This window comes from Rhopalosiphum maidis, chromosome 2 (assembly GCF_003676215.2).
Source record: "Rhopalosiphum maidis isolate BTI-1 chromosome 2, ASM367621v3, whole genome shotgun sequence".
NCBI classification, from domain to species: domain Eukaryota; kingdom Metazoa; phylum Arthropoda; class Insecta; order Hemiptera; family Aphididae; genus Rhopalosiphum; species Rhopalosiphum maidis.
Window position 1 is genome coordinate 70,481,846 of NC_040878.1, and position 288,358 is coordinate 70,770,203.

The following is a 288,358-nucleotide window of genomic DNA, read 5'->3' on the forward strand; positions in this document are numbered from 1 at the left end:
GTTTCAAACAGTAAGTTAAATAAGTATAGCTATACCATGGTTGATGAATTATAGTTATCGTTTATTTCATGTAGGGATGACGAGCCATTTTGTGTCTGCGTATTAAATATTGTGATTGGCTACGTTACATTAAGGGCATTGAAAAATTACATCACAATGATTAATAATTATAGGCCTATAAGCTTATTAAATATGTTCTTCAAAATGTTTGAAAGAATAATCAGAACAAGACTATTATCTTATTTATAAGAAAATGCATTACTACACAAATTACACAAAATAATGATTAATAATTATAGGCCTATCAGCTTATTAAATATGTTCTTCAACATTTTTGAAAGACAAAATCCCAGTTTGGATTTAGAGAAAGAATTGGAAACGAAGATGCCTTATCTTCACACAGCGAACAATAGATATCTATTCAAATTTAAAGTTTAAACAAAAAAAACAAAATATTAGGAATTTTTTTAGATCTTAGCAAAGCTTTCAACAGTATCTCTCATCAAACGCTGATAAATACTTTAAAATCTATAGTGATAGTCAATAATCAATTGCTTCTACTTGAATCATACCTAACTAATAGGAAACAACAAGTGAGCATATCAAACACACTAAGTAATGAAATTATCATTACTACTGGAGTTCCCCTAGGAAAAGTTCTATCACCCATTCTATACTTAATATACGTAACTTCTTTAACAAATTAACTCATAAATATATATGACAAACTTTTCGCTTATGCATACCGTATGGCCATACTTAAAACCGAAAACAATTGGGAAGAATTCCATCACAATGCCGAAACAGACATACGTTTTTAATAAATACATGGTTCTTAAAACATAATCTACGAATAAATTATACCAAATCAAATTTTTTGCTTTCACGCAAGACAAAAGAACTCAGCCAAACCTAAATAAAATTCACGATTCAAATTGTAAAATAAATAATTGTTCTTGAAATATCATTAATAAAACAGAATATTTGAAATACTTAGGAATAATTATTGACCAACACTCAAAATGGGACACACACATATAAGCCATAATCATGAAATTACGATAACAATACCTATATATTAACGCAAGAAAATTATTAAATACACAAGCACTACGCCATGATCTATTTTGCCACGACACAGTCAATTCTTCAATATGGTATATCTGCATGAGGTGGTTAAGGTATTGTTGTAAGCAATAAAATACTTAGAGCCCAAAAAAGCATAATAAAAATAATACTAAATAAACCTATAACATATCCTTCTACACAACTATTTAAAGAATTTAAAGTTTTCTCAATACAAAAATTATTCCAATGAAATTCCTTTTATTTCGTATACAAAATGAACCTAATTAATTTAAAATCAACTTATTACAAAACAAAGCAAGAAAAAAATATAGAGATCCCTATCACCCACTCAATTAAAGCAAGCCTATGTTTTTCCCATGTAGGTTTTAACCTACTGAATAAAGCACCATTGCATATCATAAATTGTAAATCCTATAATCAATACAAAAATCATGTTAAAATATGGCTAATAAATTCATAAACCAAATATTTGAAGCAAAGTGTGTATAATATGAATCTTTATTAACTTATATTAAATTATAATAATGATCTATTGATTTTTTTCTTTTTTACTTATAAATATATATTTCTATTTGTCTTTCATACTAATTTTTATACTCTGCTTTATAATGTTTTCATTATTATACTTAATTTTTTTACTATTTTAATTACTTAGAAATTAGAATTTAGTACTCCAATTTTACCAATAAGAGACTTTCTCTGTGGTGAATTGGGCCATTATACTCGACAATTTTGTTTCAATTACTGTTATGCAACTACATATGACCAATAAAAATTATTATTATTAATTATCGTCATCTTGTATAAAAAATAAATAGTCGAATAAAACTGAATTTTGTTGGAAAATTAAATAAAAACAATTTTATCAGACCAAGTTGTCAGTTGTGATCAAATTGTCTACGTTGCACTTGAAAAGTGTCATAGATTTATTAGAGTTATTTATTATCACTAGTATATGCTATACCTACTTTAAGCAGTAAATTTATCGTCCAATTTTTGATGTAAATAGGTCGCAGTGATTTAAAAATACAATTTTTCTCTGTGGTCCACACCAGTGACACTTAAGATATTTTTTTAACGTATAATTTAACGGACTTTTCTTTTCCAAAACCTTAATGTTTAATAATACTTTTATTTTATTTTCTGTCTAGATTAATAGAATCAGATTCGATTATTAACGTGTAGAATAAATTAAATCGCATTCGAGCCTAATTACACAAAAATCATTTAAACAATATACTTTTGTTTGATCACACAGTGTATTATATTAGTAAATTATATACAAACACAAATTAAATCATTTAGTTTCACTTCACCTATATGACTAATAAAAAACTATCCACTTAAATTTTAATAATGACAGTCAGTATAATACACATATAATACAACTAATAAAATTGAAATGTAGGAATTCTAATTAACGTAGAAGATTTATGACTAAAATTATTCATAAAATATATTATTATTTATGAATATTAGGGTCGATATGGATTTCATGATCTTTGCATCGTTAAAGATTGTTAGTCTGTTATCGATCATACATTAAAATGGAGTCTAGTTACTAGTAATAACAAAAATGCAATATGTATAATGCAAAGATAATTATTTTAAGTAAAATTACGTTAAGCGAACACAAGATGGATAAGCTAGAAGTTAATAATTAGCAAATATTTAAATCACTTATTTTTAAAATTAATATGGAAAAAAATATTAACTATAACTAACTTTTTTAATTAAATTGGTAAGTGGATCACGTAAGGAATATTTTTAATCAGGAAACATAACAGAAATATTACAGTATTATAACGTTTATAACTATAACTATCATTTTTAGTGTTTAATTATTTTTATATCAATTGAAAAAACTAATTTATTTCGATTGTCAATCAAACTAGTTAAGTTACAAAGTTCAGAAAAAAAATGAAATTGTTAACTAATTAAATTGTAGGCCATGTATATATTATAATGTATTAATAATAATATATGATACTGACACGTCGTTTGATAGATACGTCACTATCTAACGCTGCACACCGAGAAATAAAAATAAAAAATTTAACAACAGGTAGAAAAATAGGCGATAACGATTTATTATTTACACATGTGCGAAGTGAAATAAAAAATAATATAATATAACAAGGGTTTCTTTCACAAGTCTTATTTAAATATTTCTGTACACAAAAAAAAAAATAATAATAATAATAATAATAATAATAAATAAAAATAGAAGGGAAAAAAGTATAATAATAAAATTGAATCGAAAATTTCACACACATACTGTGAAGGGAGAACGACATGAAGATGTCTTATTCTCGTGAAATAATAATAAAGTATAGATAGATACTATTATTGTTATTACTATTATTATTATTAATATTATCGTCGTTGCAACGTGAGTATATTATATTATTTAAAAAAATATTGTATTAATTTCGTAATACTCAGATGACTGGCTAGTGAATTAATGAGCGGAAAGGCTGAAAATAATATAAAGTTCTTGAAAAAAAAATAATAATAATAATAGTAATAAAATAAAACAACGAAATAAAAACCACACGATACTGCAATGGAAGATTGATTGATGAATTACAAAATTATTATAATATCGCACGCACAGTATAATTATTATATTATATAATATACACAATACACGTCATATACGTTTGAAATTAAAAACGTACGTTTAAATAATTAATATATCATTTGAGAATCACACATAGTAGTCCCATTATCGTACACATATTTAAATATAATAATAATAATTATATATTATTGGATTTCCACACAAAAACACATTACCATATTATTATATTATAATATATATATATACAGCATACCGCGATGATGTATATAATATTTATATTTTATCATCTATTATAGATCATTGTTTTAATACTGATGGCAAATCCTCTGGTGCGCGAATTTGGGGGGGGGGCAGGGAGAATAAAGTATGATTAAAACCTCGTCACAATTGAAACAAATTATACACTAGGTACGAAAAAGTCAGAATTCTATTGGTCATCAAAAATTGAGTTTTTGTTTAAAATGGTTTTTGGTTTTTTGCACTAAACATTTATTATATTGTCGATAGGGTGGACGCAGAACTTAGGATACCGGCAGTATTCACTGCGGAGTTCGACGACATTCAGGCAACTTCGGACGGGGCGGTGACTTCAATGAGTGTGACTGGGAACGCGGTCGCGGAGTTCATCTCAGTAAATATATCAAGCAGGTTGTTGATGCCGATTAGGTATCCGTCTTCATGGTTACCCACTACCCACTCGGACGTGTGGTTGATTCGGATGTCTGGTGGAAGTATTAGCGTCTTGGCAAAATCAATCAGCCATATGTTGGCGTTCTTGCTGTCATGCACGAACAGCAACGAGCTGCCGATTACCTGCGGACACAAATAACGTTATAATAACGATGCACAACGTTTGCATATTAATATTATCGTAATTATTTTTACCGTCAATTTATCAAAAATATAAAAATCACATATATCACCTAATCAATAATATATTAGCAGTGCAGTCGTGCAGAATATCCAGAGATGGTTTCTATCACTTATTATGTTTCGATTAAATACATTTTAACATTTAATTATAATAATGATGATTTAGGCACAACCTGATGACAACAGCAATAAATAACGCATTGACTGATTGGAATATTTTATTTCGTAAAGAAACACTATTAAAAACATCCCTGCTCCAGCGTCTTCTACTCCTGTTATACTTATCATGTAATATAACTCGCATTTTTTATACGATTTCACAGTAAAATTAAAAACGAAAATACTATATAAATATTAAACAATGTTCATAAGTGAATGAGATCCAAGATTAATAATAATAAACAATTAAAAAAATTAAATTACGTCCTCTCTATAGTATTTTATAATATTTCTCTAAAAACCTATTAATTTTAAAATTAATAAGCATCTTGACCAAATTTAATACAATAAATATTTTTTTGTATTAATTGTAATGTTTTTTTGTATTATTATTTTTTTTTAACAATATTGACAAAAAAAAATATTTTTTAACCCTATATTGACTGATTTACATTGATTAATGTATTTAAATGTTTGACCAATTTTACCTATAATGTAAAAATAATGATTTACTATCATAGATAATATTCAGCTTAATTAAATTACAATAGTACACGTAGTAATTCAATTGTATAGTACACGCCTTTATACTATTTTAAGTTATGTAAATTTAATGCTTGTAATTAAAAAAATATTAATATCGATTTTTGTCAATATAGGTGATAGATTTTTTTTAAATACATTAGTGTTATAATATGTTATTTTTGGCTAAAAACTGTACCTTTAGTGTCTACCTATGACATATTAATTTTTATATTAAAATTAATTTGGATTTTTTTTTTTTTTTTGGGGGGGAGGGGTAAAATACAATATTTATCGTAAACAATACAAGTTTAAGTGGGAAAACGATTTCAAAAGACTCCACAACTACGTAAAATAAGCAAGCCTCTGACATCACGATATTGAGAGTTTGACACAATGCAATTTTTTTATGTTTATTTTTTAATGTTAACCGTGTTTTATCGTTTTTTTTTTATTTACGTATAGCTGAATGGCTGTAATTTGTAAACAGTATCCACAGATTATTTTTCGCGACGACTACGAAATAATACTCGTAAGATTTAACTGTTATGCGTTTAACAACGTAGTTTGGATACGGAGAACAAGATAGGTAGGTAAGATTTATTTTTAAATGAGTTTTACGGAATTTTAAAAATGTATTATTCTATCGGACGTCGTAGTTGCAGGTGTTTAGGTAATATGAAATAATATAGATTATGATTTGTTGTATATTATTTTTAAAATAGATGGATAACATGTTCAAACGAAAATTCATATTTTATTTAATATAATTTTTTATGTTGTTATTGTTTACGAGTTAGTATATTGGCGTTAGGTATTGTTATATTACTTTCACTGGAAACCATAATAAAAGTTATAAATATACACATGACAATAATTTAAACGTAAGATTCACGTGTATACCAACTGTAAAATATTATACCACGTGTATCTTTTTCCTTTAATAATTAATGAAACGGCTTATTTAGAAATATCTTATTTGTTCAGATAATTTTCCTAATACGTTGATATAGAGAACTTCATCTCCCTCAATATTGATGTATCTGGGGGGGAAGGATTGGGAGCTGAGGCCCCTAAATATATAAGCTAGGAGTCAAGAAAAATGTTTTCTTATTTGATACAAAAATTGACTAGTATGTTAAAACAAGACGTAGGTATGTAAACCTACCTTTTGTAGTTACTAATTTAATATTATATTATACAAGTTCCATACAATTTTGTACTTTCTACTTAATTTTCTTCAGATAGTAAATAAATGTAATTAATAAATATTCGATGTATATTATGTAATTAAAAATGTAACAATTTTTTTCGTTTTTGAAAATTATTTGATTTGCACATATAAATATATCTATCTAAGAGTTAATTTAAATACATAAAAGCTAATATTTATATATTTTTTCTGTAATATTCTTCAAGACTGATAGTATAGAACTTAGAGTGAACTATCAGTACCAGACGATGTTAATGGATTTTATAGGTATGCGTTGTGGTGATAATTTATATTTTATTAATTTAAAATCATTAGGATAATTATTTTTCATCGCTTAGACGCTTAGAGAATACACATATAAACCCGCTTGTGTGCTGTATGAAATCACGTAATAAAACAACCCGTTTTACATGGCATTCAATGTTGAAGATCTTACACCGGTCCTCGTACAGGAAATCTACACAAATAATAACAGATCAAAAAAACTACAGAAAAATCTATAAGTAATTCTGCTTTGAGCTGGAACCGGATTTATGACGAAAACACGTTTCCGAGAAATGCTAAAAAATATTCCCTGGGATTACGCAACGATTGCTTAAGTTATTATTAATAGTTATAATTAATATTCAAAGGGTGAACTATATTGTAAAACGTAAGATCTAAAATAGATTTCAGCGTCTCAATAAACAAGTATCCCTATAATAGGTGCGCTGTTGTAGTGTATTTAAATAGGTTTTTTTTAAATTATTAATTTCTTAATTTTAAATATTAATATATCTTTGTTTAAGAGTTTTGATAACTAAATTTAAATTATTTACAAAATAGTAGTTAAAAACAATTATTAATTGTAGTATTATAATTTATAATACTATATACTAATTAGGTACACCAAATACATTTATTATATATTTTAAACTGAGAATATCATTTTGTATTAACTTTAATAATTATAAAATATTTAAATTTAAAATAATTATCACCAAATTTGAATGATGAAAGTTTTACTATTCAAAATAAATTTAAATTATCATGTATACCTCTTGTATTTATTGTATTAATTTATCAAATAAATGTTTGTTTAATTTTAAAAACTTAGTTTGTTCAAAACGAGTATCTGTCATGTGATTACTTTGTTAACAATTATATAGCGTTGATCGTTCATTTTTACAAAAATTCTAAATATTTTAAATTAAAAGAAAAAAAATAATAGTATTTGAAGCTTTGAAAGACGGTATTCATTACAATCGAATAGTATTTATAATATACTCAATCACTTATTCATGGATACTGTTTAATACTCGAAAAAAAAAATGATTTGGATACTAATTATCAAATAATTTTACAACACCAAATAGGTGCGCATTTACGGATTTCGTGACAAACCTCGTGCGTAGTGAAAAATTTCGACTCCACCAGCATGTCTCTGATCGCTCTTAGCCTGGTAATGTACTTGGGCTGCAAAAAATTATGTGCGCGAAACACGTAGTTATTAAAAATTACATTCCATTGCGTGTGCGAGATACACAGGTATTATAATAATATAGGTACTACTTACGATGACGTGCGGGAAACCAGCGACAAAATCTCGAAACGCTTCGATCACTTGATCGCGGTTCTTAGTCGTCTTAAAGTCCTTGCTCGATTTTCCGTCACTTTTTTTGATCCCCTCGATTCGGAAGCCTAACGTAGCTGTTGACGAAATCGTCTCTCTCCAAACCATGTACCTGCGGACGGAAACAGATTAGATGATAATAACGCATTTATTTCGAAGCCCTTACACATAGATCATATTGTTGCGATGACGTAGCTATAATATAAGCTATAGGTCATACGAGCTCAGTTTTTTTAATTTATTAAGCATGGATATTTTTATTTTAGTTTAGAATTGTTCCTATACATTATTTAACTTGATTTATATGGTCTATTTGAGCGTGAATTTTTAATTATTCATATAAAATAACGATGTTTTGCGAAGAAAATAATTTTTCCTTCACTGGATAATTTGTTTCTATACGTATATTATAAACGATTTTTTTTTATAAAATTATTATTAATAAAATATATTTAAGAATCCTTATTCCTTATTAATTTATCGATACTTATTAATTAACTATTTTTCCCTTTGTTACTATATATTATTTTTTGCATTACTATCAAGAACATAATATAAAAATTTACAATTATAAACTATAGTTTTTATATATATATATATACTGCCCTGCTACTGCGAAAAGTAGTAACTATAAAAATCAAATTTTCGGGAAATTGAACTTTTGTGTTTTTGTAGTTTTTTAATTAATTGAAAACTTTAAGTACACTTAAAGTTAATGGAAATTTATGTTAGAAATTCAAAAATGCTATTAGTTTTGTGATTAATAAATTATTTTTGACAATTTTCACATAATATCAACGACAGTTGCGCGGCAAATTATGATAATTAAGTTGTTGTATTACTAGAAGAAAACAATAAAAACATTTAATATTTTAATCTTAACCATAAACGAAGTAACTACAATGTACATATTGCTTTTAATTGTAGGAATTGTTAATTACTGCGTTTTACTCCAGGAAAAGTACGATTTTTGTAAATGTAAGGTATTATAGTTACGATTTTTTTTAGTTGCATTTTAAGGCACTAGATGTTAATTTTCGTGTAATTAATCTTAATAAAATTATATGCAAAATAATCTCGTTAACAATATGACATCAAAACATCATTTTTGATATTTTTGTAGTTACTGCTTTTCACAGTAGCAAGGAAGGATATATAAATGATATATCACTATAAGAAAACAGAATGATTTTTCTCATTTGAAAATATGATCCTTATGTATTATGTAGGTATACTAACTCGTATACATTTTGAAAATTGTAAAAATCAGAATTTGAATACGCATAATAATAATCGCATCGGTTATTAATTTATTATGTACTTAACTTAATAAAATACGTACCTATATAACAAAAATTATATATTATCATAATTACAGAATACTGATGTATGAATATTTCATTTATATGCGATTAAGAGGCGTACTACATCTAAATGGTTAGGTACACATGTACACGGGTTTACGTTGTTGCGCCGGGAAGCGGTCTATATAAAAGTGGTAGGAAGACCGAAGAATACATATACAGACGTCAAATATTCGTATCTGGAACTTCGGCCGATAATACCTATGCAATACAATAAATTGTCTGTATGGAGGTTTTAGAGCAATATATAGGCTATATGCATAATAATAGTAGGTTCATATCAATTATGGACATTTATCACATTGATACAAGTCATGTATGATCACAGGTATAGATAATAAGATATTAATACCTATATCTGTATGCATGATAAAATTAAAGGCATAAGAAAAATATTTAAAAGTTCAATTAGTGTGATTCTTAGTGTGCTGAAAAAGGTTTCCTTGGCACCCGTAAAAGAAAATAATTTTTTTCTGAGAAATTTGTTGTTACAAATTCTAAAATGAATAGTACAATGAATGGTGCAATTCGTACGTTCATATTTCATATTTCATATGTGGAATTTTGAAGAATGTAGTGCCAAGGAAATCTACTACATAATCATGATATATACGACTTTGAGCGCACAATCCAATTATTTAAATACACGATTACTCTCTGAAAAATTTAATGTTTATAATGTGATTTTATTCAAATAGTCAAATAAAATACATGTTTAATGATGCTTGTATTTGTTGTTTATCATAATTATATGCGAGCCACAGTAAAATATATTATTTCACAAGTTCACATACCTATGTATCATTATATATTATTATGTATATCACACCATAATTCACATAATATTATGCAGCAAATTATATTATCATTACCATCATTTATATATAATTTATAACTGTATGACAAAAAATATAATTAGTGGAAAAATTTGAACAATATTAAACATAATTTTTAAGATTAATAAACAATAAATGTATAATATTATGTAATGTTAACAAATAGTAATATTAATAACAATGTGCTTTTTACAATATAGGTACCTTTATTATTATTTAACTTATAATAATATGACATTTATCATCATTTTAATTCAATTTTATTCCTTTTTTTTTAAAAAAACTTTTTAGTGATTTGGCTTATTCGTGTTGATAATAGTTTATATTTTCGGGAATATTATTTTATTGCTGTTTTAATTATAAAATATACTTAGTTATAATAAAAATTAATTAGTATTATTCCGTAATTTAACTAATTTTTATGATTGATTATTTATATGTTATTATTATTGTTATTTTTATTTTTATTTTATTTTTCGTCATCTGTGGAAATAAGTACTTACGTTTAATTAATTAATACACACTATAATAATATTAAATACGATAGCTACAACAACACGTACTCGTACAAATAAGGTGAGATAAAAGATCGATAGTTATAATAATAATAATAATACATTACATAAGTATATAAAAGGTATACATCAAACGTAATTTTATACCAATGTATAGTAGTGCGACGTCTTTATATCACGTGATTAGTACGCATTCGCACTCGAACTGCATAATATACAGAGTGATTCACCGAGCATGTTCACCCTCACTTTGTTTTTGAACAACTACTTGAATATTTTATATTTAATTGAATAAATGTCTTATAGCAACATACCATTTTTTTCAAATGAGAATCATTTTTATTTTCGTAAATTTTTAAGCAGATGAATCTAAATTGATATTTAAATGAGTAGTTATTGAGTTGTATAACTTTTTGTACTAAATTAAGGATTAAAAGTATGGAATATTTATATATATAGATGCCATGATGACTTGAAAATTAATATTAATCTATTAACATTTCATGCTTTGTGTAAAATATTATCTAAGTATAATAGATTCAAGATTAAATATCTGATTTGCGCCAAAGTATAATGATATAACATGTATTTTGGGCCACATCTAAAAATAAATTTGTTAATTTGCACCATGACAGAAAACGAAATTGGATATGTTATATGCACCACATTTTTAACTTAAATTGTTAAAATTGATCAGTTGATAAATTTACTAATATTGCATCGGCTATACAATATATCAATCATATGCGTACGCAGAATTCGTTTATGGCGGGGGGATTACCATTTATTTATACATAAAAAATTTAAATATAAATCCCATAAAAGAAACCATTATAGCTACATGTTTTATTTTGGGGGTTAAACCCCTAAACCCCCTGTCGTTACGCCACTGATACCGACTCATGCCTAATTTATAGTCTAATCTAGTATAAAAAAATATCGAATAATATTAAACAGAAATATCGTGATATGTACAGTTTGCCCGATATTATTCGCATTCTAAAAATGTAATTATTAAAATGAACTTGATTGATCAATGATTTATGAAAAATTATTTGTTTAGTTATTTATAAGTGGCGCAAATTACAATTTTTGAAGGTACAAGATAGCACAGATTACATGATGCCTTTTTATTAAGTTTTATGTGGCGTTATCTACAACCTTAAAAAGTAGCACAAATTACCAACATTTATTTTTACATGGGGCGCAAATTACATACATCCGTTAAAAATTCCAAAATTCAGAATTTGAATTGAAAAATTAGGTGAGCATACTTGATGCGAGTCACTCTGTATAAACCGAAGCTAAACGATTTTTAAATAGTCATCGATGAAGGAAAAAATATACGTCATATTATTATTATTATTATATTATTAAGATAAAATAAAATAGTTGAGTAACGATATATTTTGCTTGAGACGCCGCTGTACCTGAGCGGTAGTCTATTATCTTTGTCACTCTTGATCGCACACACACTTATATAAATACTATTATAACTTATAACGTCACTTCGAAAACAAGTTTATATGAATTGTAATTAAGAAGACGTCATTCCGTGTGTGTTGTCTCTGTCTTACTAATATACATCATAGCAAATTTGCGTTCAGCCAAACATATTTTGTGATGTTAGCTTTAATATTAGAGTAAATTTTACAATAGGTAAATAGGTAAAGCGTCCTCTTAAACGAAATGGTATAATATTATTATTGTAGCATTCTTCTATTTTCATTGTTTAAATCAAATAATATAAGTATGAAAATACTATTTACGACGCGTATCGTTAATTGTATTTGTTTAGTAGAATATCATGTATTTAACAGGAAGTGATGTAAAATTGCATTCAATTGTTGAATTTAAATACTTGAGATTCTTGATTTTTGAAAATTTAACTTTGAATATTATTATTATTATTTGTATATTTTGCGCAATTTACTAAAAATTGAAATTATATTTTTTTAGCATAATATAAAAAAAAAAATGCCCGTAAATTATGTAAAAGACGATTTATGACGTAAAAGTGATTTGTAATTAAAAATATTTATAATAAAATTTATTACATAGCAATAAATGAGATAATATATAGTAATATATATAATAGAAATAGTATTTTGGGTGGTAACTGAAATATTCGGAGGAAAATTCAAATTATACAACTGAAAACCCACGCGTTAATATTTATGTCACTAAAAAATAAAGAGGTTTAAATCTTATGTAAAACATAAGAAAAAAAAACATACTCAAATTTTAATTGAAAATTGTGTTCGTTTATTGATTTGCTATTTAATAGTTTTTGTCGATTTTCATAGTCTGACGACATCGGGTATACAACTCGTTCGACACGGGGTTATACAGTTTACTCTCGGAAACTCGAACCTTGATAACTCAAAATTCTCGATGTATCGAATAAATATAACTCTCCTTCAAATAACAATAACACTTAATGTTTAAATAACCTTGTTAACTCAAAAATAAATTGGACAAGTTTTCTATATATCGAATTTTATTGTCCAAATTTAGTACTAAAAATATGTAGTTTATTACCGCGATCTGTAAATCTCAACCATTACAGATGACTACGGCTAGGATAGTATAGGATTTTGCATTTTTAAGATTTACATGATTTATAAGTTTATAACTGAGCTGATTATCGGTTAATTGAACCTAGATAACATTACTATATACCGGGAACGCAACTGAAAAAAAATTTCGGATTCAACATTTTTTCTAATACAATTATAATCAATAAATTATATTTACCCCTAATATATTTCTACTTTAAAAATTTCGTAGGAAAGGGGGTTGGGTCACTGGACCTCCAGTACGGCTTTGCTACGTAAAACTCTATTATACAATAAATTTAAACTACTCGGTTGCTTAAAAAATAGAATTGAGCAGAATGTATTAAATAAACAACAAAAACAATTAAAATTAGATTAGTTTTCTTCAATTTGAACTTCTTTTGTAAACTACATACTTTTACTATATTTAAAAAATAAATTAATACTTTTTTAATAAAATTGATAATATTCATAAAATTTTAAGTGAGCCGATTTTTTTTTTTGTGCGCCTTTGAATAGCATGTTACCGAGAGTCAACTGTATCTTTAATCCGGTAAAGGTACGGTTTCCCTGCAGTGTCAAAGAGTGGAACAGCACGGCGTTACGACGCCGCGTCTAGATGCTTAACTATGTCCAGACCGGTAGTTGACGCTAGACGTCGCGTCTGGACGCTGCAGGGAAACCATACCTTAACCTTGTGCGTTAACAAAGAAGAATAGGCGTAAATATTATGATCCTATGATCGACTTTTTAAATTGAAAAAAATCCGTCTTGATTGAACGTGATTGAAGAGAAACAAACAAAGACGATGTACATAATATAATATTATATTACTGCAAGTAGGCTCTTCTAAATGAAGCTGTATATATCACATTATTAATATCTAACCTATACGATGCGATTACTATTACAGTAAACAGCGTGCCAGATTAAAATATACTTTAATCGAATATTTTTACTTGCCGATAATACTATACATATTTACCTATACGGTATACGTACGGTTATTTCTTATACCACGTGATGATTACGTATAATATGCGTTAGAATTTGAGGATATCGTTAGACGACAAAGTTACGTTCTGCAGCTAAACTACAGATAGATAATATGAAAACATAAATAATTGACCTATATTTAACTGATTTTTAAATAAATAGTTGAGTTGAAAACATTTTTTTTATAAATACAATTTAAGTATTTATTAATTGGAAGCATGTTATTATTAATAATTGTACTAATTTAAAAATAAAGTTAATATCAATAAAAAAAAATTTTCTGTCTAGATTAAATTTAAAAAAAATGTATCAAACCTTAAAAATGATTAAAAAATTCTAAAATATATAAGTTTTTGTAAAAATGTAGTGCAATTACATTATATATATATATATAGAATATATTTTACAATAATACAAGACGTGTATTTTACGAAAAATGTAAAAACGCGAGAGTTATTAATTTTAAATTTAAAACATATAGTATGTTTTTAATTTTATTATGCAAATAATTTGATAAAATATATATTTACATATGAATGTGCATTATTATGTATATTACAATAATTTAGACTATAGCAGTATGGTGTGAGTGTAATTATTATTATATACGCGCGCGAGCGAGCAATTGAAATGAATATTATTATATTAGTATATTATTATTATTATACATCATAATATCATTATAAATTGTGTACAAGTTTTTCTCGATCAAAGAAAGGCGTTAGAAATCATTCTTCTCGGCGGCGGCGCAACCGGCCTCGTATATTATATTATATTATATTATTATATTATACGCAAACTCGTTCTGCTACTATAAATTACGATATAATTATGACCGCATAATATTATAAGACTTGCAAACTTTTAGATTTTTCGTGTGCGTGTGTGTATGCGTTTGAGAGAGGTATATTTTGCGCATACACGCGAAACATTTATAATATATATATATTACAATAAATCTAATTTTCCGCAACGATGTATAACATATAGTTATAGTTAGTTTTTTCCATATAGATATAGATAGATATTAATTATTATTATTTATAATTTTTGAAAAAATGTACATTTTTCAGTAATTTTCTTACCTCGGTTTTGTTACACCTTTCAATCGATGTTCCTCTTCTGACGGTGCGTTTGGGTCAATCTGTATCATTTTTTCATACATGTCCTAAACATGGCAAAATACACACAGATATACATTTCAAATAATAATTATTATATATACAGGATGATTCTTTTATTAAACAACACTCATTATTGCAAAAAGTATATTTTTGAAAATATTTTTTTACATAGTTTCAAGTTGATAAAAACAACGTTGTTTATAAAAAATTTATATTTTTAAATATTTTTTATCCTTATAATTTTTAATTTTTTTCTTTTTTGAATGACAACATAGTGTTTTAATTTCATATTCCAAAGCAGAATAATTTTTTGAGTATTTTGATATATAAAATTCGAATTTAGGGTGAGTAGTTTATGAGTTATACTTATTTAAAGTTTAAACAAGCGGAGTAATGGACAAACATTTTGCGGGGTAACCCCGTACCACTCCATTCTGCGCAACTAAACTTTATATACGTATAACTCATAAACTACTCACCCTAAATTCAATTTTTATGTATCAAAATACTCAAAAAATTATTCTGCTTTGGAATATGAAATTAAAAATCTATGTTGTCATTCAAAAAAGTAAAAAACTTAAAAAAATTATAAGGATAAAAATATAATCGTTTAATAAAAATGTTGTTTCTTTAACAATTTGAAACTATGTAAAAAAATCTTTTCAAAATTACTTTTTGAAATAATGAGTGTTGTTTGATAAAAGAATCACCCTGTATATATATAATATATTATATTAACGAGCCTAAGTAATAAATTAATTTATACTGGATAATTATTTATTAAAGAACTCATAATTTCAAAAATTTATTTTTCAAATTTTTTCTTTTTTTTTTTTTAATGACATTTGTGGTTCCTTATTTCGAAACAGAACAGAATAATAAAGTAATAAGATTTATAAAAATCGAATTTCGGACGAGTATTTTATGAGTTATTAATACATATTATAAAGACAATGCTTGTTCGAAATATGAATTTTATATATCAAAATAATCTGAATAATGTTTTGATTTAGAATATTATGAAATTAAAAAATATCATTAAAAAAAAAGTAAAACTTAAAAAACGATAATAATTTTTAAATTTTGAATATTTTCGATAAGATATAATCAGTTAGTATAAATATAAATAATTATATCACACAAGGCTGCTTGTAATTACTTTTCTCAATTTAGGTTTTTCTTTGGCTTTCGCCAGTTCCTCTTCCAGATACGTCCTGACGCCGATCTTGCAATCCATAACACATGGTGAAGTGAAGTCGCCCAACAAATCTTCCAACTGAAGATATACTATAGCTCGGGAGTGACGGAAAAAGTACATCATTTATAATATAAGTCTTATATAATTCTTATCATCATAATTATCTTATTGTTATAGTTATTATGATACCTACCTACATCGTGGCTCGTAAATTGCGAGTATAATCGTAGTAATTATATTATTATAGATAAGTTATTGTTGCATATATTTCAATTATCTTCTTAAAGTTTAAATATATTTAATATATGTGTACATTATTATTATTCAGTTAATACGAAGATTTACAACAGACTACTGTGTTCGATCGTCGTTCATTATAGGCTGTCTAATGACAGACGTGAAGTTAGAAATTTGACATTGTCTGATCGGCTCAAAATCGATGTCATATTTTGCATCAGGTTGAAACAATTTACTACGTCGATAAAAATGTACAACACATTTTTTATGGTCCAGAGTTAAATGTGGGAAGTACTTTATTTATTGTATGCATTTTGTAATATAGAATCATCATTCCTTTAATATTATATACAATATACTTGTATACTACACGGAACACCCACACTCGTGAATTGTGACGTGTATTACACTATAGGAACTTTGGATTTCGTCGTCGTCGTTGTCACCACTGTGAGCCTAATACATATAAATAAGTGTTCTTTGAGCCTGTGATATTATATAATTACGCATTTGCATTATTATTATATTATATATCATTGTTGGGGTCCTCTGTTACAAACTGGGTGGTATAATTAATAAAAATTCTATGTTTTTTGGTGTACTCGTATACATCTCGTGTTACTATATCTTATGGTTATTATTTCAATCATTTGAACACTTAGTTGTATGATGAATAGGGAATATTATAATTTTGATTTAAGAAACTTTATGCGATTGGTGGTATTGTAGGTACCTATTACTTCGCTATAAATAATATGATGACAATACTAATACTTTATTATATTATAATATAGTATAAACAGTCAAACAGAATGATAATACACTAAGCATTCACTTCTTTTTTCAATAATACAGTTATTCATTATCTGATTATTTGGAATTTTTGAACATATATAATTAGAGCATATTTTCAAATTCTACAGGAGTATCCTGTAGAAATACAAATTTCTGTTTTTTAAATGATATCTCCCCCCTCTTTCTTCTGTAACATATTTAGCAGATAATTATGAGTATTTTTTCAATTATTTAACTTAAGGATAATAGATTCATGAAAATAGATTTAGAATATACCAAAGCTTTGGTAATTTAAATATTTTGTAATTAATATTTATAATTTTTATAATTTATAAAAAATGATCAAAGTATTTTAATACTAGATTCAATAATACATCTATATTATAATTGCATTAATTTTTTTAGTAGAATATCTGAACATGTCTAATACAATTAAAATGTATTATCTAACTTACAATTTGTTATGATGAGTAATCTGATTTAATGCATTTAATAATTACCTACTTAATATTTATTAAGTCAACTAAAAACGTAATTTTATATATTTAAAATTATACTTTTATTATTGTAAGCCTGGTGGCTATAATAGTTTAATAATTCTAAACTGTAAATAATATTAACATACATGATATACTTCAAACTTGAAAATATATATTTACAGTTAACATGGCTACATAGGTTTATTGTAATTAATTTGAATTCTAAATTTTGTATGTATGGAAATAATGACAAAATTGAGGATAAAATAAGTTATTTACTGTCAAATATACCATACATAGCTGCAGATAAAACTAGAACTGTTTATAAAGCAGTTTTCAATCAATTTTATTATAGGTATAACAATATACATATTACTGTATTACGTGTTATACTGTTATACCAATGATTTAATTGAAAATAGTGTATGGCTACAATGGCTATAGTGGCCATAGTGGCTTTATCACACAGAAGAAACGAGAATTGAGTGATTTGATTTGATCTATTGAAAAACATTTAAAATGCAGTCATAAATAATGGAATTCGCATAATCTTGTTTCTAAATAATTTTAAGCCATTCTGTCATATTTATTAGTATAATTATAATTTTTGATTTGCCTACAGACCTATACTATACTATGTACTTGAGACTAATTCTGTGATAACTACGAATGATAAACGATTATATTCTAACAATTCGTTAGGTTAGTTAAGTGATCGAGATCTGTTTTTGTAGCTTCGGATCAAATCTATATGACAAACACGAAACGCGGAAGAAATTTAATCAGTTTATTACTAAGCAGTAAGCATGCATGCATATTGATATTTGGTTCCACGATTTACTTAAAACTACGAGTAAGAATACCATCGAAGTGTATAACATGATTATTGTTGGTCTAAATAAAATAAATATGATCATAACTCGATTAAAACATTTCACAATATTATAATAGAAAATTGAACAAACGCATATGCGGGTACGCGATGACGCTCGGACGCTATACCACGACGTATAATATTTATGTTTGCTCGTGCATTGTACGAAAACAAATTGTGAAATCGAAATTGAACATCAAGGCCACACAATATAATATCGAAGTTATACAGTTAGTTTTTAAAATACTATTTAAACATAAAATGTCACGACAATAACAAAAAATAATAAAATTATATTGACAACAGGACGGGCTTGTATGTGTGACATTATTATGTCTAGTTGTAGATAGATATTTATGTAAAAATACCTTATCACGTTACTGTGTACGTCTATAAAAAATGTTCGTAGAACAATTATTTATTTTGAGATTCTGCGTAGTTATAACCAAAACTTCAAATGAAATCATGCAGGAGATCACATAATAAAACATAGCGAGCTATTTGATATTTTCTACATTGCATCAATAAAAGGATATATCATAGATATTTTTCGTAGGCAATAAGCTTTTAAACGTTTAGAATTCCAAGTCATTATTACAAATTTTAAATAATTTTGACGCATGCCCCCCTGTATTGGCTGTTGTCTCCCAAACAAAAATGAAAAAACTTCAGACAATATAGAACAAATTCCTCAGGATAGCATTTAAATCACCATGGTTCATGCACAACAAACAGCTCCATAATGACACTGGAATTCCCTACCCGGACAAATGGATCCAAGACCAATTCAAAAAATTCCACCAACAACTAAAATCAGTCGAAGGAGCCGCTCACTTCAAAATCGGAAAACGAACAAAAAACCCCAGACTGAAACCTTGTCTCTCACAGGATATCTTCCTATCACAAGAACCAACACCAGGATCATCTAAATCTGAATCTGAACAAACGTAAACACACGCTCATTACTACAAAAAAAAAAAAAATTATAGCTTATATTTATAATTATTTTATATTTATCTTATATTTATATTTATATTTATTTTATATCCTATATATTTTCATAACATATACATAAGGAATTTTCAATTATATACTATGTCTATATTCAAAAATAACATTTAATGTAAACCACAACTTTAAACTTTAACTGTATTTGTTAAAAACCTTGTAAAAACAAAACATTTGTTGAAACAAAATAAAAATAAATAAATAAAAAAAAAATAATAATAATTTTGATTATAAAGATGAGTGTTAGTTTAACTATTATAGTAAAAACATAAATTCGAATAAGTAAAATTGAATAAACATTTATATGATAAAAAAATGTATTAACGAGGTTTTTACGGTAATATAATTATATTATATACCAGTTGCTAAGGGTATGGGTATCCTAAGTGCTACAACGTGAAATTTACGACACAAAATCTGTCAGATAAAAAGAATTACTAAACCCAATAATATACCAATAATTTTAAGACGCATAAGTACACGTAAAACCACACACGCATACGAAAATGATAAAATTGTCAAAAATGTTTGCAATATTTTTCGTACTATGATAAACAATGATAAAAATGTAAGTACTTAATAATATTATCATTAGTCATAATAATACTTCTTATTAAAGCCCGCATGCATACTGTGGTAGTTAGATTATGTTAGGTTAGGTCAGGGGTCGGTAACCTTTTGAGACAAAAGAGCCAAAAGTTACAATTTAAATAATTTCTCAGTTTTTAAAAAGCCACAAAAAAATATTGTTTCGATATTATAATTGATTTTTGATTTGAAATAAAAGAATTTATATATGAAATAATATTATTTATTTATGTAAAAACATACAAATATTTTTAGCACCAAACATATTTAAGTATTTTAGCTTTAATATTAAATAATACAGTTATTGTATAATAGATAATATAATAGTTATATGGTTACATCAATGGTAGCATTGGTTTTGCATATGTTTGAAAAGTTTGGTACACACTTTTAATTTTAGTTGATTATGTTGGCTTAGGTCTTTCATATTATTAAAAGCAACAACAATATAACGCACAATAATATATATATATATTTTTTTTTTTGGAATAAAATAATTATTTTTGTATATAGATCTAGAGAGTTGCAACTTAAGATCGAAAGAGCCGCATACCGATCCCTGGGTTAAGCTAAATTAAATTAGGGTTTGAAATCAATTTTAAATGTCGATAAAAATCTTTTAAGAAATCAAAATCAAATTGTTTTTCTATGATATTCAAATTTATACTAAAATAATAATTTTGTATACTATTTTTTATACAAATCGATAACAAATTAATTAAAAATAATAATAAAAGTTTAAAATTTAAGATCAATCAATATGGCGTAACAGTGAAATAAAATCAGATATAACTGTCTATCTAATCACTCTATCTTGCATACGCTGAGTATGTTATATTACAGCGAAAACAGTTTTTCGTACTTTTACGCTGTTGAAATTATAAGGTAGATAACGATTTTATCGATGCTTTGTTGGGGGTTTATTTGAAATTTTAATATTTTAGAAATATATTGCTTTGTCTTTGATATATAAATACTTGCTTTTAATAACTGCTGTTGCAGAATACTATAGCAGTATAGTATATAAACACAACACATCAAAACTTAAAAACAATTTCTCCAACCAAGCACGAGGGTGAAACTCTACCCATAACAGGTTCGTACAATAATTATACACTTCAGTCCCAGATTTAGAATTGCATATTTCGTGACTGAATTACATCCAGTTGGTAACACGGTTAATATTTATATTTCGGATCAAATTATGAGTAAATTTGGGACTATGGGGCTCAACTTTAATAAGTAATACAGTATGTTGGTATATAATACATTGTCGGTATAAAATAATGACGAGCTATATAGTCATATAAGAAACCTAAGTCACTCATAAAAGTTAAAACCTACGTACTTTGACAAGATATAGTCAACGTAAAAAATATAGATCAAAAATCGACCATGATGATAAATCATATTTTATTATTACGACGACGACGCATATATATCATCAGGTTGCGCATCCTTATCGTATCGGGCTGGGCACGAATGTGGGCGCGACACGTCTGTCAAACTGGGTGTAGGGAAAAACGACTGTATTTCAACGGAATATTAATTTTAACTATTAATAATATTATTCGTCGTTGCCTGCATCGCTACTGTTAAAAAAAAAAAAAAAAAAAAACATTGGTATTTAATTCAATTATATATTTTATAGAGTAGGTCATGGACTTATGATAGGGCTGATGCAGTGTTTGATGCATATAACACGTACGTCTGCATGTATGTATGTATGTATGTATGTGTGTGTGTGTGTGTGTAAGGACGTACAAGTCTCAGCCTGACAAAGATCACTACTTAACGTTTGTTCTATGGTATAATAGTTGGTATCTATATTATGAATTTTTTATTTTGGTTGCTTATCAAATGTTTGATTAGATAAAAAAAAAAAGAAATAAAGAAATCCAATTTAAAATTAATAGTATTATTATAATACATCCATTACGTACCTAGAATCACGTTACAATGAGTTTATTGTATTTGCGTATGTGTGATCTCAACGTGCGTAATATAAAATATAATATATATAGATACTAGTTTTCTCAACTATTAGGGCTTAGAAGTCAGAAGTCATTACAGCATTCATTAATGGCTTTAGTGTACATTCTTAAAAATATGAAACTGCTCGAATACATATTATTATAATGCGCTATACGCAATGAACGACAATAATTAACCAATAATTCAAAACCTTATTTTTTTTGTCATATTAAAAATCGTCAACGGTATATAATATAATAATATTCGTACTTGAATTATTTAAAGTAAGAAATAAATTTACATTTTACTTGGACAAAAATAATAGCTTCAGATTTAAATAGTAGATTTTTTTTTTTTTTAGAAAAGGATACGGTCTCCATCTTCGGTGGTTAAGTGGCCCTTGTACTCGGGCACATATGGTCTAAGCACATCTTTCATCAGCACTTGGAAGCATAACTGTTCCTTAGGACATAGTTTCTTGAGGATTGTACCAGGTTCAGGCCCGGCTTTAAAATTACCTGTGAAAACGATCAAACTACGTTATTTATGTATGAACAAGTGTAGGTTAGGTTAGGTATTACAGATAATAGTATTTTAATAACATATTACTTAAGAGATGTACTGATGTGTATTATATTATAATATGAAATTAAAAAAAAAGATTTTCGATTGATTTAATTCTATCAAAAATATAATATAAAATTACAATATTGGGGAATGATACAATACGTGACCTACCAACAGGTCAAATAAAATGTGTATTTAGTTACATGCTTTTTGCTAATTGTATTATATATTGTATTTTATAACTAAGCATTCCAATAAATTAGAATTAAATATATATTTATTATTATAAAAATAAAGATAAATATAGAGCAATCTTTAGTATAAAAACGATTTATAAATCGTTAATAATTTAATAAACCTATGTTCACAAGCGTAAACTACAATAAATTTATATAAATAAAAGTCAATGATATACATATTAAAAATATGGTATTTGAACTTATTGAACTCTCAAACTTTTAAATGTTTGAGAGATTTTAATAGTTTGAAGTTTATTGGAAATTCATACTCGAAATTGAATAATTTTAACTCGGTCATTTTGAACGGTCAAGAAAAATCAAGTTTGTTACCGATATTATTATACATATAATTTATAAAATATAAATAGATGTAGTACGGTACTACATATTATTATTTTTCATATGGCCTATGTCAATTTTAACAATTGTATAATCATATGGTTATCTGATTTAAGTTATAAAGTTCTAAATATTCGATAAGTTAAAAAAATGTTTAAGGTAAAAAATGGATTAAAGTTTGATATTGAACAATCCGCGAAGGTAATAAAACAAGGATTTAATATAAACGAGTTCAAGTTCTTGAAAATTGAAGTTCAATTCATCCTTAAGGTTAAGGGGCTACTACACCAATATTTGTTTCCTCTGTCTATCTCCCACATTTTATAGGAATAAAGATAATCTGTTCACAATAATTACAACTCTTTGGTACAGTTTAAGGTAAAGGCCAAGGCCAAGGCATATATTATATATTATTTTAAAGAAAAATATTGCCCTGTTCGTTGACTGGGCAGATTTTTAATATTTACATTTTTTTTATAAATATAAGTTATTTTAATTTAAAATATTCTTGATTATTTTTAACTATTAATCACTTATTCAAAAATGTATCCAATAAATGTCAAGAAATTATTATAAATATATATAATAGGTGCCTATACTTTAAACTTAACCAGAGTCGTAATTGTGGAAATACGGATATCTTTGTTTTTATATATATGGGAGATAGACAGAGAAAACAGATGTTGGTGTGACAGCCCCTTAATTAAAATAATCGTTACAAAATTATCAAATATACCTATACTGCACATTAGAATAGATCATTTGGGCGCAACAAACTAATTCCACTCCATAAGTGGAATTAAATTAGAAAATACCAGTCGACGATTAATGTATTTAGTTGTCCTGTTGTATACAATCACAATAATAACGATGTTCATATCTGGATTGCTGCGGTGAGCCTTATTCGAACCGATTAGTAATGTGATATGCGCGACGACAGAATATAGTAATATATTATATTTCAACACGATTTATGTATACAATAATAGTACACCAATATAGAGCGACTTCTTGTCGTTTCCGGCCATACGTAGATATATAGAGGATGATTTACCAATCATGATCGCCATCATTTTTTATACAATAATGTACTTAATTAAAATCTGATTTTTTGACATTTTTAAATGTAAAAAATGTAATATCATATTTCAAAATGTTAAAGATTTTTTTTTACTACTTAGGAAGTGTCTTGTGAAGATACAAACTTCTATTTTTCAAATGGTAACTTCCTTTTTTAATGTAACTTGTTTAGCGAAAATATTTTCTAAAAATTTTAAGTATCAAAATCAAAATCAAAATTCGAATAGATAGTTTTCAAATTGTTTAATTGTTTACTTATAAACATTGGATAGTATATCCATGATGATGGTATTGTAAGATTTGGGAAATACAAAGAGTTGACATTTTTAGTAAATGGCAAATGCTATGAATCTATTAATATTTATAATTCGTAAAAATATCCCCAGATTAATAAACACTGGATACAATACAGTAGAACCTCGATTATCCGTCTTTCTCGGTTAACTGTCAGGCCACATTTGCATGGACTACTTATGCGTTGCAGTAAATAATAATATATATAATCCGAAACTTTTCGGCAATATCTACTAGATACTCGATTATAGGTACATATGTATATATATATTATGGGTGAGATAAAAACAGTTAATTGTGATAGTGATCGCATTTTGTTTTTGAAAAGTCAGTTAGTTATATATTACTCATAAGTTCATTCGTTTGATCGTTCGCATTTTTAGTCTCTTTGTATGCAAATATTTTAAGTATATCATAATTACTAAAAAATAATAATAAATAATATGTATGGATGTTTAAAAAAAATGTTGTTGCTCGCTTAACCGTCTTTTCAATTATCCGTCAAAGCTCCCGAGACTGACAGTTAATCGAGGTTCTACTGTATTATATCTATTTTATATTTTTGTAAAATAATTTTATATTTCAATAATGTTTAATTAAGACAATTTGAGCTGCAATTCGTATCCCCAAAAAACCGTGGGCCGTAATTCGGAAGAAATTTTAACTATGGAACGCAATTAGTTGCCACTCAATAAAAATGTAAGATAACACTCAAGATATAGATAAGTTAGTAGGTATGTAGAAGGTATATAAGTACTTAAGCAGTAAGCGGCAACGGCGGTCATCGGAGTTGTAAATTATTGGATTTTCGCAAAAAAAGAAAAAGAAATTGCGATGCACGTTGTAACGTACAGATCGCTATCGTTCACAATGTATATAAATCTATTTTATTATATATATATATATATGCCGATGAACTCAGAAACACACATTATACTGTAATATTGTTATGTGTTGCAACATCTTACATTTACCTTTTGTCGACGGTTTTTAGTAATTTTGACGAAATTAAAATTAACATTCTATTAAACTTAATATACTTATAGGTGCACAAAGACTATACTAAATTTGTCTCGAATATTTGTATATAATAATAATAATAATATAGTAAAGTTATATAGTTATATATATATATAAAATTGTTTTACTTCATAACTACAATATGTATAGTGATTAACAACCCGAAAAACTATTTCAAACTGGTTTGTATAACTTATACTACTACTACTACTACTACTACTACTACTACTACTAATAATAATAATAATAATAATACTATTTATTAGGCACTATACTAAGACTACTATTCGCTTCACCTGAATTTATTTTAATTAATGAGACGAAATTGGATAAGGAAAAATCATACGCATAAAATAATATATTCATTAGCTGGACTACTTGCCGCAATAGTAGGTATATAATAGCATTCTATATAATATCGAATGCAATAAAATACTTTGTAGATGATCTGATGATGACTAGTATAGGCTATTGGGACACATACATTTGTGGTTTGTCATATTTTTTTCGATGCAAATGTCGATTACAGTCTTAACGGTGACGGATTTTCTTACAAGCCAAAACTAGTTCTGTGTGAGCTGTGGTAATATTTTAAAAGCGGTAAATTTTATTATTTTTAATTGATATTTTTTATATTATTGTCGTTAATTAAAACCTCTGGAAGAAGAAATAAAACAAGTTTTGGTGGAATATTTACCATGTTCTGCAAGTTAACTGCGTATATGCATTTTATTTTAATACCTACTAGTCCTACTACTTGTGTAGGCTATTGATATTTGTAGTCTTATAGATAAAATAATATCGATAACCAATGATAAGATCATTATGTTTATAAATGTAGTTCCTACATGGTTTACTTTAAGCGCTAAAAATCTACATCAGTCATGAAATAACATGATGGGAAAAATGTATCATTTCCAGTTAAACATGACGCGTATATTCGTATTTGTGATTATTCATATAAATACTTAACATAAATATCAATTCCATGTCATAGAACTAGATTTGTTAATATATAGCGAAAATGTGGTCACCGTATTTCATTGCAATGTTAATTAGCTTTATTTTCAATGTGTAGGTATATTATCAAAACTTATTTCAAAAGTAACATGAGTTTGAAATGTCTTAATTCAGTGGCTGTATAGCCATTAACAGAATCCGTACTCGTAAATCGTAGAGGTTATGGATTATAATGATTAATGATATTATAAGATCATTATAGTTTTCAAAAATAAAGACGTAACCGAGTCATTGATTTATTACGTTTATTTTAACGTGTATGGTTTTTTTTTCAATTTACTCGTATTATGATTTTTTTACATTGAATTTATTAGAAAAATATAATATTTGTTTTTTTATTTAAGCAAGAAAGTTTTGAAGAATAACTTGTATTTTTCAGAAAAAAACAATCTATTTTAGTGAAAATTATAGTGAATAATAATTTAGGTAAAATATTTCATAGATTAATCCCTATTATATATATCTGGTGTATCAACGATGATTTGACAAACAATAACAGCCTCATTATTCAATATACTATGTGAATTTTTATGAAATTAATGAGCGTAATAAAGCTGTGGACTTGGTCTGTAAATGAAAAAAAAAATCGAACGATCAAATATCGCTGTATAGAAAAAAATTCGTTAGCTAATCCGTACAGTGATTTGAAACGTTTAGTGAAGCAGTTTTGAATTTGAACATAACATAACTTAACATTATAATAGTTACGACAACGTTTCCACTGCAGATCGCATGCATTTTCCTGTCGAAAAAAAACTGTTGTACGCTTTATTCTATAGCTGACGTACATATATGTAAATACGTTACTATAACATTATCATGCACTTTTATTATATATTACTACTTTTAACGGGGCGACGCAATGTGTCTCAACGTGACAGTTTGTTTTCGCAATAAATCGATTTGACATTGAGCACGTTAATATACAATATATTATACAAACAAACGCCACGCAAAGAAAAAAAGTTACCTACACTTTAATAATAAATAATAATACATTTATTACGGTTTTATAGAATGTTTAACTTATACATAGATTTATAGATTTGTTCTTTTATAATAATAATATTGTTTCTTTTAATGTTTATTTTAATAATAATGTAAATATTGTTTAATTATTATTTGTATACACGTAACTTAAATTCTGTATCTATTATCAGTTTGTATTGTATTACTATAAGAAGTACAACGTATGTAACTATATACTTTGTAAGCCAACACGGTCTTTGATTATAATTATTTAATCTATTATATTATAATATAATAGATTTATTAATTTATTATAATTCATTTAATTATACACAAGAAACATTTAAATTATATTATTGATTTATAACCATACATTATTATATTATAATAAAGTATTTAAAAAAAAAAATTTTTAAATGCAAAAATGGAAAGAAAAATGGTTTTTTAATGTTTGACGGGATTCAATTAGTATAGGTATATATACCTTAAAATAACCTTTGATTTAATTCATCCTAAAAGGTCCTATTGGGACTCAGATCATATGCAGCCTATATATTTTATATTGACATATAATAAAACAAAAAACTTTAGGGAGATTAGATACTCTGATCATTTTTTCAAAAATTATCCATTCCATATAATGTATTTGTAATGTACGAACGTAAACAATATTATAATAGTAAAACTAACAAATATGATTATTAATTAATTGTTAAATTCGGTTAAAACTATTTTATGTTAACTTAAAGTTTATTTTATTTTATAAAGGCAATATTTTATTTATGTTGTAGTTATATTAACAAAATCAAATAAGTACTTCGGCCCTCAAAAAAAAAAAAAAAAAAATGCAGGACGAGATTGTAGGCATACTTTGAACGATGATTGTGTGTGTCAATGTATACCTTTAAGATAATAAGGAGGTCCAAGTGATAAGCACACCCGATTAACATGTGAGTAGAAAAATATACTTAAAACTACGGCATGATTTTCTAATAGATTGAAATATTTTTTTTTATATATTTGAAATAACAAACTAATATCTAAACGAAAGATACACAATTAGCTATATACTTATAAGAGTAAGTAGACATGAAATAAGTTAATTAAGATGTCACTAATATTTGATAAATTATATAAGTTTTTTTTTTTTTTTTTGACTAAATTTAAAATTGATTTTGTTAAAGCATTAAATATTATTATATTTGTAACATTTCACAGCACTGTAACCTTTTGAATATGTGTCGAAGATTTTCTAGCAGTGTTAGGATGGAAATATCCTTTATAAATTGTATATGTGGATGACTTGAAAGTCGTTTTTGAAAGCGTACATAAAATGAGCGTGCTTCTTCATAAATAGTTTTGATATTATACAATTATTATCAAAAGTTAAGTTAAAGATAAATGGTGGAGTATTGGATATATATTTTGAAACGTTTGGATTTTATTTGAATATTTTATTTAAAATTTTTTCACCATGCGCTAAAACTGTAGTTCAAGTTTTTATCGGTTCAAGCAAAAAATAAAACACACACACATACACATATAAATATATATTTACGGGATGTACAATAAAAAAAAAAGGTGGACAAGTGGGTATCACTCTGTTGTATAGTAAAGATGGAGAGTAAGTCATTGATCACTATAACGGATATATTAAATTTAAATACAATGACAAGTATCATTGAATACGAAAAACGATTATGAACGGAGAGATGATTATTCAGACAATGATAATTAGTAGGATATATTATATTGTAATATATCATTATTTTACGCGATTTCGTAAAAAATTTTCATTTCATACGCTCATAAAATTTTTTCTATATTGATGCTGGAATTTTTCTTTACAGTTACTTGAAGGAAAACTTATGGATAACTTTGTATTGAGTTTTTTAACCTTAGGTATGAATCACAAATTTTTTTATGAATTTTTAACTTTAAAACTCCTTTCAAATTTTTGCGATTTTGAAATATTTCATAAACATTTGAGCTTTAAATGCTTATAAACAAAAATTGTGACTAACGATTTTTGATTTTTTTTTTGTTTTATTACAATAAATACAACTTATAATAAACCTTGTATTAAATTTTAAAGATTTTTTGGAAAGCTAAATTTTTTTATCGGCATTTTAAGAAAAAAAATTTAGAAAAATCAAAAATTTCAATGGTTTATAAATAGTTTAAACAATTTTTAAAATTTAATCGTAAATAGATAACGCTAATATAAACATTTGGTGAAAGTTTAAAGTATTTATAATGATTTGTTTTTGAGTTACAGCAAAATCAAAAAATCGATTTTGTTGAAAAGTTATTATGCGTAAAAATTCCCCTTTTTCCGTTATTTTTTTAGGGTTTTTCCCGACGCTTTTGAAACTACTGGAATTTTTTTAATTTTGACCCCCCGCACACCCGAATTACCAACTAGATGAATTTTCCTTTTCAAAGAGGGACTGAATTCAAAAATCAAAGCATTATTACTACTCCAAAACGGGATGACAGACACAAAAATAAAAAAAAAAAATATAAAAACAAACACACATCATTGTAGAATCAATATATTCATTACTCCCTTCAGAATCTAATATATAATTCATTGATTTTTTTTTTTTTTATTAATAATTGTTTGAAATATGTCTTATGTGTCTATACTCACGTAACAATATGGGATTTGGTTAATTGGGTCTGCGATAATTTGTGTACATTTTGAAAGCAGAAAGCGGTAAGTTGAGTCCCCGGGTATAAAAAGGTAGTGGTAAGTAAGTTGGATCCCGGCTAAAAACCATTGGCGCAACTAGGTCTAAAATATCAAAAACTTAAAACTTTGATATTTTATATTTATATAACAGTTTAAACATAGAAAAAAAGCAATTTTTTTAAATATTTTTTTTTTTTGGTTTGCCATTTCTAAAACCTGAAGAAGTTGGCAAATGTTTGGTAGAACATTTAATAGCCGTACAATTAAATAACAAACAAATACAGATATTTTGCAGTTATATACTAGACACTTAAATCTCACCTGGTGCTACATTCCCCCTCAAATATTTGGTCAGAAGTTGCAGCTACTACTGTACGTACAACAAATAGTTATGAATCATATCATGCTGAATTTGAATTTGTTAAATCTTTATCATTTAAGTTTTTACCGAGAATATTTTATTATAAAAACCACATATATCTTAATTCATATCATTTATACAATATTTATAGTATTTGTACCATAATTATAAAATTTGACGTACTATATTTATAATTTTTTTTTGGTACTCAATTTATCAATCCCGAATAATATTTATATTCATATATCTATTATAGACGACCTTGAAATATTGTTATTTTTTTTAATTGTTACGGATTATTTTTAGAAGGTTTAATACATACGTTACCTATATTTACAACGATAAAAATATAATAGTATTACGCGTGAATTGAATAATTATTAAAAAATAATTTTATAATTAAATATGATCTTGCAAGGATATATTTTATGTTCATGTTCCTATACATATGGTAATACACAATCGAGTCGTTAAAGATTTCTATCAGAAGTCAAATAAAATTGATGTTTAAAATTTTAAAATTATTTATAATTATTAATTACATAATATTACACTCTCGTAAAACATATAAGAGTATATTATACAGGGTGTCCCGTGAGGATTTACCCATTGCAATATCTCCTGAAATAATGGAGACATCATAAATTTGATTTTTTTAATAAAATTCACAGGGACAAGAACTACAAATTTTTTATGTTTTAATTTATTTTAATGTTTTGGTAAAAAAGTTAAAAAATATATTTTTTTATTTAATTATTTAAAAATAAATTGAAGATAGCCATTTTGTAGAGTTCATTTTTCTGAAAATATTGACGTTTTAACATTTTAATGTCATTAATTTCCTGATTTATAATATTTTTTCTATTTTTGAGAAAAACTGGGAATAGTGGTGTCAATGTATCAAACATGTGGCCCGCGTGCTCGTACGCCCGGCAAACGCTTTCAGTGTAATAATTTACTTTTACTCGAAACTAGAAAAAATATTAAAAATCAGGAGATTAATGAAATTAAAATGTTGAAACGTCAATATTTCAGAAAAATTAACTCTACAAACAAAGCTATCCTTAATTTTTTTGAAAATAATTAAATAAAAAAATATATTTTTTAATTTTTTTAGCAAAACATTAAAATAAATTTAATCATGAAATATTTGTTATTCTTGTCCCTATGAATTTTATTAAAAAATCAAAGTTATGATATTTCCATTATTTCGAGAGATATCGCAATGGGTAAATCTCATGGGACACCCGGTATATATATTGAAAATCATATCTCTAACAGCAATCAAACTAATTAATTATAATAATTGTAATGAAGTTTTTAAATAGCGGTCAAAGAATTTGTTTTTCACCTTAACCGTAGCTAATAATATCTATACAATGCGTGAATAATTAAAAAAAAAATAATGTAATATTTGAGCTTTAGTTTTAATAATTCAGTATAATAATTATTAAGTAATATATTTTTAGGTATACCAGCCCAATGATTTTTTTTAATTGATTTCATTAAATAATATTTCAAGAAGGTTTTCGAGTGAATGAGTTACCTGTTTATGTTTATATAAACTGTCATCAGTAATTTATGATAATTTTGTTTGAAATTATATTAGTTACGCATATTTAGTATTAAAATAATGACCATAATAATGTCAATCATTAATGCGTGTTATAAAAATACACAGGTATACACGTGGACTATTTGAATGCATAAATAAAAAACCTTATGCGTAAGCAACATCTTATTATATATAGGGTGAATCACCGAATATGCTCACTTCCGTGTTATCCTTAATAATGAATTTATTCAAATTCTGACTTTTTGAAATTATTTACTATTAAATGCATACATGCAAAACCTATTTTAAAATATTTTAAATTTAAGTGTTATTTATCGTGCATGTGTGGTGTGTTTGTGCAATATAAAATTATTTTTTCAAAAGAAAAATACTTTATTTTAATAGAAACTGTTTAGAAGATGATTTGCTTGATTGAAATTTTTAGTGTATTAAAATGAAATTCTATCGAATATCAATTAGTTTCTAAAAAACCTAACTAAAAAAGTTATGACATTTTTATAAATTACTTGTGAATAAAGGTTGTGAAAATGTATGCTATTAACATAGTCACTATATTCGCAGATAATGTTTAAAAAAATTGAAGTCGTAGGGAGTCGGTAGAGATTATTATGAACATCATCGATTATAGGATTAATAGATATAGGGATTATATAATGATATGAAAAATATAGTAATTAACCTATACTATCATTTTATAATTTGTAAAATTTGTTCAATTATAGAAAGTACTACATAAAATATAACATATATTTTAAATGTTATGTGGAACCTTCATCTTAAATTTCTTATTACACAACATTTAATAGCCCAAAAATTATACTCACGATTTTCAATTTATTAATAGATTCATGAAAATGTTCAAAATAATAATTTTCTTGGAAATGTATCGTAAAAAAGACTACCGTTTTTGATAATAATGTTTGCATACTTTAATAGTAAAAAAATCCAAATGTTAAGTATAAGTAGGTATAATATACCTATTTTAAAGTTTAAATTCAAAAAATTAGAATTTGAATAAATATTGCATTAAACCATAAAAGGGGGGTGAGTACACTTTGTGAATCATCCTATAGATGACATGAAGGTTAATGTCAAACGTGATTTTGGTTATATTAATCAACGCATTATAATTTATATGTATACTGTAGAGAAATATAAATCGACTAGTACTGTCGATCGTTTTTTAAGTGACAACAATTTTATACTGCTACTATCCGCAATTTATACCGGTACCAATATATTCAAACCAAACCTCCAATTGAGGTTAGGTATTGTGTATCATGGTTATTAAAACCAGAATTTAAACGATAACTATCGAATAATAAGTATTAATTATTAAATAATAATATCACAAGGTGTTGGTTTATACAAAAACACGAAATATGATGTAATTTTTGAGTAAAATGCAACGACGATATGTAGTCTTACAGCGACTGTATTTATATATATTAGGAATAACATAATATATGTGTTATTTACAAAACGGTGGCCAAATTGGTCGATTGATCTGACAATTTTAACTATCGATATTTCAATATGACTATTAAAATATCTATACTAATACTATTAATATATATATATTATATATATATATATACATAAATATTATGGACGTGTGCGAATTAAACCAATTCTTTTTTAAATATTTTAAATACCAAAATTGGTTGCTAATAATTACATAATTATATACTTCTAAAACTCGTTCGTAATTTTTTTTTTTAATTTTTGGTAAAATTTTCTCAGCAAATAAGTAATAACTGAATACTGAGAAAAATCTAAGAGTAATAATATAATATATAATAATCATGATTAATGTTGTGTTGCACGTTTAGTATGTGCGTATAAATAAGATTTTCAAAAAAAATTTAGATACGTGTCGATACGTTTCGCTGGTATATCTCTATGCCTACAAATTTTTTAATGTCAATATTGATCTGATACGTATCTATGAATGTATAGATCTTACATTAGAATTCCTTCATTAAAAAATCTTGATTATCCATCTGCTCGCGCAGCCACGCGGGTTTATATTTTTGAGAACAATATTATAATATTATGCACGCGTGGCATGACTGTGCCTAGTTAATCTAATAATAATTAGGTTTGATTAAGAATAGAATAATATTTAACGCAAATGAACCTACCTTGATGTCCAGCTAGCTGTACCCAAGGATACCTCTGTTTTTTGTAGGTCTGAAAGAACGGCGTCCACTGAACAATATTTCTCAACTTTCGCCATCCGGAATGCTAAACAGGAAATATTCTAATTAGTAAAAATATACATTGCGAATGAAATATAATTATACATGCACATTATGTGTATAGGGTCAGAGTAAATAATATAGGTCTGTTTAATAATAATATAATAATAATGTATATTTACGTATTATACTTCTTTGAAGTCAAAAGTCATGAATAGTATTTTGAATTTTTGGTTTTTAATTACACCGAGTACTTTATTTCTCAATAAAATCTTTTATGATGAAAATTCCAGGGTTGTTTTAAGGTATATACTAATTGAGTTACGTCAAACTTTAAAAAAACATATTTACATTTTTGCACTAAAATAATGTTTTTTTTTTTTTTTTTTTTAAATACTTTATTATATAATAATGTATGGCTTTAATATAATATAAATGCAAGTAATAAACACTGAGTAAAATTAAATCATGTAATTGTCTCCATATACGTAAATTATGATTGGTTTTATATTTTAGTCAAAATAATCCTAAGACTCAATTAATTTATAGTAAATTTATGATTTCCCAACTACGGATTTAATTAGTATGCAATTATAACCACCCGTTTGATTTACAGGATCATTTACAATAACCGACAGTTAAGGTTGACGTTATATTTTATAATTATAATGTGACAATAGACTGCAGTTTGTTTTAACTTTAAAACAACAGTCTTAAGTTTTCCTCAACGTTTAAAAAAATTTAAACTTACTCAGTAACTTTTGAAAGATGAATTTTTCAACTCGATCGGTTACTATCTACTTATTTTAAAATTATCACTAACGAATCGATTGATAAAATTGTACGTTAACTTTATATAATCGTAAATTCTCTCCTCCTCCCTCATAGAAACTTCGTATGAATCATCATACGTATAATTATTAACATAGTAGGTTAACATAAATTACACCATCGTAAGGTTAGATTGAGTTCACAAAACTTCAATATTTACGATCGAAAAAATAAAATCATGTTATAATTGCGTTACACACACTTTGAAATGTTTAAAATAATATTTATAGGTAACCGTATAATACTATCATAATAATGTATATATAGTGACGTTATGCTTTAGAAATTTACATTTTAAGATAATTATAAGTAGGTATACCTACATTATACATTTTAAATACTATAATATTGTATAAGCAACTTGCAAGAACACAATATTTTGGTAGATTAAGTGTATTATAGTATTATGTATAACTCTTAAAAACAGATACGTATAACATAAATTCGTCAATTAACGCAATAATATTATATTACAGTTATTAAGACCGAGAAGGCTGTTGAAAACAATTCTCCCGCGCAAGCGTTAATAATGTCATTAATGAATGTCCATTACAATATTAAAACAGAATATTGCCCACAGCACTGTGCATACTCGTACAAATATATTATATACAATTTCTTAACGTTTTCCGTTAATATATTACGGTAGGTATACAGATTTACACAGAGCTATCACCGCTATCGGTATGAAATGAAATTAAAAATAAAATAAAAATAAAAATTCGAGAACCGTGCGTGAGACAAAGCATGGTGCACTAATTAAAAATTGGTAACTGGTTCCTAAGCCGAAATATAAATTAATTTCCGCCGACTTGTATTTCCTGCGGAACTACTTACTACTACCTATATAATATTATATAGCGCATAGTATATACGCATGCCAATATAGTATATTATTTATATACGTATTATAATGTTGAATACTACTATATGGACGAGTTGTAGCCCACAAACGATAAACGTATTCAAAAATCGATTAGAACGATTAACTTTTTAGCACGAAATTACGGGTGGATGAGCATCGATTAATATAATATTATAAACATATCAACGAACTAATTATTTTTATCATTTTAATTCGTATCAGATTTCCGCATCCAATATAGATTCGGCTTCGGCTTCAGAATAATATTTTTTTTATAGGAAACCCTTGATCAATCTCTCTCTATTATTATTTTTCTACCACTCACACATGCGCGTATTTAATTCAAAAGAAAATTATTAATTTTTTTTACGTTCAATTTTATACGTTTCACCCAGTTTGATAATACTACGTGTAAAATTGAATCGTCCAAACGTTTTCGTGAAACATTTATGTAAAACTGTATACGTATAACTATTGGGACAGTGAACTATTCTATAATTTGTGTTTTTATCTGCACAGTCATAAAAAGAGCCATCTAGAAACAAATTTATGTAATGTCATGTTAAAACCAAATCAAAGCTAATTTTATGTTACACAGTTTTGCATAAATATTAAAGTTTATTTTTTTCTTAAATATTTTTGATCAGTTAATTTTAAACAACATTTATCGAGATGACAATGTTAATTATATATTTTAAACTTCTTAATTATTTGAAAGCTTCCACGGACTGCAGCTATACAGTGGTCGAAAATACTCGTATTTACTAAAAGGTATAATCCGAGTATTATTTATTGTCATCCTTATTTAAAATGCTATTAATTTGATTTATTTTTAATGTTTGAGCCAAAATTGTAAGCCACTAGAAAACAATTTTTAGTGATTAAAGTTATAGACTTATAATGTATTTTAGGGTTATTGAATGCATAAGTGATGGTCTATTTTATGATTTTCACGACTGTAATTATGTCTTTTGCATTAATGATCCATTGATACATATTATTTATTATAGTAACTTTGTCACGATGATTTGTATTTTTGATGAGAGAAAAGAAACATAACACGAGCGAAGGTTTTAACGATTACTTGTTTGAATCGTCAAATCCTCCAGGCGTAGTACACTGCTTTTACACGCCTAATATCGCCTAAACTACTATACAATGACGTGCTGTTTGAATGCTTCTTAGTGGATAAAATTGACTTTCAAAAAATACTATTTATATCTAAATATATGACAATGTTTAGTGTGTTCCTTCTATGGAACAGTAACCACTGTTGACGAAATTTAAATATGAAATATAGTAACTATACCATATAACCTATAACATATATAGTAACTATACCATATAACCTATAACATATATATACCATATACCATATATATATACACATATATACTATATAACCTATAACATTAAAATCACTATATAAACAGGTTTGTGATTTACTGATTTACCAATTTACCATGCACGATGAACCCACTCATAACAACTATTCTCCCTTTAATAATTTATTTATCTAAATTTTATGTTTTGGAATTTTCAAGTAATATAAAGGTCATATTTTTAAATGCTTACATTTTTTATACTCTATTATTATGAGTATACTACAGTAATGATAAAAAAAATTTTTTTTTCATAATAAATGAGAACTTTCTTTTTTTTAGAGTAAATATATTTTTTAATGTTTATAGTAAGAATAATGCCATTTCAAAGAGTATCACAAAAATATTAAATAAATATAATATTCATTCTAGTACTTACTATATATTCAACAATTACGATGATTCTTACAGATTATAAACATTTTAATATATTATTGATAATTATAATAGTTTTCATATCATTCAATTTTCCAAATCATAATTAAATTTACTATCAGGAACTTATATTTACTATTATCCTTAGTACAAAATGGAGTTTTAATAGGTAACTCCAAAACTACTAATTTAATACTAATTTAAATATATCAATATTTACAATAAAATCATCTACTAAATAATATATAGAAAAAAGGCAGATGACACGCCTTAAATATTATAAAAATCTAAGTAATTTAAAAATAGGTACTTTAAATCAGAATTCAAACATATGCATTATTAAAGTAAAAATAAGGGGCGAGTATTATCAATGAATTACCCTGTATGTAAAATGCGTAAAATATATAACGTGCGAAAACATTTTAAGAGTCAAGTCGTCGTCGTGCGTGTTTCAATTTCTTCGTGGCTGCAGAACGACGCAAAAAAAAACACAAACACACTCACATTCCCACGAGCATACTAATGTATACGGGACCCGACTTATCCACTATTGCTAATGTATGTGTACATAACAATTTTATTTTATCTTTATTTTTCGCATGCTCAATGTATGTGCGTGTGTGTGTGTGTGTGCTTGTAGGCGTCGACGTGTGCGAATTTAATATAATGAACACTATGCATTATTTATTTGACACACAAGTCGTCGTTCCTATATTTAGATGATATGTGTACGTGTACAATATATAATATATAAAGCGTTGTATGCAATTTATACACGGTCCATCTGACGCAGACGTGTACAGATCTACATTTGCCGCCACACATGACGACAGTGTAGTAAAATATATAATATACTACGTGTAAAATGTATACAGGATGATTTCCCAAGAATTCTTACCCTTATTTTTTCCTTTAATACTGAATTTAATTTAACACATTTTTAATATTTCTATTAATGGATATCCTCCTTTGTCCAGTTAAAATATATTGTTATATTTATGTGCATAAATGTAATCATATTTACTTATTGTGTTATTTTTAAATACAGATTAAAAGTTTTCTAAATTAAAATATATATACATCAAATTTATTCAAAATATTATTTTGGAAATTTTTGAATATACTTAGAAAACATATTTTAAAAATGTTAGGATTTTTCGTACAATTTAAGGTGTCCAGTATAGGCGATATAAACATATCTTTTTCAAATAAGATCCTACCTTTTTTTACTTTAGATTATTTAGTTTATTAGACGTACCTGATAAAAAATTAAAATAGTTTCTCAGCTATTAAAATGTTTATATCAAGGATGATAGTATTAAAGCTAGATTTACAAAAATATAAAACAGATGTGATATTGTATATAGTATTTATTACACTGATTTTACTTTTTTTATAATTAGAATATGTTGATAAATATTTTTATTACTATAAATTTTAAATCACCATTCAAATATCCATATTTGGATAATCCTGAATCTATTATTTTAATACATAAAATAAAATAATTCAAAATTATTGGTTAAAATTTTAATTTAGATTCGTTAGCATTTTTGTAAACATTATCCGCTAAATAATTTACAGTATAAAAAGGGACGACTTTCTATTCGAAAATAACAGAAATTAGTCATTACTATTATCAGTAGGTATTTCCATAAGACACATCTTAAGTAGTATAAAAAAATCTTAAAAATATCTAATAATTTGAAAATTACAAAAGTTAGATTTTTGATTAACTATATTATTGAAGAAAAAAGGGGTGAGCTCGTGAATAATATGATTCACAAATTATCCCGCGCACAATAAATTGTTTATGTATACAACATAGATACCTATAGTATACACCTTGAAGAACCTCTGTTTGAAGCGTAAGGTGATTATAAAACTGTTTTTATACATACATATAATTCCGGCCACGCCTAGGAAAGAGACTTTATCCGAATTGATTTGATGGTAAAATCCATTTGCGTTTAAATTTTACGACATAATTACACTTTGATACTTCTATTTATACGACCTAACAAAGCATTTATAGACATCATATTATAGGTACTATAACACGTATACACGTTGATTTATACCAGCTTTATTGTACGTGTAATATAAGCGATCCACAATACAGCTTTAGGTATTCCGGATGACGAGTACGCCGATTTCAAAAATTGTTATCGATTAACCAGGATAATGTTCGTATTTTTTGATGTTCTGTATATCTAACTAGTACCTATCTAACTACTTATGTACATATTATCGTAATCTATCTATAGACTGCGCATCCGCAAACGATCGCTGCGATCCGGAATATTGTAGTTACATATTGTCCGAATCAATTCAATCTACGATAATAATATATGGATTATATTCTTGTAATATAATAAACAGTAATACATGTTTACGTGATGCACATCTAAGTATTTTAACTTTAAAAATATTTTTTTTAACGTTGCATGTTTTTACGTAATAGAAAATTTAATATTGTTATATAGGTAACTGGTTATTATACGTTAATTATTTAAGAAAATTATACTATTATATTTTCGTCCATAATAAAAATAAAACAATCCAGTAATTGAATCGATTAAAAATAACTATTATTTAATGATTATAATTATGTATACAAAAAATAATGAGAGTGTTGTAAGAAAAAAAACGACTATAAATTAGTATTTTCAGAAATTTTTTTAAATACTCAAAATAATATTAATTAAAGCACCCAACGATAGATTTTCTGATTTGAAGAATATAAATATAATCAATTGGAACCTATACTATTTTTATAAAAATAATTTTTGATTTATTGAATCTAGCAAGAAATAATGACTCATGCGTGAATTTATAGTTTTGTTATAACGTATACGTCCTTCAGACCCGTCCATTTCAAATATGTACATTTTTCTATTAAGGATGTTTGCATGCATTTGTACAATTGATTCTAAAATCTGTACTACGCCGGTTTACACGGTTTGGAGAATGTACGTTTTTTTATTGTATTTTAGATACATTTTCACTTTTTAGTCATATTTCCGTCGGAAAAATTGAATAATCGTTCAGGAAATTATCTTTGTTCGGTACACATTAATAATATGTTTTCCTTTACATATTTCATGATATAATAAAGTACCAAGCATTATTATCAGTTTACACCAGTGATCGGCAATCAGAGTACCGTGAGCTACATTCGGCTTGCTTCAAAATGAAAATTAAAATGAAATTGAATATTTTATATTTTTAATCATTATTTTAAATCTTTACATTTTATATCTAAAAATGATAATTTAATATTGAATTGTATTTTATTTATTACTTTTTGGTCTTATGTTACGCCAAGACATAAATATGTTTTGGAAGTAAAGGAGAAAGATGCTTCCATGATTAAAAATAAAGTTTGGATTTTTGAACTGGTGTTTTTTTATTGATATATTGAAGTATGTGAATTCAATTATTATTAAACTCCAAGGTAAAAATCAACTTATTTTTTATATATAGTTTTATAATAAGTCTTTTAATATTGTATTAGATTACTCAAAAAGTTTTGTAAAAGATAATGCACACGAGCAAAGCGAGTAGATAAATTTCGTTTGATTATTGAATCAATAAAAGTTTCGCAAATTTTAAATTACATTAATTAAGCCAATACCCTATAAATAAGTTTGTAGCAAAAATATGGACTTTTATTAAAATATAAATTCAATTAATGCAATTCATAATTTATATTTTATTCTATTAAGTATATTATTTTATTATTTTATACATTTCTTTGATAAAGATATTTTCTCCAAGCCCAAAAATAAATTGCAATACAATTTGCATTAAATGCTTACCTACCTATCTAATAATATTTTTTTATTGCTAATCTCGATTAGCATAATCATAGTGTTACAGTTATTTATATACAATTAAATTTCCAAGACGTTATTGCGCTTAACGGCTGGATTTATTATATATGTATTGACAATGGATCAAAACCGTGTATTACGTTCAGTATAGGTACCTAAAACGTTGTGTATTAAAAAAGTCGGTCAAAAGAGACTGAGGACATTGTATTTCCCGAGATAGAATATAAGGTATAATAATTCACATAGAACGATTATATGCAGACTATCATTATACGTCAGGTACCTATACGAATAAATTGGGTAGATATCTTATCCAAACAAAAAACAAAATATATTATATTAAACAGGTAGATATCGCGTATTGTTATGGAAAGTAGTGTATAATAATATACTGTCCTAAAGTGTTTGCAATCGATTATGGCGTATATATTTAAATGGAAATTTAAATCAATATCGATTTCGTTTCATGTGGTATATAATATGTATATATATATATATAGGTTTTGCAGCATTGTGTAAAAAGTTACCATTCGGCATTCGGTATAGGTATTGTTATGTTGCGTATAATATGACGCATATACTACAAAACAACGACACGTATCATCGTTGAACGTATCTAGTGTATCCAGCATAAACCAGTAATTGAAAATAAAAAGTTTTAAAATTTATTAAGTAACCTATAGGATATAGTGATTATTAATTAATGCAATACTAAAAAATCAGTGGCCAATAACTCGTAGCATACAGATTACGTGGTTATCGCAAATAAAAAAAATTAAATTGGTAGTAAATGTACCGTGCTTCTTTACATTTTTATCGCAACATTCAGAAATCAAAAAAAAAAAAAAACATAGATAATGATTTAAAATTAAAAAATTATGAACATGGTTGTTATGGTAACGTAATTATAATATGCACTGATTGTTAAGTGGAACCTTACGTAAAATTAGATTATGAAAAAAATTTTTATCAAGGTTTTAAAGGTCTATTTTTTTGTGCTATAATAACGTGGTTATAATATTCATCGGTTGCTGAGGCAATCTAAGAACTGTAACAAAAACATTATATCGAGCCCGAAAACATGTTATTATACCTATGTTGATAATCGAAAAAGATACTATGTTACTAACAGGTATAAAATTTCAGTTAGTATGTACAACAACAAAAACAGATAATTTATAGAGGCCACTTTAATTCAGTAACACAAATACATAATTGTTTATTACTGCATACAATAACCTATGTAATTTTGTCTAGTCGTCGTCGGGTAGCAGATTTGAAAAGAAACCGACAAGATTCGGTCATGAAACTGCGAAAACAAAAATAAACGAACGTTAATATATAATGCACACAAAATACTGTGGGATTATATCATTATAATATTATTATGTACCATTGAAACACAGGTTTCACTAATATCATTCAAGTTGTTGACTTAAATGCTTAAAATGAAACTAGTTTTTATACAGTGTATATTTATATATATTTATAACAATTCTCTACCGTAAGACACATCTTCAACCAACTTTTGTCGATGGAGGAAACATATTTAACTTTTGATTAACACTAGAGTGTTTAACAACGATTTTTGGTTTTTTTTTTTTCATAAATTCTTAAGAAAAAATCCTAAAAATTGGATTTTTTTGTAAATTTAATAAGACACAATTCCTATTGAATTCGTCATAAGGTCATGCACTTCATACATTTGCACTTATACATGTCCATACCCTATCGACATCTACTAAAAATAATTTATTAATGTCATTATTATGATTCAAACTCGTAAATTAAATTCAATAAAATCATTGGATATACAGTCAGGGGCGTCTTTTCGGGTGTACGAGGTATAAAATAGGCCATATAAAAATAGATATAGGTACGTAAAATAGGTGTATATAGTTTTCTCTAGACTCGGATTATACCACTTTTTACAAAAAAAAAATTAACATTGGGTGTAACTTAACTGCGCCATAATAAAAAACGTACATTTTTATAAGTAAATATTTTGCTATGCTTAATTTTGATTTACAAAGACCACAAGTGCACTTAACCATGGTTAAAATATACATTTTATATTTAGCTTAATTATTCATAACCCAAATTTGCTCAAATTATGGCCTCTATCGCCTAGTAACTACCCCCTTCACTCGAATATGGGTTAAGGTCCCCTCACCAAGTTAATGGATATTTATACAGATATCTTTTGAATTTTGAATCATCACACAATATTAAGGAAGGTACTGAATCATATCATTAAGATGATATACCATTAAACATATTGATATATTATATTATTGTACAAAACGTATCGATACGAATGGAACGTCACGCGAATGCCTCTCTCTAATTCATATTTACACGTGAATATACACGGCATACAATATTATTGCAGTTGTAGTATACAAACACATAATGTTGTTATTATTATTATTATTACTGTAGTGGGATGAGAACGCGTACACCATAAGGCAACCGGTCCGTCCACAGCTCGGTCGAACTCGCGCGCGCGGACGGACTTTGCCAAGAAAACTGCTCTCTGTGCAACAGGTGTGAATGACCTGTACAACTGATGCCAATCACATCACCGCCGACTAAGTCCGAACTCGGTGACTCACGCACTCGCACGCATAGGAGGAGGCAAGAAAATCGATGATGTTGATGATGATGATAATAATAATAATAATAATTTGTCGTCGTTGCGTTACGTATGTAAGTACTTACGATGTGTGTAGTATGTACGTGTACATGTGGTCGGCTTTTACACAGGTCATTACGACTTGCAAGTAAGGCGGTGGCGGAGAAGATGTGCAACAACGCGCGTGTGACAACTATTAAACGCGACTCGCACCATCGTCAACGTCATCTGACGGTTCTTATTTTATTATTATCACGTCATTATCATCACCATTATATTATTATGATATAATATCTCTAATAAATTATCATCGTCATAATATTATAGTCTATAAAGTTAGACGTTTCCCATTTTCTTCTTTAATAATGAATTCATCTAAAGTTTTATTTTTTGAATATTAAAAATATTTATACACTTCATATTTTTAAATTCTTAAGAGTTAAAATTCTTTGCACTAAACTGAAGTGTTCCGTGGAAAAAAATCTTAGTAAATAATTATTCAATTAAAAGGTTCTTTATAGAAAATTGGTTATTTGCTTTAAGACTACGTTGAAACAGCATTCGTTATAAGAATATTAGTTATAGTAAGAGTGGGCTAAGGATGCGTTTATAACATATTATACTATTATAGTATTTGTATATTTGTATGAGGTGACGAATATAATATGTTTATTGAAGCTGTGTGCAGTAAAGGTTTTTTGTCAAATTACCAAGCCACAATGTGATTTGTCTTTTAGATATAGTGGCAACATTGTAGTTAATAATTAATAAAACATTTAGAACGGAAAAAACGATCGTGACTATAGGAGAAAATAGTTGAATATTATTTTGGGACAATGCGCGCAGTTTTTAGTTAAAAAAAAAAATTATAAAATTATACATCATCACTACTGTCGTCGTCGATCATTTTTATTCTAACTTGGCGCCGGTGAAAGACGACCGACAAACACGAATATTTTTTTCCCAAAACAACTAAGGTGAAAGTCAAAATATTGTTTGTATACTAGTCACGCGGTTGTTTATAAAGGTCATTTCTTATTAATTATTTTTCCACATTAATTGTTCATCTGTTCAATCAAAAACATCCATAGCTAGTCTGCTCCAAACATTAAACATTTGACAATAAATATTTTAATATTAAAAGAGAATAATATAATTTTTGTCGTATTATACTGATTGATAGATTCGCATAAGTCATAACATATATTATTAATTATTATTGCTGTAGTGACAAAGTTATGAAACCTTTTCAAACGTTAATAACAGTTTTATATAGTAAACTTCGATGAAGCATGTTCATTATTATATAAATTTATTTCGTATTAAATTATATTCTTATATTATACACATAAGAGTTCTTGCCTTCGTGCAAATATCTGATGACACTTTTAGGTTGATTATATTTGATTATAATAATAATAATAATAATAATAATAATAATAATAATAACTGACCGTCTCCATTCAATCAGAGGTTAATACTTCTGGGTTAAAATAATAATTGTTTGAATAAATAATTATATTAATACATTCGGTATATCGATGAAAAATGTATACTTAATTCCACCGCACCTGTGCAAATACGAGGTTTTATCGTTAAAAAATTAAAATGGAAAACGCAATACGTGTCTAGTATACCTATCGATGAATAAATAATTGAAAACTAACCAACCCGTACATAATATATTCATTTTATTTTAACGTTTTCTTTAAGAATTTAATAATTGGTATAAAAGAACCTAGTATTAAAAATGTTTGTCTAGATTGAGTTCACAATTTGCAATAACATGAATATTGAGTAAAATGCGTTTGAAAAGTTATTTAAACTTAATACAATCAAAATATTGATTAATATTAAATACAAATATTGGCTTATCTTACATAACTCAAAATACAAATTTTTTAGGTGTATACGAAAATCGGTTAAATAATACAGTAAACTAGTACAATTAAAATTATTAATACCAAATTAATAAAACTTTTATTAATTCGTAATAAAATAATGGGCTACTTCTATTATTTTGTTATATTTATACATAATATTATATATATATATATATATATAAATTGCATGTTATAATACTATATATTTTATTTTCTAATAGTATTATTACGCATTTTTGCCCTTATATTTTATAAGGTAAAATACAGAAATTTTTTATACATAAATTTATAGTATTTTTTTTACAGTTACTTAGAATACATTTATTTCATAAAATAACTAATTCTTAATATTATCCATTAAATTTATTAAAATATATTATACTCGTGGTTTAATGCATACATTACTATATAAAAATATCCAATTAAATTGGTTTATCATGTAATCTCACTTAATACCGAAAAACACGACAGACTACCTTGTACACTTGGTGAAAATATTACTTAAACTTTCATAAGAATAGTATAAAATTATCTCAAAAATGTATTAATGGTATAATCGGGTTAAGCGCGCTTATCAAAAAATCGATTAATTTGTTTCAGAGAAAAGTTCATAACGTGGTTTTATGTAGTATATAGTAATTTATTACAATAATAATGTATGATATGAGATATTATAATATCCATTGTACTGAAATTCAATTAGAATGTTGTATCCGACTAATCACAATATATTATAATATGGTAAAATACTTAATCGTATTGGTTATAAAATATATTGATTGATATACTTTTTTTTACGAAAAATCAAAAACAACAACAAATTTAATCATAAATATATTATATATACGGCCAGGCTATATATTATAATACATATATATATATATATATATACTATATTATACATATATATTATATACATTATAACACGTAGCTTCAGCTTCTGTAAATCAATATTAAATGACAAAAAAAAAAATAATATTTATACCTATATACATAGAACAAATTAAAAAACTGTACTATAGAGCAATAATAATATACTGAATGCGGCGTAATGGACTCCCATATATCAAAAAATCATTAGCGCGTAATAAAACTGATTAGATTAAAGTGGTTTATATTAAAAGATTAAGTTATTAATAAGGTTTTTGGTCGTCACCATGTTGTAGTTTGGTGAACAACGTGGTTTCGTTATCGAAGCATTTTTAAAAACGCCGAATGTATGGCTGCGACACAGAGCATTTCGCACTCGGTTCGGTTTGAATTCAAACAAAATAAACCCTAATCGGAAAACGATTTTAATTAGGTACAAAATTTAAGAGCGACCTAGAATCATTGAAGAACTAAAGGAGGCTATCCGTCAAGAAATGTCTGGGGATCCACTCGATATTCTGCAGGCAAGATTGATGAAAAAGTTTTGGGAAGGGCTCCATAATATGTTCGTCGCTTGTTAAGACAATCATTTTAACAAAATAATTTTTAAGAAATAGTTAAAAAAAATCTTGTATAATATAGTTTTTAAAAATAATTTTTTTTTCTAAATCTTGTATTATTATTTTTTAATTCACCTCAGAAATGTGGGAGTCCATTACGCTGCACCCTACGTTAGAAGTTCGGAAAATGTATTACACATATATACGAAGCGTTTACACCTGTAACATTATATTATGATGCTACATATGTAACGAGAATAAAAACGAAATGATATTTAAGTATTTAACATTGATTTCTGGAAGGTGACAACAAATTGTTTGAAATATATAATATATACGCTCTTCCCTAAAAATAATAAATTATAAAAGCGAATTATGGTTTAGACGTGTACATCATGGTATATCTGTATCATATTATATTTTATAATATTTATGATGTCAAATAATATAATATGCTTGGTGTATGTTATATTCATTAGTTTTCAAGTAATTTAGATTTCATGTGTATGTATAAGGCTTTCTATCTTTCGTTAATATTGAGGATTGACGAGCTGTATCAGCAATCATATTTGAATGTAAAATAAAATAGCTTGTAAAAATAAAAAGCAAGCAAAAAACACGGCTATTAACCAATTGTATGCACTACTACACATATATAAGGTACCCTAACAGAACGCTTTTTATATTAGCTAAAAAAACACTTTTTTTTCAAACAAATACAAATAAAGGATATGTTAAGTTTCGGTATAACATCCGTTAATAACATTAATTTATTAGTAATTAACAAAAATAAATTTAACTCGAAAAGTTAAATAAGTTAGTCTAATCTAAAGGCTAATATAATCTCTTCATAAACCATATAAGATAAATATTGTAATATTTCTAACAAATTTATGAATCAAAGGTTAAATGAAAATAAGTTGATTTTATGCACAAAAAAAATATTAATTTAAATTAAATAGTTAGTTTGTGTCATCGTGTCGAGAATGGTTTTCTATTTTTTAGTAATTTGTACTTAATTTATATACACACGTGACACGTTATATGAATTTTCAATATGCTTTGTAACTATTGATAGACGTTAACTAAACAATAATAATTATCTTAGTTATACTACGGAGGAGATAGGAAATTTGAAAAAAATTATCTAAAGGCGTCAAGGAATTAAAACCACAGTGTTGTAGCAAATAACGATAATATATACCATTATAATATTATTCTTATGTAGTCTGAATGGCTCACCGGGGGCCATTAGAAAAAATAAAATATCCACTGCGATTTAAATACGTTCTAATTGTGTAATTTTCGACGCGATTAACTGATGTTGCTAATAATTAACAATCACGTCGGTCTTACAAACACTTAGTGATGGCAAAGGGGAGGGGAAAATCATGAGAATTTGACAGTTTTATAACGACTTTGGATCCTGGGTCCCGATATTTACCTACTCCTCCGTCGTCGTTCTTAATTAATTGCTATATTACAGTGAATAAAACCGCTCGAGGGGTTACCGGGCGCGCGTATAATATATATGATAGTGTGGTCTTTAATTTTTTTTTTAAATTTACATCGCTTATCCGTCCATGACCCAAAAAGAAGTAATATTATTATCATACAAATTTTACAGGTCGTACACCGAAATTAAAAAAAAAAACGAAATCTTGATCTATTTGTCGACAAATCTGCAAAATGCCTCGTATAATAACAGGTACTACAGAATAAAATATTTTCTATAATTTCTACACTGTGTACTGTATGAACTTAATTTTTAAGTACAGTAAAAACTCTTTATAACGAAACTCGTTATAACTTACAACGAAAAATTCTATACAACGTAAATATTATATAATATACCATCGTGTGGATTTACACATCATAACGCTTATTATACTAATAATCTACCTCAACGATTTATTGTTTTGCTTCTTTATACCTCATATTGTAAACACGACTACATTACATATTATTATATTATATTATGTGGATATTTGTAACTAGTAAATACATTTATATACATGCACAATAAGTCTATAATCAGCTCAGACAAATGTGCGCGTTCTCTACGTTTTGCATACAGAAAACCAAACGCAAAAAACAAACAAACGATAAATAATTGTAAACACGTGGTATTATTATTATTCCTGATGACCTCTCGTCGCGGTCGAACATGAACGAGATTAGAAGAAAAAACTGGTCTACCCACCATCTATGTAATGTACGTCTGCACGCCAGTAACATCTTCATTACAAACGTTTCACGCCCGCTTGTACTTGACAGTGCATTACAAGTATGCAACCACAATTAATTTTTTTCGTTGTCAAATCAATATATTAATTAAAATGAGTAATTATTGGGAAAATACCGACAACTTTGTATACATAAAACGTAATTTTACTTATGCGTACATATCACAAGACCACTTGAAAATATTATTATTATATTTTACGAATCAGTGTTATTATTATACATTTATAGAAAAAAAATTCTCTCTTCGGGAGAGTGATGTAAGATGAGAGAAATGCTAGACGAATTTGACAAAAATCGATCAAACAGAAATCGTATACATTCACTTCGAGTGATAGAGGTCATCATACCAACGTATTTTCTTAGTCTTAGAAATGGACATCGTAGAATCAAATTGCATTCAGTAATTTAAATTTTAAATTTTGTGTTGTCAAGTAGCCATAATATTATTGTAAATTGAACTATATTATTAAAATCAAAGGTAAGTACATTATTATACCATTAAATTTAATAATAGTTGAATTTACCCTAATATTTGAGACATTTGAATTAATAACATAAAATTGATTCTTCTGAACGTACATTTTTGTATATAATATTATGCGTTAATAAAACAGAATTTAGACATGTTGGTATGATTTTCACTTAACAGGGAGGTAATGTTTTTTTCGGTACATATAAAGGAAGCGGAAATCAGGAACAGCCAGACGAGAATAAATACCGGAATACTGCAGAAATGATATGCAATACGTTAATGTGCATATACTTTTGATAATAAATTATGAAGTTCGACAAAATAATATAACGTATACGTTAATCGCTCTCACCAAAATTGTAATTTTAAATTTTTTTTGAAAAAAAACAATTAGTACTTAATTTCTATGAACTACTGACCAGCTTTTTGTTATTTCTTCTATACTATAGTTTACCAGGATAGATGAATTTCCTCAGGGTAAAGGCCACATAGCCTTATTTCGTTTTTCTTTCTAAAATGAAAAAATCGTAGCGTTTTTGTCGAATAATCCCGTAGTGACTTATTACGAACTGGGAACAAAAACAACGAAAATAATAATATTATAGTTTCTCTGGAACGAGCATTGACGTCATACGGGTTGATTAAACTATAATACGGCATTATTATCGCATTATTAAAATATATTATGTTTATATTATCATTTATATACTACCAATGGACATATATCATTATTCATTAAAGGATAGGGGAAACGACTTTTAATAGTTTATTTTATTTTTTGTTGTTCTCCACATGTTTGATATGCAAGTATATTAAGTATAAAATTAAAAATATATACAATGTAATACTAAAATCAAAGACGAGAAGTGGTAACAATTAGAATACTCTCAGAATCGATAATCACCTAGGTATAAGAGTTTAAGAGATTATATAGTATACTAGTTTCAACCGGATTATTTTTATTACATTATCTTAACGATTTTAAGGTAGTGTGTACATAAAGGTACAGTCAGGAGTGGATTGTCTATGGGTATATAAGAATTTTGTTTATTAGCTCTAACTGTTGGTATCCCCGGGACCCAGAAAGTTATAGTTTTTTTTTTTGCCACACATTTGTGTATTATTTGATGATTTTAGTTTTTTATATCATGTAAATGTATGCAGACATGTTATCAAAATGTTTGAGGAAAGTGATTATTATTGAAACAAATATTATATGTTATTTAATTGTGTATATTAAACGAATTTGTTTCATCAGTACGATCAGTTAATAATAATTGTAGTTAGTATCATTTGATGTGACGGTATTGGTGCAATTTGCATGTGTGGTTTCTTCAAAATGTTTCCTAAGGTAAATAATCGATACATTTAAACATAATTTAGATGCAAAATTGTCAGATATTCTTGATACTCCGTCACTTTAGAAATTCAGGATGTTTTCGGGACTAATAAAAAGCCAAATACAAAAATAAAATAGAAATTTATAAAACCCTGTTAAATTCATTGTATAAAAAAAAATAAACTTCCTATCTATATGAGTCAGATAATGTTTGTCCGTGAGCTACTTTTTAGTGACCACTTCTCATACATACGCGGATATACTATGATGATATTATAAAACAACAACCCACACGACGTGGTTATAGAACTACAGCAAATTGTTATAGTCACTATAAAAATATTACATACACATAGAGCATTATACGGGTATATAATATATAGGTAATATGAAATTTCACTGTACATTAACATTAAGTGCTGCTGCACAGCAATCTCTAGCGGGGACGATTTAGTGACGTTATTTAAAAAGCTCTCGTTTTAAATCCAATTAGTCCGGGGCGCGGTGATTTTATAATTTAATTTGCATATAATATAATACAAAATATTAATATAATACATTATACTATGTACGCCGTTCAATCGTGTAACGCGTATAATATACATATGATATACAGTACCTATATTTTAAACGCTTAAAACATTTTAAGAAAAAAATTGCATACATCCAGTCAATTACGCAGTGCGGATAGTACCTATAATATAATACTATACGCATGTATGCGCACAGCGTATATTATAATAAAAAAAAATAATGAATTTTAATTATATTTTATATTACATGCACATTGTACACACACATATATATATATATGTGTATGTATATATTGTGTGTGCTATTGCTGATAATAACTAATACACAGGCTGTGCGTTATAATAATAATGGACGTCGATGCTTTTGAAATGCGCACGTGTATCATATATAATAATACTATAATATAATACATATAATATAATATATAATATAGGTGTGTGCACGTATGCATTTTATAGACATTTTTTTCTCTGCCGCGGCGCCAGAACACTATATTATATTGTATACTTACGTAGCCTGGAAAATATAAATCGGTTGCACCGGCTAAGTGCGCATTATTCTATAAAGAATATCGTTATTATACCTAAAGCATTGTGTCTTTATAATATAGCACAACGCGACAATGTATATTATTATTATGTATATATACATGCATATTATAGAGGAGCGGCTATTCCTCAGGGCGCTGTGTCGCGCCATCGCACACAGACCTACATGCTGCAGCTAATGTATAATATACTCTACGACGACACCGCTCCTTATTTACTTTATTTTGTTTTTGTTTTTGTTTGCGTGACCGTTTCCCTATGGCCACACCAAAGACAATACACCAACCGCTAGTCAAAAATATAATATATACCCGTTTCACCGCGTTTTATACATATCTCGGCGGGAAGCGCATTATATTGTTGGTGTACCACATTACATAAACCACAAATGAAGAGATCTAATAGACGTGTATCGTTTAAACGTGAAAATCCGTTCGCTACACTTATGTTTTACCTGTGGTGTGTCTACACGACGTCATACGTCTAAAATTATATTAATAATTTTGCCTACTCACGCGACATCATTATTATTGACATACCTAGGTATTATCAGCTAATAATAATTTTTGAGCAACAACCTATTATTAATTTTATTATTACAGTGCACACACTCCTTCATTAGATTTTACGTAAATTACCAATATTTGCTATAAACAGGGTGGTTCCACCAAGCATGCTCACTCCTGATTCTTCTTTTTATAATGCATTTATTCAAGTTCTGATTAATACAATTTTCAAGTATTAAGAACTTATATATATATATATTTTAAATTATTTAGTTGTTTATACTATTTAAAGACAGTGGAAAATGCTGACTTCGAATTATGTGCATGCTTGTTTATCATAATGTAGTATGGTATAATAAATATGTAGGTACAATTAAATATTAAAATAAAGGGTTTACTTTAAATTTATAAATTAATTCGATTTTATCTATAACTAATACTACACAAATTAGTTTTATTTATAATACGACTTTCACTGAATACTTTATTTAATATTTAAACGATTTTAATCAAAAGTTAGTCAAAATAAGTAACCTATTGACGAAGCATAATTGAATGACTATATACCCATGCAGGGTAGTCAGTGTCGCATCTTAAATCTGTAATCCTGTAGAGATAAACTTCTTTTATTTCGAATTAGAACAAACTTTTTTTACAATAAATTATTAGGTAGATATTTTTTTTGAAAATGGTTATTTATATCTAAATTAAAATCTAACAAACGGTTCACGCACATTGATATAAATTACTAACATTTTTTGATCATATTATAGCCCTCGCATCTTCTAGCCCTATTATCATAGGACTTGAATATATTAACCTTAGTATATAAAGTAAAATAATTCATAAACTACTAGTTTGAATTTCGATTTGTTTACATCAATATTTTCAAAACAAGTCATCTGCTTGAAAATTATCATTAAAAATAGTATGTCTTGGTTGAAAAAAAATAAGCGAATTTCACAAAATAATAATTAAATGAAAAAAAAACTAAATATTTTAAAATATGCTTTTTAAATAGTTAAAGTGAAAAATTCAAAAAATCAGAATTTGAATAACTTTATTATTTAAGAAAAAACGGGAGTGAGTATGCTCGGCGAATTAGTGAATCGTCCTGTATAATAATTTATATTATAATTAAACGCAAATTGATTATTTTTAAATCGTCGACAAACAAACATATTGTAACATAATTATTACTCAAATTATAAAATCGTTTAACTGAGTGACGTTCGTCGATTTTAATTAATCGTATATATTATATAATAAACATTGTACGTATAAAAAAATCATTTGAATAACCTTAAAAATAGCCAAAAAATTGAGGCTGGCTGACTAGTGGTTTCTATTTTCTCTTTAAACACAATAGTCATTTTTTTTCTATGTATGGATGTGTCAAGTATTCCTTACGAAAAAATAATATTATCATGGTTAGTAAGATAATTATTAAAGTTTCTGAAACCACTGAACATGTTTTTTATTGTCAAGACCCGAAATCAAAACTTCTAAGACATGACCATAATCGATGTATAAAATGTTATATTATGTGAAAAAAATTGTCATACTAATAAAAAACTAATACAGTTAGGAAAAAATGTCTATTCATTGCGACTAATAATCCGTTAATTTATCAAACGTGGTATAAATCTAAAATAATATTATACAATTAGCTGTATAACCTAACTTGCACGGGAAAAAATAAACATGCATAAAATATAGCTCAACGGTTTTAGTATTCTCAGTTCAAAGACAAGTTGGTATCGGTATGATTTAGAATAAAACTAAAGCAAAAATGTATTGATTTTATAATTATGTGTGATATTTTATTTCTGTCATCACCACATTAAAAAAGTTTTGATTTTCAAAGATGTGGATAATTCCTGGCAAAAAATTGAATCAAGTAGGTACTTTGTAAGGTCAAACGTAAAAATGTCTAGTTCTTTTTTTATAACTGCAAATTAAATTTAAAAAAAATAAAAAAAAATAAAAAAAAAGGAAAACCTGGAATTTTTACACAAATCCAATTTTGTTTTTTTTTTTTTTATTTGTGAAACTCGAAAAGAAGTATGTGGATATACTTAAATTTTCACCAAATGTTTAGATTATAAATTTATATTTATAATAAAATTTCAAAATATATCAACTTCTCAATTTAGGTTTTTTTTTTCTTGAGATTGATATAAAATTATTCGCTTGATTGATATTTTTAAAAATGTAATGCAAAGTTCTTTATAAGTTGTTTACTTTTCAAAAAATATCGAAAAAATCCATAGTTACAATACTAGTGTATAAGCATTTAATGTAAGAATGTTGTCAAAACCTCAAAAATTTAATAACTATTTTGTAGTTAGAAATTCATAAATTGCTTTTTTTTATACCTAAAATTTGAAAATTTAATACCTAAATTTTAACTTAATTAAAAAAATTTCTTCCAGAAAGCCAAATTTATTTTTGATGAGCCTTTAAAGTTCTAATTTTTAAGACATTGGATATGTAACCGTAAAATAATTTTTAATATTTTGTTATATTTAAACAAAAAATAAAAGTAACTTAAGATATTCATTAACTGTTTATATTATCATTTTTATTATATGATAACATATTCAAAATCTTTTATGTCTTTTCGAGCTATATTCGTTATTATATATATATATAGGCATAGAAAAATGTCAATTTAAAATTATTTTGGTTATAAATGTAGTTAAATTAAAAATCTTCTACCACATACCAACTAGTAAAACATAAACATATTTTATATTATTCATAATAATATATAATAATAATTTATTATATATGCTATACTTTCACATAATATACAGAGTGTCCCCCCGAAGATCTGTCAAATGAAATAATGAAATCACTTTTGTTCTAATCAATATTTTTATAAAATTTCTTTTAAATATAATTCATAGACACTTGCATTACATTTTTAGTATACATTTTTTTATTTTTTAATACCAAAAATAAAAAACTTAAAAATTGATTAAAAAAATGTCCAAAATATTCAAAATAGCCAATTTGTAAATCTGATTTAAAAAAAAAATTAGATGGTAAAAACATTTATTTAAGTCAAGTGGTTGACTTTTTACAATTTTTTTAAATATTAATATTCTCGTTAGGTAAATTACGATCTAGTTCATGTTAGAAACATAATAATTTCAAGAAATATAATTTTTTTTTAAAACATTTTATGTAAAAATGTTTAAATAGGTGCATGTTAAAATCTAACTATTTTTTTATTGTTTTACATAAACTAGACCGTAATTTACTGAACGAGAATATTGATATTTAAAAAAAATGTAAAAAATTAGCAACTCCACTTAAATAAATATTTTTATCATCTACATTTTTTTTTAAATAGATTCACAAATTGGCAATTTTAAATATATTGGCAATTTTAAATATTTTGGAAATTTTTTTATCAATTTTTTTTTTATTTTCAGTATTAAAAATAAAAATAATAAAAAAAAATAAAAAATGTTAACTAAAAATTTAGCGCAAGTGTCTATGAATTATACTTAAAAATATTGATTAGAGCAAAAGTTATTTAATTTATAAGATCTTTGTGGGATTATAGTAATGTAATATTCTAAAATAATATTATATGTATCAGCTGCCAAATTTATAATGTAGTCCTACTGCACGCTGTCATTATTATTAAAATATTATATAGATACGAGCTGTGACGTACAGCTAACCGAAATACAATTTGCTGCGTATGACGTATATATATTATAATATTATGGTATAATGATTGTATGTAATGTACAACGTACGTCCTACACACTGCGCTGAACATGACAACTTTACCTAGTACAAATTAATATTGATTCGTTATTTCCGATAGAAAACCTTTAGAGGTTTAGAGGAATCTGCCGTGTTTGTAATGAAGCGATTTGTATAATATAATCATCATTATTCATGTAGTATATTATAGAATGACACCGTGCGGTCAATTTAATAATGACTATAACATACATGATATATCATTGTTTTAACGCGTCATGTATCAGAATATAACGAACACATTATTATGCTATTATATTATAAGACGATCAAAATATATTTATTATTTTTTTTATTTTCATTTAGAACGCCCGCATAATAAAATAATAGTTGTTTTACTGTTTAATTTAGTTAAAATGTTTAACACTCTCGTATTATATACTGGGTCCGGGTTCCCAACCAGTTTGCTAAAGTGTAGATTGAAAGTTGAACCTATGTAATGTTTTAATAGGTATAAGAAAACAAAATATATACACATACAAGTATGAAAAAAACATGTCAAAAATGTTTCATCATAAAAATGTTTTAAAAAAATGTATTATTCATACGTTTGGTCAATACTTTACTGAATTCCGACATGTTAAAAACCAAGGGTGACCGTCAAATACAACTTTACGAGTTCCATACACCTGCGCAACAGGTGTGAACACGCAGCGAGTGTTAGAAATTTATATAAGTAAAAATAAAGTAAGATATAAGTAAAAAAAAATATATATCGTAACGATAGAACTATTATAGTATATTTCAAAAAAATGCTCATTTAATAATATATGTTTATCGTAGTTCGTTAATGTGGTTTATATATAAATCATCAAACTGTGACAAGTAATAAACTGATAACTTATTGATATTTATATAAATATGTATAGTTTTAGAAGAATATTTTATGAGTTACCTATACATTAATATAATTTATTATAAATACTCGTCCGAAATTTGACTTATATATTGAAAATTAAATGCATCGAATAATATTTAAGTTCGAAATATGAAATTAAAAATGTGTTGTTATTCAATGACGTAAAAAAATAATAAATAAATATTTTTAATAATTGATTTATAACGATTTAAAATTACATAAAAACATATTTTCAAAAACTGAGTATTCTTCAATAGTAAATAATTACCTACCTTCAAATACATCGAAATGTGCAATAATGGTTTTTTATCGTTTCCCATGTATAAAATAACGGCCTAATCAGATTGGTTTGACAAATAACTCGATTTAAAATGTAGTACTTAAAACTAATATAGGTTTATAATTTTTTTTGGAAATTGTATGTTTAGTTTCAGTTCCTCGAAATAATTATGTTTTACTTTAGTCATAACACACACACACATATTATAAACATATAATAAATCGTAAGTATAAGTATGGTGTTATTATTAACCTTTGAGTTGGGAGGTGGTTCGGGAACGTCCGAGTCCCACTCGGAGCTCAAGTCATCGCTGGACGCCTCTCCGTACTCGGCGTGTGGCCACGGCACCTCCAATAAAGACTTCTGGTACTGTTCGTATCCGGGCGCCGCTGATGTCGAGCCAGCCGTACCAACGGTGCTGTAAGTGATCATAGTGGTCGTGGAGGTAGTAGTAGTTTGCAACATCAGTGCCGCCGCCGCAGTAGCGGATCCGGAAGCCGGACTCGATGCCCGTCTCATCCGATTGCTCCGACCTTTGGCTGGCCTGGGACCCCTATGCCAAACATAACTATACCCTCGCTGTACTTCATATAGTACCTGGGTGACGGGAAGAGGCTACGCGCAGCTTTCAAAACACAGCTGAATTGTAAAAAAAAATCTGCGCAAGTCTCGCTGGAAATCCTGATTGCCAAACAATAATTGAGATCGCCGACGAAGAAACGTACCGAACAGGTCTCGCGACGATTGATCGTACATTAGAGTGCACATTTCAAATTATGTCAACATATTATTGTTGTAAATTAATGCAGAAGAATGCTCATGGAAGGTAAGGTTATAATATCCCCCCTACGAGGGATTTGTTTTGTCAATTTATTTATTATAGACACAGAAACAAAACTTTAGGTATAATTTATTGTTGAAATAAAATTCATGTTTTCAATATTATTTTTTTTTTTTATTGGTGTATACTAATATTTAACATATTTTACTGTGTCTGTGTAACAGCCAAAAATTAATTTGAGCACGCCAATATCAGCACTTTACTCTTTTTTCGTTGTCATCATCTACCCCGTCAGCTGACGGGATTGTGTTTCGAAAGCGCGCGCCACCTGAACCTTGCACCGATTTACCTTAGAATTGTATTTTATACGATATAATCCAGCAAATGCTTAACAGGATTAGATGCGTTCGATATGTGTGTGTGTCTGTGATCGTTATGAATAATATATTTTAGTTATATTACACAGTGTACGAAAAATATGAAACAATTTACTTATTTATTAAAACACGTTGTACAATACATATTTTTGTTTATATAGAATCTACGAATGTCGCAATCGATCTGTGTGATTATTAATAAGTAGAAATTTGTAAATACATTAAATTGTTGAACAAATTCTGAAATGTATCTAACTAAAATATTTAATTTTAATTTTAATAGTATTGCCTTAATTTATTTATTGGTAAATATTATAAAAAGTTTGAAATATATTTTAAGTACATTTATATAAATATATTTCATTGGCTTAACTTAATTTATAATCTTAAATAGTCTTTCTAAACTTAATCTCAATTATTGCCAGTACTTAATTTATATATTAATTTTGTAAATAAACTGTATTATTTAATTAATTATAAATTAATAAAATATATTTATAAACAATAAACACAGAAATCATTAAAATATTATTTAAAAGGTTGTAATAAAATAAGAAAATGGAAATTTTGAATTATAACCTCATAAGCTATTTATATTATATTATAATATAGTATGTTACTTTATGCTCATTGAAGTAGATCACAATCAAACATATCCGTCTGTCGAGATGTAAGCAGCGATTTATGATTAGGGTATCGACCGGTACGGGGTGAAATATAAACTGCAGCGTGCAATGATATGTAAAAAATCACCGCACACTTATTCATAGGCGGTTCCGTATACGTGTGCACTTGAACAACTATTTGTACAATCGGTTTACCAGAATACGCAACATGATTTACTCTTTTTGGACGATTTATTCATTATAATATATTTGGTAAAAAATGTGTATGTATATCGTATACTATAAAATCGTGTGACGGCTATCATAACAATAATTCCACGTGCCCCACATTCGTAATATATTATGAAATTATAAATAATACTAAAATAACAATATTCGAATTGCGGAAAAAAATCCCCAGTTTAAAAATTCATCAATTTTTTATTATTAAAATAAAATATAAGATAAAACATTAAACTACATATAGATATATATAAATGTATACCTAATAATATTATATACATTAGTGCTTAGGAGTATTCTTCTTTTTTAGGTATACGATTTGAAACAATTAACTTATACTGATTTTTTGCAATAAATGTATCATAGCGGTACATTTATGATGTATAAATGGAAATAAAGCTCCTAGCACATTCGTATTATTTTATATAGATATAGATTGTATTTTATGACTTGTGTACATAATATCCATTTATGTATATATTATATTTCTTAAATGTAATTGAAATCAAAACAGTAAATATAAGTACATAAAATAAAAACAACATGCATAAGAGGATTAGTCAGTACCTGTTTAAGTTTAAATAAAGATACTTAAGAAGTATTTAAAATGTTACGTTAGTACATTTTTTCTTTTTTGTGAATTAGTTATATTTAAAAATATTTTATTATTACACGTCATAAAAAAGGGGTAGAAATCACTTTCCTATATATTATATCATATGATACTATAATACGCATATAATAGATGATTACTGTATACATACTAAACATTTTTTTCAAATATATTTGAGAATATCCGATATTTGCACTTTATCATTAATCTCGTATAATACATATTTTAATAAAATGTTACACAAGTTTTATCGAAAACCGTTTTTTATGGTTTCACGCATGGCTAATTTAAAAGTATGATTTTCTTCGAGGCTTTTATTGATATTTTAAGTATAAAATAAGTTATAATAATTTTAAAATGTATAAAAAATACTGTTTAAAATGCCTATAACTCACTTCATAGTAAATATATCAATAAAAGCATCCGATCTTACCTTTAAAGTTTATAATAAATCATTTCCTCTAATTTTAAAAATAACAGAGTAAAATAGATTGTTGTAAAAGTAAAGTTTGTCATATTATACGGTTATAAGACAGAGACAATACGTGGGTGTGGCTTCTTCTTAACCAAGATATTTTGGCCGCCGTACAACGCGTGTCAACGATAATTATAACGTCATAAGTAAATAATATATAATGTATAGGAAAAAAGTGTCGAGGTGTACAACAGCTAGTTATCCGGATCGGTAATAGATTGACACAATATATATCATATTATAATAGTCGTCGTCGTCGTCGTTAGAAGCTGTCATATACTAATCGCGATTGCGCTCACGATTTTTCCGCGAAATACATCGATTACGGTGAGCACCACATAATAACGAATAACGATATATAATATATAACATACGCATCACGAAGACATTTATTATATAGGCAACGAGTTCAATCCGTCAAACAGTTTTGAAATGTAACGACCGCGAAAACGTCGCTATTATATAAATACGTATTTAGGTATATAATTGTAAATGCAATGTCGACGTCCAATGACCCACGCCAGGAAATATAATGAAATAATAATAGAAAGAGTGAAAGATAGTGAGTGAGTGTGTGTGTGAGTGTGTGTGTGTGTGTGTGTGTGTGTGTGTGTGTGTGTGTGTGTGTGTGTGTGTGTGTGTGAGAGAGAGAGAGAGAGAAAGATAGACGACTGACGGACAGACAGACAGAAAAAAACGTCACGTAAGTCATCCTTGTATAGGTAGGTACATGTCAATACGTCATATATATTTGTCCTGCGATTATACCTATAATAGCCATATTCGGTCGCGATCTTAGATTATATAATATTATGTACACGAATACGACATTCCGATACGCATCTGCGATATAGTCAACATGGCATAGAGTTTTGATCTTTTAAAATACACGTACGATTTCCATCACTCATTTTTACTGTTTTTTTTTTCGTCAGAAACAAGAACTATGTATATACCTAACTCTTACTTGCTTATATAATATTATACTTAGATCTACGACATAATTACGTCTTGGCCGTGTGAATGAAGACGGCGACGTCCAAGCATGCGGTAGTCAAGTACCATTTATTTTAGTATTATAAGTAGAACGTATATAGTCTGAAGGGGACGTGTTGACGCGATGTCGTCCGGTCGTCGTTGTAGGTATATGTGTATTATATATTATTGTATATTTTTCGCTCAGTGATAAATGTGATGTAAAAAAATAACGTTCCCTATTGTAACCGTTGTAATAATAATAATAATAATAATAATAATAATATACATCTGTAACGATATTGCAGAGCGCACACGACATAATATACATTCATAACATATATATAAAAGTAATGATGATGAACCGAAACTGATATGTCGAATGATTGCATCATAATCTCGGTATGACAGTGTTGTGTCCGTTTGACTTTCTGATCCATTTTGTGAAGTGAATGAAGTTTATTTTACGAAACGAATCTTTATTTTTACATATCGCGTGATTCAGTATAGTACTGAACTTGATCTGCAATAATATGTACATCCATTTAATGAAACAATGATATATATATACATAGATTTAATAAAAATAAAACTCATTTCGCATTTTTAATTACATTTAAGTAAAACTTTCAAAAGGAGACACATATTGACCCGTAACCTACAATTTTAAAATGCCCCTAAAGTTTTAAATAATATCCTTACCTCTAACCTCTAAATTGTATGATATGTAAGTTCACTCTGACATTAAAAATAAAAATCTTTTTTTATTAATCTGTTCTATGATCTTCTTTGCTATGTTACGCTGTTATGCGATAGTAAGAGGAGTCAACACACAGGATTAGACGTTCTCTTAAATATAAGTTTAAGTTTAATTTAACTTGAAAGTATAATGATTTTAATTGATTTTAATTAAATGTCCAACGAGTTTCTTTTATAAATTTAATGCGTATAATTATTAATTAGTTATGTGGATGTACAGATTATGGAACATATTACATAGGTACTACTATATTATGTCTGTATTCATTTAATGAAAAGTTAACCATATTGTGTAACTACGTGATGTGTAAAAGAGGAAGTTCCGTTTCGTGAAATGGAAGAAATTTTTATATATTTCATAAAACTAAATAATTAGAATGTCAAATTAATGACGTTATATTGTTATTTATTATATATGTATAATTAAACGATGGCCATTGCTGAGACTTTAACGCACCGCGTTTGTAAGGGTAGATTAAATAATACGTCACGCATACAAATAAAATGCTCTAATAGCATAAATGTATATAGTTAAGGATCTAAGCAGTATTTAATGTGACCGATAGTTTTAATATTATTCGAAATTGATCCTAGGTATTTTTTTTCGTATAGATTATGGCAATTAAACGTATACGTATTATAATATTATAATATTATTACTGATGGGCTGATTTGCAGATGGTCTATACAAAACTTAGTAACATACAAATTTATTCCAATGAACTTCTATTTCAATAAATCAACAATATTCCGATTAATTTTTTTAACTATAGTCGAAAATGTATAGTATATTCAACCAAAAACCATTTTCCTGCCTATAATATATGGTTGAAACGTTCGTGTTGTTAAAAAATATATAAATAAGTTGACACAATAATGGCAATACTTATATAGGTACGTATATTTATCAATATTAATAAGTATGAAATACATATATACTGATAGTCCAACCCAATAAATTGACGTATCAATTCAGTCGGTTTTATTTAAAATAAATAATAATGGAAAATAAAATAAAGGTTGATTGCTTACATTTATAACATAAATTAGTTTTTACGAATTGTAAAATTGAAATTTATCGAAATATGTTATTCAATTATTTTATGTATTTTTTCACCAATATATTTTTTTAGCTTTATATGTGGTTCTGTTTGACATTGGATCTATTTTTAAATTAACTAAAATGATTTGTGTAAGCGTAATACAATTTTGAATTAGTTTTTCTATTGAACGATTCGCAGAAATATTTAGTTCGTTCTGAAGTAGAGCACAATTTTGCTCACTTTTTTGGTGGAAAATTACAATTGCCTATTTGTATGTGAGTATATTAGTAAGGACAGAAACAAATTTGAACAGTAGAATGATGAAGAGTCTAATAATAAATTATAATAAACTTTGGTATTTTTAAGGATGGTATCTTGAACTTAAATAAAACTTTCGAATATTTCAATTTTGAGAAATTTGAACAGTTTAAAGTTCTTTGGAAATGAATACTCCAATACGATCAAGATCCATATACGAGTATTTACACTATTATAAATACAATTTATGTTTTGTAAAACAAACTAGGTAACTTTTTGTTTTAAATCAATATAATATAATATATTTTAATAAGGGTTAATATAAGCAATACAAATACATTTTGAATTCAAAAAAAGTTAGAGTAAAAAATGGATTCAAATTTGAGTTCAATATCGAACAGTTAAAGTAAACAATCGATGTTTAAGTTAATGAAAATTTAAGTATTTCAATAGTTTATATCGAATTATATCATAATATTACACCATTATAATTTATATTATTGAATAGCAGTATCTATACTTGGACGTAGATATATACGTCTAACTCCGTTATTTAGACTACCGTCCTCCATATAATACCAACGAAATACTCGTGTGCTATATGGGTTCGTATTATTTGTACTTACTGTACTTGTACTTTGTACTATAATACGTAAACCAATATACGCGACAATTTAAATGTTTACACGCACCGCGATAATATGTAATACAGTACGCCAACTTGTGGATTTGCGATATGGTCGTAACCTATATTTCGAATTTGGCCGACGGCGGTTCGATTCACACAACTATACGAACACGCTCGCATACACACTTCGGGCCACAGACAATAATAATTAACACGATAATCCGTCGCCCTACTTTGTTCCGAAAGATAAAGGACATTGTCGAACGACGTCCTAAATCCAATTTGATTTATAACTAAAATATAATAATATAATATACTACCTATACAATATACATGTATTATACGAGTATACGACACGCCAACACTCGCGTCTCCAATAATAATATATAATGCTTGCATTATACAGAACATTACGAAAAGACGAAAACGTTCCAATTTTATTATTACGCACCACATACAAACATACACACACTTATTTATATGTATATACTATATATATTATATTGTATGTCATTATAATCCATGACATATTTTTAACGTTTGAGAGCGCGCGTCTGTGTGACTAAATATGGCACCTGCATCTCCATTACGAACTCCGAAGCCTCAACTCACACTGTATAGCTACACGCTCCGGTATAAATTGACTAAAGCGATTGTAACATAAGTAGTAATATAATATACATACCAAATAATAACAACAATAATTTATACGTGGATGCCAAAAACTAATTTCCTTGTCGTGAACGCGTGTCGAATAACGTCCATAATATAGAATAACGTCAAGACGTTATTAAATACAAGGTGATTCACCGAGCACGCTCACCCCCATTACGAATGATGTGGATACTATGATGATTTGAAAATTATGCTTATAATTAATATTAATTAATTTATATTCTATAAAAATGATTGAAGTTTAATAAGTTGGTTTTGTAGATCAAATAATCGATTATTCGAATTTTAAATACTATTATTCTTAGTATATTAAAATTTTCTATAAAATTATTATTTTTTTCACAATTTATCATAAAAAGTGTGGTTCTTGTTTGATTAAAGGGAATGTGTATTACAACAAAAATTATTTACAAGAAATGAAAAATCTAAATAATTGAAAACATTATGGTCCTTAAATCTTAAGTATACATAAAAATTTATCAGAATTTTAATAAATTAATTATTGAAGGAAACAATTTAGCATGCTTTGTGAATCACCTTTCATGTTTAATAATATTTATGTGAATATATGCTTTTTTTGTCATTAACGTAGCCTATAATATAATGACAATTCAGATCAAAATACTTTTATTAGCTCATATAATATGTCATATATTATATTTCTATCTACACATTATATTATGTATTATTATTGTATGGCTAAGACACCGAGTTTGTGACGTTGACGTATTTATTATGAAACGCGTAGTATTAAAATATACAGAGGACGTATTGTCTGTGTAATGTTTTAATTCGATACAAAAACGTAATCAGTGGATATAATTATACATAAGTACTTTATTCGTCGTGTTTTATTTTTGTTTCGAACTCATTATAATAATATTGTTTTCGACGCACAATTTGTATTATTTCATCCTTTTTGCTCAAAATACGACTTGTTGATAGCAACACTTTATAATGTAATAGCTATACTCAGTATATCTATAATATACCTATATTATAAAATATTATAACGAACGATAGAAACGGTTATATAGACAGCGCATTTTAAGCAAAAACAATTTTAAAAACCAAACGAGTGGGTATACTTAAATTACGCATATAGTATGATTTTATAGCGTAGTATAACTATATATAAATATGCGCACATCACGAAATATTTGTCCAAGTGCGTAAAACAAAGTGTGGGTTTCTGTTTTTTTAAATTTTAAAACAATACGAAATATATAGTCATACACTGGCAGGTGTAAAAATCGACATAATTTAACGGTTTGAATGATGAATGATAATAAAATACATATTAATAATCGGTTGCGATCAACACGTGATTTACTGCACGATTTAAAAAAATTAAACACTTACAGCTGCAGCACCCTGAGAGACACATTATGCTCATCATAACACACTACCATTAAATATTTACTTAATATATACGCGTTATATTATAGGTAATATGTAAAGTATCACGATGGACGGACACGGACAAACGAATTTAAAAGAACTGATCGAGGCCCGACACGAGTGTTCGAAAGAGGAATAACGCGCGGGCGTAGGTACACGAATGCTTATAAACAAGGATAATAAATCGTCTGCATAAAATACTTGCACATATTATTATACTTGGTATATTGCGGGCAGCCGTGTTTCATGTATTTACAGTTTATTTTTTTTTTTTTTTTTTTAGTTATTGGCCATCACGTGTAGGTGTAAACAATATCGTGTGCAGAAACAATATATAATAATAAGTATTATAATATTATATTGTGTATATACTATATGCACGAGAAAACAATTAAAGCGAATATTGCGCAATCGACGGATATCTTTGCGGGCGTTTTATGCTCGTCCGACATTCAACTATGCGGCGACGACCATACTGCAACAGGTTCACACAGTGCGTATTATAATATATTATATATATATATATATATAGTTTGTGTATGTGTACGCGCGTAGTATACCTATGAAATATATATATATATATTATAATAATTATGTTTGGTTGTCGTTTTTGTTAACAAGTGGTTCCCAAAATACAATGAAAAATACAAAATTTAAAATCCTATACTTTGATAGTAAATAATTATATAGGCACGACAACGCCGATAACGGTTTTCTTTTGATGTATAATAATTAATAATAATATTTTTAAACTGACGAAGGATGATGGTTGTATACCGTGATGATTAATATACGTCGGTAAGAATTTGTAAATCACGCGTATATTATATGGGTTACAGCCATTGTACGGTTGACTCATTCATAATAAATTCTGCAGAATCTTTCCCGCGATGACAAAAAATTTTTAGTCAGTACGACGATTATAGTATTTATGAGTGGAAACTAGATGGTTTTCATTATGTTATATATATGAATATGGTTGTAATTATTATTGGAAAACGGAAAAAAACAAAAGCACATCGCTAGCTTGTCAAATAATATAGGTGCAGAGTGCAGACTATGATAATAAATACATATTAGGTATATGATATTAGGTAATTTTATGTTAAGTACACGAGAAACGACAGAGTTATTGATTTTTATGATGGTCATTCACGTATTTATTACTGAAAAGTTTAAATGTAAGCGCCAAGTATCATTATAGTAGCATTCATTAGTTGTTAATTGATATAATAGAAAAGTATATTTTATATGAACGGCACACATTACAACCATCAATCAATAATACTATATACTATGCGACAGACTCAATTTAAAACTAATTTTTATTGAGAAATTTGAATGTTTGGATAAATTGTACACATAACTCTTAATAGAAATTAATATACATTCTATTTATATACAATTTACCTATTATACCTAGTGGTTAGTACCTGCATTATTTTGATCCATATTGAAACCCAGAAATCAGCGTATTCAACATTTTGACAGTCTTTACTTTAGTATATACAGTTACATTATAAATTGTATTTCCGATTATTTATTTGTTTTATAAAAACAATACAACCAACCAAGATATATTTTAGACTTAGCTAACCTAACCTAACTGACTGTTGGTCTACTATACAAGCGGTATAGTTTAGGTATACATTAATCATCATAAAATAGTTCATTTTTACTGAGATTACAGATTTTACCTATAAAATTCCGCAAAACTACTGAATAATGATTTAAAAAGATACCCATCTGCACGTTTGTGACGTAAAATTTGGTCGATCCGGTAAAATATATACAAGTATAAATGAAATTTACGAACTACTACTAAAACAAAATAAAAAGTTATGTATTTATATGCTGTTGTATACCACGGTTAAACACAATACTACTGTTGCGGTTGCATACAATGCTGTGTTTATGACGTTAAACCACGATTGTAGTTTTAATTGTATAATATTGTATACCTATAATAATGGGTAAACGATTGCAATTAAAAAATATGTTAATTAATACATAGATACATAATAGTATGATCAAATGCGAATTTAATAGAGATTAAAAGAGTTTTTGGATATTAACTATAAATATATTTATTAAGAGAATCGTCAAAATTAGTACGTTATAAAATTTATTTAAAAGTGTAATCGAAAACAATATTACAAAATTACATTACATCGGAAAAATATAAAAAAATGTATAAATATATTATATATACTTCAGTGATGAAAACGGACGAGGTTATAGCTTGTTCCATATACAGCGTGATATACTAACCGTGGTTACCTTTTTTCTTTAACAATGCAATTAATCAAAAATCTGCTTTTAGACAATTTTCAAAACAATTATCCACTGTATATATAATTTAAAGTGACAAATAGGAGTTTTTATTTAAAAATAAAAAGTTTGTATCTCTACATCATGATACTTTTTTAGTTACTGGAAAAAATCTCAACTATTTGAAATTTTTTTTCTTTAAATAAATTTAAAGATGTAAAAAATTAGAATTTAAATAAATTCATTAAGTTTTAATAGAAAATTAGCGGTGAGTGTACCATTGAATCACTCTGTATATGTATACATAACATATATTACTTCTTGTTGAAAAACAATTAAAAAAACGTTTCTCGAGTCGTAAAACGGAAAAAAAAGGTTACAGCGGAATAGTAAAGCAGGGGAACGATAATATTATTATGTTCGACAAAATAATATTAGATCGTCCGTTAACGATGTCGTGTGTTTTTAATTTCAGTAAGAAAAAATCCTATATCGCATAATTATGTACGCGCTCGACGTCTACACAGAAGACTTAATATATTATTTCTTCTTTCGTTTTACGAGTGGGACCGAAGTCGCCGTCGTCAGAAACGAAAACCGCTATACATATTGTTTACATCATATAATATTATACGCGTTACAACTTAACCAAATCACATTATAATATATACGCAATAGTAGTATATTATAATATAATTCTAATACACGACACGATTTCGCGTTAAACATCTCCACAGACACACACACAAGATGAGCGATACGTGAATATCAGCTATTTGTAAGTAGGTGGTATTCTAGGTATCTACTATATTAGTGGACCGTTGCGGAATTCCATTAACTCCACCAGTACAAATAATTTTAAAACAACCCATTGATACTCCAAATTTTAAGATTAACAGAATCAAGAAAATATTGACTAACTATAAACTTCCCGAACAACAAATTGTAATTTTATCTCAATTGTTTTGAAATTGTCATAGAATCTATTGTATAAAATATTATATTAATAAATTATATCACATATTTTTATTGGTTTAAGTATATAGTATAATATTATTTTAAGACTGACAATTCAAAATTGTATAAAAATAATTTATATAAACTGACATGTTGTAGGTATACAAGGTATTATATTTATGATAAATATATTGATTTTAACGTTTTGATTTTAATATTAACATGATCGGTAATTGATTTTGAAACTATTAAGAGGACGTTACACCCACGTGTGTTTTCTTCGTCTTACACGCATAAACAACGTAGACAAAACGCGTTTATGCAGTCTGAGTATAACTCCCTCAATTTTGGTTCAAGAGTAAAAATACCTATTATAAAATTAAAATATGACAATATTTTGGAGGACAAGACGATTAGTTTTTTAGATTATTCTCAATATAACGTTCATTATATCGTTTAGAAATAGTGAATATTTTAACATTTTTAAAATATAACCTTTTACTTTTCAACATTTTAATTTTATAATAAGTATATTTACTCTAGAACCAAAATTAAGCGAGTTCTGCTCAGACTGCATAAACACGTTTTGTCTATATCGTACGTGTGTAAGACAGAGACACATTCTGGTGCGATGTCCTCTTAAACATGTACGTTTTGCTTGTCAGTACTATGTTTATTCTACCAATAAACATGAGAAATTATTCCCAAAAATGTAAACCTACATTTGATATTCCATAATCGCCTGCTATTACGTGAATAGAAATGAACAATTATTATATTATTTCATTAGAATCGTACTATCTAAGTTTAAGGATTAACGGATTAACCAATATAGCTCCACCCTAAAAGTAAAAATTGACAAGATGACGGAAACGATGTAGTACAGTATATAGGTTGTTTTAAAACTATCTGTACCTATTTGCGAAACCGATGGGTTTCCGAACCTCGCATCTTCGAAGCTACGGATCTCGGGGTTCTGGAGCGTCAATTCTTATGAATAGATAAATATAAATTTAAAAAAATTATAATAACATAATAATATTATAACAACCATATTACATGATTAACATGATGGTACTGACATGATTTAGTAGTTACGATAAAATCGTGTTATTGGGTTGCGTTTTAAGTTCACGCGGTAAACCACGAAAGTCGTCCACTTGGATAATGTTACGACGATGACGAAGACGATTATAATATTAAAATGTCATCGTCGTCGGGTACAGCGTGGGTGCGTTATGGATGAAACACGTGCGCGCGCGCGCACAGCAAACACACACGCACGACCGCGGTCACGCACGGTCTGACGGCCACGTGCCGGCCGATCGCCGACGGACAGGGGAAACGACAGTTAGTATCACGCGCGGGATGGTTCTACGCGCCACGAGTATACGGTTACGGGCGTCCCGTCGGTGAAAAAGCCAGTGTTCTTCTTTAACCGACCGAAATCGATGTTGCCGTTATCGCTATGCTAACAACTGACGGCCAAGCTGTTACCACGGTCCGATGGCAAGGCGGCATAGTCTTCTTCGGCGTTACCACACGGCTGCGGCGTCCCGTATGCTGGGACGTTTGACACTTCAGTTTAGGGCACGCACAGACACAAACACACGCGCAAAATCACGGACAAACACCATACGAACGCGCGCGAACAAAAACACGTCAAACGGTCGACAGACACACACGCTGGCTATCAGGGGGCCGTACGATCGGCCGACTAAAACCGTAAGCCGCGCGACCGAAGTACTGCCGCGTGCTAGCGCGCCTGTCGCGCTCCCAGTGGACGGTACCGCGGCTACCGCAACCGTCGTTCGGTGTGGCCGCGGCCCCGCAGGGGGTTTCAAAAATTTGCGAAATTAAATGTTATTATCTAGGCAGTAGTCCTTCGTATATTCAAATCGAATTCGCCATTACACCGCACCGGCGGCGGCAACCACCGTGTAAGCGTTGTAATATACTAATATCACCACGCGCGTTCGACCACCTGTTCGTAACATAATATTATGTATGCAGAATACAGAAACGGGTAGGTATACTAATAACATATTATATTCTTGTACAGTGGCCATTGGGGATCACACCCCCTGTTATTAATATATACCGACCGCATTACAACTTATAAGTATAATAATATATATGTTTAAATTTAAACATTTGTGCGAATACTGACAATAATATTCTTAATTATATACTTACAGCGATGACTGAAAAAAAAAAAAAATCAAAACCAGAAATATTATTTAAAGCTTTAACACGCGCCTTCTTTCAATGAACTGAGTTATATGACGACATCAATCTAAATTCTAAAGTTATAATGCAATTTAAAAACCAATGATTATAAAAATATAATATGCAAAAAAATTAAAACTTAACTTGAAATTTGTTTACTATTTAACATTTTGTAATGGCCAATGGGGCCTTTATGTGCTCCTTAAAATATAATAATAATACCTATATTATGATCATTGTGCACACTTGCTACGTAGGTATATATATTATATTAAATTGCGTCATGTCATTCGGCGGTAACACGTGCCCCCCTCGAAGAACGTTATTATTATAATATTTAAAAAAAAATTGACTGGGCAATCAAACGATACATATTATTGTTAATCCACTGACGTTATTATTATATATATGTACGATAATGTATATTTTTACAATGCAACGTATTTATACGTTATTATTATTACCTATAATAGTGTATATATATATTATTATCATGTACTTCCTATTATACGGTTTTGACTTTGAACACGATTAAAATTTGTACACGTTAATGACTCGGTTGGACGTCAATGCATGTTTTTCATGGTGCGTTAAATAATAAATCTGCAAGCGTCATAATAGTAGTAATAATATAATATGATAACAATCGGTACAAATATTTACCGCGTGTGCGTGTAATAATGCGGACATCATCGCAATCATCCGATCGAACTTTAAATTGAATACCGTTTCTTTCCCCACCATCATATTATTATACTACATAACCCACGGGCGCATATATACGTTCTATACGATATTTTATTAATATACCGTAGGTAGTAATAAACAAGACTCGGAAGTTATAGAAAATGCATATTTTTTTTTAGTAAATTGTAGAACATAAAAAGTAAGATACAAATTTGTTTCACATTCCATTGATGGTGGTTTAAAATGCTGTTTTTGGTATACTGTCATCGACAATGTCTAACATTTGAATTTAGATTATTAGAAATGCTCATATACTTGTATTTAAGTAAATTATATTTTTATCAAAAACAAAAAACAGCCGATATCTAATTTCAGAGTAGTAATTATTTTATATATACTTATTATCCATATATACCTACTCGTCCTACTCATATATATATATATAAATTATGATAAACAATATTTTAAAGAATAAAAAAAAAAATGAAATGTTTTTATAACTTTATATTGCAAATTTTAAAAATTTAGTGCTATAACTTCAAAGTATTAGTGGTAGGTACCTAAATATTATATTATTTAATGTACGAAGAAATGGAAAGATGTCTTCCACCCATGTATAACATACATCCATCTTCTCACAAAATTATTTTAATCCTCAAACGGTGTGGCTGTTGTTGTTATTGTCGCATTATTATTTCTTTTTATTTTATAAAAAAAATGCATTAACATTAACAACTATATAATACGTTAGATCTCGTCCAGTGAGTCGATAAAATATATATTAATGCGACCTATATTATAACAGGTCTAATAGCGATTTAAAAAAAAAATTCTATCATCACACGAAATATCATTTGACAATATTGTTATTTTGACACAATTTTATTTTATTATTTTAGCATACTATGCCAGAAATATTATTGATCCACGTGAATAAATACGTATATTATGTACAATTTATGTGTTATATTATAATATTATAAATACTATATCTAAGTAATCTGGCTATAATCTGGCTTCGTCTGGAAAAAAATGAACGAATATAAAATACGACGCTATATTGGTAGGTATATCTCGATTTTTTTAAATTTCAGTTCATAAGCAAATCTTCATTGGTACACCTATATTGTTTTGTAAACTAATGCGATGTGTAATTCACCCGTAACACTTGGTATATTTTTAAACGGGATTCAAACTACCGTTCAAATTTTTCTATTATCTCTAAGAACAATCTTTTAAACTTTTTTCAACAGTGATCTAGTGGATTTGAGTCTATAAGATACATTTACATGTATATATACTTTGCTTTTTTTTTTTGTACATTTTAATAACAAAAATATAATAAAATATTATTTTTTTTAATTAAAAAACTATTTCATAGCAACGCTTGGTGTTCAGTTCAATTGGGTTCAACTATACACTTTAAAAAAAGTCTATTTCTACTCGTTATAAAAAAAACATTATTCAATTTTTGTGAGACACAACGAAATGTATGTGCGAGCGTAAAAAACGAAGCAAAGAACAAATTCAAAGTCGCAAGGAATATGAATTTAAAATTCGATATAAATTAGTTCAGTCGTTTCCAAACTTTATGCAAATGAACATTAATTTATAAATAATAATATGCTATATATTAATATTACGCATAGACGATTAACTAAGGAACTTTCTAACTCATTCACAACAATAACATCTATTTTATACGTATTTTTCGACTTGTCGTTTATCAGCGAATGTGCACAAAATAAGGATTACCCATCAAAAAAGGGATATTTTTCTTATGGCGTTCAATTTCGATTGATAATGAAACTCAGTGGAACTTAGACGGGGAGATCATTTTTTTCCACAGTCTTGTGCGGAGAAGTATAATATAATTAATCGCATTTCAGAAAATTAAAAAACTTAAGTACATAGAATATTACAGGTATAAGATATACACTAAACACTATAACTATTTAAAACAATTAAATAATTTTACGAACATTTTCATGTAGAACATAATATTATTATCACTTGTACTGTTTGAAATAAATAAAAAAAATTGACGCTCTACATGTAGAAGTGTGTGTAGACTACCTAAATTATAATATATTGTACACTGCACAGTGTAACTTAACTATATGTACAAGGTATAACATAATAGTGTATACACTATACTTAGGAGTGGTATAGTAAAATAGTAGTAGAAGTTGTAGTAATATAGTATATAGTAGTAGTAGTAGGAGTATTATGGACAACTATATAGTAGTGGTAAGAAAAGTAGGAGTAGATTCAGTATAGTATAAGATGTTTTAACTATTTAATAATAAAATAGTATAGTAGTGGCACACGGATAAACAAGATTCAAAATGAGAGGAGAAAGTTTGCTCGCAGCGTAGTATGTATTATTATTGTAAAGACACAAAAAAATATACACATATGTGCGTATATTAAGTGTACTTTCGTATTATGGGCGTCGGGAAGATATAAAATTATAACACATAATATGAATTGTGAAAGATGAGGTAATAATAAATATATAACTGCATTATCATAAATAAATAATTAAAAATTTTATATTTAAAACCCATATTTTGTTAACTTTATACCATTGTAATTTATGTTAGGTATAGTTTGCTTAAGTATGTATAATATATTAATTATTGTACTATCACTATAGTGATACTTAAAAGCTATAAACTAACATATATTTTTGAGGTAAACATTTAAAAAAATCACTCAACTTTATCTGATATTTTATATTCCTGAAAATTATGTTCCTTTTTTTATAATCGATTTGATATAATCTAATACAAAATTATTATAATATCATAGGATTATATTATGCTCTACTAAAAATCGTTCAACAATGCATAAAAGCGTCTTCACAATAAAAATAAAAAAATAAAAGTTCTTTCGTGACGTTTTCTACAATTGTAGGTGATGTCGCGAACACTGTAATCAACATATATAGAATATTCATTACGCGGTGTATCAATGTTTTACAGTAGAATTTTACAAGCCTATAAAATAATATATAAAATAATTTTAACGTCGAAATAAGATAATAAAAATGACGATTTTAATATGACACTAAAAATTCACCCATTATTGACATGTTTTCTTATTCCGGAATTAAACAAATCTTTATAATAATAAACTATTTATTTGTATTATACAAAATGAAATTGCGGCTCAAGTAAATTAGATACATTTAGTCTAATATAATAAACAGTATATAACATTATTTTATTATTTCAATATTTTTTGAACAGTGGTGGAGATTGCATAATACGACCGATAAGACCCGAAAACGCAATTTCATTTTGCGTTTTTTACCTTAATAGCGGGATAAAAATGCCTTTATATAAAATGAACTAGTGAAAATTAAATATACAGTATAAATTGTTTATAACGATGCCAATTCCAGTGACATAATCCAATTTAATGATTTAAAAATTCTTAAATTAGTGGTAGCAGCAAAACTCATACCTTAACATACTATTTTTTTTTTTATCAGTTGTTGTGACGTTCTTATAATGACCTTACAGATATAATGACGTTTATTTGTAATGGATTTCAAAATATTTAACAATCTGTATCAAATTATATGACTATTCATAATACTAATACCAAAAACATAATTTGAAATAAGTTGTTAAAACAAAAATTAACGTGATTTAAAAAAAAAAAAAAACACGTTAAAAAAAAAATAATGAATAAAAATACAATAATTTAATATACCTAGTATAAATTATAAATATAAAAATAGTTTACGCATATCAATGCCATTTAATGAAAATACACTAATTTTTTAATATAGTATATTTTAATAGACTGAATACGATATTATTTTGATTTAAATTTAATATGATGATATACCTAATGTTTTGTAATGACATTTTTTCTTTGATTTCAGTTGTTATGACTTGGTTATTATTAAGTACTCATTGATCATCATTATAAACATAATTTCTACTATAGGTATAATATACATGTACCTGGTATATAGATGATGTACGTCTTACCTTGACGCACCACCCTTGGCCGTTAATCCTCGGAAAACGGGCGATGTGTTTCGTCGGATCGGACATTCGCAAAAATCTGTGAGCGCAACATACCGTTGACTCGCTTTGCTGAAATTCCGGTGCACTGTATACCATAAGTAAATTCTTACACTTATTTGCGGATGGCGGAGGCGATGAAAAAACGATTCGATCGAAAACCAGACGGACGGTCGAGTCGAAAACTGATCGATGGTAAATCGAACGGACATACCCGGAAAAAGTTATCAGCGGCGACGGCTGTTTTTCGAAGACTGAACCGTAGAAACAATTGCGGTCACCCGTTTGTCGGGAGTAATATACGGACGAAGTTACCACGGTCGCGACCCGGGAGATTCTAACACGGTCACGTCGGCTTCGAAATTCTCTGGATCTCGCCGATGACGGACGCATCCGCAAAGTTTCAGTTGAAATCCCGAAAAGAATCATGATATATTATAATTATTATCAGATAGTAAATTATAGTACATTGCTTCAAAGATTGGTCTATAGCAGCGGTTCTCAAACTTTTTATAATTCACGGAGTCTTTAATAGTTGCAAAAAATATCCAAAAAACTTTAAGAATATCAAATAAAGTGAAAAAAAAATTATAATTAGGTGTGTGAGCTACGATGAAGCTTAGCTTGAGATCCACTGGTTTATAGGGACGCTACTGTTCTCAGAAGGATGTACACAATGTAAATAATTAAAATATTAATAACAAAAATATACACGTTATACAATATTATTACAGAAGGTACGTACCTACTTGTGTTCAAGTTGCCATCCGAGAAACAAGTCCTAATGCGAATTGAGTAAGGAAAACGTATAATAGTGACGGGTTTTGAAAATAATTCTGCGTAATAGCGTTCGAAACTAATCGATTTCCTATTGTGGAACCCTATTTTATATGGTTTTCGTTTGTCGACATTAACGGGTTTTCTGAAACGTTGCACTATGCTGCATATTTATATGAAGAAATTACAGCAATTGTCTATGAACCGAATCCATAAGAAAACCAGCGATTTTTGGTTTTACATTTACCGTAAATAAAATAAATTCTACAATATTTCCGTTCAATAGACATTTTGACGAGACATTATTAAAATATATTGTATAAATGTATTTTATTAAAGTAACAATACGTTTGATAATATTTTGATTCATTGTTTTTAACTCCAAAATAATATCTACGATATAATAAGATTAATAATACTTAATAGTATTTTATTTGTATACAAATAATATGTGTCACCTGGGCCATTAATGAAATATTTTGAAATAAATGTCCTCAAGACTGCTCAAAAATTTAAAATTGGTAATAAATTTTATACTAATTTTCCTATTCTAGAAAATAAAAATAAAATACACAAACTTCAGAAATAATATAAAAGTAATATAATATTATTCTGATTGAAAAATAATAATTATTTAAGAAATTATTTAGTAACTATAAAGGTGCAATAAGGCTGTTTTAGAATACGTTTTAGGCATTAAATATTTCGCTAATAATACGAAAGTTATTATGATAATCAATCGTAATTGAATAATTAGTCATATAGTTTTCCGTCACTCGTTGCGTTTTCGAACGGCAACAATAATATTATATTAACAATAGGTAGTTAAAAAAAAATTATCAAAACCTATTGCGTTTTGTAATATTAGACATGAAAAATCTTCGTCACCGTTCGTCGAGCATTTTCACTACAGAAAACAGTTCTAAAAAAAATATTAAGTCTATGAAAAATGTCAACCAAAATCTCCCACAAACGTTATGAGTTTATGACGATAGTCATTATATTATAGTAGCAACTATATTTTATAATGACACCGGTTGGTAGTATGGTAATATCATTTCGGATGTAATGATCTACAACAAAAGATCCCGGTCAAACTCTTATATCTTTATGCTGATTGTTAAAGATCGTTGTGACGTTTCTAAAATATACTAAATAAATATTATAATAATGACGTTTAATTTTGGTGAAATTTGACAAATAGTTTATTAATAATGACCACGCAATTCATGAGCCATGTTATCAACGATTTATGACAGCAAGAATATATTTCAAGATAATGCAAATTATTACATAATCAGTGTCAAATTACATGAATATGAATAATAATAATAATAAAAAAAAATTAGGAACAAAAACAACACTATTTTAAGTTTTTATAAAATAAAAAATATATTATCTCATCACTACAAACTGAAATAATATATTTTTCAATAATATGTAATACATAATCATGACATACATATTTAAATGAAAATTACCTATTTTTTATAATATAATACACAATTTTAGAATCGACAGTTAACATTTTGCAATTTAAATAAAATATAATAGTGATAACGATGACACGTAAGTTATCAACGTGATATTTTAGCTTACTAGTGTAATTTGTAAATGATCTACCAATTTCAGGGGAGGACTGGGAGGTAAACGGCCCAGTATTCTACACAAATAAACAGCCGGCTCAACCCGTTTATACCATCCTCTATGAATACCTTGCTACCTATTTTTTCGGGTAGTTTATCAAATATTAGTTATATATTGATTTAAATTAAAGCAAAATAAAAAGCTAGTAGAGCCCCGTTACCTCACCTTTGTTATGTAAATTAGGTTAGGTGTATTTAATTAAGAACGACCAATCTTTTCTTTAATAAAACTGTTGTCACCAATTTATCAATGTAATTTACAGAAAAAATATAACCAGCTTTGTAAGCAAAAATTAAATTTATATTAAAAAAATTATCATGCAGCATTATTTAAATGAGCATTTTTTTCATTAAATCTGAAATATCTTTTACATATTCAAGAATATCTATAGTTTCATAGATATTTGAAAATTAATGTAGTTCAGAAATTAATTTCTGGCGGTCGGTACCAATCAAATCAGATAAAGCGTTTAAACAATATTCCGGATAGAGCTGATTTTTAAAATTTTTTGGAATTAGGTAGGTATTGAAGGTATCTGATATAACGTGCGTAGGTAGTTGAAAAACGATTTGTGAAGGTGCTAATTAGTTGATCAACAACACATTGAAACATTTCTATACGGAATTTATCTAAAACATTTACATTTGTTAATTCATCAGCACAATTTTCATTTATCATGGAATAATTTATACATAGATAATAGATGAATTCCTGATAAATGAATTATAATAATACAATGTAAATTATATTATTATTAACTATATAATTTGACTACGAAGTATTAATTTATAACAGTATCGTACCAATCCGGCAACCAATAGCAGAAGTTTTTAACTGTTTAGTATTTAAAATTTAAAAATACATTCATTAGTAATATACTAATATAGACTGATATACTTATAGACTTGCTAACAGGAGCCGATTTTGCATGTTGAAAGTTTATGGTGTTGATATAAAACAAAAAATAAATTATAATATACTACTATACGAGTCAACGGAGAGTCCACTTAGATTGAAAAGTAATCGCAAGAAGAATAGTGAAGACTTATGCAATATGCATTAGCATGTAAGTACACTGTGTATATTGTTTTGTAATGGTCTTTTTAAACGATTTCTACCGTAAAATATAAAATATATACGTATTCCAGTGATCAAACAGTTTTACATTGAAACACACCCTGTATTTTATGCACAGGTACATTATCGTTGAGCGCATGTGTTTCTAAAAAAAAAGTTATATTGAAATTGATTTATTTAGTCGCACTTGGGCTTAACCGATATGATTTCGTGTTTAAATAAATTATACAATGCGTAAAAATATTATATTGGTGTACCAATTTTGCCTCCGACCGACCGATCGCCGCTGCCGACGCCGTTGCTGTTTGTCATTATTATTTGATATTTATTATTGATCGAAAACAATTTTTTACCAGTCCCACTATAATTCATTGCGTAGTGTTTTTTTGTCCATCGCGCTGTTCTTTAATATATTATAGTCAGCCGCTTCGCTTCATACCGAATATAAATATAATAGTATATTATATTGCGTTTATTTTATTCTAACGTTCTCAACATCGAATAAAAGTAGTTGTTTTTTTTTTTGACGTTACTTTTATTAACAGGTTCTCTACGCCGCGTCGTCAACAGTCGGTGGTTTTTAGATAAACATTAGACCACCGCCGCCCATAATATAATATTAACGACGTGTGTGTAAAATAGTGACCAAACAAATAGTATTTTTCGTTTCTCGCGATCTAAACCTCAATAAATTACGCACTGGTGTTGGTCGAGATAAACATGATCACATCGCACTATATTATTAGCTTCGCATAAATTTGTGTACAATTTCCCCGGTAACGGTTGATTAATATTATATTATTCAACAATATAACATATTTTTTTTGTATTTTTTTTTCGCGCTCACTCGACGAGACTGTTCATTTTTGTATACCTAACATTATAATTTATTTTATTATGTTTTATTACAAACGAAATGAGTTACCCTTGGCGATTTCTACACCTCACAGTTGTATGTATAATAATAGTAATAATAATATAATACAGCCACGTTGTCCTGTGGATGTCCGATGAGATTACATCCTGAAGTGGGATTATCACACACACAGATGCGTACGATAAATTGCGTGTCAACATTTTTTCAGGGGCACAAATAATCGTTTCGTTTATATTCCGCTTTTTTGTTGAACGAAAATACATTGAAATCGCATCGATAGTTTAAAGTTCAAAATCGTCACGAAATCATATTCAATCCATTTTTGATTTAAATATAATGTACACACTGTATACTATATTTTTAAATAGAAAAAACATTTTTCATATATTATTTTCTGCCTTAAAACATTGCTTGTTCTGCGCGTAAAGAACCGACACGATTTTTAAAAACTATTTTATATTTTATAGGTGTTATATTATAATAGAATACATATGCACTATACTAAATTATCTACATGATTAAGGGAATTGTTTATAGTTTCTGTCGTTTCTGAATAATTTTTATTACGATTACGTCGTTTAGATATAGATCTTCCTTTATAATGGTTGGAAATGTTTTTAATTGTACCTATTCATTTTACTTAGTAGAAAAACTGATCGTATAGTTTTATTGTTTTATTGTTTTAGTATAAGGAATTCACTCATAAAAAAAAATTAAAAATTAAATATTAAATATTTCTATGAACAATAAATATTATAAGTTTGATTTTATAGTATTATATACAACACAATTATTTGAGATAGAATACAACAGTATAAACCATACAGTATAATATATACTTTTATATGGCACATTATATGCATAATGTATTAATAATTCATTGCACGCAAAATATTTTAGAAACCATACTATTATAAACTGACGAGATATAATGTATAATAAAGAAATATAGAATAATTAATTTTCGGAACACTCAGCATATCGTAATTGTATAATATTTAGGTAGGTATATCGTAAATGTACCATATACTAAGGCTTTTGTACTGTGAGCCAGTAAAAGCTTTCGTCGTTGAAACTTACATGACGTAAACACGAAAGACTATAATATACTATAACATTGTTGGAAATCGCATCTTTTGTAAGGGCAAATATATTGTTGTTTTCAAAAACTCGTTATACTCTAGCGTCACGCATTATTATATAGTACAAAAAACGAAAGTAAATGAAAATTATTAAGCGGGTGTGATGAAAATTTACCATATATGCTAAGCGATGTAAGTTATTTTAAAAGTCCATACACATCATATAGTCCAATAGAACAAAAAAATCCCTTACAGACTTATAAGAGAACATTTCTATGTTAATTTCTAATAGTATATACATATTGTATAGTCAGGAATTTCGATAGAAGTTCATTTAAATAATATTCTAATCGTTTAAATTAAAATTTTTAATAAAATGAACATTGAATAGTAGTGTAGACATTATAACATATTACACAGACCATCATGCGGCATAATTTAATGATTTCGCAGCGAAGTCGATTGTCTTGAATATTATAAACTAGCAAACTAGTCGAGTGAATAACTATTATGATTATTATTTATTCAGATACAAAAAAAGTATAACCCTCTGCTTAATAATAGTTTTCGATGCATTAACATGTTATTAAATTAAAATAAACAAGCGAAACTTCCGTTAGCCCGTCGGGTCGAATAAATTAATATTTCAACCCACTAAATAAATACTCAACTCTGCGATGTATTATTCTAAATCAATAAATCAGTGAAACAAGAAGCATGTTGTGTTTAAATTTTAAATATATATTTATAACGACTTAACTTTTATTATAAGAGATGAAGTTTTTTTTTTTTTAATAAATTGTTTGACTAATTGTTTTGTATATTTTTCAAACAGTATAATATCTATGTACCTATATATTATAGTATTAAACAAAGTAATAGTAATAATAAATTATACATCATGCATATAAAACATACATGTTAATATAACTTACTTAAAAACTAGTAAATTAATTAAAAATATACTCCTGTTATAAATTGAGCGTACCTATACATAATCAGTCGTGCCGATCAAATATGACATAACAAACAAAACACAAAACGGCTTTTAGTTTGCGTGTATTTATAAAAATATACAAAATATATACGCTGTATACGATCGAAATCAATCGAATTTACGGGCTAGCTATTTATTAATTAGGCACATATCTACAGCAATCGCTCAACAATAATTATTATTATCGTCACCACGCTAAATTTAACTAATATAACTATTAGCTACATTCAAAATTTAAAAAAACATCTAACACCTTGATATTTATAGTTATATTATATTAAATTTTCATATATTATTTGGCAAAAAAAATATGTGAATTTTTGACTTGGAAAAGGTTGAGTAAACGTTCAAACGATCGTTACCTGTTGCATATATTATTATAATTTTATTGTACATTTACCGATAATCTTAATAAATTGTGAAAAACATTATCAAACTTTATTAGTTATCGATTAATTTCATTACCCAACGAGTAAATATGAATGTGAAATATTAGAAGAAATATTTCCATTATTATATGCTTTTAAAGAAAATGGGGATTTTGTTTCTTTCTTCACCTTTTTTCTATCAGTTTTACGCACAGTAAAGGTTTATTCGTAATAGATTGAAAAATAAAAACAAATTACAGAATGTCACTACCAGATTGAAAAAATTACATCGACGTACCAAAACATTCAATCAACAATATTGAACATATCGTTGCAAATAAAATAAGTATTGTAATTTGTAATACAATTTGCTTTAAAATGTCAATTATTAAAATCATAATATAATCTGGTAATAGTTAGATGACATAAGTCCAATGTGCAGTTTACACCTTATTTAAAAAGATATTTATAATACACTATACAATAATATATAATACTATACGTACTATAATATGTATATATAGTTAAATACCTAATATACAACTCTGTCTTATCACCCTTATGTTTTTACACTGTAAAAATGATCAATTACTATAAAATACATCTTTACACTATCCCGCCTAATGTATATTGATTTATGTCAAGTAACTTCACTAATCAATTAGTTTAACCAGTCTAAGTGTAATTTCATGAAAATGAACAACAAATATAAGAAACACAGATTTTTAACATGGTCAAATAAGTTCATTATTTTGTTCTTAAAAAGTCACTGTAAGGACTGGACATATAATGCTGTAGGTGTGTTGTGAGAGTTGTGCCTAATAATTAAACAACATGCTTGAAATCTGCTCTATTGGGTGTTTTATGAATTAAAAACTTGAATCCTATAAAAATTAGTTTAGGCGTTTTGAATAAAATTAGCTCGGACAAACATACAACGCTTGAGCGTCTTTATTTATTTATATAGATTTGTATAAATAACTGACGACTCGAGAATAAGAGTAATAATATTATTATAAATGTCACAAAAATATCGTGCAACTTATAAAAATACACCATCGTTAGGACGATAATAATATGATATTTTTTAATTTATTTATTATAAAACACCTGAAAAATAAAAATATAGATTGTTTACAGTTTTAAATTATGTAAATTAACCTAGTCACATAATTATAATTATAGATTATACAATATAGATATACCTAATACAAATATGCATTAATTTCAATGAAAATTAAAATATTTAACTTATAAGACGTTATCTATAGATGCAAGAGTTTAACATACGATTGATGAAATAATATTTTAAATTATTAATAAATATTTCGAGTTTTTATAGTCTGATAGAGGGTAACAGAGACTCTAGCATTAAAATACGCAACTTTCTATTTACATTTTTCTTATCATTTCGAAAACGGCCATAATATAAATCTTATATATCAGTAATTACATCCGCTTATTTGATAGTTGTAGCTCAATTACACATAATATTCCTACCATACTCTAAAAGAAATACTTGTATGTCTATTTTAGAAATAATCATACGGATGAGTAATATTTTCTAAATTTTTTCAATTTTATCTAAATCCATAATTATTATATACTACATATCACATTGGTGTAATAATATATATGCATACATTTTAGTCTTGGACTTAAATGTCTACTTAAACTCCTGAGTCCATAAACCAGTCATCGAAAAAACATTCCAAAGATAATCAGTGATTATCAATGACTATACCTGCCTACGACCTACGTGTTAAAGTATGTACGTGAAGTATATATCGTAATATTATTAAAATGTACGAAATGGCGTACCTTTCTGCGGCGTCCTTCATACGCAGACGTGTTGATATATAGCAGGTCGGAGATGCCCAGTAGACAGTCGTCGCATCTGCACAAATCGCTGCTCATCGACGACATCGAGTCCAGTGAACTGGTCGAGCCGATCGAGTCAGTACGCACCAGCGACGGGTGCGAGCCGTACTGGTGACCGCCGCTACCGCCGTTGAGTGAGGCCCGCTCCATTTTGGCGATGAGCAGCGACTCCATGAGCGTGCGGGGCCTGTTATGCAAGCAGTTTAGAGACCCAAACTCGGATTGGTGTCGACGGAGAACGTGTCCACCGCCGCCGCCGCCGGACGCGGATCCGCCGTCACACCCGCCGCTGAAATCGTGGCCGCCGTGGCCATAATCGTGGCCTCCGTGGCCGTAACCGTGGCCTCCGTGGCTGTAATCGTCGTCATCGCGGCCGCCGACTACCGACGCGCCGCCGCAGCTGCCGTCGTCGCAGCTCCCGGCCATCATCGTTCCGCTACCGTCGCCGCGACGCCTGTCCAAGTGGCCGAGCGACGCGGACGCACTCCGGCACAGGTTGCTGGACACTCGGCGGCTTTTTTGTGGCTCGCCCGACGACGACGACATCGCGTTGCTGATACTGTTGCTGTTGTTTGTGTGCCTGTCACTCACCGCGTCATCGTCATTTTCGTCATCGCTGCCGCTGACTGGTCACACGCGCGCAACACTGTAGTTTTCCATTATTTTAATATAATATTTGTTTAATTATCAATAATTTAAGGAAGTGCAACACAATCATCGTCATCAATAATAATTGCTATGATATACAATAACAATATAACCAGTCTTATATTATAAAGTATTCGAATAAAAGTATTAAGAAAATTTATTTTTATTTGAAAATATATGTAGGAGTGTAGGACCATAAATGTCTTATAGGTACATCATTATTGAGATAGTATTGGACTTTTTAGACATGCAATATTATAAAATTACACGAACACAGAAAATCCAGATTATAGATTTTTTTTTATTATACAATGTAAAATACTAAAATTGAACATGAAATATCAACTAACAATTATTAATACTGATTATTTTCTTTATCTAAAAAAATATTCGGAAAGTATGCAAACATTTATTGAAAGTATATATATTTTTTAAATATTTATTTAAATATTAAGTATTCAAAAAAACTTTTTTTACACAATTATTTGAATACAAAATAAGAGTATTCTTTTCAAAACTGGGTATAATATAACGTTATATAATAACATATATCATTGTGGTCTGAGGACACGACGATTATTATGTCGTAAACGATTTAAGTATTTTTTTTCTCGTAAATCACTCAAAAAACACGTTATGCAGAAAGTACATTTTTAAACTACATACATGCATTTGCATGGTAAGAACATCGATCAATTTTTTTTTTTAGACTTACTTATAATACCGGTAAAATAACAAATCGATGATACGCGTGTTGTATACACCTAACTTAATCCAAGTATATAAGTTTAGGTCTTAGGTATAGACATTTAATTATATCATACAGTTTTATATTTTATGAAAAATGCATACCAAAACATTGCAATAAGATCGGTTTTAAGTCGTAAATGTTAATGGAATTTTTGTAAACTATTTGTTTTCTCTCTGAGAATGTGCACTATATAGAAAATTTGCATTCATTAGAACCTGCATTGTTATGTAGCGAATTTTACTATTAGAGATGAGCATTGAAATATTATCAAACTTAAAGTTCAGAACATCATCTTTGTTTTTACGTCGGATTTTTTCAATACACTTATTTTTCTTTACAGATTATATAAATATATGTAGGTATATAAAATATTACAATATAGTACATATCGCAGATAAATTAATCTATCATAAAAAATCCAATGTAAAAATCCATATAATGTTCAAAACTTAAAGCTAGACAATAGATTAGCTCACCCTTACATTAATTTTATCAATACTGTGCTACTGTATCTATATTCTATAAGTAGTTACAATTATTTATTATTAATATAGACCAGTGGTTTTCAACCGGTGTGGCGTGAGTGCTCTTGAAGTGTGCCGTGAAAAATCTATTAAGTATTTTATTATAGTATGTATATATATAAAATACGCTTCATACATTACATGAATTGGTGTGCCGCAAAAATTTTGTAGAAGATGTGCCGCATGGTTAAAAAAGTTGAAAACTACTAATATAAACTAATATATTTTTGATGAAATTTTAGTACTCAGCGGCGATTGACGGAGGTGCTTATGTCACTTTAATATCATATATTATTATATTTGTTAAAACGAAATAATAATATTGATTTGAGTTATTGAGATTAAAAAAGTCGTTATCACCCCGGTCTGTCATTGCTCGTCGAGCACGCATGCGAATTGTGTTGCGTGCTCTTTGCGCCGCCGGAAATCAATACTACGCTTAATATAATTAATAATTATTATTAACGTTTTAATATGTACTATATTAATAATAGTACTATCGAGCACTTGTAATACATGAGTACGTTAAATGTTTTTTTTTTTTCTTAACCTAATAATATCTCGTATAGATTTCGATTAAGATTCTAAAGTGACCGCACGACCACCGCCGCGACGCGGTCCCGATGCCGATCCGACACAACGGGTCGTAGATTGTTCCCATCGAAATATTGTATAGTATTATTATTGTGCCGTATATAATATTATAATAACTGACGTTATTTATTATCGTGATAATTATTTACTTCGACGGATGCTGTTAATTAAAATATCGATGGGTCATTACAGACGATCACGCGCGCGAGCGCGCATGTGCCCACGATAATACATAAAATACTATTATACTTAATATATATACTAGCATCATGATAGACCTAATAATATATGGACTGTGATTGCCACCTTAGATCCTTAGAATATTGTTTTGAATATAATATTTTTTCTCAATCTAACCCAGTTCACCTTCTATGGACATCTATCAAATTTTCAAACATTAGGTATTTAGATTGAAAACGTTTTGCAATTTTAAACAGGTAAAAATCATTTATAGGTCTTCGTGATTTTAAATAACTATTATATAGAAACAAAGTCTAAAAATTACTTCGTAATATTGACCCTGTGATCAAATTGTACGTATTAACGGTAGTTTGTACAAAACGGTAAGTATTTCTATTATATACATTTCTACAAATACACAACACAAAATAATACCGAATGTCATATACTACGCTTTTTAATCTGGATTAGATTTCACGAGTAGATATAGTTTGATGCGAGAGTTGGGGAAGAAAATAGAGCGAACACTTGTCGCTGGAGTTAATACATGCACGTTTAAAATTATATAATTATAACCTATAGACCACACGCGAAAGTGAGATCTGAAGGCGGAAATTTATCGGGTATTTTTACAGATTTTTTATATTTTACAGAATATAATATTATATTGTAGTTGATATACCTATATACTCATATCGGTGCCCGATCGACGACTGTTTCGCGAAAACCAGTTGTATATTACGCGAAGAATGTGTAGACGGCGGCGGCGACCAACGCAGGTGACATTAAAAAAAAGAAGGGAAAATATAAAGTTAAAAAAAAATAAAATTATAGAAAAAATACAAATAATCTTACTGCACCGCAGCCTTATTAAAAATAATAAGGAATGATATACGTAAGGAGGAATTGATCACGGTCGAGTGTGGTATTTACAATATAAAATAATAATATATAAAAACACGACTTCTGCTACTATAATATTACATTTTATATTCGTATGAGTGTGTACATGTATGTTTATAGTCTGTGTACGGAATAATTATGCCTATTTCGACGAGAAAAAATATATAATAACAGTTACGAACGTCGTACGTCGCTCCGGCGTTGTCGCCGCTGGTGTTAACGCAGGTAACAATAATAATGCGGACACGAGTGAAAACAAAACGTGTCATGTATTTTTTTAAAACTTTTTTTTTTATTACGCCGTCTTTACGTCTCAAACATTTAACCCAACTAATATAATTATAATAATTAATTACACTTGCGCGTGCATTATAATATACAGACGGAAACCGAACAAGTTTTTGTGGTAGGACCTTCTCAACCAAAATCGCTGCTTAAGATTATGATTTATTGACTACAACTTACGAGTACCTATGATTTAATGTCGTCATTCTCTTATGATTATGTGATTAATTATTATTAATCCCGTAAATCGACATAGAGAAAGACTGCGCGCGTAGTGAGAGTTTTATCAAAACCGTGGACGCCGAGTAGAACTTAATCAGCAATGTTCTCGGTCGTGCTCCAAATTGCAATTATATAAAATTATTTAGCACAAGTAGAATTTTAATTGAAAATTATCTGCTATATTTCGTAGTTAAGATCATTAAAAACTATAGCTGATATTTGACCATGATTTATAATGTTTAACGCGTTTACATTTATATGACACTATAGTTACCGAGTTCATAAACTTAGGTATTACTTATTCGATTTTAAAATACCAATAGTATATTGTAATTTATTTTTGAAATAAGGATTAACTATAAATTTAAGGAATTTTATTTTTATTATTTTAACAGATTAAAAAAAAACAAGTTCAACGACATCATATGTATATACGATTTACCTGTAGAAAACAGACAATACAATAATTTTGAAAATTTGAATTACATTATTTCAAACCATAAATCGTGTTTTGAAACAAACGATAAACGAGTTTTATTTACGCACGTGTTTGCATAATTTAAAATTACTTAAAAATTTAATGAATTCCGTGTAGATAAAAATGTTTGTTTTTTAGTGTAATACGGGTGTAATATAACAATTGCGCATACACAGTTGGATAAAATATTTTTTATGTTCGATAAATTTCAGCGGTGTCTACATTACGCATAGGACCTATGCCATAGGTGCTCTACCTTGGTTATCCGACCTATAAATATTATTATGGTGTATTTTTGAAAACAAAGTCCCAGCAATACAAGACAAATTTATACGTAAGATTGGAAGAATCTCGTTGACTATACATGTGTTCAGTGATTTCATAAAAATATGGTACAATGTACTTTTTAATATTGGAAAACTATAACATTTTTGAAAATATTTTTTTATACTTAATTTTTAGTTGTTACAAAAAAACATTTTTGAAAAAAATATACGTTTTACTATATTTATAGCTATCATTATTTTTAAAGTTTTTCAATATTTTTTAAGATATATACATTTTTAGCTTCATATTTTAAAATAGAATATTATCCAGAGTAATTCAATTTACAAAATCAAATGTCATTTAATTAATTAAGTAAATAAATTATAATAAATCAAATTTCAGATTAGTAGTTTATTATATTTTATATAAGTATCTAGTTTAAAGTTTTGATGAACAAAATAGTGAAGGATTCATTGTTTAATCTTATATTTAATAATAATAATAAAAAAAAAAAATTCTTTATTATTTCTACATAATGAAGTTACTAATTATAAAATGTTGGCAGTTTGGATTCCATCTTCCAAAAAAAAAAAAATATATATAATTGTACTTTTGAAAAGTGCATTATTTCGAATAAAACTAAAAAATCGTAGATTTGTGGAAGTTTATTTTCTACAGTGAAGTGATTTAAATCAAAATAATGGAATATGGATTCGATATTGCTGTTTTTGTAAAACAACATTTAACATTAAAACTATTAAAATACATAATGAATGTTAAAAATTGTTGTTATATTTTTAGAAACACCTCCACCATGGGTAAGACATACTCGTAATACTAGGGTTTGGAACGTAATTAAAAAAAAAACATTTTGCTATGTTACCCTGGTAGCCACCACTGATATTACAGAATCTCTATAAACTTAGAAATATACTCATAATTTAATATTAATATGTAATATAATTATTTTGAACTACTCCAATTTGATAATTTCAAACCAATCATAGCCTTCGTTTCGGAAAAAATGTCTCACGATTTTAACATTTAAACAGTACACGCATTGTACGCGGAAAAATATATTAATGGTTTATCATACAATGTTGTAACACACTATTGTTTTCAAGTGTATAATAATGATACACTACGGCTTGCAGCTGGCAAATGAGTTATTAACGATCATTTGTCACATTTTTCAGTTTCTTTCTTTTTTTTTTTAATTATATTTTTCAGATAGTCGGGCTGACGACACATGTTGCATTTATCAACACACGACGTGCTGAAAAACGTATACTCGTCAGACGTACTTATACGTGATATAATAATATGATTATACAACGATCGGAATGTCGGCGCGTAAAGTCCGCGTATAATTTCGGCGATGCCTCGGGGCGCTCATCATATGAGCGCGTGCGTCGACGTCACGGTCGTTTCTCGGCTATTACACATCTAGTTGATCTAGACGGTGGACGATATTAAATTAAAAAAGAAACCGTTCTCTGCTCAAACTAGGTAGTATGTACCTATATACCACATTGACACAATTGTCATGCGCAAATGTCCCACGAGAACAAATATCATTACTGCGTACAAATAGTATAGTATGGATTTTTCCTGTTTTTAAGTACCATTTTAATTAACCTAACTACGGTAACTTGTCTATTTATAATATAGAATTGGGATTTGTTTGGGTTTCTGGATGTATACGAGTGTTCAAACATATAGGATAATTGGGATAAAATATGTTTAAGCGAACATTCAGGTGATTATAACCCTTATTATTAAGGTTAATAAATAATAAGGATTAATATAATACCGGTGTTAAGCATATAGTTCAGGATAAACTTAATTTGAAAATCATCCAAAATGTAGGTATACGTTTCGATATTTTTTTTACATTATTAAAATATTAAATGTTTACATAAAACACCAATTGCTGATAAATGGTACTAAACTCAATGAATTGATGGAATGAAGCATAACATATAAAATGTTTTGATAAAGAGAAATATTTTAATAATTTATTGGAAAACTATTACTATCGATAATTTTTACTAAGCAACTAATTACAAAATTTAATTGATCTCCAAAAACATACACAAAATTACATATTATCAAATGAAATTAGTAAAATAAAAGTATATATTGGTTATATAAGTTTCAGGTGTTTGATTTTTTTAGGCGGTTTAGGGATATTTAGGGTTCCAGTTAATTCTAGTGCAAGACCCTGTAACATGAAATGTACATAAAGATCTAAATACACAGTAAATTATTTATTTAGGTAGTAGCTAGTATCTATTATCCATGTATTTATAAATTGTGTAATTATATTTACGACAACATGTATAATAACAATAATAATATACATACTTGTTATATTGATATATTATACGAGTATATTACGTTGAATAATCGTACTGATGACGTCCGCCCTTACATAAACATTATTTTATATTATTATTATTATTATTACCACCGTCCAATAATAATATTTATAAATATTATAATATAATAATAATATAGTCATCTAAACGATTTATGTGCTTCAGATCCGCTGACGAAGAATGCGCTAAAACACACCCAAGGGGCTTAGCAGGGTGCTATTATATTGTATGTACGGATCGGTACTATTATTTTAATAAATAGGCACCTACCTATACTTATACGACGTGATGGTGTGTCGAACGAAAACCTGCGATATACATATAAAACGCTTGCGACTTATATTTTTGTATACTCCATTATGTAAATTGAAAATCAGCTGACCCGATACATTAACTGCGCTCGTGCGGATTTTTGTCTTAACACTATATACGCCAGTTTTATATCAAGCATATTATATACATTCTGTCTGGCAAGTAACCTGATGATGATGCCGTACTACCCGTCCACCCATTCCGTCATCTCATTGCAACAGTTCACACGGATAAACTACGGGGTGTTTGTGCAGGCCAACGGCCGAACAAATTGCTTTTTAATAACTCTATTATATGGTACGTGCGGCACCGGGCACGTATCCAAAGCGATCGCGCAATTGCATTAGCATAACCGCGGCCTGCCAATCGGCCGACAAATTGCAGTTCGTCCGTTCGATTTATGAGCTAAAAATATTTAAAAATAGACTGCGAAAAAACAGTGGTGGAAAAAATATATTTTTAATACCATAAAATATGTATTATCCAGACGGCACTGCGTAGAAAACACTTTGGCGACCCCAGGGTGAATTCCCGATAAAAAAAATCGTTAAATGTAGACACCTCTTTACTGTTTTTCGCCCACTATCGTTCGACAAGGATGATTAAATTCATTATAATAATATTAAGCGAGAGCGTAAAACTAAAATATAAAATGGTAAGAGAATAATTAAACGCCGCTGATGGGTTTTAATCAGAATCCACGCGTTTATGTGTGCGGATTCATTAAAATCGATATTTCGAATACCGATCAACACTGTATAATGTCCAAATGCAAACGCAAAATATTTATGCAGCCCCACGCGTCATGTTTTATAATTAAATTTACCAGAGACCGGTATTAATACATAATTAAATTTAAATATTTTAATAATATGAATGACCGCAATTTTCACATTGCACTGCAGAAATTAGTTTTACATCAATTGCGCGTTTGACCAATAGTTAAAATTATTTTAAATATCATAAATTCATAATAGGTATATTGATTATTAAAAACGTTATTTTTTAATTACATAAGTACACATATCATAAAAAATGAGATTAAACATCAAAATCTATTACTAAATTATTTTGGATCTTTTCGACCCACTTATGGCACAATTTTTACAAAGTAGCAAAATTAAAAAGAATTTCGTATAATAAAAATATAAAATTGAGCAATTTAATTTACTAAATTGATATAATTATGTTATTATAAAAAAAAAAAATATCCTTATAATATTTTAATAACCCGTCTGAGAAAATTGTTAGCTTCTATAGAAGTATAAAATTATAATAATTGTTCGCTTTATTAAATTTGTAAAAATAAAAACATACATACATAGTATAAATAATTAGTGATATGTATTTAGAAATAGAAAATGTTTATTTTTTGTGCAATTACAGTGTATTGCAATGTAAAACTAGATATCCTCTATCGGATGATAACTTTGAATACATTGATTTTAATAAATGCCAAAACAAATCAGTTTTTGAAATGAATTCTGGTGAGATTTGTTAAATTACCATTTTGAGAAAATGTTTTAGACGTGTTTCACGTGAAACGGGATTCTTTCGACTTGGGACTTCATTTATATATTTAAATTTTTTCAATGAATAAATATATATATCTTTATGTATACATAATACATACTATGTATATAAATATTTTACTTAAGCCTTTATTATTTACACTTAAATTACTTGTTTAGTATGAATAACTAATTAACAAGTGGAAATGTATTAAAAATGCAATATTACAATATATTTTACATAATATGCTGTGTATGTATATGAAAAGAACAGTAAAAAAAGACGTGTTTAACAAGCAATGCTTATTTTAAAGTAAATGAACATAAATTATTAAGCTGGACAATGATTAATGACACAAAACTTCACCATAATATGCACAAAAAAAAAATTGTTAAGTTATTTTATTGCAATTGTTATTATGTAGGCATAGAGAATAATAGTACGTCACATATTTCAAACAAAATAGTGAATAATATATCGATTTAAAGGTTTTATTTCAAATTACCAAAACAAATATTATATGTTTCAACTTTTATAAACAGTTTTCATTTCAAATTAAATCAAGCATATTTCCAAACTTAAATAAACTATATTTTGTATAAAGTAACACTATAGATTTAATATAATATCTTGTATTCTGTAATATAATCGTTTTTACAGCTTATATAATTAAACCACGTTACAATAAATTAGTAAATGAATTAATAGTTTTTTTGACTGTTAAATAATTAACTCGCTATACGCACATCATTAGAGTGCAATGAGACTATTATAATTAGGCTATATTATGCTACGTCCTACGTGAATGTGTATGTAAATTATGTATATATATATATTTTTTTTGGCACTTATTCCAACACGGATTTAATTAAAACGATATTATAAACGTCAGAAAATATACAATGTATATTATACATCTTCGTATATAACCGTAACAAGTAACCATATTATTATATTAAACGTCGTTTAATATATATAGTAATTTATGATTAAGCTCTTGAAACCATAAATCTATTAGTTTATATTGAATGGACAACTGTAGTATACTATTATTAGTTATCATATTTATACATTTTTAAATTTACCTAACATTAATAAATTATTTCTTCATTGAAATTTGAAGAATTAAAATATTCTATCGTAAAACTGATTTATATAATTGTTGTTAATATTTTTTGTTTTTCCAATTAACCTATTATTAAAATTAAATTATTTTCTAAAAGTTTTTTTTTTATTCTGTTTATAAAAAGTGTGATATTTCAAGGAGTGTACCTACACTCCATATACAGCTTTATTAATTTATAGCTATATCAAATTAGTAATTTTACACTCCCCTAATTTCGCGCAACTGTATGTTACATACCTATATACACTTTATGCAATTTGTCAGAAATAATTACACCAAAGTGTATAAAAACCATAACAAAATAAAAGTTGAGCCGCTTCGATAACTAATTCATACATTGATATATTATTATTATAACTGATTTTTTAACAACGGTTTCATGAATGCAATTGTGGTCGAATTTGTGCAGATGAAAAACAAGTATTAAGAGTATCATAACTGTAATTTGGAACTTTTAAAAATGGTGATTTCATTATTCAAGCATCTATTATTTGTGATTTTGTTGTGTGACACGCCGTTTTTATTCAAGTGGTATATTCATCATTAATAGCTTTACCGCATCGTTGTTGTCGTCGCAGTAATAAATAAAGTGCTTTTTATCGATTTTTGTTTTACTCTTCAGACAGTCGTGTCACCTGTCTGAGGTTGTTAGGTTGTTTTCATGTCGTTTCAAATTAGTTCCCAAAAGAAATCGTAAATATTCAGAATAATATACAAAAACAACCTCTGGAGTGATTTTAATTTACGCGCTTTACATGCTGTAACACGTTACAAACTTGAACAATATTAAATGCTATCATTATTATTATTACAACTGCAAGTCAGTCAGTGTATGAAGTTTTTGTTGACTATAAGACACTAGTGACAATACGCGCGTCACAAAAACTCGGCACACGACGCGCTGTTTAAACGGATAAGGCGAGGTTCGCGCGCTTTGTTGCAAAATTATAATAAATAAAAAAAAAATCAACATAATATTATAATAAACCACAATACAATCGCGTTGTACGTTGCAATATAATAACCATCGCAGCAACGCCTACGTCAGTGTAATACCATTGCGATATCACGTCTTCGTTGTATACATTCAGCTGTATATCTATATGTATATGTACGATATAATATAGTGTCACGACGAGGACCGCGCAACGGAGGCAACAGGTCTGAACACATTATATCAAGTACCAATGTGTGTATACAGTTTGTACATCTAAAAGACACAATATATTTAAAATATTTGTAATTTAATTTAAGTTTATCCTATCTATATTATGATTGTCAAATCATCTAAGATATATAATACGTCCTAACTACATAAAGGTATTCATAATATAATAATACAGGACGAGTATAGGTACAGAGTGCTCCATAAAAACCTGATAAATTTGAAAAAAAAACAAAATATTGATCAAATTAAATTATTATTGTATTATATACTTGTTATTTGTAGACCCTGTAATAAATGCAGTTTAAGTATGAAACAGGCTAATATAAGTAATGCCTCTTAACGAGTAGTCTTAAAACTATTATACATAGAATAATGAATTTAAATTAATTACACATTTGAATAAAATGATCTTTATTTACACAGGTACTATTATTTTTCAACATAACTATCTTCTGAAGCGATACATTTTTGCTAACGATTTACTAGTTGAGAAATTCCGTGTAAAAAACATTTTTCGGCTAGAGCATTGAACCATTGTCTAGCTTCAACTTTAACTTTCTCGTCAGAATGTTTTACCCTTAAGGTTTTTTCTTTAAACTTAGATTAGAAAAAAATTGCATGGGTCCAAATTTGGACTGTAGGGTGAGTGTAGAGTGACTTGAAATCTCAGTGATTCAATTGCTGTAATTGTGGCACGGCTGCAGTAATATCTTGCGTTGTCGTGATGAAGCAAAAGTTGTATTCAATTTAATCTGACACGATCAATTCTTTTTTTTAGACTTTTTAATGTCTACATATACTTAAAACATCACACATATAGAATTTATTGTTGATTCTTTCTCACCAAATTATCGACTTTTTGTTTAAGGGCCTCATCTGTAAACGTCACCGGCCGCCCAATTCGATCCTAATTGGCAATAATCGCTTTTCCTACTTCCAAATATTTAATCCGTAATGGCCAATGAGCAATGATGAACAGAACTTACATTGAGTATTAGGTTTTCATAAGCCACAAGCATACGTACATAAACTATCGGCTGGTTTCACATTTTCTGCAACAAGAAATTCAATAATATCATGCTGTTTGAACCGCACATCTGAAGGAGCCGTCATTATAGATTGCGTAAATAATAAAATAATAACATTACACTTCGTGTCTTTGCACGCACTAAGCCAATGAAATAAGCTATTAAATGTAGACAAATGAAAACTTTAATGTGTATCTAAAACAAAACTATAAGAAAAGAGGCATTATTTATGAGCTCACCCTCGTACATCATGCCAACGGATAACATTTGATATGAGATTTTCTGAAGTTTTGGAACACTTTTACTATCATCTCAAGTGCGAATGTTACAACAATTATTAGCTCAATTTCTGGTTCGAAAAAAATGTCTCTACTGCGATTGCACGGCGTGATTAGGACAAAAAATGACGTAAAGTGAAACTGAATTATTGGTCTATAAACACAATGGTTATAGGCTTATCCTTCTACCCCAATTATAAGTAGCAGCTGATTCAAATCCATTCATTTATTATGGCGCACTCTGTTCTAGGTACGTGCGTATATGTGTTATTACAGAATATATATTTTAAGTACTTATATTATATACGTTGTTTTTACAACCATCATCTCTGCGGTGCGGCAAAGAATTCATAACATCCGTATTATAATACTTAGGTACCTATACCTATGTAGTTAAATCGCGTTTCAAGAGACATTATAAACACAGTGCGCCACACACACGAGTGCGTGTGTTCGCTTGTAACGACCAGCCAGAGGCGAGAGGATTTTGAGAGTGTGATAACTGATAATTAATAGAAGTGAAATAATAAGTATGTACTCGGCTCATACCATCTATAGATGGAATCGGATTTGGAATCGGTTCCGAATGCTCGTCGGCAGCGATACATAATAGCCGATCATATCCTGTAATACGGACCCTCTGGGCGCGCACTGTAATCTCCGCAGTAGTGTTAATAATAATTAGTCGTCGTTCAAAATTCGATTCCGTAGTAAAAAATAATTATGACAATAAAAAAATAAAAATGAAAAGAAAATCCGTCCGGCAGAGTGAAATGCGACGAGTTATAATACGCGTAAATCGCGTTATAGGTGTACATTATAATATTATAGGTATTATAATATACATTTCGCGCCGGGGCCCCTGAGCAGCTAGCGCGCGCGTAAAACCCAGCACGATTGTCCGGATCGATAGAAATCTAAACGATCCTTAATTATTTCTATACCTACTCTTATTATTTATACGCACGACAGCTATGCGTATAATAATAATAATTGTCGGCCCGACAACGGCGGCGGCGGCCTGCGCGTATTATTACTATTACTATTATTATTATCGTCATCAGTCAATGTTTCCATTTCGTTTTTTATCACGGGTTTGTTTCCGATCGTGTTTTCGCAGAGGCCCTACAGTGGTCGCGCCGACCACCATCGCCGCCGCGCAGATAAAATGCATTATATACACGATATCGATCGATGAAACGACATAGGTATCTGCAGATACCTATATAATGTATAGGTTCGTGCCCGTGTTATATTAAAATACACATAAGTATAGTACATATATGGGTATAATATTATAGTATATATTATATTGTGTATCTATACTTTTTGTGATATTACTTCGCCCGTCTATAAATTACGACGAATCGTTCGATCTTGGTCTGAAAGTGTTTACACTTATCGAACAGCGCGAGTCACGTCAGGAGAAGAAAAAAAAAATTACGTGTAATAAATCGTCAACCATATTATTACGCGCTCGTTGATTGATCATCGATACTAACAGTTCCCGTGATGTCGGGGTAAACGCTCAATTATTATTATTATTATTATTATTATTTTATTCGTTATAATATTATGTATCCAGGTTGATCTGAGCAATGTACAACGTAAAACAAAATAAACTCTGCTAAGCATCGACGGCCACAGACCAAAATATTTAATTTTTTCAGCCCTGGCAGGTTTCGCGTCGAGTAACGTATATGATGTGAACATGGTACAAAGTCGTCGTCTACGTCTGTAATTAAATCGCCGTTTCCCGTGACATGTATCAAAATCATGTCGTGGTAAAAAAAAAAATAATAATAATAACACACATACTTAAGCCAATCATATTTATAAATCTAAAGTCTTGCGAGCGTGCACGGGATAAGAGAGAAAGAAAGAGAGAGAGAGAGAGAGAGAGAGCCTCCAGGACGTAAAAGAAAATCCAGTAGTTGTTGGTATACAGATCTTCTACCTACTTATCTATAACTGTGTATACAAGGTAAAAAAAGAGAAAAAAGTTGTAACGAGCCGTTTGTCTTATGGGAAAATCCGATTAAAACGCGTCTGTTGTGAACAAAACAGACATCCAGTTAATTAGATTGGATTAGTGTTTAGTAAACCCAAAATATAATAGTCGCTTGGTTTCATTAAAGTGCATATACATATAGGTAGTTCTAATATGAATAATGCATTCGGTTAATTATTGTTGAAATGCTGTTTATATATAGGTACCTATGGGATGCAAAACCTGCAGCGTTCTCGTTTCTCACGGACTAGACGTTAAAATTCCGACGTGTACGAAATCGGAATTACGAGTTTTACATTTTGAGACATTGAGTCGTGTAAGACGATTTTTAATATCAAGTATCAAATCATTCTATAATAATATATGTATTTCGAACACTAATATATATATAAGTATTATAGATGTCACGGATAGCTTAGGATTTCGGAATGATTTTTTTTTATTTTATTTAGTTTTAGAAACTCAGATACAGACAAAATCTTAAAAAAAATATTTTAACAATAATAATGTTATTTGACGTTAACCACATTAAACTTTTAAGTAAAGCATTTAAATCGTTTTTAAAAAAACGTGGTATTTTTAAATACTAGATTTAAAACTAAAAATGTTATGATGGCCAGCATTTGAAGAATTCTGTGGTATTATGACATAATTACAACTAATACTTGTATAAGTATATACGTATGTATATATAATGTATCATAATAGTATAATAAAATTCATATAATATATACACTGTATACCACTTCAACTATACGTTATGTTACGACACTACAAAGTCGTAATATTATTTGGTTCGATTGATTTCTTTTTTAATTCAAATAACCATGCTACGTCCAAAAGTTTAGTTCAACCAACACGTCATGTCATTGCTGAGATTGGTATTATATAATATGCAGCTCGGGGCTCAGGATGAAACGTGTATTGATAAACGTTTACAATATTGTAGGTATGCACGGCATATAAATACAATTACCGCAAATAATAATTATAAATAACAAAATTATACTTAATAAATAATATCATTTTAATATGTATGTTTGTAATTTAATATTAAAGAACAGAACCATTGTGATTAATTATTATGCATATTTATGTCTACTTAGCTAATTTATGACTATAATAGCTGTACGTTGTTTTTTAATATTCTACGATATTGTAGACTTGAACTTATAACAGTTGAGGACCAGATCAATTTTGTGAAAGGTTGCACTGGTATGTGAAATTAGATTTTAAATATGCATTAAAATATAATATTATACTTAGATAATGGGATTTTAATATGGTATAATTATCATGTATCATAATAACGTAATAAATACGTAGGAATATATGGAGATTTTCATTTTTTCTTCTTTTTTTACTCACTCACATCTCTATTTCTTTCTCTCTCAAACTGTCTTTCGCTCTCCACATAATTATTACAAAATCAAATTTATTGTAATATTCAAATCAGTAGATAACCTTTCAATTATAATTTAGTTCATTTATTAATTTATTAATGCTACATTATACGCGTATAAATATGTCAAAAAAAGGCTACCGATACGGCAATAGTATATACCTATTTAAAGATTATGTACACACGCATGTAATGTATGTATAAATATAATTATAATGAATAATTATATATTACCCATTTAATATAATATTATTTATTATGTCAGTTGTGGTGGTATCATTTGTGTACGATAATGGTTGTAAAAAAATATCGTCGATTATAAAATGTATATTATGACATTACAGATTACAATTAATTATGTACAATCCATTAACTGCAATACAATATTGCCATTATGAAATGTGAAATCGCATATATCTTTTAAAATTACTCTGCTGAAATGAAACAACAAATCACCTTACACATAGTGACGTAGTTATTGTGCTCATTGAAAATGTAACTATATAATATAAAGAGGTACACCGTATAAACACGGCACGTGAACATAATATTGTGTATTTTACCGTCTCATATAACTATTATAGTAGCTAGGGATACGTCACTTACAGCATTACAATGAACTTTTAAATTTACATTATATCTACGAGAGTGGTCAAATGTCATTCAGTCGTTTCTATATATACAAAATAATACTTTAGACTAGTGAGTATACCATACATATATACATTTAGGAATGGCTTAACATCACAATTTCTTCGAGTAGATATGGTGCTAAGTTTGAAATAATAAACAATAATTATAAAAGTGCTACACATAAATGAAAATAGATTTGTACAATGCTTACGTACTCTATTAAAATCTGGTAATTCAATTCATGTCTATATCCAGCGAGTGTAATTGCTAAACATAATATTTTGAACACAATCAACGTATAATACTCAGCATAATATATTAAAAATTAATCGTACGAAAATTTCTGTGTAGTTCAAAATACCATGTTTAGATATCAATACTTATGAATTATTATTTACTGTTACATGCTTTTCTATTGGTCCGATTTCTAATTAAATCCAATACGCAGTTTTATGTTTTTGGACGACGTCCGCGGTAAATTCCAGTAGCCATAATGACATGTTCCCCGCTACACTACTCTCAATCTACCGTTGGCCAAGACGTGAACGATCACGAAAAAAAATGGGTTATCCTATTGAAATTCTCTGGAGCGTTTTGACGGCACGTCACGTACGTCATAAACCGATAAGGTGCGAGGGACGGAGAGCACGGGCGGGTAGATAATATATAATAAAATGTGATCTAACGAATGGAACCGAATAAAAAAATAATGAACTAAAAAATAGTATCTATATACACCAATAATAATACAAAATAAGTACGAAAAACAAATAAATTATAGAGAAAAAACCTAAGTATATAGTATATACGCGCAACTGCCATCGCGGTAGCACTTGTACGTTATTCAATTTGTAAGGGTTACGAGTATTATATACTATATATATTATTGATGCTCCTACGCGTCGTATATGACTGTAATATAATTACACGTAGTGGAGGAGACCCTATATTATAATATAATATTCTACGCTGTAATACTCAGTATAAATCTATACTTATGGTTTGCAATGAAAAATAAGAAATTTATGTATTATAATATAGTATGTTATACGACGACAACAACGTGACGTTAATCAGATTATATACACGCACAAGAGATATTATATGCGTATATAAAATAATGAATACTAAAAATGGACGGCTGCAGTTGACCACACACGTACACAAACAAATATATACAATATAATATATTATGCATATTTGTTATTAATAAGCGGGCATGATGCCCAATAACACGATTTAACGTAAAATATATAGTATTTTAAAGAAAAATTAAACTTAGAGTCTTGACAATTAAAAAATAAAACGATAATAATATATCATAATATTAACAAAAAATTTTTAAAAAATGTGTTGAATGTTAAATACAGTTCTTAGAACGTATTTTTCACAAACTAAATAAAGTTAAAATTAATAACAAAAATAGAACATGATAAGACAAACGAATAAAAGCTTTAAAGTTAATCTGAAAAAAAAGAAGAAGCATCATACAAATATTTTGCAAGAATACTTAATCAGCTATATTTCATTTATTTTCCAAAAAGATAAGTCCAAGTTGATTTGATATAAACACATAAATTAATACATTTATTCATAAAAACTATAATACGCGTGGATGTCACTCGTATATAGGTACATGTTTTTTCATACCGAATTTCGTATGCAGTTTTCTCGTTGAAAATAATAATGACGTAATTATATATATACATCATATTGTTTATTTTTAGTATAGATACCTTATGTTTCACAAGAAGACGGCAATAATTTCGTTTTGTTGTTCCATTACAATAATTTTATTTGCAGGGATATTATGCACACGTAATATTCTATACTTAAATACTCGTTTACGAGATATACGCTTATTAAGTTAACTGTACCACGCGTAACTGATAACACGACTGCGTTAAATTATTATTGATATTAGTATTTTATTCACGCCACAATATACCTATCATGGTGCAGTCGTGTTGCCGGTACGCGTCGGTTTCGTTATTCTAACTCTGATAGTTGACTGTGCGCACATTCCGACACAAAATTTTATAATATAATATTATATATTATTATTATTATTATTGTGCTGTCGATACCCGTACTATAATAGCTGGTGTGTGCAATTACATCAATGGTGGCTATAATATAAGCTCTTTCTCTATGTTTCTCTCTCGTGGACTAGGAAACGAGATCAGTGTTTTCAGGGCAATTACATTCAAACGACCTACGACAGCGGCGCATCTCAAAATCGATTGTGACCGCAATTACATGTACTTACTAAGGTACCTATATACATATATACCTACATGTATACATAGTATAGGTATATTATGTTTAAACGGATGTATCTGCCTGGTGTAGATATGTCAAGCATGGTTGTCATGTATATAATATTTTAGTCGGTATAAGTCGACACTATTAACGAATAATAATTGTTTTTTATGTGTTGTGCTTCTGGTTTCGAAATAATATTATATAATATATTAATATTAATATTACCCTTCTCAAAAAATACCGGCATTATCGGTAAATAAAAATATAATATATACTGATTATAAGTTCAAACAATGACGGCGTCGTTCATATGTGATATAAAATTTCTCGCAATACTATTTTTTTCATACGCACAACGCTATATACCTATACTGCCTATACAGTGAATGGTCGGCAAAATAACGGGTTTTTCAAATGTCCGTACCTACATGCACACCGTTTATAGTATACTTTTATCTACACTAGCTGTATTGTATTGGATTTATAATAATGTGGCTTTATAATATGATGTATTTAATTTTAATACGATTTTTTGCCAAGAACATGAACCCACGTACCTAAACATGTTTTTACTATAAATATAAATATGTAATATAAAAATATGTGACTATATTATAAATGTTGCGGTTAGGCACCTACCCAATAACGATATAATTTTCATGTGTAGATATTTTTAAATATAATAAACATTATACATAGTATATAAAATGTGTATTTGGTTTTTGGTTTTGTATATAAGAAATATTATGAAAAATTATATTAGCCGATCATTTTTTTTTAAAAACATTGGAGATGATTATCTATATCTATGTACAAATATTATTATAAATACCTTTAATTCAACACAGTCTGCGATTTTAAAACATTTATGACATTTAATATAAATATCGTAATATTATAATATATCCATTTACCATTATTATTACTCATACAAAAATACTGTTATTTTGGAATATAAATAAGGCAGAAACGATAATTGCAGACGATTGTGCTTCAGGATATTTTATTATAATTTATAATAGGTAGTACGTAATAAAAAAAAAATAACCATACAGACTTTAACGGTAGGCTGTGAAGTTAACGACATATTTTTTGTATGGTCAATGATAATGAAAACGTAAAAATTGTATGGTATAATATTACTACATATTTAATTCTAAGGGCTACCAAATGGAAAATCGTAGAATTTTAATATAGTTATTATACACCAACTCTATTTATTGTGATAACACGTTAAAGTCTCCGATAAATATAGTTTGTGAATGTAATTCACGCACGAGGTCTTAAATGAATCTCTTACCGTTGTATACAGAGCAGTGTTCGCGCTATCTAGTTATACAAATATATCTAACTAATGTATAATTTGACCAACTAAATATCATTACTTATTAAAAATTTGATCAATTAATAATAATAATAAATAATATATAATTAGGTGCATTATACAATTTTGTATTGTCAGCGATAAATATCAATATCACGTTTGATGGAAATAAAATACCTAATAATAACGCAAATTTTACAACGACAGAGAACAAACCATAGTATAATATACTAAATTAGTATAAGACAAAAAAATCATACACACACCTGCTATTGCAAAAAAAAAAAAATACTCGACTCCTACATGCAACATTATGTATACATCAGACGAGATTAAATCTTCAGTTAGTTCAATAACTATAGCGATATTATAGTCGACAACTTGGGGCTAAAGAAGTGTAAAATCGATAGTTAAATTATTTAATGAGTTTATTATGTTAAAGTGGTTTTTCGTTTCTTTTTTTAAAAATTACACACGAAATTACACCTACACGACAAAGTTACACACTAGGTTTTAACGTTAGCAACGAACAAACGATCGTATTATAATAATTTAAACGTTATATATATATTATAGATGTTTTGGACTCGGCGGCGATGCGATTATCTTGACTACGTGTTACGGAACAATAATCTATCTAGCTTAACAATTTCGGGTCGATAAATATAGGTAGCGTGATGTTATATAGTAATTATTGCAAAACGTCCCAAATCGATTACGAATATTAATTTCGCATGGCCTTACGCACTAAGCGCGTCAGTCACACCTACACACATATATATATACACGCACACGATTATTAAAAAAGTATATATATATATATATACCACCAGAAAATTATAATTTGCATAATTTTGCATAATTATTCGTTATGGTAAACCGTTTACCAATATATTTTAACATTAATGACAGTTATACATAATATAATAATATAATATAATACATTATGGTATTATCATAATGGGAATAAACAACACACGACGACGACCGCGACGGTCCGTCGTATCACATATGTTTACTCATGGAATACATAATAATAAGTATACATGTATAATAGCAATAACTGTATTATTTTAAGTACGTCTTGAATGTTCAAATGAACACGATTTTACAATATACCTATAGAGTATAATACGCAAAACAGTTACTATAAATTATTTTAATCGAATGGAGTGAAATTATTCCAACTGCAGTGACTGTAAAAATCGCATCATACATGTGTAATACAATAATATAATACACCACGCGGTATCGAAACAATACGCGTACAGACAAGACAGACAGATAGAGAAATAAACAGTTTCGGCAACAGCCAGCGCCTATGTATAGGTTTATATTATAAAGGTATTCACGAAATGGGAACGGTCAAATAATAAGAATAATAATGGGTATAGGTTTATAATATACTGGGTGATCTATGTAACTAAGACTCTAATTACTACAAAAAAACTATTTACGTTATTTTGCATAATTATAATTCAAAATAATTATTTTTTCTAAAAACCTATACTTTTTAATAATGACGTATAAATTTAATTTCTAATTTTAAAACAGAATATTTTTTTGGAGTACATGGATAAATAAAACAAAACTTAAATCGAATAGTTGTTTATAAGTTATAAGTATTTAAAGTATTGTAAATGAGCATGGTGGATTTGTACAGGTACCAAAATATCGGTTCACTACTTTGCTCATAAAATTTTAAATAAACTACTTGTCAAAAATTTGTATTATATAGATATAATACTCTGAATAATATTCTACTTAGAAATATAAAATAAAAATATACATTTATGTGATATAAAAGAGTTAAAACTTTTAAAAGAAATACATAACAATTAAAATACAATTTATTTTTTAAAATAATGAGTGTACCATAAACGGATCACCCCGTATATTATAATATAAAATATAATGAAATTGCGGGGTACTCGGTGAGACTCGATGCGATGATAATAATTACTCAATAGTGATGATGTGTAGTGTGTAGTGTGTACTCGCGGCGGAGGGGCGGTGCAATGTAATTTGGATTTTCATAATATTCGAATAAATACGCCAGGCACGACGACAACGACAACAATGAGTCGTCGAATAATGACGATTTCGATTGTGTCAGAAGATTTATACACGTATACGCGTGCTCATATAGATCGTATTCGGGAGGACTATAGGTAGATGGCTAAAGTTATATTATTATTGCTTCGCTGCTGCTGTCATCCGTCGCCCGACGGCTTGGTATAAATCTGGTGAGAGCAAACGGGGCCGAGCTCAGCGTTTCCATACCATCGCGACTGTATATGTATGTGTGTGAGTCGCTCAATATATATGCGACGTCGACAAGACACATTTTAAGACCGGAATTCCGTAGCCAGTGCTGTATTTTTCGCACGCACGCACACACACGTTCGTGTTTTATCGTCACTACCCGCGTCGTATACACGTCCTCTTTTATTGCCTGTTTTAGAACTTTTCCAACGATATCATAAACAATATAAATCGGTGTATGTGTGTGTGTGTGTGTGTGTGTGTATGTGTGTGTGTGTGTGTGTGTGTGTGTGTGTGTGTGTGTGTGCAGGTATTTATCGCAAACGACCATTACCACATGTCGTCTCCGACGACGATATAGCGCTGCTGCGTAGTGGTATATACTATAATATTATACTCTCTCCGTATTTGCACTATATCAGTATGCAGCCCATGTACATTGTATTGTATTTGCACCTTGTAAAATGCTGTATAAAAAAACAATATCGAATTGATATGTTTGGCTTCGGTGCAGTCGTGATTTCTCATTTAATCGTTTAGTCGTTGTCGAATAAAACTTTGCTTACACGAGAACACATAGTAGTACCATCATTCCAACGGAAATCAAAAAGAAAATTTATTTTACGAGCATATCCGCATCGGATTCAATCCGGTTACATTCCTGAGTTTTATATTATTCAAAATTAGTTTAATGAATAAAACATAATACCTACTATATAATATTATTAGATAACACCTATGACCTATGTTCCTTTAGAATAACTGCAATATCGCAAGGCAACATATTATTTAACATTTTGTATATTTGAATCACGAATAATTAATTTAAACACGTATATGCTATAATTAAAATAATATTCGTACATTCATTATGCAGTAATTTTCTTTTATTAAAAAATATTATTTGTTTTTATAAATGAAAAAAAATGTTTTATAAGGAACCCTGTATGCACATAATAATATAATAGTTTATATAGTTCCGGCTTTAGTATTTCCTACATTGGTTCAATTCCCGTGCCAAACCTCGTTAAGGTAAATGGTATCATCCGGTCCATTTATGAATACCTACAATGTATCATTTTAACTAACACACAAATATATACATATTTATGATAAAACAGTAAACAACCTAACTGTGTATTATGTACTGCAACACAGATTACTGCAGTCACGTTTTAATTTTGATTTAAAAATATAATACACTTTGATGTGTAATGACAGAAGCATGTTTATCGCGTGTTATGTTTTTATATTATTATATTTATAATTGATTATCGATTGTGTACAAGTGCTAATTATTAATGTCTACCACCATGAGCCCACGGAATATCTATATTCTAAAAACGATTATTTTTGACAGCGAGTAGGTGTAATAGCTTATAGGTAATAATAATATTACCATGTTATTGCTAATAATTCAAAGTTACTAGTTTTATTTAATCATTGTCACTAAAGTATTGTTTTTTTTTTTCAATTTTTCACAAACGTTTGAAGGACGCGTTAGAAAATCATGTCCTATTATTATAAAATATTATACACAACGAAAGCCAACAATTATGTGTTAAGTAGATTGGCCAAGCGTAATTAACACGTCGACAACTGCATAACAATGTATTGACGGGCTCCGAATTGGAATCATTAATCTTAGACCCCACGATTTAACTATGAGTATAAATGCTATTTCCCTCCGTCACGTTTGACACGAATAAAATGAGTTTAAACAAAATTATCTTATACTCTATTACCTACGTAAAAAATAAAATTAAAATAAACACCTCTAGAACACAGTGAATTTTTTGAAAACCATGCATGCCCAATGAACACGTTATAAAAGTATTAAATAAGATTATTTGACAGGTTAATTATGGTTTTGCGTTTAATTTGTTTGTAATTAACAAGTTTCGAATTAAGATATACCACACTGTCATGTTTATAACATTAGGTTTTGGACAACTTCGGTGTCGAGGCATTGTAATAATAATATTATTATAAACACCACATCTAACGTGTATTTTTTTAAAAAATCACGATTTGAATAATATACAGCGTTTTACAGTGTGCGTAGAAACTATGCTATACTTAGTCGAAGCGTACACGAATAAATTTGTTTTAAAACAGAGAACTTCGCTAAAACTATATAAAATATGATATAATATTATATGGTAGGTGGGTACAGTATGGTACTATTAAATATTACTAATAATAATTTATTATTATGCGCATATTTAATTTCGATTCGAATTATTATTTTTACGAAAATAAAATACCTAATACATTTATAGTGAATAATAGTATTTAAATGATCGTAATTCTTGCGAATAATATTGTATTAAAAATTTTAACCATATGTGAAGAAAAATAACGTGTACCACAGATAGCAATCATAATTATGCATTATTAATAACGCGGTTGTTCGGTTAGCATATCTTGGTTTTTATTTTATACCACCTACGGTGCGTGTCTGTTTTTTTTCCATTCACGAACAGCAGCGCGATGCACCGGAACTAACACAATTATCAGTCAAGATGTTTCGTCGAAGTATTATCGGGTCGCCGATGAAGCACTGCTCAAATGCAATTTTATTAATGACAAGATAAAATTCATCGTGAATGATATATATGTATATATAATATAAACGTTCAATCTAAAACCATATTCACCAGTTTTTCATTTATTCATTATATTTAAGTCTTTGGTGCCGCACTATACGAATGTACACGTGTGTGCATTGCTATATTCGTTATAATATTATCAGTTATCTGCATAATCAGTAGAACCGAGTGAATAGAGTTTACGTATATGCAAAATATATCGAAAGATTAGACTAAGTCGTTTAAATCGGTTGTTGGGCGGCGAAGACTACGGCTTAATATTCACAATATAGGTACGCATAATATTATATGGACATCATGTGGTTTTACTCAGCCACGCAATGTTTGCGCACGCCTGTATAGTAATTATTATGTATATATTATACGATATACGCCAGACGACGATTTAAATCGTGACGAGTGAGACTATATTATGTACGGCGCAGTATACCATTATAATTATTATTAAATATATCGAATGAACAATTTAGTGAACTATACCCGTAACATTATTATGTTGGTCGATATTTAACGTTATTATTGTTTATTTAGTTTTAACCGTTTTAAGTAAAATTTTTAACAGTTCAAATGTTTTTATATTTAATTTTCGATCTCAGCGGTTTATAAGATTAAGTTTGGCACGTGCGTGGAAAATTGAAAATTCAAATTCAAAATACTATCATATCCTAAAACAGATTATACATAAATACATTTTAATTTAAATTTTAAATCCAAAAGATAATATATCGAACGTAATATATTATATACGAACATAGTTCATTAAATTTTATAAACGCATAAAGTTTTTAATATAGTATTTTAGAGGGGTTATGTATAATATAGTGATAAGGGAATAATAATTATTTCTTAATATATAGGTAACCCCGTTGTAGATAATATATGAGTATAATAGTAATAGATACAAACTCGTTTACGTAAACACTTGATATATTATCATTATCCTACGATCGTCGTGTGTTTTTGTACGTTCATCGACGGCGCTACAATATTAATACAATATTAATTTTAATAACGTACCTAAGCTCACGGTTTCCGACAAAAGCACCGTTTCTCTTGTCCAACGATAGGTCAACCAAATACAGGCAGAGTGCTAATTATTATTTTTTCAACTCATACACGTTTATTAAGGATTATCAAATCTAATATAGCATTTGTGTGCAGAAAAAGTAAACAAGTACGACACTAATGTTACAGCATCCACCACTGTCGCAGCTATATAAAGAATATCTATCGATAGCAATACATTTAACAAGACGAATATCCCGGACGCACGTGTATGAACTATGATAACCGCGTAAAGTGCGCCGTCGTTGCGGTGAATTATGCGTTTCGTATTAAGACAAACCGGCACGGCGGCGTCAGATCGCTTTAGTAATTGTGTTATTTATAAAGACCACAATATAATATTATTATTTAATGCACCATATAGAAGCAGCAGGATGACATGAACATAGATTATTAGAAATAATGAAATATTAAAAATATCAAGAAGAGTATACGTTCCCGCGGAGACGCTGAAAAAACGATAATTCTCGTTTGCAGACTATAGTTGTGTCAAAAATGAATGTAATAAATAACAAAAAGTAATGAATGATAACGATAGGGGAAATATGTAACGTAAACGGACCCGATGGCGCTGCTGTACCTATTTCGAACAAATATGTTTTATATAATATTATAATAATATATAGGTACGTATCGTAGTAGTTAGCCGGCACGTGTGTAGTTTGTATAGACAACGTCAGCAATACATCATAGTCGAGAATTCTTATAATATATAATATAATAATATTTTGATACTATATTTTATAGAAAAGTGTTTTTTTTTAAACACGATGTTTAAATAAAAATAAAGACATAAACATAATAGTATAACACGTAGTAGTATACGTGTGGCTCATATTGGGTTACGGGAAGCTTTTTTTCAGAATCGATCGTTAAGCCGGATTTGAACCTCGTGGGAACTATACCTACTGCAATGGTTGGCGGGCGCAGATACAACTAAGTTTTTTTTTCTCGCTATATGTTGTACCACGGCGCTTCACTGTATTGGATATTAATCGTTAGTTTTTATGGCTCACGTACAAATTAGCGGTTATTGATATACCTACGCGCGCGCGTTGAATATTCTCTCCACCATAGAACAAAATGATTCGTAATAATTGATCCAGTTTATGTTTTTATACACAGTTTGGGTAGACATCTATACTAAAGTCTGTATTAGGTTGTGTATACCACCCGCGTTAAAAAAAAAAAAAAAACAAATTCTAATAAAATTTAATGGTTGTATACTGAAAAGGAAACGGTGGCGGCCGCGATTGATTCGAAAGTGATTTGAACAGTAGCATATATATTATTATATATACAATATAGATATATTATATACCGTAGTGCCGCCGCCAGATTGAGTTTTTTGTGTGTGTGTTTGAGTACGGCGCAATCATATCGGGATAATATTTAAATCGGAAAATAAGATTCGTTAAATATTTTCACGGTACATTTTGAAAAATGAATTAACGAGGATCAAACGTATCGATCACAAGCAAATTAAAATCCTTTAATACGTATCCGAAAGGTATCTACATATAATAATATATATTATACGAATGAACGAACGCGCTGTATGTTTAAATGACAGTTTTCTAGATAACGAAAAAAAAAAAAATATAATAAATAAACCGACAAGTCTTAACACAGCTGTTGCGTCTAATGAAACTTTATCGTCTTGTTATAAGAGAGCGTTCGTTTTTTTTTTATTGGAAACGGATGCTTATCGGATGCACGCGGAACATTTATATAAACATGTATAAAATATATAATAGTACTCAGTCGTGAGCGCAGGACGATATTCGCATTTACATTTCGTTACATCAGAATTTTGAATAGAGTTCGAGCGGATTCACTGATAAGGTACAATGACGACTGCAGAACAAAACAAATGTAAGTACACGACGATTCCGACCATTAGACATTAGAGATAGGTACACCTTAGGTACATATGAAAATACGGCGTAACTATAACAATACAATAGTCTACCGCTCGAACATTTTGCGAATACGCGTCTGATAAATGACGGTAGCCGTGGATGACCCGTCATCGTAGGTTCGTATCATATTATAGGTGCATTGGGTTACACATGTGTTTCAACTTTGAAGAACGACTACGATTTTTGGTGTGCCGAAAACCGACGAGAGAAGTGCTTTGTACGTAACTGCAGTAACGTGATACGTATAAATATACATTAGCACATAATATAATTGTATATCGGTTTTCAACTGGGTGACGATTGTGCGGTTACAGAGTACCTAATGTGCGAGTATTTAGTTTTCACTACGAACAAATTTAGAGTAATATGTGACTAAGTATCATCTACCTACAGGATATGTCAATACCAAAGTTATTCAAAAGAAAACCGACGATCAATCGAGATAAAACCAATTACCGGCATGTTAGCACTACGAAACGTTACCATATATGACAACACATCAGCGCGACTACATGTCGAGTAATGCAAAGCTCATTTATATAGGTCCAGACTTAGTTGTCGGCCACAAGATACCTGCCTAGCTGTCTCTTCATAGAATACAATATTAACAATCGAGACCATTCATAATATATTATCCCTATGACTCGCCGTCTATATTGCACCACGAATAAAATATTTTTTATATTTTTTGCGTTCGAGAAGGAGACTATATACATATAGAGATAGGAAAGTTTTTATTATTGAGCTCTAATACATTTTCTAAGCAATTATTTCAATTGAAACACTTTGTTGGACATAAAAATTTCGAATTTGAAGTTTGAAAAAAAATGAATAAAACGAAACTGCAATAATGTTTATTTAACCCTTTATCAATAATATATAATTATAATTTATGACGATGGTTTTAAAATTTATATACAAAAACACGTTCACGTTTAATTCAAGTTAAATTTTACAGTTACTATTATACGAGTCTAGAGTCGTATTATAAAAGTATATTGGTTTTTTATTTTAAATACGTTATAGCGGCCATTCCCAAAGATAATATATGAACGAAAACGTGCGTATTACTATATGCACACACAATAATGATGTTAACGAGTAATTATTTTAGAAAATTGTAAGGCAAGTGTATACGCTGTATAATATTATTAATATATAGTTTATATGAAACCGTTTCAAAGTACCCTTAAGCGTATTTATTATGTTCGAAGTTTTATGTGAATTCTATCCTATTCGATCATTATATTATATGTGCGGCCCGGCGAGTCCATTCGCGATTGAATTTGAAACGCCGCATGACGGCAGTGACGTAAATAATATTATAAATTGTGTTGCGAAATGAAACATTATATTATAGCGTGAGAAACTGATAAGTGATAACTCATCCCACGGAAATCGGGAAATGTATAGTGGTGAACATAAAAGATTTAATTTGCGCATAGCGGTGGCGGCTTCCAAATAAAAGCTATCGTGTGCGGGTAATTATAAGAAGGAAAGTCTCCCGCGTTTGTAGTTCTCAATACATTTAGAGATGTACGGAGACTGCGGTGATAATCCACTTTAAAAATCGCCAACAACGGAAGAAAATTATATGTGAAATAAAATAAATCATATTATTCATTAATACCGAAGTCCGTTGAGTTTAAAGCCGCCAATTTTGTGCTCCAAATTATATTGTTTGCAGTTATTGTAACTAATATATTATATTTTTAATAATATGTAGTTTAAAGTTGTACAGATAGTATAGTTATTTATTAATATTTTTAAGGATAATGTCAGCCAAATATGTTTGCATACATCATACATAGAATAATTCTATATTATGTTGTGGTTGTGATGTCGGAGATCGACTAAATTAGTTGATCACACGCAATGGCCATAACGCGGACGTTGACGTTTAGAAAAATGAAAAGATATTATTCCTTCGATTATTATACACCAGTATTATTGTACATCAATAATCATAACAGTATTGGCGGATCTGAAAAATATAATTTGCCTCAGTAACAATTTAACGGTTTCCGATCACATATAAACTGAAGATTGATCTAATTGGAATGAATATACACACACAAAAAAAAAAATATAACACAAAATTATAATAATTATTGGATGAATCGAAAAACACTCATCAGCCACCACTTCCGATTGTCGAATATATACTTATAGTTCAACAATATAAACACACAAAGATTATAACACGTGAATATGTTTGTTGGTTGAAAACGTGTAGTGTTTAATACTAGGTATATGTACATAATATTATAAATTATAATTATAGGTTTTCCTGTTGTATTTTTTTTTCTGTACGTACGGTAATACAACGTGCATTTTGACTTGGCTCATTGCTGTTTGATCAACCTATTCTAACTTGAAAATAAAACAAACTTATCGAAACATAACATATAAGTAAAGGCGTACTAGTATTTATGGAATGAATTTATATTATAGTTATAGCTGCTGTAGCACTGTTTAGTTATATATCGAATGATGATACATTTTACGCAAGACCCTCATTATTTTTCAACCTATTAATGTTTTTGAAAATATTTACTGTACATAATATTTTAAGAGATTAAAAACATACTTTTATAAAAAAAAAAAATATTTTTTACTTAGTATTAATTTATTATTATTGTTTTTTAATTCCTCATTCCAAAGTAAAATAATTTTTGTAGTACTTAGATATATAAAATTAAAATTTTAAAAAAATAGTAAATTAATTTTAAGTATAGATTAGCGGAATGAAGTTGAATTTCTTTTCCGGCTTAATTTTCGCACACTCCTTTACTTACATTAACTTATAACTAATAAACTACTAGTTTAAAATTTAATTTGTACGCATCGTAATACTTCGAATACATCGGAAGCATAATATTTTAAGTAGTTAATATTATTAATAGTCACATTTCTTCTGAATATGAAATAAAAAACGTATGTTATTATTCAAAAAAATAAAATACTTAAACAATTATAACAATAAATTTATTTTTCCAAAAACGTTATTTTGTAACGATCTCAAATTATATGTAAAAAAATATTTTCTAAAATATTAGTGTTGTTTTCTGAAATAGTCAGTGTCTTACATTAAATTGATCACTCGGTATACCTGTACACGTTTAGAAAACTTTCAAATACAGTGTCATTACCGATCAGAGACAAAAATGATATTCAACGTCCGATGGATTGCCTAAACGACGTGACGCGAAATTAGAGTGATAAGACAATATTATATACACTGTTATTATAATGTGCGTATGGGAATGTCAAAATCGATTTTTTCGTAAAACAAAAAAAAAAAATAAATAAATAAAACAAGAAACAAAAAAAATATATAAACGCCACCGACTGGTGACGATGACTGATGGGTGGTAGTGTACAAGAGGATGCGAATGTGTACAATAAATCGATGCGTAAATATATATAATATTATATTGATCGACAGAAATCTTGAGTGATCCATCGAGCGCGCGTGGGACGAGGGTAGAGCGAACAGATAACTATATTCTTCACAGTCAGTCGTGGCAGCGTGTAATTGACATTTTGATAAATACGACGTGACTTTCGTATTTTATTTTATTATTTTTTTTTTTAATCCGTCTACGGCGGCGCGCGCTGCGCTTAATAAAATGTAATTTATTATAATAAATGGGATCGCGTCATAAATGACCGTGTGATCTACATTGCACAATACTATATGACGTATACATGTTCTGCGAGTGTGGAGTATATGTATGCGCGTATATGTGTTAGGTTGGGTACTCACAACTATTATACACAATATACTTTCGACAGTGTTATTTTTATTTTATTATTATCATAATCATCATTATCATTATCATCATCGTCGTTGTCGTCATATACGCCACACTTTGAATGTGGTTCGATAATACATAACATTCAAACACAATGGTGGACGAGAACTGGCGGTACAGGAGTTTTAAGAATTGGATATTATTTACTTTTCGCAATACCGTGGCGATTCATAGTCGAACAAAGAGTAGAAACGGGTCAATTATTTTTTTTATTTAAACATCCAGTGAGTGTGTGTGCGAGCTCGCACACACAGTGTATTATTATCATTATATTTCTGTTGTTGTACATTTCGATAGGTACGTAAAGTTGCTAACGAAAAAATAAAAGCGTTTTAGAGGGTCATTTCAAGGCCGCCGTCACGATAATATAGATAAGCCAAGTACTGTAATATATTTCCGTCTAATCTCAATCGAAGTGTGTATACAAAAATACAGCATCTTGACCTAGTTATAAATATTATTTAGTGTTAAATTTTATTTTGATTCGTTTCATTTACTACAATATAATTAAAGTAAAATTAAATTGTATTTTATACATAGCATACAGTGGGTGTTTGATCCAAAAATCAGCGACGTTTTTGGTAAAAACGCGTTTAATTTTTTTTTATATTTTCATCCAAAATTTTTTCATTGTCTTTGTTGTTATGTCTCACAACGCACGTAGTAGCTAGTTATAGAGAAAAAAACCTTTTCCTTAAAATCTGCACGCATCAACCTCCCGTCCTGCGCAATATAAGTAAATCGTGAGAACTTAGTCGCTAAACAGATTTTATCGTTCCCTCAGCGGATACATGCGTTTGCATTAACCTAACCCGCGTTTGCAGCAATCTTTTATCCATTCCGTCCGCTCACCCCTGATGAAACGTAGTAATATACACTGCTGTATGATAACAATATTATAATGTATATAACCTAGTTTTGTTCACTTGAACTAATGTAGTTGCTTAAGTAACTTTTAATACGAAGAACTAAACAGAATCTCAGGGTGATCAATGTTTTTGCACCGTCTTAGTTGCGTTCGAATAATTAGTATAGATATAATAATATATATATAACGTATATAAACAAACTTAATTGACAATAGAGACAAGTCGCAATTAATACACAGATTTCTATCCGAGATCGATCTTTCAACAATAACATCGTAGTACCTAACACTATAGTGTATAAAAAGTATCTATGTATGTGTATATTTCACAAAACGATCGCAATCGACAATATTTAATGACATTTATTTTTTATCGTTTTTGAATCCGTTTATGTACAATGTTTTCTGTGAGTACACTATACAGTAAATACATATTATACCGACGATCGTACAATTTCTTCCGCCTGTAATGTACAATTCCATTGTACAAGTTCTGAGTTCAATAGAAAAGCGGTTAAGTAACCTAACCTAAACTTTGTAAACATATCAATATTTTTATAGATTTATCTGTTTAAAACGTCGTTGATAACGGTTGCGTGGAATATTATTGCGCTAACCGAAATTTGTAAATACTTTGGATATATCTAGCTAACCGATTCTAAAATATTCAATTAGAAGATAATATATTATAAATTATAAGTAATTCACTGCTTATTGTGTCAGATATGATAAGGGGTTAGTGATTACCATTATATGCAGTCATCGGTATTAATTTCTCTAGTAGATATATTAAACTAGAAAATTAGGACATCAGGAAATTAGAAGATTTGCAAGTTTAAGGAAACTAAAAAAAAAAGATGAAAAAAAATTCAAGGCAATAATGTCATATCATATTATTGCGTACTTATACCTAGTTGTTATATCTTTAAATATTTTGTGTGTTTACCTATTCATATTATGTATTTTTTTTTATCAATTTCAACAGTTAAAAAAAAATACTTCAATGATGATCTATGACGTTTCAAATGTTTACCTATGTATAAGTAGGCATTGTTAGTTGCTATGGAGAGATAATATCATACTAATTTTTAGTTGAAATCGTCAATTAGTCGTATTTGTGTACACGGTCGTTTATACAGAGAATCGAATGTTTCAGATTATTAGGCGTACGCAAAAAAACTGTATAAACAGTATTTTAGCGAACAAAATATTATGGCGATAACAAATGATATTTGTTGCGACTAGTGACAATGAAACCGAAAAAAAAAGTTAATAGAGCTTTTATTATAGTATAGTGTCGTCAACAAACGGAAATAACCGCACGTGTGAGTGACGTCTACAGTTCTACACATATTATTATACCTATTATACAGTATTAGTGTATAATATATTATATATGTATAATAAATAGTATACTTCTATACAGTTTCATTTTGGAAAACGTAACATTTCTACTTTTGAACTTAACACACAATAATGTATAATAATAACATACGCACAATGCCGACGCAATAAAGTATGGTAATTTCTAAGACAATTTTTTCTTTTCACATCAAACACGCACAATTCAACTTAGTCGTGTATCTACGTTAAATTTAAATACAAATATTGCACACAAAAGAAATATAAATTTCTTTTTTCAACTGTGCGTAAATGGTTTTTATACGATCAATTAGGAATCACATATGAATACAAACAAAAACGTGAGACTATAATATATTACATTATTATTTTATTAAAAACTGCAGAGCTAGTACACTCAATTCATGTTGTTTTTTTTTTTTTTTTGTCTACAGATTAACTATCAGTATAAATTATTAAATAAAATAATCTAATTTAATCGACGAAAGTAAAATATTATATGTATGTATATCACTGTCGCCAACGCGTTATACATACGTTGACTTTTTACGACCCAACTGCAAATAAAATATTTTTTTCAAATAATTATAGTTAATGTTGATATAGATAGAACATTAATTTCAATAAAATACAATAGCTTCGCGCGTTAAAAATAATTAACGATCGCTGTATAAAAAAACAGATATAAAATAGAGGTTTATACTCTTGCAAAATGTACGTATCAAGAAAAAAATTAAATATGTGTACCAATAATACTCATTAATATAAAATTTAATGTAGCCATTACGAATGCTAATACCTATTAAATTGTATACATATCTTATAACCTCTAAAACGTTTTTATATTGAAATGTATTATCTTTTTAATAATATTAAAAATGTATATACAGATATTAAAAATATCTTGATTTCTTACATCGATTACAGCTTTTTATAATTTAAACAATTTAAAAAAAATAAGCGGTAAGAATATTTATTTAATTCGAAAAATATCGTTAATATTGTTGTGTACACAAATCTTTCTGCATAACCATTTGACGAGTGTTTACGGGAAAAACAAAAAAAAAAACAAATTAAATTAATAAAGCTCAATAAAAATTATACAATTACCTGCGTGGTGTTATCGATTACATTATTCCTTTCCACGTAGATCAATTGACGTGTGGATCGTAGACAAGTGTACAACGAAAATCGAACGCGAAAAAATCTATTTCGTTGGGGCGGTATTCGAAAAAAACGCCCGCGCCCAAAAACACTAGTAAATGTTATGACGATCGTTAAAAAAAAGACGCGCGCGAATAATCAACGAGCGCGCGCGCACTTATACACATCCACGTCGCACAAACACACGACACCACACACGTTTTATTATAATATTATTATTATTATTATCAAAACTATATTATCAAAAATAATGATTATAATAATTTTTTAATAGCTACGCGTGAGTACCTATAGCTATGCATACGACAACCGCACACCACCGCTGCAGCTGCTGTACACAGGCACACGCGCGCGCGACACACGCACATTTGCGGACTGCGGCGCGTCTAGTCACGTCGTACAACGCGCGGCTCCCGCCCGACTACGAAAAGTAAAAAATATAAAAATAATAATAATAATAATAATAAAAAATAAAACCAGAGGCTGCGGTGACGACGGCGGCTGAGTTACCATTTGGCGAGCCATGTTGCGGAGGGGGCGGCGGCGACCGGACCGAGTGAATGAGTAAGAACGTGGAGAGAGAGAGAGAGAGAGAGAGAGAGAGAGATATTATAATATATATATATATATTATATACCTATATATATATATATATATATATATATATATATATATATATAGGTATATCATACGTCTAAATACGTCTATGCGCGCACACGACGGTTAACCCTTCGACGGACTTGAGTAGTGCAACAGTCACGCGTCAGTCGTTGCGGAGCACGCACTCACTGTTTCCTGCGAAGATTTTTCCCGCAAATCCGTTTTTGTCCAACTTCACTATAAAGTTTCCTCTTAAATATAACTAAAATTAATAATATATATTTATTTAATTTTCGCAATTTATGCCTGATGCAAGTTTAATAGGCATGCCATATTAAATTATAAACAAAATTTAGAAGTAATAAGTGGTGTAACAGATATGAGCTAAAAAATGTGAATTGAATAAAATTCAAATAGAAAAATAAAACTCTTATTAGATCCAAATTAAAGTACAACATACCGAGTGGTACATTTAACATTAATTTATCATCACGTTTTCCAATATATTTTTTTTGTAATTTTAAGTTATTAAAAAACAACATTTTTCTAAAAAAATGATTTAATTATTATACTATTTAATAACGATATATTATATCTTTAATTTATAAATATAAAATATTATATTTTCTAGAGAACTTCGATATATACAATTCGTAATCTGGACAAGTAACTACTTCGTGAGTTATGATAGTATCTATAAAATTTAAATGAACGGACTCTAGAGGTTATAGAGGTACCCCCTAAGTGTAGGTCCTCTACTCTACAGATCAATAATAATAATAATAAGATGCTTGTCCAAAATTAGAATTGTATAGATTACTCCGAATAATTTCTGCTTCAGAATATAAAATTAAGAATGCATGTTGTTATTCGACAAAATCCAAAAATTTAAAAAATAACAAGTATATATTTTTCTTCAAAAAATTATTTAGTAACAGCTTAAGATTATGTAAAAGAAATATTATCAAAAACTTAAGTATTTTTTGAAATAATGAAAGTTTTACGTTAATTAGATAATTCCGTATATTATTAATTGTATGGTTTCCTGAACATATAGATCAATGGATATTCCTCGATAGTTGTCCACGAACTATTATAGTTGTATAATCCGGTACAGCGATTTCTCGCGTTGTAGGAAGTAACATGGTAGCAGATCAAAGGAAGAATAATGATCATATTTATCTATAGAACCATCAACAATTAAGAAGGGAAATAAAAGATATTAGGAAATTATTATCATTAAATTAATAACATTGTGAGTAATATTATGACTTTATTAAATGGATCCAGACATCAGACATTTTTATATATCGCATCATAATAAATATATTATAGTATAATTTATAATACATTAATATTCAATATATTTTGTACTTGTTTGTTTTTTTAAAACTTTTATTAATTTGTTTTTTTTATTCCGTTTTATTACAACTGAAGTAAGAAAGTATATTCTACGTTGTTACTATTATTATTATTATTATTATTATTATTAATACAGGAAAATAAAAAGCGTAAATACTTATTAAAACATAAACTATATGTTATTAATATTGGTAATTCTTTAACTATCTTTCGAACTCTATACGATCCAATAATAAATAGTAATTATTACTATATCAACCACATATTATTAAGATATGTACAATTTAATTTCCTTACAATAATTATTGTAGAATAGAATATTATTAAATGTCACAATAAAAAATCATCAGAAAAACTAGGTAATATAAATAGTAAAAAATATTAATAGTTGCAAAAGTCATTGCACCACATGCTAAATTTACAGAAATAACTTATTTTTATTTAAATTTCGATAAACATCATTAATAACTATTAATATGTTATACATGAGTAGAATAATTTTTATAATTAATAGTGTTTGACAAACCACGCTAAAAATCAAGTTTTTGAACTGAATAATTTGTAAATAAAAGTCAAATCTAACGATTATAATAAATTATTTATAAAAAATATGAAATGCATTCAGTCAAGGAAAAATTGTCATGTAAAGAATAATTATTATATCAGCCATTAAAAGAAATCAATGTTTTCAGGTAATAAAATGTTTGAGTTATCCGATTTAATATGAATGTTTTTTTTTTTTTCTATAAAAAGATTAAATTAATAATTAATATGGATACCAAGCTAATATAAACATTTTAATCGAGATGCAATAATACTTACATACTAATAACATGAGTACGACAAACACGTAGCAATTTATGCCAATGAAGTATAACAATTAACAAAACAAATTGACAAATGCACATTAGCGTTTTTATTTGTACTTTATGTATACTTTATACGAACAATTATAGGTTTTCATAGAAGTTGCCAAATCACGCGATGTTTAATGTCTAATAACCACGTGACTTGAAACACAGCTTAATTATTTTTCTGTTACAACAAAAATTTCAAATTATTTTTACCAGCCAATAATAATTGCAATATGTTTTAACAATAAAAAATTGTTTCTCAAACAATCACTCAAGAACTAACTATAGTCAATATATTTAAAAGCAGTCTAATTTGAACGTACCTATGCTCATCAATCAAGATAATATAGGTAATAACTTTTTTAACTTATTTTTGGTTTTTTATTATGTTCAATTATATTTTAAAAGAATATGTAAAACCAATAACATTCTTAAAATATACTATGATAAAAATTACCAAAATTTAAAATAAAAATATTTTTTGATGTATTGACTATAAATAATACTGTTAAAATATTTATTTATTATTATCAGTATTATAACTATAATATATATCATAAAAATTATTTTAATAGTATTATTTATAGTCAATGCATCAATTATTTTATAATAAGTTTAATCAAAATGTTCTAAAAACATTTGTTAGAATAAATGTGAAAATGTAATTAAATAGGTTTTAAATTCTCACTGTAAAAAATTGAAATGGCTTATAAAAACATTCTAAAATACAACATTCCGGTGATTCAGACAACAGTTTATATAATTAATCGTTTAAATCTTAAAAAACCGTTGTAAATAAATGTTATAACATGTACCGACCTACCCTTGATATTTTTTATATAGGCATAAATATGTGATTTAAAATAATTGTATATAATTTTACTCGATTGAAAATATCACGGATCATATAATATAATATAATAATTATTTTATATTAGGAAAAACTTGTAATGTTAAATTATAGCTCAAAATTATACACCTAACTAATTGAATATTAACACGTTTTAAGTACTTTATAACCTAAAAATGTGCTTATCGAGACGAATAATATACTTATATAGTTATATAGATTCAAATAAATTTATTTTTATTACGATATACATGTATTAATAATAATTGCAGGCATACTATTTTTAGTTGAATTCATCAAAGAATATATACCTAATAGATAATAAATATTCCTTAATTTTGCAATAAATATAATTTTAATTTTTTTGGTACTTTCGAAGATAAAGTATACACTCATTTATTAGTTTCAACAACTGTAATATTTTTTTCATAAAAAATAATCAAAGTGTGACAAATTCAATTTTTTTTCGATACAATGAATAACACAAGATATACACAACAATTTAGATGGTATCATTGCGGCAATTGCATATTATGTTACACAGTTACACACCAGTAGCATGTCCTGTTGTGACAATATTTACATTAGGTGCGTTCTCGGCTATTAATCACGCGTGCTGTGCCGCCGCAGGGTTTTACAGCAACAACAATATAATAATAAACTTAATCGTCGACGAATTCAGCGACTAAATTCTGTTAACAAACTTTATTATGGCATCTTAATTATCGGTTGACTGTGAGGGCCAAAGATCACACGCAAACCACAACATAAAGGTATACATCATAATATTGTTCGTACATTATTGACATGCCTAGGTACGCACTATAATATTAGACGTGAGGCCAAAAAGGGCAATCGTGAAGAAACAAAACTGAGAAAAAGGAATTCAAGCGAACAACGAAACGTTCTGCACAAACTATAATATAATGTTATTTTGTAACACATGCTAACAATAGCTAAAACCGTTTTAGAACCGTTAATTACGATAAAATCATATCAAAATAATTAAGTGATTCGAATGCATTTAAACAGAACCTATACAAACATCAATATCGTGTAATTACAAAAATACAATAGTGTAACATGTAAATATTTGTGTCAAAACATAATATATGTATTTTTTTTTTCTTACGCCTAATTAACCTAGACTAAAAACCTATGTAATTGAAACCTTATACAAAATAAAAAAAAAATGAAAAATATATACAGTAATTGTCTATTCTAAGCTACGCGATCTTAAAAGTAAAGTGTTGTATACCTTAGCGACGAAAATAAATGCATTACATAGGTTGTAGCTAATATCAAATTATAAGTGTAAGTATCTAATGAATTTAATGAGCAATTGGAACGTATAATTTTGTTAGACTTGTTATTTTTCAAATATTAACGACGACGTCCAACGACGCCCATCCCGTAGTGACTAGTGGATCAGTATGAGAACGTTATTCGTGGTCGTCGCGTCATCGTCCTATTTTCTACGGTACATAAATAATAATTAGTATGATTAACGCGTTCGTAATGGATAATCTCGTGTTAACATCCATTCATAAAAAATTTGCCATATACACACTCACGTTATTATCTACACGATTCAACACTGCAGTACACGCCATTTACTTTATATTACACTGCTTAATTTCGTACGATAACGAATAAAAATAAATTAAAAAGAAGAGTAAAACAGAAATATACGTATAGTATAGCTGTGATTTATTCATCTTTTCTCTAAATATTTATTTATAATTATTATATATTTTTGAAATGTTAAATTTTAAATATATTTTGAGTATTTATATCTCGTTCACTACAAAACTTTATAATATATATAACATTATTTAGCATTTTATTACTTTATATAGTTAAAATATTAAGAAAATAAATAAATATTATATGGAATATTTCTAGGGTTTTACATTTTCCTTACAATTAAAACGCACTGAAATATTTATTTATTTTTTTCAATAACCTGGTTAAATATTTATTATTGAATTAAATTTAAAAGTTTTGAGTTATATTATTAAATTAAAGTTAAGTTTCATTATTATAATAATAATCTTTAGATTTATATTTATATATTATTATTATTTATATAGATACAAATATAGGTGGGTCTCATGTGATTATAATAGATATAACTTAAGAAGAAGTACTTTACTATTGCTTAAGCTGTAATACTAAGACAATTTAAAAATATTTATTTAAATGTAGGTTGGTTGTTAAATAAGGTACCAAGCGTTACAACTTGTATAAATTCTAAGATTCTAGAAATAATATTATTAAATCGGATTTGCTTACTCATTGTTTATTCATTCATAGATGTTATTTCAGTGACACTATTATTTGAAAGTTCGTTCTCCTATTACATGAATGATATATAAATTGAAAAAGGAAAAAAACAGTCTATCTATACTGTCAAATCATTAAATCATTATTATAGAGCAATGATATACGACATAATGTATTATGTATGAACAATTGGAAAAATGTAACCATCACAGACATAAAAAATGAACTTCAATTACACTAATATATTTACTATACAAATTGCAGAAGTATAATAGAATTAAATATTTAAATAAATTTAATAAGAATATGAACGAACTAATTTAATGAAGCTTCCATACAGGATAGTTTCTTTCTTTCATTTAAGATTTTTTCTCCATTTTATTACCTATGAGATTGGATAATGATAATAATTTTTTTTTTTAATACGATCTAATATTTAAACGTCTCCGACTAGAATACATAGTATAATTAAAGTCAGTATTACATTTAAATAACAAAATAAGAAATAAAAATTTGATGAGTTGGAAGTGATCAATTAAAACTTAGAACGCAGTGTGCATTATAGCATATAACTAGTAATATTTCAATACTAACAGAAAATGAGACGTTAATCTTAAAATATTTGTACTATAGTTGTATATTTTTGATTTTATCAGTAATAATAAAGAATACAAAAGTACTTGGATCATCCTTAATAAAATAACTGACTAAACGAATTTTAAACTGTTTTGAAATTAAAAATGGGTATTTTAGTTTAAATTGTACAAAATATTTTGTAAGAACAAATATCGTTCTACTGTGTTTAATGTATAGTAGTAGGAAGTAGAAATACATTGCAAATCACAATTATTCTGTACACACTAAGTATACAAAATACGCAAAACACAATGACCTAATTTTTCAACAAAATGTTATTGAAATAATATGTGCAATCACATATACATATTATAAGTATCAACTAACAAACGATTTTATTCTTCGTAATAATTATTTATAAAAAAATCAAATTAGCTATAAAATATTACTTTATAATTTAAAAAATGAAATCCAAAACATTTAAATAATTTGATTATAATAAAAAAAATCATCATATTATTGTAAAATGTAACTAATAAAATAATCAACTGTATGATGACATCTCAAAGATAATACAGTAATGTATTACTTTCCAGTTAATGTGAATAAATGTAAATTTACATTTGAATGAAATAAATAATTCAATATAAGTAAAGTATATTATTGATTTACAAGTTTTATAAAATCTGATAGATATTTAGATTTGAATAAACATCATTGCGTGATATAAAAATAAAAATATAATATTATGTACAAAATCAGTTTAAATACTTAAATTGCATATAATATATATATTATTGTTATCATTAATGCGATCATAAATGTATTTTATTATAAATGGTTATAAATTTATAATATATTAAACGTGTGCTATAGTCCATGTGAGTGTACTGTATATAATGTTTATGTTATATTGCATTACAACGAATATATTGACGTCTCAAATACATAAAATAAAAGTAATAATTATCAATAGAACGATCACTTATCTCATAGATTTATAAAATAGATCAAGTAACGTGAACGTCGAGTTTACACCTATACGTAATTTAATAGTTACTACTGTTAATGGTGAGCATAAAATCTTTAATATTTCAGTCTATAACTGATTGACGATCATATAATATAATCGTACGTTCATAGAGTGTAGGTGTGAGTGCGTTCAAAATAGAATTCAGTGGATCCTAATCTTTCCTACTGAATTATAATCCTTTACCTGCCATATATTTTGGGCGATGAATTAGTATAAATGCAAAAATAACAAGATCTAGAATGATGACAACAGGGATCAAAAAACTCAACTAACATAATATTATAACACTTGTGAAAATTAAAAACTATAAGAAATTGACAAGAAAAAATTAATTGCCTAAAAAAATGTAAGATTATCTGATTAAGACTGTTTTATAGTGATTACAATTTGATGATCAATTGAGTTTCATAGTTAATTGCAGTTTACGATTTTATATGTTTATACGTTTATAAGTATGACGTAAATAATAATGCGGTACCTGAATGTATATAATGCGATTTAGTATTTATGTATCTATTTGATTAGTCACATATAATATTCCAACTGTGTGTATATACATATAGTTATAATATATAATAGTGTAATAAAACGTGTAAAACAAAATAATGATACAATATTTAAAAAAAAAAAAACGCTTTTTATATAATTAGTAAAGAATTTTATTTTATATAATTATATACCTAAGCATACAAAATATAAAATCATTAGGCTCTATAATTTTTCACTCTTATTTAGGTTTTTTTAGTAAAACGTTATTCTTGGGATTTATGAATAAATAAATATATAATATATTCAAATATATAAAACAAATGATAAACTTGCGCCTATTAAAATAATGTTTAGTAGGTACGTGATAATTAAATGGTAAAAAATATTGGCGCGTTTGAGCAGGAATTGTAAACTCATATTATTATCGTTTTATAATATAGATAACGTATAGACATAATAGATCAATCTATTATAACACAATTTATTTCTATTATAGTTATACTCACGATCAATACCCATGGTATTCATATGATCTTTTGTATAATTAGTTATTGATTATATTTATTAATTGTACGTTAAATCGTCGTAAACGGGTTTTAACGGCAGGGGACTATATAGTTTTGTATTTGGCAAAATTCCATTTTGTAATATTTGATAAGTATCCGATAACTCCTGCTGGTAACGTCCGAACACATTAACCGTTTTGATATAGATCGACAGCAGTGGTTAACGCAAGCTCATTATAGTATTTTATCATTATACTGCATATAAGGCGGATCCCTGACAGTTGAAAAAATAATCGTGATCGCTATACCAGTTTTCAACACCTATGTAAGAATACATTTTCTCTGCTCTAACGTCAACCATATTTTGAAAAAAAAAAATAACAACAATAATTTTCAACTGGGTGAAAAGTGATGCCAAAAAAATAAAATTAAAATGATACAACGGATTTGAAAGGTCAACTTGTTAATAACACTTAATGATAATTTATTTAAACCGATCAACTTTACACTTTGTATAACATTTTATTGGACATACATATCTTGAACATAAAAATCCAGATATACTACCTTTGTCATAATAAGGTACATAAAGACATCAAATGAATAGTTGTAGTATTACAGAGATACACTTATAGTAAATTAATGTGAAATTTACAACTAATGCTATTAAAAAGTGATTTAAATATGTAATGCTTAAGGAGACAGAGGTGATTTATTGTAATTTTATAAACAATAAGAAATATTACACATTTACCTATAGATAATTTTGGATAATCCTACACAACGTGTTAAACCTTATTTTTAGATTCTGAGTAAAGCGATGAATGTAATAAAAATAATTTACTTACATAATTGTAAAATAAATAATACTAATAATAAAATATTAAAAAATAAATAAAATGGATAGTATTGAACATAATTTTAGTGTTAATGTATGAATCATATTTTTGATTATTTATTAGACCTTGGTTGCAAATATTAAACTTGGATTATTAAAATATTATTTGTTGTATATGTTTTTTAGTCATAATGTAATATACTTATAAAATGACTATATATCTATATGACTATAGATATCTGTGAATAGTTTATGTTATACACGTATCAAGTATTAATTCAAATATTCAGAAATATTAAATTGTTGTATGTTAACTTTTTCTAGTGTTTAGTATAGAAATATAAGTATTAATTAAACTAAGAAATTAAAACTATAATAACTTTTGACAAGTCAACTAATTTTATTTTTAAAGAATAATCATACATCTACTCATGTTTTTTCAGTTACAAAAATTTTTATTCATTAAGATAAGAAATCATATTATGCGTGCACATAACGGAAGCTGTCAAAACAATTTTGGAACATTTGATGTAGGCCGTAGGTGTTATTAAATGAATTTAATAGGCACTTATATCCTATATGGACAGTGCAAAAAACATTATGTGAACTTTTTTTTTTTCACTAGCTAGCGTATGCCACTTGATATTATCATTACATTCAATATTAGCATATAGTCTAAACTAAACATGTTTATATCATTAAAATAACACAAAATATTTTACCTGAGCGATAACGAAATGAGAACCAACAAAATTAACATATTTTATTATAAGTAGGTACCAAAAAATTAAACGATATACCCAACTGTAAATGGGTTGAGCAACGACATTTACATCTGTCAGTTGAGACTTTAAAAAAAAAAATCCTAAACAATTTGACCGGAAGAGAAATGTTTATATTATTAAAACACAGAAACGAAACGTAAAATAAAACGAGAGATGTTAATTATGATTTCCATCATTACATGGATTTCGAGGGTTATCATCGTGTTTATAAATATTGGTTACAATTTGGCGTAATTACTTCCAAGTATACATCTCGACGTGCAAAAATTTAATAGAAAATTTTACTCGTCCAATTTGGAGGCGGTAATTTCTTTGAAAACATATTTTAGGTCACTCGGCCGACAACAAAAACTAAAACAAGCTGATATTGTATGAACGCTGTTTGTCTTCATTATTTTATTCTGACCACATAATAAAATATCTATTAATTCAGACAATTTGTGTTGGCCCACCACCACAGTTGCTGACCACCCGCGAAACGCGAATACGGTTTACAGTACACAAGTGTTTTAGGTTCGCCGCCGGCGGCTGCCGAACGGAATAATATTATTACAATATGAAGTGAATATTTTGTCTTGTCAAACAGTCCAATTTGCAAATAGATATGAACCGCGTAACAAGACAATATTAATTAATACACTAAATATCATATCCATAAAATGCACACCGGTATTATGTACGGAGTGATTCGTTTTTAAAAATGTTTTAAAACATATATTGCAACGAATTAATAGCCTATATTTATAATCATTAGTTTTTATTTTTCAGTGGATTTTAATTCAAACGTGACATACCATGTACTCCAGTCAGTGGTCTCCAATAATCGCGATTGCGGATAGTCGATATTTAGTGGAATATCGGTCGATCGTATTAAAAATTAATTATTCCAATATCAGTTGATCACGTACGTGATATTAAACAGGCTTTTACGCTCCACGGTACATATACAAAGTAAAGTATTTATTAATGAAGAAAAAACTAGCATGTTCTAACGGAGAAATCATAAAATAAGGATAATATTATTTTTATGATCCATGTAAAAATATAAATAATAGAGATACCTAAATAATAAATAGTAGTTTATCACTTATGGGTATATTACTTAAAATGTTCAATGTAACTCACTTGTTTGAAAATGCGACCTTTACTATAAAATATAAAATTATGTCATGATTTATTCATAAACGGAAATGTTTTAAATAGAATTCCATAAGTCACGAAATTTTGATCGTCTGTATTAAATTCAGCTCCTAACATGTGTAAAGATGATTCGCGGACTTCCGTTATACTGTAACTCAGAACCACTCTGTAGTATTTTAATGACCACCGTGATGGTGCAGTGTTATTGAAAGAGCGTATAATGATTTAATGATAGCTATGACGAAAGTAGAGGCGATAAAATTTGGTTTATGAGGTTTAGTTTTTCGTTTTGGATTGACAAAGGTTGGTTGGTGGGCTGAGTTTGTAAATCTATATGCGAGCATATAACATAATATATTAAAAATCTTGACGTTTAATGGAGTGTTCGCGTGTTGTGCACCGATAAAAGATGGCTTACGCGCGTGGCAATGCAAACTGGCTAATCCGTTTGTAAATTGCACCAACCGCGAGGCGATCATCCACGTCGTTGTCTTTTTACTAATACAATATCGACATATTTATATTGATAATTATAATTAGTTTACGATATGATGGAAAGTAAAATGCTTGTATTATATGCGTATCTACCATACTAATTTATTGCAATCGTATAATAATAATAATAATATTTTACTACTAATATAATATAATACAAGGTGATTCACCAACCATGTTCAACCTCATTTTTTCATTTTAATCAACATTTTTATTTTAACATTATCAAGAATTGTTGTATATAATTAGTGTTATGTGACGATAAAATTTTCTGTTTTCAAAAAAGAATCGTTTTTCTTTTACTTTACATTTAATTATTCCAACAATTAGTTTAACAGTTATTAAATTGTGTATACCATGGATAATAGTCTTTAAAAATAATTTTACAAAAATATGTAATGGATGTACGAAACCTACAATATTATCCTAAGTACACAAAGTTAAATACTCAAAAACTACTCTTTTGGATTTTGATTTTAATACGTCTACATTTTCGGAAAAATTATCTATTAAATAATTTACAATATAATATAGAGGATCTCAATTAAAATACTAAAGTATATATCTCCTTTCTCTATAGGATACTCCCTAAGTAATATAAACAAATTCTCAAAAATTTTAAAATAATAAAAATAAGGTAATTGAATTATCGAAGAAGAAACCGGACGAGCATACTTGTTGATTCACCCTGTATAATAAAAATAAACATTTTGTACTCGCATGTATGTGTGCGTGTGTACACGGTAGGCGCTCCAATTAAAAAAAACAACGTTGTTTATTACGGCGGTCGGGATACGGGAAAAAAAATAATAACAAAATAAAATCGTGTGTTGAAAACAAATGTATATTATATTTTATATCCAAAGCAGCAAAGTGTGTTGTGCTAATATACGCTTACTATGTAAGCACTATAACATAATATATTATAATATTATATTTTATACGTAATATGCCAGATAGATAGGGTTTTTGTTGTTGGTAGATTTATTAATATGAAATCGGCTCCGACACACGATATTACGTATTGCGACGAACGGGTTGTATTCGCGGCACAGGCGGTCGGAACGTAATAATATTTTTCTGTATTGAACGCGGGCGAGCGATACCACCGTTATAATATGTTTCCCATAATATTATATTGTATATTTTTTATTTATATACCTACTAGCTACCTACTATACAGTGTAATACACACACATATGCACAATGTACAGGTAGGTATCTAACCTTTATAATATACTACTGGGATGCGTATACACTGTTTGCAGGAAAACCGATAGAGATCGACGACAACGCGTAAAATGTATAACCAGGAATATATTATTACGTTTTCTCTCAGACCAAATTGGGACATTGGTAACAAAACTGAATAACTGTATCCCGTACAACGAACAATGATATTATCGCAGGTTTACCGACAAAGATGCGACAAATACCAAAGCTAAACATAGCCACAAGACACGTATATGTGTATTGTGTATGTATATGATATGTATCACATATTATAATTATTTCAGTTATAATTTGTACACTACCAAAGAAGTACTTAGGTACACTAACAATTGAGTACTAAAACAACAATTATTATTATTATTATTATTATCTAAAGTAGAAAAATATTTTTAATTTAACACAAATTGAAGAATTTTAAATAGAATATGTATTGAAAAAAATGTCTACGTGCTTTTAAAAATATATATTAATAAAATCATTAAAACATTAAAGGTGCTATAAAAGTATAAAATAACATAATTCTTATGGTTAAAATTAAATTGATAACACGAATAACATGATTTTCAATATATTATATTGTTCATTTGTAAATATTGTTTTCATTATAGTATACATGTTATTTTCATAATGCAAAGTGTTGCATTGTAACTAGCTATTATAAACTGGAAAGTTTTTAAATAAAATATTGTTTTTGTGGGTTCGTTTAATGTTGTCTCAATAATGTAAAGGATAAGCTAAAATACACATCACGTATAATTGACGTGATTATGAATATTGTAAATACTGTAAATATAGAGCTGAGTCACAATAACACAATTAAAACAATTTTCAACAAAATTACTATGACTATAAGACAATATTCCCTCCTCCAATAATTTTTAAGTGACCAAAACATGGATAAAAATTGTGTTCTCGAGTATATTGCGTTATTAATAAAAAAAAACATTACAAGCTATTATACTTTATTAATCAGCTTCAAATAACTTTAATTAAAATTGGCTATATATTAGTATTTATCATAATTTTAAACATCTCAGGCAATATAGTTTAACATAATTTGAAGAATAAGACACAAATTAAGAAATATTAATACTGTTAAGCTACTACTAAGTAATTTTGCAAAATAAAAGATAACTAAGAAATGGCATGTCCTCGTAATAACATTGAGATACATAACTTTTTTAACAGAATGGATGCTTTTTTACATGTACAGTTGAGTTGATAATTGTTGGTTTTTATAAAATGAATTTCTAAGTGGGCATGAAGGACGTATTTTCGTACAATTGACGTTGCTGTAAAATAATTTAAGTTTCTTTAACAAATTGTCTATAAGCATTGGTGATGATTATGAGTCTTAGAAATAATAAACAATTGTTTTCACACTATTCAAACGTATTTAACATGTTGAATAATTCACATGATTTATTACAATATTTTTTTAAGGTACGTCAACTATTAAGTGAAAGCTAGGAATACATTTGATATAATATTGGAAATTATCTTTATGAAATAAAAACCAAATCAAATTTTAATATATTAGAGTTATAGTTTATTAGTAAATTAGTTTTTAGTAATTAAAATTAGTTATATTTAAATAAAAACATAAAAACATACCAATATAAAACATATTTTAGCTTATTAAAAAAATGTATAATTATTATGAAAATATCTTTGAGAATAATATAATAGTTTTGATTTTACTCGATGTTTATCTTAAAAACTGAAATATCACTGGGTATTTGTTAAATTGTTATCATTATCATTATTATTTTAGTCCCTCACCGCAAAATATAATATGATAATACAGTAAATTAGTATAAAATATAGACTTTATACTTAAAAAAAGTCAATAATAGTTGATTTAGCTAAATATAAAATAATATGATATTATTAATAAATTTATACTGTGTTTAACAAATCATTTTCCTAATAGAGTTGTATTTAAGACCTCCTATATTTATGTAAACTACTCGTTAATCTCGTGAATCGTGATGAGATAATGTTCAAGTTTGCAAACACAATAATAATATACATATTATATAATCCTCTCCAGCATGATTTGTGAGTACAATATACGGGACAACGAATTGTTAAACAGTAAGTACATATAATGATTTTCTTAATTTTTTTTAAACGATCCTTTTAGCTATTTTACAGTGTACATATATATTACATAGTTCACCATAAATTATTATAATGTTATACATTTGGTACATAGATAAATGTATTTATTAAAAATATTAATTTTTATAACGGGCATGATTGAAATATTCACCAAATCAAAAATATGGGTTTACCCATTTAATAATATACGCATATTATTAATGCATATAATATGGTTTTTTTTTTTTATTTTAAATAAGTTGGTGTCTTAATGGGCTAAACTTTACAAAATACTTAACTGTCAGAATTACTCAAGCTATCATAAAAATGGTGAATTAAACAATTTAACAGTGAGTACCTATAGAATATGTATACGAATATACTATAACAATAATAAAACATATAAATGTATCTGATATTGTAATTAGTTATTGATTTTATCTTTTGAGTATAAATTCATCTCCAAGAGTATGGAAGAAAAAAGAATCGAAAAAATCTGAATTCAAAGTGCATTACAATAGGAAAATAAACAAATTTGTCGCTCGGACTTCGTGAAAACCGTTATTAAAATATATTTATAAGGATTTATCTTGTGTTCAGGACTGGCATTTGCGTTGTCGTGACGCTACGACATACAATAACTGTCAGATGATGAAAATAAAAATTCGAATTCTCGCGTTTACCAGAACAGAGTGAAAGAGAGAAAAATTACAAATGTAAACGTGAATGACCATTGGTGGTGACGGCGATGATAACACGCGTGGAACTGACGACATTGTATGCGTATTTGCTGTATGCTATATACCTTATCTCGCGTTAACGATGGAAATTGTATTCGAGAAAAAAAATACACATATATATTATGTATTAATATTCTCAATGTTAAATCAGTCGACCGAGACGTGTAGGTGCATACATACAGCATACGTAAAAGTTCACCGAACTTGTTTCTGTTCAGATTGTCGTGTAAATAAAGGACCATTTTATGGCACGAGTTCTAAACGATTAAATCAGTGATTTAAATATAACATAAATAAATAATATTAAAAAATTCCCAAAGGTGTTAAAAACAACGTAAGATTTCTCTCGATAGGTCAATTGTTGGATTATGAAAAATAAATTAGGTAAACAAACATAATGTGATAAATTTATATTCAATAAAAAAATATTAATATTATAATAAAGTATTTAACTATACTCCAAATAATAAGTATAATATTATATCATTATACATTTTCAGTTGTAAATTATTTTTGTATACATTAAGACGTTTGCTTGATTTGTATACTAATATTAATCACTTAAATGACTGACATGATTCATTATTTCCTACAGAAGCTACGAAATATTTTACCAATTCATCATTGATGCTACACTCTAATTAACATACACAATTTCGTTTCTGTATAGTATAGTCTCTAATGCTAACGCATAAATTAATAATAGCACTGTAATGATATTACATAAAAAATAAATGTAAATACAAAATAAATAATATATTAAAGAATGCAAATTTAATTATGAAATATGCACACACAGTTTCATTAAACAACAATACACATCATACTATTTTAAAATAGGAATATGGAACATCTATTACGATTTATAATAAGTCAGTGAAATAGCTGTTTATAATTTAGACTTCGGGTGAGGTATTACAATGTTTTCTTTAATCAGAAAATTTTATTTAGAACGATTTGATCCAATGATGGATGGAAAAATTAAAATCAGATTATATAATATATAATCTGCTTTTAATTTTTCCATTATTATTATCATGAATTTGTTTTATTATTAATTTAGTAAAAGATTTTTGAAAAAAAAAACTACAGTAAATGACATGTATTCTTCCAATTTCAACACTGTATGTGATGATTTATTAATATATGGTTATAGATACTAATATATTATATTTACATTTTCGTAATTCATAAATCACATATTATTGAATACTAACAAAGTACTAAAAATATTTGCTTTAAATTATAAAGTAAAAATAATAATTAAAATAATGTTTATACATTATTTTTAGCAAATATACTATTCTTTTATAATACGTTAAAGTTCAAAATTCGATGCTTAAAATATGAGAAACATGTATATAATACTTATAAAATATAATATATATTCATAACATGCGGTTTATTATTTCTTAATTATTACTGAATATATAATATTATGTAATATTATATACTCATATTGTACCTATACTATTTGCGTTATTCTTTACTTGTATTTTCATGATGAGAATACGAGTATTTCTTAAGTATAAATATCTGTTTATACCAAAGTCTAGTAGTAAGTTACTACTAACAATGAAATATTTCTCTAAATATATAATAGTTTATTAATTTTCTAGACGGTACGTTATAGAATCTCGGAAGACATCATGAACCATTTACAAATTCAAACGATCACTAATACTATTGATTATAAATACTAGTGTTTATAATTAATGATAATACCTATATGTACATCGGCTGTATGGGATTCAACATCTAATCAAAGTAATAATAGAAAATTATAACTATTAAATAACTATTTAATTCAAGTATACGGACAGTATAATCTTTGGTAATAAAAATATAAAGAAAAAATGTTTTAGAGAAAACATTAGATCGTAAAATATAATAACCTTATTTATGTTTTAATGAACAAATGTAGTTGTATTATAATAGATAATACGTCCAAAACGAGTTTTTTCAATATATTAAAACTCTAAAAATATTATAATAATAATGCTATCTAGCCTCTAATAAAATCAATATTATTCATGGCATTGAAGTATATACTACTTTATACTACCCATGACACTACGTAAAAATATTTTGTATACTTAAACGGATTGATTAAGGTTCCAAATAGCTCATAACTCAATCATAGGCTTGTCGTGAATGAAACAGGTACATGCATTAAATTATATGTTTACGTATTTTTTAATTTATTATTAATTTTGGCAGAGAATATACTATACCATATTATGATTACACAGAATAAACCTAACAGGAATATCAACTGTGTTTTATAAAATCTTGTAATTTGCGTATTAATTAACGCAAACTACCTGAACACCAATTCATCAATTTCTAGGTATACATTTTACTTTTTAAAACATAAAATGTAGAAGGGAGACCCAAAATATGTTAATTCAACTTTGTTCAAAATGTTCACCAATTAACTTGCAAATATTATATAATAGCTACTGTGGATGTAATTATTTATATACACAATTTAGATATCTTAACGTATATAGTAGTTTGAGAAATTTGTGTAGGCTCATAAGACAACGGTATTATTAAAAATGTAATGATTTTATTAGTAAAAATAAAAATTAGGAAACAGGTACCTGCATAATATGTGTCACGGAAAATAAAAATGATGTATGATCAAATTATATGTTTATATTTCTTTTAAACGAATTATAATGTAGTTAAAAATTATCTTCCTAGAATCCTTAGGTAAGACCTAGTATTATAATTAGGTATACGTATATTATAATATAGTTTTTAAATTGTATATTTTTTAAACACGTGTTTGTTGATGTGACGATATATTGAACTTGACCGCAATCATCTCCAATACGGATTCCCCGCAATAAATTGGTGTCCTGTTTTAATACCAAATGTAGTATACCATGTAATAATACTGATGAAAACGTATACTAAATTATTTTTTAAGACGAATTCCATTTTATTAATGTCTTGGAAATATTGAAAAATAAATTTATTGTTTAATATAATATTATATTGATTATAGAATATTATTGAGTAAAAAAAAAAAAGATTAAATGATCTTAAATGTGCAAACAAATTGCCATTAATCTACCCTAATACCAGCTTTATGAGAAAACCACTTATATGTACGCCACATACATGGCCCACGGACTATCTGATATATTGTCATATAACCATACTGCATTCACCAATGAACCTTTTTTAGGTAGTATATAATAATATATACTATTTTTACGAATATATAGATTACATTGTACTCGATAATTCCCGTTATTTACGATTCAAAACAGACTGCTATATACTACAATTTGTAATTATTATTAAGACATAAATATCCTTTTGTATAATATTATATAGGCAATGTTAACGATTTGTTATAAATTTCGGTGTAACTAATAGGTACACCGCAGCAGTTACTCGCGTAACCCGGTATGGTTTATTATATTATATACATATTATGTAGGATGTAAATGTCTACAATAAAATAGGCTATTATATTATATACGACTTAATGGAAAAAGATAACACATATAGATATATATTATATTATATATATCGCGATATATCTACAATTATTAAATAATAAAAACACATCGATCTAGTTATAAATTATGATACATATATACATAAACATAATATACCGCCTGTATCTACCTACTTCATGAGATTTTATCAATTTTACTATACTTTTAATGTTTATCAACGTGTGTATGCATATTAGAATATACGCCACAGCCGCTACAGCGGGCCCACGCACGCACACGACTATTTAACATATTGTATTATACTGCCGTATTATAATAAATATTGATTTCCAATTGATTAATGCCGTTCAGGGCAGCGAACATTATATTTATTGCCGTTTTAATTCCACTGCGTGTACCCGCCGCAACTGCATAATATAATAGTATAAAATATAAATACACCCGGTGCTACAGAGGGCCTCGGCACAATATAACTATTATTATTATTATTATTATTATTATTATTATTTTTATAATTTTTATTATTATTATTATTATTATACAGACGCACGTTTGGTTTTTATAGACGTTTTGAAACTGCTCTCTCTCGATCGAAACACAAACACTATACACAACACACCACTATAGATCGTATCGATCGTCGATCGTGCCGGACGTGCAATAAATCATTATTACATGGTTATTTAAACTCAACTACATCGCGCTAGCACACACATACAATAATGTACACATACTAAACACGTATACTATAATATAAAGCTATAATACGCGAAGAGGGCTGTGTATAGAAATATCATTTTGTATAATTGATCTTATACGGTCAGGCGTATTTACTCTTCGTCAGTTTTGAAGGGTTAATAAACATACGTGAAGTATCTCCCAATTATTATAATATTATGATAACAATGGTCTATTTCAACGATAATTTATAAATATTTAAAGTGTGGTTTAATTTTGATTTTTTTTTTCCGTTATTTATTTCAATCTATTTACACTAAATAATTGGTAATTTGGTGTTTACTTTTTATTTAATTATTAATAACTATCAATAAATATAATTAATACATTTTGCAATAACTGTTTTGGTACTTAATTAATAATGTCTTTTTTCAAAGCAGAATATTTATCTGAAAATGTCATAATGTCCCATAGGGATGATTTATCTATCATCTCTATACTAATGAGTCATTAGCAATGACTTAACTCATTACCAGAGTTCAAAAATTATGTTATATGTACAACGTTATAAAAAAGTAAATTTTTAGAGCTTAAGAAAAGCCAAAATATGAGCTAAAAGTTGGTAAAATACAAAATTAAAACATTTAATCTTTATTCTTTAAGACACCCCATTTTATAATATGGATAATATTATAATGATGGAATACGATAGATATAATGATGTTAAAAGGTGCTAATTTTTTAAGAATTATGTATAATGACAGTATTTTTATATACAGTATATTCATTTATAACTATTTAATTATTTTTGAATACAATTTGTCAATTTTTAAATTCAGTTTTTATTTACCTTAAGAATAACATTAAATTATAAGATAATTCATTACATTTTAAAATTTGATTGATATACTATTATTTGATACAGAGTCTTGTAAGCCGAGAACGACCGCAACAGACGTGATTGGCATGTACTTAATAGTTAATACCACATAATATCAAATAATTACAATTTAAATTTTCAAAAAGATCGTGTAGATTTGAAAAAATTCCTTATTTATTTAAATTATTAAGAATCGGTTTGATTTTGATATATATAATAAAGTGCATTAGTACCTATTACTATAATATTATATACTGTATTCTGTATTTTTATTGAATGAATTGAAAACGAAGTGAATAAATATTTATAATATATTGCTATTTATTTAGATATTATATAGATAAAAGCTTAAAATAATGTTATACAATCATTGAAAAACCGTTATCAAAGTGTATTTAAACTTTCATAGATGATTTCGATCTGCCATTTTGCAAATGAATAACCGACTTTTAACAATATAATAGAATAATATTAAGGACATGAGAGTTTTCTGGACGAAGTAAAATCAGAAATTCACCAGTGTAATTCGCGGGTAACCGATGTTATGCGGTGTGTTGTCCCCGAGGGCCACCCGCGCGTGTTATTACCTACATATTTTTTGCCAATAAATTTATTTGAATACAATTCTCGAAGAAGACGACGACCAATCACCCCGACAATTTAGCCGTCAACCACCCCGTCATTATATCGTTTGTCTTGTTTGCGCCTAATGGGTACTCTATAATGGGGCACGCAAAAAACAAACACTGTGAAGGCTGTAGGAGAGGTGCGCATGAATATGTTTTCGACGGATTATTAGGTAAACATTATGGCACATTATAATAACGCAAGCCCAAAAACACAAACCACAATTATTTTTCTACTATTATTTTTAATTTATAGGTACGAGGTGATTTTTTTTTTTAACGCAGACAGACACTCATTTTTTTATATATTTAATCAATTTTTTATGTTCTGAATAATCTGAAGTATCTATATAATATACGTCATGTACACACGTACAACAACTATATTTTTGCGAAAATTATATATTTTATTATGTTGATTATTTACTTTTTTTATGGCAACTGATAATCACTATTTTATAGCTTTTTATAATAACTGGATATTAAACTGAAATGGTTCATGTGTATAAAATATAAAATATTTGATAATTTAATATAACTAATTATTTATGAGCATTTTGAATAATATATTATTAGAGCGGAGTAATAATAACTGGAGTATATTTTAATACAATTTTACCATAAAACCCACTCTTCCAAACTTGCTTATAAAATCAATAATTGTTAACTATATTCAATAGTCATACATAATAAACAAAAAAAAAAATTTTAAATATAATATTATAATTCAAAATACAAAACTTAAAAAATAGGTTGATGTAAAAATTTAAAAAAAAAATTATTATATTAAAAAACGATAAAAAACGTTTATTTCAATATTACTGCGTATACAAATTATTAAAACAAATTAATTATCCAAAAATTTAAGAATCAATAATTTACACTTTTTATAGGTATTAAAAAAATATACATCAAATGTCCGATTAAGTTTTGATTATTTATTCGTGTTTATTATATGAATGTATAAGAATTATTTTTACGGCGAGATTATTTGCACACAAAGTGTCTATCAAATTAATTGGGAAAATTCAAATTGCTTATCAAAACAAAATTTAATTTCTGGGGTTACAAAAACAAACGTGACGGCCCCCTCTCCCACCACAAATATAGGTACTTTGGACGCAATTCATAATTGATTTTTAACTTAATAGATTAGTTTTTGATAAATATAATAATTATATATTATTTCAATAAATAATAGACACAAAATGTAACAGGGGTTACATTTGCGTTTGGTTTACCGAACCTTTTTAATCGTATAATGTTAATGACTAATGAACACTAATGTTGTTTTATTGGTACATTATTATAATATAAACTGTGTAAATACATACTAGCACGTATCGTGTTTGACTGTCGAAAAAATATGAACTGATTTTATTAAATCATTATAAACATTCACTGCGGTGTAATTCATACGAGAATAATATTCATTTTAGTTGTAAAATAGATTTCTACAGCTATATTATAGTGATTTTGTTATTGATACATTATATTGTGTATAATTTTAATTGTAATAATAATAATTATAATTTTTTTTTGTTAATATTATATATTTTAACAGATTTGTTTTAACCGTTTATGGTCTATGGTTCAAAGTATTTTTCTTACCAGTTTTTATTTTTTATAAATAATTTATTTTATTTTTATATTTATTTATCTAGGTTTCCCCTATAAACCTACACATGTATTATAAAATTATGTTATATCATAATAACCTTTAAATAGTCAAATTCGTGGACAAATTCCCACTTAAGCATAATATATCTATGATTCATGGTTTTTCTGTGTAGCTCAGAAAACTATTTAATATACTTGTAAATATGTTTTATATTTTGTGTATGATTCAAACATAATTCAATTCGTTATTTAATACTTGGTGTTTTTACCAGTTATTAGCGCAAAGTCCATATTTTATCCAGTTATAATAACTATTTAATTTGCTGAAACCAATAGTGATCCAAAAATAGTAATCTTTTTTGTGAACCAACAAATCCTTGCATGAGCTTTAAGCTTCTCTTTAAACTGCGAATTTTTCAAAATGTTTACGGAGTTACGGAATTCCAAGTCTCTACATATTATAGTTTCGGGCGTTTAGGCTATACGTTGATTTTCTGTCATTCAAGACAAAGCTTTATATATATATATATATATATAAAATGTTTGATATGTTTGGAAACGGTCAATCGACTAATTGGGCCTGCTGAATGGTAATAATATGATATAATTAATGAGACTATTGAATATTATATATTATAAATGCTATCTGTTATTGGCCTCATGTGGCTCATGTAAGTATTAAAATATACGTAGAGTAGTTAAAAGTTTCCAAATGTATTAAACACATGGCAAGTATAAATATATATTATACAACACAACCGTTTTAGCAAAAACAACATGTGGCGATCGATCTGAATTTTTCGCAATGTACGAGTGTATACTCGTATAAATATTATTATAATATTATGTATACTATAATATATTTTTATCTAAAAATAATACGTTTCCCATCAGCAAATCGCCAGTGACCATCCTAGCGTATCGAGGGTGAAAATTTATTACCAGGCACTGATATATTATTACACCTAGTTATATATACCGTTCAGGCGTTAATAAAACGCGATAACCGATCGTTCTCCTAAACTCGTCGACCGTATACCCACGTGTACACGATAGCATAATATATTTATATACCTATACACGTTGCTTGTTGTTAATTTATCGATACGCGTACAAATAACGATTATGATATATTATACATATTAGTATATATATTGCATACTCGATTCTAGCCGACCCCTGATGTAGCCATAGGTGGCAAACACAAGAGTCGTAGAAAGACGTCGGCCGCACATCGATGCACACGCATATTATAATAATATTGTGTCACCGCGGTGTGTTGTTATTATTATGTCGTGACGGTCGGCGTGTTTGTCGTTTTACAGAGATTAATTATTGGCGCTCTCATATAATACGATAATCTATAGCACTTGAATCAGTGCTGTGCTCACAAAGCTCTTCGTGTTTGACCCCGCTAAATTAATCGTGCGATCCCTACCGGTTTCGCGTAGCTTGAAATATTTATGAAATTTGAAAGATCCCGTAGAAATATATATACTATTTACATATGGTTATGATATATTATACAAACCTATTGTACCGACCAACTATCGTGGACTATAATAATAATATATAGGATATGTAACATGCAATATTATATTATATATGCGTACCTATACGCGATCTTTTAACCATATTATAATGCCCATTTCTCTTGACCGTGATTTAATATAATATGTATTCCTGGCCGCGTACTCTTGGTATCGATACACAGCCATAAATCACGCGTTCTGCACGTCAACGGGATCGCATAAACGCATCTTTCAAATCTAATTAAGGGCATGAAGCAGCCGTGTCCACGTCAATTATTATTATTAATAATAATAATAATATTATAACAGCTGTTATATCGATGTACGCGCGTGATATTTTATATGGAAATCCAGTGGTATTTAATAAATAATAATATTATATATAGGCACTAAGTCGTAGATAGGTATTAGGCATAGATAAGTAGGTAGATAGTACATACCAGATAAGTACGATATGCGATATTAAAGCAAACTCGCGAAACGTGTATATTGTAGTATACACATCGTCGGCACACAATAATATAATATATCATCGTGATTTTAGATTTGCGATTATTTATCGAAAGACAACGGTAGTGGATTTTCATCCGAACAACCCAACTGCCGCATTTCTGCAGATATTGTATTGCATTGAACTCGGAAGTTGGCTACGGTAAGTATTTAATTTTTTTCGCCTTACAGCTCGTCCGCTGTCATGAACCGACAGTACTGGCCGGTACGCATGTTAATAATATCAAATCGATATAGTATATGGGTACAAGGCTATTTTTGTATACATTATTGAGTTTATACATCCGCGACGATTCCTTCATCAACATTCTGGACCACGTATTATTATTATTATTATATATTATATGTACGCTTTAGAGCGTGTGCGCGTCGTATTTATACTGGTGTAGCACGCAGGACGACGGCTGACTCGTGTTATGAATAATTTTATTGCGCGTACAAGCTGCTTCGTCGGTGGAGACTCGGGTTTTTTTTTTCTCTCGCAATAATATTATACAAACATCACTTCATATTTTCTTATACCTACGTTATACACACATACATACATATATACATAATACATATGTATATTGTATATGGTTCGACCACGTGCGTCAGAGAAACCGCTAAAATCGAACGACAGTTCGCGGGGAGAAAAAAATAATACATGATTTAACAGCATATTTTACTCACCGCAGCTGCAGACGTGTTAAAGAAAACTATGTGTAAATATGGTATATCATCTATCCATATGACAAAAAAATCGAAGACAGAATAGAAGAAATTGCACTTGAACCCTTTATGCGAGAAATACTCGAGCTGAACGCCGTAATGACGTGATGCGTGGTATACGGTATACTATGTGCCAATACCGTTATTAGTGCAGTTATAACAGAATATTTGGATTGACGCATGCGAACATTTGTTCTTCACTTTTGCATATTCGTCTTTACACTTATTCTACGAGATTTGAAGTTGTACGTTAGATTATTTACCTACTATATAAATTATAATATATTCATATCTACTAATCAAGTAAGAATCGAATTTAAGATGGTGGAGATGTCTGAGTATTGTTCCGAGGGGGGGCCTTTGATGCATCCCAAGGAACAATATTATCGAATGAGTTTCTAAATATTATACACATATGAACGAGAAACTATACATAAAAAGTCATAGTAATATGATGGTCAAGTCAACGACGAATTTTACGTCCAAAATAACTATCGGTAATTGGTAGTACTCGTCTATAATTAATATGTCCGAATGTAGTACCACAGAATATAACAATACCTACAACATTACAACGGAAATATTGAATGTTACACCTAGTAAAGTTAAAAATACTCAAGGTTTTCCAGAGATTATAATTATTATTATTTAACAAATAGTAATATAATTTTCTATAAATTTAAAAATAAAAAAATAAATTATTTAATGCCTAATCAAAAATATGGATTGTTCTGTTTAATTATTTATGCACCCACAATATATTTAATCAAAAGACTACCATATAGCGAAATCTGCTCCTGCGTCTAAGTTAAATCATACTATAGGTACTATAATAAAGTAGCTCGCGATTTAATAACACCGGTTGACGGTTCAATGGAGTTATTAGTGCTTTCTCGTTTCAATATATTTCTATAATCGCAGAAAAACACCTAAAGTAGAGCGTAGTACTACTAAAATAAAATAAAAAAAAACCATAAAAAATAGATATTATTTGTTGACCAATAAAACGTTTTTACCAATTTAAATATTAATTAAAAAATATAAATATATTACTTTTTATACATAATATATTGAGATAAATATGGTAATTTCATAGGAAACTGTATAAAACGTATGTACAAAAAAATAACACAAGACCGGTCGCAATATATACTCTTAGTATATATATATTTCACACATGCGGGAATCGTGTAACGTTGTTGTATATACTTAATATTATTATTATATTATCGTTTTCCTTGCATAAAATATAATAATAATAATAAAATATATGTTTTTTTCTAGAACTTAGGCTTTCTTCATTTAAATTGTAACCACCCAAATATACGAACCACTAAGAACATGATAATATTAATTATGATAACAGATCGATAACAGGTCGTTTCATTCCATGCAAGACTCACACAATATAAATTGTAGGCATATACAATAACAAAAAATCGATACTTATCAATTCTAACCTTGTCAACGAGTTTAAGATACTCCTGTTATGAAAGAAATTATTTCGTTTGTTATTATTTTTATATCATAGGAATATGCGGTGTGGCGGTTAAAACATAAATCAATCTGGAGGCTCTGAAAAATAATAAGTAAATGACCCTAGCGTGTGATTGTTTCAATATAACGTTTTCGATAACGCTTAAAGAGCGCGGTGAATTTAGTATATCTACATAAAATATATAATTATTAGTTATATTATGTATTGTGTACAAGTATAGGTATATGGTATATCCGGTGAAAGAAAGATTTTCGAATTGCCGGCGTGGATACGTTGTAATGCTGTACACATATTACGGGTGGCCCGAATCGTGATTAAAACGAAATTATATAAACTCGTAAATTATTACTTATCATTCACAATGATTTGTGATACAATTTTTAAAAATGCAATCTGTTAATTCTAAAAAATATTTTAGATGGTACTTATATACAATGTATAAGGGTAATTTATTATATTGATACTTATTAGATTTACTTAATTATATAGAATGTTCATTTTATCAAGGACTAAACAAATAAGAGTTCTAAAAGAAAATTTAAAGCAAATATTTTAATACAGTGCATATTATTAAACAGAATGGATTAATATCAGTTAGTTATAAAGAATTAAATCAATCAAAAATCAATGTTGGTCCGTATTACGGATGCCCTAAATAACTCTATTAGTAATTAAAATAATTTAATCAAACGCATCATTTATTTTAATTTAAATATTCAGTATACTTTATTAACAACAGACATTATTTGTATTATAAATTATATGCATATTTAATATATTGTATTATAATAATTATCCATAATATGGTATGTACTATTATATTATGTATATACATAATATAAATAGATAATTATTTATTCATTTATTTTTTGGAGATTAAAAATGTATATGTGAAATCATATCATAACAGTAGTTTAATATCTTTTAATAATGCACATATTTTGTTTTTTCACTTGAAAATTTAATCTGAATCTGAAAATTATATTTCTTATTTGTTGTATAAAGATATAATTTGGACAGAAATAGAAGACATATGGAAAAAACCTATAAATTATCGGTTCCATTTTATTAAAAATAATAATCCGATTGAAATATTTAATAAATAGCAGCATTAAAATAAATCAATGGGCTATAAACTAGTAAGTTTTTTTAAATACAAGCTTATAAATTATTGTAATATTGAATTTGTCTGCATAGCAAAATAATATATCTTTACTAAACTGCCAATAATTTTATAAGTACGAATAGTTTTAATATATGTAGTTAAAGTATATTATCTAATTTAGTGTACTTTTTAAATACTTACGGGTTAGGTTGTTAACTTACACCTCATTTAAACCAAATTGTTTATTGTACGGTTAGGTTTGACTTTCCTTACCTACTACATTTATACACATATTTATATTATTTATTTATATACTATTTAAAACTAAAACTGAAATAATTATCATTATCATTAAAAAGTAAATTTTTTAAAATAAATCACTACATTTATACATATAATATGTATACATAATACTTATGATGCATTATTATGTATATGATTTATAGATTAATTTCCTATGCATAATAATAGTAATAATTTTGGAATGAAATTTAAAAACACATCGTTCAAATTAATTTGTTTTTTAAATCATAGATTGAAAGATCCTGCTAGCAAAAAATTATTAGAGATATTAAACAATACGTATTACAAATAGTAAGTTTTTCTTATTATATTATAACATTTATATATACTTTGTCCCTTATATTAGTTGTATTTTGTGAAAGTATCTTTGATATTATTGTGTCAGTCTATATTTTTCACATTGTGAACTACCTATGTAGGAATTATGTACTTACTATACTTATTAATTTATAATAATTTATAACATAATATTATGTATCTATTTTATAATTTAATTTTCAGATTAAAAAAAAATCTAATAATAATGTAATTATTACATAGTAGTTTTATTCCAACATCAAGTAACTATGGACGATAATGGCAAAAATCTTTTATCAATTATAGCATTAAGTATTCTCAAAATACATTTATAATCTATAAGTTATTTTTTTTGTTTTTAACTACATTATTAAATTTTTTAATTTAGTATAGATTTTTTTATAATATTTTAAGATGATGATTTATACCCTTATGCAAGTAACATATTGTCCCGTTCTTAATATTTTATATATATTATTAACCTCAAAAATGGTACTATTTTTATACTTTTATACTATTATTAATTACATCCTATGAACTATTTTACCTAATATTGTGACTTTGGCAACACACTTATTGAATTAATCTACATTCGCATACAAAGTATGTTTCATTTAGTTCGTCGACGAGCACATGAATTATAATACAATATTATTTTAATATTATAATATATTATAGACGGTAATACCTACGTTTTTCTGGATGAAAATGTAAAGAGGTAAACAACAACAACAACAACAATAATATAATAATAATAGTAAATAAATATAATAATGAATGGTTACAGGCTTCGGACATCGACTGCAAGTACGACGACGACGTGTACACGACGGTCGTATTAAATATTGATGAACGTTTTCTATTCGAACGAAAACAGACCCCAGTGGAAAATGCATTATTTATACTACTACCACACTGTACCACAACTACTAAGACTGTATACCGCTCGCGGTACGGGAGTGAGCCGGGAGGATAATATTATATATATATATATATTGAACACGCGGACGAGACCGATTATTTATATTGGACCGTTTAGATATTCATCCGGACCTTATCCGACGTATATCCGCCGCCGTTGCCACGTATATATTGTATATAATATATATGATATAAGTAATGTGTTTTCTTTTCCTGTGTATATTCTATATATATATAAAAATAATATACTTATGCACGGTCACGCGGTGCGCGACATGCTTGCTTATAACTACCTATATATTTTACCGGGACAAATCACAGTGACCGGTTGCGACCGTCTTTGTTATCACGTACGACTTATACGCTGTTGAAGTAAGCCTCCTTATCATAATAGAAAAAAATAGTACCCCCGACACGATAGACATTTACGTCTTATCCCACATAATATATATATATTATATATACATACCCTATATTATATACTCCATGTGTGTGCGCTCTGCGTGTGTACGCGAATGTATACGTGTCTCATTACATTGAGCTCGTAAATCTCATCTTCGTCAGAGGAATACGCCGAGCAGGAGCAGAAAGATAATGTAGAAAAAGATAATAATATATACGTCGCTGACCATGGAATATATTGTTATAATATATTATAATATTATTATTGTATATATAGGTAGGTATTATCGTGCGGTGGCAGGTCGCGGTCTCTGACGACGACGGCGACAACCGCTGGCAGTCAGCGACGTTTTGAAAAATAAACTCTAAACGGTTATAAACGATCCGACGCTGGGCACGTACGTACATATTAGATACTATTATATAGATGGTAGAAACGGTATACTGTACTACGGTTGTAGTATGGTCTTTTACAAGAGTATAAGCGGCGCGTATTATTATAATGAAAATAATGTGTGGTACACGAATACACTACTGAGTATTAAACGAGACTAGATAGAAAAATAAAACGACGCTGACGAGTTTGAAAAATAAGTTTACAATCGTGGTCAACCACAGATAGTGGGTATTGGGTATGTACAATAGGAAATAGCAATAATAGTATAATAATAAATTATTAAATTACCCTTACAATTTTCATTTATAATATAACAACGATATTGTGCATAGTGAAATGTCCAAGAAAAAACGCAACAGCCAAATGATAATATTAATATAGTAACGCTGTAGCTTGTATAGTTACATATGTAGGTAACTATAATATGGTATATAATATAGGTACCCAGTATATTATATTGTATATATATATAATATAATGCATTGTCGTGGTTTGCCTTTACTACAAAAACATGTTTCCGTGATTTCAAGACCTTATCCAAACTGTATAGACAAACTGACACATATGTAACACACTTCACACGTTGGGTGGGCGGTTGCTGATATGGGTGGGCCACTGGGGCAGGTGTGTTTTTTAATTCGAAAGCGATTATCATCACATTGAAAAATCGATTCTAAGGCGGAGTTGTTTTTGCAATTAGACGAAGTTTAATATGAAGTGTTATCTGCGATAATTATCTAGTTGCAGATAATATATTATAGTTATAGGTACTAATTAACTCATATTTTTATACTCTTTTACTAACCTAAGAGATATTTACGGGGAAAATATTAAACAAAACGAATACCTTATTTTTCAAATACAAAACAACATCTTAATATTATGAATCAGGAAATAAAAAAAATTATACATACTTATAAAGTATATAATTTTATTCTATTATATTTCGCATTTTATAATTAACAAGCGTCTATAATGTCTATATAAAATATAAAAAATAAAAACTTAAGATGTAAAAAATAATAATTTAATTGTGTTATTAATAGTTGAATAGGAGCCAAAAAATAAAATAAAACACCTCAATATTAATTATATTAATCAAAAATTAATACGCTTGAAATATTTTAAAATTATTTATAACATTTATATTTTTTAGGTATCTATATTCAATAATTATTATTTTATAATTTGCATCGATTAATCAATATATTATAATTTAAATTAATTATTAATTAAATTTAAAATAGTTGAATATATTTATTAAGAGATATTCGTATATTTTTAATGTACGTTGATTAAAAATTATGATAGTTAATAATATATGTTTCAAGTCGCGTTTTTATAATGTTAATACGAGTAATAAGTACAGAGTTCAGTGGTCCACAATGACCCAAATACAATAAGTGATTAATGTTTTTATTAAACCTCAAAGAATTAATATTAATAATATATTAGTAGGTAATATAAATTGATGAATTATTTTTTTAAACATTTTAAATTGAACATTTATCTGTGTTATATTTAAATATATACAAATTATTTTTATAGATAAATTTGTGAACTCGCAAGTGTTATTTAATATATACTCGGCTATAAATAATAATAAATGATAAAGTATTGTTCATTTAGTGTAAATTTTCTATCATAAATATAGATATCATTCTTTTTATTAAAATAATATAATATAATATATACTGTAGTTCTTAGCAAGTACCATGCAAATATATAATTAGAAATGTATAATATATTTTAAAACAACACTTTTACATATTATAGTAAACAATCAATTCTATTTTAATTTAGGTAAATAATAAAATAAATTATTAATAATACCTATATAAAATATTATTTAAATGAAACATAAGAAAACTACGTACGTGAGAGATAGACTTAATTAATTTTATGGTATTTGTTGAATTTTTTTTTTTAACTCCAAATACCTAATTATAATATATAAAAAAAAAATTGAAATAATTATTAGGAAGGAAAATATATGAATAAGTGTACCTGCGATGAGTGTTTTATTTATATCCATAACATTACTTGTATGCTTCAGTTTCAAAATCGATTTAAAATAACTGAATGTTTTATGATTATAAACGATATCAAATACTTTAATAAAAATATGCAATCGATGTCTAATTGGATCGATGTGCAATGGCAGCAATGATTCGAAAACCATCTGATTAACTAAACTAATTGAACAATAAATTTTAATCTCAATAATTCATTAATTTATACAATACGAAATTATAATAATAATAATAAAAAACGCTTTATAAGAAGTTTAGTCGTAAATAATAATCCGCCGATGTAAAATCGTTTTTATTAGGTGTTAATCGTATTCTCCTACGCTCCTCCTAGCACAGTATATTATTACATTTTTAATCTTCGCGCACAATCCGGTTGTTTACAGCGGTATGTCGTACATGTATGAATTATACATGGCAAGGGAAGGCTGCTGCTATACAGTGCATAAACTTATATTATATATATAAATGTACATACACACACACACACACAAATATATATATTATGTGACTTAACAGTCATATCGATTTGCCCTGTACAGGCCATCTAAATCATAGCTATACAGTGCCTGTGAACCATATACGCATTATACGCATTTCTTTTACAGTTCTACGCTCAATATATACAATAACTCATAGTGTTAACAACATGAAATACGTATACAGCATAAAATTGTAAGTATATTTCAATAAATCATATTTTAAGCCCTAGATATTAGAACATAGAACAATATACTTATATATGTGTAAAACAATCATTCATAATATATGACAAGTCTAATATAATAAATAATACTATTCAAATAACATGCAATACGGTATTTTATAACTCTAAATGTAAAGCAGAAAAAATATTCATTTTAGTGATATTTTTGATAAAATTTTAAAATTATCAAAATTACCTAATAAACATAAGCAATAAAAATTGTGTTTTAGCAATAATACCTAAAACTCATAATAGTTTGCAACTATAGACACCTATTATTTTCAAATATTATATATTATGATTCAATAAATCTTTAATAATACAATGTATACTACAATATTAAATTGTATATTTTAATAATATTATGTTATTATTAAAATTGAAACTAAATCATCTCACACAATAAAATACGTCTTAGGTTTAACATTAGATAAACACCTCATATGAAGTGTCCACTTAATAATAAAAATACAAGTAGTAAATATTAGATTCTACAAACTTCACTCGATACTAAAATCCAAATTCAACCTATAAACAATATTTATTTATGAAACATTCCTAAACCCTTCTGGTCTTATGGAATCAATACTTGAGGGAAAGCCAAGCCTTCTAACATCCGTCCCATCCAAGTTCATCAGAATATTGTTCTTCGACTAATCACAGGTGCACTGTGGTACACCAGTAATGCTTTCCTTTATAAAAACCTTTAACTCACAACCGTTAAAGAACTAGCAACCACATACTAGAAACGATTCCAATCCAATCTTAATTCACTAATAAAAAATATTTCCTCTCACATCTGGCCTGAAAACACTATACGACGATTAAAAAGGAACTGATCTATCGACCTATTATAATTAAAAAAAAATACTGCTTATTAAATAACAATTTTAAAGAGTGTGTGGCTAATGGGCCTCTTTCCCCAATTATTACACTCGTATCAACTTGTTATATTCATTATTTATCACATTTACTTATTATTCTCTATTATTCAGATTATGTATCTTTTGAATAAAAAAAAAAAAAACATGAAAATACATATTTTTAAAAGTAATATAGTCGCTCAAATTAATTAAAATAAAATTATACTATTATATCACTGAAAACACATAATCCAAGTAGATTTTTGTTTTTTTTTATAATTATTATATATTATTTATATATTTTTTATTTAACAAAAACTAAGTATCATTGTGCAGTTTGATACTAACTTATAGTTAAAGTCTCCAGAAATTCCGTACATTATTTTTATTCTAGCCTGACCGATTTTATCGTCTCCATGAGAGATAATAATAGTTGTTTATGTCTTGAACGACGTTCATTTCCTAGGTATGCAAACCTCGTACTTGGAGTTCAATACAACAAGATATTTAATTACGATAGAGATTGGACAAAAGCGCTGAAATCATTAAACAAGGATTTCTAAATATTTAGGCAATGTTATTCAAATTTTAATTAAAGGACGTTTTATAAAATAGTAACAAATCCAAATTATACTTAAAAAAAAAATATAGTTACTAAACAATTATAATGTGCTATTTATATTCAAAAACAATAGATGCGATTTTGTAATACAAGACTATTGTAAATAAATATTTCGTTGTTCACCAATTGAATATGTCAATACATCACAGAAATAATCTTGATAGAGAACGACGATATTGTGCGGCTCAGACCCGAAATTGAGTTGTGCATTTGTGGTATTCGTAAATCATAAGCATGCAGGATAAACGAACAAAGAAAAACTAAATACAAATTATCTATACGCTATGTAGAAAATACATAGAAAAATCATAACGCTTTAAAAAATACTTAGACTGTGTTTATAAGAAAATAATAAGAATAACTATAATAATAATAATAAAGCTTTTAATGCGATTGAGTGATCACCTGAGGGAGATTTTGACACTTGATTTATTGACACATTATATTATTATATAATGTAATGCATTAATCGTTTAGGCTAAGAGTGGTTTTCCTACTTAAATCTAAAAATACATAAAATATATAATGTGTTTGTTATGCGTGTGGAACTGTGCATCTGTAGCACAGCGGAAACAATGGCAACATACGATGAATTGGGGCATAGACGGTATAGTGCAATACATTGTAGACAAAAGTATTGTCAATTTCATAAAATGTGCATCCCAGTCATAACAAAATTTAAGAAGAAGAATATAATAACATGGTTATAATAATTATCTGAGTAATGTTAAATGGTATTATAATTTATACATAGATATCGTACATAATATAATGTAATATACACACAAGACAATTTAAATGTAGGTAATGAATACGCGTAAAATTAACGACTTCCAAAGTAAATTATAAATAGTGATTTTGACAAAACGTTTAAATGGGATGAGGGGAGAAGGATTTAATACTATACAACATATAAATAATTATAAAAAAACCGTTTTCATTGTCTTGCTTAAATCTGTACAATCTTACTTAGGTTTCATTCTTATTATATCTATATTAAAACTTTTAAATTAGTTAGCATACTTAGTAAATCATCCTGTACATAATAACATTATACCGTAACGCGTAGTCGGTTTTTTTTTTATTACCGGGCGAAAAACGCGCGAATTGCATTCACGGCGTGCATGTCCGCCTGCGACCGCGTGAAAGGCGGTCCGACAACGACAGGTTGCACCGGGATTTTTCTGCACACCGCATAAAACTACGCTACACTAATAATAATATGCGTGCTTCGGAAGAAGAATATAAGAATATAAATATATATACAATACTATTATACTTTACAATGCTGCATTTAATAATAATATGTATAGAAGAGAGCACACGACACCTGCACCGAGACTTGCGCATTGTCGCGACCCTAGACGATTGATTTATACCCTATCGGCCTCGAACGTCTAATTGATTTGTCGCTGGGAGATCTTTATTCGCTAGCATATATTTATACGTATATATAAATTAATACATATTATATATGCGCCGCGAAGAAAACCAGGTTTTTGACGGGGAATTTTTCCAAACGAATAGCACCGACTTCGCGTTTGTATTGCGCCGAAAAAAATATATATGCACGACCGAATCAATAGAAACTCATTTCCAAACGATACCCGTTATATTAGTGAACGTCAACTGAGAATTCTTTCGTACGCCGACAAAATGTATTCTTATACCACTTTATACCACTTTATACTATATAACATCATTATTATTCATATTATACTTTATAGAGGTCATGCTCAATTTGTTTTATATTTTTCTAAACATCGTGAAAAGTATTTCCTTTCAGAAATACTTAATAAACAATATATATTATTATGACGTGTTTAATATTAACCTTTTAATAACGTGTCTTATAATATATAAGTTATATCTAATACGATATAAATGTATAATTTACCACCATAAAATTAATTCAATGTACTGATCGATCTACTACGCAATAATATTTACAAAAACATGAATTTTAATTTGTGAAATTAAAATTATAATCCTCCTCTACAAGTTTATTTTTTGAAGTGCATTTATCCAAGAATTCATAAAATACGAATATCTCATACATTTATAAATGTAAATATATAATTAAATTCAATTTTCCTAAGCAATATAAATATGTTCTCGTGTTATTACACTTATTAAGCCATTGACCAACATTATAATCATATATTATTAAGTATATTAAGAAGTATATTCTATTTGAAATTAAACATTTATATGGTTATACATTTATAATGACGTAAACCATTCGTTATTAGAAAAATCCATTACATAATATGAACCTATAATGTATTTATTTAATAATTAAATGTTACCTGATATATCATGTTTAGGGAAGACCACAGTATTTATTTTTGAATATGTGTTGAATACACTAACGTACTATTACTATAGACATAGAGCATAAGCTATATGTAGAATAGTGGTATATTTTCACTTACCTGAAAAATAAAAAATAAATATTAAATACAAATAACAATATTATAAGTTATAACTTATAACATATTATACTTAACTTTTATAAAATATATAAAAATGAAATAATAATATATATTAAAATTAAGTGTTTAAAATTTTAATAATAATAAACAGATAATAACAGAATAATTCATTATGAATATTTTTTTTAACTAAAATTTATTATAATCTATGTAAATTACGCCAAGAAAATATAATTTTAATATACGAATATTACAATATGTGTATCTAAATATTTATATTGTACTCTAAGCGATGTACTTATTTTTCCGGTTCAACCAATTGTTTTTACGAGTGAAAATTATTTTAGTATAACTTTACAACTTATGGAGTACTCCATGATTTTAATATACTTCAAAATAGCTGTATCTGTTATCTATACAATCTACATTAAATAGGGTATTGCATATAAGTAATACCTGTTTCTTCTATATATTATAACTTAACAGAAAATTGTTTAAAGTTATTAATTAAATAATTTAAATATGGTATAAATGACAATTTAATTAAATATCAATTCAAGACTAAAAATAAAGTTTTTTTTTGTTACCACATTTTAAGGGAAAATGTGATGTTATTTAACTTTAAACTGAAATAATATTATAATATTATGAAATATAAATTTAAAACACGCTACCAATGGGTCGTTTAAAGATGATTTAAATTGTACCTATTCTACGTATTCACTTATATATATATATATATTTATATTAAATTTATATATGTACGTCATAAATTAGTGCTTACACGATACGAAATATTATAATATAAGTAAAATAATGTACATTTGAAATTATTAGTTTAATAACATGCCTATGTCCTATATAATATCTTTTTTTTTAAATTAATTACTATTCCATTTAGGAACATTTCGGAAACCGATTTTTAATTCAAAACAGTGACCATATACAGGTTGCATAGTTGATCATCTTAAAGTTATCAATCTATATAGTTGTAGATGACAAGAAATAATAACGAAAGTAAATAATATTATACTCATCGATCGATGTAAGCTTGTATGAAAATATAGTACAACGACTTTAATGCAATTTCTTTAAACTATTATAGTAAAAAGCAATTTAATTTTTTAGTAGTAAATCTTTTTTAAAATCGTTATCTAGAGAAAGGTTCAATCTATCATTTCTCGTCGAAGTCACCGACGCGACACACGTAAGAAATTATACTTATTGACTATTGAAATTCTGTAAATAACCTACTATAGTATTTTCCTCACCAACTATTTTTTTTATGAGATAAATTTATTAGAAAATAGAGACTCACATTCTCATATTTTATTCAAGATAAATACGAAAGATTGTTAATTATGTAGGTATTTAAATAAGAGTAAAAATGTTACATGCATAAAATGTATGATACATATTTAATAAATGTTAACACGTAGCTCTAAAAAAAAAATTAATAATAATTGAAAATACCGATAAATCATTTTAATCTTGTCACGATTTTCATTAGTAAAAAAATCGCTACCAATATAGAAACAAACAAGCTTACGAGATTTTACTATGCGGGTGGTACAATCACGAAGTACATTTTAAGTCTTATAAGAAATACATATATTACGTGTATAATGACAAACATTGTTTTGCTATACATACACGTCCTACACTGTATGAAATTATATATATCATAACAATAGTAACATAATATAAAGTTAACGGAAATTTATATTATGCAAAATCAAGACACGAGTAAAAAAATAATTAATCCGATGTTTAGACTGTTATATTTGCACGTATACGTACAAAGCACAATATACAAGGTGGATGGACATTATTAGGATGGATACACAAAGTGCGCAGTATGCAATTAAGACTCAGACTGTTTATTATTTGAATATACGACAATCGCGTTTTCGCACGGTGCGGCGATGCCGATATCTTATATAATAATACTGAATTAATTGATATAATTATGTAATACATGCAACATAGAAAAATACTCATTTAAAAATCACTAAAATTAATTTCTTATTCATAGTTAATAGTTGTTTAAAGGTAATCGTAGCAAATAATATGAAGTATGGTTGAATTCCTACAAGATACGAAGATCACCCGTATAATAATAAATAATACAGTGTGATAATTAAGTCTGAAAACAATAATACCTAGTAACTATACAAAAGTAGACCAATCAAAAAATGAGCTTACAAATGTTTTCATGAGGCATATAAACCAAATAAATGATAATATAAAGGTGCTAAATGTATAAATCCAAAATATCGGGAAATGGACACAAAGCACAGCAGGTCGTAATGAAAACTATGTTTCAAATTTCCGATAAAATGCACTAAATTAGTAGCAAAAGATATTATAATTTTATTTTATATGTAAAGAATTTATCATATAGTACATATTTTATAGATTTTATTATTATAATTCAAATTATTAAAAATGTTTATAATTTGTTATAACGAAGAACTGTTTTATGATCAGATTTTTACCCAAACATAAAAAAGAGTGATTTGGTTTTCGTCTAAAGAAATATTATTCATAGTAAACGAAAATAGATTTTGGTTACCACTATATTTTTTTTTATTGAATATATGTGTATATAATATATATATATATTTATTTATATAAAAACATAGAAAAGCGAATTCAAATTTTATATAAATAAGTGTTAAACATATAAACATATTATTAAAAAAATAGTACCTATATCTAATCATAAAAATCAAATTATTTGTCGAAGTAATGGCACATGTAATTTATAAATACGTATCATGTGAGCCAACAAAATTTGTATTTTGTAATTTTAAATTGATTTATTACTTGTCACTTGTATTCTTTCGAAATTTTCAAAACTTGTGCACTAATAATTTTAACATACATTTCGACTTGAACTTGAAGATTAATATTCAACCATAGCATGATAGACAATGATTTTGTATTGAAATGTTTATTAAGGTGTGAGTGAAATGATTCGTATGTATTTATTGTTAATCTAAGACTTGAAGTGTTACATGCTCAAATCTTAAGTGGAAAAGTATTGTCTTCTGAAATATAATGTTCAGTTAAATAATCGTAGTATTTTGATACAATTTAATTTAGATTCTGAAGTTTACACCACTTTTAACTATAATGCATTTTGTTGTTTTTTTTACTAATGGACAGTGGTGACCAAAAAGTTTTATCGTTTACTGTGAATAATATTTCTTTGAGTGAAAACCAAACCACTCTTTTTTTTGTGTTCGGGTAAAACAGGTCGATTTTGGGCGAAAACCGATCCGCCCTGTAAACCACACCTTAGAATGAGAAATATTTAGGAGATAAACACCCTAAAAAAAAGATATTTTTTAATTTTTTTTTTTTTAATTGCAGTAGTTGCTTTGATGATAAAATTATGATATAAAGATTATTATTGTCAAAAGTTAAATAGGTATAAATAATAGTGTAACATAATTCCTTAATCCTTATAATATGTATAAATATATTTAAATGATAATTGAAAATAATTTTCTATTATTATTTTTAACATCGTTTACATAATTTGTATAATATTATTTTTATTATTATACACTATATTTCTTTGTCTCATAGATGTGACTTGATGCTACTTTAAATATTTTTTATAAGATCTTTGTTACAGTTATTGCATGAATGATGACGATAATAGGTGAGTATTATTTTATTTACCAAAATAATTATTATTTTATTAGGAAATTATAAATTTCAATACAACAGTATTAATTAATTAATATACATTTAGATCTAGACTCCAAGACACAACTAAAAATGCTAGTTTGGTAAATGTCACCCATTTTTTTTGTATAGTGTAAATTTGTTTTACCTTTATTAAAATTGAGTAACTCCTTATTTCTACAAAATATATAGTAACTTTTACTTAGGTTATAGTTTACTATTTAGTTTAGATATTACTATGCATACTGTATTTATTTACACATTTGTTAAGTTTCTTATGAGATAATTTAAGGATAGGTAAAATAACAAGGGTGGGTATCTATAGAAACGTTATTATTTAAAAACAAATTAAAAAGGTAAGAAATTGAAAAAACATTGTGCATTATTTAAAAATATGAATAGAGCAAATTTCCCTCAAAATATAATTAGGTACCAATTAAATTAAGTTAATATAAATTTATTTAACATTTTTATTGATAAATTCCTCAATAATGAGTCATTATTAACCATAACGTAAGTTAGTAAACCTAACAATATATCATATCAAACATCAGTATTTATTCGTGGTTCAGAAACTTAAAATACATACAGTCTTTTTAAGCAGTTACAAATTGTTACATATTATACAACTGCAATTATAATATTATTAAACATTTGAAAACCAATGTAACTATTTAAAATTTAAATCAACTAGATTTTCGATTTTATGCCAAATTATAATCCCCAATACCACCTAATTAAAATATTTATAGTATACTGATTTTATAGTAAGTCATCGTAGCAGTAGACATCATCCGTCACCACCGCATATTATGTTATATTTTAAAGCTAATGATACTTCAAGGCGTTTAAAAAATTATTCATACTTTATCTTGTACTCGTGTCGCTCAATGTCTTTTTATTTGTCCAGTTGCTGGATTTGCATTAATGTAGTTAATACTATTTTTGAAGGTGGTTTTCAAAACAAAGAAGTTAAATTAAAATAATGTTCTCTAACCAAGTGAAAATATGTATAAGTCAGTATAAGGATTTTAAAGACATAGACTAATAACTCTTTAGGAGTTGGCCAAACCATTTTACTTTTTATATCACATGTATATTAAAAAAAAAAAATTGTTTTTGTTAATTTTAGTTTATAACTAAAACAAGAGTTTTATCTATTTAATAATATTATATAGTAAGTGTAGAAATTAGTTTTAAATTTGTATATCATATACAGACAAAATTTAGAACAAAATCAATAAAATATTTTAACAATAAAAATGTAAACACAATTAAACAGAAGTAAATCTCTGATAGTTAACAAGTTTTGAAACCTGTTTTATGAATTCACAATATTACACGTCATCTGATTTCGGCCAGATGGTATTTGAGTTATTACTATTTTATAGCCAATTTCAATCAACGTATTTTCGTAAACATTTGATTTAATCCATTTGCCGCCGATTTAAATTAAATATTAATAAACAAGAAGTTTGCGTACACCCCCCGGTGACGTCTTCGGCACAACCCATCGAGTAAATTAATTCTGGAAGGAAACAGGAGGTAAACTCGAAATGTCATATGCAGATGAAATGGTGTTTAATTAATTTTGTCCGTAGAAATGAGGAGTGTCTATTTATTTCAATTTATAAATATATTATCTCGTTGCATATGCATTTACTCATTTAGTTTGTAATAGTATATTTCAATACTTCCCTAGTTCAACGTCTATAACATCTATCACAATCGAACAAAAGCATATAATACTTTTCATAATTCTTCACTGATAATTTACCTACACAATTATTTAACTTAATACTTAAACTTCAAGAGACTAAAGTAAAATACATTTTTACGTTCATTTAAAAAGTTGTTTTTTTATATAAGTTATGTTTTGTGGTTAAATCTAACAATAAAATTTGTCTATTAATACGTATGTCTGTTCAGTATACTTGACGCATTTACTTAAATGACTTTTTTAATATTTTTAAATGTTCAGTTCAAATTAAAATTCCTCAACCATCATTTAAATATGATACATTTTTTATTCATTTTTTAATAAATAATACATTTATTTTATTGAACTCAGAATATGTTTTATTCTTATGAGTTTAACCAGAGTATTAAGTATAAATGTATTAATCAAATGAACAGTAAATATCGTTGATAAACTTAAATCATAAAGTTTAAACATACACACTTGTAAATATATGTTTTTTAGTTAGATATTTTATAAAATTATATAGAGATATAGAGATATTCAAATATCGAACTTTTAACTTTTCAAACACAAGTTACAGCTATCCAGACGATAAGCTTGAAAATCATAGGTCATTATACGAAAATGTCATTGATAATATATAATATAATCGTCAGTCATTATTAATAATTTACTTAATTATTGTAATTTACAATAACACTAAACATTTTAATAAGTACAAACGAGTGAAAATCATATTGGAATATTTGAGTAACATGCTTTTAATTTTATTTCAAAATAATTGACAAGCAACTTAACTTAATCGTCGCCTAATTCCTATAATGCCATCAATCGATTTTATTTTTATTTATTGGTATATTTACGGCTGCAGTATTATATACTTAATCTAAAATACAAACGTATATTATTTGCTTACCATGAAATAATAGTAATACAAGACAACTGGAGTGACAATAATGTCCAATAATGTATTCTACTGAGAAAAACAGTGAATTGTTTTATACTGTGTATAAATAAAGTTTGAAAAATGATCACGGAGAGTCAATTTAATATTATGTATCAATGGTTATAAATTATCCTTATTTGTGAACATTAGAAACTTGTTTATCGTTCACATATCAATGAAAATTACTTCAAGACAAATAAGATCTACGTGATCGCAACAATCGATCATCAGACATCAATTTATACCACTATAATAGCATATTATCGTCATAATATGATAATACTGAGTACCGTTAAAATATCATCAAAGTATATTATAAATTGTATTGGTAAATACTTCTGCAGAGTAACCAATGTAAAAATAATTTTTAATTAAATCTTATTCTTTCTTTAAGATATGAGAAAACATATTTTGACGACATTTTACCCTCAACTATCATAATTGAACCAATGGCCTCAATTCTGACCTAATAGAGTATAACTATTGATTTATAGAATGGACTTTTCATAATAGACATATAATTACCTGATCGCAATTGTATATAAAATACGTTTCAAAACCCATTATGAAACGTAAAAAAGTGTTCACGATTTTTTTTTTATTCGATAGAAAAATTTGTTCAGAGTAGTTTTATGATTTTCAATGATATATCATTTTTCATAATTGTATATTCATTAAACTGATGTGATAGTGTATCAATAAATATTATTAAACAGTTTTAACATGGGATTCATAAAGAAATGGAAACTTTGAACATAATTTATATGTTTTAAACAGAGTTTAAATTATTACTGATCGCCGATAATTTTCAATATCATAATTAATGTTTTCAAAACAATAATGTGCAAGTCTCATTATGAAATAGTCAATCTATCAACTTATACTCTCAAGAACTATTTATTTTTATCGATTTATTGCTCAAGATTAATTTTTTTATTTACTGACTACAAATATTCTATATGTAATCAAAATATTGATGGATTTTTGTGGAACAGTCAATTGACTGGATTAGTTAACGCCCTAATAATTAGAATATCGTTAGATCAATATTTTAAACGCATAAATTATTTTTATTATTGATAACTATCAAATTGTATAAAAATATAACAGCGTGAATATAAATAATATGTGCTTGAGATATAAAGCTATTGACAAGTAAATATGAGTAATTACAAACTTATTATAAGTAAGTATTCCCAAGATTATTTTTTTTTTAAATAAAAATATACTTTAAAAACATGAATATTTTTTAAAGAATTTTTCATAATTGATGAACTCATATTTACAATACATAATATATATATTATTATTATTATTATTTTATCCACTACACTAATTAATTAGGCTCAAAAATCTATTATAAATTTTATAAAATTACAAATTTATATGGAGAATAACTCCACCCATCTATAATTCGTCTTATACTATACCAATATTAACCTTATGCAGAATGATTGATCAAGCATGCTCATCCCCTTCTGCTTCTTCAATAATGCAATTATTCGAAATCTTATTTTCGGAATTATCTTTAATATACATTTTTTATAACTTAAAAACAATTCGTTAACACTTTAAATTAGGTAGAACATCAAAATTTAAAAAAAATGTATCCATACTAAATAATTTACGATAAAAAAGGAGAGTTATCATTTGATTAACAGAAGGCTGTATCGTCACCAGACTCCTTAAATAGTACAAAAAGTCTTAATAATTCAAAATATAGTTTTTAAATAGGTATATTTAAGAACTCTAAAAATCAGAATTCGAAAAAATGCATTATTAAATGAAAACATTTTTTATAAATATGCTTGGTATGCTTGATAAATTATCTATACACCTACTAAATTTAAATAATTTAACGATTTTTTTTCACAAGATGATATCAAATGAGCCTACAATTAAATCACTTATTATTTCCAATTCTATTTTATTTGTCATTTCAGTTATAAATATTATAAGTTAAGTTAAATTATAAAAAATATTTTATATTATATTGCTAGGCTTTAAATAGTTTAATTATAATAAAAAAAAACCAATTTATATACGAATCGATAACACACAGGCGAAGCTGAGTTATTTAGCTAGTTTTATATGATATGAGGCAATCTTCACTTCAAATCTATAATGCTTCCAAAGTTTCTATAGGCATACATACTCTGTGAATTATAATATCATTTAACACGTATAATAAATGCACAATTATTTAAAGGTTAACCCAATGCTAATAATGCTAAACGAAGGAAAAACGAAAATCATGAGGTATATTTATTTTTTGTCTATGTTTAGACCTTGAAATTCGGTCATCCGTACAAATTTAATGATGTAGATGCGGCTGAGAAGAACAAGGCGCGGTGGCGGCATGATAATAATATTATTTAGTCGTATATTTATGTGTGCCCCGAGAGAATACGATAATTTTCAGTAAATTCAAAACGAACGGCTCGCAAAAACAAGAATATCGGCCGAACGTCACAAAATCAAGACGCTCGTCTGTTGTACCTCTGGGGGCGATTTAGATATAATAGGGCGACGACGTGGGTACGAGTAATACACATTATGGAGAAACATAATAATATATGATATACATTACATTTTGCGTACGATGTGACGGCAGTGGCGAAGGGTACATACGCGTATATTATGTTTGAGAGCGATATTACATTATATGTAAATCCGTTACTGTAATCCGATAACCGGTATTTAACACTCCATTAGAATTGTAAAAATATAAATAACATATTATATTATTAAGTATATACCTAATATATATATATATGTATTATTATGTATTATTATGTATTATTATGTGTACATATATATACATTATACATGGAAAACGATAGAATTTCGCATAAGATTAAAGGACGCACGCGCCCGTGGTGGTGGATTTATATTATTATTATCATTAACATTATTGTTAGCGCATAAAATGATCGATAATAATATTATAGATAGGTGGAGGTCAATAATTAACCAGTTTCCTATATGAATTATGCTAATGCATTTTAGCAATATCATCTGCTGCTGGTGGCAGAATATCTTTTTTTGCTATTCATATTAATATAATTGTTTTAAATGGTATTCGGTTTTAGGGTCGGCGTAAAGTGTATATATAGTATAATAACTTCAACAAGAAGACGGCAAACCCGTCGGTTTCTGTTTGTGCGCGAGGAAAAATGTAAAAAAAAAAAAAATTATAAAACATCCATTGATTTCGGATTAGTTTAATAGATTCCTCGCACTCCTATTAATTAGGTATAACATTATAACTTACCCATATATAATAATAATACTATCAATCACGCTTATAATAGCACGGTGTTCGCGTACACAAACTAAATACAAATATCTAAGGCGCCCTGAAGCCTCGTATGAAATCGCACCCCGGACTTGTAATGGTAGATAAGAAATAAAATATAATATATTATAGGTAGCAATTTACCTAGGTATATTTCCTGATGACCTTGCACCACACAAAATTCACATCGTCCGGACGGGCATGGACCAATTGCGCCTAACATAAAATTTTTGATTAGGGTCAGTATACCAATTTTGCGCCTGTATAACATTAAAATGTTTACTAAAATTCTTGAAAATTAAAACTTATTTATTAATCAATTTATTACTGGTTAAAGTGACTAGGTATAATATATTTTATAACCAGGGCTCGGAACCCTAACCTGTTTGTTGTGGCACACTTTAATAATCTATATATAGGGCTAGGCTACACGGCGCGTTGCACTCGTGTAAACTAGCAAATGTAACACTTCATAACATTGTATTCTATATTATTGAATATTGATAGTATTATTATTAAAATTTGCAAAAAAATTATTTATTTATATTATATTATGTATAATATAATACTCACAAAAAAATCGGTTAGTGTTTTCATTTATTATAATTAACAAATACATTTTCTTTGGGTAGTGTAAAGTGTTTAGAGAGCAATTGGTATATAAAATTATACTTTTAGGCGCAATTGGTAAACTGCCGTCCGGACGACCAATCCTATATAAATGTAAGAATATAAGTACTCGAAACTGAACTTTAATAATAATAAAGTAACACACTCTCATTTTGGGGGACTATCATCGTTGATATTATTTCACAACATAAAAAATCTTAAAATATGACGTGATAAATCTATACAATTATGATGACAAACTGCATGAAGAAATTATAATATTATAAACTATATTTTTAAATAATATGATTCAAGACAAACAAAAAAAGAAACAAAGTATCCAACATATTATGTCCCATGAAGATGTCATACTTTAAATGATGGAACAAAAAAAATTGCATTTTCCCGGAAGTTAAAATAAAAAAGTCCATTGACCTATCGATTTAATATATGTTTATATATATACATATATATATATTATTCTCCCTGCATTTAATTTAAAATTAAAATAGGTTAGATTTAACCTAACCTATATGAAATAAGAATACAAATATTGTTAAAATACAACTTCTAAAAATAATATTGAATTATTATATTAATAAAATAAAAATGTTTTAAACTATCTTCAATTAATTTGTAATGACTTATTTTATTTAATGTATTATATAGGTAATAAGTTACACAACATTTATAAAGCGAACTAAAAACATCGTCTTACATATTTAAAATTATACTTTTATTATTACTTAAGCCTGATAGCTATAAGTAATATAAACGTCTAATAATTCTAAGCCATTCATAAAACTGTAAATATATTATTTACAATATCAACGTATATTATTATACTATACTTTAAATTTGAAAATATATATATTCACAATTGATATAATTATTTTGTAATTAATTTGAATTTTAAAAGATACATTTTTAATTATGTACATAAAAATAATGATAAAATAAATTATATTCTGTCAAATATAGCTTACTACATAGTTGCTCTAATGCATTAAGCATTGAAGTATAATTTCAACGAAAATAGCGTAAACTACCGTAAATTTGAATAAAGTTAAATATATTGTATAGTGACTATGCCAACCAGAAAAAATAAGAACAATATTTAATTGCTTTTAAGTAGAAAGATATGATGCTTTTGTTAAAAAAAAAATTCAAAATTTAGAGGCATATATAAAGGGATTTTCAATCATCTCATTTCTGAATAACTTCTAACCATAATCTCTTTAATCATAACACATTAATAATATTATAAAAACCAGTGTTCTTAGTGTAATAATGATTTTTAATTTAAATTTAAAAAAAAATTTAAAAATGCACTCTCGAAGCTTAAAAATATACCCAATACTCGTAGTAATATAATATATGAACTGTATAATGTTATCTCATATTTAAACATAAGGTATACCCTGAAAACTAATTTTAACTACTTACATGAATAATTTATTTTGTTGAATGTATAAAAGCGTATTTGTTTAATTTGACTATAGAAATATACTAATATTAAATATGGATATAATATTTTAAAACCATACGTGCTCATTGTTTTTTTTCTATTTAAATAAACATTTTCTAATTAGAAATTAGCTGCTGGCGAGATATGCTTTGAATATAAAACACATAATATTGCACTATCTTACTTTATAGAGTTAATTAAAGGACGTGGGTGTGACATGTAACATTATTCTCAGCTATTTTCAAATTTAATTATTATTCAAATTACTTAAAATCTTCTTTAACTCAACTAGTTCTTATGCAAATAATTTTTGCGAAATTCCATTCTACTATATTTTGAATGTATCGAGAAAATTATTCAGAGAACTTCATTAGATCTCGGAATTGTTTAAGTATGTGTGACTAGAGGTTAGGTTAGGTTTACTGATTGCAAAGTTTGTCCCATTCAACAAGTTTTATTTTTAAAATTATTTTTAGAATCAAGTCCAGATTGTTTTCTATAGATAATGTATGATAAAAGAAATATATAATTTAGTTATAACTCAACAGATTGTATGTATATTCTATATTATAATTGAATATTTAATTCTAACTATATTTTTTATGATTTATAAAAATATCAAGGTAATATTTTTATTTTATTTTTAAATAAAAATTATATCCTATATATAACGGTTAGATACACTTATTCATAAGTTTTTGCAGGCATCTATAATGTTTTTCATAAATATGATAAATATTATATATTATAAAATATTATATAAGTAATATCTTCCGCTATTATTACATACAATAGTAGTGTATTTTTCTAGTTTTAACTGATCCCAGCTGATGGATGATAACGAAATATCGTTTGAAAAATCTTATAATAATCTTAAAATAGATACTTCAAATTATGAACTCTATAAATGATTTTAAACAACTACAATAATATCAACTATAACATGGATTGCTGCATGCATCGCACATCAATTTGACTCCCATATATTAAGAATTTTTTTAAATATTCTTCATCAATATTTAGTATGTAATTTGTTTAAATATATGACAATTTTCAAAATTTCACAACAACACTTTTCCTGTTATCAATAAAAAAATTTAAAAAATAGTGGACGAGACTACAAAGCTAATGTTATTTCAAGCCCACCAGGTTAGGTTAAGAATTATATATTAATAAGTTAAATTAAATAATAATTTTGTATCAAATATGTATACATTTTTACAACCATTTTTAATATTTGTGCTATAACTATTCAATGGCAATTCAGTTTCTTTAAAAAATGCTATCCACCCAATACCACAAAATGTCAGTATTTCCATATTTTTTTTTCAAATATAATTTTTATGCATTTAAACGTCCATTTCTAAATGCGTAATTTATATTACAACCGTTAGCTCATGCAATTTTTTTCCCTCTTCTCGAATACGTACCTATCTTACACGGCGCGATTCCGATACATACAATACGTATACATGTACGGTATATGATCGTGTCGGCTTGTCTGTGACTTATATACTATGAATATTATAATAATAATAAACCGTTCTCGCCGTACCCGTTGCAGCAACAGCAGCAACAAGACCGTTCACGCGCAATAGCTCCCGGCGGATACAGGCCAATATTTATACCTGTATGTTAATGGTTTTTTTAAACGTGTGTTGAGATAAGAAGAGCGAACGAAAAACAGTAAATACACATATGTGTGTGTGTGTGTGTGTGTGTGCATTTAAATAATATTTTAGTACCTACCTATACGAAACTGGTATAGAAAATAATAAAAAAAATTACGAAAAATTCATCAGAGTGTAATTTATTGACAGTCAATTTTGCACGTCGTCGCATTTAAACTACTTATATCCTTTACTTCTATGTTAAAATATATGTAGGTATCTAACATACTTCTTACTCGAGTCTGTGACATTATTGTGTTGCTATAATAAATGATGAGGCAGCGTTCAAATAATTCAACTTAATAAACTTATTGTTTTGCGTAATTGGTAGTATCTACAGGAATAGGAGGTAAGTATATTTTTGTTTACCAACCTACTAATACTTAATAGCTACGTGATTAATTACACAAATAATTCAACTATAATATTGTTAGTTACATAGAAATGACAACGGAAACGTATTTCCTACCGTAGGCAAAGTTCCAAACACACTGTTTGCAGCTTCAATATGAATGACGATGTTGTATTAATATTATTATTTAGACAATATGTTATAATAATTTAATATATTGATTGATTTTGTATAACAAAAAATCGAATTATCAGGTTTTAATAAATATATTTTCTCTAGGCTTTGTTTTATATATTATATTTTAAATAAAAGTTTAAGATAATCTACGAAGTAGAATATCAGACAAAATTATAAGACTATAATATAATATAATGCTAAATATCGTAAGACGTGACAGCAATTCTAAACCAATCAAATTATCCTCTCTCTCTTTAGTATCTACTACAAAATATAATTATTAACATTAAATAGATACGTCAATTTAAACCCTATACAACTTCATGTCTGTATAGAGTGTAGGTAAATCAAAACGACAAACCCAGCAATATAGCCATAACAAATAATGATTCTTAAAACTTACTCAGAAAACTTCATTATAGATATAACATTTGTTCTACAGATTTTATTGCATATATTATTTTATGTTATGTATGGTGACTAAAATTAAGTAATTTACACGCTGCTAACTAAAAATGTAAATAAATTATTATTTATATATACATATCTATGTAATTATACGAAACGGGCTTTAATATTTTTCTTTATCTATAATAAATTTAATGTATCATATTCATCGGTTTATCGGTTCCAAAGGTGGTTATAATCGCACACTTTCAAAATAAGGTCTTCGTTCAAATCAGCACACTATTATTTAAAAATTCCGCACAATTCTCCCGAAATCAAACCGATCAATACTACACACACTGTTATGCATAAATTACAAACACATTTATCTAAAATCACATTATCGTTTAGAATCTCACACCAGTAAATCATATTTAATCAAAAATCAAAAAAAATTATAATTAATTAAGTTAATTTAATAGAATATTTAAATATTTGAAAACACTAGAATTTATATTTATTCCAATCTAAATCAACTTTCATTTATCTTTTTGTATTATATATTGAATTATTTTTACAACGATTTGTCTAGAATAATAAATATTTAATTTTTAACTGTCAATCAAATTTGTTCAGTGAATTATTGACCTTTAAAATTTCGCTTTTTAACAGTAAAAAATGTGCAGTATTGGTCTGTCTAAAATGTGTGGTTATAAATGCTATGCTAAATGTGCGATTTTGAAAGATGCTTCAGTTCCAATAGTTCATCCATGCATTTCATTAATAAGTAGGTATTATCATTAATACCTATTATACTTACCTAGCTATTAGTATTAACAGTTAACCGTTGTTTGAAAAAAAATCTCTAAAAAAAAAAAAAGCCGACAATACTGATGCAACTATTTGTATAATCTTTACCTATATAGTCAGAGTTCAATGTTTTTTTTACAGCACATATATACTATACCTATACACACACACATTTATTAAATTGTGGAAAATCGCTTTCTCGGAACTATAACAACTACCATTTAAACAGTAAAAAAAAAAAAAAAATAGAAATAAAACAGCTTGCCGACTCCATTAATCACAAAGTGGTTATGATATTTAGACCGCGATAGCGTGGACGGGTGGCAGGTGGGCGGGTAATATGCGCAGCGTAAACGTATTATGAGTTTTGTCGAGCTACACGGGTGTAAGGTTAGATATTATAGGTATTAACCCGAGGTCTTACAAAATTTATTTCCAATATAGGTAGGTACTTCGGGCAGTCGGGCACGGGTCACAAAGATAATAGTGTTGCGTTTTATCGGGTGATCCGAACGAAAGAAAATCGCTTTCAGGGTAAAAAAAAAAACATTTAAAATTTTTCGGAAACGATAAGATATAAAACCAAAAATAACAATAATGAAAAAAAAAAAAAAATGAAAAGTAGTCGTACGGGAATATTATATTAAATTAATTCCTGAAAGAATCAGATTCAACGAGGGTTTTGCTGCTGCAACTTATGCACAGAGGTGACTGTATTAAAATACTATTATACATTGATTGCACCAACGGTAAAATATAGATATCATAGAACCTGTAGGCCATGTTTGATGTTTAACGTTCCGAGACGTCGATACTCCGGCCACTGTATATGAATACGCCGATAGGCAAAACAGATAAATTCGTAAAATCTATATTCTAGCACTTTTATTATATTGCCGTTATGTACTACGTACTATAATATATCTATATAGTGTTATAATATAGTATAATAATATAGTGTTATAAACGGGGTGTCTCAGTCTCACTCATGTACATCCGCTGCATTTCTCCGCTGATAAAATATTAAAATAAATCACATTTTAGAAAACTTTAACTGCGTATTTACTAGTGATCACAATCATTTTCATTTATTACTTAATATTATATCTACGATATAATAGTTAGTCATTTTTTTGTTGTTGTTGTTTACCTAAACGTCAAGAGAATAAAAACTTATAAAGTTATTTTTGTGTTCTTTTTTTTTTTTTAACTTGAGATCTCCAATTAGAGCTAATTTATGTAAATGTTTTTTTATAAGTCATTAATGACTGTAATATTATACATATTCAAAGAGAAATACGAAGTTTCAAAGTTTATATAGGAGGCGCCAAGAATGAGGAATATTAAAATATTATATTTATAATTATAATAAATGGGCCTCAGGCAAATAATATGTACGATGACAAACATGATAAAACACTATATATAATAATATATACATATTATTGTATTGGTAGTAAAAATTATAAAGTATCATACTTTGGGAAATTAACTATTTGTCTTTTATTTTTCGGTTATGGCCTCAGTTTAACAAATGGGTTATTAGTCAAGAAGTTATTTATATGAAACCCATAAAATAACGGTTTTAAATTAATGTTTGCGCGTTCTTTTTATATCATATCTTTTTTTCTTTAAACATTTAACTCCATAGTTCAGACATAAATACATAATGTTATGCATAATTATTGAAATATACCGCAGTATAATTTTATTTTTAATATACTAGCTATAATAGTTCTTCGCCTAGTCGTACGTTTTTTTAGTTTTTAACACTGCCGTCAAAATTAAATTCGAATAACCTATGGTATACCTGTGCAATTTTTATAATACGAATAAAACAGTGCAAAAACATTTTCTGAACGCCATAGAATTTTATACTGCACGATATACGCATGGCAATTGGATGTACGCGTGCATGTATTTGATTGGATTACGAACACTTAAACAAATACTACATTATTTTTAGTTGCAAAAATACTATGAAAATATTGATAATACCACACATCGTTATACTATAATAGGTAGGGGTAATGATAATACCTATATCCTATTCTACCGGTATACTGATTTATGGTCGATATACCTACCAAAATTTATATTAAAACAGTATATCAAAAAATGGAAATTATAGAAAAAACCGAATCATTGAACATGATACCATTCTATTCTGTGATATATTATAATAATAATTAACTATACATACTATTAACCACCAATAGGAAATTACCATAGCACTACACCACCACGAGTACCGGTATGACTTAATATAATTATGTCTAAATATTATATAAAAAATCGCACCGATAGGGCAATGGGCCGATACGAGTTCGTATTGTTTTGTTTTTATCATTGCATTCGTGGATATAGTGTGTTCCAAGCGAATGTGTATTAAATTATGTCGGAAATATAATTATTATGGTTATAAATTGTTGCTACTGAAGAATAATTCATATTACAAATTTTTATCTATGATCTTTAAATTTGTTTCAAAATGAAATTTTATAAATTATGCATAAATTTTCAGATAACATAATACCAATACATATAAGAAATAACCAATATCAGTTTACTTGTTGTCCTGTTATAATAATTAATTAATGAAAATATAATAACAAAATAAATATAAACAATAGCAAAGCTAATAAAATGGTAATAGTTAACTTAGCTATTCGATATATTTAAAATACTTTTATCGAGATTTATAGAAATAATACTAAATAAAATTGAAAATTAAAAATGTCTATAAATAACTAAAAATTCGAAATATTCTTAAAATTATATAACTTATAGAAAATTATTATAACAAATCGAATATCCGATGAAAATCTCAATTATTATCAATAATAATAATATTTTTTTTTTTACAACAAAAATACAAAAAATATAGTTATATTACAGTGGAATATGCTATCATAAAAATTTGAATTCCAAACGCTTGCCAAGTCAGAGATCGGCATGTAAACTTTCTTGATTTTCAATTTTTAGAAATTGATAAACTATATGCAATATGTATGTACTATGTATAATGTATTTTATTTTAATTTACATTTAGTGAGATAGACCTCCAGCTTAATTATCCACCTACTCATTACAACTGAGCTACATTTTTATAATTTTTCTATTTAACATAAACTCTTAAAGTTTTAAAAATTCAGACTTTTTCATTTCAATTACCATACTTACTTGATTAAAAATCAAGAAAGTAATATTATTTTGATTTTCTAGTAGAATTTTTTTTTTATGTTTGAAAAACGTATTTAGAAATAAAGAACATTGGATTAGATTTTTAAAATATAAAAATAAAAGATTATTAATTACTAATAGTACAAAATAGTTTAAAATTTTTTCGATATTTTACAACTTCCAACATTTCGAATTTAAATGTTTTTAAAAAAAAATGATTGTATATTTTTAATATTTTTCAATTAATAAATAAACAACATATGATAAACCTTGTATACAATTTACAAAGTATTTTTACCCAACGAAATTTTTTTTCTAGACTTAAAGCAAAAAATACAAAAAAATATAAAATTTTAAATATCTATTTATAGCTCAAAAAAGTCCAAATATTTTGTAAATTATACCATAATATACATAAAATTATGATATAAACATTTAGTAAATATTTCAATCATCTACAATTATCCGTTTTTTAATTACATCAAAAAAACAAAGACGATTTTGTTGAAAATGAATTTATTGTGTATTTTTATTTTTTTGGTTTGTTTTTTTTAATTATTTTGAAAAATAAGGCTTTATTTTTTCATATTGGTTTTATTTTAATTAATACAAACTAGTTCTAATTCTTAACCAAAATCACCTTCAATGTTAAAAATCAAAGCATTTTTGAACTACTTATTGTGTATATGCACACAAAAAAACACATAATGGTTAAGTCCACACTTGTTACTCTTCTTAGAATTAAAAAATAAATAACTACAAAAATTTTTATACAATATAATTTGTTTATAGTACCTAATTTAAAAATTAAGTTAATTTATTAGCTGCCTATACATTTTAAACGTAACATTTTGGAAGACCTACTCATTATCTCATAATTAACTCGTGACATTTTGAATTACATACTGAATTATATTATTCTTAAATATTTCTTTAATATTAATTAAAGTATTATTGTGGGCGCGATTAGAGGCAAAATGTTCATACGTTAATTATGAATTATGATATTATACCATATACCCACTGATACACAAGTGTACTATTTGGCTGTATGTATCATTGTTATAAATTATTAACAAATTAAATAAAAAAATAATTATCGTTTTTGTTATCGTTAACGAAAACGAAACAAACTAGTTCACACAACGCAGAAATCTCATTTTATCCTAACTATATTTTCAACGAATACACTATAATTGAACAATTACAAAGAATTTATAAAATATTTGGTCTTGCTACCACCATTATTGTAGTTTAAAATAACTAAATTTTTGATAAAATTAAAGTTAGTTTACATTGTTCGATTTTAATTCTGAAAAAAAGATTTGAATTTTGCAGAAAAATTCAAAAATGTATAATGTAGATATTAAGGAACACTTTAAAAAAATGTTATTTTATTAATTTTTAACTGTAATTGAAAACTTGAAAATAATATATTGTATTGTAAAAATAACTATAATTAAACTAAAAAAAATAATAATAGAATGTGTAGAATATAATCTATAGATCTTTTTCTGATCTAAAAAAAAATAATTTTTCTCAGAATTAAAATCAGAAGTTTATAAAACATTAGATAAATGTTCGTAGGTAATTTCATCGTATAGTAAATTTTATATTGTTATTATGTCTTGGAAATACACATGAGCATGTGTCTATGAGATTAGCATTCGTCTATAATCGAAGTGAACCCCTTACATGCTAATAAACATTTACGATTAACACCTAGATGTATAAATCTCGGACGGCAAAGAGATTATTAATTGCCTAATTGTTCCCCTTAAATATAGCCACATAAAATTAATATATTTATTATTATAATTTATGGTTTATCGACATTATTTGGTTCATGTATAAGTACCTAGATTTTACGTGAAATCACACCATTACACACCTTAACGCACACAAATATAGTTTCGACGGATAGATTTTATAAGTATTTTAAATTTTCATTCGTTTAGTTATTTCTATATAATTGATAAAATGGGGTATCATGTATGTACAACAAATATATACTTATGGAAGTTTTTTCATATAAATATAAAAGTCGTATTTAATACGACCAACAATTTTACCACGATTTCATCATTTGCAAATTTATTATACGGTCAATAAAATAGATTATACTCATATAACATAGATCGTCATATAAAATAACAATGTCATTTTATGTTCTCAAATTTTAACGCTAACCAATAAGGAATCAAGGAATGCAAGATCAAACTTGACTGATAAAATGAATAATATGATTACACGAATAGATAGTTAATTATATTACGTTAACGCGTAATTTAATATTTTGTTGCGACTTCGTCAATTTAAGTGCGTAAATAAATATGCATCACGTAATATGCTATTCTACTTTACAATATTATACGCACTAATGTTTTTACTAGTTCATGATTAAATTATAATATATACAATTATTTTAAACTTAATTGTAATTTTGAATTTATATAAGTATAAGACATTATAAAATACTAGTAAATTTCATTTTTTTTACATTTAGAAAGCAATTTTCAAACGTTATTCACGTCAAACACACTTTTAAATTTTAATACTTTCACAAATCATATCAAAATGTTAATAAAGTTAATTAATTAGGTAGATAAAATATTTATTGTATTTAAAATATAAAATTACAATTAATGTAATAGATTATAACCTACCTTCAAATATTCGTTATTTGAAAAAATTTATTTTTTAATTTATAGAGAAACAATTCTTAAGCAAAATGAAAACATCAACAAGTGATAATAAATTCTATCTCAGAATTTATATACTCAACTTAACTTAGATAACATAAAAATACTTTTGATATATTTTTATTATTCAAATAAAATTCAGAATGGACTGTATTAATTTAGTGATTAGTCCTACGATTTAGCCAATGTATTGGTATATCATGTAACTGTTACTTGGAAATTGATTATGTATAATAATATATTTTGAATTGCTATTATTTGATTAAAAATTTCATATAAATATAAACTAAATAACAAGTGTTCCGAAAATGATTTCAAAGCATGACGAGTTATACAAATAATAAAATTCAATGGTATTTTTATAAAATACTCTAATTACACAGAAAATGTTTAAATAAAATAATATACTCCTAATAATATAATATTTATATATATAGTTTGTATGTATAATTTTATTACAAACTGATTATCTTAAAGTAAGATACTTATTTTTTGAACTTTAAAAACAAAAATATAACGTACTGTTTTAGAACTAAAATTCTTATAAACAAAAATATCCAAATGTTCATCTCATTTTATTATTTGGTGTTTTTAAGTAGATATAAGTAATAACCTGATCTTAAAATTAAACTCATATAGCCTTTAACTGATAAATCATATTTTTAACATTAATAGATGCTCTCATTCTGTTAAACCTTAAACGAGTATTTATATTATTATGATTAATTGTTTAATTATATTTTTAGTTATTTAATGACAAATAAAAATAAATTACTTTGATCGACACTCTTTTTAGTGCACTTATTTTGAATAAAGTAAGCTACATCAACAATGCCTATATGCAATTCGAAGTTCAAACTAAAAAGTTTCAAATAACACCATAGTTTTTATCAAAATAAAGTACTTTATATAATTAGGATATAAGTCTTAAAGTTTGAATAATCAACAATAAATTATGTAAATAATTATAACTGCGATCTGTTATACGTGACTACAAAATATGCATAGGACACGAAGCTACGCGTATTTTCATTAGATACAATCAAACAGCATTATAATAATCATAATATAGAAATTCTTGTAATATTTTTGTTAGATTAAGTTTTATGTAATAATTCTTGTGTGATTAATACTCGAAGATTAGTTGAGTGTAGATTGTTTCTGACCAATTTTAAAAAAATAATAAGGACCATGCAATCTCATAAATTTAGTTTACACCAACAATGTTAATATACTATATATTATAATTAATATATTATCATATTATTCTAAGATAGGCGTACGAACGAATAACTGTATTTAAATTTATCGGAAAATATTCAGTGACTATCCGTAAGACTGTAAGGCACAACAGAATCACTCGATCACAATATATTTTTAAAAAACTGCTTAAACGCCATTGAATAGCTTACATGACAATAAGAACGACACATCTGTTACATGTAATGCCTATCCTTTGAAATTTCGGGCACTGTGAACTTGTTTAAAAGCTTATTATTATTAACCAACAAAATGCATAGCTCTATCTCGTGGAAAAAGTTGCAGCTATCGCAATATCCATTATATTCAGAAATTATAGCCGAACATAGCAAAATTACTTACAGTATAATAATATTAAACATTATCTCATACAATAACAATATAGCCATATAGGATACGTTTAAACATAAGCACCTTATGACATGTTTAGTACTTTTTAATGTAAAAAAATGTTTAATAATTAATCTTATATTCGAATAATACTACGTACATAAATTGTTCTAAGTATATCAAACTCGTAGACCATAACGATCATTGATGTAAAATTATAAACATTATTTAATACATAGGTAAATGTATTGAACTAAATAGTGAATAAAATATGGGAATTCGTCCAAGTCGAGAATTCAAACAGGGTTCAAAATAATTAAAATGATGATTTATAAAACCAAATGTTTTTGAAACACGAGAGTTTGTTAACGGATTATTATTGTGATTTCATTACACAATGATCAAAATATATTCCAATTACAATCAAGTTGAGCTGCTATACTAATAATTACATACCTATTTTTTTTTTTCTCGTCCAAGTTATTAAATGTAATACATTTAAAGAACATAATGTAATGTTTGATATTTCATAATTTGTGTAATCAAGATTTACTTTTAAAACCATTGACTAAGATTTTAAAAACGTAATGTTTTATTCTTTATATCATATTATATTCAATTATTAAGGCTCTGATATTCTAACATATAATATAACGACTTTAAAAAATTGGTACGTTGGTATTAGGTGTTCGAAAAATATTATACAATTATTACAGGCGTTTTTATAGAATATGAAATACAATAATGTGCTTTAAATTTTTACTACGGTTCGCGCAGTAGGTAGTCGTGCATTTTTAAAAACATGCTACCTATTACTTAATATGTGTTTAATTGCAATGAATGTTTTCATGTTTTTCTACAGTTTAAAGAGAAAATATGTTATTTACTTTTCTTGGTCGACCTTATCCTAAATCAACATCTATATCTGAAAACCGTTTAAATAAACATAATATTTTTGTTAGTAAATATCCTGCTGTTACGAGTATTATAAAATTCAAGATTAAACTATATTATCAATGTCATACTCAATCAATACTGTATACTTAATCATGTTTTTTTTTTATTATTATTAAACTCGTAATTTATTATTATTATTATTATTATTATAGTCGTTATAAAAAAATACGTTTTTATTTTTTAAGTTTCGTCTAGCATCAAATAAAGTCTATGTGTAAGAATAAAATGGATTGTCTTATTGTCATTCGCATAATGAACAGTTATAATTAAAATAAAATAGTACAGATCATAACAGTTAAATTAAAGATTATTCTTATTTAATATTAAGTTTACGATAAACAGAATTCGATCAACCGAATAATAATAATAATATTTCTATAGGCCTTATTTTTCAATTACACAGTTTTGTAATATTATATGGTAAAATAGTTGATTTCCCGAAAAATTATATTATAATATTATTCCACTTTTTGTTGTGTCTGTCGATTCGATCGAATTCAACATTGTTAAATTAAAAATAAACGCTTCTACCTAATATTAAACAAGTTGAAATGTTTGACGTATCCAAAATGGTTTAACATTTATTGTAGAATTATAATTATTTAATCTGCAAACGTCGGATAGAATGGTTTATAATATGTGAAACAACAGTTGTCCAACAATGAAAATTAACAACTGGTTTTATTAATAAACAGTAAAACTAGTTTTTTCAATTACAATACTATTATTTTATTATTATTTAAAATAATTTTAGACAGGACCAGCATGTGTTCGCCCGGCAAAATATTGTTGCAAATTCGCAATACCTTATATCCTTAATAATATTATAATCATACACAGCTGCTGGATATTAGTTCATCAGTCGGTCAAATGATATCATTTATTATTATTATTATTATTGCACGTCATAAAGCTAGGTGCAGTTGTTTATAGATAGAGCCGGATTTACGAGTAGGCCACTTACGCAGCAGTTATAGCCCATGAGCAACGTTACGTTATGAAGTGATCCATTATGACACAAATTATTTCAGAAAACTTAAAATTGTTGAAAATATTTCTTAAGTTAACACTTTCTTTATAAAACAACATTTTTGAAAAAACATTATATTTTTATCGTCATCATACTGTAATTTTCTGTTTTTACTCATTTGAATGACAATAAAGTTTTTAATTTCATATTCCTAAGTAGAATATTATGTATGATACAATCCATAAAAGTCAAATTTTGGAAAAATTTGTTGTGAGTTAAGTTTTTAAAGTCTGGTAAGCAGAGTAGTAGACTAATATTTTGTGATGTGCTCATGTATCACTTCACTAATATTTTATCTACACATATAATTTATAAACTTCTCATCAAAAATTTGATTTAAATAAACTGTTTAGTAATAAGAAATTAAAATTTATATAAGCATATAATTATTCTACAACTGAAAAAATAGATTCATAGTAATTATAAATAGATAATATTTTAAAATAAATCTAAAATATTATTGCGTAGGTAGTAAATAATAGTATAAAATACATAAACGTTAGTTGTTACGAATAATGTTTTTAAATTATAACAACATTTACCGTTTAAATGAGTAATAACTGTAATTTCAGTTTTTCCAAAATATTGTGTTTTGAAATATCAAAAAAAAGTACTGTGAATTTTTATTTTGAACTTTTTAAAGTACAAACTACATCCAAACTTCTATTTAAATCCACCCCCAGAGTTTAAAATTGAAGCATTTTTAACTACTTATTGTGTATACACTATACATACATACAAAAAAAACATAACATTGTAAAATCAATACATTCATTGCTCCACTTATTAGAATCTAAAATATAATATTATGCTCAATTATTGAAAAAATATCTGATCCAACGCCTCCTACATAATAAATACCTATATAAACGTATAAAATGTATCGGGTTAATAACTTAACATAAGAAACTTATTAATTATTAAATTATCAATCTTTGTTTAAGTATCTATTGATTTTAAATTATTTGTTTAATTTTTTTTTGGGGGGGGGATGAGTACATGATAAAATTAACTTGCTGATAAAATGCTCCGATTTTTAAAATATTGGTGTGATTTTAAAAAAGCACACAACAATTTTCATTTTTTTTTTTTTTTATAAATGTTAATAAAAAATATTCACAGGGTTGATTTTTTAAAAATTTAATTCAAGCTCCTCATAAGTAATTCATATTAAAACGATACAACGATTCGATTCAATTTTACAAAATATACACAGAATACAGATGGCTATTTTTTTTTTTTGAACATTTTAAGATTAAATTTGAACGAAATTACTTAACTAAACGATAAATAATGTTGTACATTATTTTGCTATAATTTAAGAATATTATTATTAAGATTTTTATCTATTTACACTATGGATCTATTTTTGCTGTTTTATAGTATTTACATTAAGATTTTATTACATTTTGAGTTATACAATTTTATATAATATAAATAAACCAATATATTATGGTTATAATAATAAAATAAATGCAATATTTTCGTAAACATTTTTATCAACCCACCATTTTATTAAAAGTAAAATAAATTACTTTAATAGTTATTATATCAAAAAAACATATCATAAAAAATATACTTGATAATATAGACTGACAGACAGTTTCCGCACAGAATCGTTTTTTTTTTGATACAATTATATATCATTGAATTCAAATTTTACACACCCATAATATTAGTGACCCACTCGAAACCTATTGTACATCAAAAAATATGAGTGGTAGGTATCCACTAGCCTACTATATTGTTATTGCTATTATTATTATTATTATTATTATTATATTATACCTCAACATGTTTATGTTTTTTCACTTTAATATTGCATTAAATGTAGTTATTATATACGTTTTTAATTTTTTTTTTTACTACGTTTAGAGAGCGTTTTTAAAATATATGCATAATATATTATTATAACGTATTATATAGTATGCCGCCTCGTCGACCAACTATCGATAACAAGGATCAGGTAGAGGTATTACTATTTTTATTCATGGAACACTTTTATTAAAAAAAAAATGTTCAATTAATGAATTTATTAAATAGATGTAATACTATCGTATAATATAATATAATGTATAGATTTATAATAATATATTATGATTATAAACATTTAAAACAAAAGTATGTTCCTTTATTAATATTAAAAAATTAAAATCATGTTTTTCACTTTACATTTTTACTACAGGGTTTAAATTAAATGAAATATTCTCTTTTCGCGTACTTATATAATATGTATATTCCCGAATAGCCGACGCTATAAAAACAAATTTGTCTGTGATCCAGTGATACATGTATAATAATAAAGATTATACCATTTTATAAATACGTTATTTCGTAATATCTAATAACATGCGTATATGCGTTTAATACCTTTCAACCTTATTGATATTATAATACTTAAAATTCATTATTATACTAAAAAAACTGTTATAATCCATGTTTTATATTTTTTTTATGATAAAATGTATTTGACTTAATGAATTTATCATAATATTAGAGATTTGTACCCAAGAAAGTTCTACACTAATACGATAACGGTAATAACAATTTATTAATCATTGCTACTAATCCTACTGATGTTTTTCGCGTTTATAATAATGACTATACTATTATGTTAGTTTATGTTTATAAAAGTTTTCCAATAACAATGTCGTACATCCTCCCCTCAACTTTATACAATAAATTCTCGAAATATGCTAACTATCACAAACATCACTTGTGATTTGTGAACGAGTAGCCAAAATAAAAATAACTGCGTTATTCGTAGTTGTACCTTTTTGGGGATACTTATTAATATGAGTACTATACGTAAAATAATGGACTAATTTCCATTTTTGGGATAGACTTCTACTTACTATTGTAGGTAGTAATAATATGATCATCCAGTAACCGATGGTGGCTTTTGGGCCGATAAAAAAATACACTTTGTGCCCTAAAACGGAATTATTACGTAATACAGTTACTATAAAATATGGAATATATAAATATATATGTTATCTAAATCCCCCGGTGGTAAAAATTAGTTGGTTTTAATGTTTAAAAATATTCAGGAACTACTTTTATGCTTCAAAAAAAAAAAAAAATAATAATAATAATAATAATAATCAAATTTTTATTTTGCCTTTTTAACCCATTATATTATTATATTTAATGGTTTTTCATAAAAAAAAAACGTTTAATTAATGTTTGTATTCTAAATTGGATAAGTGAAAAAAAATATGATGGAACATTTATTTGAAAATTCGACTAACTATATCTACTACAGAATACAAATCAACGCGTAACAAAATACAAACTATATAAATTTAAAACGATTAACAAATCGGAATAATCAATTTTAAATATTATTTGTTTATTTAAAAATCTATCGCTGTTGGACCGAATCTGTATTTACGAGTAAGTTTATTGTTGTAAGAAAACAATAAGAAGAAGATAAGGTAATACTATAGGAGTTTTAGTAGATTAGCAGAAAAGTATTATAATTAAGGGGAAAACTATGATATAAAATATAATTAAAAATATTTTTAGAATTGTGAACAATTTTGATAATCGGCACCGTGCTCCTTAAACAAAAACATCCACTTTCCAAAACTCATACGAGAAAAAATTCAAACTGAGAAACGTCAGTGGTACTTATATGATATTATTGATTATAGATATTAAATAATATACTTCTAAACATACAACGGGATATTATCATAATTTTATATTATTGTAAGCGAGCTGGAACAAATAAAGTTCTTAAATGACAGAAATAGTGAAAGAGAGTGAGTGAGAAAAAGAGAGAGAGAAAGAGTGAGAGAGAGAACAATAATATTGCGGTCAGTTAATAGGACAAGAAGGCGAAACAGGATAAAAAATAAAACTTATCGTTATAATAAGTATATATGTATGTATAAATATATAGCTATAATGATGTATGCATGTACATATAATATAATATTACACTAGTCACCAATATGATAGTTATATGTATATAGTAGGCGCGATTCGAGTTTTCGCACGTTCCTTTTACGCCTGTTATTATTATTATTATTATTATTACTATATTATAGTAGCCGTCGCTGGTTAACTCTTCCAATGTAAGTTGGATATATGTGTGCCACATAAATTACGCGTGCGCAAGACCGACCAATTTTTGCTGTACGTGAACACGTTAGTGCAACCGTCGTCCACTCTCACTGTTTCAGCGGTGCAACTCTGTTACACATTATATTACATATGTATAAATATTGTACTGTTATACCTATACTGTATACCAGATACCTAATATGCTGTATCCTTCTGTGTCGGTTATAATGACGCTACACTAAATTAATTCATTTTTTTTATACAAAGTGGATATTCTCAAATTGTATTGTATCACTTATAGGTATGTCTATTATATGTCACAGTAACTTCGTAAGACAACTGGTTAATACGCACACATAAATAGGGGGAGATTTCTAGTGGGTCACAGCTCTCTCCCCGAAATTACAGTCGGCTTAAATCATAAAAAAACGTTAATAAAGTTAAACATATTTTATTTACTCATTTGGTATTTTGTAATCCGTTGATAATCTGGCATTATCATTTGTCACAGAATATGTGAATGTTGTGTATTAAAAATAATTATTCAATAACTTCAGTATTAGTAAAAAAAATCTACATTAAGAAATGTATTTATAATATATTAATATTTAAATCAGTATATAAGTTATATTATGATTATAATATTACTTGTTTAGGTAAAGTAAATATGCATTTTATACATTAGTAATGAAGTTATGATATTTTACTATTAGGATTGTATAAACATAATACGTAATATTATATTATCGTACACAACAATGTATCGATGGTTATTATAGGTTATTAATTACTGTGTATTTTATTATAATGTATCAATATAACAATTTTACTAACAAAGTTTGAGTTAAAATTAAAAGACCTATTATTTTAGATCCGTTATGGACCATTCGGCGTCCATATCACCTAGTAGTAATATAAGGTAGTTTTCGTAGTTCATTTTTAGAAACTCTAAAATATACCAAATTTATGCTAGGGGACTAGATTACTTTCAGTCTATTGTAGCCACCAGGAAAATTATTTTCATAATGCTACAAGGGTCAACGGTCTTTATTTTACAAAGGTTCATACTAATTATAAAATTATATCTGTGTAATGGAATTGTTTTTAATTTAAAAAAATATTTAGGGAAGAAAATCGTTTAAAAGCAAATATTAATATTATACCACTGACAGAATAAAGAAAAAGTGTTGGTCGTGGCCATAGCTATGTGGTTGACCGATAGAGTGCACGTGACGTACGTTTACAATATTATTTTCACACATTACGCGAATGGTGAAAAATCACGGGTGTGAAGCTGTTTAGTTTTCAGTTTCTTGTAAGTTTTATAATACACAAAGAGATCCATTTAAGTATCTACATTTATTATTTCGAGGTATTAATTATTTTGAAAATATTTGTTTAACATATTTGATGTTGTATAATATAATCTACGTTTGTCTAAGTTATAATTCTTAACTTTTTACTTTTTGAACGACAACATACACTTTGAATTTCATACTCCAAAACAGAATATTTTTCCAAGTAAAACGATACATAAATACCAAATTTTGAACGAGTATTTTAGCGACTTTATTAGTTATAATTAATTTTTCTTCTAAGCTTAAATAAGTGAAGTAGGATAGCACTTATAAAGTTATTATAACTAATTTACTATACTCGTTCGAATTCAATCTTGATGTATCAAAGTAAAATGCATCAACTTCGAAAGTATTCTGCTTTGGGGTATGAAATAAAAATGTATATTATAATTATTCAAAAAATAAAAATAAAATTACACAAAAAAATTGTTTTTTTTTTAAAAAATGTTGTTTTGCAATCATATCAAGCCAAATAAAAAAAATATTTTCTAAACAGTTAAAATTTCAAAATAACGAGTGCACTTTAATGGATCATTTTATATATCACATTATATCATATTATCTACTCAGATATATACGACCATAATGACTTATAAGACATACAATAATTTATTAAAATTCCAATGAAACAATTTGGCTGTCTATGAATATATAATAGTATGTATTATTATATACCTATAATGGGTGTGGCTGACAATGCATTAAAAGCAAAAAAGTTCGTCTGTTATTTTATTCTACAGTAGTGTACCTAATATAATTTGTTATGATCGATTGGTAGAAAAAAAAAGAGAAAAGAACGTTTACATTTAATCAAAATTTCGGATTTTTAATTTGTAAATCAATATTATATGTTTTGTATACATTATATATTCGAGTATATACTAGCTATAACAAAATTATTTGTTGATTTTCCCAATGGTTTTTTCGTTGCGAAAATTCTATTTGTAAAAAAAATATTTGCTAAACAATATAATATGTACATTTTAAAATTACTTCTACAATTTTACTCATAGTAATTAATGATGTAAATTATATTAACATTGATCAATCTAACCTATTAAAATATGATAATATTTTTCATATTGATAATATATTTAGTTATACACAACATATTGTCGAGTTAAATTATTTTTTATCTTCACTTTTACAAACAGGTAATTTAATTGTTTTTTAAATGTTTGAATAAAAAATGTGTCATCATAATAACTCATCCTGACGCCAGAATAATAACACACTTTTTTAGTTCACAATTTTTTTTAAAGTTTGTTCAAAATCAGTTTAAAGCATTTAATAATTTACTAGTTTAATACTAAAGTCCTTATAAACAGTTTAAAGCGGTAACCACAACTCACAAGGTTAGCTATTTAGTCAACGTTTATAGTATAATAACACTTTTTATAAACACTCTTCCCGTTTGTATTACACATAAATAATTTAAATGCCATTAAAAAAACATATATACCAAAATGGGAATTCCATTTTTAAATTTGAAAAAAAGTTTACATTAACATTAATATTTGGTTGTATACGCGTGTCTTGATGGGACAACTTAATATTTAATAACTGTTATTTTCCTATTTGTGAAACCGTGAGTTACATTAACGTTATTATGGTTTTCTATCAATAATACATGTTATAATATGATGTCTGTATAGACACAAACAATATTAAGTAAATTTTCTATAGTTTTATAATAACTAGTATATCGCACGATAGCAATATAAATATGTTAATACTACATATGGATATGGATGTCAAATTTGACATCAATTCGACGGAAATAATTATAATAATGCTGTTTTTTATAACTAAATCTATAATAATATATTATATATATAAGACATATTATGAGAATGAATATTGTGTAACGATATGGAATGCGTTCAATTTAACAAATGTTTAGAGGTACATATTTTCCACACGAATTATAATATATGAAGCATATAATATGTCCATGTATACTAATTCAATTATTAGGTAAATTGAAGCAACGAACAAATTCATATTATTATATATTGTGGCATTCTACAAACATTTTATAATACTAAATACTAAAGTCTAAAATCATTATTCATATACTTTCTTTTTTCTCACTCTATCACTCTCGTTCTCGTTCATAATATTGTACTCTTCCTATGCTTTGTCATGCTATAAATTTAATCAAAAACTTATTCTATTTCTAATGTATCATATATGGCCACGTGCATTGCTGGAAGTTGTAACTAGCATCATAAAACCCTATGACCAGTATAACCAGTAATATGTAAATGTATAAATGCAATTTTAATTTTTAACGTAAAAATAATCATTAGCTTCAATTCGAATTAATTTTTAAATCTAGTATATAAGTAAAATCATATTTATTGAATAATTATTTTTATATAAACATATGTATTTTACATGACTTGTATTAGGATAAATACCAATATACAGTATTAAGTTATTAATTTAACTAAATAACAATTGATAGCTCATACAAACCATAGACAATAAACACACTGTTATTATAATATGTCTATAATACAATATATAGGTATAGCATTATGTGAATATCGTGGTATATTACCAATATAGTACAGCCTAATTTCGAGATTCTATGTTTTGTTTGTTCCGTTGAAAGCAGCATATTATTTTTGCTTGTAACAATGATAATAATAAAAAAATAAAATAATAAAACTGTGTACACCAACTACACCATGTCATCGTTACAACAAAATTCTCATATTTTTAATACTTTCGCGTACTACTCGTGACGTACCATACGTACGTGATTACAGTAGTCTATTTATTCGATACGACATTTTCACCATAAGGACGATTCACCATACCGTAACTCCTCCAAAAAAGGTCAACACACTTGCATACCTTCGTCATAACCAGTAAAGTAATCACAGATCAACTACGACCAGTATTTAATAGCAAATAATGTTTATTACAACTTTAATGAACATAAAAAGATAGCCACCCACATTCTATGTTAATAGAACAGTAGTTATACTGTACGGGAATATGCATTATAAATGCATCATTATATTAATATAATAGCGTTAATGGTATTTTATTTAATGTGTGATAATTATAACTTTATCATAATAGATTATTTTTCCAAATCCACAAAACGGTATACAATAATATTTAATTGAATTAAAAAATAAGCTAACATTCGACAGTGGATTACTATTGTAAAATGAACAGTGATATAATCCTTAAAGTAACAAACAGACAAATATTTGCTATTTACTATGTACTTAAATTAAAAAATGTTTTTGTCAACTATAATTTTATTTAAAAATCGTTGAAATATTGAGATTTGGGATCATATTATACCTTCTTGCAAGTTACAGAAATATTACTTAAAAATTACTACAATTACGTTTAGAATATTGTACCAGAAATTTTACCACGTAATTATGATTTCCTGGTAATATTGATTTAAGGAATTGTTATATAAAAATTATAACTTGGTACAATTTACAATGGTATTAAATATCGTTAGTCTGTTAAATATGTACTGTGACATAAAAATAATAGAATACAATTGAATTCATATTACAAGGCCAAACTTAAATTTGTATAGCTCAGCTACAATGATTTACACTTTAAAAAAATAGCTTTTATGATTTAACAACCAAACAATTTTCACTTGTTGGTTATTAATCATTAGTTAGAAAAGGTAGGTACTTAAAATTAGTAGATCTAATTTAGAAGTCTGTGGAGTGAATGTATTCAATTATTTTTACGTCACGTACTTTACTGAATCATCAATTATCAGCAATCGGTCAATGGACGCTTTCTTCATTGTATTTTTAGCTCACTAGGGAATTATTTGTTGCTGTCTCAACACAAATTTATTATATCTTCTTACAAAGATTTAAGGAACTTGAGTAAATTAAGATGACCTTTTCCGTGTAACAAACCATTAAATTTTAATTTTCAAAGTTCAATATTTGTATCATTTCCAATATTTATTGGTAGTATTATTACTAGGAATAAGTTATAGGTTTTTTATTATTTAATAATGATATTATAATCAATCATTGAATTAAGCATAATATCATTGTAACATATTTAGCTTAATTATTTAATGTATTGTTTACATACACTATAATTTATATTATATTAATATTAGTTATTTTAAAATAAATCTTTTTTCCCTAGAGCTCTCTCCTTATAGAATGTCATAGCTGATCACATAGATTTCTTTATGTCACGTGATTTATTTAAACAAAATGTATACTTAGATTTAAGTCTAGCAATAAATTAAATACCATATTTATTATTATTATGATTAAGGTAAATATTAAAGTTGAAATGTGTTTTAACTGTTAACCTATTTGTTAATATTAAATATTATAAATTATTTCATCTCATAAATTATTAACTATTTATTATTCACTATTATCACTATTGTATTTTATTGTATTCATATTCTATTATTATTTTATCCTAACATTGTTAACTCTTATTTTGTCATTTTGAATCTTACACTTTCTGTACTATTATTACCAAAGGGTACCTACCCGTTTATAATATATAAATAAATAAATAATAATTAAATGTACCGCAAAGGTAATCTGCTTAATAATATTTTTATAATTTGAATCTCACTCATTCTTGTCACAATATTATATCAAATTAAAATTATTTATTATACTTTTTAGGTGTTTAGATTATGGTTATAGTTTTATTAAAAAATAAAATAAATATAATATTTCAATTTTTTTTTTTTTTTTTTTTATTAATTTTTATAAAAATTACAAACATTATTTTACTAATAAATTGAACATGTTTTGAATATAAGTCAATAAATAAAAATCAATTGAATTTAAAGGTTTAATACAAATTTAAACAAGCTAGCACTATAATGCTCTAATACAATTACAATGAATACCTATTAGCCATTGACATTTTTACATTAAAATAAGTATATAATACAATACAAATAATCATCACAACTGTAACATGAATGAATTTAAACAGCTTCTAACAAAAATAATTTACCTTTATTTTTAGTTAAATGTTAAATACTTAAATTTGTTGATTAAAATAAATTACTAACTAAAAATTGAATATATTTAAATTTAAATTTTCATTATATTTTAAAAATTATACTTATGAATCAATACAATTTCTGAAATGTTAAAATTATAAAAGCTAGAAAGTATTTTTTTATATTGTACCTTATACATATGTTTAAATCAAGATATTATTATCTATGGAATGTTTTAACTTCACCGAATTTGGATTAGAAAGTTTCACACAATGTAATGCCTTATGGTACATACATTTTATTCAACACGGTACAGTGATGACGTAAAAAAAAATCAATAGTATTTTAGATATAACAATAGACACAATAAATTGTTTTTAATTTTAAATTTATTACTCGTTAGAGAAAATACGTTTTCACTGATCAATAAGAAAATTACATTAATAATATTATAACCTTGTAATCAATTTGTAATAAAATTAATTTATACCTATGTAAACTCAAACATGTGCATAACATATGTACCTAACCTTTCGTATGTTTTTTTGTGTTTTTAATACGATATAATTTTATAATTTTATAAATTATGAACTACCTACGAGTATATTCAAGTATAAAATTTAAATTAAAAGTTTATTATTCAATACTTAGTAATGATAGTTTCATATGATTAAAAGTTGTAATGTCATTGTGACATTACTCTTAACAGTTAGACATGTTAATAGATAAATAAATGGTAAATAATTATACAATTATATTTTATACCTATCTTCGGCATAACAAGAACAACCACTATAGATATAATATGAGAACTGTGAGCTTTCTATTGAATAATAAGCTACAGTGTTCAACTTCATTATTAATTCTTTAATTTACATTAGGAAAAATTAAAACAAAAAATTGTATTTTTAATTCATAGATTATTTCATCAAGTGTTGGTATAAATAATAGATAGATACTAATAAATTTATTTTTTTTTATCTCTCTCATTTTTTTTTTTTTGTTTGAGGTATATCGTACTTTACCGAAATAATGTGATTCACTCTTTATAAATATATATTTATATAAATAAATAGCTTAAAGGATTTTTTGTTAGTGTTAAGTTTAATGAGTTGCCATTTTGTTTTCATTGTTCTTTCTATACGAGTATATATATATATATATGTACAAAGTTACTCTATATATTATATCATAGCAAAGTAAGGGTGATTCATCTTATGGAATCGATTCGAGAACATAGGGGACTAGGATCGACCTACTGATCGATTCACATTACCACCCACATTCGGGAAACATATTATTTTTATTTGACATAACTACTTAAACTTTTTTTTAAGTATTTTGAGTTGTAATTGAGAAATCTAATTAGTACTAATGGCAGTTTTCTGATTCATTCTAGCAAGTGCTATACTAATACGTTTACACTAACGATTCATTTGTTTTTATTAGCCGTACATTCATACATTCATATGATATATTTTGTTTATAAAACTGTTAAAGAATCATCCAGTTAAAAATTGAGAACTCATAAGAAATATTCTTATAAAAATGTAATATTCATTAAAAAAAAATCTAGATAAATACTGAACTGTAAATGTTATCAAACGCTGTATTTTGTATGTCGGTGAAAAACAATCAGTCTTTTGTAATTATATTTGTATTCGTTTTATATTATTTATGTTTATTTATGTTATAACAACGCATATTAACTTTACTAAACGCCCTTAATAGTAATAATAATATTATTTAGCTAATATCGTATTATAATAGTATGATATATATACACAATAATAATATTGTACTGTTACAACACCAATGTTATTATATACGAGTACTATCGTATAAATTCGTGTCACACATTCATTACTTAATGTCAATAATATATTTTTATTAGAGCAAATTTTTTTTTAGTAAGGAATATATTTTTATATATATTAAAATTTAGTTTTACATAAGGCTCTTTTCAATAGATTTCTATGACAACTCGTTTTAGGTAACTCGCCGTGCCACTGTTTTGCGTTTATGTTCAAGGTCAATAACGCCTGTAGCGCCAGACGTATATATTGTAGTAATAAATAAAAATGCATAGCCAGTATGACGTCAATGGCTTACAGATTCGAAATCGGGAAATAGGCTCGATGGGAGAATTGAACATCGACCATCGGTACAATAGTATCATAACAAAATACGACAAACGCGTTTCTACGGGATAATCTAACAAATGGTTGTGTGTATATAACCAACTGTGACTATTAGGTATAATCGATTAAAACAAATAATATCGTTTTGTTCGTCCCGAAAAAAAACTAGTTTTCAGTTACCTCGGTTTTTTCATTTCGTTTTGACGAGCTTTGTTCAGTGGTTACTTACAGTGTCCTTCGGATGCTTTTATATTTTTCACGTATAAAATATAATTTTAAAATGAGATCTAAGGCTTTGACTTATTCAATTTATTATTTAGTAGGTAGAACCTTTATTCAATACTATATTATTTTACAATTGTCAATAATAATCGCTTTTGTTCGTATACTTTTGAACAACAATGCAATTTATTTTATTAGTTTTATAGTAAACATTTATTACAAAACGAAAATAATAAAAAAAATGTATATTATGCTATATGTATTATATATTCAATGTCTGTGTCGGAGAATTATGTAACAACTCATAGAAAAACGACCGGGTAATCATCTACATGATGTCAGTTTTAGGAAGTATTCGTATGTACATGTAATGTAAATACACGAACATATATATATATATATATATATATATATATTTACGATGCGTCGGCTTAATGCATTATTTTCTTTTAACAGTTTTTGGTTAGAACTTAGATGGTTGAATACACATTATGACTAAGAACCAAGTCATCAAATAATTTAGATTTGTATAGTATGGTTAGTCAAAAATTCATTTCATCACAATAATAAATTGCGATTATATTTTTTATTAAGAATTTTATTTGATAGACTACCTACAAAAAATGTTCCCGATTTTAAAAAAAATTTAAAAACGTAAGCAAATATTATTGCTGATATCTCAACTTCATCTCAATGTGTGATTTGCATCTTAATTTATTATTCTCGTCTCACAAATGTATCGCAGACATGTATCGGAATTTTTATATCATGATAATTTTTAATATTAAATAACTACTATCTACGCAAATTAAACAAATTGTATGCTAGGTATACCTAAAACACAGCTGAGTACACTTGTTTAATAATAACAATATGTTTTTATAAAAACGAAATATGCTCAATATTCTTTGATGTGTTATGCCTACACATTCGTTCAATTAAATAAACACATAAAACACAATTTAAGTCATTTTTAAATGTAATTAAATAATGAAACACGGAATTGCCCTTAATTTTAAGTAATCAACATGATTTATTTAATGATTTTATTTTTTTTTTAAATTACAGATATTTTAATTTCATAAATTATTTTATTAAAAATACCTTTGCAATAATACATTATTGCAAAATATTTTAGACTATAGAGTAACAAGAAAATGATTTTTCAGCGTATAAATTACTCCACGAATAGTCATTTATATTTTTATTAATTTAGATATAAATAAAAATGTATTTTTTGATAATATCTGACCAATATTCAGAATACAATAAGTTCCTAATTATGTCTATTTATTTGTTTTCAAAAAAATAATAAAATAACGCACTTGGACAAATTAGACTCTAGAAGTTTGTGTTATAAACTATAATTTATGACTAAAATATAGATACCTTAATACAATGATACCTGATACTAAAAATGATCATTTTACTGTTTTTTAAAATATACTAAAATAGACATTAAAATATCGATTATCCAATCTTAAAATTTTGTATTTATCTAAAAGAAACAAATATTTATTAATATTAAAACTAATCCGGAGCACAAAATTAGATAAGTTCATCATGCAATAATCAATATAAAATATCATTGAAATACACTAAGAAAATACAAATTAAAGACATTATAGAAGTGAATTACTAAGTGTTCATACCTACTTATGAATAATTGGATAATTTATTTAATATAATTGGAAAATTGAATGCAATGTCTATAAGATAAATGTTATATATTATTATACGATCATTAAACATTTAAAGACGTTGATAAAAATACACACATGATTTTGATTGCAATGTTTATGTTATTAAAAAAAAATAACTATAATAGTGTAATGTATTGGCAAGGTGCATGTAAATAACAAACATATAGATTATAAGTATATGCGAGTATGTGTGAACGTTATTGACTGATCGGATAACACTATACGTATTATAATCATGGTCATTAGGTTGCTTTAAATAATAAATTGTATAAATGCAATAATGCAAATAATAAGAACATGAAAAATAACTATTTATGTAACTAAATATCACGAAGTGTTATTCGTATAGATTGAGAAATCCAATATGCCTAGAATATACTAGTAACCACATCAATAACTAATTTTAATTAATTTCTAACATTTAAAATTGAATTAAATGTATGTTATTATTTTTAATTTACTATCGTGTCCAAGAAAATAATAGCGTAGAATTTATACTTAAATCTTAAATTAGTTGTACTTACTCGGAAATAAACATTTTTTTCTTTAATTTTACTTAATATACAAGTACTTACTACATTGGTGTATATAATTAAAATATTATACACATTACAATGAATAACGTATTTTTTAAATGTGATTTAGTCAAACGTCAAGAACACGAACCTACTAATGAACTGAACTAATTAAATAACTACATTTAAAAAAAACATAATATACGTATATATTTATAGAAAAAAGTAAAATATGAGCCAAATACTCGTAGATATCAACTTAAATGGTATTAAAACTACCGGATATTTTTGAATACATTTTTTTATAAATATATTTATTGATGATTTATCATTAACAAATAATTTTCAAGTAACCACTTGTTTTATTATACAGTTACAGTGCGAATAAAAACGATAACACTCTTAAGCTCGACATAAAATAATGTGCATTAAAACAATTTCATTCACAAAACACGACTGTTTTGTATGATACAACTATATCATATCATATTTCGTAACTATTTGTTAGTTTCAAAAATATAATATGTTTGTACAGTTCCCGAATTCCCGGACAAATTCCATACAATAATCGTATACTGAATATCAGATTCTCCGACGTTAGTCTGTAAGTTCCTTATTCATACTTATTTATTAACATACATACCATTAAGTTAAATTGTTAATACTTAGACATCTAATTTCGTAAATAAGATTGTATTAAAAAATATTAAATCTAATTGGAAATTTAAAAAAACATATTTCAATTTAAACATAAGACTTAAAACGTATACATTATCCGTCATTCTATTAATATATAATGTATATTATAAACAGACATTACTTCTATTGTAAACTGAATATTAATGAATCTTAAATCATTTATAATTTAATATAAACATAACAGATGACAGTCATAAGTTATTATTATTTATAATATTAAAATAATATAATTTACTCTATAGACTGTTGTAGTGGTCTTAATTTTTTCTATTCGTTATTGTCGTACTTATAACAGATACTATTTAAAACTTATGAATTTTACGTGCATAAATGGCACAATACATAGGTATTATGAAAACTAATATATTTAAAATTAGACATATAGTATAGTACCTTAATTTTAGATTCTGATCAAAGTGATAAATGTACCTATTGAATTCACAACGATTTACGTTTTTTTTTTGCCAGTTTACACAACTTAATGGTTTAACGTTTTATAATAGAATAAATTATCGATTCTTAAGTTCAAAAATAGTTTTTGATAAAAAATTGGATGTTGATTGGACTTTTTGAGCCAAAAGTAAATATTTCCAGGACTTTTTAAAAAAACCAAGAAATAGAAAATTTTTGGTAAACTAGTTTTCGAAAAAATTGAATTCGTTTATTTGTTGAAAAACAAAGAATAGAAATTGTAGACTTAAAATTATCACTTATTAATTAATTTTATTTTTATATTTTTGTTCTAGCAAAATTTTTGAATTATAAATTCAAAACGTTTCAAGCGTTTAAATAATAAATAAAACGTTTTATATAATAAAACGCTTGACATTTTAGAACATTTTTTTACATTAAATCTGATGTAAAATTTTCTAACAAAAATTAAAAAACATTAAAAAATACAAATAATTATTATCAGCCATTAAAGTAAAAATGTTAATGAAATTCATCAAAATTATAAAAATAAATATTTTATAACTAAAAATTAGAACCTTTTTTTAATTTGATATGAAAATATAGTAAAAAGATTTCTTCTGAGTTATTCTTGATAATATTTAAAAAAAAATTAAGAATTTTAAAATAACAAACCTTTGTATGAGTAATTTAAGTTAAAATTTAGACAAATCTTGAAATTAGATATCTTAACTTATTATTAAAATGTATTCTTTACAATTTTTATTATTTTGTGATTATTTAAAATATATTCATAGTAAAACTTAAAACACTTTATTATTACCTAAATTTTATATTTTTTTAACACAGTTAAATTTTTAATGTATTTAATTATTGATAACAATTTTTATTTTCAGTCTAAAAGGTTTAAAATCTATTACAAAATATCACATTAGATGTTTCTACAAGAGTTTTAAAATATCGAAAACATATACGAACAAATTTTTTTTAGTGTTTGAAAATCATGAATATTTGGTAACTAGTTAGTTATTAAAAATGTATACCCTTATAGATTTTCAATTTTAATAACTAAGACTTGAACATTCAAAATAAAAGATTTCAAGTAAGTTATTCATGCAGAAATATCAACATTTTAAAAATAAGGTGTATTTAAAAATTATTTAGATTCGTTTTTAGCATTCACATCGTATTTCAGGTGTTGGCTTTGATAAGTTTATATCTAGTAATATAGTATGAAATTATATAATGATAAATACTATATAATTATATATTTATAACAATTAATTTAATCTAATTACTAATATTAATAATATAAATACATAATTAAATAATTTTAGAAGGTTAGAAATATATATAAAAAAACATAATTAAAAATTTAAGTTAGTCACAATTCAACAAATATTTTTATATTTTTTATTATTTTCTAAAGTTTTGTTTTGACGAAAATGAATATTCACACGTAAAATAACGATTTCTCATTAAACGATTTTCTTATTGGATGACAGATGTTGTCGCTCTGAATCGTTTATCATATGCAATGATTTATTATTGAATACAAATTTAGGACATCCATTATAGTGACCTACACGATATTGAGATACAGTTGACACCTACTATACAGAATAACAAGTTCCCTGATTTTTCTATCAGTTAAGTAACGCATACGAGTATAAATCTAAATTTTAACGGTATCGAAATTATTAGAAGGTATTCGTACCATTTATGTTTGTCCAGAAAAATTATATTTTTATTTAATTTATACAATTCGATATTATTGTTTTGAATATGTTCGACAGATAAATTGAACTTCCATCATGTTATCTTAAAAAAATATGATTACCAACGGTAATAAATTTTGTTTTCATAGTATAAATGTTTAATCTTAATAACCCTGAACAATTTATATGTACATAAATAAAGATTCTGTATGGCATAATATATGACATAAGCATCTTATTGGTTCACACAGAATTTAAAATCGGATCAGGAAGGTAAACCATTTTAATAAAACATTTATTCTTTTTCTGGAATGTTTCCAAAAAAAGATATACAAACAACACACAATAGACATTTTAAAAATAAAAATATAAACAATAAATGTACTTATATAAGTTATAACTAGGGAACGCATTTTATTGTAAATACATATTTTTATTGGAATGAGATATTTTAAATCTATATGTTAAAACTAATAAATAAAATTGAAATATGCATAGGCTTAATGCAATTTGAAAACTTATTCTAAGTTTATATTTTTAAATTTAGTCTAATCACATCACTATGATGTTTATTTTAAATAATTTTATTATATAGAAGAATAAATATACAAGTACATTAGTAAATCATAACAGAATGTTTAACAAAATCAAATAGTTAAGATTTATTTGACAGTTTATAATAGATATATACATAAAGTAAAATAATTTAACTGTTATCAAAATATTTTCATATACGTATGCAATATACTTAATATCTAAATATACGTACTCGTACATTCAAAACAGTTTCTTTGAGATTTAAAATAAAATATATTACACGGTTTATTTCAGGTTTTTTTATACTTACAACCACTAAGAAAAAAGTAGTAAACATGTAAAATAGGATAAAACAAATCTTAAATTTACACATGTTATGATATTATTATATGTTGTTACATTTTATTGAGTACATTTTAATACCAAGACGTGAAATAAAATAATATTTAAGTCAATAAAGAATTTATCATGTATAAATACACAATATATAAACCTAAGTAAAGGTAGGTACTACGTTTTCAAACAATTTTCAAATATTGGAAATATATGAAAAAATATCTGAATATAACTTTAAAGTTAATTATTTATTTAGGTTATCCAATTTAAAAGATTGAACTATACTATTTCACATTTCTACCAACGATTAAGTTATAAAATCTAATTATAAAATACTAAATACCTTCTTGGATTATTAGAATATTTTAAAGAATAATTAAAATGTTATGTAAGTATGGTAACAATTTATAATGCTGCACCATTTATAAAATTTTAATATTTAGATGTAAAAAAAGTGATGATTTTATTTTAACGCCCATCACGGCTTCACGTTAAGAGAATCCCAAATTCCCATGTGTTATCTTCATTTTACAAAATATGTATAATATATATTTTTTTTGTTAAACTAAATATTTAATAAACTAACTTATTATAAGACTTAAAGTAAAAACATAATCTGTATTTGTATGCGTGAATTAAATTGTTTTTTTTACGATTTAACAATATTTTTAAGTTAGTAATGACTAATGAGTTAGTAAAAACTTATAATTTCAAAATATTCATAACTATCTTAAAAGTTAAAATATAATAAAAATATAATGTTTAAACACAGATGATGTGCTGTTACCTTAAAGCTTAATAATATGTCAATAATATTAAAGCTAATAATACCAAATTAGGTTTACTGAACGTAAATTTGATATTTTTTTAATTTGCAGTAAGACAGTCTAACTACAGATCGTGGGTGTGGCGTCAAATTAAGTTTTGCCAAAATAGTACATTAAAGTATTAAAAACAAAATCGGTTAACAGTCCTCAGGCGATATTCCATATTCTAATTAAATTATATTAAATTTTCATTTTTTTTTTTTTTACTCTAAAAACAATTTAAGGTTCATAAACATTAAACAGTCTACAATTATACTAAAAAAACAATAACAGCTATTATTGGTATATATTTGGCATTTATCGGAGTGTTTATATTAACATCACGGGTCAAATTACTCCGATAATAAAAACCTATCAATAAAAAAAAACAGTCTTAATTACGAATCTCATTGCTTGAAATTATCACTACTGTCGTCATATTCACAAAACACTTTCAATAGCAATCTATTACGTCATTCGAACGTATTTACGCTCTTATATTGTTTCAATTAAACGCAATTGACGCTATATTCTTCAACGCCGACTTCGTTATAAATACTATGTATAACCATCTTCTCCCCTCCATGGTTAAATAATAAATGGTCAATGATCGGTGTCACCGGCGGCCGTCGATTAATTAACTATAATAATATATATCCTATACCACTGCAGTTGTGCCGAGGCACGTGCAATGACGTCTTGAATATACTGTACTTAATGTAGAATTGTTTTTAATTTTTGAAGTAGACTTAACTACAAGTCGTGCTCATTCGAATTTACTTGACAAATTATTTTTCAATTACGACTGATAAACAAAACATAACAATAATAAAAATAACAGAAAAATTACATCAGGTCATTTGAAGAATTGGTAAATAAATTAAAAAATGTATACAAGGTTCCACATATTTAGTTGTTCTTATCGAAATTAATAAATACCAAAAATACCGTAGCCACAAATAGTTAAATAGTTATACTCTTTTTTTATTTATAGTGCCTTGGCCTTTCAATACTTGTAACACTGACTAATATACATTTCAAAAGACTATAAACCAATTAACTATCATCTGTAAACCGAAAAAAACTGGCTTAAAATGTCTGAAAAAAGTGTCACAAATTGGTTATTTTCACACGAATATCGGGTTATTTAATTTAGCTTGAAACACTTTTATCTGGAATAATATTAAATCTAAAATTTAATTAACTATAGTACTATAAACTATATACATTGTACAATGGTCTATATGAAACTTGAATAGTGTCCAAATGGACAGTTTTACACCATCAATTTTAAACTAATTTGTCAATAGAGAATTACTTTTCAATATAGTTTAATAGCTGTATTTATATAGATATACATTTAATTTATATACACAGTAAGTCACACTATATTTTATAAAATGGTATATTCATCATAAATTCAAGTAAAAATATGTTTCGTACTATCGTTTTGAAAACCAAACGAAAATTATATTTTAAGTTATTTTTCTATTTATGTTTAAATTCATGACACTGTGACATGTTTAAAAAATTATAAAAAACAATTATTAAGTTTATATTCTTTAAATTAAATATTTATTAAAATTGTAGAGAGAATTATTTTACTCATAAATTATGTTTTTGACAAACTTTGAACGTGGTTTTAGATATTATGATGATAATTTCATAAACGGGTATATTTCTTACTTATTACTAAATAAAAAATATCTTTTACAGAAAAGTAAAATTTTAAAAGTTATTATTTTGAACGTCAAATAAGAAGTCATGCTTATAATAACTATACACTATACCTATTACCTATACTACAGTAAACATATAACAGAACTTCGGGTTAAAACTAATTCAATATGTCAAAACAGTGAAAACTATAATATTATGTGTATGAGAACAAAATTGGAAAAATCAATCTGCTGTATAGTATGATCCAAGTATATCATATAATTGAGTAGGTCACAGTTAAGTACACAATTCTGAACAATGACGGTTAGATTTCAAACTCTATTTTAAAGGATATTCATATTACTATAAGTAATTAATTTTTATTAAAAATATGGTTGAACTAATTTTTGCAAAAATATCGCAATTACAATATATTAATTTAATATAATAAGTAACATAGTAATATGTTATTATTACTTATTTTTCTACTGTTTTTTGTTACTTTCTTCTAATTATTAAGAAAATTAATATTCAATTCCTAATTTTTACCGCCATAATAGTATTAAATAGATCAAAAATGTTACTAGAAACTATAAAACAAAAAAATACATTCTTATAATAAATCCTCGCAATGTTCAAAAAAATATTTGATTGAATATCATAATAGTACATTCATAATATACATAAGTATAAGTATATATTTATACATATCGTTAATTCATATTTTTTTTCTCAATTTTGGGTACTTTAATTTTTTTCCAATTTTATATTTTTGTTTATTGAACTTAACTGTCTTCATAAATATTAGATAAAAATATATTACAGTAGGATTAACATTATGTTCAAACTCTGATACAATTATACGGTATAAATTATTGTTCTCAAAATAATTATCATATTATACGTCATTATCTTTCTAATTTTCAAATTATATACTTTATATGGTTATTACTTATTATTTACTAAATAAGATAAACAATACAAACAATCTACACAAATACTACGCTGTATAGCTATAGCTAATCGGCAATATGAATATTGTATATGTTTAAACGTTTTGTTCTTTACCAAAATAGACAAAATAATAGTGAAAAATAAATACGACCTATACCTTTTAAATTATTGACGTCATTGGTTTAAACTACAATATCAGCACTTTCATAGTGGAATTAACATAATTATAAATCAGAGAATGATCCCACCGTGAAAATAATTTTGATGATTATATATAACCGATATCTTTAATAGCACTGTGTCCTGTATAAAATATCAAAATGTAATTGTTCCTCGGTCACATACAGGGTGTCCCGCGAGGATTTACCCATTGCAATATCTTCTGAAATAATAGAGATATCATAATTCTGGTTTTTTAATAAGATTCACAGCAACAAGAATTACAAATATTTCATGTTTTAATTTATTTTTATGTTTTGGTAAAAAAGTTATAAACTGTATTTTTATTTTTAATTATTTAAAAAAAAAATTGAAGATAGCCATTTAGAGTTTTTTTTGAAAATATTGACTTTTTAACATTTTAATTTCATCAATTTCCTGATTTTTAATATTTTTTTTAGTTTTGAAAAAAACCCGTTCGCCAGCCGTACGAGCACGCGGGCCACATGTTTGATACAATGATACCACTATTGGACTATGGCACTGTCGTATTAAATAATTCGCAGTTTTTTCGAAACTAGAAAAAATATTAAAAATCAGGAAATTGATGAAATTAAAATGTTAAAACGTCAATAATTTCAGAAAAAAAAAAACTCTAAATGGCTATCTCCAATTTTTTTTAAATAATTAAATAAAAAAATACATTTTTTAACAAAACATAAAAATACATTAAAACATGAAATATTTGTAGTTCTTGTTCCTGCGAATCTTTTTAAAAAACCAGAATTATGAAATCTTCATTATTTCAGGATATATCGCAATGGGTAAATCCTCGCGGAACACCCTGTATAGCTATCACAGTTCGTTTTCCATTTCATGAACAACCTATCTACCGCTGATCTTTTGTCCTTTCAAACCAAACATAACCCGTGATATGCTTATCTAAGCCCTACATGGCTTTTTACAATGGGACCGACATATCTACACCGACAAAGTAAGCACGACCAAATCGTGTGTGTGTTTACCATCATGATATTTTTATTTTGTTACTTGTTTAACAGTTGTTCATATTTACATTCACCGAACACGCGTGATTATTTTAGATATACAATATAATCACTTAATAAAAAAAAAATACTGTAATTATTTTTATTTAGTTAAATAACTGTTCATAAATACATCATTGAGATATATTACGGAATAAATGATTTTGATGATGCACATAATCGTGACCATTTTTTCGATAGTCCATACATAGATCCGGTAATAAATTCACAATAAGTTATTTTTATCATTTATCAGTAAATGAGGTTCCAAAACTTTAAAACAAATGTAGGAAATTATTTCAAAATGGGGTTTTATTTAACGATACTGAAAGTTTGTTTTATTTATATCAATGCATGTATAAAGATCTATATTAAAAATAACACGTTTTAGATTTGAAAGACGACGTTACCATTAAATATATTATTCTCATATATTTTTGTTTACCTACATATTAAGACGTAATGATTGGGTTAGTGATTTGTGAAACTAAATTATTAAATGTATTAATTAATACATATTTAAAAAATGTCTTTATTACTTACATATTTTTTTTTACATCAATCGATATTTACGATCATTATAATGAAGCAGATTTACTTTATTATTAGGTATAATCCGGCGAACAAAATGTATCGTATTTCTATGATTTGCGGCAAACTCTGATACTATAGTCACGTCATAATGATTTACTTTTATGTTCTAATGACACACACATAACAATTTGTATGTAATAAAAAGGCTTCTTTTAAGTTTTGAAAAAGTATCTAATGAGGATTATTTTGTGTTGGATTCTAGCGTAATTGAACATTACAGAAAATCTCAATCTTTATTACACAGCAGCAGCATATTATTATACTAGAACTGTACAGGGTATAATATGAGTATTGGAAGTAAATTAATTTTATAATATAACAACAGGATGACAGTACTTTGATAACTTCAATATTCATGATTTTAAAATCACTGCAGTATTAATAGGTTCTCTTTCTTCCTAACTTTAGTCGATTATACCATATTTATGATTGTACGAATTTAATATGACACAATGATATTTTCGTTTAACAGAAAGGCAATACAAATTTGGTAGATAGTAATCAAAGGTCTTTTAAATATATTTTCAGTGCCAATGACGTCTGACACTCGTTGTACATCTATAGTATGATAATGTCAAGATAAAATTGCTCAGTGATTTAGACAAAAAAAAAATTCAAAACCATGTAGATACCTAAACTGTACTTTTTACTATAGTTTTTATTATCGTTGCTGACAATACTTATCGACATCTAATTTCAAGTTGGATAAAAGTTAAATTACAAATCATTCGCATTATGTCGCAAGGATAACCATGGAGAATTCATTTTTAAGTTAAGTACCTAGCTATTAAGAAATACAAATTGAAACCCGTTGTTTTTATGATAATGAATAATGATTATATTTTTTTGTGTATTTATTAGTATGATAAATGATGATGTGATTGTTTTTGTTTAATTATCCTATGATGCTATGGTGGTGATATTTATTGTAGAAACACTCAGTATAATTATATTGAGAAATACCTTTTTCTTTCAAGTAAAAATTAGCGTTCTTATAGGTTTTATAATTTTTAGCAAATTTTTTTCTGGAACAAACGTGGTTCAATCGTTCAAAAATAACAAATTTGTATGTACAAAAATTCCACGTAATGATTAATACGTAACATTATATAGATACATATAACAATTATTATAATTCACAAAATATATACCGCATAATTATACAAATTTTAAACATTTCTTTTGTTTGCGTTCTACCACATTTAAAACGATGTCGCGTTGATCAAATAAATTATCATGCTGTTTAAAACATATTTATAGCAACATTCGTATCAAAAGACAAAAATTGATTAGTTACACCATAATGTATGAGCATAGCAAACAATTTCCATTTTCAAAAAGGCAGGCGTCGTTGTTTCTATGTCTAATATATACCTATATATTTATTTGGTACACACAATCATTACAGAAGGGCCATTCATTTTTAATTCTTAGTCCAATGTAGACGACAAATTAGCGTTCAAAGTCACGAAAAATATACTAAAATCATACCTAGAATGAGCCTCTCGGAGTTTTTATTGCCAGCATATTACATATAATAGAGCCATCGATCGATGATATGATTGTACAATATATTATAACAGGTACCTACTAATATGCATAATATATGGACTAGAGTACTAGACCAACCAATAAGTGACTAAAATTCAATATCATACATTTAATCAACGTTAAATTTTTAGTAAATGCCTTCTACAACGTAGGTATAAGGTATTATATGTTTATTTTTGTGTATTATTATTTTTTATCATACATAGGCAATGTCTAATTTTTCAGTTTGTGTTATTTATTTAATAGCCTATAAAAAACAATTTAAAAAATGACTTAAATCCATTCAATAGTTTTTAAGTAAAATCCGGTCGAACATACATATAATTACATACACACATATAATTTTATCTTTTAATAGTTATAATTGTTATAAATATGTAATAAAAATACTTTTTATTTTATTAATCGAATAATTTGACAAATTCAATAATCCTGTGTAATAGTATGTACTAGATAAATGTTATGTAAACGAAAGGTCAAATAAAAAATAAATGCCTCACAATAATATGTTGCGTTATAACTTTATATTTACTATATACATGTAACTTATAAGGGAGCGGACGCTGTGGGAATCGGTCCCTCTACCTCTGAACCACATTAAAAGGTATCCCGTTTAACATTTACTTAAAAAGGTTTGTCAAAACGCTCAAATCTAACTTCAAATAACATTGTATTTTTTTTCAAAAATGTGTTTTTATTATTTTACCAGAAACACATAATATTTTATCGAAAATGAACGGATAAAAATAATTTCTGTATTGTAACAGAGATTAGCAAGTATTTTGGATTACAACATCGTCTCTGTGTTTAAAAACTAATAAAACTGATGAGCAAATAACGTTTGAATTTTCAAAACTTCAACAGTTTAAGTAATAAAGCAATTTATTTTTCGAAAATATAATATGTTTTTTATTTATGTTACTTTTGATATACTACGCATAAATTTAACAAATAATGTATGTTTATTTAACACACGTTCAATAGTTTTAAATATTTTAGTAAAATGTAATACAGTTTTATCGTTTTTATATTATTTAAAGGTATCAAATAAATGCTTAATATTTAGAACCATTTGTGATTTGTGTTAAAGAGGAGGAGGTAGAAGAGAAAACGAGAGTCTATTACAGATTCTGAAGGTCTGAACTCAGCACTACCTTCTACTGCACATTATGATATTATCGTTTTATCGTATTTAACGGTAATTAAATAGTATACAGCTATTAAGTGGTAAGTACCTCTTAATAATGCAATATAATTATATCATATTATTATTTAATAACACTGACCTTTGCCTTCGGTTTGGTTTGGCCGAATGCCGCCGCGGCGTCATCATCCTCGCCGCCGCTGAACGTACTGCACGTGCTGCATCCGGATATCTTGCGCTCGGGCGTGTGCAGCGAATAGTCGGCGTCCAGCACACTGATGACGCTACTCGAGGCGCTCCACGTGCTCGCTGCGCTGCAGTCGGACGACGAGTCGTTGAACCCGCAGTCGGCGGACGGCCTGCACTCGAGTTCATCGAGATCGTCCAGTGTGAACATGGACGAAAAGGACACCGGGTCCTCGGAGTGGTCGCTGACCACCACAGACGGGGTCCGGAATTGCCGTCCACCGCCATTGACTGGGGCCACACCGTCGGGTGGATCGTACCCGTTGAACACCACCGTACCGCCGTCGCCGTCCGCGTTGTTGCTGAACGACCGGTACAGCGCCGGTTGGTGGATCAGCCTGCCCCCGAAGTCCCGGTGGTGGTGTGTCGTCTCGTAGCCCTGGTCCAGACTGTGGCCCTTGCGACACGGGCCGCTCGTCCCGTCACCGGAACCCTGCCAGCCCACCGGTCCCGTCCACGACTTGCGCCGTTTTCGTTTCACTTTGGTCTTGTTAACCTCCAGCCGGCTGACCACCACCTGCTGTTGCGACTGCGTGTTTTCCGCGCCGCCGTCGCCCACATCCGAGTTCGTTGTCAGCTTTTCGTCTTCGTCGCTACCTATATACATGGCACAAACGACGATTCGTCAGAAATTATAAAAATATATTATACAATACATACAAATACACAAGATTCGAAATGACGGCAAACGGTCGCTATTCGTACGGTCCACCATTTAAACTTTAAACGTACAAAACGCAGACACTTTGTACGGTCCGGGTAAAAATGATGTGTACATCACGCAGAACACTATTATAATATTATAACAATATTGTTAAGTCATTAAAATAATGCGACTACTGATAACGCGGTTATGGAAAACGATTCGTAACGTTACGGCAGTCGAAAAATATTACGTCTTCTCGGTAACGGTAATTTCTCGATTTTATAAGAATTTTAATATTCGTAGTGGTACGTATTTATAGTATTAGGCGCTGTGTATATACCATCCAAGGAGTTACGTCGATTGGCAGCAATAGCAGTGTATCGTGAAATAATTAAAACGGCGGCGGAGAGTAAAAGTGTGGATTCCAGAGTTTACATTTATTCACCGAAATTGACTTTTAATTCGTTTACGATAGTTGTGGGATACGTATGGCGTACAACACTATTTTGACCGTACGTTGTTATTGTAAATCTTACTAAATTTTTAAATGAGCAAAAATTGAAAATAATGATTTGAAGGTTAAATTCCTTGGAAAAAAAAAGTGAAACAATTAAGAAAGTGTGGTTTATCATAATTAGGTATCAGTTTAAACATTGATTATGAAAATGTCGGGGGTTGGAGGTTATATCACTTAGTTTTTCCACTATCGATGTAAATATAAAGATAAATATACGTTGCATTCCTAATGTACATAAAATATAAACTAGTCACAATAAATAATACAGTTTGGTCAATATGTAATATAGTCAAAAACTATTTTTGACAAGTTTTTTTTTTCTTTTGTGACAATTTAGGTGGTATTGTATAGAACTTTATATAATTGTCAACATAATTTTTGATGACTTCAAGACTTATTTATGTTATACCTACATAATTTATGCTACGTATGTTAATATTTATTTACTATAGTACTGGCATATTCAGGGGAGAAGTTATACCACAGAATGCAATGTTATATCATAATGTTCCCAATTTTAAGCTTAGTATATTTTTGAAGTTTGATAGCGTTTTTCACAATAATATCGCAAATGTTGAAAATTAATGCAGTCAGCCTGTAATTTGTAGTGATTACACCGATCGCAGAACAACTGTTGTAGTGTTATGATTTGTATAGCATTTTATTATTTATTTAATATCAGTCAAGGCCGTAACTGAAAAAAAATTTCAGGGGGTCCAACATTTAAAAAAAATATAAGTGTTGAAAATGTATAGTCAATAAACTATATTCACCACTAAAATATATCTATTTTTAAAAATTTTGAGGGGGTCCGGACCATTAGACCCTCCTCCTCCTGTTACGGCCTTGTCTTCAGTAAAATAATAAAAAAAATTAAAGAACAACATTTTACATAGATACCTCCACTGCTACTCTTGTCAATACATTAAAATGAAAAAATTAATATACATTTATATTTTTAAAAAACGATAAAACTTTTACTACAGTGGTAAAAAAAATATAAAGAAAGTAATATATAATTACTTTAACAACCATACGTTTATCATTGTTTTTCATTCTCACCTCTCAAATACAAAAAAAAAATTCTGATACTGTATTATACTAGTTTATAATATAGTTTCCGTGTTCTAAAATGTTTATTTTTATAGACATTTTTCATGTTTCGCATTTTTAATGTTTGACCGTACAAATAGTATCCTATACCCAAAAATGACAATTCAGTAGTGTACGAGTATTTAGGAATTTTAGACTACAGGTATTAAACATTATGAAGTAGTGTCCCTTTTCCATTAAAATTAATTAACAATATAGACATGATTATAAAGTGCTAGGTGACGTAGTCTCCCACAATTTCATAAGTAATTTATCAAATTAACGCCCAAAAACGGGTCTTACCTTAAATGTATTTCTAAGACTCAAGCCCTTCAACATCTTAATTTTTATACTCGATGCTTTATAATATTATATTTTAATGAACATTTTAGAAATGCATGTTAAATATTAAAATAATAAATGCAACGTATAAATCGTATAATAAAAATAAAAATTCATCATTGGTTATTAAGTGTTTTAATCCTCAAGCACCGACATCTTTCTATGAGACTCAAAATTTGAGTTAAACTAATATGATAATATTATTGTATCCACCACGTGCACTCAAATGTGGGCACTTATACTTATGTAATTACCTACAAGATTTTCCGGTAAACTCAATTATATCGTTACAACCACCACAGGTTTAAACTGCATGTCTACATTAGTTTTTATAATATGTCTATCCTATGAAACATAAAATGTAAATAATATGAAAGTAATGATTATTATTTTGTTTTTAATATATTACCAAATTGTTTTAAAATAATATAATGTATGTTAACCTATTGTTTAATAGCAATTACATAATTTAATTTATTGGAAAATAGTATATATTTTATGGGACATAGATAATTTTGATGACTGAATTTGGATAGAATAATTATACATATTAAGGCATATTATTTCTTCAATTATAATAAAATAAGATCGCACTAATATAAAAACAAACTGTGTTTTATGGTTATTAGTTTGTATACTCTACACATTATAAACTATAATTATATATTAATGCTAGTCTATAGTACAACTAAATTAACATTGTAGTATTTTTTTTCTTCTTAGCCATTGGTCATATTTTAAACACCAGCAAATGGACCTTTATTATTAATATTTATTTTATTAACTAAGGTTATTAACCAAGTTTTTTGTAAGTTTTGTTCAAAAACAGAAAAATAGATTGATTATTACAATTATAGGTACTTAGGTTACCAAATTTATTAGTATCACGCAGATATTTTTAAAAATACACATAAAAAGTGCTCATTTTACTTTTGAAAATAAAAATATATCTTATACATGTCTATACTATAGACCCTTGGAGGTTTTAATCAATTCAGATTAGGAGTGTATGGCCAATCTTCTCCAAAAAATAAATAATTTTATTATCCTTATTGTTAAAAAAAATTATTGTGGTGCAGAAATGAACTCTACTGCCTATTTATTTCCTAATAACAGATATTCTAGTAACCATGAAGAATAAAATAGAAACTATTTTAAATTATTTTTTGTGCCATTGTCCATATACTTTTATCCCGTATATCTGGTCATTTATGTGTACCTACGTGTAAATTATTATAGCGATTATTAGATTATAATACATGTATTTTTACAAATTTTTTCAGCCCGCATAGTTGTAACAATGAAGTTTCAGTTCAGTCATGTATGTAGTCGTATTAAAATTGCAATTAATTGAAACGCTTTTGAAGTACGACAAAACTGTACTTACCTACTTAAATACGTCCTAATACCTGTGATTTTTATATTCATTCTTATCATTATCATACACATAATATATATGTTTATAATTTGATATATCTTAATATCATAACGTTTTAACTTTTAATTTAGTTATTTTTTTTTATTTACAAACTAAAATTGATTAAAAGGATTTAGTGAAATAAATTAAAATATAAAAATTACAGAGCAGATAAAAATAATAATTAATAATCATTACACATTTTATAATCATATTATATGTCAAAGTTTATTTACAATTATAGTTTAAATTATTCAACAGAATTGCAATAGTATAATAAAACATCAAATAGAAAGATTTTATATTTTCATAATAATAAAAAAGGGTATTGCAATAATTTATAAGACGTGTTCTGAAAAGGAATATGAAAAATATGTCACAGGAAATAATATTTCCTGTCTAATGCACAATCCATATATTATACTCTTTTATCCTTAAAGATGAAAGAACTTGTATGCATCACAAAAAAAACTATACGGTTGAATAACATACCTTTATTTGTCCCAAAAAAGAAGTGCCAATCTTAAATGTTAAAAAGCTTTTTGGAAATTTGATAATATAAAATATATTAAAACATAATACAAATGCAAAAAAATGTATTATCTAATTATTAAATATATAAATTAATAAATATAAATTTTGATCAACGTTTGAAACCCAATCAAATTATCACACAAAAATAGTATGAATAAAATAAATTACTATTATATCAAAATATTTAGAACATATCTTATTCAAAATACACAAAGTAAAAAATGACATGAGAACTTAATTTCATAATTGATTTATATCAAGGTTAAAAACAGGAAGTTTTTTTAATGTAAAAGTATTTAACTTAGAAAACTTTGGAAAGAAAAAAGTAAAATTAGTTTTCTTTACTCTGTAATTTATAGGTAATATATTGTGTTATTTAAATTTAGACTACTATCATAATAATAAAAATATACATTTAAAAATTATTCAATGTCGAAAGTTAAATAATTATGAAACATAGTTTATAGACGTACAGTGACAGAATTATAATATTTTATAATATATAATAAATTCCATAAACAATTGGATACCTGTAAAAGTATTTTACATAATAAAAGTTAAAGAAATTGTAATCAACTTGAATTTTGTTTACTAAAACAAATTTTATCATCACGTTTTGGAGCACACGCTGACATTGTCAGTCTGAGGAACTGAGTAATCATTTTTAATTTAAAATTCAAACAAATTTTACATTATAATAGTAAAAATATTAATGGACCAGACTCACAAATATTTTTTCCAAGTAATTGGAAACACATATACGTTTTTATGAAATATACATTATATATTATTATAGTAAGTAATAAATTATCGTTTGTTTTCATTATTTCTTAAATTTCTTATAAAATTATGCACAAAAATATGTAACGAACAAATTCGACAACCAAACAAATCATACATATAATAATAATTAATATATAATAATTATACATAAAATAAGTTACGTTTCAACGTTCCTAATGCAATGTAATTTTTATCATCATATGCATGAATTTTAAAATATATAAGTTAAACTATTATAAAAGTATTATTATTGAAATCGTACAACCTAACCGATCACGAGAACCCTGCTGAATGCATAATATGCTTTAATAGTTTTTTGATTTTGCTTCTTAAATTTTTAACCAAATCATAACAAGTACCACTCATATATCCATTGTAAAATATTAATCATTAAAAAAAAAGTAAAACGTATATAAACTCAAAAATTGCAAATCTAATGGCCATTTTAAAAGCAAAAGACAATTGTATGCCATCGTAAATCATAGTAGTGCAATTTTCATCGTGTTGAGTTTAGCGAAGCACAAACCATACTCCGGATAAAAGAAAAACTACAACAAAATAGGATTTAAAACGTATTAACCACCAACAAAACCATTCATCGTGCAAACATTATAGTACCTATACAGGATCAAAAACAGCATACAATGACGCTTTATTCGCAGTCCATCCGTGTATGAAGGTTATCTAATTAAAAATATAAATACAATTAGTCATCAAAAAGTGCATTGTGTAAGTGTTACTTCTTGTTGAACATTATTTTAGTTGTGTTTTTATTTTTTAATATACCTTTTTTAAGATTGCAATTTTATCATATTGACGTTGTCTACTTACAAAATTCTATTTTTACTCCATTACAACGTTTTTTTCTGGTCAAATTGTTCCAAATTTCGTTATAAAACTATTTTTTCATATTTAATAACATTGAATAAATATTCTCAAACTTAGATGCAAATTACTTATGACAATATTTGAACATTTTTTTATTTGAACACAACTTGACACTGACTACATCTATTTAAATTAATAATTATCTATGAATACCTATTTAATACAATTTAATTTAATTAAAAAATTCTTACATTTTTTAAAATATTATATTATCTACGTGGTATACAAAAATGTAGGTGAACATTAATCTTCCTAAATGTATTAATATGCCTATAAGTAGACTTATTGTCATGCAAAAATTAAAATGTGTTATATTTTTCAATTATCATCATTAACGTATTTCAAATTATATAACATATACAGTTTTCTTTTTTATATAGGTAATGTAACATTCTGTCTAATTACTAATAAATAATAATAATTAAATAAATACCTAGTACTATTATTGCTGTTGAAATATAACGTAAAAGTTCAAAAATAATTTTTATATTTTAATATAGTGTATACAATTGTAGTATTGTATACTATAAATTAGAATAGTTATTTAATGTTTTATTATAATAACTAATAAGTATGTGAAATTAAACTCATATATTGTTTTTAATTTCTATTATAACTTAATAAAAAAAATATTTCTAAAGAATGATAAACAATATTACTCTTTCATGTTTATTTAATTAGCAAACGTTGACTTAAATAATGAGTACCTAAGCTTAAACAATAAATTCAAACTTAACTATGTTGTAAATGTATGATAAGTAATCCCGGATTTTATACCAGTTATATATTTGACTTAAATGATTTAAGAATTAAAAATTCTTAATTATTTTTAACAATTCTAAAAAATAGTCACTAATCAAGTATAATTTAAATTTAAAACTAGATAAATTATTTATCGTATATTTATTTTCCAAATTCTGCTTATATAAAGTTATTACAATTAAATCAAATAGAATAATTGTTTAATCATTATTTAAATTTTTAAAACAAATTTTAAGTAAATAGCTATTTAAATCCTTGAAATATTTAATTTAAATTTAAATGTATTGTCTATCATAATTTCTCTATATAAAAGATTAAATAAAAGGCTAATGTTTAGTTGATTGGCATATAGCCGGTAAAATTGTTATCAGCAAATACGTCCATACGAAAGAAAAATACAATGTTTGCACTTATCTTTAAATAAAAATCAGTAAAATTATAAAATTAAAAATAAGTTATAAATGGAATTGAACTCAAGGATACATTAAAAAGTAGGTATGGTCTAATTTCTGTGAAAATATTCATGTGTAAGATATACTTAAAGAGTCGTGAGAAAATATGTATCATTAGTTATTGATATTCACCGAAGAAAAATAGTAACTTGTATAATACTAATGTAGCATTATAATTGTATTACTTCTGATTTAATTTGGTCACGTCTCACAACGACGTTTTGGCCAATTAGTCGCATCCGGAGATGAAACCAACGACTCGTGAAAAATATTCGATTTTTTCTCTTCGTAACACGTATTTATGCAAGTTACACTACCAAAAACCTTTACCAACCATTTTTAGTTTTCTAACTTACAGAGTATATTAAACATAAAACTAAACACGTTGACTTTTGATTATAAATTTAATTTCGACCTTTATTTTTTAGCTTTTTGCATTATAATCAATATTAAATTATTAATGTTTCTGATGTTATACTAGTTTTGAATTTATAAGTATTTTTCATTTTATAAACAACTAAACTGGTTTTATGTAACATATAAGTATTTAATAAAAAAAATGAAAAAAATCGTTATTCAGTAGTTTTTACATACTGAAATAAAATTTAAGTGTTGTTTACTTAACTATATTTTACATTTTACAATTATTGAAAACCAGAGAATGTTATATTAAGCTATACAATAAATATGTATACAATTTTTACTTTTAATGATATTTAATAATAAAAGCAAAATTTTAAATTAGTGTTGTAACTATAACGTAGTTAATTTATGAAAAATAATAATGATTAATTAATTACGTGTCGAGAGAACCAATTTTTGGATGTTATATCCATTGTAGTCTTTTGGAGGATTAATCATGGGTTTTTTTTTAAAACATTTTTTTGAAATTGTTTCTTTCATACAATACGTATAATAGAAATATAAACTGTTTATGTAACTCATTTATTAACTTTATTTAACTGATTGAGTGCAACTTCAGTTCATCTGCACTGTGCGATGTACACGTATAAAACTTATATGTGAAACGCTTTTGTAGCAACAATATAATATATAATATAGCAGTATTAGGTTAGGCAAGGTCGGTCGTTCAACAGTATGCACTGCACGTTACAATCGAGGGGAAATTGTGTAAAGAGCGGATGGTCTAAATTGAACCGATCGTTCATACGGTAGGCGACAGTACAACACAAGCGTTTTAATAATAAGACTAAACGTCTTAGTATAACCACGCTATATGAATAAAATGCTTAAAATCAATGTTGGAATTTTTTCTATTGATTAAAAAAATATTATTTGAATATTTTTTTCATAAAGAACACACTTTTTTATATCTTATTATATGTAGTATTCGATTAAACTCGTATGATGTGCAATAATAATTAATTTAATCTAATTAAAATATTTAATTTACCTACGTGAAAATTAAGCGGATTTGATGTTTGAAATAATTATATTTGTATTATTATTTTATATCAAATAAGACCAACCAAAGTTAAATTTATAATACCTATAAAATTTGTCATTTTATCATAAACCATAGTGAATCATCATAACTAATATTCGTACAAAAAGTAAATAGTGAATAAGCAACGAAATTAATTTTTTTAATAATTAATTAATTGTATATTCTTAAAACAATTAGCTGATCAATAACTATCAAAATTATATGTTTGTATCGGTAATGTTTTCACATAATCTATATTTTAATATAAATATTTTGTCGTCACACTTTCACTTAGATAATTATAATATTATTATTTATTATGATATTATGAACATCAAATAATATCTTTTACGTAATCAAAATAAAACACATTTTAATCAAACAATATTATGGTTCAATAAGTTATTTATAACAATGCAAGGTTACGTATTTTCATAACAACGATCTACATTTAAAATGTTCTATCTTTATGGGTATTAATGCATGTTTTTATGCAATTTATTTATATTTCGCGAAAACGGTTTTTCGTTATTTATATTATATTGTTAATATTAAGTAAACTTTATGGGGATTAAAAACATAAATCTTTTAAACAATACTATGTAAATTCAAAAGATAATACCAAATGTTTAATGGAAAGGTATTAAAAATTAGGGACGAAGCTGAGAAAACACACGGTTTGTAAAAACCATAAGCCAACATTAAAATCATCAAAGTTAAGAGAAAAGTTATAGATTGCTCATTGGTTTTTATTAAACTAATAGAAGATTTTATTGATAATATAATATTTTATTATCAATAAGAATCATCGTGCAATTATGACACAAAGAAAAAGTAATATTATATTTTTTTTATTGATTTTTATTATTACAACTCGGCATATCAAAGGCCATTAGCTAATAATATTATAATTCATGTATAATAATAAAACACGTAACAATAAAATAGATATTATATTGATATTAATTTGTAACTTGTCAAGTACGTGCCTATTTAATTTCAATAATTTTTTTTATCTTTTAAGACTCTTAAAAATTCTGTTATGATGATATTTTTAAATGTCTTTATTATTTTTAGTTTATGTTATATAATTTAATAAATATAAAAAAAGTGTTTGGTTAAATTGCTGAACATTTTATTAATCATATATTTTTTAATAATAATTTGTAAGAAAATTAAATACGGGATTATTACTGAGACAAATAACCTGAATATATTTACACAACGTTAACTCAATCGCATTGTACTATAAAAAATAAACGATTAAAAACAAACTAGTTTTTTAAAAACTTAAATTTATGCATAATACTAAAAAACTATAATCGATAAAAGACGCATTCTACATTCTGCATGGAAGTGTTTGATATTGTTCTAAATCAGAAAATAATAAATAGACTATATAAATTTAATAATTAAAATAATTAATACATCAGAGGTGATGGATTTTTAAAAGATTTTGATTGATTTAAGTCCGGTATATAAATGATAAAGTATTTATTTTATAAACTTATGATATCCAATATTTTTATATTTAGTACTTAATAATATTATTGTTTCATAACTAATTTAAATTTGAAATACAACAGTAAGCAATTTTCAGTCTTCGTATTTTTTTTAAAAAAAACACTGATATTATTATACATTATTGATTTAAAATTTGAAACTACCTCATGCGAACGAATTCCATTATCTACATATTACTAGAAAGTACTTTTTTTAATATGTATACCCAATTTAATACTATTAAAATTTTAAAATATATCCAATAAATATAAGTAAGCTTATTTTATAAAATATTTCAATATAAAAACTGAATAGATATAAATACCAAATATTAAATCGGTGAGTTCTTAATTGTATTGACCGTGTATAATTTAATAGCACAAGAGAAAATATTTTAAATCAACGTTTTCATATCACGTATACTCACAAAGGTCCGTAAACAAAAGCCCGAAAAATACTAACCATCAGCCCACATATTCATATTATGTAGATACCCACATTAACTGTCAGAATTATTGATGTTTAGAAACTACTAAATTGGTATGCAAATACCGCACATCGGTGTGACAAATTTTAATGATTTCAACAGTGTGTACGGTATATTAATTAATTGAATATAAATCTTTTTAGACGAATGAAATTATACTTGAACAAAATATATAATATATATATTATTTATCGAAAACAGTTAATGACTGAAACGTTGCAACTAATGATCATTAAAAAATTGTAAAATTAAATAACCACGAAGAATGAAGATTCATTATGATTTATTTCACGCGCTTGTATAAATCGTTTTTATGTACCTATTAATATTTTTTTAAGAATATTGATGGATAGAATTCAATTCCATAAGCTATAGTTACAGACCATGTTTACTTCGCTCTACTTGTGTTGTAGTTACATGCAGTTAGTTTAATTTGCTATGTATACGTCACTTTTATTTTAAGATTCATATATTATGTAAAGTTACTATATAAGAATTTATGAACGAATATGACAATAAGTGCTGCCAAAAACATATCATCGTCCTCGAATAATTAAACCTTTTAATTATTGTAAAGTATTGAAGATATTTTTTCTTTGACTTAGGTATGGTTTATTTTTTAGATTGAAGTGGAAAAATATTCTTAAGGTTGCGACAAACATGGTTGATTTATTATGAAATTATATATCTTAAAAACAAATTATCCGCTTATACTTCTTGCCAGTCCTTACACATCAAATGTCGACCACCATTTGTATTTCGTTATTATTATTTTAACATATTTTAACACTCATATAAAAAAAAAAAATCAAAAATATTAAATTCTCGCTACTATACCGTTGAAATTTGACCGAGTGTTCTATATCGTAATAAGTAGCGATATTTAAGATGAATAAGACGTGACCTGACGTATTTTTATAATAAGTATATTTAATAACGTACATTCAAAGTTGACAAATCACGAACCGATCGAATCACATATCGTACCTAATAATAATACTATGCATTTACAACTCGCGGCTCAATTCGGTATTCGTGTATTTTATTTTTCACAATATTAATATATGCATTTTGATGATCCTGCTCTGATTCACGAGACCAGCGAAATATATAATAAATTATATTGTTGTAACATATATATATGACCTAACGCGATCGGTAATTCGCGTTTACTAATAATAATACAGCATAATATGTAACCGATGATGCAGTGTACATAACAATCATATTATTACAATTATATAAATCATAAGAGAGTGCAGCATAGATTAATCACCCGGTATTAATCGGTTATTTTAACGTACATGGCGATAGCAGTGACGAATGCGACAGATTATACAACCGTACGTCAGTGTCTGCAGTGGCGTTCATTACGGGGGATGACGTGTACGAAAAAAACCGATAAATCCTATGCAAAAGGATCGCGGACGACGATCGATTCAAACATTTCCGGACAACGTGCTGTATAATATTATTATTATTATTATTATTTTAATTTAGTGACAGGGCCAAACACCACGAGCGATGCGAACCCAAATTGCAGAAATGATCGACGAAACGGAAAGTGGAAAAGGAAACGGTCGTCGTCCGAGACACACGGGCCGTCGTTGCGTAATAATATTATTATGAGCGCGCGCGATCGCCGATAGCCGGGAGCCCACGTGGTAACCGGCAACTTATCTCCTCCCCGTTCCGCCGCCGACGCCGCCACGATCACCGCGAGACGGTCGCGGCGGCAACGACGGCAGTAGTCGCAGCAATCGCGCGCACACGTACCGGGTTGGATGCTGCCCAACGACACGCAACTGAACCGCCGGCCGCAACCGTCGTCGTCATCGTCGTAGTAGTCGTCGTAACCGTAGCTGTCGACGTCGTGGCCGTTGCCGTCCACGTCGTTGTTTTTATTTCCACAGCCACTGCCGTCGTCCATCAGCAGATGGTTCCAGGCGGCCGCATCTTCACCGCCGACTGCCGGGCTGGACAGTACCGCGGGCTGCTGCAGAGGCGTCGTAGGCGACGATGACGACAGCGGCGACGGTTTGCCACGGACAGGCGCTCTCAATCCGTTCTGCTGGTTCTGCCGGTGCCGTTCGATGAGCATCGTGTACTTCTCGACCAGACGACACACGGACGGGAACGGTGGCGTGGCCTGCCGTTGGTCTCCGCTGTACACGCCGGCCACTGCCACCGCGCCGGTGCGCCTACCGCGGCGCCGCCGACATTCGTCCGCCGATGACGACGACATGAGTCCGCCGCGCCGATCCTTTCGACTGTGATCCGTCTCGACGGCTGCGGCCACTACCACCACCGCCGCCGCCGCCGTTCGCGCGACGGCGACGACGACGACGACGACGACGACAGCTGCCACCACCACCACCACCACCACCACCCCCAAACCAACCACCGGCGCCGCTGCAGGTACGACGTCGCGGGACTAAGACTCGGGACATCGGTCCGACCGCTGCCGCCGTAGCCGACCTGCCGTGGCCGCCGGCACACATATACGGTCGCCGCGCACTTTCTCCTTTAGCGCGCCGCTGACGCAGCCGACCGCGTGTTTATACGAGACGCGCACGTGTGAGGGGCGACGTGTAACGAAAACCACTGTCGTGTGCGATTGTTATTGTACGTCACGACGACGATCGACGACGCAAAGCGATCCGCACGAGGTGGCGGCAATATAGCGATATCTCGCTGGTTATCGCGGGCCAGACTATCCGATTTCTTTTTCGTTTTTACCACACACTTTTCTCGTATCGACGGGTGGACGGGCGAACACGAAACGCACAAACGCTCCCTCTACACTGTACGTGTGTATAGCCGGAAAGGGTGTAATAAATAATATACACGAACCGCGGGGACTCGCGCGCGTCTCGACAGAAAACGGCCGGGAAAATCACACACGTGTGCGCGCGTAACCGGTGTAACGGTGGTACTGAATGGTCTGAATGCGCGCGCGCCGGCGTGTTGTGCGGCGACGGCGAACCAGTTTCACCGGGCGGCGGCGTTTTGCGAAATCGGACAAGGAGACGGCGAGAGAGCGCGCGCGCGCGCTCGAGCTCGGCGGTGGCGGAGGCGGAGGCGACGGCCCGAGGCGACGCCGATACAGACCGATCGCAGACGACAGCCGCACCGGCGGCGACCTTGGACGGGATGAACTGCGGTTCTTAGGGAGGTGTCACGTCGACGACTCGGCAATACGCAAGCACGCGCACCCGATAAATACGCATTTTCGCGAGAACCACTATATTATTATAACGACGATAAGTTATTTATTAATACATATTTTAGCGGGCAGAGGTTTTCTGAACTTAACAATATGATTATAATACATCGGCGATAATACGCTTTACAGAGACTGACACACATTAAGTAATAACACTTAGGTTAAGTAGGTTAACTGTGCAAAGCACGAACAGATACTCAAAACCTAAAATTACACAGTGATCGAATAATATGAACGATTGAAACATAAAAAATACGTTTTCTTAAATATATAAGGTTTTTTCACATCAAATTTAAATTCAATAGATCGTATGTCAATATGATGCGGAGTATTAAGTACATGGAAAAAATAACAACAATCGTAATTCTTATGCTATAGCGAGGAATCGATCGAATAGATCGCTGATTCACAGTTAAGTCATGTGATTAAAAATGTAATCGGTGTACTCGCGGCGCCGTAGCGTATTTCAAGTGTTCGCGCGGCGGCTGACGTATTATAATATTATGGTAAGCGGTAAGCGTTACTCCTCGATTGTTCAAAAATCGAATTTTAAAATGTTCATTGTGCATGTCTATAATTAGATTGTGTGTTAACGCAATGACGCTAATAAACCAATGGAACATTTAATCGTTTGATTATAATAATACGTATAGAGCAATATTATGTTAAAACAAACGACGATTCTTTGAGGTTTTTTTTTTTTTTTTGGCATGATTTCAACATTGATTAGTACCTAGCACATTGCAGCCAGACGCTTATTATGAGTCTATAACGGTTTTTATATTACCGTCATCATATTGATTAAAAACAATGTGATATCGTGAATACTTTGCAGTGTACGCTGTGTCGATGATACGTTTTAAGGCATATAATATGTAAGACTACAGTTTCACGAAGTAGCTATAGGCAATCACAAAAACTAATGTTCGTGAGTATAATAATAATGTAATACAGTACCTACCTATTCCTATGTAATATTTGAGCTGTACACTGTGCATAGTTCATACGCGGTGGTAGCGAATGCTATCGACACGTTTTAATTCAACTTTAATTTATGTAAATATAGGTGATGTTAAACACAATATCCAACTATCTAAATGATAATAAGTTTACGTAACGAACATTGAGGAACCGCCGTGGTGTAATATTATTATATTCGCGCATGACTAATTTCTGACGTATGTATAATATTATTATTGTTTATTTTTTAGAGAAAAAAAACAAATTTCCACGTGTTTAGTATCTGTATTATAATTTAGAAGGTACTCCTTCAATCACTATTGTTTTTTAGCTTGTATGTGTGTAAATACATATGATTTTTATAATTTCAAGTTGTATTAAAATAATATTTATTGAGTTATACCCGTGTTTCTGTGTCTTATAAACGTACAAAGTAGCATATTTGTGTTCAGTAGAACTAATATTGTGTTGTCAACTTTAGTCTTTAATAGAGAATGATAAGATAAAACTTAAAGGTAAGAACTTAGCTGCAGATGTTATTTCCCATTGGCTTATTGCGATATTTTAATTAATTTTTATATTCCAGTATTACACTTACTCAATTTATTCGCTTAAAAATTAAAATATCGTATATTCGTAAAGAACTGATGACAAATATCAGAAAATGTTTTGAACCTATAAGTTTGATCCTAAGTCTATTCGTTCTAGTATTAAAGCTAAATCGATCTATATTGAACACAATTTTGCCATGTTGTACCTTTGTAAGATGAAGATACCACATAAGTCATAATAAACTTAAAACCATAAATACTTTGAGTCAACTGGATATTCTATTTTAAATATTTCAGTTCAAATGTGTTATTGTAGATCTATTATATATTTATATGAAGATTTCTATTCAGAATATTTTTCCGTAGTGGACTAACATTTGTTTTTCATTTATAATTATTTAATAAGCATTAATTATTTGATTTCTATATACTTTCTATGTCTCAAGACTAAAATACCCGCAATACATAAACTAATATTGGGATGATTTACTAACCACATATATTTTAATTCATATTTCATTAAAAAATGAATACATATTTATTTATAAAATAATTATAAATTATATACAAAATATACTGTGTAATATTTAACATATTATAATATTATTACTATTTTTAAAATTATTTTCAGTGCAATTTGAAATTTAATTGATAATTGTCTTAATAAACTTTATTGAAATATTTCAAGTAGTTGTATACAATACAGTAATTACAGAAAAATTTAAAATAAATATATCATAAGCTATATTATCTTACTATATTAAGTTTAACAGTAGGTGCTTAATAAGTAATTATTACGAATACTTATCAATTGATAAGTTTACATTGTTTAAGTACTCTAAAATTATTATTTTTTTTTGTAAAATATAACTTTTTACGATGTGCCACTCTACCAGGTACATACGCTAGATGAATTTTCATTCAGATTAGTCTTCCATAAAATATATCTCATTACTTATAAATTTTACTAAATCTATTTACACACCTATGTTTTGTTAACTAATTGTAGACAATGTACACGTAAGTACTCGAATTATTACTGATATTTTTTTCTTTAGTACCTACTTACTGAACTGCAAATATTTTATGTGTTTTTTAAATTAATATATAATTATTAAATTGTATTTAAAATAAAAATAATAATATTGAATGTACGTTTTATATTTTATTGTGAGTTGATTTGTTTTAAAATATACACGAAAAAATCAATTCTATGGTAACAAATTGTATACAAATAATATATTACTGTTTATTAAATTTAATATAGGTTATGTCCAATATTTATTGACGCAGTGTTAAATGTTTTGTATATAAAAAAATTAATAATAAAATGTCTTATAATAAATTGCAATTACAAAAAGAATATAAAAAGGTATTCAATTCATCTCAGAGGTAATGCAACATATCAATAATAAATAATTATATATCAATGATATATATTAAATTACAAATAGAATCTGTTATTGTTCTTTTTAAAACAAATTTTAATTAACAAACATACAAAAATAAATTATTATGAATCATTCAAAAATGATATGGATAAAAAGTATAAATATATAATTTATTAACACTAGCATTAGGTTTATCTATGTTTTAAACAAAAAGTCCAACGATTTTTTTTTTCTTAGCTTATAAATAAATTTAACAATCTAGCACTTATATGATTATAAGACTAATTATTTTCAAATTTAATTAAAGTTTATGTCATATAGAAAAGAGTAAAAATAAACACAAAATAGATATCTATATCATAACAATTTTTATTTTGAACTTTTTATGTGCTATTAGGTATATACATTTTATTTATAAGCATAGTATTGTACCCAATATTCAGACACGCCTAAATATTTATTTTCATTAAGAACACACTATAATAATAAGCAACCGTTCATTAAATTATGTCACGGTCATTGAATACTGAAAATCATAGACACCAGAGTACTATGTAGGGTATATCGTGTTTTGTATTAAATAATTACTATTAGTCGGTATATATCGTATTTCGGAAAACCATGGCATACATTTTTAAAACTTAAATAATTGAGTAAATTATGATTTTTACTTAATAGGATTAAATTAGAATTAAAGTTAGAAATACAATGGTTTGATCCAATCAAGTCTTCGTCACTCCCAAGTCCCAATACCCTTAATAATCGTATTTTAAAACTTCAACAGTTTTAAATGTTTTAATTACAACATATATAGTATAATATTTAAATTATAAATATATAAATCATATAAAAATAATTATGAAATTATAAAAAACAAAAAGTTTAATTCTGCATTTAAAATATACATATATTGGCTATTGTATATGTATATACTGAATAATAATTATGTTTACATTCAGTGTAAATCAAAAATCAAAGCTAAAATAAGGCAGCTGCCTTGAAGCTATAATTATTATTTACTGTATTAAAATACTTAAAATAGCAACTTAAAAGAAAATTACAGTTAATTATACAACAATATTTTATAAAAAAAAAAAAACATTAATGTAGAATTTAACATTTTTAGGAAAAATTCTGAAATTATAAATGTTGACGGGAGTTCATTATCAGTAAATAATCGACTTGTTTGGATACGTGGAAAATCAAATACTCCTAAGCATCATAATAGTGAGTTAAATTAAATTTTAATAATATATAATAACATTTATTATTTTATAAATATTAGATATAATTTATAACATATAACAAATCATTGAATAAAATAATCCAGTGGGTTTCTTAAGTCACTATATTAATACATAATTTGGAAACGCTTTTGATTTTAGAAATTCTATTTTTCAATATATTCTTAGCTTACAGTAATAACAGAAAAATAGATAATTTATTTACAAAATCAACTAAGTATAATAAGGAGACTACGGATAATTTATTGCAAGCAAAAAAAACTTATACAGTCATTAACATAACATTCGATGGATTATCGAAAGAAGTAAGACAATATCATAAACTTAGGAATTAATAAAAGCTATTACTTAGTAATATTTAATTATGAATACAAATTAATGTATTATTTTAGAACATATTTTGTTTTTAATTTGTATACACTGCTATGCACTTATTTTAGGAAATACAAATTATTGATCAACCACAGAAGAAAATTAATAGAAAGATAAATGATTGTTATTTGGTAAACATCTAATACTTATTACAACTAATAAATTGAATATTATAGTTAAATATAATAATAATAAAATATGAAATTAACTAAAGACATTACACATTAGTTTTAAATTGTGACAATTTAAGACATTCAAAATATTTTTATAAGAATCCCGAAGTCTGGACGCCATGCATCCAAATTTGTTTCAATAAAGTTGTAAACCGATTTCTTTTCATGGGGAATTAAAGTTTTGATTTTGAGTTTAAAAAATATCCAAGTAAAAAAAAATAAATTAAATACTCAAGTTTACAAAGACGATAGTTTAGTTTAGGCAAGTTTGATGTTGTGGATATGATGTGCTACGTAAATTTTTATTGAAATGAACACTAAGGTACTTTGTAGTTAGTGAGGTTAAAATTAAAATGTTGTTAAATGTAATTCGAGGATAATTATTGTGTTTAAAGAGAGAATGATGTTATTTGATTTGCTTTCGATAAATTTTACCTTCTAGTTTCGACACAAGACTTCAATACGAGAATAATGTCGATTGAAGATGATTAGATACGATTATTGGATTTTCATGTACTGAAAGAATCGCTTTACCATCAGCATAACATGTAATAAAAAGAAACGAGTGTATCAGCTGTACAATTTTTAAAGAAGAGATGAGATGTTATTTTAGTTTGGGGAATACCGGTCTATATTATTATAAATGTAGTTGAGAGGATGAGAGGAGAAGTTTGGTGGTATATTGATAATCATTGAGCTCTATGACCTAGGAAAGATTTAAAATTTAAGAATAGGGGAAAAAATAGGAAGTAAGATATTTTTATTTTTTTAAATGAGGCTTGTATTGCTTACCCGATCAAACTTCTGTGTGATATCGATAATAATATACTTAAACATGTATTAAAATTAAATACAATATATAAGCATTTATAATAGGTATTTGAGATTCAAGACTCAGTGGGACCCAATATTATTTTTGAGGAATAAAATAAAATAATATTATGGAATAACTTAGGATATATATACGTTACAATTTATTAGAAACAATAATACATTGATAAAATAATTTGTTTTATGATTAATGTTCTGCAGAAAAAAAAGAAAAATAATAATGATGAATGTTCTTTGGCACCAAAAGATGAAAAAGATTTTATTTCTACAACTGATCAACACACGAAATTGTTAGACAACCCTTTATTGACGGACTGTACAAAGAATATGATTCAAAAGGAAAACGACAATGAGTTTGACATAGTTTTTTTAAATAATCAACATCAGTTAGAAATTCAAACAATAAATATCTGAAGTTAATACTAGGAGATATAATCAAATAAACAATGCAATTTCAAAACAATAAATAATATATATGTGTGTGTATATATATATATTGTTAATTCCTAGCTAATAATATTATATATTTTGTTGATAATAAACACTAAAAAGTATTTTTATTTTTTTTTAGTTATAATAGTAAATGAATGTATATTTCGTATACGTAGTAGTAGGTATCTACACATACGCGAGTATTATGCTATGGCATAGCTCAACGTATTTTTATACAAATTTTAACGTAATTCTAGGTTGATATATTTATTAATTTAATTTCAGTCTTAAAATTCAATATTTATTACCAATTGGAATATTTTCTTCGTAGAATTACTAGTGTTTAATACAACATAATATAAAAATTCGGATTTTAAGACAATATAGCTAAAAATAAATTCATTAAAAAATGTAAACAGTGGGAAAATGGTAAGCGCTCTGCTATAATAGTAGATGTCGAATAAACTTCTCAATTCAGTGTTACATTATAACTCAATGATAAATCATTGAATGCGAAAAACGATTCTGAGTGAAGACGGTCTGTCATAATAATTAATCATTTTTTTCAAATGTTTAATTTATTTTGTGAAATCGTTCACACTTTAAATTTATTATATAAGTTTTTAGATGATTTTATAGTTATTGAGTTGATATCTATATTCTATACTCCTCTATAGTATCACTATCTATATAGTAATTTATTTTTTATGTGTAGTATGTATGTAAAATAAGATCGTTTCTCAATAATATAATAATATATGCACAGGCCGTTGACTTAGTAGACCAACCCACACACCAAGGTACATAATATAATCGAATATACTAACTTATACTTAACACACATAATATCACACCTAAGTTACCTAACCATAGAGACTACCACCTTAAAATTATTTAAATTTTTTAACCGTTATTACTTATTAGTATTCAAATTAGATTGTTAAAATACAAAACTAACGAAACAAAGCATATCCATGTACTCATATTTTCCTTATAACATGAGTGTTCATACTAAACAACTCACCTAAGTCGATCATATATCTTACAAACTTTTGATAATCGTTTAACTGAGGTAATGTGCGCACTAATATGAGAGAAGTAACATTAATTTATCCTTACCACTAACTATTATACTTGGGTCCATATACCGGGAAAGTTATTTGAAGTATTAATAATAAATAATAATATATTGGTTTAATTATATATTTATTATGAATAACTTATATGAGTCTATTTACCATCGATTTATATTTATTGTTACAATTATTGAAGTATTAAATAATATTAAATATATTTTTATAGTATGACTAACTGTATTAAATAAAGGTTTACAAATTAAAAATTGTTGCAAAGTATTTGATTTTTGAAATTAAGCTTGATTCAATATCAATGTATTATAAAGCTATAACGTTACTTCACTGTTAATCAACATTTTTAACTCGTGGAATGTATTTATAATTTATTTTATCCAGTAAGTAATTTAAGAAATCACCAATAATCAATTTATAAATTAATTTTTCTACTTCTTAAACTTCGAGGTCGCATGCACGAAAACAAATATTAAATATCTTTTATTATTTGATCTTTGTATAATATTATATTTTTATGAAATGACGTTATATCACAATAAACTATTGACGACTTACCAAAAATAGCAAATGCTTTTTTATAATATGTATATTTGAGTGCTGAATAATGTCTTTGTTGTGACACAAAGAATAAAAATAAAAATAAAAACAGTTTTTATCACTTTACTAAAAAATGAAATATTACGAATATATCGCATTATTAAGCTTAAATAATAATGTTTTAAGCTTATATATTTAAAATATTTATGAATATACTAATAAGAAATTCGTTTTTCAAAATAATGTTCAATATAATGACATTCAGATCCTATGCCCGTTGCACATAAATACATATATATATATTTTTAATGAGAATAAAGGTAAAAGATTCAGAGCTTATAAATTAGTCTTTCAAAAAAATGTTCAACAAAAAAATCCTTGAAAACTAAATAAGAAAATTACTACTATATATGAAGCATAAATAAAATATACTAAAACTTAACTCATAAAAGTAATATTTATATAAAAATATAATCTATAATCTATAATATGCATATACGCATATACTTCATGTAAATATTCACACGGGTAAAATATTTTCAAAGTTAGGTCGGTATTCAGATTTTATAAAAGTATACAGGCAAATTATTAATAATTACTCTATAAGGCCTTCGACAAGAAAATTCGTGTTACATGTGTTATAAATTATAATTAATAATAGTTTTAACAAAATCAGAGTTGCGTAGTTTAAAAACTTTTCTTTCACAGATATTTTTAAATTATATTATCTTCAATTCATATTATCTTCGTTTATATGTAGGTACCACGTTATAATCGTACCATTGCGAATAATATTTCTCGTTTGCGGTGACTTTGGGGAGAAAAAGAATGAAATAATATTAATATAGACATCTATCATATAAGTTGTATCCAATGACGAATAACTTAATTTCCACCATCAATCGAAAGCGCGTGGTAAACTGACAAGTTTTCAAGTCCCAATGTGACTTACGACCCATATGACAAAGTCGCTATCATTTTATTGTGTTTTTCGCGTATATAACAGATATATAGCTTTTATATATACCTTTAATTCTTTCACTATAAATCCCCCGGGCTGGTGTAACAAGAACAATTCGTTAGCGGCAGATAATTGGATTTTAACGTTTACGACGCTCATGTATTGTGTCAGTGTAAGTATTTGTAAAAAATATATTACATGTTTGTATGTGTGTAAATATATTATATATACAGGGTAGTTTACTAACTATGCTCACTCCTATATTTTTATTTGAGAATTAATTTATCCATAATCTGATTTTAAAATTTTTTAAATGTAGTTAAGAACATACTATTTTAAATTTCCTGAGATTTTTTTTACTACTTAAAAGTATGTTGTAAAGATACAAACTTTTAATTTTCAAATTGTAAACCTTAATGTCTACTGTAAATTATTTAGAAAATGTATATTTTTTAATGTCGACGCATCAGTATCAAAAATAGAACAAATTTTTCTAAGTTATTTGACTTTGTGTACTGAGGATAATGGATTTGGAAGAAATATCCATATGGAAGCTTTGGTGATATAAAAATTATATTAATATTAATAAAATATTTAATCAATCAACTTTTAACATTTTTAAAAATAATCCGAGTGTAATACTTACTAGATCCGAAATTACATATATTTTATATTTTTGTAATACAATTTTTAAGAACTTTCATCCTTAGTACAAACACTTTAATAATTGAGAAATTACTTGTTTGAATTATAAATTGGGTACAATTTACAACATTCGTAAAAAAAAAATAACGTTTATTTGAAAATTTACAATCTATACTATATGCATAATGAGTAAATTTGAGGGAGGGATGACAGTGATGGGGCGATGAAAAGGAAAGCTCACAGTAGAGTCACCTTTATATGAAACTTAAATTTTATATATTTATTGTATTAAGAAGATCTCTGGACCAATTACGATTTAGCCGCCGGGTGGGGTTGCTTGGAAGAGATTTAGAGTGAAGTTGAGAGATGAGTTGGTTTTGGTGTCCTTGCATTTTGAAGTGGAGTCTTTGGTAGAATGTGGCTGCTGTCTGGTTGATGGATGGAACTTTGAGGTCATCGTGTAGAGCGACGTTTGTGACGAACCAGGGGCTTTGGTGACCATACAGAGGCAGATGGATTGGAATGCTTGAATTGTTCTGAGATTTGAGAGTTTGGTAGTGCCCCAAAGGCAATTCCGTAGGACCAGATTAGTTGAAGAAGACTTTTGTATAGAAATAATCTACAGTAAAAATAGGGAGAGGGTTCTCATTAGAAAAATAGCAGTTTAGGTTTCTTTCAGTATATTTAAAAAATCTAAAAACTAAAAATTTGAATAAATTAATTATCAAAGAAAAAAATGTGAGTGAGCATGTTTGGTGAATCGCCCTATACCTCTAGGGCTATAGTTGTATATGCATAGAGTTTAGGGTCGATACGCATATCGACATAATATAAAACCCATGTGTCACGTAGGTTGTCTTTACAATTTGTATTTGCTCGAGCCGGACGCGTTTGTTGATATACTATAATAATATACGCAGCAAACGTACAGCACTTCATGGCCTGGTGTTGCATGTACATAAAAAAAAAAACAATGCCAACAATAGTGTTTTCCATGTTTTAATGTTCCACTTACAAATAAAATGTATTTTTAACGTGTAGATGCTTTTATCGGAAAGTAATAAGAATATTTGCTTAAAATTTGATTGGAGTGTGTGTGTAGAGTTTAGATATAGAATGGCACTGAAGTAAGTGGTGATATAGTGAGCTATATTTTAATATTCGAGAAAGTCTATCTTACTGGATTTACAGAATCCAAGATATACTAGAATAAACAAACGTCGAAATTCTCCTCGACATATGTGTTAACCAACCATAAAAATATGTATGTGAAGTGATGGTTATATTTTATATTGTTTATAAGTTTATAATAATATTATATTGTTCAACTATTTTTTTATTACAAGATGATAATAATATGGCATAATTTCTATGTAGCATTATAATATTGTTTGTACTTAAATTGAAAAATTTATTTTTATTTTATTTTCGAAATCTTTGATGGCAATTTAATTTTTGTTTGAATTGAGCAGGTATAATATTAAACCCAATAGGAACACATATACAGCCTAATAACTCGTATGATGTATTTATACTTTAAATTAAATGAAATTAATATTAATATACTATAATTTCCAATAGGTAAATTTATAGTATACTGCGAAAATATAATTATGATATGAATTAGATAATGACTCCAAAGAAACCATTAAATATTGAGTAGGTACAATGATAACAGTCAACTCTGATTTCAGAGTAACTAAAACGTATAAATACCTAGAAATACATCATCATCAATTCTTATAAAATAATTCTCGATAATTCAAATTTGTCAATCCCATTGAGTATTTACTAGAAAAATCGACTTTATTATTAGATTGATTTGTATTTACCTTTACTTAATATTAATATGACGGATGATTGGAATATATATTTATGTAAATAGATTAGCTGGTATTTTATAGGATAATGATGTATCAATTAATTACATTTATAATATTATATACTTCTAAGAACTCTTTAATGAGAAGGATTTAAAAGGGCACTTGTTATTTTCTGGAATTTAAATTAAGCTATTTGTCTAATTTTGACATTTAGAAAACTGATTGTTCCATAAATAAAACACAAAACATATCATTATCATACGGATGATTTAAAATTATGGACGTTAAATACAACTGGTAAAATTTCATAAAATTTAAATTTAATATTATCGAATTCATCATCACAAAAATTACAGAATTTCAAACCGTCTACGAATATTTCACCTTATTTCTCATACAATGGGCGAATCGGATAATAGTATAATACTTTATTTTAAAAATGTTAAATCCGACATTATATTATTATAAGTAGTGATTTTTAACTAGCTTCTAATTTATAGTAACTAATAATAATATAGTATATTACGCAATATGCATGCTGAATATAGGTAGTATATTTAGGTATTATGTATACGTTATACATAATAATCAATTTGATGCAGTGTGACTTACGAGACCAATCATACCCAATTATTATTTTATTTCGTCATAAGACATAAATAGTCGACAACGTACTGTTGCGCCGTCAATCAGATAATATAGTCACATCAGATACATTTTTGCGTTTAATTTTGCTGTGTAACGAGCCTATATAATGGCTTAAAACAAAACCAAGTGTATAATTGTTGTCTATGACCTATTATAGGTATACTAAAAAATGTCACACAGTACAGTTAAGCAAGGTTTTTCACTGATTTTAGAAACTTAAACATTTAATTAATATATATATATATATATATTATTATATAAGTATTAAATACATATCAAAGTGTTTAATTAGTATTATTTAAGTGTACATTTTTTTTTGACTTAATGAAATACACACAAACATATTACACATAGTAAAATACCTAGGTAGATACTGAAATCAACAATATTGTATTAATATTATATAGGTAAATGACTCTTTATTTATTTTTAATACATTGTTTAAAGTTCTTATTAAACTCTAATGTTTATTTATCTGTCCACCAAAATCATATAAATATTTAAAAAAAATCTTAGATATTATATATTAATATAAGAATATAATATAAATAAGTCAATACACTACCACGTAAATTAAATGTCATTATTAATTAGTAATTACACTTATAACATGATAATAAAACTAAAAATAAATTTCAAACAAGGAAATAAATACTTACTGGATAAATATTAAAATGTTAATATAAATACATGAAAAATAACCTTACTAAATAAAGTATAACATTTTTACAAATGTCATTATTGTACAGTGTTCAAAATTTATTAAACAATTATTGAAAATCAGGGGACCTGTGAAAAATGTATTCCTAAACATAATATATTATATAATAATAATAAGAATCATAAAAATTATTTATTATTAGGAAAGTTGTTTCGTGAAATTTTAATTTTATATTTTGTAAATTAAAATTAAAGTTTTGCCACTGGAAAAAAATATTTTTCAGAAAATATCCTGCATTTTTTAATAATAAATTTTAATAAATCATTTTTATTTTACAAATCACGATATTATACTGTGTGAAAGAGAAGCAAGATTGAAGTATTTACGTAGTTAACCATTAGTTGTAAATATAAATGAGCTTCTTGATTAAAAAATGCCCTCTTTAACAAACTATGTAGGTAATAAAAATATAAAACAGGATTCTATTCGTTTGAATTATAAAAACCTGTAAAAAAAAATGTTATAGCTTAATCATTTTACGATTATTTAAATGATATATTTTTTTAATATTTCGTTTACAAACAACCGCTGAAATTTAAAAATATATTTATTGTCAGAATAAAAAAAATCCATTTCCTTAATTTTTCTGTTTATTAAAATCAGAATTTTTTCTTTTAATTCTTTTCTGACTTATAATAAACTTATTGATATTGACTATATATTGTATAGTTTAATGCTATCGTTAAAATGTAATTTTATCTAAATAAAAATAAAGATATAACGGATAAATTTATTTACATGCACATTTTATAATCTTAAAATAAATTAATAGTAAAAATGTATATATGTATACGTATATACAGGTGTCCCGTGAGGATTTACCCATTGCGATATCTCCTGAAATAATGGAGATATCATAATTCTGGTTTTTTAATAAGATTTACAGGAACAAGAACTACAAATATTTCATGTTTTAATTTATTTTTATGTTTTGGTAAAAAAGTATTTTTTTATTTAATTTAAAAAAAAAATTGAAAATGGCCATTTTGTAGAGTTTTTTTTTCTGAAATTATTGACGTTTTAACATTTTAATTTCATCAATTTCCTAATTTTTAATATTTTTTCTAGTTTCGAAAAAACTGCGAATTATTTAATACGACAGTGCCATAGTCCAATAGTAGTATCATTGTATCAAACATGTGGCCCGCTTGCTCGTACGGCTGGTGAACGGGTTTTTTTCGAAACTAGAAAAAATATTAAAAATCAGGAAATTGATGAAATTAAAATGTTAAAAAGTTAATATTTTCAAAAAAACCTCTAAATGGCTATCTTCAATTTTTTTTAAATAATTAAATAAAAAAATACAGTTTATAACTTTTTTACCAAAACATATATAAAATATATATGGTTATATAAAATCATCTAAATTATTTTCACGGCAGGATCATTCTCTGATTTATAATTATGTTAACTACACTATGAAAGTACTTATATTGTAGTTTAAACCAATGACGTCAATAATTTAAAAGGTATAGGTCGTATTTATTTTCACTATTATTTTGTCTATTTTGGTAAAGAACAAAACGTTTAAACATATACAATATTCATATTGCCGATTAGCTATAGCTATACAGCGTAGTATTTGTGTAGATTGTTTGTATTGTTTATCTTATTTAGTAAATAATAAGTAATAACCATATAAAGTATATAATTTGAAAATTAGAAAGATAATGACGTATAATATGATAATTATTTTGAGAACAATAATTTATACCGTATAATTTTGATACAATGATACAAACATGTGGCCCGCGTGTTCGTACGAGGCTGGCGAACGGGTTTCAGTGTGGCTCGGAGTAAACGTCATATTTTATTTCTTCAACATTGTTAAATTTTTAAGTAAAGTTAATAACTATTGTACAAAATATCAATATGTACATTTTTATTATACTTAGTTTTATTAAGTACGGTTATATTATAATAATTATAATAAATAGACAAAACAAATGTATTTAGTTTATTTTGAAGTTAATAAAAAAAGGTGTTTTTTCCGCCAACGTATAAATACGTAATAGTTAATATTTGATGGCTTGTTGGTAATTTGAGTATGACATAGTCCGCAATTTAAATATCTAATTTAATGTTTTTTTGTCCCATCTTTTAACAAGACATAAACATAATAATAATTTCGCAGTTTTTTCAAAACTAGAAAAAATATTAAAAATCAGAAATTGATGAAATTAAAATGTTAAAACGTCAATATTTTCAGAAAAAAACTCTACAAATTGGACCATCTTCAAATTTTTTAAATAATTAAATAAAAAATATATATTTTTTAACTTTTTTACCTAAACATAAAAATAAATTAAAACATGAAATATTTGCAGTTCTTGTTCCTGTGAATCTTATTAAAAAACCAGAACTATGATATCTCTATTATTTCAGAAGATATTGCAATGGGTAAATTCTCGCGGGACACCCTGTATAATTTCAACCACACTTAAACTTCGCGATCAAATGTCTACATAAAAATATAAAGTATTATATTTAGTTCATATATATTTTTTTATTTTTTTGTTTCAATATGAACTACTTATGAGGAAACTTAAATTAAATTTTGTGGTATTAGTTATAAAAATATTTTTTTTTTTTTTACACTAGCTACATAATATTTAAAAATGTATAAAATGTTTGCCAGATGGTTCATCTCAAACGTTGACCTACACGATGACCTCAAAGTTCCGTTCATTAACAAGACTGCAGCCATCTACTACCAAAGACTCCACTCCAAAATGCAAGGCCACCCAAACCAACTCATATCCCAACTGCACAACACTTCCAGGTAACCCAACCAGACGCATTAACCGGAAATAGTCTAGAGACCTTCTAAATAATTTATAATTACTAAACTCACATTCATGTAAAGATAAGCTCTACTGTGTGCTACTCTTTTCCCCGGTTAATCACCGTCATTACCTCTTCACATTTACTTATTGTACATATTATAGTATAGATTGTAAATATTCAAATAAACATTGAACGTTATTTAAAAAAAAAAAAAAATGTTTTCTGTTTTTATATGTCTTGAAAATTGAATACAAAGTTCCCCATCTAGCTGTTTATAGAAATTTTAAAAATACATAAGCAAATTCTTTTTATAAACATTTGAAGTTAAAATGTTGATGTAATTGAAATTTAAAATAAAAATTACGATTTTGGTTATTTTTTTGCAATTCAAAAAATATTATTTAATCGAAATATTTTGCCACTTCGTTATTTATTATACTTGCACAAAGAAATTCTTCAAATATTTAGATATTAATATTCAGATATTTAAATACCATGGACATATTATTATTCACACCGTTCAGCGGAATGTCGGTATTGACTTATAGGGTATAACAACTGCGGTTACTAATATTATGCAATTTGTTCTACCAAACATTATTTCATCTTATTGCATTACCAATACAAAAATAAATTATTCATATCAATATTTTATATTTAATAATATATATATATATATATATATATAATAAAACCATTCTTATGTATCTTTCATGAATTTTAACCATTTAGCATCAGTTTAATAATAATGATAAAAATCTAACTTTTACCTATTAAATATTTGAAATTTATATAAGCTGTAACTGCAATTTAGTTAGCCTGTCTTGAATATGTCCTGTTGAACGGTCAGTCGTACTTTATATTCATTTAATCCAATTCTCATCCACGAAACCATTATTATTTGATACCTTTTGTTTTGTTAGTTTTTTAATTTAATTCAAACACTAAATCTTGAGTTGTTTAGTACTTATGCTTCAATATCATGTATTAGCGTTTATTTCTCCTGTCAGTTCAATAAACACATCTGTTGCAGAAGCGTTTATGCAAATTGAGATATTATGAATTATTGCATACCTACCACTTTATCTTATATAAACGATAACGTTTTAATCATTTTGACAATACTAGGATATAGGTTGTTTTTTTTGTATATCACTATAATAAATCTTTAACACCTAAAATACTTATTTATCTTATTTTTGCTACTTTTTACAAAAGATAATAAACTAAATTCATTATTAATGATACTACTTAATCGGTGAGTTTCAGGATATTATATTTTGTTTATTAGGATAGTTATTAATATAATTTCTAAACTAAAAGTTAATAATATTGGATTATTTACTAAATATTCCAGTTCTGTGTTTTTATTCACATCATAATAAGGTACGTGTAATTACAAAATAACTCGTATTATCATTTAATATAATTATGTTGTTGATATGTAACTTAAATTAAAAATAATAATATAATATAGTTCCTTTGTTATCACTTTATTAAATACTTATAATTCTTTAAACGACAATTTATTAAAAAGATTTAATACAATAACAGTAAAATTTATTTATTGATGGGGTCGATATGACGATATGTTGCATACTTTTTAGTTTTTACTTCCTTTTAATTTGCATGCACTGTAGTCAGTACTATACTGAATATTAATTAATTATTATCTACATAATATAAAAAATACATTCAAATTTGTCACGTTGAATATGTATATTACTTTTAAACTTTCAAGTAATTTATAAAACTTATACGAGTGTTATAATTTAAGCTTTTTTAACTTAGATTTTTTATTGATAAATTATAAATATTGGGTAATTATTTGTAAAATTTGGTTTTATGCTTTAAAATATATAAATAATTTACAGTCTATATAATATATTTTTAATTGTGTACCGTCTAATAGTTAATTTATGAGTTTATATAATATGGCTTTTCGGTCTTGTCTACAGTATAAATTAATTATTCTGCATAATTAATATGCGTATACCATTAAATTGAAAATCCAGTTGGTGCTGTTAAATCTCCCACAATACTACAGTATCCACATCAAAACAGTTTAGATAACCTTACAGTCTGGGATAAATTATCTCTTGTCAGGTGTTTTAAATCTTTTAACTATCTTTCCATAAACTTAGAATTTTTCAAAATGTATATATATTATCTAGTTGAACAATTTTCAAAGTAGTTAAATAAGTGCACTTACCTGTATACGTGTATAGTGTGTAATGATCATGTTTATATAGTAGCTACAATATTATTTTAATTAATTTGAATTTCCTAATTATTTTATTTTATATAGATATGTATACTTAATTAAAATTAAAATAAATAATTTAATATAGGTAGATTGTATTATATTTATATGCTAATATTAGTAATATTTTAAATTGATAACATAATGGCATAAATATTATACTTTCTACAAATCCTACAGTATTATACAGTTTTAATAATGACTTAAATGTTTACATGCCTTTACTGAAAACAACAAATATTTAAATAAAAGTATACTATATTACGTAATTTTAGAAGAATATTGCTAAGTATATTATAAGCCAATTAATTATTTATATACAAAATATTGTATATATATATATATATGTATTATAATTATTACTTATTATTACTAAATTTAAAATTTTGTTATTTGTTACTAAAATTATTGAATACTTTATCGTTACCTGGGTAATTGTTTTTTATTATTACTATTTATAATTTATATATTACTAAAGCTGGGCTAATATACAACAGAGCAGAATATACCCACTTGCCGATATTTTTAAATTAAAATTTTATAATATACTAATACTATAATATAGTTAAATAACACAATAATTTATATTATTTTATTTTAATCACTTAAATAAATAACTACCTATGTAATTTATGTAAAATATATTTATTTTGATTTCAGCTATTAATAAAACTATAACTAACTATAAAATTGAATAATTGAATAATGAAATTACTCTTCAAACATATTGATAGCACACTATAATATTGTATCTTTTGAAAGATAAACTGTGATAAATTAATTTTGAATATTTTGCTAAGGATAATAAAGTCATATATTATATTTTATCATATAAATAAAACATAAACTTGAAAATAATACTGTTAAAAAAAAAAAAAAAAAACAAAAATTAATATAAAAATTAATTAATTTCGTATAAAATAATACTAATACAATTTTCTTAGACTTACAATTTATGATCATATACCTTTTTTTTTGCTCTTGTGGTTTTACCTATGTAAAAATACAGGAATTCGATAATTGTAAAAAAAGTATATATCATATTTTAAACCTCACAAGGCTGAGAGAAAGGCTTTCTACTTGACAAATTATGTTTACACAGTCACGATCATAGAGGCAACAAGAAGTCTGATGTTGGGACACATAATTCAATTTTCTCTTATTTCTCTTTTTGACAGGATGACTCGAAAATAACCAAATGAATGAAGCCAGCTTACGAATAGGCACCACAGGAATTAAAATTATTTAATGGAAATTGTACTTGATGTACAATAGGATTGGAATGCGGATAATTTAGTAAGTGCATATAAGCTCAATATAACCGAATTAAACATGGTAACATCGTATAACTTTAATTAATTCTATTCAAAACAATACTAGTTCTATTCGTTTGATTAGAAAAATTGTATATCATATAGATACATAGAAGGTTTATATTTTTTTTGCTCCTAAACCTACAATTTTAATTGAAATGCATAATCTTTTATATAGGAAATTATTAGCAATAAACCATATTATATCATATTATCATGCATATTATCTATTATAGTAGGTAGGTACCTACATTAGAATTTAAAACTATTATAATATGTTATATTCTATAACAAAAATTTGTCCCCTTCCATACTGTAGCATTCTTTATATACACTATATTATAAATACCTATTATACAATAATGAAATTAATCGAAGACAATATTATCAAAACCATGGACAGTAATGACTATGATTGTATTATTTATATCATTAATTCTTACTAAGAGTTTGAAAAAACTAAAGATATCATGACTTCATACGGTATCTAAAATTAACTGGAAATAAGTATTTTGGAAAAAAATTTAAATTATATCTTAAACTGAAAAATAATTGATATTTATATATTTTTTAAATGATCAATAAATATGTATCAAATGTTAATAATATAGCATATTAAAATTTAATATCAACATACTATTTTTTACTTTTAATCAATGCGACAACGTTGCATAAAAGTTAGTAGGTAAAAACGTTCTCGATCGTGTTATTAAAAAATATACTGCCGATCAGGACCGTTTTCAATCGTGTTCTATCTATATGACCTATATGATTGATTAATACAAAATCACTAAATATATACACTCTACACTTTTTACACGTCCGAATTATTATTTAAAATATTAAAATGGCACTAATACACTACCAGATTGACACTAACCATCAACGCGAGCGAACTCAGCAGTACAATTATTAACAGCCATCTGCCACTGTAAAGTATTATTTTAAATATATCATTATTATATAGATATATAACCCAGACGTGTCTTATTAATTATTATTAATTAACGCCTCATATGCAGGTCTCTAACACCCTGCAACTACGGAAAACGTATCCATAAGGAATAGAAAACCTCCTCTGAATAACTAATATCGTAACAAGGTTCCCCCGACCACGTTACAATACATTTTTTAAAAAATTTGAGTACACAATTCTAAATCATAATAGAGCTTCATAATTTCTGTTGATTTTGATTCTAAGAAAGTATATCCCACAGGGACAAAATAATATCTTACAAAAAAGCGTGAAAAAAATAGTTCAATAGTGTAATTAAATGTATCATTAACAAAACATTCTCAGCGTCATCTCATTATTTTACTTATATCTAAACCCACTAGCACTCAATTTAAAAACATTTCCCAAATGGCCAAACGTGCGATAAAATAACAAAAAGTATATTTTTACCAATTTTACTCAAAGAGGTTTAGCCTTAATTTTTTGAAAACGTATATGACTATTTAAAAATATTTAATTTTCTAGATAAATATTATCATAATTTTAAGCAAATGTATTAAGTTAATAGTACCGTGGGGAATATATAGTTGAGTTATATAATATTTTAATTAGGTACACAAAAATTTTACTATATTATAATAATTATAATATCATATTATATGCGTATGATAAACGATAGGGATTATATAATGTATTGTTAGTTTTGTAAATAGCTTGTCGCAAACCCGCGACCATTGCCCGATACGATTGTGGGAATTATTATTCTATATTATATTTTATATTAATTATTATTTTATTTTATTTATATTATTTATGCTATCCGTGTCGAGTATTTTAATTATATTATATTCAGTTTTTACCACACTCGTCGTGTGTTACGATCGATCTTTTCCGTACCGACTGAGTAGCGTATTCGTATTTAGAATTTAAATACATCATTTTTTTATATGTATATAGTATACTGTCTTGATATTCTAGATTGAATTTGTAAATTATATTTATTATTATGTGACACCCAGTGTAAAATATTTTTATTGTTTAGTGTGAAATATATACGTGGGTGAAACCACAGTGCTATTGATATTATATGAAAAATTATTATAATAATTAATACATAATATATGTTGTTTGTGTTTGGTAAAAATTAGTTCAACTTTACCATGTCACTAATACAAATCTAAATGTATTATAAAATATTCTTAAATACAAGGTATTAGACTTTTATAGCATATTATAATCATTTTTCAAATTTAATGTTGTATACATCAAAAATATAAAAATATATTAAAATTTAATACATAAATTATAGTGAATTCAAGGAAGAGCACTCGAAGTCTGTACTACACATACCTAGTTTTTTTATATGAATTATTTATAAATATAATCTTATGGTAATTATTATTTCTTACAAAATATAACTTATGTTATGTAAATTTAAAAAAATCTCATTTGTACTAAGACAAAATCTTTCAAACTTTATATCATAAAATTATTTAAATATTTGAATGATTATGATGAACTACATAGTTTAATTTTTCATAACTTACGGATTCTAGCTATTTATGTAACTAGCAGATTATTATATTATTATATATATTTATGTATAATAAACAAGTAAATAAATATGAAACATTTAATCATAGTCATAATCAAAATATAAATCAGTTGGAACTTCGAGTTGTATGCCTTTAAACATCATTACTAGTTGAATTAGTAGATTCAACATCTACTTTTGTTTATTGTGATATTTTAACTAAGATTATAGAATATTCTATGGATAGTTTTCATATATGTTTTTTGATAATCATAACTTCTATATCACGGCAATCTCTTTCCCTCTCTATCTTCCTTTAGGTTAGGTACATATATATTATATATAATGTATATACACACATATACATCTGAGGTTGACAAGGCTATTCCTGGGCTGGGAAGTTATGTTTCCTGAGCTCCACAAAAGGATAGAAACTCAAACGGGGCAAGTCCACAATAGATTTTACTTTTCATCCAAATGGGCGGGGTATAGGAATACGACACCGATGATTTATGTTTGCGCAATATCAACAGTACACATACGCATACATATACTTACATATATACGGAAGCGATTTCCTCTTTTAGAAGGGTTATCCGCTGTAGACAGATCCCCGCCCCAAAAACTCATCTACGCTACGTATGTATAGTATAATATCCTATACTATTTTATTGTAAATTTGTACCCGCTAAAATAATTGCAAAATTATATTCAACTTCATTTTTTATGATGACTCTTAGGCGTCAAATTTTTTACTGTTGTATAAAATTATACTTAAATCAGTTATATCCAATATAGTCTAATACGTAATAGATTATAATTCTTTTTTATTTATGTTTAATATACAAATACTTTATCATTTTATGAGAGTCCAACGTGTATATGATATAGTACCTACTCTTTTTAATAAGCTTTATTATTATTTTTTTTTTTTAATACAATTTTTATAATTTTATATGTTGCCTCATGTTTTGAAGTTCTAGTAACAATCACTTTCTATAATTAATGAAAATGGTCATTAAAATGCAATGCATTTGAAAGGTCTTTTGATAAAGTTTTGAACCGTTTGTGTCACAAAAAAATTTAAGGACTGAGAATGACAGCCGATGGATATATTATCACGTTAACCACCATATGACAGCCGGCGGTCATAATGCAATGTTCAAATGTTGTACTTTTATGTCCGCCGGCGCCCAATGTTGATCATTAGATCATTATTACCACGCCACATGACCGTCGGCGACCATAAATTAATTTGGTTTTATATTATTAACTTATCAATGGCGCTACAATAATGCACTAAAATAAGGGCCACGGCGTAGCGGGAATTATTACAATTTTTTTGAATATAATACATTTTTTTTTTCAAATTTAATATAGTATATACAAATTTGAAAGACATTGAAAAATATGCTTGGTGCATAACTAAAACCTATTGTATGACTGCCGGTGGTCATAAGGCAGTTAACGTGTTATATGGCCGTACAAACTTCCAATGTTATTAAATTATGTTCGTTTAGGAATTTTCGAATACTTTTGTTCATTTTTAGAAAATTTCAAGCCTAAGTTTAAATAATTTATTTGCCTTTAAAATATTTTAAATGAGGAATACAGAAATAAACGAATTAATTTTAGTACAAAAATAAACCTGCAACGTATTACTTACATTTAGGTGCGCACTGATATATTATTATTACGATGTAGTATTTTCCATATTATATCACTTTACGTAAATACAATACACATGTATAAATATTATCATACTTAATATAGAGTCATGTTATTTTGTTTACATTATTAAGTTTTTATTTTTCTTTCACATATTGTAAAAGATATTAACGATATTAACTTGTAATATTAAAATAATAATGTCAATTTATGCAGCACTAATGTTTATCATCAAAGCGAAATAAAAATGAATTTAAAAAAATCGTTGTTTTAATAAATAATACAATTTTATGTAATGAAACAAATTATATTGTTATAAATATTATAAGCTACTGTTTAATAGATTCTAATACTTATTATAATAATAATTACAAGGCTCATATAATATATAGAAAATACTAAATAGCTTAATAAATTATTATACTATTAAATTTATAGTTAGCATATAAATATAATATTAAAATTTTATTTGTACACAATTTCTTTTAATGTTTTGCTTAATCTATATTATATTTATATTTTATAAATCATTTTGAATTATTGTGTTATATTGTAATTTTCATGATTCCTTAACGATTTTATCTCACTTATATTTTATAATTTTTATATTATAATTGAATATTGTATGTTTATGTAGCATCATATCTATATATTTTTACTGTATAAATTAATAATTTAAATGATTTAATAAAACAGTTGATACAAAATGTATACATACATATACGAATATCTTCATACTTATCCAAGTACGCTTTGCCTTTTATATAAACGCTTCTCCTAATATCCTATTATATTAAATACTAAATATACAATTATTCAAATAAATATTTTTAAATATATTTTGTTATAAACATTCAATTTTTGAAATAATTATATAAATTATTCATATTAATTTATATATCAAATTTGTAAGTAACGTGAAAGAATAAATAAATTATGATTATTTATTTAAAGTTTAATATTTTACTAAAAAATACTTGCATTTAAATAAAGGAGTTCTAATGATCTATATTTACTTTTAACTATAGTCTAATCACAAAGTGTACAAGGTGTAACAAGACTATTTGACAAATTTCCATTACAAATGTTACTATATTTGTTAAATAGTCCTGTTACACTCTGTATATATAAATGCTATTAACAAGTAAGTACGAATGAAGGTATCAAAAATTACAACTTCAAAGTGAAGTATTTATGTATTTAATTTTTTAATATGGCTATTATTATAGGTACAATAGTTTTGAATATTATTCAAGAGCTTGAATTATTAGTCATAAGTTATATTATAATAATATTGATGATCTCTTTTAATTTGTTCATAATTATACTGAGTTTAAAATCAAAGTCTATCAATATATAATAAAAACAAATATGAAAACAAATTTCTACCTACTTATTCGAAACTTTTTAAAAAGTTTAATATGTTACCGGATAGTAAATATTTGGAACATTCAATAAGTTTTTCTTTGTAACTATTATTACTCGTTTTATATTTTAAGCACATACTCCATACAATATATTATGTTTCTTATTAAGCTAAAATATATTGTAATATATTTTAAAAAATAAACCATTTTAGAGTGCAGACCGTTATGTGAGCTAAAAAAAAAATATTTTCTCGATACACAAAACATTACTTATTCATATTATTGTAATAATATATATTTATAACTTTTATTCAAAAAAAACTTTGACATTGAATACATTATTTATAACACTTGAAAATATCGCATTAAAAGTGTCTATGTTTTGTTTATGATTCTTTCCAACATGCATATATTTTATTCATTCATTACAGTAAGATAATATAATATGTATTTCTAATTATTGATGCAAAAAATCACCCACAATTCATCTTAAGAGGACGTAGTGTCCGCATGTGTTGTCTCCAACTTAACACGTACAACATAGCAAATGTTCGTTTACCAGTTTCATTAGTGTGCTGTTAGCTTTGATATTAGAGTAAATTGACCTATCATAGAATTGAAAGGTAAGATTATTATCTAGGGCCCCAAGTAGCGTTTTATTGATATTATTATTTTTAAGTAAGTTATGATCATTTTAAAATGTACAGTTTCAAAAAGATCATAAGTTACGAATTATTAGGTACAATTTTATTTTCATGAAAACATTGTCTCTCTCTCTATATATATATTATAAACATTTACGTTAAAAGAAGTTTTTTTAATCATAGTTCAAAAACAATTTAAAATTAAAATTAAAAGTGTAATTTAATTTAAGGTTAATAGAAGAAAGATAATTATTTCGACTATAATCGTAAATTCCACGAAAGACCACACTCAGTTTCCAGAAAATTTTTATTTTAAACTTTGAAACAATTATAATTAAAAAATGGTCTTGAAAATAAGATTCATGATGTGTGATATAATATTATTTTAGTTTTCATTAAATTAAAAAATAACATACATAATCACTAAATCAATAGGATTAAATAGATCATTCACTGAAATGTAAATTGAATAAAATGTCACATAAAATAATGTACTTAGGAAGTTTTTTGAAATGTATTAACTTTGTATAATCCCCGTTCGTTACAAAATTACAAGTTTCTTACAGTCAAATAACTTAATTTACCCTTTTAAACTCAAATAATTTGAATAAATAAAAAATAACAGATATAATATACAAAGAAATCATTTAAAAAAGTCGATATGATTATTATATATAATTTATTAAAAACAATATGATTATTTAAAATAATTTTTTTCTTGTATTTTGAACAAAACAAAAGGTATAGTAAATTATAAGTGTTATAACTCATAAACATTTTTAAATTGAGAAAAATGTGGTTTTATAGATCATTATTTTACTTAATTTTGTTTTTAACTTTAAAATGTTTATTTTATACTTACAGCTATAATTCTTTTTAACTTAATATACATATTTTATATTTTAAGTTTAAAAATAAAATATGATTTTATTAAACTGATAATTACATTTATAACTTATAAATTATAATCTACAACTTTTTGTGTGTTAAACACTACAATTAACATAGATTGTTTTATACTAAAGCTGTTTATCACTTACAATAAGCCCCCTCTCTTGCCTCTCACTATAGAAAAGTTTAGACTAAAAAATAATATTTTTTAATTCATTTTTATATTAATGTAAGGTTGAGAAAATTATTTAAAGAGGTCAATAATTGAAACAAGTATCATAAATCTGTTATTGATAGGGGAAAATATGAAAAATGAGAATACTCAATTATAATAATAAATAATATATTTTTAAGTAAGTGTATCATAATATCTTAATATCTCAACCAAATAATTTCTTCTTTATTATAATAATATAATCTTTATTGTATTTCTTATTCTCCATTCTGAATATATTTCAACAAAACTAAATAATAAATAGTAATCTTAAAATTGAATAGGTACCTTTAAATACATATTAAAATTAATCATTATTAATTAAACATCTTAAATCAAAAATAAAATTTAAATATTTTTTAGCACAAGAGTACCGTTGGATTTGTTTTCTTGATTTATTCGACCATGATCTTTAGTTTTTGTTTAAGTTAACATAGATCTATTAAATATTATCAATTTTTTTTAAATATACACCAAACAGTATAGTTAATTTTAAAAATTCTGTTCAATGATTAACAAGTAGGTACATGAGAAAATAAATAAGTAAAATATTTTGTTACACACGAATTGCATCCCGAAATCAAAAAATTGATAAGTGGGTATACGAATTGCGTACAGCTTTATCTAAAAAACTACATGAATAGCGTCCGGCTTTATGTAAATGACTAGGTACATAAATTGTGTCTGGTCTTAATATTTTTAAGTGAAATTGATTCAATAGTGGATGAAACTTTTAAAAGTTTCCTAAAATTTTTAACACATTTTTTTACAATCCATGGCTTGGAAAATAATAATTATATAACAATGATATTTTTTTTACTTTCTAGTAAAATTATAGAAACTTATACTAGTTAAATCATTTACACATCTCAAATCTGAATTTCTAAAATATAATATAAATTTTTCACTTAAAATAATATTTGACGATTTGTAAAAAGTAATTAATTCATTATTTATTCATCGTGTGGTTATCAGATTCAATGAAAGGATGCAGGTTACATTTAGGTAAAAGTTGGTGGAATAAATTTTAAATGGTTTGAACCAAGAATACAAAATAGGTTAGGGTTCCCATTCAAATTTCTATCAGTTTTTTAATTTTATACTTAGTAACTAAAGTGTTCTATTAAATTGTATAGCGCTTAATCATCATATTCTCATATGATACTCATTTTAAATATAATATATATGGGATTTTATTTTTTTAATTAGTTTTTATATATTTATTTTCTTGTAATTTCAATTTAAAATTAATATCTAAAATATATAGTATCAAATATGTTACATCCAATATAGTATAAAAAACGTTTATATTATAAGTAATACATTTTCTGTTAAAAAAAACGAACAAGATAAAATACTGACCTTAAATTACATTATATCGGTATTAATTAAATCAAAGAGAATACAAAATGTCTACATGTCTGCGAACGTTGTTATTTGTTGTATAAAGCAGTGCACGTTATCACAATATAACAGGTTCATATAATATACACGAGTATTTCTATTACTATATAATCCAGAAAATTTTCAATTGTGTGTGTTATGCAAAATATAAATATAATATACAAGACGACATAAATACAATTCTATCTTTAATAGAAGTATTGTCAAGCAATAGTAATTTTCTATAAATTAGCATAAATAGTTACATAATATTGTAGAATTCTAAGTAGTTTAATACAAAAAACCAAAGACATAGAGAATTATGTAGTCAAATTATATTAGATTAACAATTAATATAATTTTAATAAATATAATATAAATATAAAATTAATATAATGTTTAATTGTTTAATATATATAATATAAAGACTGTTTTTTTTCTTACTTTTCATTAAGTGTGTAAAAATGTCATATTATGTATTTTATATTGTTTTCTACGAAATTAAAAATAATTCAATGTGTTCATTAATATTAAAAGTGATTAATATTTGAAAATGTATAATGTAATACGTAAACGAAAAATATTATACATTATACAATGAACCCCTAAAACACTACTAACATTACAAAAAACATTAAAAACATTACAATAAAAAATTTATTGTAATGCCGTTATTTATACAATTATTATAATAATATTTTGGTACTTTTTACTATACTAATGACCTACAATAGTAAATTATTTATAATCTGTAGATAACTACATAAAATATGCCTACTGAATAAAATATAAAATATAAAATTATTGTAAAATACATGAATAAATAAAACAAATATTTTATCGACATTGGATATAAATTAGGTTCTCTTAAAAAATTTGGGATTAAAAAATATGTAAACCCATTACCTATTAGGTGTTAGGTATATACAACATTATTATACGTTACAGTATTTTACTACTGCTTTACTAACATTAAATGATTATTATGAACATAATCTATCTTATTTAACACTGTTAAGTCTATGTAGGTACAGGTAATACAATGTTTATATGTAATAAATAATACGCATAAGATAGTTATAACGATATTAATAAACCATAAGGTACAATTTATTATAAGAACTACAAATAAATACTTAAGATTTTTAACGAGGAAATTAATATATTGATCTTAAAATGTGTGATTTTTTTTTGTGTTTGTCATATTAGCAATTGGAGTTAGATAAATATAAAATTACAAATATTTCTAACATTAAATAAATATTTTTTTTTTATTGGTATTAAAAATAAATTGTTTCTAACTGTGGCTATCTACAAGTAAAATGTTTAATTATTTTAACACGATAATAATTAAAGTGGGATGGTAATGAATAAAACATTAATGTAGGAACATTAAATATTTAAAAGTAATAATTTATAACAATGTAATAATTAAATAATAATAAAAAATTATAAAAAAACAAAATTATTTGTTATTATATTTAATATTGTTTTATTAATACAATTATATAATACATATTTATGCAATTCAGCAGATAAACATGTTATGTGTAGTTAATTAAGAAGGTCATACGACTCATATGGATGGCAACGATTTAGTCTACGTTAAGGTGGATGCATATGAAAATTGTAATATAGTTAACCAGATAAGTTGAACAGTGAGCTATGGAAGTTTTTTTAAGATTTTTATGTGGTCTTGGATTTCTTGGATTTCTTGTATTTTTAGGTATTTATGTAGGTATATGTTCCTTATAAACTAAGGCACATCTGTTATTATTTGTAGGACTTTGTTTTGGAAAAATTGAATTTTGTAGAGGTGAGAAGTCACATTTACTCAAAACCAGCCAAGCGTAAGTAGTGGACGTAGGATTTGTTTATACATAAGAAGAGAGCATTTTTTTGTAATGTGGATTTTTTTTATTAAGAATAGGGTATAACATGGAAAACCGCTAGTATGCTTATTGAAGTTTGGTTGGAATATGGGGCTGCCATGTTAGCCACTGTCCAGTATAAATTTGAAATATTTTACTGACAACTGCTAAGGTATATTGTGGTTGTTAAATAATAACTGTGTAGGGCAGAAATTCCCAACCAGGCTGCCGCAAAGTTCATTTAGGGTGCCGCAAAATTATTAAAATATATTTTTAGTCTATAGTCTTTAGGGTATATGGTTCCTCCGGATTTTTATAAAATTACTAAGGGTGCTGTGAGTCAAAAAAAGATTGAGAACTTCTGTTGTAGGGGGCTGGTAACGACGAAGACTGAAAATAACTTCTGTGTCTCGTGACACGTTTATTTGGATCAACTATTTTTTACATCAGTAAAATAATGTATCAAGATTGACTTGCAGGTTTTGTGGTTATTGCTTCAATGTTGCATGAGGTTAAAATTGTCGTGTTATCTGCGAAGAAGGCTAGATTCGTGGACGTAGATGTTGATTAGTATGAGGCTAAGTTGTGAGCTCTAACGTACACCATCTGAAAATATAGGTTTAAGGTCAAATGTGCTATTGTTTATTTTAATAGAGAACTGCTTGTTTAATAGAAATTAAAAACGAGGTATATCGAAAAGTATGGACCGTTTATATATATGTTTTTATTCGTGTTTTTTTAAAAACAAATTTTAGTGTTTCGCGAGAAAGCTTGCTTTCATATTGACAACCGTTAGTTTAAAATTTTTCCATTAAAGAAAACACACCTAACCTATATAGTACATGAACCCTATCCTCTTAGGCCATTTGGTCATTGTATTTGTTCCAAAGCTATTATGACCCCATTGTTACGACCAATATATTATTGGCAATACGTGGTATAAAAACAAATTGTCTGTTTTTATTAACCTCGTCTCTATACACTTTAGCATCTCTTGAGTACATTAAGGCAGAATACTCGATATCTTGAAAAAGTAATCATTAAAATTCGTAGGTACAAAAGCATATTATTATAAGCTTTTAATAAAAATATATGGTGTTCTAATACTTCCAATTATGAGCGATAATATTTATAATAATTCTATATTATTAATTATAAATATAGCCTGTAATTGTATGCTCAAAAACAATATATATATAGTCTTTAACCTAAAGTTCAAAAAACATAAAAAAAATATCTGTATAATTATTTAAATTGCATGTTTTATAATCAAATTTAATATTACATTTAGTAAAATGTATGATATATTATGTTCAATATTTTTAAAATATTAAAATTGTTTTGTAAATACATATCATTTTCCATATTTTTTTTTTTTTTTGATGAATTGTATTTGTATTAAGTTTCAAAATTGTTTACTATATTCACAATTCTATTTTTTTCTTATATAATTATATAAATAGATTAATGCCTATTAAAATTCATATACCATTTTAACATATTTTTTAAATTTAAATTTAGAAATTATTTGATAATTAACCTACTTTTTGTTTTGTATAAAGATAAGCGATATAACTCAAATCTGTTACATCATCTGAGAAAGAAGAATTTATTTCGAGTTCAAACTGTAATATAAAGTTTATAATTTATGAATATATTTGCATTTAGCTTTTTGAAGATCACATCGTGCTAACTTGTTAGTATATGCATTATAGCACTATAGGAATTAATTGCAGTTCAAAACTTTTCACGTTAATGATATTGTAATAATAAAAAGGAAAATTGAATTATATATTGAATAGAAACACATTAAAAGTTAAACATTATAATATTTCGGGAATTTACTAAAAATAATATTTTATAGTTTTATAAGTAATTTTTAATTTCGTTTAAGTGATACTCCAATTTTTACTATAGTATATGTATATTATGTAAAATCATAAATATTTGTTCTTATTTTTATTAGCTTGATTACATTATTTTTAAATTACATATAAATTAAATTATTATTGGAGTAATACAAAATGTTGATAATTAAACTGTTACTAATAATTACAATATTATATCATACAATAATATGAGCATATTTTAAAGTTAGATTAAAAAGTCTGTTTTAAATAGGTACGTATAATATTTAAAAAAAGAATATACAATATTTATACCAGAATGGATCTTTCAAAGATCATCATTCTATTTGAAATCACTAAGAATGTGAATAATCAACGAATTTATGTTTATGATAAATTCCTCCCAAAATTTATGAATTGGGGGTAAAAAGTGTCTCCGTTATATTTAGATTAAATTAACTGCAGCTGTTTGTGGTCTTTAACGATTTCATGCAAAATAAGTGCTACAAATTGAATACAACACGTTTGTTTTCTGATTAATATTACTACATGATTACCACCATTAACCACTGAGCGGTAAATATAAAATCGATTTAATTAATTAATACATTTTATATAAAATCTTATGTTGATTATATTATTTTAATAAATATTTTATAAATAATAATAATAAAAATAATGAATACTAAAAATTAAATTAACAGCGAAGTACATTGTATAAGTTTTATTCAAGGTGAATAAATATGTATGGTGTAAATAATTTTTTTAATGAACTAATAATAAGTGAACTTAATCCATTAATGGTTATATAACAAACTTTTGTTCAGTTTATCTTGCATTGGTTTAAAACTTTCTTCGTTAAAGAATGTGAATGCCAACTTAAATGTATTATAAGACCTTAAGTGTCAGTCTGGTTAGAAACACCTGATTAACTTAGCCTGTTTCATGAAATTACCCTAAATGTCATTCTATAACACTGTGGATAACTATATGTTCCTTCTTAAATCTTTAATAACAATTCTAATAACCTAAAGATTTTCTTTGACTAACGCTTCTGTAATAATAATCTTCATAATCAAAATTTTAATCTGACATTATTCTGAAGCAAATTATTATTCTGAGTAACCTAACCTATTTTTTTAGAATTAATGAATGATTTTGTATCGCTCTACTCTCACCATCAAACCTTTAAATACTTAAAAGATTATAACTCATAAGCTATTCGACCATAATTCGATTCGAATACATCGAAGAACTCCAAAATATATCACTCAATCGTACTCCTTTGAATAGTTAAAATCATGTTTTTTGTTATTCTGGCACTGCACGCAATCGTATACCTAAAAAGGTAAAACGCGCGCAATCGTACTACCAGTACTCCACCGGTGAATACTGTGATCTACATGCATCAACCACATAACCGATGCCAATCACATACTTAGTTACGACCAAGTTTTTAAAAACATTAAAAATGAAAACCATCATATGATAATATGAAATATAAATTTAGGATTAAGTCTTACCACCGTAAAAAATGTGTTACACATTTTTGTTACAAATTGTTGCGAATTAGTTGCAAAAAAAATTACACTAACCTGGAACCAGGTTGACAAAGTCGGAGAGCTAACTTCACGTAGGCATGTAAAACAGCAAAAAAAATCTGTATAATTAATATTTTAGGTATCTTTTGTAAAAATAAAAAATAAAATGTTAGAATTTATATTAAAATATTTATAAATACTAATTAATAACGAGGGCCCGAAATTATTTACAGTAAGTACTGTAGTTGAAAAATGCATGCGGAGGCCTACTTAAATGATATGCTGTAAATATTTATGCATAATAGATTATATTGACATATTAATAGTTGTTCAAATGTGTTGTAAAAATGTTTATAGTAAAATTTTGTTACATTATTATCAATTATTTAATCCGTAAAGAAAATACCATCATTCATTTTTAGTAAGTTTGACGTTTTTCTAAAATCGTGTATATTATTATTTTATGACATGTAATTTTAAACTTTTTTTTTCTAAGTTTCATCATTGACATATATATCATGTTCCTAATATATATGTTAAATTACTTAAATATATTGTAAATAATATAATTTAATAAAAATAAATTTCACCATTGGATATTTTAATATTTGTGACAGATATTATTTAATTTTACTAGTTGTATTCATGGACCATGCACAATATTGCTGATTAATCCATACCTTATTGATATATGCAAGGTAATTTTCACTGTCATTGATTTTGCATGAATGTAATAGCCAATTTATGGACAAATTTCTGGTATGAAATAGTACTTAGGAATTTAGGAACCTAGAAACTTACAACTAGGCGTGTTAATATGTGTGATTAAAAACTTTGATAAGTATTCTTTATGTATTTTCATTTTACCCCGCAGATTTTGGTGGTATTTTCCCAAAATTGTGGGTCTAAATTCAGATTAGGATTGTTTCGTTTGGGTATAGGTAGTAGGTGATAGCGGTTTGATGAGAGGATATAAATCTCCATTTAAATATAGCACAAAAAAGAAACATAGAATCGGATATTTCTTATTTTTCAGTCAGGTCAACGTTTCATACTATTACAGAAATTATAAATATTGAATAAATAAATAATTGTTATTTATAAAATATAATGTACCAATACTAAAACTTGTAAGTGTATATTCTCTATAATTTACAAAATTCTGTATTAATATTTTAATGCGTAGTTTTGAATAATATTATGTATATTCATTTTATCTAGAAATGATAAATAATCAAATGATTATTGAACACAATAGTGGATGGCTAATACAATAAATTGTTTTCTATGTTAATCGATATTTCATATTATAAAACATAATTTTCATTTAATAGTGTATACTGTATTTCATGTATTTTTTTATGGTCATCGACCGAGTCGAGAAGGAGTTTTTCAGTATCCATTACGACATTAAACTCTATTATACAAAGTATTTTTTATTTAGTGACAATTAAATTCTAGTATCATTGATTAGTTTTAGACTTTTATTTTTTTAAGACAACTAAATAATTGATTAAACTACAAAATTCATATTATATAGTATTTTTTATTATTTCATACATTGTGAGTGGCCCACAATTATATACTTTAAAATTATAGTAGTACACAGTATAAACATCAATAACTCATTTGTAATTGCTGTTGGAATAACAATTAATACTTTTTGTATTTTATACTTAAATGAGTGAAATGCGTTTGAGTTTTGTACACACTTTACAGTTGTATACAGTATAACGATTTCTAACTACATGATTCGTGAACCAACGTAATATAATTTGGGGTATGATGACATATTGTGTTGTACTGTTGTACATAAATATAATAATATACTAAAGAAACGTTCTTCAAGGTTATAGAAAATGTTTTAATATTTGTTCATTAGGTACAATGTTAGCGAATAATCAATGCGTAGGTGTACCGCGTAGTAAACAAATCTAACGTGCACCGTATATAACAATTATTCATCATCGTTGCGCTTTTACCACCGGAGGCTGTGCGCACTGCTATACTGTTATTATATAGTCGTAGTAATCCGACAAAACAAGAAGCAGCACGCGGTGGTATAATAACGGGAGAACGGAAACGGAAGTGCGGGTGGCTGTGTAAATCCAACGTACTGGCGTCCTGGGAAATACAAATGCTCGAGGGGGCGTGTATACAAGAAGTGCAACAGTTAATCGCCGGGTTAGCCGAGTATAACCGCTGCTAGCAGCTGCACCTTACCCCCATGTTCTCGTCGTGAACACAATATATTATATACCTTGGATGACATATTCACTTCGTCCTACTTTCCCACTGCCTTATCGTCCACTCCCATCTCCCTTATAACAACTTTGTGATGACGCAGGGCTTGGATGTTCTAACAAAAGTATTTTTTTTTGTTTTGGTAAGTCTAAGAACATTTACGGTGTGATACGAATTTATTTCACACTTCCCGCATACGAAACGATTTACGTATTTATGGTTTTTAGTGCTATTTAGACGCATATTATCATGCAAGAATAGAATGAAAGAATTTTGTTGATTTTTTTTGTTGATATATGCTCATCAAAAATGTCAAAATTAAAATTGGAATCATTTCGAATCTATAGAAAACCCTCGTATATTTCATAACTATAATTATATTTTACAAGCTATCGGAAAATACTACAAATCTAGACGGTTTTCCTGAAGATTTAAATTACAAAAACTTGATATTTTTTATGTGCCTACCAATGTTCTTTGATGGTGTACAAATTATATTTTATCTTTCCATTTTTATATTAACAGTAAAGGAACAGTAGATATTTAATATCTGAGTAATTAGTCCCACCTTAAATCTACCACATTATAACATTGTAGTGTACCATATTATACAGGTATAGTGTACACACCAATTATTATGATACAAAAAAAATTTTAAAGAATAAATACAAAAATAAATTTAAATGTTTTATTTAAATTTTATTTTGCATGTTTCCCATTTGTAAGTTCAATTTATATCGAATATTTTGACTTTTTAAGAGTATATTATAATCATTGTAATCATAGTCATAACAGTGTTCTTAGGCTCTAAGCATTCTCTACAAGGATGCTAAGAAAGTAAAAAAGTAAAATAAACTTCAGTTAAAGAAAAGAAATCGTTTCGATGACATATAGTGGTGAGTGATGTAGCAATATTCATCCCCTATCAAATGTATGGGTAATATTTGGCCATCCGGGCACTTGTCGGTTGCCACCTATGGAAATGTTTACACAATGTACAAACAACATTATTTGTAAGTCAACCGATTGCAAAGCAAACATCAAAAGTTATAGTTGTTCGAAAACATCAAATACGAATTATATATGTACTACATATGAATACTTCAGGTAAGGTTGGTTATAACTTCCAAACTATATAAAATTTCCGTTTCAGAAATCACGATGCACTATTGTGCACTGTAAGTTAATTTCTTTGTAATTTATAGCACTTTGCAACCATTGTGTTTTATTATATATTTTGATTTTACTTTTTTTTAAGTTTAAATGGAAACTTTTATTGGTATACTGTGCTTTAAGCGTTATAACGGAAATTTGAAATGTTCAAAAACTTTCAGTTTGAATTTTAATTATTCAAGACCTAAAAGAACAACATTATAACAGATCAAATACGCCACAACTGAACATATATTTTATGAGTTAACAAGTTTCTTCCTAAGGTTTTATTTATAAATTTCATAAATTATAAAATAAAACATGCGTATAAGTTTAGTGAAGTTTTGTATTAATATCTGTGATTTTACGTGTATGTACTATATAGAAATGTTATTTAATTTGCGATTCGTACGTACATAAAAATAATATAAATATACAGATTCAAATTATTTTGTTTACACGAGTAAATTAAATATATTATTTATATTATATTATATTAATCAAAGCAAATTTGATTAAAATAAAATTCAAAATAAATATTCTTGAAATGAAAAATTCAGTGATTAATCACTAGTTATTTTGAAAATATTAATGTAAATATCTAATTAAAAATTCCAATGAGTAGTTTTGACTATAATATAATTATATACTATATATTATTATTGAATAATCTTTTAGTATGATATTGATATATAGTATATATTTAATTAATTATTTATGATGTGGAGTGTATAGTACACACTATATTAATAATATTGTATAATAATTATTAGTAATATTATATTATAATTTAATAGAATTATAATAAATATAATGGATTGTTTATATTAATTTCAATTTAATTTTAACTTTTAAAATAATCTTAACGAAGAATAAACAGAGATTAATACGTATATATTATTACACATTATTAATTATTATTATTATTTTAAGCCCATCTTAACCGAAAAAAATGAATCGAAACATATTAAAATAATTTTACTAAACTTTATTTGCTTTAAATTTAAATAAACATATTAACATTTTATCTTGTATTCAAGCTTACGCGTATTAAACAATTTATGATATGATTATATTTTATTCTAAGTAATACGAAAAGGATTTTGGTCTTTGGTTTTTATTAAAATTGCTTAACACTAAATTAATACCAAAGTTTCAAATGATATTTTGTGCTATTTGAGATATTATATTAATTTTATATTGCCATTTTTGATAATATATTTTAACTTTATAAGCTGGTATTAGCAATAACAATTTGTAAAAAATTAAAATGATAAATATAATTTAAATTATCAGTAATAATATTATGTATTAATTAAAATTTTGAATAAATTGTATGAAAACTAATCTTGATTAATTAAAACTATAAGATATTTAATGATAAATGAATTTTATTGAATAAAAATTCAACATAGTTGCTCGACAAAAATAAAAAAGTAGTTTATTAATAAATGAAAAAGGTATTAAACCTTAACCAGATTCAAAGACAAAAATAAATTTGTTTAAAATTTTCGTTTATACAATTTCAAGTAGATATTTATTATTTAAATTTCATGGGATATTAATTTGATTACAAGTTTACAACGCTTTCAATAAACAATTTAACCAAAATATTTCGTTTGGTATTAATTATATTAATATTGTTCATTTTAATTACTTATTAACTATTTGTTAAAGTAATTAATTTAAAATCGAGATACATTAATTATGAACATGGTTAAATGATTACAAAAAAAATGAAATCTAACCTATGCTATTCATTTTGTTAATTTATAATATTATTATTATTTTTAGAGAAATCTTGTCCAAAAGTACTTAAAAAAATGTGTTGCTTTACTAATTTTTAGTTATAATCAAAAATTATAAAACTACACCAATATTGATAGCTTTTGGGTAAACTGGGTATAATTCGTACACATTAAATGTCTTAATATTTCACGCAGCACACTGTAGAGTTGTATATCAATACTCCATCATGTATACCTGCTACATTTTCATTTCTTTTTAAATACTTTTACTTGATATTATAGGCATAATATGTATATGCATTGATTAAATATATATATATATATATATTTATATTTAATCAATGGCATGGGGTTATGGGGATTACAGCTCTCACAAAAACTTTTGTAGCCCCCCCCCAAGATGTTTACTTTAATTTAAAACATTTTATCAGAAATTAATTTTAAATATTTTAGTTATTGTGCTTACATACATATATATATATATATATATATGTGTGTATCATCAATATGTAGATCAACGTTTATAAACTGTATATAGTATTTATATATATATACAATTTTATATTTTAAATTATATATCAACTTGATAAATCATGCTTTAATAAAATCAAAATTTTAATTTTAGGATCGTAAATATTTTAGTTTTTAACCAGCCATAATATTATACATATATATTTACAAAATATATGTGAAATAATTTAAAAAAAAAAAAGGATGATATGGATTCTCCAACTATTTATATTAGTAATAATATTATGAACAAATAAAGAGGTTATAACTCAAATCAGGTACTTTGACTCAAATTAAAAACAAATTAGGTTGAGTCTTTTTTGTGTTGACCAATTATAATTCTATAATAGATATGTTAAAAAAACATACATAGTATGCATATATGATGATTGAATTTATTTAAGTTACATTTAAGTAGAAATCATAATTAAAATATAATTAGTCAAAATGTTTTTCCATTATAACATACGTTTATCGTATACGTATGTTACACTATTTTTTTTGTACTCGGTTATACCTAATTTATGTATGTATATAATTAAATTCAAGTTAAATTTGCAGTATATCTATTTGTTTCTAATATTGTATTAGTTAACAATTATGTGTTATTACAATAAACTAGTTTAAGCAAAAACGATATGAAAATGTTACTAGAAAGTTCAAAAGGTAGATTTATAATTCTATATTTGTTTTGTATAGAAATACAATTTATGAGAATGCAAAGAACTTAATCCTTTGTATTGTGATAAAAGAAAAATTAAGTTTTAAGACTTAAGATAAAAACTATAATGCTAAGTCTTAAAAAGAAATTTAATTGTTATCCTAAATTGCATAACTATTATTCTCATTTTTTATGAATTCAACTTGTATAAATTAAAAAAGAAGAACTTGTAGTAGAAACCCATTATTTTCATAGAAAAATATAATTAACAATATACATGTTCTCATATTAGAGAAAATATAGAATCAAAGTTAACAGTTATAAAATAATGTAACAATAGTATTTATTTGTTAATAAAGTCACTATGTATTAATAATTTATAATTCCATTCATTTGTAACCCTAAAATATAAAAAAAGTTGGTCAGTTTAAATATTAAATTTTACACAAACATTTAAATATTAATAAATATCAAGATAAGTTTCTTTAAAAATAAACCAATATCGATAATGTATTAGTGCTTTATTGAGAAACAAATTTAACAAAATAATATTTGTTTAGTATTGCTAAAATAAAACATATTAGTACATTTATCAATATATTATAGACAATAATATATATTAAATTGAATTCATTTCAGTTTTTGATACTTGAAAATGTTTTAATTTTCTAATTTTTTAAATTTATTTCTTTAACACAATATTTAGCTATAAATATAAACCTCGCTGTTTTCCAATAAAAAATAAAAAAGTTTTTACAGTTTTTATACATTTTTTAATATTGACAAATTGCATATATATTGTGTATAGCAAAAAATAATAACACATTTTTAATGCTATTTATTAGACTTAATATTATTCATCATAATATATTGGATACTTATCGTATAACGCATGGCTTCAGCTGAATGTTAAAATGTGTACATGACTGCGGACTGCTATTGTAATAAATCACATGTTCTAAAGTTGTAAGCTGTAAACCATGATAGGCGTTATCTGTAATACGTATGTTCAAATTTTATTTTTATATTTTACATCAAATCATTGAACTGATAAATCAGAATATTGATCGACGGTAGTTTTTATGGCTTAAAAAATTGCTTTCATATAAGTGATAAAAAATCGCTCAAAAATGTTAGTTATTAGTTCCTTTTTTGCTAAGAAATAATGGAAAATTATTTCTTGACTTGTAAAATACACTATATCCGTTATAATTATTTGATCTCTCGTTAATTATACATTAAGGTACTATGATTGTGGTGAAGATTACTTATAGTCGTTCTAAATTATATTTATCGTTCAAACATTATAGTGACTGTGAATTCATACTCATCGAATTTCATGTTATGTAACATTAGAATTTAAAATATTAATTATATTTATTAAATTAATGTTATGATTTCGCTTAAGAAAATTTTTCGACTAAAAATTCTAAGTGGTATTTATAATAACTTAATAATAGAACCAAACTAAAGGATACATAATAAACTTATTATATTATACCAAACAAATTATTTTTGTAAGAATTAATATAAAATAAAAGTAATTTATGATAGGAAAGTAAAACGTAACTACATGTTTAAGTATTAAGTCTTTATCCTTTAATTATTTATTTGTTGTAGTTGTATATCAGTTAATAATATACCTTATTTTAATTAAATTAAATGCACATTTTAAAATAATAAACTAGTTAAGTACACCAAAAAAATATGTGGTGAAAGTTTCAAATTACCTATCACTTTTTCTTTTATATTTGTTGATTTGTTGTCTCCAATAATCTAATCTAAAATTGTAGTTTATCATTTTTTTTACGTCATTAAAGCGCGTTGTAAATATTAAAACGTTATAAAAGTATATATTTTTTTAATTAAGTTATAGAAAAATATAATACAAGACTACCTAACAAAATAATATTAACACGGCGCGATATTTAGGCAAAATAACACCACTTATGGGTGCATTTCAATAGAAAGTCTGTCTATGTTAATTTTTAGCGGTCTTAATAAATTAATTACTACGGTTAGGTTAAACAATAATTAAAATATAATAAACTATACAAATACAATGAGTATTATCGTTAATATATAGGATAATTCACCAAGCATGCTCACTTCCTTTGTATCTTCAATAATAATGTAATTATTGAAAATCTTCTTTCTGGATTCTTTAAAAATACTGTAAAATCTGATTTGCAAATTCCTTAGATTTTTGTGCTATTTTTTAGATAGTATTCTGTGAAGAAACACAAATTCTGCTTTTCAAACAATAACCCCCTCCCAAGTTTGTATTGTAAATTATTCGGTGTATACTTTTTTTTAATGTTGCCTTATTAAAATCAAAATTGTAACTAACGGTTTTATGTTATTTAACTTCGTATACTAAAGATAGTGTTAAAAATAAAAGATAGAACTGACGATTTAATTCGTCAACATTTATAAATTTTAAAAGTAGTCCAAATATAATAAATTCTAGAACTACTTATAAAAACTACTCGTTCGAATTTTGAATTCAATACATCAAAGTTTAAATATATACATATACATCACTAAATAATTTACAGTAAAAATGGTTGTTCTCAATTATAAAACATAAGTTTATATTGCGAAAGCACAATCCTTAAAAAGTACAAAAAATCTCAATAATTTGGAAATAATGATTATTAAGAAGTTCAATGAAAAACTGGAGTTTTGTACATACTGGAACACATTTTAGATTGTGTTTACATTGATTTAGTAATCATTGTTCAGAACATACGTCATCTATCATTCGATAATATTGTCGGTATATCGAAGTAAAAATATAATGCACATAATATTTTTACGTATCTTGCCGTTGATCGTGTCATTATAAATCATGTAGTGAAAATAAAAACCATCGCGACAATCATCAAACCGTACCCCGATCTGTCACCAACATAGTATAATAAATCAATTCTAAGACGTATATCGGTATATTGCATCCTTGTGGCAAATACATATGTAATAATATATGGATATACGGTGTCGCGTACGACCATGCGACGTGGGTGACCGCGGTCGTGGATCGATAAACGCAAAACGCGCGAACGGTCTGACTTTCGGACGAGGAATGTCCAACGTCCGTCGATTACACATGTAGGTCGGTAAAGATTTACGATCGACGACGCCGCGCACGGCACGTTATTGCAATAATACATTGAAACCTGACTTAACGCACACCTAGCCGAATTGATGACAAAAGCGTAGGTACCTATTTCAATGTAGTTTGACTTGTCCACAACGAACTTTTTCCATTACTACAGACAGAAATATCTCTTCCCAACGGAACGACACCTTCGTTACGGACAACAGTTTTAATACAAATTCAAATTTAATTGCATAACATTGCGCACGGAAGTGGTAGTAATAATAATATCATTTATAAAATCGGAAGTCGTTCCAATCGGAAAAATCTAGCGTTTGTTAGGGAAAGGTAGAAACTTGTTTGCGAGACTGTATATTATGGTCTTGAAGGTCAAATAAACCTCCAAAAAGAAAGAAATAAAACGTATGTGTACGCTACGCGATAGTGTCACGACAACATGGGGCGCGAACACGTCAAGACACGGATTATGACTGACGGTTGTAAATAATTACACTACGATATCGCCAATAACGCCAATAACCAATAATAATATTGCGAAATATTTGTGCGAACGTATTTCAATAAATGCATAATAATATAATATTAAGAATACTATCGTTAAATAGTTTTTAAATATTATCTTTGACGTATTCGTATCTGGAAATCATCGGTCTTTATCCCCGCGGAATCCGACGACGAGCCGTATCGGTCCCGATAAAACTTACTATGGCTCCAAACTCGTGACTACGTAACCACCACGCATGTGTGCTGTCGTAGTAAATGCGCTCCAGTGCCCCCATCATCGTTCCGGTGGACTTGGCGCATTCGGAGTGAACTGCCACTGCCGTAAGTCGGAGGCTATCGCATTATCCGGCGGTAAAAGGTCGAGCACGCAATGAGGGTCTGCGAGCTGCGGAGGCGCGTCCGGGCGTAAACGCCGCTCAAAACGGACGGCGGCGTTGGTTAACCCTAACCGACCCGACTTAACCCGTCCGTGGGGTCTATAATAATATATCGTGACGTGGTGCCACCGCAAATCGTGTGCTCGGATTAAGGGGGTGGTAAGTCCCCGGGGCCTACGGGAATGTAATAGGGGCGCATTCTGTCGTCGGACTATTATTATATCAATAGTGCTCTTTTGTATATATAAAAAAAAATTCGTACCAAAAATGTTGGTAAATTTTTTGTCATGTTTTAGTACCACCATAGTCGCGATAGTTAGATAATATTAATTATAAAGTTATACGTAGTTACGAAGATATTCACTATAACTATTACACTAGACAATGTTTTAATATTCAATATGAACAGGGCTGTGAACCGTTTACTTCACCAGTAGATTGAGACTCACGATCAAGTATTATGGACAGGGACTCTCGTTGTTGATTTAATCTTAGCTTATCTGAATTACACATATTTTTTTCCATATTAAATTGTTGTCCATTTTTATACCTTTTGGTTTATACGCCGCCAAGTCTAAATACAACCATCTGAAATCAACTCAAATTTTTTAATACACTATTTTCATTCTCTCTCTCTCTCTCTCTCTCTCTCTCTCGAAAATTCTCCGATCCACTTACAAAATGGCTGTCGGCGCTTCGAGTCAACAATGATTGGTGTATATGGTATTATACCCATATAACAAGTGCGTTGTTCTTATATTATTATGCATTGAACTTTCGGTTATTCAGAAATTCAATACGATATTATTCGAATGAAACGATACAAACTACTCGTTCTGTCGTGCGTATTGTACTAATAATATAATACAATGTCGACATGTCGTCGGCGTCTCATATTGTAAATTATTCGAAACGTGCCTTTTGCATTCAATATTAGGTAAAATATAATGTTATTCTTAACAATGGTATGTGTACATTCTATACGTTACGTGTCTTTATATTAATATAATCTTAATGTTATTATAATTAGTTAACTGAAATAGTGAAATGTATAGATAATATATGTAATTTTAAACAAAATTATATTATCGATTTTAAGAGGATAAAACTATAAAATTTATTATTATTTTAAAATATAAATAACAAAATGTAAGTCATGATAATAGTTATTCATTTTTCAAGTTTATTTAATGCTTTAATTAATCACAATAAATAACGTTTAAAGAACATAAATTACTTGTAAAACATTTTCATTGATCAAACACGTAGCCTTTTATATTTATCAAGTTATTCGGGTTCCTAAAAAGAGTAAAGCATTTATATTAAATACATGGTGAATACAATTTACAAAATAGAAATTCAGTTGAAAATTTAAACTTATTACTTATGCTTCTACAACATAATAATGATTTCTTCAACAACAACAAAAAAAAAAAAAACAGTATTTTCCACCGGATTTATATGAATATGTTACACTTTGTTTTTGAGTGCCTCTAGTAGTATTATATTTAATATTTATGGAATGAACCAGAGTAACGTGGAATATCACGATTGAATAAAAATTGTATGATTCCAAACAAAAACGCTGACCATTGATAGGTTATAATCAATAAATAAAAAAAGGTCACAATCAATCTGGTGAAAAAAATCTAATTTCACGTTACTATCGTGAGTATCCCATGGGTGCCATCATGTGTCGCACCTATTGAACATATACCGAGATTTATTAAGATTTATGTGCATATATATTTTATTTCAGATTTATATGTGTTTGGATCGATTCGTTTTTCTACTTTTTATTTGTTTCACCACTATCGTCGCCTCGGGACATAATGACTATGAACTTGTTAGATCTGATAACTGGATCGTGAAATTGAAAGAAAAAAGGAACCACAGAAACCGTAAAAAAATAACGCATATCATATCAGGTTATAATATTATAATCTCATAACTAAAGAAAAATATTTCGTGTTTTATTATAGCTTATACATGCGCCATGTAGAGTGAAATAATAATTCAAATAAAAGTTTAATAAGTACTGACTTAAATGTGTACTTTTATTAAGTCATAATATTATATGATAAAATATCTTGAATGGGCATTTAAAATGTTTTATGGAGAAAAAGTCGTGAGTTCGGAAATAAAATTAATACAATATTGTCATAATGTTTTATTATTTATATAAATATTATAGTTGTTAAAATATCTATGTATACAATATTTGTGTTACATAAACTGTGAAAACGCATGAAATGATATTTCAAAATACTTAAATAATTTAGGAATATGATTGTCAAGGAATAATATTTTTCGAATAATAATAATAATTCTGGAAAGTAAAAACATTAAAATAATAATTCAGAAGTGTATTTTTTAAGGATTGTATAAGTAGATTACGATAATACAATTGTAAAGCAAATTAAATCACATGACTATAAAAAGTTGGGCAGTATCTCTCTCATACGATTAACAATATATATTTTTATACTTATATACTTCCGACTATTAACAACACTACACTATACATTTTGTTCATGATACGAACGATCTTTGAAAATATTGATGTTATCGAATTTTTGTGGTACTATTTATACAGGTACATATACGTATAATGTTAAAAAAATAAACATAAGATATTCTATCGGTAAATTTTTACCACATTTTAAGATATCTTAAAGTGTGATTTTTGCTTTATAAATCTATTGAATATAATCTATTAAACTGTTTAATAGAAATGCATATACGATCAATGATATATCTATCAACGAAATTAATTGCCTAGGTATTTAAAAAAAAAAAAAATCTATTAAAATCTCCTGATAACATTACGAATTTTGTTTTCGTAACAATACTATATTACTATCTTTATCATGTAATTTCTTTAAATTATCACACCGAAATAAAGTTGAGTTACCAACAATTATCTTCCTGAAAATATTACGGTTCTGTTTGAATATATTCCCAATTTATTTGCACGTCCCTATTTGTTTCCCAGTTCCGTTGTTATCAAACTTTTTTTTACAATATATTTTGATGTATTGAAGTATAAATGTTTATTACTTTCATATAGTATTTGAAACCAATTACTATGAAAAGCCATCCAAAACTCCTAAAACGTATGAATTCAGTCATAAAAGATAAAAAAGAAAAAAAAGAAAAACTATCTTTGCACACAATCAATTTGGCTTTCGAAAAAGACATTCCATACCATATATCAAATCCACCACTCGCAGGTATAATCTCATCAAGTCAGGAAAAGAAACTACTGCACGACAATATAATACTTGACATATTCCAATCTTTCTACTGAATGCTGTTGTTCTTTAGTATCTTTCTAAAGCTTCGTAACATAGTCCTGTCCCGCGGCCCACCTTCAATTTTTTACCATACAAATCCTACTCAGAAAACAGCTCTTTGCGACTGAAGTATGCAACGAAATCGTGTCTATTTATTATATTAGTTCAGACGTTTCAAATATAGAGAAACTCGCGTCACTTAAAATAACTACTATACCTATCTATATAGTTATAGATAATACAACTGACGATAAGGTACTAATACGTTTTCGTACAGAAAAAAAACCATATCAGTTTCTTGAACTTTTACTAAAATTTTAATAATACAATACACGTCAATAATAAGTAAAATTCAATCATTGTAGCCCATAAAATTAAAAAAAATATCTGGTCAAAACCACTCCATATAATTTCACCTACTTTCGCTAAAGTTTTAACAATTATTCTCATCATTGACTATAATCCATGTTGATGGCGAGCAAACTTCGCGTCCATGAAAAAAAAAATATATATATATATATCAGTAAATCTGCGACTTGGAGCTTTTCAAGTTTCAACCATTAATTACTCTTTTATCCAAAACCAGCATATTAAAAAATATATATAATATAGTTATATAAAATATATCTTTTATAACTTGGCGCCCGTGTCAATTTAAGCTTTTGATAAAGTAAGAATGTATATAATGCATAGTATATACTCTTTTAAAAAAAGTCTATGATATATTTTATGACGTTTATGTATATATTTACGAATTTAATTAAAATTTTAAATATTTCTAAATACCATCATTATTCGTAAGCTTTTGATGTAGTTACATCCGTATTATTAAACCGAAGAAAGGAAATTATAATTAGTATATTCTTGGAATTTCTACCATTATAAATTTTTTTAAATTATATCAAAATATTTCTTTAACAATGAACGATCATAAAATTAAAGTTTTTTTTATATACACCTCCTGTATATTTCGTAAAGGAACCCGTAAAATCTATATTATAAATTTGGTATTCTACTCGAGCATTGCAAAATATTACTAAATTATTTAGTTGTTTATCCTCTTTCTTTGAAAAAAAAACAATGCTTATTAAGGTTAAGTTTATGATAAGATGATAAAATAGGATTTGATATTCATGATACTATAAATACACCACATAATACAAAGTAAATACTAACGCTATTTCCTAAAATTATAATCTCGATGGGAAAATTTAACATCGAGTACATTAAATTGTCATCATTATTTTATTTTATTTTTTTAATAAGAAATGCACAAACTACAAATGATTTTTTTTTTTACAATAAAGGTAATCAGATTGTACAATTAACATTTATTTTCTAATAAAAATAATAGACACCCGGCGGTGACAATCGTTTTGTTTGATATTAATTGACGATAAAATTAGATTTATGTGGTCTACACATCATTTATGAGCTAATCGTATAGGTAAATTTCCGGGGTATTGTTTGAGTTTAAATCTCTAATGAGGGGTTTTGGGAAGTCGGCTAAGAAGGATCGGAATCGTTCATAGATAGTGGATGTAGTTTTGGAAATGCGTAGGTCGGAGTGTAAAGTGTGATTGGATACGTAAAAAGGTGCACCCATTATAAGACGGAGTGTAGTTACTGGAATGCTTGAATTTTTTGTAATTTGTTGATTGGCTATTCCCCATCATTATATGTGTAATATAATGATATTAAATTATGTTTTCATATATTCTGATCCATAGCTAGGTGTGAGGTATAAATACACCACGCGCTGTCACACCTCAATAATGCTTTTATAGCCGGCATTTATATATAATATTTAATACATTCTACATAGTTTCTGGTTCATTCCCGGTAAACATCTCGAATAAAGTAATCAATCGAAACAATCTGACTGAAACTGTTTATTCACGAGACCTCATTATACTTGCAAAACAAACGATCAAAAGCGGTGTCGTTGAAACACTATAATATTATACATGATTGATATAATAACAACAATTTCGCCTAATGTAGTTTAATGTAATCGGAACGCTTATCTTTGTAATTAGAATGAGTATTTTGTTAATTAAACGAATCAACGAACACAACATTATTAAAATAGGGTTCATAGAATGCACTCCCCTCGAGAGGACGCGTTTATCGTTTTACATAATACAGATGATCGTATTATTATGTACCTACTGCTTTTATTTTTATTCTACATCTATCATATTCGCATGACATACAAGTTCTTTATATATACTGCGATAATATTATGTTCTATGAGAAACGGAGTTTTTATACGTTTATAATAAGTATTATTATTATTTAAATTCGCGTTTTGAATATTTTTTTTTTAAAATACATTGCAACGATCCATCATTATTGGAAATTAATTGACCTTATTTTTCTATAAAAACATTTTATGTTCAATTTAACAACTATAACGAGTAGGTTTAACGTCAAATTACATTTGAAGTATAAAAAACAAAAAGCTTTATAAAGCGCGTACGAGTTTTCATAACATTTTTCACAATTGTATTTACTTATTTTATTGTTAAAAAAATATAAACGTGACACTGAATTTGAATGTTGTATAAGAGTATAGATTTAGACATTCTAGTGAGTTCGTTTGAATTTGTATGAATATCGAATAGAAATGTTATTTTTCCAAATTTTTTTTTAAAACCAGTACTTACACGAGTATCACTTAATTAAATTTTGTGCCACTACTACTGTGGAATATGGTTAATGCCTATACATATAGTGTTTAATTAAGGGCAGAGCAAGGGGGTTGTTGTACAGGGTGGCAATTTTTTCGACAGCGAAAAAAAGGTCTTGAAGATTTCAATGTACCTATTATCATTTTTAAAAAGAACTATTAATTATTGAAAAATTTGAATAATAAAAAAATTATAGTAATTTAATATTATATTACCTAATGCAGAGCTATTACGTAAGTGATAGTGTTCAGTGTATTATTGAAAACACTTTATTATAGCACTCAGATCGATACACTTAAAGTTTTTTCGTATTATTTTCGAGTATAAACTGTATAAAATATGTTTATAACAGTACACACACTGACACATAATCGTGTTTGTTCAGTTTGTTGTATTCCCTGTATGGTTATTTTATAATCATTAGAATATTAAATTATTTATTAATAGTTTCAAATGATTTATATGTACACAATCAAGTAATTATTTTTATTACATTATCGCATCGTAATCGTAGTATTGTCAAGTTCGATCAACAAAAAATTAAACAGTCTTAATATTTTCTTATAATGTTTCTTTTTCAATCAATATGAGTGGAAAGTTCATATATAACTATGTAAGTGGTGTTGAGTTTCTTGAAAAAACCGAAGAAAAAAATTTAAAAAAAAACAAACTTATTATTTATAAAACATTAAAAATTCAAAGTTTCTACAATAAGAAAAAAACTAGCGTAAAATAATAATATTTATAATTGGAACAAATTAACAGAATTGTATAAATTATTATTCATAAATGAAAAAAAGTACTAAATATATTGTATTATTAATACAATAATACAAAATATAAATTCATGATTCATACATCATATTTAAATTAATGTTTTTAAACTAGTTGTAAAAAAAAACTAATTATAATACTCGATATTACGATTTTATTTCAAATATATTTTTCTTTATTGTTTATTTTATATAAAGTGTGGATCAATATGATTTTGTATAATATGCTATAATTTTCGTTTTATTCAATGTCATATATTTTTATTTTTTAACAAATATTATACCTAATGATGTTATTTTTAACATATTTTTTATGATGAGTACAAGGGTTGTAAAGGATGACATTTTAAAATTTGCTATCAGGCGCCATATTCGTTAACATGGCACTGCCTATACATAAGGGACGTACCTATTTCTAATTAGAATATCACATAAAATACATCATAATAATATATTACCTGGATACATAAAGCAAGTTGCCTAATGATGTTTAATTATTTTACTACAGCTCTGTAACCGGTGTGGGTTATATTAAAGTTGGGTCACTATAATTTATGTTTGTATTTATTGTTATATATTGTTATTATTAAAGTTATGTACTTAGATAATAAACGTCAACAACATATTTAAAGAACAGCTTAATTTGATTAAAACTTCTTCATTAATAATAAAAGTTTGATTACAATTTATTTTAATTTTATAAAGTGTTGAAAAACTGCAATGTGTACATAAATCATAAATTAAATAGGTTATTTGTAACGAATTGTAATAGGCATATTTTTTTCAAGCAACTTAATTCTTCAAATATTAAATACTAAATTATTTCCAAATTAAAAAGAAAAACGTAAATTTGCTTACCTATAAATTAGAATATTATACATTTATATTCGTTCACAATATAATGCTCGGACACTGTGAACATAATTTAACTTTATTATCAGTAGAATGTGTAAAATAGGCTGTTGTTTCAATATACAATTTATAAGTTGCTTTATGATTTAACTTTTAACTGTGTATCGTATAAACTTCTTAAAGGCTAAACATGAATATTACATCCCCCCGCTGGGCTTTGAAATCTTTACGATACGAAATTATTATTTTATCATTAACATGGAGAATAAATACATTAACATAGCCCTCTAGCGTCTACTGCTGTAAAATAATATACATTATTACAATATATTACAGGCAGTGATAACCGATAGTGTTATTAAATAATATTATGTGCGTGACATTAGGAATGTAGACATTGTAGTTTTAACCAAAAATGTTTTACGCTAAATGTATATGCGTTTTACCAATTTAATTTTCCTCTATCCTTTGAAAATGCTGTTATTTAATATAATTCAAACGAATGTTCACAACAATATGATCTTATTTTCTTATTTTCCGTATAATATAATATAGTATGTGCGAATAACGTACCATGAAATGTGAACAAAAAATACATTAAGAGAAGAAATTCTTGCTCGCAGTTTACATATTATACAGGAAACATCATATTACACCGTTGGTATACGGTATACCTATACTCTGTAGTAGTACACTATGATATAACATAGTACAGAGGAAAGTATTTTTTGAAATCAATCATATTATCATCAACCCGAATGTTGCAGTATTATCCCTTAATATATTATCTATAATAGTATACAAGAAATTCCAATTGTGTTTCGCCCCTTGTCCCGCACGAACACATACACTCACCAACATACTAAACGAGTACTTTTATACGAATTGTGCATATTTGTAGTTTGTGTATGCTCATAGTTTATACATACTGCTCACCCCTATTTGTTTTGTTCGCTCGTTTACGCCGACACACATATTGTGTGGGCGTAATTTCGAAGAAAAAAGTCCTGTAAAAGTGTAAACTTTTATCAAATAATAAGGCGCAGGTACCTATAAATATTATAAATACAAATGTTTTATTTTCGTGCCATAAAAATCTAATTATCCGAATTTTTGTTTATTTTTACCCTATAACGCACGCCATGGAATAGTTTGTAAATAGACATATTTTACATAATAATATATTTGCGGCGTTAATTATTATTCATTTGGCGTTTCTCCCGATTACCATGGCGCGGTATATCGGGTATATGCATAAACGTCATCACTATATTATGATAATAATAATAATAATAATAATAATAATAATATTATAATGTTGGGACCGTATCTCAACGTACGTAAAGTTGTAAAGCACCTCGACCTTTTCGATGAATTCACATCTTTTCCTATACACATATAGAATGCAATGTAGCAGAACTGACATTTATGATAGATCCCGGACAGACACGCGTGGTTTGAATATCTAATTTTTTTTTTTTTTGGAATTTAGTTTTTCGTGGGAGTACAATTAGTCAAGTTTTTATAATAAAAAATATGATTAACAATCTATTTGTAATATTGAACTTTACTTTTTGTTATTTTAGACGTTATTTTTTATAACAATTTAATATGTAAAGGTTGCGTAATATAGATTTTTTTCTTTCTACGGTATCAAATATTCCATATGGCTCTTGTAATCATCACACATAGTATTTAATTTTTACGTGGTGCTCGGCGACATTTTCTAGTACGTCGGGACAAAAAAAAAGATACTACAATGCTACAGCGGTCTCCGGAGGATACCCAGGCACGTGGTAAACAGCCTCGAAAAAGATATTCGAGGTTTTTGGCCGAAAACAGCCGCTCTAGGATAATATTGATTTTCGATAAACGCCCTTACGAACCTACACTGGTGGGATGAGGAGGAAAACATAGTGTATATACGTATATATACGGAGTGATCCATTTAATATAAGTTACTCATTATATATATTATAAAAAAAAAACACTTACTTTTTGAAAATATATATTTTATATAATTAAAACATTACAAAACAATATTATTATTTTTAAATTTCATTCTTTTAAATGACAATATACATTTTTAATTGTACATTCCAAAGCAGAACGTGACTTAGTCAACTTCGATCTATAAAAACCAAATATCAGACAAGTAGTTTATTAGGTTCAAGTATTTAAACTTTAGTCCAGTGAATTAAATGACTTACATTTTGCGGAGTATCCAGTACGACCTCACACCACTCGTTTAAACTTTAAATACGTATAGCCTGTAAACTGCATATCTAAAATTCAAATTATATGTATCAAAGTACTCCAAAAACAACAAACTATTTTGGAATAAAGAATTAAAAATACACGTTGTCATTAAAAAATAAAAAAAAACAACAACAATAAAAGTATATTTCAGTTTAGAAAAATGTTTTTTAATGCCATAAAATTATGTAAAAAAAAAGTATTTTAAAAAACCTGGATAGTTTTTAAAATTATGTATGTCTTGTATTAAATGGATCACTCGGTATACAAAATTCCCGATCACCAACGACTTATGTCAGAGTGCATACCAAAATATATTTTATAAGTGAGAGTAGTATAGACTATAGAGTATATACGCGCAAGGATATCGGTAAACAGGGCAAAGTCTATACTCATAATAACGCCAACGCCGAGAAAACCACATAAATTTCCTCCGGCATTTTTCCCCTTCCACGCTGGGAAACGTGTAGGCGCCATAAACACGTGCGCTGTAGCTGGCCCAGTACTACAGGTATAGTGTTTTCCCGTCTTAGAAGTACATAATACAATATAATAGGATAATATTATTATGCCCTGTGCGGGGGAAATGCCACCGCGGATCGTTTCAAGATATATGCGCGTTTCGTTTATACAACATAATATACGAAATACATTATATCATAATGTATTATATAATAATGAATCAGAAACGGTATAAATGTTTTTGACATCACAGAAAATGTGCATAAAAAATAAATGATTGATGAGGTCCGCTCGAGTTTTAAATACTCCCAAGCTTAATAATTAAAATGCGCGTTATATTTACATTTATCAAACCGTTTTTAATATGTATAATCCTTTCGTTAATTACAGCGAAACACGTATAAACAATAATATGTGTGTATACCTGCATGTTTAAGAATTAGTATGCTTATGCGTATTATAAACGAACATTTTATGCTTCGAATCGTATTTTCTTCGCTAATAAAATAATACATTTATCCCACAAGCGTGCTAAATGTTAAAGAGTACAATTTAAGTTTAAATGTTTTTTTTTTAAATCGATATTCCAATACGTTTTTACCCAAAATGTTTAATGATGTACACCACTTATACACCCGCCGCGCCGTATATATTTAATGTATTTCTGCAATCATTGAACAAGTTAAAATGTTAATTAGAAAGATATACAATAGAGAACACCCACGCTTTTATACTTGGCGATATGCCCAATACTTAGCTGCTTACCATTTGCACTATTGTGTACCTACGTAAAATTATACAAGTTTATATAGGTTTCACTATGAATGATTAACAATTTACAGTAATGGTCTGTCTGAGATAATCCATGTATAATAATTTTGTAGATGGACTGCAAATATATTCGAAAACGATAAAAAAGTTGTATACAGTCACGTTTTAATAAATTTAATTGATTTCATTTAAGTTTTGCATGAACTTTTATTTTTTCAAAACATTTAAATTTTTGAAAAAAAAATGTTTTTCAGTTTACATATACCTATAATTTAAAAGGAACACAAAAATAACTATACAGAGACAATTAATTATCGTAAAAAAGCGTTGAAAATTTGCAGTTTTCATAAAGTACCTATAGGTAAAACTAAAAAGTTTGGAAATGTATTATTCATGCTTATTATACTCTACACGTATATTCAAATTTGTGAAATAATTAACAATACCATTTTTTAATATATTATTATTAATAAAAAAAAAAAACTAATTACATTCCGTTTAAATGAAAAACATAACTGTTTATAATAATAGATAAGTAATATATTCATCACTTCATGTTTAAAAATAATAATATCTCAATTCCAAATTCATTTTATTTATTACTATTGTGATTATCATACAATTATCTATTACATATATACGATAAATAAAAAAATATGATAAACTCAAAGTCCAAAGGCTTAATATTTACATTCGAATTTAGCGCCACCCGCGATTCGATCACAGACAACTATTTTTAGGATTAGAGACGCAGTTAAAATTCCTAGAGAACAATTTTAACGTCTTAAAATTCTCATATAATTTTTATTCTACTATATAATTCGTATAATTAAAAAATAAAGCTGGTGGAAACACGCTATGAATAATGTTTCGTTTAGATTCAATGTATTTCCAATAAGTGTTTTACGGTCCAATGAAATATATTAGATATTTTATTTATTCCTAACAATTTCCATACCACGTAATTATTAGATCATTGATTTTAAAAAGGTACTTGGCTGCTTTCTATAATTATTGTAATTTAACCGGTAAACCACATACCACATTATATATAACTATTAATTATATTACATGGGGTGGCTTTAGTTCTTTGCCGGGGGGCAATATTTTTTTATATTAATATTATACAAATTATACATAATTAAATCAATGACAATGTTTGACAAAATAAAGAGTAAGGTGTCTAGGGGGGGGGTGGCTGCTATACCCGCCTAAAAGCCACCCCTGCTATACTATATAAGTAATAATTATACACAATAATAGCATTATCATTATATGGTGTAGATTGGTTCGAGTGCTCTATGATAACATTTTTTTTTTTTTTTAATTACACGTTATTTAAAATATTCAATTATAGTTTTTCAGCAGGATACATGTATTGATAAACTGATTTTTTTGGAAAATATTTTCGAATGACTACAACATTTCTGTATACTAAGAAAAACATCCTATGAAGTTGTCCATCCGTAATGTAATTAAATAATGGCCTATTGCGATTTAAGTTACTTCATTAAGAGTTTAGTCACGCTATTTTAACCTTTATATATGTATATATATATATTTGTACAATCAAGTAATCAACATTTTGAGAAACACTGTGGCTGTGGCGCCATAGGTAGATAAATGCAATATGCGACAGACATGCTCGTAATTCTTTATTACTTTCGTCAACAATATTGCTGCACTGGAAGTGTTTCCATTATAACAAATTGTCTAATTTATATGTTAATTATTATAAAATCGAATTGAATATATTCATGTAGAACCATTATACAAATTCTATCTCGCATAATTTCAAAAATTTCAATTTAAACGTCTAAATCCTAACGCGTCTGCTTAAAGAATATATTTTTAAAGATACCGATGTATCACATATTATAATATATGACGGGTCAATAATATTGATATGTATTTTTAAAATAGTTTAAGCCTCTTGTAATTTTTCAATATATTAAAATTTTACTAAACGTGTTTATCGTATACAAATTAGTATAGGAACACGTCATGCAAGATTTAAATCGATTACACTATATACACAATATTACTATTATACGTTCCTGATCTGTTAATAATGTATAACAAATAATATAAAAATGTACCAATCAGTTATTTAATTATGCGAAACAAACAAGAAACGACCATAATATAGTATTATTTAGAAAAAAATAATGAACATTTCTGATAAAATCTTGTACCATAATAGTAAATCATATTTTATACTACCGACATAAACAATGAGAACATAACAGTTTTTTTTTTTTTTTGAACTCGAAGATTAAAAAACTTCTTTACTATTTGAATTTAAATTAATTCAAATATAAGAATATAAATATCCTTTTAATATTGCCTTTTTATGCTGTAGAATGAAATTAAAAAAAAAAAAAAGTGAATAAAGCTTAATTTACACGTTAATAAATGGTAAAAAATAACGACTTTGTCTTTTGAAAAAATGTTTCTCTACTTAATATTTATATAATTCAAACAGTAAACGTGTAGGTAATACAAATTATTTAATTTACCTATTCAAACATGAATACAGTTTAAAATAATTTTACAACTAATAAAATTTATAGTCTGTACATATTATTATAGAAAACAATAATTCTTATAAAATTCTTTATACAATTGTATACACATAATAAAAGTATCTATACTTAAAATGTTATAGTTATTACTTACGTTATTATTTGCCTAACATAGGTGTAAAATTCTTTAAATTCATTATTTTTCGGAGGGTTATTTGCATTATTTAATATGATAACTATATGATATTAGATGTACATTACAAATATTACAATATCGCGGCAATACGTTGTGTTAATCAAACTTAATGTAATACAGAACGGCGGCAAGGATTAAATTGTAATCCATGTATTAGAATGATTTTAGGTATGGTTAAAAGTTATTTTAATAGGTACATATAACACAAAAAAAATTATGTCTAACCTTTTTATATTGTTGGAAAAAAACAATTTTAAATGCTTTATCATATTTTAGATAGCATATTGTCACAACTATTTGTCAAATCCAACGAACTAAATGATTTTTTATTTTGTGAGCTGGTAAAAATTCCGGTTAACTGTAGTAGAAACGTCATAATTTTTTAAGACATACCTATGCAATATTCATAATACACGTAAAAACAGGTAAACTAATACATCATAAAGAGCAGATTTTTTTCTCCTTCTCGAGGTTTTGTCAAAGAACGCTGTATATCAATATTAATGTTCAACTGACGGACATATATAAATCATCGTTGATGCACTACAGTTCTACACCACGGAAAGGAGTCTTGGAGGATGGAGACGGAAATTTAGTAGGGGGAGTAGGAGAATTATCCAAAAAATAAGAACGAAAAATGTATTATTCATGAATGTCTCTTTTTTTTATACGCCTTTTTATTGTACAACTTGGTCCTAACCCGCGTAGTTCACAGTAATACAGTCATGGACACGACGTATCCAAAAAAGAAACAAGAAAAATGTACCTACTTCGAAATAATAACAATCACAATATTATGTTAGTTTAAAACGATTGAATGTTAATAAAATAGGAGGACGACGTCGTAGCTGATATTTTAGTATGGCATAATAATTAAAAAGAATTATTGTTAACTGCAGCACATCATTTACTCGAGTACAATACTATATAAAATGACGTTAGACTCTACATTGGACACAATAATGACATAGTATGAATATTGACATATAATATGACGTGTGATATTACAATTATCTGTAACGACAGTAAAACGGAAACAATATAATATTTAAATTATTGATCCTCTTTTTATATCGCTCGTTCGAATGTACAACAATAATAGCCCATCGTTTATAACTAACAATATTATATGTATTGCGGATTTCTGCAGCAGTTTAATGTGTTCTTATCATCGAGGGAACTATTTTATAAACGTTTATATACCGTAGCATAGTAATGGAGGAGATTCGCACGAATATTCTCGATGTTATAATATTTCAACACATCATTTGCATAATAGTACTCCTATTTATTTCAAACGCTTTCTCAGCACTTGAACGCATAATACAATATTCACGACAATGTTCAATTGAAAGCATACAGAACAGTCATGGACGCAGACAATTGTAACAACGAGATAGGTATATAAAAATTGAAATACGATATTTTCTTCAACATTGAACAATAACCAATAAAGTTTATTATAATAATATAATATACAGGTTAGTACGCTACCAGTGAAACAAAGTTACGAATTTAGAAATTATAATTCCACTTTAATTGCTTTTGACGATCGTTTTACCATTATTATTATTAATTAATTCGGATTTTTTTTTAGTAAAAAAAAAAAACGGCTTTTAACCTCGTATAATTTTTCCATTGTATCCAATTGCAACGCAATCTACATACATATATTACATACATTTTTATACCTTATATGCGTATTAAATGCAATTAAATATTCAGAATATTATAATTTATGTATTTCAGCTATGTGATAATCCGCACAAGTGGTACTACTGTAAAACATCATTAATTATACTATCATTATTTGTATTGCATCAAAAACTCTCTATAGCGATTATCGGGACTTTCGTTAAGAATTAAAAATTACCCTTCACCAATAGTAAAACTCGCGAGAGTTAAAAAAAATACACCAATGCGAATATAAAATACAACATTTATTTTTATGAAAAAAAATTATATTATAAGTCATTCGTATATTTTTGTGCGTATAAAACAAAATATTTTCTTTTATATCTCCTATGTGCATTTTTATTCACTTTTCACATTCAATTCGTTCTATTAAATATCTTTATATGTGTCATGAAATAAATAAACATCCTGTTAACATTTCAAACTATAGCAGTATAACATAATATTGGTATTATTATGTCCCATATTAAAAACATCCACAATGGATATATTTCAGAGAATTTCTTATACAAGTTCATTATTTCAACTCGTTTGCAAATACAATTTTATAATAGTCTCGATGTCTTATTGTAGTATATCACATTATCATATGTTATCACTTCTAACAATACTATAACGCGTGAGATCATTACTAAGAATTGCCAACAAATGTTTCAGTATCATATACATTAGAATAAGAAACTGTTAATCAAATCGCAGTAGTGCGTTTAAAATATGTGCCGAATAAAATTTGATATTCACGAATTGAGGATAATACATAGTGATCGTGAATCCGATGACGACGAAATGGAAAGGATTCGCTGAAGAGAAAAACCGTTGGTGTCGTCGCAATCACAGATATAATTGCTCATGAAATATTAATTGGTTGTGAGATTGACCTTACACAAAGATCAAGTTATTGTTTTTATGATACATATATATTGTATTATATAGGTCTCGAATAAAACGAAATCCAAACTTGAAAAGGGACAAACAATACTGACACACAATCAAGGCCGTATACGCGTTTGAACAGATAGTTCTTCTGTACATAATATTCACTGCAGAAGCAACTATAGGTGCTATTTGGTTCAGATTAAATAATTAATTAAAAACAAACACCAATTATACTGTGCCGAAACCCTTTCCGTTCATCTAAGGCTCTAAAATAAATAAACTGTATCCGTGGTATACATACGCGCGAGTTCGTAGCAGACTGCGCGGATTAAAAGAAAACTACAATTCTTATAATAAGTATACAATTATGTATACATTGTGTGTTTAAAATAATTATATACGGAGTGATTTACGCGTGTGTACTAAAGATAATTTATAGGTATATGATAATGGGGTTTAGAGTACATAGAAGCCATGGTGACTTGAAAATTATACTAATTAATATTAATTTATCGACGTTTATTAATTGTAAAAATGGTTCAAATATAACATGATACTAGATTCAATAATACGGACACAGTATTACTACATATAAGTATATTTTATGATTTTGTGAAACCGTTTTTAAGGACTATCATTCTTAGTATAAACAATAAACATCTTAATCAATGAAAAACCGCTAATTAAGTACAACGACATTTAAAAAAAAGCTATCCACAAAATAATTTACAGTAAAACAGGGAGTTAGAGATAATTTAAAGCTCATATCGTCATGGGTAAAGTAGAACGAGAAATCTCAAGAACTCAAATAGATATATTCGTATGATATTTTAGTGTATTGGACAATTCCAAAAATAAGAATTTAAATAAATCCATTATTAAATGAAAAATGGGGATGCGCATTCTTGATGAATCGTTCCGTATGTGTTATATCTACATATTGGTTTCCGTCTTATAATACTTGGCTATACGTCACGACTGGAGAAGACCCGGAGGCGGTTTAAATGCAAAGGTACCTACGGAAGATAGTAATTATAATAGGGGCTGCGAGGGTGTTAGCACTCGGTCAAAGAGTGAAGGTAAACTACGGATTCGCGTAATTGGGAAGCTTCAGGGTGCAATATATATATATATATTATATATGCATGTGTGTATGATATAGCTATAATACATATTGTACTTATATATACATCGGTAGTGATACAGCAGGTCTCACTAAGTGGTGGTAACTCTGTGTTCATTTCGTGTATAGAGTAGAGTGACCGGGTAGGGGAGTAACCGTAAACATATCAATATCATAATGCATTTCCCGGTCGTATATATATATTATGTATACTGTAAAGTCGGGGGAGGGGGTGTTAATACGTACGAGTGTTTGCTTCGTATATTTATATATTGGCCACAGATAAAGGTTTCGAAGTGCCGCTCTGCATGCATCGGAAGTCATATTATTTTACCTACTCGTGACGAGGAAAGGACGAGATTCGGACGAGTACCCTATATCTACTTGAATAATATTATTATGCTCTCGACAGTGTAAATTTTTATTGTACAAAACGTATGCTATTATTATCCCGTATAAGCACCGTTACGAGTTATTGAGTAACCTGTACTATACACACACGCCACACGATATAAATACACGCGCGTATACTATATTTCCAAAAGTAGAATTCGGTTGACGGGTATATGTAATCGTAATCGTACTCTAAACAGAGCTCGTAATAAGTCGTTGGATCTTCGGAGTCGGACTTACCTGTACGTATTTCTACAGCTAAACACACACGTGAGCACAATAAGTTCATTGGAATATTTTCTTGGTTTTATAGATATAATTAAGTATATGTACATGTAAACAGTGATGAATTAATGTGGGACGTGCTGAGGGTTTTAATCATCACCCAAAATATTGTTAAACTACATAATATATTAGTGAACTCTACTTCTACTTATTAGTAGAAAAATTATAATTATTTAGAAATATGTTTTGAACGCTCTTAAATTATAAAAAATAAATATTTCAAAAACGGTAATAGTTTTTAAAAAAAAAATGAATGCCTTACATTTAATGGATCACTCGATTTATTACATAGTAATTTACTTTTAAATCTTTGTAAGTATTTCTGATAAAAAATTTATTTTTGTTGTTTCTGTTTGTTATTACTGCAGTACGTCAGTGTAACGAAATATTATTGTTATTTAGCTTTTAAATGTATTACAGGTCTTTTGTATACTTATGCATTCGTGTATTTGAACATGTGTGTGTACATAAAACTAATTAAATTCTACGTAAACAGTACTAAAATTCAATATTGCTTTTATGGACATACAGGCGTACAGCAGTCTTACAGCGTTATAGGTAAATGGTTTAAATATTTTAAATTGAATTTTATTTTACTCTAAGCGAACGTTTTCTCACTCGGAGTAATTGTCCGTGTGACCATGTAACGCTGCTTATTATACCGACAAGTATACTATCAATGTTTCTTATTTCAATCCGAAGTTTTGCTGGGAAAACATGAAACTGTTTTATTTCTAAAGAAAAATGCTGAATTTCACTCAATATTGATATAGATACATACATAATTGAACGATTTCAACGAGAACAATTTTCAGTAGAAAACCTGCAAAAATTCTACGAAATCACTATACGATGTGAAACCAATTAAGATTTTTTTAATATTGGCTGCAACGCATTAAATTCATCTTACAAGGCTTAAAAAAAGTTTTCTAAAGATCATCTCCAACTTAACGGTACATTTGTGCCACATAACCCGTGGTTAAGAAAGCAGTATGATGATGCGTTTTTATTAAAAATTTAATATTTAAATTTCAAATTTTAGCTTCCTAATAAATATCTATTTTTGGTTTCTGTTAAGGAGATTAGTCAAAACGATGAAGTAATAACAAACATCCACCAGCGAATAGTGATGAATATTAAACTATTTAATATTCATCACTATTCGTTGAAATAATTTTCATCGATTGACCTACATTACGTACAACGCGTAAAAAAATATTTAATATAGAGATCGCAATAAAAAAAAAAAAAAAAATACAGTAAAAATTTTTTAAACCGTTGCTGTAGAAAAGAATATTTTGAAATAAAACACAATTTACGCACAAATAATTTTAAACAACATAATATAAATCGATGGTTCTTAACTATACGATTTCAAATATCATACAATTATATATTAGGGGCAATATCAATACTATAATTATTGTCATCGGGCTTTTAATTGTTTCACGGTTTTTTTTTATATAATATGTTATGTATATTATACTTATATTTTAATTTTTACGATTTTTTAAATTTTATTAAATTGACAACTAAAATGAGAAATTCATAATTATCATAGCATTTCATAATAAAAAAGAAACAAAAAATGAATTTAAAGTAATCCACGTGTTCATCATTAACTGTGTAGGTTATATAGGATGGTCTTTGAAAAATCTTTAGACATATAGAGGTAAGGTAATTATATTTAACTGCTAACACATTCGACTTATATTTGATCTATAGGGAATCTAAATAATAATAATCTAGGAAAAAAAAACAGAAAAATCACATCCTTTAAATTTAATACTACACAATCATTATATCTTTTAAATACAGAAATTAGAAAAAATAACTCATAGAATTAATAGCATTTAAGGAGATTCAGTCTCGGAAAAAAACGGTATTGCTATAAGCATCATATAGTATATTAAAAATGTATATCGGATATCCTAGTTCATTTACTTAATTCGATTTTAGTGGAAGGCAATATACTGAATTTATTTAAAATAGCTTCGATTTTATATGCTATTCATATAATATGAGATGATACATAGATCATATATTTCAAATAATAGACTAATCAGTATTATAAATGTTTATTCAAAAATATTTGAAAGTACTATAAGAAATACTCGTAGCATATACCTAAAAAAAACTTTATTCTGTCAAAGTTATAATATGGTTCTAGAGTAATCGTAGGTACAAAAGATGCACTAGGACAACTTTCTAAAGACAAATACACTAACATAAAACAAAAAAACAAAAGTTTAGGAATATTCATGAAACGTTTGTTAGCATCTCTC

General features: G+C 26.7%; 3 protein-coding genes across 3 annotated transcripts; 1 reads left to right on the forward strand and 2 right to left on the reverse strand.

Moving 5' to 3' along the window:
* Positions 1-2,395: 2,395 nt before the first annotated feature.
* LOC113554472 (inositol-trisphosphate 3-kinase A-like) lies at positions 2,396-223,991 on the reverse strand. Its single transcript, XM_026958349.1, has 9 exons — positions 223,453-223,991; positions 210,703-211,403; positions 34,903-35,005; positions 22,970-23,116; positions 16,605-16,732; positions 15,407-15,489; positions 7,996-8,164; positions 7,824-7,895; positions 2,396-4,486 (listed from the first exon to the last, which is right to left on the reverse strand). Exons 1-9 carry the CDS (start codon positions 223,919-223,921, stop codon positions 4,235-4,237), a joined length of 2,124 nt encoding a protein of 707 aa, XP_026814150.1. The 5' UTR covers positions 223,922-223,991; the 3' UTR covers positions 2,396-4,234.
* LOC113554473 lies at positions 43,421-60,853 on the reverse strand. The gene is made up of 3 exons (XM_026958350.1): positions 60,546-60,853; positions 59,020-59,335; positions 43,421-43,557 (listed from the first exon to the last, which is right to left on the reverse strand). Exons 1-3 carry the CDS (start codon positions 60,554-60,556, stop codon positions 43,471-43,473), a joined length of 414 nt encoding a protein of 137 aa, XP_026814151.1. The 5' UTR covers positions 60,557-60,853; the 3' UTR covers positions 43,421-43,470.
* Positions 223,992-228,949: 4,958 nt separating the features above from the next.
* LOC113552574 lies at positions 228,950-230,840 on the forward strand (the record flags this gene model as incomplete). The annotated part of the gene is made up of 4 exons (XM_026955433.1): positions 228,950-229,031; positions 229,190-229,353; positions 229,489-229,551; positions 230,626-230,840. Coding segments are annotated over 4 exons (522 nt in total), but the record flags the coding sequence as incomplete, so codon positions are not given.
* Positions 230,841-288,358: the final 57,518 nt, after the last annotated feature.

Excerpts from the sequence above, each read along its gene's own strand:
- LOC113554472 (XM_026958349.1), bottom strand. The coding sequence starts at position 223,921 with ATGTCGTCGTCATCGGCGGACGAATGTCGGCGGCGCCGCGGTAGGCGC. Across the intron at positions 35,006-210,702 it reads AAACCAAACCGAAGGCAAAG|CATTCCGGATGGCGAAAGTT; the intron begins GTCAGTGTTATT and ends TTTCCTGTTTAG. Across the intron at positions 15,490-16,604 it reads AAAAACCTAAATTGAGAAAA|GACATGTATGAAAAAATGAT; the intron begins GTAATTACAAGC and ends TGCCATGTTTAG.
- LOC113554473 (XM_026958350.1), bottom strand. Across the intron at positions 43,558-59,019 it reads AACCACCTCCCAACTCAAAG|TTTCATGACCGAATCTTGTC; the intron begins GTTAATAATAAC and ends TTGTTTTCGCAG.